A 288,358-nucleotide genomic window follows, 5' to 3' on the forward strand; every position below is an offset into this window, starting at 1 on the left:
GAGATTTAGAGCTGGAAGAGATCTTAAAGGTTATCTAATCTGTCCCCCTCATTTTATATCTGAGGAAACTGAGGCCCAGGAGAGGAAGTGGCTTGTCTAAGGACTCAGAGGTAGTAAGTGATACAGCCTGGATTCAAGCCCAGGTCCTCTGACAACAAATACATCTAATTTTTCCGTATTTCAGTAGAGAAGTCATTTATTACACAAAATTAAACATGTGCTCTAATTCATTTTGTGCTTATTATGGACCATAATTATAATAATAAATAAATAGCTTCTTGCTGGGCTCTTTATTTAATGAAATTTCTAGTTTAAACACATCCGTTCTCCCACTTTGAGTCTGATGCTGAAAAGTACAAAATGTCCAAAGTAACCATGGAGATAGCTTAGGATATCTTCCTTGCCTCTTCTGCTACATTAGCTTGGTTTGCTCCTTGCTAGTGATGGGGTCTGTGATGACATCTGGGATTATCAATGAATTAAATATAGAGGACAAATGTATGGAGTAAATAGCTCTTTGCCACTCCACTCTACTTCTTAAGATGGTTATGGGCTAGAGGATCTGCTATATCTGGCTTGGGTAGTCTTTAACAGCCTTGATAATTTTTGGTTGCTAGGGAATATGATTCATTCATTTATTCACTCATTCATTAAAACAAATACGTAAGTGCCTTCTTTATTCAAGGTACTATATTAGATGCTTGAGAATCAAGGATTAAAAAATATGACACTATCCTCACCCAAAAGGAGCTCAAGGGAGTGGGAAATCACAGGTAAGTAGGAGGCATGGTGGAGTATGACGGAAGCAAAGGGAAAGTCAGACAGATTGTTCTAGGAAATTTGAAATTCCAAGATCATGTTTGGCTAGAGGAATAATTTTGTTGTTGTTGTTCAGTTGTTTCAGTTACGTTCAACTCTTCATGACCCCATTTGGCGCTTTCTTGCATGTCCCTTTCCAGCTCATTTTACAGATGAGGAAACTCGGGCAAACAAAGTTAAGCGACTTGCTCAGGGTCATACAAGTGTCTGAGGCCAGATTTTAACTCAGGTCTTCCTGACTCCGGGTCTAGCACTCTATTTGCTGCACCACCTAGCTCCCATGGAGAATATAGGAAGACTTTATTAAGATGTCATCTGAGTTTAGCCTTGAAAGAAAAGAAGGGGTTGATTCTAAAATATGGAGGTGAAGTTAGTGCCCACTAGGCACAGGGAATACAAACATGAAGACCTAAGGTAGCATACCAGTTTCAGAGAAGATCTAGCGATCCACCCAGTTTGGCTGAAATGTAAACTATCAGAAAGGAAGTAATATAACAATAGCTGAGAAAAAGTAGGTTGAAAGGAAACTATGGAAGATTTAAATGGTTGGCTAAGGAATTTGTACTTTGTCCTACAGGCAACAGGAAGTCATGGAAAGACTTTTAAACCTGGTCAGATCTGTGCACTAGAGACATTATTTTAGCAAGTTTGAAAGTCAACTCACAGGTACCAAAGGATGTGATGTCTTCAGGAAATTATCCAAGCAGTCCTATTTCCTTGTTAACCTAAGGCATTGGGAAATAAAGCAAACAGAATCCCAGAGGACAGCATTTCAGAGGCGGAAGGGACCTCAATGGCCATCTAGTCTAACCTATTCCTAAATAGGAATCCCCCTACAATATACCTGGCACAAACTTTACTTAAAGTTCAATGAGGGGAAAACTAGCACCTCCTGAGCCATTTTGCTTCTGGAAGAATCTAATTGTCAGAAAGATTTTCCTTGCATCAAGCTTAAACCTGCCCCTTTGCCATCTATTGCTCCTAGATCCATTCTACGGATTTGGGAAAGTTAGTACAAAACAAGTCTGAATTACTGCAAGTTACCAGTTTGTGTTGCTCTTCCAATGAATGGACAGAAAAGAACTAGGAGAGGTCATCTTGTTTCTATTTAGGAAAGAGTCAGTAAAAGGCAAAATGAGAAAGTTTAGTGTTCTGATAAAGTAGCAAGCACGGTGTAAAAAAGACAATGTTTCTTTTGACCAATAGCTAAGAGAAGGCAAGTTCTCCTCATATTTGAGGGAGAACTCATCTGAGGGCCAGGGCCTACCTGCTGCTTCGTAGAGTAGAAAGAGTGTTGAGTTTGGAGTAACCTGGATTCAAATCCTGCCTCTGACATTTGCTGGTTGAGAATAGCTAGTTACTGATTCATTGAATTGGTTCACTCACTGAACTCAGTGCCTGGCACGTAGTAAGCAACTATTAAATGTTGTTAACTTGTTGTAAGCCTTGATTTCCTTATCTGTAAATTGTGGCTAATAACACCTACTTTAGAAGTTGTCGTGGGTCCCAAATGAGATGGTCATTGTGAAGAATTTTGTATATGTCATCTAATAATTACTATTGAGACCTAGCTATGCAGAATAAAAGTCTCTACCTTTGCCTGTCTTTTGCTGGCTTACTTTCCTTACAGAGCAATTTACCCATGGCAGCGACTGGGGTGGATAATCTTAACGAGATTGCTGCCTTTCATCACCCACATTAGGTGAGAAGAGCCAGATTTCCAGAGCAGTGCCAATTAATGAAAAAAAAAAAACATTCCCAGTGTGACCAAAGAAAGGTTTTCTTCAAGAGAAAGCTTGGAATAAAAAGACCTGATTTCAAGGGAGACAGCAATGCCAGGAGGGTTCAAAAAATAAATATCAGACCTATAAAAACAGATTTGAATTTTCATTAGAGATATCTAATTGAGGACTGGCCAACCTAGAATGGACTGAAGAATTCCTGTTTAAGCTGCAAGGGTTTTGTTAGGGTCTTTATTGCTCTGGTGGCTCTCTGGAACTCGTTGATCATCCATTTCTGAGTTCTGCCGGGGTTCCCCAAAGGGACCCTGGTAGCCAACTAGTAGTTTGTTTTTGAGTCAAACTACATTGAGAAAACAGGTGAAGAAGTGCCATCTAGTGGTATGCTGAAATAAGTGCTCTTGAACCTAGTGAAGAAAAATGGGAGTGGAGCCAAGAGGTCACATAGGATTGAAAATTAGTCACTGCAGCTGTCCAAGGTAGGTTCATTCAGCAAGCATTTATGGGAAGCCTAGTAGAATCATAGACTAATTTGAGCTGGAAGAGGTTCTAGGCCTTGGAGCTGGAAAAGGTCTTAGGGACCCACTTAAAATGATAACAATAATATTACCTAACACTTATATAGTGTTTTATGGTTTGCAAAGTTCTTTACAAGTATTATATCATTTTATCTTCACAATAACCCTGAGGGGAGGCACTATCAGTCTTATTTTATACATTCACGTAACTAGTGACTGTTTGCGGCCACATTTGAACCCAGGTCTTCTTGACTCTGGGTCTAGAACTCTATTTACTACACCACCTACCAGTCTTCAAAAAGCTAGAAGAGACCTCAGAAGCCATTTAACCCAACTAGTTCCTGACAAAGATTTCTCTCTATGACAATTACAGTAAGTGTTCACGCCATCTCTATGGCATAGATCCATGTACACTCAATTCCCTTCATCTAACACCTTGAATGTTGCTCTCCTTTCCAGTGTAGACCACTAGGGCCTCAGAACTGTGGCATTCAAATAGCTCATGTTGATTGAGGCTTGCCTTCACTATCCTCAGACGCTAAAACAACTCCAAAGGGCTCAATAGTATGACTCAGCATGGATTCTAGCTTAACGGCTGGATGCCAGGCTAAGAATGACTACCTCATCATTCTACTTTAACTCACAGTCACAGCTGTGCTCCCTCAGTAGCATTCCTTACAATGACAATTCATATTTTTATATAGCATTGTAGAGCTTGCAAAGCATTTTTCACACAGCAGTCCTTTGAGTTAGCTAATACAGAGAATCAGTATCTCAAAGAAGTTAAGTAATTAATCATGGCCACAAGCCTAGTAAGTGGTGAAGCCAGGGTTTGAACCCAGTTTTTGGGTTTGAACTCAAATATTCTGACCAGGTTCAAGTCCAGTGACTTTTCTGCTACAGTACATTGTTGTCACCCCTTATCTCTCTTCTAAAGATGAGGAAATAGAGTTTCAGAGGTAAAGTGATATACCCAAGGTCATACTATCAGTAAGTCACCATGCTAGGACTCAAAGATTCCTTCATCAAGTCACCATTCAGATTCTTCTTCATAAAGTTCAAGGCTCTAGGCAGTCATTTCAATTTGCCATATATCACCCAGGATGATTCTAGGCCTAGAAGACCAGTCTTTATCCCAAGATCTGCCCTAGTTCAAAGTATATTCAGGAATTAATGTCTTCTCCAGGATAGGTATAGGGCTGAGCTCTCACACCTAGCCCAGGATTGAAACAGATTTTCATAGTGAGGAATGTTTGTCTGTATAGCAAAGACTTTGAGTCATGAGGAATAACATTGTCTGTAGGACAAAAGAATATTACCAATAATGCCCTTCTCTGCTGGATTTTAATTTTCTAGTGAAACCAATTAGATCCATATGTACATCTAAATCTAACCCACATCTGTGTAACTAAGACATTATCATCTATTTGGCAAAAATGAAAGTGTGAAACATGAGTCAGTTGTTTTATTCCACTTCCTGATGGAGTGAGACAATTTCACATCCGATGTGAATAGAATCATCCAGGATAGGAACTGGGCCAGAGAATTATTAAGCACCCATTTTTATTGGCACTGATGGGGGCCCTTTCTTCCCTGGATGATTCACTAGAACACTGGGTCTGATGATACACTGCCCACATGATCACTGATGTACACCAAAGGTCCTCAGTTTTGATTTCCTCATCTGGAAAATGGGGTTAAAGGGTCAGTAGGGAAGAGAGTGGGCTAGATGATCTCTATGGTCCCTTCCAGTTCTGATGTTCAATGATTATATGATTGTCTAAGGTCAAGACAAAACCACAACATTTTATATTTGGGGGCAGCTAGGTGGAATAGTGGGTCTGGAGTCAGGAAGACTTGAATTCAAATTCAGCCTCAGCTATGTGACGCTGGGCAAGTCACTTAACCCTGTTTGCTTCAGTTTCTTCATCTGTAAAATGAGCTGGAGAAGGAAATGGCAAATGTCTCTATTATCTTTGCCAAGAAAGCCCCTAAATGAGGTCATGAAGAGTTGGACATGACTGAAATGACTGAACAACAACCTGTTGCATTTATGTGAAAGCTTTGGGGTATAGTGAGAAGCATGAGAAGAGAACCAGAAACCACAGCTGAAGCATGCTTTTATTCAAGGTTGTCCTGGGTAGAGGTTGGGGGTGGGATAAAGATTGACATGCAGCCAATCACACTTAGTGTGCTTTCCCACAGGTTCACAACCACCATCATTTTCATACATGTAAAATTGGGTTAAAGTAAACACTAAGGGCAAACTAGAAGAGGCTTAACCTCTCTCAGCCTCAATTTCAGCATCTCTAAAATAAGGGAGTTGGATGGGGTGGCCTCTAATGATCCTACAATCATAGACTCTTGAGCTTGAAGGGATATTATTAGTCACCTAGTCCAACTCCCTCATTTCACAGCAGAGGGATCTGAGGCCCGAAAAGGTTAAGTGACCTGGCCAAAGACATACCACTAGGAAATAGCTAAGCCAGGATTCAAAGCCAGTTTCTGATTCTAAATTCAGGGCTCTTTCCATTATACCACAATGCCTCCCTTATCTTTAGAAGAGGGCAGGTCTGTGTGATCTAAGCAGGAGTGCTGTGATCTCTGAGAGACTATTGACTATTAGAAGTATCCCAGGGAAACTAAACTGGGCTGAGTGCAGCTAATGAAGGTTCTGTCTTTTTGTGGTGCCTAAAACAATAGTTATTTATTATGGGATGTGAATTAGTAATTTGGGGGAACTGATAGGTATTGCTTATTAATTAACTTTGCACATTGTTGGTTTGCTTTCTGTGGATATATACGCGTCTATCTCTGGGGATTCTGAAGTGTTAGACCAACAACAGTATTCTCAACATGGAGAGGAAAAAAAGCTCCCTCCATCTTTCTCTTGAACTCTCTGTAGGTACTTCAGAGATTTGCTTAACTGCCGGCAATCAGATCTGGACTGCAGGGCTGCTAAGAGAAAGTATATCTATGGATTGAAAAAATCAGCCATTTGAAGTGTGAGTTCCGAGTGGGGGGCTAAATACAGCTACAGCAAGTAGCTGGGCATATCCAGGCTCAGCCCCTCTGTAACTGGGCCCCACACTCAGTCAAAACCAGGACTAGGCCTCAGTTTATGCAGAAAAAGAGCTGGGATGAAAGTCCTACCTCCATTTTCCCCCCAATCACAGAGAGAGATGGCCTCAGGTCCTTGAAAGCAATTGGGTTTGGGTGATTTTTACCCTTCGTAGCCATATGCTGAGATGGTTTTTCTCCTCCTCTTTGTTTCTTAGTGTTATTTCCTGTCAGGATTCCCTGACTTGTTCCTTTGGTGGGTAGAAAAAGGGAAAATGAGGAAAAGCAAACTGTCAGTCCTGAGCAAGTCAGAGCTGAAGTCAGGAAAGTCAATGAAGCTTATTAATAACAATAATAATAACTAATTGTTTCAATGATCAACATTTATATAGTACTTTGAAATTTCCAAAACACTTCATATACATGACCTTATTTCAGCCTCACAGTGGGCTTGTGAAGCTACTGTTACCCCATTCTATGGATGAGGAAACAGAGGATCAGAGAGTTTAAGTGACTTATCCATGATCCTAACTGCTAGTGAGTGTCTAAACAGGGGTTTCTAACCTGGGTTCATGGGCTTTAAAAGAAAAAAAAAATTCTTTGATGACTATTTCAATACAATTAATTTCCTTTGTAATCCTCTGTATTTTCTGCATTAATTCTGAGAAGAGGTCCATAGGCTTCACCAGACTGGTTGCAGAAGGGGTCTATGATCCCAAAAGGTCTTAACCTCTGGTCTAAAATAAGCAGGGATTTCAGTCCTGGCCCTTCTGATTTCAAGTCTCACACATTATGCCTTATGCCACAGAAGTGTCATGCTCATCTCAAAATAAATCACACCATCTCTTTTTGGTCTTTAAATTATCAAAGCTAAAATAGGAGCTAAACCAAGCACCATATTTTCAGAAATGGGACTTCTGTACAGAGCAGTACAAAGGACATCAGAATGGGAGGAAATAGGCTTCGGGTCAATTTCTGGCTCTGATACTAACTTGAAGTGTAATTTTGGGCCAAATCTCTTCAAGTCCCTTGGCCTCATTTGCAAAATGAATGGATTGGCAAAGATTTGCCATTGGACAAAAACTACTGGGAAAACTGTAAAGCAACATGGCAGAAATTAGATTTAGACAAACATCTCATACCGTATGTGAAGCTCCAAATGGGTACAGCTCTCATACATTAAGGGTAACATGAATATATTATAGGAGCAAGGAAGAAATTATCTTTCAGATTTTTAGAGAAAAGATAAGTTCTTGATCAAACAAGAAATAGGCTCATGGAAGGTAAAATGGACAATTTCGATTATAAAAAAAATAAAGTTTTGGCACAAACAAAATGCATTGACAATGAGAAGGGAAGCAGATACTTAGAGGAAAAAGTATTTGCATCAAGTTTCTCTGATAAATGTCTCATTTCCAATATGTACATATATATATATATATGGAATAGTTTCAAATTTATAAGGATAAGAGAGCCATTTCCTGATTGATAGGCAAAGGATATGAAGAGGCAGTTATTTAAGAAAGCAATCCAAGTTATCAGTAGCCAGATGCTCCAAATCACTAATAATTAGAAAATTCATAATAAGAGAACTCTGGGGTTCTACTTCACATCCACCAAATTGGCAAAGTTGACGAAAAATGGAAATGGCAAATGTGTAGAAAAAAAGGATCATTAATGTACTGTTAGTGGATCTGTAAATTGGTTCAGCCGTTCTAGCAAGTAATTTGGAAATATTACCTCCCTCCCAAATTACCAAACTGCACATACCCTTTGACCTAGCAATGCCACTACCAGACCTATGGAAACTAAGGTGATCCACTGGCAAGAGGCTGAACAAATTATGCCACATAAACATAAAGGAACTATTGTACTATAAGAAATGATGAAATGATGGTTTCAGAGAAAACTGGGAAGACTTGTATGAAGTGATGTTGATAAAATCTGGGAATATTTGTATGAACTTGTGAGGGAAATGAGCAGAACTAGGAAAAAATAATTTATACAATAACAACAACATTGTAAAAACAAGTAACTTTAAAAATCTTAAGAACTCTAATCAATGCAATGATCAACCACTGATTTCAAAAGATCCATGATGAAACATACTACCCTTCTGACAAGTGATAGTTTCAGGGTTTAATTTGAGACAGATATTTTGGGCATGACCAATATAGGAATTTGTTTTGTTTGACTATGCATATTTGTTTTGAAGGTTTTTAAGGGGGAGGTGAAAGGTAGGAGAGAGAAAATAGAATTTCATTAATTGAAGAAAATGAAATACTATTTTTAAATGAAGGGGTTGGGCTTAAATGAATTCTATGTACCTTACAACTCCAAAATGGCATTTATGTGTGATGCTGAAAGTACATTTTATTAATTTCCTACTAGTATCACATAGATAATGCATAGCCCTATGAAAACTGGAATAAGATTAAGTGGGTTTGGCTGGTTGGCTGGTCATAATAAAGGGGTCCCATGTTTGTTGAATAAACTTGATTAGGAAAGTATGCATAGCCAAGGAGTTCTATAGATTCAGAAGGACAACATGGATATTACTGAGAGAAGCTGTGTGTGGGAGCATGCGTGTGTGCATGTGTGCGTGTGCGTGTGTGTGTGTGTGTGTGTGTGTGTGTGTGTGTGTGTGTGTGTGTAGAGTGGGGTGAGAGGGTGGTGTGATATGCTATACAAGAATTCACAAATTTCACTGGTTCCAGGCCAGGAAAATGAATGGAGGAGAATGAAAGAAGAGGCTGAAGGATTGTGTTGGTAAGCAAAATGGGCTCTTAGCACTTAGTTCAACCAAGTGCCCTTGAAGAGTTGGACTTTTGTTTCCTTTGAGTAATTCAGTGTATTTCATTGGGTTTTACTAGCTGCTAAACCCCAGGCCCAAACCCCTATTAGGTGCTAAGCCTGAGTAACTCAGTGTATTTCATTGGGTCTTACTAGGTGCTAAGCACCAGGCCCAAACCCCTATTAGGTGCTAAGCTGATGTGCGCATGAAGCTCCCAGGGTCCTAAGGGGAGGGGCTAAAACCAGAGCCAATCACGGGAACCTAAGTACTGGTCATTCAGATGACATTTGATGGTATCTGAAATGCTTCAAGAAGAGAAGACAGAGCCATTTGCACACGGTTCTCCCTCTTGGTGGTGTGGAGACTCCGGGCAGCTGTAGCTAAGAGCCCTCCAGCTTGTAACCTGGATGCTGAGACTTTGTTAAACTCTGGTAACTATGTATTGGGATTTGAATCAGACAAGGTCTGTCTGTCGATGTTTGTACTTTGTTTGTATTTTGCTTTGAAGTTCAGAGTACTGGTCTTTTCTCCTGAACTAAGTGAATGATATTTGTATACTGAATTAAAGTAAGCTTGTCAACCCCTTAACGTTGCTTTCCTTACCAAAGCAGATCAAAAGAACCTGTGCTTTTGCAGCGTGCTGGTAGTGTTCTTGTTGTTGGACTTGTGTTGGTCTTTCATCCCTACAGAAGCTGTTTGCCGGATTGTTGAAACAGGGGTAGATAGTTTGGCTGGGGCAAAAAATCCCATAGAGGAGTAGTGGGAACTAAGGTTGGGGATGTAGGTTTGGGCCAGATTGTATAGAACCTTGAATGCCATGTCAAGGATTTAGGGTGTTATTCTACAAACAATAGGAAGCCTGGGGAGGCTTTTACATAGTGAAGTAGTATGAAAAGTATATTTGGGGAAAATTAATCTGGCAGAGATGTAAAGAATAGATCAGAATGAGGAGAGATTGGAGGCTGAGAGACCCGTTGGAAGTTCTACTGTTGGACTAGTCCAAGCATCAAGTGGTGAAATTTTGGAAGTCAGTGGTAGCAATGGGAATGGAAAGGAGGAATCAGCTGCAGGAGATGTTATGAAAGAAAATAGAGAGGATTTGGGGACTAAACTGGATTTGGGAATGGTGGAGAAATCAGAAGTGACTACAAGGCTTGGGGCTGAGATCATTCAGTCATCAAGCCTTTATTGAGTGCTTACTGTGTGCCAGGCAGGGAGTATAATAATGTTATAGGGACAATTATGTCTTTTGCCTCTTTTTGTATCCTCAACACTCAGCACGGTGTCTGGTGCTTAATAAATGTTTATAGACTGACTGAGAAATAGGGAAATTTGAAGAGGATCTAGTGGTGTGTGTGTGTGTGTGTGTGTGTGTGTGTGTGTGTGTTGAATGAGCAAAAATATAATGTTCAGATAACATGGAATAATTTGCTTTTGGTAACACAACCAACAGTTTCCCCAAGGGTTTCTTAACCTGCCAAACCACTGAATAATATTAATTTAAACTTCAGTACTATTGTTATTGTCAGTAATAGTAATGATAACAATCCTAGTTATAACAAAAACAATAATTCCTACTTATGCAAAGTCTTTTTCTCACAACTCTTAGAGGCACATAATGTAAGTGCTATTATTCCCATTTCACAGATGAGGAAATGAGTCCAACATACAAGTCTTGCCCCATAGGAAAGATAAATAAATGCTTTGTGTCCTTAAGTTTGCTGAGGGCAATTTCCCAATGGTCTCTCCTTCTTTCACAAACCTCTTCCCCTCTGCTGTATTTGGTTTCTCATAAAACTTATATACAGAGGTTTTCGGAGGACAAAGCTGCTTTGATACACACATCTGCAGTGTGGGTCCAGTTTCTCTGGGCTGCAGTTTCTTCTTATGTACCCATCAGTCATTCAATAAGCATTTATTAAGTGCCTCCTATGTGAGGGGCACTGTGTTAGTTGCTGGAGATACAATTGCAGAAGTGAGACTTACCCTGTCCTCAAGGATCTTAACCTACTGGGGAGATCCAATACAGTCACTGATAAGTAAATACTATTTGTACAAAATAAACACACAATAATTTTCTTGGGGGGGATGGAGGTACTTACACCCAAGGGAATCCAGAAAGGGCTCTTGAAGGAGGTGGTGGTTCCAAAAGGTGGAGGTGAGATGGGGAGCCTTCCAATGGATAAAGGGAAAAAATTGGGAGAAGGAATGTCTTAGTCAGAATAACAAGGAGGCCAGTTTGTCTGGAACATAGAATGTGTAATGGGGAATAAGGTATAATCAGCCTAGAAAGATAGGCTAGAGCCAGATTGTGATGTATTTTAAGTGCTAAATGAGGAGTGTGTGTTTTATTCTGCAGGCAATGGGGAGCCACTGGAGACCATCCACTGACCTGTAGAGGGGTTGTGAACTCCTCGAAGGGAATGACACATGTTCTTGCTGTTGGATGCCAGACCTGTAGTTGTTCCTGTGAAATCAGGACTAAATGTTCTGTAAAATTCCCTTTGCCTTCAATATGCTCTCATCTGATGACTTGGAAAGTTCTTTCCCAGAAACATTAACAAATAGCACCCAGTGTTTCATAGTCATACCTCTCACTTTCACAAAATATATGTGGTACTGTGTTCTCAGGGGTACTGCTAACATCTCTCCCTTCTCAACAGCTCTTTTACCCTAAAAACACAAAAATCTCTCAAATAGCTCATGACCATGCAAGAATCACTGATTTAGAGCCAGAATGGATCTTAGACATCAACTTCTCTCTCCTCTGCCATATCTCCTTCTCTCTCTCCCTCTCTCTTCCGTTTCTCTGAGAGTCTTCAGGGGAGTAGAAAGAGTGCTACATTTGGAGTCAGAAGATGTTTGGAATTCTAACTCTGCTAATTACTACCTATACAACCTTGGACAAGGAATTAATGAAAAAACATTTATTAAGCACCTAGTATATACCAAAAGCTATGCTAGGTGTTGGCCATTCAGACACAAAAATAAGACAGTCTTTGCTCTTAATGAATTTATATTCTAATGGCTGGAAATAACAAATATAGGAAAGACACGATTAGAAAAGGTAGTTTTAGTCTGGAGCATAACAGAAATGATGAATAAAGTCATAAGGCAGCTGACCTGCATGCCCTTTTTGATAGCACTCGTAGTATTGATCTCATTACTGCTACAGCAAGAGGTACAAACTGGTGAGGAGCTGAGGGGAGTTGGGCAGTTAGGGTAGTAAGCACATGGTGGCAGGGCAGATGTCAATCAATGTCTGGTTGGCATATGAAGCATAGTCTGGGACTGGCTAGATATAGTAGGTTAGGTGAATTTGCCTTCCTTCACTCACGAATCAGAATACCTCAGTCCTAAAGCAATTCCCAAGCTGAGAGGATTTCCGTAGAAAGGGGCATGGTCTCTGGAGGATCAGTCTGGATGGGTGCTATTCCGGGTGGGAATAACATGGAGCAGACAGTGAGATGCACAGAGCAGATGATGGGGTGGAATGAGAAGGATGGTCAGGATACAGTGGTTCACTTTCCTTCTCTGAGCTTGTTTCCTTGTCTGATTGTTTCTATGCTTATTTCCTTGTCTGTAAAATAAAGGAACTGGATGTGATGATCTAAGGTCTGTTCTAGCTCTCAATCCTTGATCTTAAGATTCCTGCTTGCATGTATATTAGACTAGGTGACCTATTAAATTCCTGACAACTCTAAGATCCCATGACTCTGCCTCTAGAAGAACCTTATAAAGCTGCTCCTCTCCAAACAGCAGGTTTGCTAAAGAGTTGTAAAGATAAGAGATCTCCTAGAAGGAATGGTAGATGATCTCTTCTCATTCAAGCTGGAAAGAAGCCATCTGTTGATTGTGCCTAATTCTGATGCCAAGGAGAACAAAATAGGGATGAGCAAATGACCACATGTGTAATTTTTGCCTTTTGTGAAAGTGAATTGTGTAATTAACAAGTCCTACAAGCCCTCCTAAATGCATTGGGACTTGGCCATAGGGGAAGGTTTTCTGTTGCTCCCTTGATGGAAAAGAATATCTGGAAGAAGGCTCAGTCAGCAATTAGTCATGGAGATGTTGCTGGGGATGAGGTCAGCATCTCCCCTAGATGGGGGTGGAGTTGGCTTCAATCACAAGCTGTTTCTGTGAACATTTTTCCCCTTATTTCCTTTCAAAGCTGGCTCATTTCTGGGTAGTTCTACAGTAACTAAGTCTTTCTCCTGTGAGTGAGGTACATGGCTCTCTCTGGTGAATGCCTGAAATTATCCTTCTGAGGACTTTACAAAAATAACAACAGAAAGGACTTTGAGCCTGGGAAAAGTTTTCATGTCTTGCCTCAATTAAGTTCGAACTGTCTCCATTTAAAACATTAATAGCTCATTTGGGGTTTTGGTTAAATTTTAACAGACATTCCCTACCTTTCTTTCCAGCTCTAAATCCTGTGAGTCTATGACATTATGAAAAATTAGTGGCAATATGGTGTGGGGGAGAGAAGTTTTAGAAGAAGAGGACCTGGGTTTAAATCCTGATTCTGTGACTCCTAACATATGTGACCATGAGTAAGTCACTTAACTTTTCTGGGTCTCGGTTTCCTTATCTATAAAACCATGTGATTGGATTAGAGAGTGACCTTAAAGACTCTTTCCAACTCTAAATCTATTATCATCTGAATAGTGTGGAGCAATGAAAGTATCTGGAGTCAGAAGTGTTGAATCCTGGTACCTACCACTTTCTAGCCTTGTGATGATAGGTAAGTGATTTAACCTCTCTGAGCTTCGGCTCCCCATCTGTAAAATGAGAATAATACAGTTACCCCTTTCACATCACCAGGGCTATGGGGAGAAGTGCCTCTGCAATATGGAAAATCTGTGTAAAATTTTTTGGCCCTCCCTTCGTACCAGAGAACAAGTCTGAATTATTATGGTATTAAAAGATAAAATATGTTGATATTATACAATATTATATTTTATGCACTTCTGAGTCTCTAAATGTTTTTCGTGTTGTCTGCTAGCCTTTGCATGTCATCTGTAGCTTCCACAAAACTCCGCCCCCAAATTCCCATTTAATTTCTCATGCTGACCCAAGACATATCAAAACCACGATGGGGAAAGTTGTGATGGGGAAGGGATTATCTGTACTTCCAGTAGATTGTTGTTGTAAGGGAATCTCACAATATAAATGACAGCTATAGCACTTTTTTTTTAATATCAGTTCTGACTATTGTTTCTATTTCAAATGATATGATTATATGTGGGCATGTCTAAAACAGCAGCTCAGTGCTGTCTGCTTACTTCCTCGCTTATCTCACATTTCAACGTGAACACTGAATTTTAAGGCAAGACAACTGAATCTCACCTCAGTATTTACTGCCAATGTGAATTTGGACAAGTTATTCACACTCTCTGGGCCTTAGCTTCTTCACTTGTAAAAAAAAAAAGAAAGAAAGAAAGAAAAAGAAAAAGAAAGAGAGAGAGAGAGAGAGAGAGAGAGAGAGAGAGAGAGAGAGAGAGAGAGAAAAAGAAAGGTGGGGCTAGGATGATGATTTCTGAGTTCTCTTTCAGCTTTAATCTATTTTCCCCCTAAGGTGGGGAAGATGATGTTACAACTTTTATTTTACACAGGCAGAGGGTCCAAGGGTCCAAGGCCTCCCCGTTTTGGGCTGTGAGAAATTAGAGAAGCACAGGCAGCCAACTCCGGACCCCTCTCCTGAAGGAGCCCCTCCTGAGACTGTAAACAACTTTTTTGTTCTATCCTTCCCAATAAGAAGCTAATTCTCCCTAGCAAACAGAGGGAAACTATGAGTTAAATAGCTTTTTTTGTAATTTTAAAAAATTTAAACTTAAATACAAAATGAGAAAACAAAAAAAATTGCCATCTACACAGCAGACCATAAGAGATGATTCAATATGAAATAATAATTTTCATTTCAAGAAAAACCCAGATAACAAATACTACACATTGTTTTCAAAGCTGCCCAGCTTTTCTTTGCTTCTTTGTTGGTTTTCTCTTGTTCTCTGCTGTGCACTTTTTATTTTATTTTTTTTCCCTTCCCTTCCCTTCCTCCTCCCCAAAGAAGGCTACAATTAAGCATGGATATTTATACATATACATAGAAATCTATAAACATACACGTATATACACATATACACTCATGCACATATATGTAAGATCATACTATGCTTGTTTCCTCCTATCATCTGTTTATCTGAAGATGGATAGCATCTTCCTTCATAGGTCCAAGTTTTTCCATATTTTTCTAAATCAACCAGCTCATTTCCTATACCACAGCAATATTCTAACCCAAATACATCCTATCTGACAGATTATCTATAAAAGCTTTTTTTCCCTCAATTTTCTGCATTGCTTTTATTCTTGGCTACATAGGTTTTACTTATACAAGAAAATTTTAATTTAAAATAATCAAAATTATCCTTTTTATACTTCAACAGTGCTCTCCCTTATAATATAGTTTAAGGTCTGATACTGCTGAATCTATTCCTTTACATCTTTTCCCCTGGTTTCTTTGAAGTTCCTGACTTTTGTTCTTCCAAATGAACTCTGTTATTATTTTTTCTAACTTAGTGAAATAATTTTTTAGTAATATAATTGGGATGACATTTAATAAGTAGGTTAGGTAAAATTGTCATTTTAAAAATTATATTGGCTTTACCTACACATGAACAATAAAATATTAATTCAATTATTTAGATATGAGTTTATTTGTATAAAGTGTTTTATGTTTATGTTCATATGGTTCCTGTATCCATTTTGGCAGGTATATGCTCAGGTATTTTATATTGTCTAGGTATTTTAAATGGTCTAAAACAATTTTGAATAATATTGCTGACACATAGTGTAGTTTCTGTATTTTTCTTTTTTGATTCAATCTATTTTAACTTTAACATTGTCTGAGATCATTACTATCCCTGATTTTTTTTTAATGTAATAAAGTCTTCTCTGGCCCTTTATTTTATCTTTGTGTGTATCTCTCATTTTTATAATGTTTCCTGAAAGCAACATATTGTTGAATTCAAATTTTTAATCTGGTATCAGTTTTTGTTTTGTGGTAAATTTGTCCCATTCACGTTCTAAGCTACAGTTACTTGTTGGGTATTTTCCTCCTTCCTATTTTTCCTCACTGTCCTTCTCACCCTATTTACCCTATCTCTCCTCACTCTTCTGTTTTACTTCTACCCGCTACTTGCTCTCCTATTCCTTAAGCTACCCACCCTTCTAAGGATCTTTCCCTTATCCTCCCCCCCACACTACTGTAAGGTTAAAGGGGAATAAGATCTTCCCAGCCCATCAATAGGGAAGTTTGCTTGCTTGTAGGAAGGCTTACATACCTTTCATTAATTTCTAATTAGGCCCTGAGCCTATCAGCTGAAAGAGTATATATTCTGAGAGGTGAGCATTTGCTTTGGGGTCTTGCTTATGAGAAAGATGTTGTGATTCCCTGGTTGAAACTGTGAGTGGCCTTATGTTCAGAGCTCCCAGATTGCTCAGAAGTAAAGGCTCTTTCAATCTAGTGGTGAATGTAAAGTATACATAGCAGCATTGTTTTAGATTCAGGCAGTAGAGCTTTGTCTGTTGGTGTTTATTTCTCTTCTCTATATTTTCTCTGTTTGTCTTTTATATAATTAAAGATCATTGATTCCTTTTAAGTTGCTTTCCTAGTAAAGCAGATAAAAGAGCCTGCACTAGCAGCCATCCTGGGTATGCCAGTGTGGTTGCCATTACATCTATCCCCTTGCCCTCTTATTTATTTCTGAATTTAGACTTTTATACAAATACACATATATGTATAGGTACATATTTACACACACACACACACACACACACACACACACACGTAATTTCCTTCTTTAATTCGTTCCTGATAAGAATAAGTTTCCTGCACTATCTGCCTTCCCTGCACCAGCTTCTTTGTATTAATTTTTCCTTTTATGCCTTATTTGTATGAGATAATTACCCCTTTTTATCTCTCCCTACAGTTTTATTTTTTTAGACTCACCCCATCATACTCAGCTCAGCCTAAGCCTTTCTTTCAAACTACCCAAATTCTGATGACAATCATAAGAGTACTGCTAATATTTTCACACATATGAGGTAAACAATTTGACCTTATTGAGTCCCTTATAATTGGTCTTTAGTGCTTACCTTATATTTCTTCTGGATATTATGTGTTGAATTTTCCCTTAAGATCTGGGGGTTTTGCCACAAAAACCTGAAAGTCTTTCATTTTGTTAAATGTCCACATTTTTTTTCATTCAGGATTATACTTAACTTTGCTGGTTAAGTCACCCTTGGTCATAATCCCAGCTCTTTTGATCTACAGAACATAGTATTCTAAGAGCTATGGTCCTTGAACATAGTAGCTGCTAGGTCTTGTGCAATCCTTATTGTAGCTCCATGGTATTTAAATTGTTTTCTTCTTGTTGCTTCCAATATTTTCTCCTTAACCTGGGAAATTTTCAAACTTAACTATGAAATTTCTTTAAGTTTTCCTCCTGGGATCTCTTTCAGCTGGTGATTGGTGGATTTTTTTTCCTATTTCTGCTTTGCTTTCTCATTCTAGAACTTCAGGGTAATTTTCCCTGATAATTTCTTGTATCAAGATTCTTTCTTTATTGTCATTTTCAGGTAGTCCAACTATTCTTATATTATATCTCCTTGATCTGTTCTCCAGATCAGTTGTTTTCCTAACAACTTTCTTTTTGATTTTTTTTTTCATTCTTTTGGTTTTATTTTGTGATTTCTTGGTTTCTTAGAATGTCCTTAGCTTCCCTTTGCCCAATTCTAGTTTTCAAGGAATTATTTTCTTCCTTAAGTTTTTGATTCTCTATTTCATGTTGGTTGAATTTCTTTTCATAATTTTCTTGATTTTCTTGGATTGATCTTAGTTTTTTTTTTTCTAATTTTTCCTCAATCTCTCTTATTTGATGTGTAAAGTCCTTTTTTTGGTTCTTCCAAGGACTCTTTTTGTTCTTCGGACCATTTGACATTTCTCGTTAAAAAGGAGAGGCTTTTTAAGCTCCATTATCTTCCTCTGAATATGAACCCAAATCTTCTCTAGCCCCACAGTAACTATCTATGGTTGGGTTCTTCCTCCTTTGCTTATTTATTTTCAGTTATTTATTTATTTTTTATTTTGTTTTTAGCAGTTATCAGTGTAACCAAGTTGCAGTCCCAAGGTATGGGAAATGCTGCCCCAAGTCTCAGGTCCTTCTTACTGTTATTTTCTGAGGTCTGTCTTGGGACCCAACTTGGACTCTCCTTTCCACGCCTAAGCCTTGGCTAGGGACCCCAGCCACAAAGTCCCACAAATGATCTTGCTCCCTTACGGTCTCTTAGGTGGCTGCAAACTACAGCTGTCCTCTCTGCCCTGGAACTGAAACCTGGGACTCTGCTCTCCTACAAGTGCCCACAGCCAACAAGGTCCCCGCCTCTCACTACTGCACTCACCAGGTACGTACTAGCTCCTTCTCCCTGCCACCACAGCCCAGGACTGTCTGGTCAACTAAACTGTGCTTGGCATCTCTCAACAGTGGAAGGTCCTTCAATATTCTTCTACTCAGCTGTCAGACCCCCACACTGTCTGCAAAATGAAAATTCCTGAGGCTGAGGCTGCCTCTCACCCCAGCTGCCCCTAGGGCTTGTTGTTTGTTGATTCTGCAGTCAGCCTGGAGGTGTTTGCACTTCACTCAGGCAGAATCTCTGCGCCTGGAGGTGGGGTCTTTACTGCAATCTTCTCAGATTGTCTGAGGAGGGCAACCACTTTACCCTGTGTTTGTTTCTGCTGCTATGAGGCGGGTTCTGTCTTTTTTTTGTGGAGGAAATTTAGGGAGCCCAAAGTTTTCTGACCTACTCTTCCATCTTCTCAGAATTCTCTGAGTAGTTTTCCTTAATAGCACTGAAGGAGGAATTAGATGCAGTATTATCCTCATTTTACAGAAGAGAAAACTGAGCTTCATAAAAGTTCATTAACTTCTCACTGCTCTCTATCATCTTCGCATCCACCTCAAGCAAAAGTCCTTTTCGTCCTATTTTCATCTCATTCCCCAATATATTTGTTATCTTGAGATTTTATTGCAGCCTTCAGCTTATAGTGGGTTTTAAACCTGTATGAAACCAGGACAACTTATTGGTCACTCAGCTATTAGATATCAGAAGCGAGGTCTGAACCCAGGTCTGACTTCAGGTCAAGTGTATTTCTTTTTCTTTTCTTTTTTTTTATTAATAAATTTATTTTTTATTTTTAGTTTACAACACTCAATTCCACAAATTTTGAGGTTCCAAATTTTCTCTCCCTCCCTCTCCTCCCTCTCCCCCCCCAAGACAGCATGTAATCTAATGTAGGTTCTATGTATACCTTCACATTGAACTTATTTACATAATAGTCCTGTTGTAAAGAAGAATTATAACCAATGGAATGAATCATGAGAAAAAAGAACCAAACCAAAAAAGAAGGAAAAAAAAAGAGAGCAAATAGTTTGCCTCAATCTGCATTCAGACTCCATAATTCTTTCTCTGGACGTGCATAGCTTTTTCTATCATGAGTCTTTTGGAGCTGTATTGGAACCTTGCGTTGATGAGAGGAGCCAAGTCTGTCAAAGTTAGTCCCTACAGATACTGTGTGTCTGTAATCATGGATAATGATCTCCTGGTTCTGCTCCCCTCACTCAGCATCAGTTCATATAAGTCTTTCCAGGTTGTCATGAAGTCTGCCTGCTCCTCATTTCTTATAGCACAATAGTATTCCATTACATTCATATACCACAATTTGTTTAGCCATTCCCCAATTGATGGACATGCCCTTGATTTCCAGTTCTTTGCCACCACAAAAAGAGCTGCTATAAATATTTTTGTACACCCTGGTTCATTTCCCACTTGTGTGATCTCTTTGGGATACAGTCCTAAAAGTGGTATTGCTGGGTCAAAGGGTATGCACATTTTTATAGCCCTTTGGGCATAGTTCCAAATTGCTCTCCACAATGGCTGGATCACTCCCCAACTCCACCAACAATGTAACAATGTTCCAATTTTCCCACATCCTCTCCAGCATTTATCATTTTTCCTATTTTGTCATTTTAGCCAATCTGACAGGAGAGATGTGGTACCTAAGAGTTGTTTTGATTTGTACTTCTCTAATCAATAGTGATTTAGATTTAGGTATCTTTAATTTCTTCCTCTGGAAACTGCCTGTTCATATCCTTTGAGAATTTCTCAATTGGGGAATGACTAAGTGTAATTCTTATAGAACCTACCATTCATGTCTATTTCTCCTTTATATCTTGCCTGTCTCTTATACAAGCCCTTTTTAAACCTGACTTAGTTAATTATGTGCCACAAAATTGGTTTCTTTAAATACTTCTTCCTTTTTTCCCCAAATAAGAATAAAATACAATTGTTTTGGTAGAATTTCTTCCTTGTCAGGCTTTTACCCTTCTGCTCTGACTTTACTTCGAGTCTCAGCTCATAGGATCCTATGTATCATCTTCTCGGGCTGCTTAAAAGCCACTTACCAGGTAGGCAAAGGTGACAAAAAAGGAAAATGATGCAAAAACAGCTACATTAATGCGCTGTTGTTGAGCTGTGAAGTATTCTGGCCATTCTGGAAAGCAATCGGTAACTATACAACCCCCAAATTACTAAACTGTGCAGATGTGTTTTGACCCAGCGATACCACTAATAGGCCTATACCTCCAGAAAGTCAAAGAAAGGGAAACCCATATGTACACCAACATTTTAGCAGCTCTTTTTGAGTGGCAAAGAACAAAAGAACTAAGAGTAGGGTACCCATCAATTAGGGAGTGGACAAGCCAGTTATGGCATATAAATGTAGGAGAATATTATTGTATAATAATTTACAAATTGACGAAAGTGATGATTTCAGAGAAACCTGGGAAGACATAAGAACTGATGGAGTGAAATAACCAGAATCAGGAGAACAACTTATACCATAACAACACATTGTAAGGACAAACAGTTTTGAAAGACTTAAGAGCTCTGCTTAATGCAGTAACAAATCCTAATTCCAGAAGACAGATGGGGAAGTGTATTACCTGGATGGACTCAAGATTCAGAATAAGACAGTCATTTTTTGATATAGTCAATGTGGGAATCTGTTTTGTTTGACTATGTAAATTTGTTATAAGGGTTTGATTTTCTCCTTTTTTAATTGAGGGGAGAGAAGTATAAAGGTCACAAAAGAAGTACTTAATTGAAATAAAACAAAATGAAGATTAAACAATAAAATCCACTCAGCTGATGGTTATGGTATGCTCCAGGTTATGCCCTCACTCCCTCTCCTTTTCTATTAAAAATTCTAAAATGGCAAAGTCATTGACCAAATGGTTCCTCCACAGCAGTTAGAATCAAACCCAGGAAAAAAATAGCTTCCCTCATAAATAGCTAACATTTATACTGCGCTTTAAGATTTTTTAAAAGTTTTCCAGATATATATTAATTTATTCTATCCTCATAATAGCACTGTGAAGGAGGCAATAGAGCTATTATTATGACCATCTTACTGAAGAAGAAACTGAAGTTCAAAGACATTTCAGGATTTTGCCCAAGGTCACATAGCAAGTACATTTCAAAGGTGGGGTAGGAACATGGTACCAGTCTAGGTATGCTTAAAAAAAAAAAAAGGAACATTAGCTCAACATGACTTGCAGATGGCTTCATCTTCCTTTTCTAAAGTTCAACCAAGGATCTCTTAATCGCCAAAATCCAATGGCCTTTTCTCAATCATCCTCCTTCTTGGTCTCTCTCAGTTCTTTGACACCATTGATCACCTTCTTCTCCTTGATACTCACTTCACTCTAGGTTTGGAGTGGCACTACTATCTCCTGGTTCTTCTCCTACTTATCTGACCACTTCTTTTCAGTCTCCTTTCTTGGGTCTTCATCTTGGTCATGTCCACTAACCATAGTCCTACAGGGTTCTTTCCTAGGGATTTTTTTTCTTCTCCTTCAATACTATTTTACTTGCTGATCTCCTCAGCTCCTACTGATTCACTTATCTTCATACATCCCCACGATTCTCAGATCTACTTATCTAGTCCTAATCTCTCTGCTGACCTTCAGTTTCACATCTCCACCTGACTATCAGACATCCTGAATGGGATGTTCAGTAGACATCTTAAACTTAACATGTCCAAAACTGAACTTGTCCCCTTTCCTCTGAAACTCTCCTCCCTTCCAAATTTCCCTATTACTGTAACAGTAGGTCATGACCATCCTCCCAGTCACCCAGCCTCACAACCCAGGTATCATGCTTGACTCCTCACTATTACTTATCCATCCCCCATATCCAATCTGTTGGCAAGGCTTGTTGATTTCGCTTTTGTAATGTCTCTTGAATACACTTCCTTTCTCTTCTGATATTGCCACCATCTGATACAGGCTCTCATCATCTCATGCTTAGACTTTTTCAATAGTCTGATGGTGGGTCTCCCTGCCACAAGCCTCTCCTCACTCCAATCCATCTTCCATTTGGCTACCAAAGTGATTTTCCTATAAAGCATAGGCCTGACCATGCCATTCCCCTTTTACTCAGTAAACTCCAATGGCTCCCTATCACCCCCAGGACCAAATATAAATTCCTCTATGTGGCATTCAAAATCCTTCTTAATCTCTTCCTCCCTACCCTTTCCATTCATTTTACTTCTTAAACCATCTACCACATTGTGAGAGATAAGTAAAAGTTAGGGAAAGTTAAGTTTCCACAGAATAATTAATAAAGTGTCAGCTTGAACAAAGAAGGGAATAAAAATTAATTAAGGTAAATGGACCCAGCCAATGACAGAATAGCTAGTGGCTTTCTGAAAACCACAAACTCAGGATATAGGCAAAACTAGCCTAAACCAGCCAGATAACAGTCAGGGTTGAAGAGACAACTGGGTCAAATGCATACTTAATTGGCTAATTGAATATTATCTCACACACCCACAGGGAAGAGTTTTCCACCATTTTTGAACATGGGATGTATGATGAGGGGAGGAGGACATGCTTACACATATCAAGGAGAGAATATAAGAAGAGGTGTATCAGGAAGAGTGGGGCAGATCAATCCACTCTGAGGGGAGGTACTGAGTTGATGGTGCATCAATCTGTGTTGGTCTAACACTATAAAGCTGATCTCATTTTTGTAAGCAGTACTCCCTCTTCCTAAAGAAGGGCGGAGTCAGCTCCTGGCCAGGAACATTTCCAACTCCTTTGGATTCTTCTAAAATAAATTGTCCTCGATATATGAATTTCAGTGTCAAGAGTATTTCTAACACAAATACGTACTCTTTGATCCAGTGACATTGGCCTTCTGGTTGTTCTTTGAACAAGACAACTCCATTTCCCAGTTCCAGGAATTTTCACTTGCTGTCTCCCATGCCTGGAATTATCTTCTTCCTCATCTCCACCTTGTGGCTTCCGTGGCTTCATTCAAGTCCCAGCTAAAATCCTACCTTCTCCAGGAAGCCATTTCCAATCTCACTTACCTAATACCTTACCTCTGTTGATGTTATTTCCTATTTATCCTGCAGACAGCTTGTTTGTACATAGTTATTTGCACACTGTCTCCCTTATCAGAATGTGAACTCCTCGAGGGCAGGGACAGTCTTTTACCTCTTTTTGTACCCCCTGTGCTTAACGTAGTATCTGCCATATAGTAGGCACTTAATAAATGCTTATTGACACTCAATAACATACCAATTTATTGACTCTTATGCAACTGTAAAACTTGAAGTGTCACTATGGTGAAATATGCATCAAATTGAGAATTTCCACTTGAATAAATTGAGAATGTTTAAGAAGAGAAGAGTAGTGTAATGGTAATGGGATTTGAAGATCTTCCCAGCCCACTAATAGGCCTCAAGTGAAGCCCACTGGGGGAGGGACTTGCCTTAGAGGGAAGGTATAGGAAGGCTCATACCTTTTGCTAACTTCTAATTAGGCACTGAGTCATCAGGGTTGTGATGCCCTCTGGCTCTGAGAAGGGTATATATACTCTGAGGTGAGATTTTGCTTTGGGGGCTCACTCATTGGAAGAATGTTCATGTGATTTGACTAGATGAGACTCTGGGTAGCTGTTAAGAACCTCCCCCCTCCCACCCTCTTTGAAAATCCAGATGCTGGCACTTTTTTCTCTAGTAACTATGTATGCATTGTTTTGGTTCAGACAGTAACAAGCCCTCTCTGTTGATCTGTGCTATTTTCTCTGTATTTTCTCTGCTTGTCTCCACATTCAGGGTGCTGACCTTTCCCCTGAATGAAGTGAATGATATATATGTTTGATTAAAAAAAGATTGCTGACCCCTTAAACAACTATCTTTCCTAGTAAAGTAGATCTGACAACCTGTGCTAGTAGCCATCCTGGCTGGGTATGCCAGTGTGGTTGCCTTTACAACTAGCAATAGCAACATTGTGTGATGATCAACTTTGACAGATTTACCTCTTCTCAGAAATACAATGATCTAAGACAATTCCAAAAGACTCATGATGGAAAATTCTATCCACATCCAGAGAAAGAACTATGGAGTCTGAATGCAGATCAAAGCATACTATTTTCTCTCTCTCTCTCTGTTTTCTTTGTTGTAGTTTTCCCCTTTTTTTCTGATTCTTCTTTCACAACATGACTAATGTGAAAATATGTTTCTTATGTTTGTACGTATATAGCCTATATCAGATTGCTTGCTGTCTTGAGGATGGGGGAGGAGAGAGAGGGAGAAAAAAAAATATTGTCAAGTGGGAAAAAAGAGAGACTTAGAGAAGACATAACCAGATTTCAACTATTTGAAAGTTTCTTTCCTGGAAGAGGGAATAAAGTTGGTCCCTTTGGCCCCAAAGGGCAAAATTAGGGTAATGGGAGGAAGTTGTAAAGAAGCTAATTTAGGCTCAATATAGGGAAAAACTTCCTAATGATTTGAACTGTTAAAAAGTGGAATGGGCTGCCTTGGGAATAAGGCAGAAGGGACACTCATGAGCAATTTATACAAGGGATTCTTGTTCAGACATAGATTAGATTAAGTGGCCCCTAAGTTTCCTTCTGATTCTGTAGAACTCCCAAAAAGCAAAGCTGAGCCTCCAAAGGCTTCCCTGGGCTGGACTAACTGGCAACCACTCAAATTGCTGAAGAGAAGCAAGACTATGACTATCCTACTTACAGACTAGCTGACAATCATATGCAATAGTATTACCAGCATGGAAGAGCAATTGCTTGCAAGGTACTTTACCTGCTCTTCATGCTTCTGTAAGTGCTAATGCCCCTGAGCTTGAAAAGAAAACCCTAATACAAGTGGCCAACAAGAGAGTTATTCAGTCTCTACTTGAAGACCTCCAGGTATAGGAAATATGCTACCTCCCAAATATAGCTTATGCCGTTTCTATATGCCTTCTCTTGTTAAGAATTTCTTCCTTAACGAGCCAAAAGTCTGTTTGTGGATATCTTCTACACACTGCTCCTACTTCTCCCCTCTGGGGCTGAACAGAACAAGTTTAACCCTTATTATATATGGTTGCCCTCCCAATATCATGCCTCCCCCTCCTCACCAAGTCTTCCTCGACTAAGAACACCCAATTCCTTAAAACAAAGCTCATTAGAGGCAGTGCAGTGTGGTTTTGGACTTGTATTTGGGGTTTGAATCTAGGCAGATACTAGCTATACAATTATGGGCAAGGCACTTAAATCAATCAACAAGCCTCTATTAAGTGACAGGCATTGTCTTAGGTGATGGGCATACAAAACCAGAAGGGAGACAGTGTCTGCCCTCAAGGAGTTTATACTTTCCTAGGATGGAGCACTGGATTTGTAGCTAGGAAGATCTGAGTTTAAATTCTGTCTCAAATAGCAGCTACAGGACCCTGGGTGAGTCATTGATCCTTCTTTGCTTCAGTTTCCTCATCTCTGAAATGAGAATAATAATACCACCTATGAATATAACACACATAATAATACATAACTTAAAAATGCACCACGATTTTTGGAACACCCCGTATGTAATAGTCATAATCTACGTTTTGATTCAAATCATTGATTAAAAATGTCAAATAGCAAAGGGTGAAGGACAGATCCCTGGTGTGCTCCACTGGCAACCTCCCTCCAGGTCGAAATAAATCCATTAATCACTTTTTGGGGGATCTAATCATTATGAATTCACCTAACTCTACTACTTACTGTCTAGTTCACATCCCTTAATATTGTCCACAAGGATACCATGAAAAACTTGAGAAAATGCCTTTTAAAAAGCTAGTTGTAGTATGCTTACATCATCCCCTTGATCCACCAACCTAGTAACTCTGTCAAAAAGGAAAGGAAATCAGTCTGACATAGCCTGTCTTGATGGAATCATTCTGGGTTTTAATTTACCACTTCCCTTTCTAACTGTTCATAAATCATACCTTATGTAATACATTTGAGAATTTTGCCAGGAATTAAAGTCTAGCTCATTACCCCACAGTTTGAAAAGTCTACATTCCTGCCTTTTTGGTTTGTTTTTTTTTTTTTGAAAATTACACATCTGCCTAGTTCCTGACCCACAGCATCTCTCTAGCTTTCCAATGGTTTTTCAAAAACCATGGATAGCAGCCAGTTCTTTGAGTACCCTGAGAGTGTAGCTCTTCTGGTCTTGGTGACATGAACTCATTAAAAACAGTTAGATGCTTTCTTATCATTTCTCACTTATCTTGGGTTTCAGGTTTGTGTTAATCATTGTTGTTCTATTCTTCTCAGTCTAAAGATCATTCTTCTTGAGAGAGAAAACAGAAGATAAGAATCTAGTTGTCCTTTCTTCCTCCTGCCATCAACATAGCTTAAAAAGAAAACAAAACCAAAAGCCCCTTTTGAGTACTTTAGTCTCAAACTCTTCTTGGCTTTAGCCTTTCTCACAATATTCTAAAAGGACTATGCCACACTTTGCATTTATCTCATTACCTGCCCTTGTGTCTCATTCATCTCATTATCTCTGTATATCTCTTTTAAGAAAATCAAACTTCTTTGATGGGTTCCTATGTAGCCACACAAATCTCTTTAGACAGCTCCCCTTTTTCTTCCTCATCAGAATTATTATTTGTGGTTGTTGTTATCGTTCGTCCTGAGTTCTCAAAGAGGGGTGATGTCTTGACTTGCACAATAATTGAATTTAAGTGAGGTACAAAGTCGGTAGCCTCACTCTTTCTTCCAGAGCATCAAAGTCCAGGGGCAAGACAAAGGTCAAGATGACTGGTGATGGCCCAGGATGCAGTGGGTGACCTTGGCCTCATTGAATCAATGAATGAATATGATTCCTGAAGAGATAATGGACTCCCTATCATTCAAGCTCCTCAGGCAAAGGCCAGATAGTCACCTATCAGGAATGTTGAAGAAGAGATTCTCATTCAGGCACAGGTCAGACTCCACATTAGTTGATGGAATAGGGTCATACAAAGCCAAGTTTGTACTTCCCAGTGGGCATGAGCCCACCTACATAGAAATGAAAATTTAAGTTTCCAGCAAGGGGACTGAAATTTTAATTCATTAGAGATTATGTGTCTGTGGCACAGGCTGATGACATCAAAAGGGTGATCGGGACCTTTGGAAGAAGGGAAACTGAGTGAGAAGATGCTTAGGTTAGTGCCCAGTGCAGGCAGGACCATAAGAGTGTAGCTTTTTCACTGGCTGCAGAGAGGAAGCTAAAGAGATGTAAGTGAGAAAAGAACTACTGTTTCAATCCAGGAGAGCAGCAGGTGCTTCAAGAGGAGATATAGATACTGTATAAATGGAGTTTCCCAAACTCTAGTTCAGCCATACTAGAGATTTGGCCTTGTCTGACACAAGTAGGACTTTGTATCCCAGAGGATGTTGTTTTCCCAACTGCTCATTCAGGTATGGGTACCTAAATCCCTAGAATATATGGGCAAAATTATTTCCCTTTTCCTTCAATCAATCAACATTTATTAAGTGCCTACTATGTGCCAAACATTGTGCTAAGCCCTGGAAATACAAAAAAAAAGAGACAAAAGACAGTCTTTGCCCTCAAGGAGCTTACAGTCTAATGGGAGACAACCTACAAACGAGAATGTATACAAAGCAAGCTATATACAGGACAAATAGGAGACAATTAAGAGAGGAAGGCTCTGGAATTAAGAGAGGTTGGGAAAGGCATTCTGTAGAATATGAGATTTTAGTTAGGATTTAAGAGAAGCCAGGGAAGTCAGTAATCAGAGCAGAGAAGGGAGAGTATTCCAGACATGGGGAACAGCCAGAGAAAATACCTGGAACTGAGCAACGGAGTATCTTATTTGTAGAACAGCACGAGGCCAATCCCACTGGGTCAAAGAAAATGTGTTAGGGAGAAAGGTATAAGAAGACTGGAAAGGTAGGCAGTGGCTAGGTTATGAAGAGCTTTGAATGGCAAACATAGCATTTTGTATTTGCTCCTAGAAGCAATAGAAAACCACTGGGGTTTGTTTAGTAGGGGAGTGACGTGATCAGATGTGCACTTTAGGAAAATCACTTTAGTGGCTGAATGGGGGTTGGACTGGAGTGGGGAGAGACTTGAAGCAGACAGACCCAATCGGAGTCTATCCAGGTGTGAGGGGATGAGGGCCTAGGGTGCTGACAGTGTCAAAAGGAAAAAGGAGTATAAGAGATGTTGTAAAGGTGAAATCAATAGGCTTTGGCAACAGATTAGATATAGAGGGGTAAGAGATAGTGAGGAATCCAGGATGACTCCTAGGTTATGAGCCTGAGGGACTAGGAGGATGGAGTTGCCCTTTATAGTAATAGGGAAGGTAGTAAGGGGGAAGGTTTAGGAAGAAAAATACTAAGTTCGGTTTTGGACATATTGAATTTAAGATATCTACCAGACATCCAGTTTGAGATTCCTGAAAGGCAGTTGGAGATTGGAGATCTCAGCAGAGAATTTGCGGTAGGATAGAGAATCATCTGAGAATCATCAACATAGAGAAGGTAATAAAATCTGTGGGAACTGATGAGATCATATATCATTAAGGCAAAATTCATGACCTTGAAGAGGACCATGAGCATGCCCAAATGGTTCGGAATTGCAGAATATAATGAATTCTCTAGGTAGAAGGCAGAGGAAGTATAGCATTTATTTAGATTCCAAAGGATCAGACCCAAGCACCAATGCCCCCAATTCAATATCATGGCAACAACATTCCAAAACCAATAAGCCCACCTCGCTATAGTAACAAGGAGATTACAACAAAATATTATAGCAGCAAGCCAGACCATACCTGTGCTTCCCCTCAATGCTAGGGCCGTCCTATAAGAAGATCACTCACAAGTCTTAAGTCCCTGATCGGCACTCTCTCTTGTGGCTCCCCTGACTCCTCCTTCTTGTCTTCAGCACTCTCTGCTCTGCACACTCTGGAAGCAGGCCCTTGGCTCCTGAATCCTGCTCTCTCAGTCCTTGGTTTCTCAGCTTCTTGCTTCTAGTCCTCAGTTTCTGGGCTTCTTCAGCTTCTGCTCTTTCCAAGCTCTGTTCTCTCTTTTTATACAGTCCTTAGCTGTCATCTGATCAACTAGAATGTCATCTGATTGACTGGAGCTCAGGCTACCATTAGCTCTGGTTTTAGCAACTCCCCTTGGGGCCCTGAGGGCTTCCCATCTCTCTCAAACTAGCTGATTAGTTTGCTAACTGGCCTGGGGTCTCATACTTAATTAGTTAAAGGATGTGGGCCTCTCTCTAATCAGACCTCCCTTTATTGGCCCCACCTGAAGCCTATTCAATGGATGGGGAAAGATCTTTTTACTTACTGATTAGCTTTACAGATCATCAGGTGAAGTAGTTTAGAGAGAGAAGAGAAGAGGGCCCAGGACAGAACCCTGAGGGACACCTATGGATTGAGGGAGAGCTCTGGAAGATGATCCAGTAAAGGAAACAGAGAAGGAGCAGTCAGATAGGTAGGAGAAGAACTAGGAGAGAGTGGGTCCCAAAAAGCTAGAGAGAAGAGAGTATCAAGGAGGGGAGAGTGAACACCAATGTGAAAGGCTGCAGAGAAGTCAAGGAAAATGAGATTGAGAAAAGGCCATCAGATTTGACAACTGAGAGATCATTGGTAATTTTGGAGAGATCAGTTTGGATGGAATGGTAAGGTTGGAGACTGGATTGTAAGGGTTTAAGAAGAGAATGAGAGGACAGAAAGTGGAGAGCTCTATTATAGACAATCTTCTTGAGAAATTTAACTACAAAGGGTAGAAGAGATGTGGGATGGTAGTTAGTGGGGATGGAAAGATCAAATGAGAGATTTTTTTTCAGGATTGGAAAGATATGGGCATGTTTGTACGCAGTGGGAAATGGGCCAACAAAGAGAGAGAGAGAGAGATTGAAAATAAATGAAAGAGCGGGGATAACAGCAATCTGTTGGAGGACATGGAGTAAAATAGGATCACTTAAATAGGAAGAGAATTTAGCCATGGTAAGAATAAGGCCACTGCATCATGTGAGACAGGAGTGAAAGAGGAGAAAGTGGCAGAAGGCATCTGAGTGATAGGAGATGAGGAAGAGGAGATAAGAGGGAGCTCATGGCAAATGGCTTCAATTTTTTCTTTAAAATAGGAAACAAAATTCTCAGCTGAGAGAGTAGGGGGAGGAGGAAAAATGGAAAGTTTGAGGAGAGAAGAAAAGGTCTGAAAGAACTGCTATGGGTACTAGGAGACAGAGTTAAAAAGGGAGTTATAGTAGGATTGTCTAGCATTAGTGAGGGACCAGTTGATCTTGCATAGCATAAATTTGCAGAAAGCCCAATCAGAATGGCTGTGTGATTTTCTCCAACTTCATTCAGCAGCATATGTGTAGGAGTGAAGGTGAAAAACTGTGGGAGTGATCCAAGACTGAGGTTTGACTGGGCATAATTGGCCATGTGATAATGGGGCCAGGAATTTAGAGAGGAGGCCAGTGTAGAATTGAATTGGTTCACCAAAGGGTCAGGATGGGGAGAAGAGGAAAGTGTTTAGTGGAGGGGAGATAGCTTGGAAGAGATTTGAGGGGGTCAAGGAATTGGAAGTTATGGTGCAGATGAAGAGTTTTGTAACAGAAGGCAGAAGGAGAGGTGAAAAGTTTATAGATTATGGTCATATAAAGAGATTTCAGAATTCTTGAATATAGAGGAATTACATTTGTTGGTAATGACAAGAATAAGGGCGTGACCATCTTTGTGTGTGGCTGATATGGAAAGAGAAGTTGCTCGTGGGAGGAGAGTAGGTTGGAGTGTCTGAGGGTATTAATACTAAAACAATTTTAGTACTGATAAATTATTTAATTTTTAAAAGTCATATTCCTTGTCTGTTCTGCTAACATAGTACAAATTGAATCTGGAAAAATTTAGAAGTTCCTAGCTGGGGAGGGCCAAGCCAAATAAACGAATGAATGAACAAAATAGGATTTATAAATTATGTCAATTTATCATCCAAAATAAGTCCCCACAAAATCTAATCTGTGTACCACTAAATTCTGTATTCACATAGATTACTAGGTTCATTGGGGAATATTTTAAGAAGAGAAAAGTTTTTACAGATACATATGCATATACACACACACACACACACACACACACACACACATATATATACATATATATATGTACAACAAAGATATCTTCAGCAGATCGTATTTTTACAATCACATAATTGACTGAAAAGTGCAGAGAATCCAAGGTATCACTGTGTTTATGGTACATTGATGTTTTAAGTAAATATTTGTTCCAGTAGAGTAAAATTCAGACTTAAAAGCTCTCTTTCAACCAGTTGTCTCCCATATACTTCTTAAGATCATAGAAGATTCCCTTATAAATGCAATAGCATAAATTATTTTGGGGTGGGTCTTAAAGGGAAATTTTTGGTAATTAACTGATGAATTTAATTCAACAGATAGTTCTTAAACAAAATGGATTTGCACCACTGCTGGCAGCTGGAAGAAATAACAAAGTTTAGATACGGCTAGAGCTCTGTCTTCATGGAATTTACAGTATAGCGTATAAGTATAGCATAAGACTGTTCCATAGATAATTATAAGATTTGCTAATATATTAAATAATTCATGATATGAACCATAGAGAGTGTTGATGAAGGGAAACTTTCCAGAAGAGTCGGCATTTGGATTGAGTTTTAAGGGATAAGGAAGAATTCAGCAGAAAATGAGAAAGTAAGAAGGTGGGAGGATATTCCTGACAAAAACAGCATGGACAAAGGCAAGAAGATAGAAAAACAAGTCATTTTCAGGGAATAGAGAGACCACTGTCTATTTTGCCTATAGCATAGAGTACATGGCAAGGAGTAGTATGAGATAAAACAGGAAAAATAGGCTGACATAAGATTATGGATGTCCCTGAATGCCAGATTTTTTTTTTTTTTGGCTTTAGGCCATAAGGAGCCACTGAAGATTTTGGAGCAAATGAATGGCATGACCAGATCTGTGCACTTTGGCAGAAATGTATAGTTTGTAAAGGAGAGAAATGTTCAAAAAACCTAAAGAGGCAGACAAGTTGTACTTTCTTTTTCTGGGACTCAGTTTCCTCATCTATAAAATGGAGTCATTGGACTAGCTACCCTCTAAAGGTTCCTTACAGCTTGAAATCTATTATCCTATGTATCTTAACCATGAATTCCTCTGAATATATTGCCTCCCTTGTAACGAATGTTGATTATAAAAGAAGACAAGTGGTATGTTTTTCAGCGTTTTCCTGTAGTGTTCCTAGATTACAAAGGAAAAGTATTGACCTCCTCATTGTGCATCCTGCACAGAGATTAGGCTTGTCCCCCAGGTGCCTTTTGGAATTCATCTGCTATTTCAGCCCACCCATGCAATTTTACCCCTTTTTAGGAATGTTTCCTTCCTCATAACAATTCACATGGAACAAATGTACATCAACCAGAATGTTGTGGCAATCAAGCAATCAGTTCCCTATTCATTAAAGCTGGTGATCCACATACCCAGGGGTTCATGGTTTAAGCAGCCACATAGCAGGGACTCTGTGCACTGTTCCAGGGAGATGTGGCACCCATGATTACTGTACTGTAAACAGTCACTCGGTGTTCTCTCCATACGAAGTGTATAGGTTCCAGAAAAACTGTTTATGTTGGGTTTCCTATTCTTATTTCTAAAGTATAGAAGACTCCTTAAATTAAAGTAACAGGGGAAGGGCACTATTCTGATGAGATGTGGAGATTTGCCCTAATTAGGGTTAACACCAGAAGATCTGAAAAGACTGGCTTTCCTTGAGTTACACATAAAAAAAGAAGCCAACTTATACTTAGAAATGGGCATTTCCTCACTCTTTCATCTATGCTCCTGTGGTTACTCTGAGCTCCCCTTCCCACTCCCCCTCATTTGCTCCAGCTACCATGTTGTTGTGGGCTGTCAACACCACCTAGTGGTAGGCTCAGGAAACTGATCCAATGTATCTTCCCCACCCTCTCCTTTCTTTCACTTTAGGGGAACTGAGTATATGCCCCTGACCTTTCACAGATCAGGTAATTCCTTTTCTGGGAACCTAATTCTCACTTGTAGACCCAAATGCCCTTTAAGTTTTTTTTTTCCTTTAACACTTTCTTCCAAGTCTTACTTTGTCACATCAGGAACATCTCTCACTCTCTTCCTCTTGACACCATTCTACTTGTGAGTCCAAAAATGATCTTAATCATGGCTGATTAATCATAGAGCTAGTGTTACAGCTGCTTCATAGAAAAGGAAAGGCATTTTGAAGTGAATTTAAACAGGATAAAGCATTTGTGACGTCAACACCTAAAATCATTGAAAGTGCCCAGAAGTTCTTTTCAGAAGGTGCACAAAAATCTTTATATCTCTCTTCTATCCTCCTCTAATTAAATCTGGTTTTCTTAAGACCTAGATTTTTAGATAAATGAAAACTATTTCTTATCCTACTTTATTGTTGTTTTAAATTGGTAATTTTATGATAGTATTATTTTCTATTTTCCATTGTAAATGTACAATATTTCAGGTGAATTGCTGCTGAATAGGCTTTTGTGGGCCAACCTCTGATATGGTTTCATCCATTTACAACATTGTTTTTACGGGAAAATGCAAACCAAGTTCCAAATGACTAACTCATGAATGAGCCTTTGGAACATGACCTGTTTTTAGCTAGGGGCTGCCTGTAGAGTCACATTACTTTAAGGGCTCAGCCACTCTTCTGTCTTTTATTTGTTTGTTGTTTGGGGGTAGGGTTCATTAATTGTCATTCCTTTTCAACAAATTAATTTACTATGGTCTTGCCTTCAAGGCCCTCTGCAACCTTCTGGCTCCTACCAGAATTTGAAGTGCATAGTAGGTCCTTAATACATACTTAGTGATTGTTTAATCTTCATCCCACTTATCCAACTTTATCTCCAACTATGTGAGCCTTCCACTTCTACTCCGGCCAAGCTAGTTGACAGACACCTGTGACAAACACATCTGAGAGAAGGCCATTGCCAAGGATGTGACTGTCTCTGACTTCATAACACAAAGTTAGTGTTGTCCAGTCCTTCAAAATATTCTGTGCCTGAGATCTTGGCAGCTTGTAATACAACACAAGACTTTCCTTAGGATTACCTATAGTGCCTGGCAAATAGAAAGCTCTTAAGTGCTTGTGAATTGCCTGACACACAACAAAGAGGAACATAAATATAGACATATGGGGAATGACACCTACATAACCCTTATGGTTTCCCAGATTCCCAGAACTGGACAGTTCTCCCATAGCAAGATAAACCTCAGTCTCTTGCTCTGCCTTCTGTCAAAGCTTTATGGAAGTGCTGCCATCTGAACTTGCCTTAAATAAAGGCCCTTTCAACAGACACGGGGTTGAGAAGAATCCATTCCAAACATAGGGATCATTATAAGCAAAGACATGAATACAGGAGAAGGCAGTCAGTCAACAAGCATTCACTAAATACTTACAACGTAGCTTAACAAATAGGTGGGAGCCAGATGAATCTGAATGCCAGGATTAGGAGTTCAAACTTTATTTGGCAGGTTATGGAGAGGTTTTGAGCAGGGGAGTGGGATGGTGATAGCAGTGCATCTGTTGGCAGCATTATGGAGGATGATTGGAGAGCAGATAAATTGTAGGCAGAAAGAACAGTTAAGATCATACAGTAGTATGGGCAAGGATGATTGTGGTAGGAATGGAGTGGAGAGGGCCAGCTGAGATAGCTATTGAGGTAGGGTGTGTGGGATGAGAGACTAGAAAAGAATCAAAGAGATAAGGGCCACTTTGTTCCATCATGCTATCTCCAGGATTACAAGCCTGAGTGACTGGGAGGATAGTGAAATCATTAATAGAAAGAGGAGGAGGAGAAGGTTTGGGGGGAGGGGAAGATGATGACTTTGGTTTTAGATATGTGGAGTTTGAGGTGCTGCTAGCAGAGATACCTATTAGTCATCTGTGACAAGCTCAGAAGATAGGTTGAAGATAGAGATGTAAGATCTTAGGAGGCATGTGTGTAATTGAAATCACAGAAATTGACAAGATCACTCAAGAAGAAAGTGGAGAAGGTGATGAAAAGAGGGCTCAGGATCATGCCTTGGAGAAGAGCCACATTTCAAGGGAGGAAAAGGAAATGTCAGTGAAAGAAGAGGAGATGTTAAGGAAGCTGAATCATAAGAGTGCAATGTGATGGAAGTCAAGGCAGGAAAGAATATTGAGGAGGAGAGGTGTGGTCACTAATGCCAAATGCTGCAAGGAGGTCAAGGAGGATGAAAAGAGAAAATGAAAAGTCAATAGATTTGGTGATAAGGACATCCTTAGTGGCTCATCTGCCCGGGCTCCTGATTGTGGTGACATGGCTTCCCCATTCACTCCTGACCTGGAGCTTGCCTCATTCCTGCCTCTGGGCCCTAACTCAAGCTGTTCCTCTTACTCAGAATAGTCTCTTTTCCTTTTCTGTCAATTCACATCCCTTACAGACTGAAGGAAGCAGAAGAAAAATCTCATTCATTCATTCATTCAACATCCATTTATAAAGCACCTACTCTGCGTAGAGTTGAGTGCTAGAGGAGATAAAAAGTTTCAAAAAGACACGGTTCTCTCCCTCATTGAGCATCCAGTCTAGTAGGTCAATAAAACACAAGTATAGCCAACTATAATATACAACATTACATGCTACATTTTAGAAAAATGCAAAACAAAGTGGTATGTGGGATCCGTGATGTAAAAAAGTTACGAAACCCCCTTCTAGACAAACGTGCCCATTCTCCACACCCAAATTGTCTTTCTTTCTCCCACTTCCATGACTCTGCTCGCCCTATTCTTATGCTTAGAATGCCCTTTCTCTTCCTTTTCACCTGTTGAATTTTTACCTATTCTTTGAAACCCAATTCAAATGCCACCTCTGCCACAAAGCCTATTCTAATCTCCACTTGGTTGGTAATGACCTTTTCCCTCAGACCTCACCTACTCACATAGTATTTCCTGCCCCTCTCCCACCTCTCTCATTGACTTATCATGTACATAGTTTACCTGCTTATGTCTTATCGCCTTGCTAGACTACAAACTCTCTGGGGCAAGGATGGTCCTATCTGAACTTTTTCTTTTCTCTAGCATCTAACACAGTACTTTGTATACAGTAAGTCATTACTATTTGCTTAATGAGTGGATGTAATATGCCATATAAATGAGTTACTATTATTATCCTCTCTTTGTATGTATGTGTTTTCTCTCCCCAATTAATCTACAGCCTCCTCAAGGAATGGGACTTTATCTTCTCTTTTCTTTTTTTTTTTTTTTGGCAGGGCAATTGAAGTTAAGTGACTTGCCCAAAGTCACACAGCTAGTACATGTATCAGCTGTCTGAGGCTGGATTTGAACTCAGGTCCTCCTGACTCCAGGGCTGGTGCTCTACTCACTGTGCCACCTTGCTGCCCCTATCTTCTCTTTTCTTTAGTCTCTTGGCAATAACTACTACTAGGTACTACTTTTTCCTCTTACACTGCTATCGACCATAAAGTTTAGTAAATATGTGAATGAAAGCATGAACAAATGTGGCTCCGTTGGTAGTTCATCATACAACCATTGATATCCTTATCAGAGGACAAGGGGGATCCATTGCATCCCATCACCTATTTCCACCCCATCATTTAGTAATGATTTAAGTCAACAACATTCAGAATGACATTCGTAACATTTTTTCTTCATGTTGGCAACTATTTTTGTAAATAAGTTCTGATTGCTTACTGATCTTAGTGCCCACTAACCTGTGGGAAATACACCAGAAGAGGAGGGAACAATTCAGCTCTCTTGTCAACCTTTTGGCATCATGTGTAATGTTCAGCCTGGGTGAAAGGCTGCTCATGTGACTACTCTATACTAAAATCTACATCTAATTGAAGAAAGCAAAGGAACAGAGGAAGAGAACAGAAATTCACATTTAAGAGGGTTCTGCCAATTTATAAGTTTCACATGTGTCTTACATATCTAATCTCTCCTGGCGGGGTTCACAAAAATGTTTTTAACTTGTCTTCTTTAAGGTTATTAAATCCTCTGCTTGCTCAACATTGAAGGCCCTCTACAGTCTAGTTCCTACCCAGAGTTCTGGTTCTGTCAATCCATCAGTCAATCACCAAACGTTTATTAAGGACCTACTATGTGCCAGGCACTGTGTTCAGCACTGGGGATACAAAAAGAGACAAAAGTCCCTGTCGTTAGAACTTACATTCTAATGAGGGAGACAAGCAAGTAAAAATATGCAAAGCTAGCTATGTACAAGACAAATAAATTATTGAGAGAGAAAGCACTAGAATTCAGAGGGGTTGGGAAAGGTTTCCCTTAAAAGAGGGGATTTTAGTTGGGACTTAAAGGAAGCCAGGAAGTCAGTAGGCAAAGTTGAGTAGAGAAAGCATTCCGGGCATGGAGGACTACTACTAATAGTCATGGGACCTTGGCAAGTAACTTTACGTTTCTCCAAAATGAGTATAATAGTGCTTGCATTGTCTACCTCATGGGGCTGAAAGTCATTGAGAACCTTAAAGAGCTAAGTAAATGGATGTCATGATTGGTGGCATTGGTGGCTGCTAGGTAGTACAGTGAATAGAGAGCTGGATCTGGAGTCAGGAAGACCTGAGTTCAAATCTGGCATCAGACCCTGGACAAGTCACTCAATCTCTGTCTGCCTCAGTTTCCTCAGTAGATGATAATAATAGCATCCACCTTCCAGTGTTGTGAGAATCAAGACAATATTTGTAAAGCATTTTGTAAGCCTCAAAGTGCTGGGTAAACACTACCTATTATTATCATTATTATTGGACTAAAAGGTTCCCACAACTACTGGTATAAGCCAAAGAACACTGGACCAGGTGTCAAGAGATTTGGGTTCCAGTCCGGTTCTACTCATTCAGCCCATAATGTGCTAAGCTTTGGCAGGGTGTCCTTTTTTTAGGTGGATCTGACTCTGGGCCTTTTTGTTCTGCAAAAGATGACTCTAAGTCCTGGGACCATCACAAATGTTTACGCAGTGTAGGTGACTACATCTGCCTGTTCCAGACACAGCTCCACAATGAGTCTATCTTTAAAAAGAGAGAGAGACAGGGATGGCTTTCAAGCAGCCTCTACCTCCCTTCCTGGTTTGGACCAAATGGGAAAAGTACCAGCAACATCTCCCTCCTTTGCTGAGCTGTATCATGTGCTTTTTTGTAGTTCTTACAAGAACAGAATCAAAGCCTTTAGAGCTGATAGGGATCTTAGTGATGATCATCTCATCCAACCCTTTATTTAATTGATTGATTGATTTACCAACTTATTTATTTTAGGTAGAATTATCATTTTTGTTATATTGGCTCAGCCTACCCAGCCGCAACTACTTTCTCTAATTGTTCAGATCTGTCTTTATTTGTGTGAAAAGTGTTTTATAGTTATGCTCATATAGTCTCTGAGCTTGTCTAGGCAGGTACACTCCCAAGTATTTTATATTGTCTGCAGTTATTTTATTTTTTAGTTTATTTTTATTTATTTAATTAAATATTTCCCAGTTATATGTAAAAGAATTTTTAACAATCATTTTAAAAAATTTTGAGTTCCAAATTCTCCCTTTTCCTCCACCCTCTCCCCTTTGCTTGAGAAGGTAAGCGTTTTGATTTTGACTATACATGTGAGGTTACGACAAACATATTTCCATATTAGCCATGTTGCAAAAGAAAACACAATATAAAACAATAAAAATAAAGAAAGTTTTAAAAAGTTTGCATATTCTGTATTCTTCATCAGTTCTCTCTTTGGAGGTGGATAGCATTTTATATCATGGGTCCTTTGGAATTGTCTTTGACCATTGTCTTGAGCAGAGTAGCTAAGTCTTTCACAGTTGATCAATAACAAAATTGCTGTTACAATGTATAATGTTCTCCTAGTTCTGCTCACTTCACTTTACATCAGTCCATATAAGTCTTCCAGGTTCTTCTGAAACCATATTGCTCATCATTTCTTATAGCACAATAGTATTCCATCACAATCATGTACCATGGCTCATTCAGCTATTTCCCAGTTGTTTGGGCATCCCCTCAATTTCCAATTCTTTGCTGCCACTAAAGGAGCTGCTATAAATATTAGCTTTGTACAAATAAGTCCTTTCACCTTTTCTTTGATCTCTTTGGGATATAGACCTAGTAAATGTATTGCTAGGTCAAAGGGTATGCACACTTTTATAGCCCTATGGGCATAGTTCTAAATTTTTCTCCAGAGTGGTTGGGCTGGCTTATAAGTCCACCAACAGCGCATTAGTACCCGTTTTCCCATATGCCCTCCAGCATTTGTCATTTTCCTTTTCTGTCATGTTAGCCAGTCTGATAAGCGTGAGGTGGTATCTCAGAGTTGTTTTAATTTGCTTTTCTCTGATCAGTAGTGATCAACCCTTCATTTCACAGGTGAGGAAACTGAGACCAAGAGAGGGAAAGTAATTCCCCAAGGTCATATGGCTAGTATGGAGGAGAAGGGAATGTGGTCCATTGTAACATGCACTGTGTTTGGGGCTAGAGCACCTCAGTTTAATTCCTGCTTCTGAAACTTAATACTTATGAGATTTTGGAAGTCACAAACTCTCTAATCCTCGTGTTCCTCATCCATAAGATGAAGGGGATGGACCAGACAACATCTAAGGTCCTTGCCAGCTCAATTCTAGTATCAGAGTGAGGCTCTAACCTTACCCCCAATTAAGCTAATAAGAAAGTGTTAAGTGTAAGGATAGTCATCTTAAATGAAGTTTAAAATGTGTGAAAGGACGGCTTCCAACCTGCAATCTCTTTGTGAGGTGGAAAATCCTTTTCCAGTGAGTCATGAAGAAAGCATGATTAGGTGCCCAAGCCCCTCTCTGGGGGCTTAAAATAACAGAAATTCTAGTAAAGTTATGTTACCCTTTTGCCATTTGTATATCTGTATTGGCAATCAAAATGGGTTTGAGTGACATGTTTGTGACATCAGAGGCTTTTAGAGCACATGGGTTTAAGTTGCATTTTTGTGATGATTTTAGGTCACGGGGGTGAGTCGCATGTCTGACTCACCTTTGACCCTGAACAAGATATATAAAACCAGGGGTTGGCTTTCTTTTTTTGGAGCTCTGAGCTGCAGCAGTAGTGACGCATGACTCTGAGCCAGCTGTTGTCGAGCTCCCCAGCTGAACTCAGATGTTGGTAACTAAAAATTGTATTTGGTCTGTTAATAATTTGATTGTATTTGCTCTGGGTGCTGGCTTTTCCCCCTGAACTAAGGTAATGAAATTTGTATGCTGGATAAAAGTAAGATTGTTAACCCCTTAACGTTGCTTTCCTTAGTAAAGCGGATCAAAAGAACTTGGGCTTTTGCAGCATTCTGTGTGCTGGTTGTTGTTGATTTTACACCCCCACAGCAGCTGTTAGCCGGATTGTTGAAACAATATCTTACATGTATGCCTCACTCATTCTTCCCATGGACCTGAGTGTACTTGACAGAGACTGTGACCAAGGATTTGGGGTGTGTTTTTTTTAAACTACTGTCCTTGCTATACTATCTTGATAAATACATTTTTAAAAAACTAATTGAATCTACTGGCCAATTTATTAATAGGAAACATATTAGTGGGGGTTCACAAATGCCAGTACTAGAAATCTCAGCTTGTAGGATTATCCCTAAAACCCTGAAGGAAGTAGTAGTCAGCTACTCTCTGAGATCTCAGGCCCAATGATGTGAATGGGGGAGGGCATATAACCCCAGAATGAGTACACTATGATAAATAGAAGAGCTGGGTCTTCTGACTCCTAACCGAATATTCTTTCTGCTCCACCAACATAGCACAATAGAAAGAGGACTGGATTTGGGGTCAGAGAACCCCAGTTCAATTCCCACCTTGGTCACTTACCTGTGTGACCTTTGGCAACTCATTCAATCTCTTTGAGTCTCAGTTTCTCCATTTGTAAAATGATAGGTTTGGACTAGATAGCCTCTAAAGTCTCTTCCAGGGCAGATAGGTGGTGTGGTGGATAGAGTGCTGGGCCTAGAGTCAGGAGGATTTGAGTTCAAATCCAGCCTTAGCTGTATAACCCTGGACAAGTCACTCAACCCTGTTTGCCTCATTTTCCTCATCTGTAAAATGAGCTGGAGAAGGAAATGGCAAACCACTCCAGTATGTTTGCCAAGAAAACCCCAAATGGGGTCATGAAGAGTCAGACATGACTGAACAACAAAGCCTTTTTTCAGTTTAAAATTCAATAACTTATGATTAGGAGTTTTTTTGATAGTAATGGAATTGACCCAACCATGCTCCTTGGGCATTAACACACATTAAAAGCAAAAAAAAAATCTTTTGTTCTAAGTTTTAAAATTATAACTTTGGTCTCACTTGAGCTGACTTTCTGCTTTATTTCATCTGGTTACCCCTCCCTCGGGCGGAAGGAACATTGCTCTTGGCTCATGGTAAACATTTGCCGAATTGAACTAGCAATGCAATTTAGACAGTCCCCACTCAGGGACATTTGTTAGTTCAAGCCCAATGTCATTTCATTTCATCTTTTGCTCCTTGGCTCTTGGGTGGTTGTTATTGAAAGAGGCTAAAGCTGGTTGGCAGCCTGGACTGTATTTAGATTGGCTTCTGTGAATGGCTGGGCTTAGAATATTTCCTTTTTATCTGTTTTTGCCATCAGGTCAATTATGCTAGGGGAATGGGCTATGAGTCATTCTGCCTCCTCACAGGGCAACTGAGTGAAAGCCATAATTTTTAAGCATTAAAACAACCTTTCTTTCCCAAGCAATGGCATTGGTTGATGAAAGGCTATGTGTATTAAAGAAAGAAAACCTCACGAGGAATGAGCAGATCTAAGACCTCATCCTGGCTTAGCCATTAGTTAGTTCTATGCAGAATTTGAGAAAGACACTTCTGGTGTCTAAGCCTCAGTTTCCATTTCTGTAAGACGAGGATGTAATCTCTAAATTTCCTTCCAACTCAGTTTCTCTATCTCTGAAGGGTGATGGCACATGGATGGGAGAATGAGGAAACTAGAATGCTTTATTAGCTCAGTGATTTTTTACTAACACAGGGCGAGGACTGGCTATTATATCTGTCTTTGAACTGCTTCATATGCCAAGACACTGGGTGGGGCTAGAGGCAGCGATGGACAAAAAGCACTGGACCTAGAGTCCCTAGAATCTTGATGTTCTGAGCTAGCTCTAAGGCAACTCAGAGGTCCAGTCGTTTCATTTTACATATGAAGAAACTGAGGCCTACACAGATCAAATAACTTGTCTGTGGCCACCTAGATCATATGTAGCAGAGCTGAGATTTGATATCTCAGCTAATTTATGATTAATATAATTAATTATGTAATAATTTTATAATATAAATTATATATAAATGTTGTATATAAGTTATATAAAAACAATAAAAATAATAATTATATAATACATACTATAATAATTATATAATAATAAGTAATATGATTCATTAATGATAATTAACTTTCCCCTATGTCAGATTTAACCCTGGGAAACCTGAGTGTGAATTCTGGTTTTCACACTTGAGTCACTTCATTTCCATGACCCTCAGTTTCCTTGAAGGACCAACTACCAATGTTTCCTAAGGAAAGAGCCTTGAGTGTATATCATCCACCTGCCTGCAGAGGAAGGAGGGCAGGATTTGGAGGTGGAGAACCTGGCTTCAGATCTTGGCTCTATTGATTGTGTGTCACCTTCTCCGTGCCTCATTCTCCTTACCTGTAAAACGAGAGGAGTATTTTGTTTTTGTTTTTACTTTTAGCAGGCGATTGTTAGGTGGCTACGACACTGGCTGGGTGCTCTCATTTGATCTGCACAATAATAGCACCTCAGTGAGAGGTAGGTGTTACTATCCCCATTTTACAGAGGAGGAAACCTAGGCACAGAGCAGTTAAGTGACTTACCTAGGGTCACACAGCTAGTAAGTGTCTGAGGTCTCCTGGATTCCACATGGTGCTATCCACTGCTCTATCTGGCTACCTCAAGATTCCTTTCAGCTCTAAATTTATGAGCCTAATTCCTTACTCCAGGAAGTATTTAAGCAGGGGCTTAAATCTATGACTAGATTTATGACTATTTATCATAGATGTTATAGAAGAGATTTTTATATATTGGTGAGGGAGGTTGAATTGGATGACTCCCAAGGACCTTTGCAACTCTAATAGTCTATGATTTTTTTGGCCTACCCTTGGGGAGCTAAGGTATGACCCCAAGGGGTGCTTAGTCAACCAGTTGGAACATAGGTCCCACCCCACACTTCCCAAGATACACAACCACACCACTCCCTTCACCCATTAGTGACTCCTCAACTTTGCTCCTTTCCTCACTGGTGCAAGCTTCCCCCCCTCCTCCCCTTCTGCTCAACAGTGGGTCCCTCAAGCCAGTTATAACCTACCTTGACCCAAGCACCTGCACCAGCAGCTGCACTAGTGCCATTGGACAAATTATCCCTTTCTGTCATGAATTCAAATCCTGCCATCCCCACCTCCTCCCCATCCAGATCATCCCATATCTGTAGCAGCCACTCCTAGGGTGGCTCTGTTCCCCTTGATTAAGCTAGCCCTGTAGTCTGGGACAGCAGCTGGTGAGTAAGAATTCTCAGCCCTGCCCCCTTAATACACACGTTTTCTTCTTTTCTTCTTTTTTTCTTTTATTGTGGGGCAATTGGAGTTAAGTGACTTGCCCAGGATTGCATAGCTAGTGTCAAGTGTCTGTGGTCGAATTTGAACTCAGGTCCTCCTGACTCCAAGGCTGGTGCTCTATTCACTGAGCCACCTAGCTACCCCTATACTTTTTCATTTTCACTGGGACAGGGTGAGTTGCAATGGATAAAGGGGGCACGGATGGGTAAAATGTGCATCCCAGATCTCAACACATCATCATTTACCACAAGCCATTTGTTTTCCAAATTTCTCCATTATTGTTGAGATCACTACCATCTTTTCAGTCCTGTAAGGTTCACAAGCTCAGGGTCGCTTTCATTCTCACTTATTCCCTATATCCAAACCATTGCCAAATCACATTGCTTCTTCTTAAAAGTTTTTGATATATTTTGTTTTTATATCACCTAAATTTCCCCCTTTATCTCTTCCCCTCCTAGAGCTCTATATCACATAACAAAGAACTTTTTTTGAAAGAAAAAGAAGACAATAATAATAATAATAAATTATCAATACACTCAAAACAATCTGATAATAGATGCAATATATTGTATAAAGGAAATCCACATCCATGGATCTCCTACCTCTGAAGGTAGGAGACTAGGGGAGGTATCCTCTCATATTTCTTCTTTGGAGTCATTCTTGCTCTTCGTAATTTTGAAAAAAATAGTTTTAAATTGTTTTGTGGTCGTTCTTTCTAATTTACATTATTGAAGTCATGTGTAGTTTTCTTTACTCTGCTTACTTCACTTTGCATCAGTTCATGTAAGTCTTTCCATGTTTCTCTGTATTCAATATAGTTATCATTTCTTACTGCATAGCAATTAATATGCCATGACATTAATATGCCACAATTTGTTTAGCTCTTTCTCAATTGATAGGTATTTACTTTGGAAATCTTATTCTTTCTACCTCCACATCTTTCCCATCTGTCCCCTTCTCTCTACTCACATAATTACCTCCCTAATTCAGTCCCTCATCACCTCTGGCCTGGACTATTATAATAGTCTCCCAATGAGGCAGGTGTTCCAGCCTCAAATTTCTCCCCACTCCAATCTATCCTCTACACAATTGCCAAGTTGCCAATTATCCTAAAGCTCAGGTCTGACCAGGTCACTCCCCAAACTCAAAAAATCCTAGTGCATCATCCTAACTGACTCTAAAATTAAAAAAAAATTCATGCCTATTCCATTATTCTTGTTTCTACTTTTGTATAAACAATATGTGCATAATTATTAATACAGCAGTTTATTATGTAACTTATGCATCTATCTATACACATTTATACTACACATATGCATGTATGTGGATATACACATATAAAGAAAGGGGAGGGGGGCAAGAGAGAGAGAGAGAGAGATTGACCAAGTGGAGAACATTTTTCTCAGCTGCCTTCATCAGTAGAGCTACTCCCAAACATAGTTATTTTAGCTGGACTCATTTCTCAATGGTTAGTACACTTTCATACTTTCTTATGCTTTCCATTCCTGTGATACTGTGTCTCACACTATTAAAGGGAAACCTCCCCTGTCCATCCCTTGATTCTGCTCCATGCCATCAACCTCAATGCTTACCCCTTATGGCCAACCCCAGGTCTGCCCACTCCTTCTGCTTCAGTCTCTGGATTAAAAAATGTGCCCTCACTTCAGAACTCTTCTCATTCTTTCCATCTTCTGGCCCTCAGTGATACCTGGATCTTCCTCAATGATGCTGCATCCTAGGTTTTCCTTTCCAGTACTGGTTGTACTTTTTTCCTATCCTCCAACTCACTGGGCTGGTGGAGGAGTCAGCCCCTCATCATTTCCAGGCTCTCCCTTCACCTCCAGCGCTGAGAAACTTCTTCTCTTAGGTTCACAATCCAATTTTATCATCCAATCCAGATCCCACTGGTTATTATCTACTGACTACTCATCCCCCCACCTCCAGGTTGGGATGTCATAAGCCTCATCTCACAAGAATAAAATTCGGATGGAAATGCCACTTCCTCCTCTTCCCTTTGGCTCTCAAATAATAGCTTCATCTTCAAGTGTTCACATGTCACATGTCCACTGGTCAGCCCTGAGGAAGCAGGAACTTTCCATGGAGACACCTATTTATGCCATATCAAGACCTCAACCCTTCCAACTTCCCAGCTATCTCAGTGAATTCAGTCTAGCCTTGTTCTCAATATCCTTCTATACACCAATTCCTACTCAATTCATGACCTCCTCCTCCACCCTGCCTCAACTAGGGTATGAGTCTTGCTATTTCCATCATCTTGGAACGTTTTCCCTACATTGCACCTAAATCTTCCCCTTTGCAACTTCTTTGTAACTGTCCCTAGTTCTATCCCTTAGGGCCGTGTAGAACAAATTGAACATGAAAGCCCTTGAAATGTCTAAAGATAACACCCATAACCTACTCCCAACTCCCAACAAGTCTCTAGTTGAAACATCCCCAGTTTCTTCATCTGTTCTCATTTGGCCTGCTCTCTAGTCCTCATGTCACCCTGGTTGCCCTTTTCTGGATATGCTCTACCTTCTCAAGGTCCTTCTTAAAATGTGGTTTACAGAGCTATATGCTATTGTAAATGTGACCTGATCAGGGGAGAATACCTAGCAATTATCATCTCCCTTCTTCTGGACACTGTACCCAGTGGTGTGTTGGCAAATGTTTAACAATTGGTTTTCTTTTTTAAAATATTTGCGATGTACACTTTTAAGCTTAATCTTCATGATTACTATTTTCTCCTTGCTATTTTATTATTACTATTTTCTCCTCTTAAGTCTGCTCTGGACAATCAACAAAATAATAAAGCACTGATCTGTAGGATTTGCCAAGTTATGAAATGTACAGGCGGCTCCAGCAATCCCTTGACTATACCTTTCTTAATGTCATCTAGAACAGAAATGCTTTTGGGGAAGGTACCATCTATTATATGGGCTTATATTGAGCTTAAAGTACACTAAAATACCCAGATCTTTTCCACAGAAATAGATATTTAACCAGGTGTGAGCATGTGATGATAGAACGGTGTTTCCCTATGTAAGAGCTTCTTGCTGAACTTGTCATTTAATTTTGGGAGTGGGGGGGTAGGAGGTTGGGGGAAAAAGAAGGTTAAAGTTGCCTTTAAGAATACTGTGGCAGGGGCAGCTAGATGGTGCAGTGAGTAGAGCAATGGCCCTGGAGTCAGGAGGACCTGAGTTCAAATCCAACCTCAGACTTGACACCTACTAGCTGTGTGACCTTGGGCAAGTCACTTAACCTCAATTGCCTTGCCTTCCCCCCTCAAAAATAAATAAATAAACACACACACACACACACACACACACACACACAAAAGAATACTGTGGCAACTCTATGATGCTTTCTAGGTAAGAATTTTTGATAGTGTACCCCAACAGTAAAAAATACAGAAATTTTCAATAGATGTATATATACTTATTCATAAGTTTATTTTTGTTGAATCTTTTCAGTCATGTACAACACTTTGGGCTCCCATTTGAGGTTTTCTTGGCAAAGATACTGGAGTGGTTCACCATTTCCTTCTTTGGCTCATTTTACGGATGAGGAGCTAGGGCAGACAGGATTAAGCGATTTACAGCTAGCAAGTGTCAGAAACTGGATTTGAACTCATGAAGATGAGTCTTCCTGATTCCAAGTTTCTATCCACTGTGCTACCTAGCTGTCTCTTATAAGTTTATACACATATACTATTATATAGAAATAAAACAAAGAAAATTTTATTTTTATTATACATATATATTTATTATAAAAATAAACCTTGCAAGAAAATAAAAGTTTAAAAAAAGGGAGATAAAAATGAAATAATATTTGAGCTCAATATGGAGCCCCTGGTGTTCATTGAGCAGGAAAGTAATATGGTCAGACTTGCACTTTAGGGAAATCACTTTGGCAGCTCTGCAGAGGATGGCTTGGTGAGGGGAGATACTTGAAGCAAGGAAACTAATTAGGAGGCAGTAGAAGTAGTAAAGGTGAGAGGTAAGGAGGACCTGAAGCAAACAGATGCAGGAGATGTTGAGGTGGTAGGGATAAGTTTTGGCAACTGATGGGCTCATTAGGGTAAGTAGGAGTGAGGAGTAGATGATTAATCAACAAATCAAATAGCATTTATTAAACTCCTACTGTGTACCAGGTAGTCTGGTAGGTGCTGCCAATACAGAGACAAGATATGAAGTAATCCCTGTGCTTAAGGTATTTATGTTGACGAGGTTCCAAACTTGGGTGACTAAATGGATGATGATGTTGCTTGATCATTCTCAGTCATGTGAGAATGTCTCTTTGTGACCCCGTTTGGGGTTTTCTTGGCAAAGATACTGGTGTGGTTTGCCATTCCCTTTTCCAGGTCATTTTACAGATGAGGAAACTGAGGCAAATAGTTAGGTGACTTGCCCAGGGTCACACAGCTAGTAAGTACCTGAGGCTAGATTTGAACTCAGGAAGAAGAGTCTTCCTGGTTCCAAGCCAGGAACTCTATCTCACCTAGCTGCCCCCAGATGAATAATAGTGCCCTCATAGTAACAGGTGAGTGTGGAAGAGTAGTGGGTTGTGGAAAGATAATATAGTAAGATCTGTGGTGCAGATTCACATTATTCATGCTTGTTCATTCTGTGCAATTTACTGTTGAAAATAAAAAGGGCTACTAAGGCTCCTTATTCGTCAGCCGTTCTCCTAGAGAAAAGAGCCAACCAAGGGGGGCAGTCAGCTGAGGATCAACTCTACCCGTGGAATACCTAGGGCAGAGGTGGCTCAAACATATGGCTCAGGGACCACTCCTGAGTACTGCCTGCACCAGATTAAAATGTAATTAGGAAATATTTAACAAAATAAATAAAAATACAATAAAATAGATAATATTACATTTTAAAACTAAATATGCAATAAAGATCCTTCCATATGCTTTAGTAGTCTCTGTTTCTATTTAAGTTTGACACTACTGACCTAGGAGACATAGTAGGGATGTTAGGGACTGGACAAAAGGCAATTTTTCCAAGGGTACCTGTGTGGCTGCTGATGAAAGTATCCAGGTTGAAGTTAGGTTATGACTACCCAGAGGAGACTGGATAAAAGGGTAGTGGCTGGCAGCTTAAACAGTCTCAAGAGGAGACAGGGTTGGTGGGGGGGGGAGGTGTTCCTCAATAATGGTTGAACAAGGTGGTTTGGTTGTGATGCACACAAGACCCTTCGTTGGCTATTGAAGCAAGGGTGGGATATGACCCATCCACCCCCACTCTCTGGTTAATGAATGTTCGTTGGGGTTATGCCATGGCCTTCCAAGGGGTCCCCCACTCTTCTAGATAACTAAATGATCTTGATAACTTTATGTTTGTGATTGGGGTAATGTTCCCTTAAATAAAATTTGATGGGGGTGGGGGGAGAATGGATTGAATGTGTGGAGTAAGAGTAGCCACTTGGAAGAGTATGGTGAAGAAGGGCAGGGTAAGCCTTTAAAAATGTAATTTATTGATAACATTTTATTTAAAAAGCCAATTGGTACATTCCTAAAAATGAAATGAGTAGAGATATTAAAGGAAAGATTAGAAAAAGGAAATGGATCTGAAAGGAAAGAGGGAAGAAAATTAGGATGGAGAAGAAAAAAATAATTGAGGGAAAGAATAGAAGAACGAAATATAAGGAAAAAAGAGGCTGCAGAAAGAAAAAGGAGAAAAGTAAAAAGAGAGAAGAAAGAAATGAAAATCTAGATGTCCCATCCCCTCTGGTCTCACTCTCCCAAGCCCCATTTTCACTGGCAAGATGGGTCCTGAGGACATTCCTTCAAGGCTCTAGAGGATAACCCCTGAGGGTTAACAAAATCCTAGTACAGTTGCTCACGAGTATCAAATTAATATGCTTTCTGTTATCAATCAAGCAGTAGGACTCTATCAGTTTTTAGAAAAGGGATTTACAAGTAGTTACAAATGTAACAATCCCTTTTCCCCTCCCCCAACACACCCATTCCCATAGAAGAGAGAGGTACTTGCATACTCAAGGTCCCTGCGGAGAGTGGGTTTGAATGTCAAAGTACAATGGCAATAAAGTCCTTGTGTAGAGAAAAAGTGCGGTATCTCCTGACTCCCAGCTGCAGAAGTCTTTTTTGCCCTTTGTGAAATCTTCATGAGGTTTCAGGATTTGGTGCTTTGTTGAGACCACAAACAGCATTTCTCTCTGCAATGAGGAATCATGATCCTTGAAGCTGCTGCCATCTTTGGGGGACTGTCCTTCCATTCTGGTATGAATTTGCTTTCTGGGCCAACTTCTACTACTACATTGGTGGACATTGCTACTGATTCCAGTTACCAGGGAGCCCTCAATGGCTCTCTCATGGATCTCTCAATCACCTGGGCTCCCCTAACTTCCAGCTGGCATCTTACACCACCAGGAAGGAAAACAAGAAAAAAATGCTGGTAGAGAGATAGATCAGTGTTTTAATATGCATACTCAGGTCTGGCTTAGCCATTCATCTGTCATTCCAGCTCCTCTGTGAACTAGATTTCATCACTACAAACTTTGCCTCGGTTACTTGTGGCCACTACTACTCTTGCTAATACTCCATGTATTAAATTGTAATGGGGCAGGGACCATCTGATCATGCTCTGTACAATCCTCCAAGAAGAACAAATCTAAGAGTGTTCTAAGCCCTGGACATTCATCGGCCAGTCCTCCTATTATATAAAAAACAAAAGAAAACAAAATAGAGGAGAAAAGCAGAAGGAATAGGAAGGAGAGAAGAAAAGGAGAAAATAGAATCAAAAATACCATTATTATCTTGGTCCTTTTCTTCTCTTTGTTTCTTTTTCCCTCCTTTCTTCAGTCTCTTTTTGTCCTCTTTTTTTCTTGCCTGGTCTCCTTTCCTTCTCTTCCTCTAATTAGTCTACATGTATGTTGTTGTATCCATTATTGGTACAGAGTCCTCTCCTAGAATAGAGTACCCTCTTGCACAACAAACCCTGAATCCTCTCACTGGTCTTGGGTATAACCAATGGGGCTTATCAGTCACAAAACACAGAATGTGGATATCGATTCCACCTCAGCTTACTCGCTGAGTGTGCTACCACATGAGCTAATCTTAAAAGTGGAGGATGATAGGACAGGGGAAAAAAATGAAAAAGAAGACTGGTTTTGAGAAAAAGTGGGTAGAGGATAATAAATAAGCAATTGAAATGAAATATTTACATTTTGGATTTTCTACTTTTTCACAGTTCAGGCTAGGGGTTAAGGCGTCTTTACATCAGGGAGAAGGACCAGGCAGTTGCTACACTCGGATCCGTGTTTATGTCATGCACAGGGCTGGAGGTGCACTGGGAAGTCTACAGCTCTGTAGCTTCAGCCCAAGTCAGGTAGGAGGGAGACAGATGGGGAGTGATGGGAGGCAGCTAGAAGGGAGTAGGGAAAGGAGTGCTGACTTCCTTCCTCCTACGTCAGCCTGTGGCAAGGAGTCATATGCTTCTTTTGTTCAGTCCTTTGTGTTGGGAAGGGTGGCCTCTGCCCATACCCCTTGCAAGGGCCACTTTGAAATTGAGAGGGAACAAAAGTGTGATAGGATTTTTCCTTATATTCTTTTAAAAACGTTTGTGGGGAACACGACGAGAAAAGGATAACATAACAGTGCCATACACTTGGATCAGAAGTGCCTGATGCACGACTGCCTCGGCTTACCTAGAATAAGTACGGTGAATTAGAAAGAAGATCCGGTATCAGAACGCACATTACACTTGCGCTGCTTACTACCTTAGACCTCAAATCGTTTTACCATCCTGAGCCCCAATTTCCACATCTATAAAATGAGATTTGAACTAGATCTCTAAGGTACCTTCTAGCTCAAATATCTATAATCTGTGAAAATAGGATCACAGATTGAGAGTGAGAAGGAACCTTAGAGGTCATCTAATCCAACTCCTTCATTTTACAAATGAGGAAATTGAGTCACAAAGAGCTTCACTGACTTTCCCAAGGCCAAAGGCTGGAAGTGGTAGACCTAGGTTTTGAACTCAGGTTTCTTAACTTGAAATTCAGACTTGTGGGGGGATGCTGATTATCCCTCACTTACAGCTTTGGAGAATGTGCTCCTTTGAATAGTTATCATAGTTAACATGTTGTAATTTCCAAATCTGATTAAAGCATTTTGGAGCATAGTTGAAGTTCCTGGTTAAAAGTGGAAAAATACAAGTGTAGAGTAGTGGGGTTTCCATAGTTACCTCAAAATAGCCCATGTCTTCATCATCATCACATTTCCCTGTTAACCAGGGAACTCTGGCTCCAGTTGAAACCATTTTCAAGTTTTAGAATTAGTCATTCTGTTCTTGCTTGAAATTGTTTTAGGAGAAATACTGAAAGCTATTACAAAATGTCATAAGACTCATCTCACAAGAATAAAATTCAGATGGAAATGTCACTTCCTCTCCACTCTGGCTCTCAAATGATGGCTTCATCCTCAGTGTTCACAAGTCACATGTCCACTGGTCAGCCCTTGGGGAAGCAGTAACTTTTCATGGAGACACCTATTTGTGCCACCTCAAGAACTTGGGCTCTTTTTACATAAATGCCTAGAAGAAATATGTTTTCTTTACCCAATGGGAACTTGGATTATGAGTTGCTTGAATTAGGCCCTCTTTAGGACATTAAGTGGTAGCAAGCCATTATACAAATGATGCTGGGAAAATGAATTCAAAGAAAGCTGTAGGACAAGAATAGTAACATAAGAATATGACCTAAGAACACCTTTGCTTTCCCACCAATTACTGTCTTTGAACCTGCAGGAAATGAGGAAAACCAATGAAACTCTCTTTTAAATCTCACAACCCCCAACAACATCATCCATTCTTTACTCCTTTATTTGAGTCTCTGATGAAGAGAGGTGGCCCTTTTTGTCAAGATCAATCCCTCTATATGTACCCTTGATCCTATTCCTCTCCTGTCTTTTCTAGAAGATTGCCTCCACTACCAGCTCTTCCCTCTCTCCAATCTTCAGTTGATCCCCATCTACTGGCTCCTTCCCTGTTGCCTGTACATATGCTCAAGTTTTTCCCATCCTTAAAATTCTCACCAGACCCTACAACCTCCTCAAGTTATTGTTCCAAATTTCATGTCCATTTATCTTCCTTGAAAAAGCTTTCTATACTCCTGGCTTTCACTTCTCCTCTCACTTACTTCTCAGTCTGGTTTCTAATCTCATCACTCAATTGAAGAATTGAGTTCTCTCTCCAAAATTAGCAATGGTCTCTTTTTAAAAAAATTCAATTTTATTTTCTTTTCAGTTCCAAATTCTTTCCTTCCCTTTTACTCCTCCCCCATCCATTGAAAAGACAGGAAAGCAAAATCCATTGTAAATATATATGTGTGTGTATATATATATATATGTATATATACATATATATGTATATATACATATATAAATGTATATATATATACACATATATATATGTAGTCACATGTGTGGGATGAAAGACCCTCACCAATTAAATTTATAATAAGAAGCCATCTCAGGGTGGGAACAGAAATAAATTTTATTCAATTCTCGAGAATAGGGTATCCTCTGCTAGAACTGATCTAGCAAGGGAGGCGCTTTACAAGAGGCAAAGCACCAATAATTATACCTAACCCAAGAGAATTCCCTCCCACCTCTAACCCTTCTCACCATTGGCTGAGAGGTAGGCTTGCAATCTGATCACGAAAGCTAGACAAAGAACTGGGAAATTGAGGCACAGAAACTCCAATTCCCATTCCCTTAGTTAATGATTACAACTGAGGAGACATCTATAAATCTAAAGAAGGAGAATAGGATAAGAGGAGGGGGAGACCCTCTCCATTCTTCTACAGTACTTTTACAGTAAAGGAAAGCAGGTCACAGTGACCCTGTTCTTATTGAGCAAATTTTTAAACCAGAACCAGAAGAAAGAACAAAAAGTTTCGGGGTAAACTTTCCCAGAGGCTGAGCCATCAGACTCTCACGGCCTCAGAATTTTTTTTACTTCCCTATTTCTTGATTTTTAAACATTTCTTAGTCTATACATACATACATACACATATATATATATACATATATATATACACATATATACTTATCTTCTCTGTGAAGTCTTCGCATTTCATTTACCTCACACATCACACAAAACAAATTTTTGTATTAGCTATGTCAAGAAGGAAGGAAAGAAAGGAAGAAAGAAAGAAAGAGAGAGAAAGAAGGAAAGAAAGAAAGGCAGGAAAGAAAGAAGGGCAGGAAGGAGAGAAGAAAGGAGAGTAGGAGGGAGGGAAGAAAGGAAGAAAAGAAAAAGAGCAGGAAGAGAAGAGCAAAGAAATGGAAAATAAAGAAAAGAGAAGAAAAGGAAAGGAACTTCAACTGCACTTTAAGTCCATCAGCTATCTAGAAGCGGATAGCATATTTCATCAAGTCTTTTCGAACTGTTGTTGGTCATTACATTGATAAGAGTTCTTAAGTCTTTCCAAGTTGTTTTTCTTTACATTTCTGCAATTATATAAATTGTTCTCATTCTGCTTACTTCACTTTGCATCAGTTCATGTAAGTCTTCCCAGGTTTTTCTGAGATCATCCCCTTGACCATTTCTTATAGCCTTTTGGTCATGGTTCCAAATTGCTTTCCAGAATGGCTGGACTAGTTCACAACTCCACCAACAATGCATATCAGTGGTCTCTTAATAGTCAAACCTGGCCTTTTCTCAGTACTCATCCTTCATGACTATTGCAACATTTGACACTGCTGACCATTCCTTCCTCCTATGTAATCTCTCCTTTATCTCTCTTGGTTCTCCTATATGCCTGACCATTTCTTAAAATCTTTGTCCTAGGCCCTCTTCTTTTCTTTCACTCTGGGGACCATCTTGATGACCTTTTCAGATTTAATTATCATCTCTTTGCTAATGACTCCAATATTTGTGTAGCCAACCTTAATCTTGCTCCTGAGTTCCTGTGCCATATTGCCATCTTCCTGTTGGATATTTCAAACCAGATCTACCATAAACACTTCAAGCTCAATATATATAAAACAAATCTTATCATCCAACCCACCCCTCTTCCAGACATTCCTGTTTCTGTTGCGTATGTCATCATTCTTCCCATCACCCTGGTTTCCATTCTGAACTCCTCACAATCACCCCACATATCAAATTAATAGCCAAATATTATTGCTTCTACCTCCAAAAATCTTCCATATTTATCTGCTTCTCTTCACCAACCCAGCCATGAACCTGGTTCATTAATTCATCATCTCTCATTTGAACTACTGCAACATTCTCCTAATTGCCCTCCCTGCCTGAAGTATCTTTTGCTACTCCAATCTGTCCTCCACAGAGCTGCCAAAGTAATTTTCCTAAAGCCCAGGTCTGACCACATCATACATCCACTCAACAATCCCCAATGGCTCCCTATTGCCTCTAGCACAAACTATAAATGTCTTTGTATTGTTTTTAAAACTCTTTACAACCTGCTCCCTTTCCTACCTTTTCTGGTTTCCTTATACACTATTTGCCTTCTTGCACTCTGCATTCCAGGCATATTGGCCTTCTCTCTGTTCCGGACACAAAACTCCATCTCTTTGTGCCCTCCCTCCCTAACCACCTTATGCTTAATTACTTGCCTTTATTTCTTTTTTCTTCTGCATATACCTATATCTGTATTACCTCATTACTAGCATGTAAGCTCCTAGAGAAGAGATTATTTCATTCTTTGTCATATCCCTAGCCCTGGCTGGCATTAAGCATGTGTTTAACAAATGATTAGTATTCATACATACTATGGTTTGGCCAAACTTGGTGTTTTGCCTATTCTTCATACAGAGTTTTCCTACCTCCATGTCTTTGCACTGGCCATTTCCTATGCTTGGAATTTATTCCTTTTTCACCTCATCCCAATTTTGCTTCAAGGCTCAGCTCAAATACCACCTTCTACCATGCCCTCAGAAAAACTCATTAGGAAATTCATCATTTTGCAAGACTCCATCATCTTTGGTGCTCATTCCTCATCAGCATCCTTAATACCCTCTTCTCTTTTGCCTAGAAGGTGGAGCAAAGGACTTCTTCCAAACCTCCATTTAAAGGGGACTCTCAGACTTGTCATCTCATTTCCCACCAGGTGACTCCACCAGTCACCCACCCTAGGTCCCATCTTCTGCAGTTCCCTCACCCCCACCAGCTGCTTTTCAGCTTCCTTTTACATATTGTCTGTACCCATTGGATTGTAGGTTCTTTGAAGTCAGGGATCTGTGGTTTTTCTTTTTTCATATTTTTATTCCCAGTCCTTAGCACAGTGCCTGGTACATGGCAGGTGTTTAATAAATGACTGAGGTGAAGAGGGCCTGAATGAAGGTGGTATTTGTACGAGTGGAGAAGAATCAGATATGAGAGATGTTGTAAAGGTAGAAATGACAAAATTTAGCAATTGTTTGGATGCATGGGGCGACAGAGAGTGAAAAGTTCAGGATAATGCTGAGGTAATGACCCTAGAAGACTAGGAGATAGTGATTGAGTTTTGAAAGAACGGAGAATTTGGAGAATTGGTGCATTAGTTATGGACATGTGGAATTTAAGATGTCTCCCAGGCATCCAGTTTGAAATATCCACTGGGCGATTAGTGAGGCAGGACTGAAACTGAGGCTGGATATTACAAATTTGTGAGTTGATGAGGAGACAGAGACAGAGACAGAGAGACACAGAGATAGAGAAAGGAGGAGAGGGGAAGGGAAGAGAAAAGGAGGGAGGGAGGAAAGGAGAGAAACAGAGGAGACAGAGAGAGAGAGTGAGACAGAGACAGAGAAAGGAGGAGAGGAGAGGGAAAGGAGAGGGAGAGAGAGAGATTGATTCTGGAGGTGATAGGGAGCCACCGCAGTGTATCAAGTAGGGGGATGACGTGCTCTGACCTGCACTTTAGGAAATCACTTTTGTGGCTGGAGTCCATCTTCCTGTGGAAGGTTTTATGAATACAAGATTGATTGGGAGGGGAGAAGGGAGATTTTTCAGCACAGCCTTTTACTCTGTCTTGCACAATGTAAGCCTGCACATGTGTGGGTTTGTTGGCCAATTCTCTAGTTACAGCCAGGTGTGGTTAAGGTGGAAATCAATGGATACAAATACCAGATTTGCCATGTGTTACTTGCATGGCTTGCATAAGTCGCTTAATTTCTTTGGACCTCAGTTGTGCTAACTGAAACTTCCTCACATTGTTATAGTGCTTTAAAATGCACAAAAGTCACCTTCCCTCACCAACAAGCCTGGGTGAAGTAGGTGATGGGTCTTCCTAGTCCACAAAATGAGGGGGTGGGGACTAGATTCCCTCCAGCTCTAGGACCCCGTGACCTGACCGCTGTGTTGAATTTAGAACAAGGCTTTTTTCTCCTCTGCTTCAGAGGACAGATCTGACAAATGATCTTTAAGGCTGGAAACACTGAAAACTGGCTGATGTACTGTGAAGCTGATTGAGTTCAATCGGAACTTCAATTCTGAAATGTTTCTAAGTATATTATGATAAGTTGTCCTAAGTTGTTTGTATTGGATTTTAATCAAGTGTATGATTTGGTTGACCACTTTGTGTCTTAACATTTAAATTGAAATTTTGAAAAATGAGCCACTCAACCATTTGAACGAATGAAAATATTTCTGGACCATGTGATGGTGCTTTTGCTTCCTATTTTGTAGGCAAAAATGCTGGAACTTGCATGAATTCATGACTTGTGTACAAATGAAGCTATGGGAAACAGGCTACCATGATGAAGCTGGCCACTGGATCTTTTTAACGAAAACTGATTATGGAATAATTTTTCTATGGCATAAGAATTTCACAGAAGAAAGGGCAGCAATTCTAAAAAACAAACACATATAATATGCTTCCCTGCCAGCACCAGAATCATGAGTCGTACGGAACCTGGGCATGAGCAAACTTGGAGTCAACATCCACCTTGGTACAAAGCAATTGGAACAGAAGTTATGGGACACAGGAATATGCCTATACTTCCTCACCGTACATTCTCTCTAGGCCTATCAGGAAAATGGGCTTCCATCCTTTGTTACAAAAATGGCATGAATCGTTTTGACAGTTACTTCACACCATGAGTGCAAGATTAGAGACTAGGTACCAAAGGAGTAATGAGGCAGAGGAAGACATGACATCACTCCAACTCTCCATTTGTATGTGACATCCCAAGTTCCCAATGCTTTAGCCTAACGGAGATTCCTAATCCTCATCAGAATGACACGGAAATAGAATTCTAAGGCATGTGCTCCTAAAAGCTGTAGTAAAGCAAATTGACTTGAGTGAGGTCTCTGCCTAAATTGTTCAACTTCTCTCAAGTTGTCTTAGGAAACTTACCAGAACAGCTTGTATATTGTTAGACCCCTATACAAAGTCGTGATCTAGAAGGAGGCGGCTCCTAGTACATGCGGTGAAACAGGATATGAACTGCAGTGACTGAAGTGTGGAAAAGATGTGATCCAATGCACTACTAGAGAGGGCACCCACACTCACGTGATCACAGGATCACTGGTCCATCAGGGTATCAAAGCTTAATATTCAAAGGAATGGATGGATTTTGATACAATCTTACACACTACCCTAAGGCTCGCTTAGTGGAATGATGACATCTAGAGACTAAAACAGCACTTTTTTTCTCAAAAGAAGTCTTTATAAAGGGCAGATCTATAGTTTTCAATGGACTTCAATGTAACTTGGCCTACAGGTAATGATTCCAAAAAAGTATAGTGAATGAGGTCTACGGTCATGAATATTAAAAAAGGACAAACACAGGTTCATTAGGCAATCAAAATTTTAATAACAAAGATACTATTTGTGACATGGTCAAATATACTTGGCTAAGTTCAGATAAAAAAATGCTTTTAGCCCCAAATGTAACAACTATACACAGCTTTATACAGAACATTCCATAAATCAACAGAAAATACATCTGAGCACAAAAAAATAAAAAATATTTAAGGGACTCTATTCTCTAAGCAGCATTTTATTTTTGCAAAACAAACAAAGGTATTTCTTGGACTGATTAAATATCTACAAGTACTTTTTCTTTACAAAAATACATATATTCTTAATAGACTAAGTCATTAACAATGACCTGGTATTTCTTTCACTTCAATTTGAATGATTTATAAGCTAAATTTTACAACCACAAAAAGGTTTATTTGTATTAAGATGTTATCACTTTTGACAAAAAGCTTAAAATATCTTATATTTTAAAAGAAAATTAGCAACATAACTTTACAATATAACCTATGATCTTTTCAGTTTTGTGAGGGCTATTTTATTAAAAACTGACAATCACTCCGGTGGCTGACCAGATGCAAGGAAGCATTAGAACATTGGTACACCCTAGGTCCTTTCTTCTCCTTACTTGGATCACAGCTTTACTTAAGGTCACTTAGGCCCACCCCCCTCCCATCCCCATCCTAAAAACAAAACAAACAAAAATTCCAAAGGACAAAAGAAAACTGTTTTGGACTGATCCCAGTATATAATTTAACATGTAGAACTCCCACTTCAGTGAACTGATGCACAGAATATTAATAGACCAAGGGATGAAATTAAGTGTTTTTCCAAACACTACCTAGAGACATACACTAGTCAGCATCTGTACTTGATTAAATCTATATCCCATAGAGATCTATAGATGAAAGCAAAAAAATTAGGTCTAATAATATATGTGTGTGTGTGTGTGTGTGTGTGTGTGTGTGTGTACTTTCATATATACACATATGTTTTTAACTTGAGTAACTGATACCAAGTCTCATGACAACTGAGGCAGGGAAGAAATCAACTTAAAAGTCAGGTTTTAATGTCAGATAAATGCATAAATGGATATACTAAAATGGTCACTATAAAGGTGTTCAATCTCTTTTTCCTTTTTTACAAAAATTTTCCCAAGTTAAGATGTGCTCAATTTCCTGCAGTACTTTATTTTAAAATACAAGGAAGCAAAAGTATTTGTAAAAACTTTATGTTGCCATGTTAAAAAGTCATCCTTTTTCATTTTTACTATCAATAATCTGTAAGTATTGAAAGCAATGACATTACTTTAAGGGGAAAAAGCCATCAAACCCTGTATCATAGATTTAAATGCATTTTTATGAACCTTAAAATTGGCCCTTCCCCATCAAAATATTACTAAGACAGGTCAAGTAAATCCAGAAGGAGTTGGGTATTTTGTGCTTTGGAAGGGTTGTGAATCTGACAGCACACTTTAAAATGTTTCTTTCTTCAAAGGCCGGCAATGGTAGACACTGTGCTCCTCTCTCTTGGCTTGACCTCATCCTTGAATCATAGGACTTAATGAATTTGAATTATGATCATGGCATTTCCAAGCTTTTCTGATTCTCAATCAACACAATAACAGTTATACCAACCATTTGCTTTCTGAATTCATATAACCAGCCAACCAACATTTGGCTGATACACAATTTGCTTTAACTGAATTATCATTACACTCAAACTATCACACTTTTTCATGAAAGGGCAGAATTTGGCATGAGGTATATCCATCATGGAAGCCCCATCCAAAGTGGTTCTGAAGCTTACGTGATATCAAAAGGTCTGCATAAGATGATAATTTCTCCTAGAAGCTGGTCAAACAAGCTAGATCCTGAGGACAAAAATGTAGTTTGGAAAATGGAAAAGCCCTTAATTTGGATAGTAACAATGAAAGTAATTCTCCACAAAGTTTTTTTGTTTTTGCTTTTTAAGAATAAAATACAAGCCCTCTTGTGAAAAGATATGATCTTTCTGGTGGCAAAAATATGTATAAGCCTTTCTGAAAGCCAATCAGAATATCATTTTTTTTGTTTAAAGGTTAAGCAGACCAAGTACTTTTATAGAGCTTACACTCAAAATATTTTCCATGTCATTTGACCAGATATCAACTAAATACAAATCTAACACAGACTGCCACCAAAAAAAAATGCTTCTTGTTTCAAAATTTTGAAGTTTGACTCTGAACTTTACTGTAAAAGCTCAAGAGTACAGAAGAATAGACTTTAAGCTTCCATTCCACTATGTCTTTCTCTTTATCCTAATCCAGTCTACCACTTATCACTTCAGAGAAATAAAAATTGTGCTCATCTCATTCCCATCTTTGGGGATATATTTTCATCTGTAAGGTGGTTTAGGTTGTTAAAAGAAAACCTATGTTTGACTTATCTCACCAGGCATGTTCGGTCTGACGCCTTTCTTTGGTGAATTTTATCTCAATCAATCAAGGTTATTGCCTAAAAGAATAGAAAATTTATTCAATTCCAAACTTAATGCTTCCAATCTTTAAAGTGTTAAAATTGCTTTTCTCCCAACATCATTACCTAACAGTAAATGTGTCTTTGGTGATGCCTATTTGTTTAACATAAGTCTTTCAAAAACAAAATTTTCTGAACATATCATTTAAAAAACTACTATTTAAATAATGAAACAATTTCTAGGAAACACAAACCAAAACATCTTCTTACTCAAAAGTTTATGCAGTAAGTCTAAAAGACAGAAATGCAGTTTTAGCAATGAGGCACTTTCTCTTAAATAACATTGTCAGTAAAGCTAATGAGTTAGTTGCAACATCACATAAGATAAACATGTTTCCCCTCCCCCCACCCCACCAAGAATCCAATGAAATTTAGTATGTTTGTGAATGCCATATTTAGGCATACTCATTTACAGATATAAAATGTGGCACGTTAGGAAGAAGGAGAGTTTTCAACATTGACAAAGGAAATAATATATTTTCTTTGATAGTTATAAAGACACTATTCAAATTTTCCCAGGCTCCATAAGAATACCTCACCAATATACTTTATATTTTTCTACTTATGTTTCTTAATAACCTACAGTTAACCTAACAAAAGTCCAATTTGTCAATTATCCTGATTTGTTTCAATTAATGAGATATCTGTATTCTGCAAACGCCTTTTTATTCTTCAAGCCTCCTGGACTTAACCATATACATTTAGGGTTTTTTCCCAAGGCAACTGACAACAGGTTTAAAAAAAAAAAACAAAACTTTTTGAGACTAAAATCCCTTTAGTTTATTGCTTAGTTAATTGAATAGCTATTAAGAAATTTGTTATGTTTCAATTTGTTCTCTGATTCTATTAACTGCTGATTTTTCCATAGAGATTATCTGTAAGAAGAGATTTCTTATTTTATATGTATCTTATAGTTGTGTAATAAGCCTTAAAAATTATTATAATTTTCTGCGTCTAACTTCTAAGAAGTTCAAAAGCCTGATTTAGGGGAATAAGTATCTGGGGATTTACAGTCTTATTAGATGTGCAAATAGTTTTAAACTACAGTCATTTCAAAAAAAGTATCAGAACAGGTGGAGACTACATCATGTGTCTATTTAGAGGCTAATGAAGCTGTGAAGTTCAAGTCCATCATGTGATATTTTTGTATTACTTATGTCCTTCTTAAAATATTTAACTAATCCAAATTATCTGCTCGTCTTCATATGATATTCATCTTTCCCCCACCTTTTTTTGGCGCATACTCTGACACATATAATATAATTACACTTAACAAACATGCATCACACACTGATATGAAATAAAGGAATTTTAGAATAAGACTCTCCCTAAAATTGTTTGTTTGGTAGAAAAATAGCCAACTAAATATGATTAAGTAATGTTTAGAACAGCATAAGTTTAAGTAGCTAAGAAATCAGGTACGTATAAAAATGTGTTTAAGGCTATGCTTCTTGGCAGAAAACATAGAAATAACTAAGTTTCCTATGTGTAGTTAAAAAAAAGTTCCCTAATGGTTGAATTAATAAAAAATTATTTTCAACTCTGAAATGTTATTTTAACTACTGACCAAGCTATGACAAATTTATGCTGGATTTTCTAATACAAGAGGGGAGTCAGGCAGTAGACCTTGGCAGCAAAGCAAAAGAATTTCTTTAGTTATTTACTGAACTCAAGAGGGCTTGGTTGGGCAAGGGTAAAAATCTACTTCTAAATATTCAAAGACAAATAAATGTCCCCTTTCCCAGTTTGCTTGTTTAAATTTGCTTGCAAACCCTCCCAAAGAACCACCAGGACACATGAAAGCCTAAAAATATTGCTATTAATTTTCTAACAAAGTCAGAATGAATAATTCTTAAATCAAAAAGTTCTATCAAAGATATGTTAAAAAGGACTTAAGAAGTTATAGCCTTTTATATACTGTAAAATATATTAAGATTTTAGCTATATTATTACTAGTACTAAGGAGCTGATTCAGAAAATTTACAAGCTACATTTTACTGGAAATTTTAGTATACATACAGTGCATTAGACTGTGTTTAACCCACAAACTGCTCATGTTTCTAAAGCAGAGAGTTTATTTACTCTTTGAAGTTTCCCCCCAACCTGATTAAGAAAACAAGTTAATTTGTTTTCTAATTATTGATACAACTTAGCTTCTTAATTTTCCTCTTTTTTGAATATCAATGTAATTTTTAAGTTACTTAAAATGGCGGTTGTAGATGAAATGATACAAGCTTTATTTTTTTGAATTATAGTAAGATAGAACTCTCAACTTGCAAACTGATCTGAAATGAATGGAAGATAGCAAAGGACATGTATCTACAAAAGCGGTAAAATTAAGTATGCACTTTTAGCTCTAACTTCAATAGAACTTAATTTTTCCCAAAGTTTTGTTTTTTTTTTTCCTGTATAAGGCAAATGTCTCATTTTCTTTGATTATTTAAAAGGATCTAAAATGAAATCCCCTTAACCATTGATTTTGGTTAGTCTGCTCATCTGCCGTATCACATTACTTTTGTTTTTAAAAATACTGTTTGGAAATGTGACAGCTGACAAAAAACGTTAATATACAATTTTCTTTGAGATTCTTGAAAACCACAAAACGTCTAATGTCATAACGACTACAAATTCTAACATTTAATGTTAAAGTCATCATAACTCTTTGCATGCCACAATGACACACACCTAAGGCCAACTTTTTCAAAATATACTCTAACTTGAATAAAATCAAAAAGGTAGACATATATAAAATGGAAAATACAACGTAGCTTCACATCGCAGCTCCTGCTTGTCCATAAGGCATTATGGAGGGAGTAATAACTTCACTTACACACTGACTTCATAAATGTGATCAGCTGCCAATGTCCTGAATATTTATGAATCTCACTTCAGTTTGTGTATATGTTACATAAAATTGCACCCAGGAAACCAAAAAAGGCTTTCCAGAGCTACTGGGAGATTCTATTTAGACAACTAAAAATTACTATAATTATGCTGTCTTAATATTATCTGAAGAATAATTAATATTCACTGAAAAAAGGACTCTTGTACATGAGGAAACTCTACTTGTACACACAGGACTTTTTAACAAGAACAGGACAGTGGCATGGTAACCACTTTCTAAGTATATTTTCTACACAAAATAATTTCAAGATATAATCATTAAGTTCTCATACAGTACTATTATTTTAAACAATAATCAATAAAATAGTAAATATGTGAAAACTGCAACACCACAAAGACTGAGCACTGCCATTTCCTAGTGTAATCAACATTGGTATTAGTACAGTCTTGGAATAGGCGAGCAAAATGGTCAGCAGATTGAATCTCGGTGATACACTGGACTGATTTCAGCTATGACTTGCAATGCAATGGCTGGACAGCATAGGTATCTTATGCAGAGATTTCAGTAGCAGAATGGCACTTGGTTTGTTCTCATAGAAATGACAAAGATGCAGTTGACAATTTAAAGAAAGACAATGTTCTTATTTGCATGCTGAAATTCTAGTTGTGTCCCCCTAGTCCAACACATCCATTCATTGGGCAATCTGTCGATGGGTAAACAAATAGTGCAGGAAGATTCCTCTTGGTGGGATTTATGCCCTTTGGTTTAACCAAAATCAATTCTTGGTCGATACTGCAATACCATGGGGTAAGACTATAAAATAAAAATCAGATAATGAACAATTTATAGTTTAGATTTATATAAAGTACAAATGATATAGTTTATTAAATATTATCTATTCAAGGATGCTGAGAATTTTAAATTGGAAGTTATAACTTATTACTAGATCAGCTAGTAGCAGTAATTATGAAAGGTAAGCCAGGAACATTCCTTATTTAAAAATTTTTTTTTCTAGGTTTAGTTTCATTTTTTAGATGTCTGTCTCCCATTCATTCATTACTTTTCCAAAATGGTATGGGGTTGGGGGAGTTTTCAATAACTGCCTTAATTTAGGCAAGTTTGGATTCCCTCTCCCAAATACTTTTTTTTTCCGCTAGTAGTGAAAACACTACTAGTCAAATGTCTACCTGGGACAATTCAGTTGTAAGACTTAAATTTCAATTAGCCACTTTCCCCCTCCTCTATGATTTGGAAGAAGAACAGGGATGTCAAAGATTGTTTTTCCTTAAAGTTCTCATTTTTAATTTGTCTTTGTGGACTATTTACTTTCCTTCCCCTCCAACATCGAGCATCTAGGAAGAACTATATTAATTACTGATGGTCTAATATGGTACTTTATTATTTTTTTAACAATAAATTAATATCTGGTTGATTATTCAGTTTGAGTAAATAAAAGTAGATAAAAATGTACAATAAAAGACAAGTAAACTCCTAAAAGAGGCCCTCGTCAATCTCAAATCACCTTAGGATTCTTTACAATATAGGCAATGACTTAAAAAATTTTGTGTCTGTCGTAAGTCAAAACTAGATCCCGCATCTACAGAGTTGGGGGTCTCCCATATGCCTTCTATAATGAAGTTCGTATGGAGTTCTTTTTCTCTTCAGCTTGCCCTTCAAAATTATCTTTTCTAGATCTGCTGTCTTCCTGCCTCTGGAGAATCAGGACTATTTCAACAATTAAAAAAGTTCTCAGGAAACACATGACGAAAAGATGGCAGCTTCACTCTGAAATGCCTCAAACCAAGCAACATCTCACACAACCCAAGTGGCAGGCCATGAGCTCTTCCTACTGTTTTGAATAGGGGAAAAAAAAATCTTTGTTTCAATTTGACCTTAGTGTCTGTTTGTTCTATAGTAACAAAGGGGTTTACTGATTTTGATCCAACTCGGTAATGCTACAAAAGAGTATCAAAATACAACATGGATCTGATTTGTGCTTCAGTAAGTCATTTGGAAACAAATCTGCAGTGACTGAAACTAAGTCAGCTATTTTGTAGTGAAATTCGGTATGCAAGCAGACATTATGGAAATGTGATTAAAATAAGTGAGGTCTAACAATTCTTGAGACCAAGTCCTCTGATACAAGCTAATGAAAAATACAGTCTAATCAAGATAACATTTCTGCTGAAAGACTAGGAATTTTGATTTAAATTATCTCACCATTTCATGATATATGGTCAAAGTTTTAGAAAAATTTATCTATTTTACTAGACAAATATTTTTACTTTACATTTTCTATTTGACTTTTGGTTACCAGGGCTTATGAGGGCTCAGTATGATATAAAAGACAGGGTTAACTTACTTACTCCTGTTTGACCTAGGCAAAGTCACGTCACCTCTAAGGGCCCCTGTTCTCCTCATCAGCGGACCTGAACTGTAATGGAAGGCTCCTTCTAACTGCCCATTCTAAGAAAACACAGGTTCAGTTTTCTAACTGGTTTGTTTGCCACAAGTTATAAATCCTGTTAGAGAAAGCAAGGAAAGCCTAATGGATAGTCTTTAGAAGTTTAGCTTTGCAGAGTTTCTTTGAATAGTTATCAACCTGGGACCAACTTTTAACTTATCCTTAAGGTTGTGGGTAGGAATACGGGTCGAAGAGAAAAATAGAGACCCACAGAGTGAACTATAACCTTAAGGCTGAAGGTGTACAAATTACTTCCCACTGGCCTCAAACTGAGCAGCAAGAGAAGTGGTTACTATTTTGTGTGTGTGCCAATAACGTTATGCTATTTAAAAAAAAACTTTTAAAAATTTTATACTTGAATACTAAAACAGAAAAGTGGTTATTTACAGGTATAAATGAGATGACCTGTATAGCCATCTGCTATACTATTCATCCATCTCTTCTTAGGATCATAAGGTTAGAAAGGGAAAGGATAATTTTTTTAAGATACTTTTTTCTTGCTAGCTTCATTAGATGTAAAAATTAAGTTTACTTTTCTCTCAGCTGGTAAAAAATAATACCCTTCCACTCCAGGACTTAACCCCTTTTAAGTCTTTATTGTGTTACTTTAATCATCACATATAAACAATAAGGAGTGCTTTAAGATGAAAATAAAGGTCAAGGAAGACAAATTGTTTTAAGAGTATACTACTGAGGACGACAAGTACGACATGGAAAAAAAACCAACAACATTACGGGAAGCATCTAATAATTAACAGGAGAAAGTAACTGGGAAAAGAGCAAGGAACAAAGCGAACTTGACATTGTGACAGAAGAAATCTCCATGATATCACTAAGACTTGGCAGGATCGGACTCACTAACTGAACAGAATAACGGACAGTGCACTTGATTAAAAGGAGACATCAGACTGAAGAGAAAATTAAATAAGCTAAGAAGGCATATATCTGATAGAAGGCCATAAAAAAAATGTGGAAGAATACAAAGCAGATGAGCAGAGGCTCTGAAAGTAAAAACGTCTCAAGAGAGATGGGATCCAAAACCAAAACAAAACAAAACCAAAAACCCAAAATAAGATTGGTAATACAAACACAATGATCCTAATGAGGAAAAAAAGGAGGAGTCATCTAAACAGACTTATGTGGCTGCACAAGGGGTTTGCTGAAGAACTCCAATCTTAAAAGGATGTAAGCAAAAGATTTAAGGAGGCACACATGGTCAAAGACAAACAGAAAAGAGCAGGAAGACCAAAGCATGACTAGTGCCAGGAGCGGCAAAGTTCTGAATGAGCCAAGGGCTCCACTCCATCTGCTTCACCTACAAAACGCTAAGTAAAATCACCAAGTTTCTTCAAGAAGAAGAGAAGTCCTATTGGAATGTAGTATGTAGAATGTAGCTGACTGCATAAACCCCAACTATTCAAAACTCCTGTTTTGCTTCTGTTTGATTATCTAGAAGGATTCACATTAAGTGACCTTCACAAAGGTAAAATAAACATAAGAGGGAACTGAAACTTAAGACAAATGAGGAAACAATAAAAGACCAAATACCTTCTTTAAATGTGTTGAAGTCATCTGATGTGGATGAATGATATTATAAATGTGATGGCACTAAACTTTGAGAAAGTGTAAAACAACAGGATAGGTACCCGAAGGAATGAGGTAGGGAACTGCTGCAGGAAGGAGAAATGGCAGAAGGAGGACCATGAAGCCTGTCCCTGGGAAGATTCTAAAATGAACAGTCTGTGGTCACTAAGAGGCAGGCAGCACAGTTTCACTTACAAGTCATGCCAAACTAACCTCATTTCCTATCTTGATAGCATTAACTAGACTGAGAGATCAGGGAAATGCTGGAGACAGAATGTATCTGGATTTTAGCAAGCCATCTGACAACAGATTTCTAGGGGCTGGAACAAGGGGATGAAAGTAACAAGAGAGGGATAAATGTAGAGCACTGCCTGCACTTATGTTAAAAGTCAAGTACTAGAGGGAAACAATGTGATTCCTATGTGGAGAGGATGGAGGTGCTCTGGTGGAGAACCAAGTCAATACAGAAGTGTGGCTCAGCTGCTAAAAATGTTCATGCAACTTTAGGCTCCATTAACATGAAGCACAGGGTCTCTACCGTGTAGTTGGACTGCGAGTGGAACCTTCTTGTAGGAATAGGCAGAAAGCAGACCACTGGGCTTCAGTAGCTGAGAATCCAGGGCTTATAGATGTTCTGCTGCCTACCTACTGTAGATAAACCAACCTACCCCACTCCTGCAATGATCACTATTGTGGTGATTCTGTGCCTGTCTTTATTAACGGAGGCCAATGCTATATGTAAGACCCAGTAAGGCCCACTCTTCCTAAATAGCATTTATACTAGCCCCTCTGAATGTGGCTAAGGGTTGATTTCCCTCCCAGATTAGTAGCTTTAAGAGATGTGGTTAGTTTTTTAATTCCTCGTATCCTATACCTGGCTAGGGCTGCTGACACCGGTCCAAAGAAGATATATTTATCTTCTGTGTCCCAAAGAAAAAGGAATTTCTATTTGGAGGGCCCTGCTGACCTAGGACAGCTAAAGCACCAGTGGGTTAATAGGATAAGATTGGATAGGATAAGAATGAGCTCGCTCTCTTCTTCTTTAATTGCTGTCTGAATTATATCCTAAAGCTCTATACTTATAGTCATAAGAGGGGGAACAAAATAAGGGAGAGAAATTGGTTGTTATAAGTACAACGTGCAACTTGAAGATGGACACTGACAAACTATAGAATGTCCTGAATAATGAGGGGACTGAAAAATGTCATATAAGGAAGTATTGAAAGAATTGTGCATATTTAGCCTAGAGAAGAGGCCCACCAGCTGCCATCAATTTGAAGGACAGTCATTTGAAGACAGATTAAACTTTGGAAGAGGGATTCTACTTGGCTCCAGAGAAACTGACTCCAGGGGGTACATTTTGGATCAATATGAAAAAGAATATTATAATTTCTTGCCTCATGATAAGGTGAGTTCCTTGACATAGGAAATGTGGAGTAAGAGGAAGCCGTTCACTTGTCAGGGCTGTTGTACTACCAACGGGTGGGAAGCTGGACTAGTTTCTAAGATACTTTCTTATCAGCCAGATCCTATGGTTCCACATTCAAACTAATAATGTCTAGCAAAAGGGAGAGGCTTGCCTTTCCCCCAAGATGGCCCCAAAGTTGAAGAAGGGAGCCGTTGTCCTCCCCAAGACAGAAGCCAAGTTGAAGGCCAAGAAGGCAGTGTTGAAGGGTGTCCATAGGCACAAAAGAAGATACAAACATTCCTCAGCTTTCCGCCACCCAAAACATTAAGACTTCGAAGGCAGCCCAAATACCTTCAGAAACAAGCTTGATCACTATGCCACGATTAAGTTTCCCTTGACCACTGACGTCAAGGCCAACAAAGCATCAGATCAAGCAGCCAGTTAAAGAAGTTGCATGACATCGATGGGGCCAAGGTCAACACACTGATCTGGCCTGATGGAGAGAAGAAGGCCTATGTCCAACTTGTTCCAGACTATGATGCTTTAGATGTTGCCAACAAAATTGGAATCATCTAAATTGTGTCCAGCTATCCCGCTCCACCTACAATAAAAAGTTTTCCAGTAAAAAAAAGAAAAAGAAAAAAGGGAGAGGCTCTTAGAAGACAGTTAATTAATCATTTGGGCTCAAGAGCCCCACTTAGTAACAAGAATGGTTGGTCTGAAATAGGAATGAGTGGGCTTTCTCCTTGGAGCACAAGAAAGGCACTGATTCAGAGTGAGGGACCCCAAAACCAGAAAATAAGAGACAGTTTAGTTAGCTACTAAGTACTACAGAATAACAATCCCCATGATTTGAAGACTGGGAGATGAGGATGGGAACAATATTTTCAGTTTCAAGTTTTGGATCCATTTTCTTTTGGGATCAAGGAAAGCTTACAATTAAGTCTTTTCCAACATCTTTACATCTGCTTTGTTGGGGTAAAATTTTATCTGCTAGCGGCAGACTGAATGATAAGAGATGACAGAGAGAAGGAAGAACTGCTATTAAGTTTGTTTTCTCTTCTAAGAAAAGTGATCCCTGGAACTGATAGCACAGAACACAAATGGTTAATTGGGAATTGAAACCTAAGAGGGGTAAGGAGAGGAAGTTCCATGGCTTACATGAACTACATTTTCAGGATTTTGAAAGGCCTGACATGTGAATGCTAAGTCAATTTTGGTGACCTTTAAAAGCTCATGGAGCACAGAAGAGATGCTACAAATCTGATTTTTACATCAGAGAAGAGCTTGGAAGCTATAGGCCAAACTATAGACCACTCTGATTATGCCTGGGGCCCAATGGTCATGACTTTGATTCCTGAATAATTTTAGAACATTTTATTAAAGGGAGTTACAAATGAATATCTAGAAAGGAAGGGCGTGATCTTCTAAGAGACTGTATGGATTCATCAAGAACACGCCATGCCAGACTAATTCTATCTCTTTCTTTCTGAAGGCTAACTAGACTGAAAGATCGAGGGGAAGTACTACAGACTTAGTTTACCAAGATCTTAGCAAAGCAGTATCTGACAAGACCTTTGTTTTTTTTTTTTTATGTGGATAAGAAAGATAGGATTGTAGGTGATAAACACCTGTAAGAAGGACTGTGCCCCCAAAGTCAACTTGTTGGGAGGCCTCAAATGTACAGATGAACTGCAATAAATGAAAAGCAAGGAAATAAACACATCATGCTTATTAAACAGACTCAGGATACAGAAGAACCAACAGGCTAGAACAAATAATAAAATTTAAATAAGATGAAATTCTATAAGGAAAAATTTTATATTTGTTCAAAAGATCAATTTCCCAAATGCAAGTTGGGAAGAGGCCTGGATAGACAATAAACTTCGTGAAAAAGATCAGGGTGCTTTAAGGAACTAGTGCGACAATGTAGCTGAAAAAGTTAACGCAACCCCAAGGTCCAACAGTGCCCCAACCCTGGGGATGATGGCGTGTCCTGCAGTAGGTATCCTAATGTGTTCAGAATACATCTGGAGTATTATTTTTACGAGGATGCCAGAGGAAGGGAATTGAGAAACTGCAATGTCCAGGAGACCAACCAGGATGGTGAGGGGCCTCAATCCCATGCCAATAAAACAACTGATTGAAGGAAGCAGGGATGTGTAGCTTTGAAAGGAGAAGATTTTACAGGAAAGAAAACTGCATTTAAGGATGTGAAGAGATGTCATACTGAATAGGGATTAGATTTGTTTTGCTTCGCTCCAGTATGCACAACTAGAAATGGTGAGGGGAAGCTGCAAAAGGGCTAATTGATAAGGGTCACTAATTAAGCTCTCTAAAGGAATGGACCATTACAGTATGTATTGGGTACTGTCTCACTAGAGGGTTTCAAATGAATGCTGAATAACAATGTTTGAAGGATGTTGTAGAGAGTCTTACTCAGGCACAATTGATGATTAAATGGCCTCTGAGACCCCTTCCAACTTATCTATAATTCACATTTGTCCACAATTTGATATTTTATCTTTTTAGTCACTGTGCATGACACACTAGTCAGAAAAATGTATAAAAAATGCTTGCCAAAATACAACATACAGAAATAGTTCATGAAGGTTGAAACTAGTTACTAGGAAAATACATTTATTTCATAGGATAGTCTTAAAATTTATTTGCAACTTCATTTTTAAAACCTCAACTTTGTTGTAATTCTATAGAAATAAATATAATGATTTGAAATGGTTGTAACCTAAACATTGATTTTATAACTCAGACAGTATCAGGATTACAAAGCTATATAAGTCTCAGAGGTGGGTCCTTATCATAGAGACGTTCACATATCCTTAATGGCAATAACATGTACAGTCGTGAGTGCCTCTTACCTGATAAAAAGGGCCATCCTGTGAGCAGACTTGCGAAGCTGAGCAGTTCAGACACCGAAACTGCGGAGGAGATGAACTGATCAGATAAGAGGCATCCACAACTGGACACATATTTACAACTAATCATTTAAAATGTTTTAGCTTCCAACATTAGACATATATATATATGTATAACTTAGGTTAAATAGGTACTTTCTAAAATATGGCATGTCTTTCTGAAAATAAAAGTATTTTCATAATTCAAAGTGATTATTCAATTTGGCCCAGGGAGTCTAAGTTTTGTCTTATACATTTAATAAATGCTACTTAAAATTAATAGTAGAGGCAAAATGTGATTAGAGAAGTAGCCATGGAATCAGAGGAACTCAGCTCATGCCCTGATGCTGACACATATATTGGCTGTGTGAGACCCTGGGGGAAGTCACTTAACCTCTCAAGGGTCTTGGGTAACTCCTCATGAATAGTTCCACATCTGCACTGGTACAGGGAGTTTCTTCACCAGGAGTCCCCCACTCCAGTGAAATCACAGGTCTGTTCTGTCAAAACAGGGCATCTTTTATGAACTCATCTTACTGACCTCCTCTCAAAGAAAATCCTGCTAGGAAAACCTGACTTCCTACATTCCTACTTTTGTCAATTCCTCCTTAGTAGGTTTAACTCTACCAAGTTCTCCTTTCCATCCAATTTATGAACTTTTAAATGGATTTAGTCATACAACTGGACAGCCTTGGTAGCTCAAAACTCTGAGGAAGATGTGGTCCTTGCTCAGTCATACCAAGAGCTTCATGTTTCAAGATAGGGAATGAAGCTCCGCACCTGCTTAGATTGGCTTCTGGTGTCCAAACACTAGGCTTGAATATCATGAGCTATTTCCCTGTGAAATAACCATTCAATATTAGTTCATCCACTCAATAATAAAAATTAAACCCCGTCATGATTTTGGTTGTCTACACAATGCGTCCTAAATGTTTTCTTAACCATAAATGGAAATTATTTCGATAGGATTATCAAAACAAAAATGAGCATTCTGAACCTGTCCAAATAACGTATCTGACAGGCGCTGTATACATCTCCAATGAGAAAGAAAATATTCAATAGAACAATCTTTAAGAATGAGGCATTCTTCATGAATTGTATCACATGAATATATGTTTTTTTTAAAAAAAAAAGGTTGTGAAGTTGGGGAAGGAATAAAGTACAAATATGATTATGGCACCTTAACTTAAATTTCTTTTTTCCTTAGAGAATTTGTTATTCAAAGGACCTTAGGAAACAGACTTCGTAGTCACTGATTATCTGGGCATGAATCATGCATAGACCTAAGAAAAATCTTCCACATGGGGCACTGCTGGTCTCATGGCCACTTTCCTTGCTAACTGCTGCTTCCTGGGAAGGCTTTCCCCCCTTAATTATCCTTTTATTTCTGCTATAGAGTCATTTATTTTTTACATTCGTCTACATTATCACACTGGCTAAATGTGACAGTTAATGTTAGCAAGCTTTCATGTGGGGTAGTGGGAGAACAGGAGGATGAAGAAGAAATGGTTCCCCTATGTGACTGTTCAAATCTAACATCTGTGTTTTCTGTACAAGAGTTAGTCCTTGCCCCCTTCCCTTATTGAGAGCTGTAGTTGAATCAAGAAGACTTCTTTGCCTTTTTTGAAAATATCAATGCTTCCTGGTAGTACAAGTAAAGCAACAAAAAGGGCCTGGCCCCAATTGGAGCCTAAGTGTCTAAAATCCTCACCCAAGTGGGCATGAGGCGGTGCATTTAGGCACTTCTATTATTATGCGAATAGCTAGCTTCTAGTCATTTTAGGCAGTTGGTTTGATGTAAGACTATTTTCAATTGGGTATCCATTTCCATTCTCTTGTCAGCTATTAGTGGAAAGTACTAGTAGTACTATGGATGGTTAAGAGTAATTTATCCACAGCTGCAGTTAGCCCTCATACACTGGGAAGTAACAAATGCATTTGAAGAAGAAGCGTAGCTTTGGTAAATGAGACAAAAACTAACACGAGAGACTATGCAGAAGAAAGACTGTGATGGTTTTGGAGGAGGTTAAAAAGATGCTTTGGAGCAGTGATGTCAAACTAGTAGAAACAGATCCCTGGCTGCATACTGACTTAGAAAACCTCAAATTAATATCATCTATATTATATTGTATTTTTATTTATTTACTTTCTTAAATTTTCCCAATCATGTTTTAAGTTCTGACACCTCTGCTTTGGAGGTCTAATGACTGGCTCTCATTAGGGTTACCTTGTGTGTTAATTGGCATCAACTGCATATATATTTCTTTCTTGATCTCCCAATTTTATATAAATACAAGTTTATTTTTTTTTCTTTCCCATGACCTCCTCTGGTTGGTTGTCGGTTGTTAGTATCACTTCTGAAACTTGCTCAGGATTAAGCTTCAAGATTTCTTAAAAACTATTATTTATGGCACCCACAAGCATTTCCAGTGATTTTAAGGCATTTTAAACACTATTCCCTTTCTATCAAATACTAAAATTGAACAAACTTTTCCCCCCAAAATCAAACCAATAAAGCAGCACAGATTGTTTCCTCTAAAAGTTGGAAGTATATTCTGTGATATTTCCCCCTACTTTCAGAAGAAAAAAAAAGCTACATAAAGTAAAATGAAAATTTTAAAACCACCCAATAAAATGGATTAAATACTAGTATCTAGAGATAGGGATTCCTGGAAAGATAAGTGGGGCAACTCACAATGTTAGAAAGGGCTTAGGTTTACCAAAATACAGTATTAGGCAGCATAGTGAGGCAGGACCAGAACAAATTTCTTACTTTTATTCCTCATTCTTCTTATGATTCAGTTCTGTTATGCTATATGATATATAGTTATATTTTTGATCACAAGGAGAGTCATTGTTTCACAATTGTATGAAAAAATTCTCCATTGGCTTACAGCAATGAGGCTAAGTTATGGAATTTATGTGAAATTTATTAGGTCTTTCTGTACAGTGGAGGGCTATATTGTTAATGCTCACTCTAGACACATAAGTCTTTATGCATAGTACACTGTCTACTATTGCATGCTTGGTTGGGTCAGCACTATAGATCCTTTCCCTTGAAGATGTAAATTCTCTATAAGGAACAGGGTCTTGACTGGATAGAAAGAAGGCCTTTTGGCCCCACTCATTATGCCAAAGCTCTACAATAAAATGATTTTCTAATGTGGAGAATGGAATCATACTGTTGGCACAGCCAGACGTGGTCCCCAACTAAATGGAAGGGTTATTAGTGAAAGACAGTGTGATGTAATGGAAAGAACTCTGACTTTGGAGTTGGAGGACCTGGGTTCAAATTACAAACTATTACTTCTAACTCCCTTGTATGGCCTTGAGATAGTCAATTTATGTGTCTGGGCCTCAATTTTGCCATCTAAAAAATGAAAGGGTCAGACTAAATGATTGCTAGGAATCTCCTTCAGTTCTGAAACCTCCAAAATCCTATGAATTTTTATTATCTGTGCCTCATTGTTCTTGTCGACAGAGCTTTGAGATTCTAGGCAAGCTGCCTGACACCCTATAAAATTATTAATAAAATTATTCAACTGAAAGCAAAGGACCATACCAGTTGAACTGCTTGTATCCCTTAGCCCTAAGAACTAAGAGGCTAAGAATGTATTCACTTTTTGCAATAAACTAATCTTTATCCCATCAGAGAATCACTTGGTACACACAAAGAAGTAGTTTATTAACTAATACTTTAATGATGCCTAAGTAGGCTGAAACAAAAACCTCCAAAATTTGAGCTCATTCCTTCCACCCTGGTAAGAGGAGGGATGGCTGTGGCTTTAAGGGTACAAACTCTGCATTAACAATTAAGACAAGTTATTCTTAGAAATTGTACCTAAAAGAGAATAAAGCTTAATGTGAATAAAGAGACTTGAGCTAGTTACTCATCATTAATGAATGATCCAGTTAAAGAGGTTCTCAAAATAAATGTAACTACTACCTACACTTACATAGTATTTTATGGTTTAAAAATTCCTTTGCTTTAAACAATCTTGCAACATAACACAACCAACTCATTTTTATTAACTCTTTTCTTGAGGAGATTAATCTAGGTACTCAACATGCTAACATTGTGCAACCGAAAAAGTACTTAAGAGTCAGAGGATTTGGGTCCACATCTACTTACTACATGTGTGACCTTGGCAAAGTTATTTTGGGCCCCGATTTCCTCACCTGTAAAATGAAAGCATTGCCACTGCCAACACTGAATATCTCTTCTATCACTAAGTCTTATGAACAAGTCAGAATTCAACAACTCTAATTATAAATATGTTTGGTGGATTGGCATGAGGATTACTGAGCCAACAAGTGTTAAAGAAGACCCAGGGAAATATAACCAAATTATCAGGCTGTTGCTTTTGAGAGAATGTCTATTGGAAACCAGGAAGAAGATGGAGGTGGTAGACAGACGCTTCTGGGCAGATAACTATGACCTTGATATAATAGCATAAATTAATTTCTTTTAAATGTATAAAAAAGAGAGAGCAGGTTAGGTAGAGGTGGGTTGTTTGGGGAGGAAATTTTATTCTGCATTTAGTCAAGAAACAGGCAGGGAGTTGAGAAAGGATGCTGGCTCAGGTGAATATAAACTTCTTGATGATACGGACCTATTCATATTTGTTTCTGCATCCCTGATATGCATATAATATCCATCAACTTAATAAATGTTTGTTGAACTGAATTGAACTCATTAGCAGAGGGGGTAGGACTCATTCAATGAGAGGTAAAGGATATAAGGTGTCCTGTATTTAGAGCTGGAGGAGCTGAGTACAAATCCTGGCTTTGGCAATGGCCAATCAATTGTAGGTCTCTGGGCAATTCACTTAACCTGTTAAAGTCTCAGATTCCTCATGTACAAAATCAGGAGGTAGGACAGGACAACTCCTGAGGTCCTTAGTATTAAAGCATGATGAAGGAAGATGCCAACACATAGGGTTTGGAAGGTGTATAAAATCACTAACAATGAGATGAGATGTCTAGGATTTACTGTCCTCAACTATCTAATGGCTTAAGACTCATTTGGAAAAGTGGCCATGCTTATGTTGGTACACTTTTGTCACTGAACAGAGCCCACAATGGGGCAAGCATATGGGGATAAAATCTGAAACAACCTAGCAAATTTTACTTGTGATTTTGTGAAATTCTGCCTTGTTTCATCTCTAAGGCTGAAAAGCCCAATTTTCTGAAAGTTCAAATGAAATCTGTCAATCTTACTTTTATCTGCTACTTTCCTTTCCCCTCTTGCCTTGCTACCCACCCTTCCTTTTTTTGCATGTTCTTCTTAATTCTTTTTCTTTACCTTTCAGCCTCCCTCCCCAACATTGCCTCATTCCATGTAGCTCTAGCTCTTCATAGCAATAGGCCTGGAGTTTTCTTCCTACTCTGCCCCTATCTGCTCCTTCCATTCCCTAAGGAAGCACAGTAGAGTAGGGCATGTTGGTAAAATTGGCTAAGGTCAAGCCTCTGATCTTTCTCCTAGCTAGCTAGTTTGCTTATTTCCACATCTGAACAACATACACCAAAACCTGGTGAGGTGTGCATGGGAGAGTACGGGTTAATGCAAACTATCAATGCTTGAGGAGAAGTAACTAAATGCGTGTTCTGCTTTGGTTAATGGTATCAATCTGGAAAGATCATTCTTCAAGTCTGCTCCCTGCCCCAATAAGATGTGAAGAGCACATCATTTCTTAAAGGCAGGGAGTCTTCAATACCTGTCCTTTGGGTGGCCTTAATGTTTACCAATTTCCTTAACATAGCTGTGGGCAAGTTCTCTTTTCTTTTTCCAAGAGGTATTTCATGGGAAATAGCTATTTTTTGATCACTAAAGACAATCTTTAAGCGAAGCTGCAAGACTTTGGAAATGTATTCTTTTCCCCTGTTCAGGGGAAATGTTCATTTAAAACATATTGGATCTTGCTTTGCCTGTGCTTTGAATGAGCCCCAGACTTTCCTCAGTCTTCCAACACAGAGTTATGACAACCCTAAGATAGAGTCCAATCTCTTCATTTTACAGATAAGAAAACTCAGGCCCAGAGAGGAGTGGTGCCAAGGTCACAGAATGTTACTGGCTACTTCTCATGAGTTCGATCTTGAGAGTCAATGGTTTCTTAGAGAAGGCAGCAGCATGATAGAGCGGAAGTAGTACTGGCCTGGGAGCCAGGAGCCCAGGGTGTGAGTCCTGGCTCTTCCACTAGCTTGCTGTGTGTGACTTTGGGCAAGTCACTTCCCTTCCTCTGAGATTCAGTTTCCACATCTGTAAAATGGGGATAATGACACCCAGGTTTTGTTGTGAAAAGTAAATGATTTAATGAAGGTAAGGTAGACTCTGCAAACTCACGAATGCTATATAAATGTCAGCTGTTCCTAATTTTTTAGAGTGGAAAAAGGACTTGTTGGGGACTAGGGTTTTACTCCTGTTAGCCTCGAAGATCTCTTCCAGTTCTGAGATGCTGTAATTTTGTTTAAAATCTGTTTCCAGACTGTTCCATACAGTGGCACTCCAATTTGAATCTAGAAGCATTTTGCTTTGGATCGTTTCCTATTATGTGGTAACCTTTCCTCCTCTGGTACAATGGAAAGGGCAGTGAATTGGGCACTGAAAGAACTATGTTCAAACCCTGGCTCTGGCACTTACCACCTGTGGGATCTTGGGCAAGTCATTTAACCTGGCTTGACCTCAAATATTTTCACCCATAAAATACGTGAGCTGGGAGCAAGGAATTCCAAGGTATCTTCTAGCTTTAAATCTGATTTTATAATCCTTCCATTAATAGATAAGAGTAGCTAACTTGAATTTTGGGGTAGGATAGTTAGTCTAATTTCTAATTAACTAAGGGTTAATGAGATTTTAATTTTATTCCTGTTCTGATAAAAAAAAATCTTTCTAAAATGTGTTGGGACTATTGCAATAGCCTCCTGACTGGTATGCCTGCCTTAAGTCTCTCCCTACTCCAGCCCATTTTCCATTCAGCTACCAAAGTGATGTTTCTAACATGCAGGTCTGGCCATGTCAAAAATTCCAGTGGCTCCCTATCCCCTCCAGGATCAAATACAAAATCCTGTTTGGCTTTCAAAATGCTTCATAACCCAGATCGCCCTGTCCCCACATCCCAGCTTCTTACACCTCACATTCCTCCAGTACTCTTCAATCCAGTGACAGTGGCCTCTTTGCTTTTCCTTGAACAAGAGCCCATCTCTCAGCTCTGAGTATTTTCAATGGCTGTCCATCATGCCCAAAATGCTCTCTTCCTTCATCTCTGCCTACTGGCTTCCTTCAAGTCCCAGCTAAAATCCCACCTTCCACAGGAAGCCTTTCTCAATGTCTCTTAATTCTAGTGCCTTCCTTCTGTTGATGATTTCCTATTTAACCCTGTCTATATGTTGTTTGTACACAACCGTATTAAACCAAAATAAAGGCACTTCATTTTAAAAGACTTTACATGTGTTAAATGCAACTATGAAGGACCACAAGAGCCAGGGATTTGCTCCTGAGGGCATATAACAAAAAAGCAGACTTATGCAAGGGACAGTGAGCCAGTCTCAGAGTCAGAAAGACCCTGGTTCCAGGTTCTGCCATACATTGGCTAGGGAAAGCTAAGGCAATTATTTAGGCTTTGACTGTGCTAGGTAATTAAGACTCTGAGTTGCAGAGCTGTTGCTGGTCTGCATCAGTAGAGGGAGCTTCCTTTCTGTAAGTTCCCTAAAACAATGACAGGCCCAGACAAAAAATAAAACTAAACTAAAGGTTAATGAGGAATCCAGCATAGCATGTGAAGATCACCATGGGGATAATTGGAAAGGTTTTCTTATGAAAATACATGTTTACATGTAAACCTGGAGTTGCCTAAAGACAGCAGCTACTTTACATAAAAAAATCCAACCTATCACTCAACGAAAGATTTCCCTCGACAACATTTTTGACAAGCAGGCATCCAGTCTCTTCATATACTTGTCCAAAATGGTGGCACTCACTACCTTGTGAGGCAATTTATTCGATTTTACACAGCTAAGATCTTTCTTGTGTTGAGTCAAGATCTATTGCCCTGTAATTTCTCTTCATCAGGCTTAGCTCCCCTCTTTGGAGACAAGACAAGTTAGGTAAATCTCTTAACAAATAGCAGCACTTTAAATATCTGAAGAATATATTCTTTCTTACAAGTTTTCTCTTCTCCAGGCCGAATACTATCAATTTCTTCAATCTATCTTAATGTAGTATGATTTTAAATCTCCTTACCATCCTAGCCACCATTCTCTGGACATGTTCCAGCCTGACAATGTCATTCATTCCTGAAAACCTAGAGCCCAAACTGAACACTGTAGTCTAAGATATAATCTGAGCGGAGATGTACACTGGGAGAAGGATAAGAAGTTAAAAGGGAGGGTGACTTACCTACTTACATTATGACTTGCCACCTAATTATTGGTAGTTTCTCAAGGATTTCTGAAGCCTTCTGCTTTCTTATGTACATACTGTGAACTTGGTATGAAATCAATCAGTAAGAACGTGTTAATGGAAGGCTGCATGAAAAAGGCAGGAGTTGTGTGGATCTTTAGAGATGACAGAACACACAAGAGGCAGAGAGAAGAGAGGGGGGCTTAGCTTTGTTTTACCTATTATTTAAATTATAACCCTAACAAAATCACCAACAGGGAGGACAGAACCCTGGAATGGAATAATTTAAAGACTGATTTCCACAATGTTTCTTCAGAGGCTCTGGATGAACCTTTTTATAACTAGGAACTTAGAAGGTTTTTTTTTTTTTGTTACCCAACAAAGTACTTCTGTGACAATATCTCAAGAGATAAAAGCCTTGTAATAAAATATATTACCTCTAGGTTCTTCAGATCACATTAGTGAAAAGGTTAGTGAGTGGTGTTCCCATTTCATGAGCATTTTACTACAAAGATGAAACTGACCTACGTGTTCTTTTTTTGAAAATTCTACATATTACAAACTTTTCTCTTAGGGCAAAGCATAAAAATTCTCAAGCCCTAAATCCTCAGAAAAAAATTCTCCTGATTATCTGGTAGAATGAGTCAACTTTGATTATATTTTATAAGTTTCTCACAGTGAGTAAGAGGTTAGCCTGTTCCTTCCATTTCTAAGAAACTATGATTTATGATAAAGCATGTTATACTACTGACCTTTGCATTCTATAGGCTAATTTTATTTTTTTTTAAGAAAGTAGAAATTAAGTGTAAAAACCAATGCTAATACAAGGTTAAGAAATTTAGCCTTACAGAAGGCTGAAAAATGCATGTCAAGAAAAAGTTACCATAGCAACAGAGATTCAAAGACACTGCACTTATACAATGAATTAATACCACAGATTTATACAAAATAGTTTGTGCCACTGTAATAATGGGACAAATCTCAAGAAACCAAATTTTGGAAGGATGGGTTTAAATCAGAAAGATGTCTACTCATTTTTATAGGTGAATTTTATGATTTGTACTTGTAATAGTAACCTAATAGATAAAACACTGGTTCATGAAAACTGGAAAAAATCTTGGATTGGCCATCAGGAAAACAAGGTTCTACCTAATCTCAATTCTGTCACTAATTAACAATGCTAGCTACTCACCTTTCTAGGTGTCAATTTCCTTCTTTGAAAAATAAGGGGTTTGGGCCAGATGATCTTTAAGGTCTGCTTATGAGGGTTAATAGGAACTTCATTTGTCCTTGTATTCAAATCTATGTATTAATAAAGTAGTTCATTGTGCCACTTGGCTACAGACTAGCCAAGAAATGCATCTTCTGTGCTCATGCTCAACTTTGATAGTTTATTATTTGTGGTGAATTGGACAAAAAAGAGTTTATGCTAAAAAATTAAAAGTGCATCAAGAACCCCCACTGCATCTCACTGTAGGCATTAGGTAGAAAGGAGAATCAATTAGGCAGCAATACGTAAGGCTGGACACATAGAAGGTGAGCACTGAATTGTTCACGAAAAGTTGCACAGCATTTTACAATGTTGCTGTCAAATATGGATACTCACTAACTTTGAAGTACTGAGACTGATTTCTGGGTGTGGCTTATGAATGAAGTTATACTATATGTACATTATATTGTATGTAATAGGTCCTGCTTAGTATCTTTTAACATAATAAAGACAACAAACATCTATATAGTGACTACGTGCCAGGCACTGTGCTGAGTGCTTTAAAATTATTATCCCATTTGATCCCCATAACAACCCTAGGAGCAGATAAGCGCTAATTCTATTTCTGTTTAACATATGAGGAAACTGAGGCAAGTGTGACTTCCCCAAGTTCGCACAGTGAGTACCCGAAGCAGGGTTTGAACCCAGGTTTTCTTGACTCCAAGCCCAGCTCTTTCTCCGCTGCTTTATGACTCTAAATTGCAATTTTCAGCCTTAATGAGTTGTGAAAAGTTCTTTAAAAAAAAATAAGTAAACTAAAATATCTGAGAATTTTATCAGAAAGTCCATAAGAAAACTCATGAATTAATTTAAAATTTTTGCTATACATAATTAAATTTATGTAATTCAAAGGGCACTTTTTGTAAAGGCTGGCTTATCTGGCATCTTATAAAGGAAAATTTATATTTATCATAGTGCTCCCACATTTCACTAACACAATAATGGAAGCTTCACATAATGATCCTGAGGCACTATCGTTAAGTTACCGAAGTGGCCTTCTGAATCATCGACAATGACTGTGAATTGAGTGCAGTTTTACATCAGATTGACTTTTTGACTTGACCTGATTTCATTACTTTCAGAAGCTCCGGATGAGGAATTTCTCCTAACCAATGCAGACTGGCACCTGCTCTTTGGTGCTGCCTGGGTTACACACAGTCAATATGTGTCAGGAGCAATACCTGAACCAAAGTCTTCCTATCCTGAAGCAGCACTAATCCAGCCTGCTTCTCAAACTTATTTCCTAATTCTCTGAAAAGTGATCATTTAAATAAAATCCCAAATACTCCTATTAATCAATTCCATTCCACAATCACATTGGCTATCCATGTTTACTATTGTGCTGTAATCTGCAATCATTTTAAAATTAATTTGAACCCATACTACAACTGTCTTTGTTCAAACAGCAGTCCAAACTAGCTTTGTAAGTTGCTGTAAATGTATTATTTCAAAATACAAATAAGAATAAGTTAGATATTGCAGTCTTACTTCTATAAAATATAAAAAATATTTAAACATCAAAAAATCTTCTAGTCTTCCAAAGTGTGATCAAAGACGGCCTTGACCACTTTTAGAGAAAGAGCTCATCTCCAAAAGAAAGAATAGCATAATTAATTTCTTGTAATATGGCTATAGTTTTGCATATCTATCTAATTTATACAAGAGTTAACAGGAGGTCAAACTACTTGGATCCTAAATTCTAATCATTTCTAAATCTACATGTTTATAACAATCTTTCACAAATACAGTTTCAAAATCTATTACTAGATAAAATTTTTGCTGAAATTAATTTGTCCATATATTTCTCCTAATCTTTTTATAAGCTTTTAAGGCTGCCCAATAGATATGTGCACATTCTTTTTCAACCCTGGAATAGGCCATTTGTAGCTCTCAAAATCATCTTGAGGTTTGGGAAAGTTATCTTTAAACCTTTCTCCCCCCTCCCTTTTCTACACATGGTTTTCCCACACCCAAAAGAGAACTAAAACAGCAGGACAATAATTTTCAGAGTTCTGGCAACTAAAGTTATAGGTCTGCTCATGTCTGGCCTAATTTTTTACTTACTATTAGAAAGTAGACTGACTTGTACAGTATTTATACAATATGTACAATATGCTAAATAACTAGAAAAGTTCTGCTTTGCTCTGCTCCTCTTGCCTATCCTGATTGCTACCTCCAAAGTTGGAATAATAGATGAGACAGAAGATGTGGCTGCCAGGCTTTCTGATACAACATCTTACTTAGTTAACTCCCCAACCATTTGCATTCTAAACTTCTAAGCAGGGGCAGAAGGTTCAGATTTTTCCCTATCAAGTTGCCATAATATATATTTTTAAAAGTCTTAAGTCTGAAAAGTATTCCCTCCCTCCTCTAATCTCCCTAGAACATTTCAATCTTGCCTCTGACAGTATCACTCTCTACTTTGCATACTGATCGAAGCTCTTTGAGGTTGGGATTGCCATTTTTCATCTTTTTACACCTAGCACTGAACACTAGGGCCTTATACCATGAAAGGTGTTTAATAAATGTCTGAATGAGAGAAAAACATTTTTTTTTGTTTTGAGGTTGTTATTGAAATTCTGAATGTATATCAAAGAGGTGAGGCTGTCTCCGCCTTGATTACACGCAAAATAATATTGCACTAGCTAGCTCTTAGCCTTGGCTCACTGGGTACCAATTTTCTCATGCCTTGACCATGTATGCAAAGTAATAAATTTTGCCCTTGAATTCGTTTCGCAAAACCTGAATATAAAAGATACCTTCCAGCATCTTTTCTCAATTATATATGCAACAAGAAACAGTGGTAAACCTTTACTCTTTTATATTCTCCTAACAATTACATGCCCTAGGTAAAATTTTAGTGATATGAATTGTACATTGTGAAATGTAGAAGTAACAAACATAAATATGAACAAAGAGTTATTTACATTTTCGCCTCTTAGTCGCCATCTTGTCATATAGATGAATTCCATTGTGTGGTCTTTCCCCATAATTTCACCATTGCATAGTACATCCAGCTTTAAAAAAAAATGTAACACATCCATTAACATTTTATTTTGAATTTATCATTAACAATGATTCCCCATTTTTAAATAAGTACAAATAATTAGAAAAAAATTGTAAGACTCTTGGAAATATCCAATAAACACACTCAAGTCTATACTATCAAATGATTATTATTATCTCAGGTAAACAGAAATTACATCATTACTGTATAGTATAGTTTGTATATCTGGCCCTCTTGTATCTGGATCTTAAGTTTATTTACAGTATTTGGCCACATAACTTACCTTTATAACTTCTTTTTGTCATGAAATCTTAGAACTGTCTGTAGCATCTTTTTGTGAGTAATCCTTTAATTAGCACAAACAGGTACCTCTGGTGATTTCTAGGTTCATCACTTAGGTCTCTTTCTAAGCTTTGATGGGATATCTATTTCTCATAAGTTTTGATTTGGAAAAAGCATACAGAAATCTAATGCTTTGTGGAATTTTATTGATTTCTGGTAAAATTCTAAAATTATCCTTAGATAAATTAACATACGTAATTGAGTTATACCACAGTCATACTTAAACTCATCTTACACTTCAGTGTCCTCATTTATTAAATAAAAGAGATACAGCCAGGGGTGAGGAACCTGTGGCCTTCTAGATCTTTGGGTGCAGCCTTTTGACTGAGTCCATGTTTTACAGAATGAAGCCCTTTATTAAGGGGATTTGTTGTATAAAGTTTGGATTCAGTCATACATGGCTTCGAGGTCACAAGTTCCCCACCCCACTACACTATTTGGTCCAAAGATATTTTCTAGATTTATCTATAATTCTAGAGTCATCAGGACCCAAATCTCTTCTACTCAACTCACAGCAGGGCTGGTCAGTGAGAGGGTCCACTGGACCAGGTTTTGGATCATGTGGAGCTCCTCTTCTCTCTGGCCTCTGGCCCTGGGAGATCTGAAGCACTCAAGGTGAAAGAAGAGAAAAACACAACCCAGTGCTGCTTTTAATTACCCCTTTGCATCAACTCCTCCACATCATCCTTTTTTCTTCACTCACTGAGGCATCTGTCTGAAATCCTCACTTTATGCCCTTTTCACTACTTCTTACCTTACCCTTTACCTTATTTTCCCTACCTACTCACCAAAGGTCCTATCTTTACTCCTCAAGCACCACTGTTCCTTTGAGGAGGAAAAACCACTGTTTTCCTATGAAATACGCTCAGCCTAAGTGCCTTCCTTACACTGTGAGAGCCAGGAGCCAGTGACTGGGACTACGTGAATCTCAAGTTCCACTGTTCACTGGGTGGGGCCATAAAAAGGGGTTTTAATGATTTTTAATAGTAATTAAGGTGGGACTTTTTTGTTGGCCTTCTCTTAAGTGCCTTTAAGGATTCTGGCCTTTGTTTGAATGGGGCAGATAAAGTGGGATTTTTCTTTGGAGTGTTTCTCAGCATTAAGACAATCAGAGAGTCATTGAATTGTATATGGCGTGATCCTAAGTATGGGGAACTTTCACACACCCAGCCAGGGTAAGGTCAGAGCCCTCAGGGCTGTGAACAGGATATAATTGAGGGGAGCTTGGTGTTTGACTTTTGGGGCACACTCATGGAAGGAGTGTTGAGACTCTGGACAAGCTACAAACTGCCCCCAGCTTTGCAACTCAGATGTTGGTTCTTCTCTGGTAACTATGTGTTGTGATTTGAATCAGACAAAGTCTGTCTGTTGATGTTCATAATTTCTGTTTGTATTTGCCTTGAAGTTCAGGGGGCTGATCTTTTCCCCCTGAACTGTGAATGATATTTGTATGCTTGATTAAATTGAGGTTGTTAACCCCTTAACGTTGCTTTCTTTAGTAAAGCAGATCAAAGAACCTGTGTTGGCAGCTTTGTGTGTGCTGGTTATTGGCGGGTCTTACACCCCTACAGCAGCTGCTAGCAGTTGCTACATGATCCTATTGCCAAGGTATTGGGATTTAGAGATGTGGCTCCTGGCACACCAAGATGGAATTCTGAACATTCTGCCATACCTCGTACCCAAGTTTCACTGCTGAATTTCAATTTTAGGTACATTATAGGTCAAAGGTTTTTGTGGGGTTTCTTGGAAAACCCAGGGAAGGCTTTCTCATCACCACGAATAAGTGTTTTTATGAGAAAGTGTATTAGATTCCAGAGAATCAATTCAACAATCAATTTTTCAGACAATAATCAATTTCTATGAAAATTATCTGTACTCATTTAAAATTTTAGATTCTGCATTATTTTAATAGCTTTTTAAAATTTTAAAAAAATCTTCTTTCTAGGAGCTTATTTTCTAATAAACAGTTCAAATTCTAAACTATACATCCAAAAATATAATTTATCTACCTCCTCATCCCTGAAGAGGTAAATAAACTTTGATGTAAAGTTCAAGCCACAGCATGAAATCACAGTGTGTTTTTAATACATTCAGTATTTTTCAGAAGCTGAGGGAACTGGGCACAGTAGGGATCAATACAAAATAATGGCACTTGTTCGAACAAGGTAAAAGAAGAGTTATGGATGAAGCACCTGAAGGTACAAAAGCACTGTCACCCTGGGCAGCCAAATCTGGTTATGTTATCCCCCCACCAGTTTCTCAAAATCCCCTCACTGTTCTTCCCCTAAAACATCAAGCATATTTTCTAAACCTTTTGACTAAAGTTCAAGTTACATTACAATTATGTTTGGTGAAATCCCCCTTCATTTGGAAAGTCTAAGGAAAATCAAGTTAAGTCTACATAGTTTGAGATTTGTAATAAAAAGTGATGTATTACCATACATAATGACCATAGAAATGCTGATCCTTTAAGAAGTCCCTGGGATACATAGATATCTATTACACAGATGACATCACTTACAAGCTGACAGTCTTTATAGTCCACAAAGAAGTGCAAAATATTAAGATTGCTGTAAATCCTGGACCAGTGATTTCATTTCTCTGGGACAATTTCCTCATGTAAGTGAAGACACTGGGCTAGATGATCTGAAGTCCTTTTTTTCTCTAAGTTATATGATACTAAAACAGAATAAAATTAATTCTTTCTTTGATGCTAATAAATAGGTCTGAAAGAAGATTAAAAATGCTTTCTGCACGTTACTTTTGGATGGTAGCAACAAGATATGAGGCTCTAGATCTGAGCCAAAATGGAGAGACTGAGAAACTGCCCCTTTGGTCAGTTTCTTACAGAATAACCTGGAGTAAGGAGCAGTAGGGTCAACATCAGAGGTGAGCGTTCCCTCTCTGCCTGGGGTTTCATGACAATCCTAAATAGAAGCATCTCAAAGTTGATTCTATTAGAGCAGGGGTGGGGAACTTGTGGCCTTCTTGGTCCTGGGGTGCAGCCTTTTGATTGAGTTCAAGTTTTATGGAACAAATCCTTTTATTAAGGGGATTTGTTCTGCAAAGTTTGGATTCAGTCAAAGGGCCACACTTGAGGACCTACAGGGTCCTCTTTTAAGAGTTTCTCGCATTATTGCTCCATATCTGGAAGTTAGGAACCCTTCCTCTTTTCTTACTGCAGAGGAAAAGAGAGGTTGGAGAATGTTACAGATCATAAAAAGTCTAAGTACATGCCTATAAACTTCAATATATTATTGGAATAAAATTAAAATCCAGGTTCCCAAAACCAAAGTTCAGAATACAAATCCATTTACTTTGCAACTAACAAAGACAAAAGGGAGTCTGTAAAATTTGTGCTAACCTACAGCAGTTGAACTAAGTCATTTATCTGGAGACTATTTAAGATTAGATTAAATCTACTAAAAACCACTTTTATTCACAAAACACCAACAAAGTCTTCTCAAAGTTCCAGTGTGACTATACTAGGAAATCTTAAACTAGGAAATATATAAACAGAATTCAATATTCTCTAAAATTATCCTACTCAACTAGGGAAAAACAAAACAAAAATACTAAAATATAGAAAATGTAAAATATATTATCAAATTTTCTCCTTAACTATTATTTCAAATCAGATTAATGATATACACAAAACATACTTACCTCATAAGAACTGGGAAGCTTTAACTTTAAACTTAGAAATTTTTTAATAGTTCCCACTGTCACACGTGTAGAACATCGGATAAATTTCTTCATTAAACCCTAATATAAATAAATTAGGCAATTAGTTAAAACATGCTACCCTACTTTTGTTAAAGTAATTATACTACTTAAAGGAAGGCTAGTTCCATATTTATTGGTAGTTATTTAAGAATTAATTTTGAACTTTTCTTAATTTTGAACTTTTTTTAAAGGTAGCTCTTAATACCTGGAATACTGCTTACTGGTACCTTTTTCTCAGTTTACATTTCACAATGCTTTTTCCCCAAGAGTATACTTTTTTTTTGTTGTTAAAGGAGTCACTCTATATTTGAGGGAAGATAGCTAAAAAGAAAGCTCCTAAGAGACTACCAAAAAAACTGTCAATCCCATCATTCTAAAAGAATCAAGAACACGTTATGAGAAGGTTACCCCATTTATCGTTGTAATACAGTATGAAAGCAAAATAAGAAAGAAGCTTCAAAGATCATATAGTGAAGTTATAAACAACCAACCCTCTACCTTTTCTCTTACTAGTAATTTATTATTATAAATCTGGAAGTTAATGACAACTAAAAATTGGTCCTTATATATGATACACTATGAAATGAATGATGAAATAGTTTATTTGACCTATTCTTTTTTCAACTTAAACTGGTTCGCTCCTCTCATCCTTAGGCCAACGGAGGGCCCTCAATTTCCACACTAATGCCAAAGTTATGGCATTAGACGGCTTTAGTAGAACATGGAAACTTAACAAGAATGAGGTGCTGGAGGCTAAAACAAGAAATCTTTCAGGCTCCTAAGCAGGTCGGTCTACAGTATGCCATTATACTCACATTTATTTAGTCCACTAAAGTTCTACATGGAGGTGACCTGCAAGTGCCACGCTAATAAAGGGTAGGTTCTGCCAGGGCTTAACAAGCTGAAAAGCCCCAAGACCAATGTGTGCCTGGATCCAGGCTAAACTTGATTCCAGGCCAGGCCCAGCTCTAGTGACCCAATTCTTCTTGTCAAAGAGCCCTGATCCTGGACCTAGTTTGTGCTATAACCCTTTCCTCCCTCAACACTAATCCTATTCTAGGATCAGTGCTCTTCTGCTTCCAAATAGCAGGTCCTAGAACAGAGCTGGGGAACCTATACCCTTGGGGCCACAAGTGGTCTTCTAGGTCAAGTATAGCCCTTTGACTAAATCCAAACTTCACAGAAAAAATCCTCTTAATAAAAGGATTTGTAAACTTGGACTCAGTCAAAAAGCCATACCCAAGGACACAGAAGGCCACATGTGGCCTGGATGCCTCAGGCTCCCCACTGCTGTCTTAGACTAAACATCTGGCTGCACCTACATCATGGTCCCAGGCCATGTCCAGTATTTGAGCTTCACTTAGAGCTCCTTTAAAAGTAAGGCTGTACATCTGCATAGGCAAAGCCATGACGCAGAAAATAACCCATAACCCTATAGCTATAACCCTACAGCAGTGGTATAAAATTCAAATAGAATTGAATGCTGGCCACATATTGACTCAGAAAAACACAAATTAACATTAACTATGTTTTAGTGTATTTTTATTTATTTTGTTAAACATGTTCCAATTATATTTTAATCTTGTTTCTCCTCACCAGTTTTGCCAGGAGGACAATGAGTCTTATGGTACTCATTGCCAGCCCTTGCCCTGAGTTCCTGAGGTTAAACTATATACCCTAAACTGAGTAAGTCCATCTACTCACAGCACCTGCCTCTCTCTCCTCCCTAATGGCCTCTTACGGGGAGGAAAAGCCTTCCTCCAAGGTTGGATCTACAGCAGGAACTGAGTGCTGTTAATGGTATAGTTAACCTGTTAACACCTCAGAGCTTTGCTTAATACTCCCTAAACACTCTGAAGCCTGTACCCCACACAAAAGTAAATTTTGCCAGAGAGGGAGGAAAGAGGAAGAGCCAACAATTTTAGGTCTGTTATAAACATCACTAACATAAAAGAGAAGCAGACTGATGATAAATAAGAAGGCTGAATACAAGAGCATCATAGTTAAGCCAATAGAAAGACTAAGCAAAAGAAAAAGAAAGGGAAAAAAACCCAAGCAAACATGCAAGAATGGGAGCCAAGACACTTAACAAATGCTATGGAGAAAGAAAATCATCTTGGAAATTCCTGAAAGGTAAAACTTCTAGAATATATTCTTTCAGAAATTAGAATATGGCAGCTGTAGCTGAAAAAAGCAACAGCAGAATTAAGAGAAATAAAGGTAGAAAGTAGTACTGACAGTAGAACTCTCCAAGAAATTAATAAGACAAACAGGAGAGTGGGGCATTTGGAACATGCAATGGAAAAATCTATAAATTTAAAACTGTGGATGGTAGGAAAAATAAAATGAGATTTAGAACACAAAAACAGAGAGGAAGAATAGAAACTGAATGAAATAAAAAAAACGATGAGACTGAGAAAACACATGAAGACAAAGTAACTGAGATGGAAGACAGAATGCCAATGATACAAAAACTGCCTATATTTCAGAGGAATAGGATGAAATAAAAGGCTTGAATAGTATACTTTAGTGAGTAATTCAGGAAAATTGCCCAGTATTCACTTCTCTCAAAAATCATGTGACTTCTGAGACTGAGGACTAGACATTTTCCCTAATTCTTATTGCTCTCAAACCTCTCCAAAGTAGGAATTACATGAAAAATATAAAGCCATTTCTGCTATCTCCATAGTCAAAAACACTAAAAATCTTAACCAGTTGACAACCTGTTGAACTTACACCAGAAAAGTATGAGCCGTAATCTCTAAAGGGCTTACAAAGCACTCTCTGAACTGGGCTCTGCCTCTCTCCACAGAATCCTCTGCCTGAACTGTAGTGTAGCCACACAAAATACCCAGGCAGAGAAGTGAGGAGCAGAGGGACCTACAGCATATGTGGGAGGCTCCATCAGGTCTGAAGGAAAAGGAGACCGGTATCTAGGTAATGGCCAATTCTATCCCCATATAAGTCACGTGGAGTAGAGATGGAAGCTGGTGAAAAGTGAACTTGTCAGCATGGGAGGAGGCTGAGCCAGTTTTGAAGTGCAATCTCTGAGAAAACCACCATCAAAGGGGAAGGAGTGAGAAAGCAGGCAAGCAGTAGGGGAATATAAGGGAAAAATGACTAAAACAGTTGAGGAAGAGTTCCCTGTAGATTCTCAAGAGAGCTCGGAATCATAGCAGGATGTTCCTAAAAAGTTCAAGAGGGAAATAAAAATCACAAAAGCAGAAATGATGGGGAAGATTAGAAAAACTTAAATCAGCAATGGCAAATATCAAAAGAGAGAACTGATTAGAAATGCAAATGCAACATACTCGGGAAAAAAAAATATAAAATAAAACAAAAGAAATGGAAGTACAGAGACATGAAGGACAATCTGAAGAAAGCAAAAAGCAGTTTCATTAAAAGAAAACATGATTTCTATAAAAGTAAAACAATGAACTTGAACACAGGATGCACAGAGACAACTTAAGAATTAAATGTCTAAAAAAACATGACAAGTCAAAAAACCCCAATATTATAAATAGAAGAAGCTAGAGCTTCTGAGCACAGAATACAAAATGCCAACTGAAAGAATCCACAGACTGCATCTAGGAAAAAAGTACTATGCTGAAAACCCCAAAACACACATATTAAATTTAACGAACAACAATTTTTTGCATGTGATTAGAAAATAGACATTCAAATATCAAGGAAATTCAAATAATACAACATTATTCTGTACCCACCAAAAACTCACGAAGGGACTAGAATAATGTGTTCTTAAGAACAAAGGAGCTCAAGATGCAACTCAAGGCAACATCCCCTACAAAACTCTGCTTAATCATCAATGAAAAATGATGGACATTCCAAAGTCATTTGCCAAATGCTTTTCTTGTGTCCAGCACTGCACTACTAATGGAAATAGAAGGCAAAGCATTGATCAAGATGACTGCTCCTCTTTTATTCTGCTTTGCTGGTTCATCCATCTCCTACCTCTTATGAATTGGTACCCAAGGTTTTGCCTTGAGCCTCCTCGTCTCTCTTTCTTGGTAATCAAATCAGTTCAACTATGGTCTCTACACAAGTGACTCTCAAATCATCATCTCACCTTTAGCCTCTTTCCTCAACTCAAGTTGGCATTGCCAATTGCCTTCAAGAGACCTCCATTTAGCTATCTCACCATCACCCCAAACTAAGCATTTTAAATGGAACATATCTTCCCCTCAAGACTGCCCCTCCTTCAGACTTCACTGTCTTTGTTGAGGCTACGACCACCCCAAGTTCAAAAGCTTTAAATGATCCCCAACTCTTCTCTTTCCTCCACATCCCATATCCAAACAATTGCTAAGTTTTGGCAATTCTACCCCTACCACACCTTTCACATCTATTACCATCTCTTCACTTATATGGTTTACTACCCTATACTTCATCAATTCTGAGCTGGAATACTAAGAGCCTCTTAATTCATCTCCCTGCTTCTAGGCTCTACTTTCTCCAATCCATTCCCCTACACAGCTGCCAAAAATAATCTTCCTATGGCACAAGAAGTCTTTCTCTGTTCAAAAATCTTCAGTGGCTTTCTATGTCTTCCGATAAAATACAAACTATTCAGCATGAAATTTAAAGATTTCCACATCTAATCTAGCTCTGACTTCCCAAACACATAACATTTCATGTTTTTATGTTTGAGTCCCACCGGACTATTAGTTGTTCTTGAATGTTAGTACCCTATCTTCTACCTTCATGCCTTCAAACAGGCTATCCCTTGAATTTTTTTTTCCTAGAATGGCTCATTTTAGGCATACCTTCTACACAAAGCCTTTTCTGATTCCCCAAGAAGTACTCACTTACTTATCTGTGAACATGCTGAATCCTGCTAGTTGAATGTAAACTCCCAGAAATTAGGAAGCAAGAATATGTTCTACATGTAATAGATTTTTAATAAATACTTTAAAAACTGAATGAACTGTTACTCTGGACCTGGTTCTTACCTCCAGAAAAGGAAACAGTTGCTGAGATAGAAACAACTGAAACCTTGATGAAGAAGAAATCTAATCCATCTAACAATTTGTCAAAGGAGGAAAGGGAAGCCAGACACAGTTTAGAGAACAAATTTGGAGAGAACAGATTTCAAAGGGATCAGAGAAAGAATAGGTCAGATTCCAATGTCTAAAATCCTTCCAGAGTAGTCAGTCCAGAATGAAATTCTGAAATCACAAAGAGAAACAATTCTAATCAGAAGGAAAAGGGAAAGTTGCTTAAAGAGACCAATGAGAATGTTCATCAACCAATTAATATTTTTTTAACACACATGCAGACGATGGAAACAACTTTGGACAGAAGAAGGCAAAAGCATGGAGTGGCTCTACGAGAGAAGTGGAAGGAGTGCTTAATCTCAGAATAAGCTCAAGTTGGCAAGCAGCACTAAAGACAACAAAAGGGTTTTTAAGAGAAAAAGAACTATCAAAGAATAGAGAGCATTGCTGTTGAGGGTGAATGGGATAATAATAATGGAGTACCTACCTGACCTGAACTAGGGGGCTGAAGAAACTGGACATTGTGTTAATAATCACTGAAAAATAATGGACAATGGGAGAGGTAACACAGGACCCAAAAGAGGGCAAAACATTCCATTTGTTTTCAAAGGAAGAAAGTAGAAGGCTGGTGATCTCAACATCAACTCATGACAAAACTGTACAAAGGAAGGTTCAGTGAACATCTTCAAAAGAAGTGAAGTGGTGATGACAAGAATTAGTAAACCATCGTCAAGAACAAGCCATGCCAGATTAATATCATTTCCTTTTTCATCAGTGGCATAAGGTTGGCAGATGAGGGTGATGCTATCCTTATCATTATTTAACTAGATCTTAGAAAAGCAATGATGAAATTTCTTGTGCCATCCTTGTGGGCAAGATGCAATGACATGGACCAGATGATGGGACAGGTACATAGACTGAGAGTGGTTTGAATGGTTAACCCAATGAATACTCATTAATAGCCTGATGTTAAGAATGAGGTGTCTAGTAGAGTACTTTAGTGATCTGTGCCTGGCTTGGGGTTAGCGATTTTATCAATGACAGGGATATCATCAAAACTGCTGACAGCATAAAGCGCACAGTGAAATAACTAAAGCACTATGAGCCAGGATCCAAAAAGATCTTGACAGGCTAGAACACTAAGCTAAATCTAAGAAAAGCCTATTTTATAAATAAAGGATGGAAGGTGTGTGGCTATTGGTTAATCTCAAAAAGATTTACGGTTTTAGTAGAATAAGAGGCCAAGCAGGTGACACAGCATCAAAAAAAGTTACAGAAATTTTAGGCTGCATTAAGAGACATCATGTCCAGTGGGCATGGTACTGCTGCACTATTTTGTTCAGAACAGTCCACACTGTCCAGGGATCTGTGCTTGTCTTTTATCAAAGACTTGGATAAAAGCACAGGGAGAAAGCTAATCAAATTTGCAGATGGGGAGGGATAGATGACATTCTAAATGACAGACTTCAAAAGGATCTTGACAAGCTAGAGCACAGGGTTGAAGATGAAATTCAATGGGAATTACCTTAACTTTTGGGCACGCACGCATGCACACAAGCAAGTGAACACAAGCAAACATACACACACACACATCACTTTCATAAGCATAAGATAGCAGCTGCATGGATACACAGCCAATGTTCTCAACAAGATCTGGGGTTCTTAATAGATGTCAAGATCAACATGAATTAGTAGTGTGAACTGGCAGGCAAAAAAAAAATCTAATGCATCTTGGGCTACATTATAAAAATATTCTTTGTTATACAGCATGTCTTTCTGGGAGGGGGATGGGAAAGGAGACTGGGGATAACTATGATAATGTAAGAAACAGACAATTATCAATAAAAACTTAATTTTTTAAAAAGAGGGGAAACAAGGTAATTTCCAGCAATAGGAAAGGAACAGTCCCATTATAACTGTCCTCCATCAGATCTCATTTGGAATACTTTATTCAGCACTGGGGACCGTGATCTGAGAAAGTCACTGATAAACTGGAGGGTCCTTGAGTCTATGTTATATGAAAATCAGCTGAAAGGAACCAGGGACATTTGGCCTGGAGTAAAGAAAACTCAGGGGTATGAGGTGGGGGTGGGGAACAGCTGTCTTCAAGTGTTTGAAGGGCTGTCATGTGAAGGAAGGATTTGATTTGTTCATCTGACTCCAGAAGGCAAAACCAAAGGCAATGGGTGGAAATGGCAATGGGGCCATACAAGGCCATACAAGGAAAAACCTTGTAACAATTAGAGCTGCTATACAAAGGCAAGATGAGTTGCTCTGAGAGTAGGCTCTTCTTTCATGGGGGTCTTCCAGAACAAAGTGGAAGACCATTTATTGGATATGTTATAGTAGGGATTCTTTTCATGCATGAGTTATTACAGATAGCCTTTGGTGTCCCAATTCTCAATATTCTGTGACTCTAGAATATTTTGTTTAGTTCTACATGCCACATATCAAGGAAATTCATAAGCCAAAAAGTGCCTACAGGTAAATAATCTGAATAGGCTTAAAAATTTTGCCACAGGAATCTGATGAAAACTACTAGGGTCTTTGGCCTTCAATCAGTGTTTATTTTATGCCAGACACTGTACCAGGTACTGGGGATACAAAGAGGAAAACAAAAGTTGAGAGCATGAGAGTGTTGAGGGGGAAAATAAACCAGGGATTTGGGAATCCCAAAACTTAAAGTTCCCAGGACTGGAGTTCCTGGTTGAGGGGGAGTGCCCCTCAAGGACCCAAATACTTGGGAGGGTTGGGCTGTCTGGAATGAGTTCACGTCTCAAGCATGCTTTAAGTCAAGTTGGCAAAGATTTATTATGCTTTACAGCAGGCAAGAGTTCTTAGAGAACCTGAAACCTTACAGGGGTACAGGGAAAGTTTAAATACGAGATTTGGGAGTGAAACCTGTCCATTAGGTGTTTTGGGGTGGGATTAGGGAGTGGTTAAGGGGTGGTCAGTTCTTAAAGAAACATGCACTTTTTGTATCTACTGCGCAGGTATATTACCCAGAATTCCCTGGGAAATAGCCCGGGGGGGGGGGGCGGCGCCGTAACCTGGAGGTGTGATTTTGACTGTTAACTATTGGTCAGGGCTAACAAGAAATCTCTATGTAGCTTCTTATCTAATGTCTTGTTAGACAAAATACTATGTCTAGGATACATATCAGAAAGGTCAGTAAGTAGCAAATATGGTCATGATTCAGTGTACAGTCAATTACCAGCATCCGGGAATCAATCTATAGATAGGCACAGCACACCAAGGAGGGAGCAGAGATAAATTGGGGCATGCTGCCCTTTAGCTAGAGACAAACTGTCTGGGACAGAATACGTTTTTAGAACTGGATATGGTTTTGAAATTGGGGTTCAGGCAGAGGCTGTTAGAATTAGGGTCCAAGCACAAGCACCCCATCAAGAGCACTAGTCTGATTTCTTTCTTGATCCTCCTCTTCCACGGAAAATTGCTTTAAAGACTTTTTTCTCCTGAGCATTCATCACTGATCCTAACTCATACCTAGCTTTAGTGCTCCCAATATCTATGTAAATCTTGTTAATCCTTTGCCTCAAATCTACTAGTAACTATTCCTTGATAACTTCCAATAGCAGTTATTTTCTGTATCAATAATTTTGATACGACTACATCAAATTTATGTTATATAAAAACTTAACTGTTTTCTGTTTTGCGTCTTGCCTCTCCAACTAGATTAGATATTTCTTGAAGGCAATGACCATGACGTAAACTAATTTTTCAATCTCAGGAATACAGAAAGTACTCAATTAATATGGCTGCTGCCTAGAATTACAGGCAGACAGAAAAAAGCAAACAAGAGACAGATGAGAACAATTAAGAAAGCATATAGTATGAAGGAAACAAAGAGTTTCATGGACTAAGGCACAGCCAATCTTTATGCCCTTCAGTTTGAATGATTTACCCCTTCTATATCAAGAAACTGACAGAAGATAATAAGGACTCACATTTTTATACTGCGTTACAGTTTTCAAAGTAGTTATCGATGAATATTTATATCCTTAAAGTGCTATATTAATGGGTTCTTTCAGCAAGAGACACCATACTTATTAAATATTTGGGAGATACTTGCAAACTTTAAATAAAACTTCCAAAGAAGATGGCAAGCTACCAGTCAGCTAAAATAAAACTAAGGAAAGTAGTGTCACAAAAACATGATTAAAAGCTTTTCAAGAAAGAAAGGTTGCTCATTTCACCGCATAAAAAATAGATTAAGTCCAGAAAAAAATCCATATACGCACATATAGCATAACATATGTGCACTTATAATATAACTTTTCTCAAGACCTTTAGAAATACATATTAATGAAATAGGACATGCTTGAAGAGAAACATCAAAGATGTGAAATAACCCCTTATATCTCTAATATTCTAAGATTCTTTTCTCCCTACCTATTCTTTATTTTGAATCTATTATCAACAAAAACGATTATTTCAATACATAAAGAACAGAAAAAAAGAGGATTGCATGTGAACATCTATTACATACAGCTTGTTTAAATATAAACTGCAAAGAAGATATGACCTTCATTGTTAAAGGGAGTCCTTCCCCAAAGAATTCCATTTACCAATGAAATAAAAAGTCCAATATTTAGCCCTATTCTACTAAAGTTAACACAGAAGTGATATTATCCTGCTGATCTGTGTTCTCTTTCTGAATTTCCTTCTGCTCTTTTCTATGTGTTTTGAAGTGTTTCACAGACACTAATTGTTTTTCTTTCTGAATCTCTAGCACTTTTATCTCCCTCTTCCCTCTCCCCGCCAACAAAAGCCCTCTCTTACAACAAATAAGGAAAATCAGATAAAATAAATTCATATATTAATGCATTCCAAAAATATATGTCCCATCAAACTTATCAGAAAGTGCAGACAGACCATCATCTATCAAGAGTATTAAGCTTGACTAATCTCCAGGCTTCTGGAATTGTGTGTATTCCATGATTTCCTCTACTTTAAAGTGCTGCAACATAATCTTGTATAATCCAGATCCTTGGTATTTTAACTTCTTCTATTTCTGCTTGCAGTATTTTCCATTGACCTGAATACTTGGATTTCCAGCTAAAGCATTCCTGGTTATTTTTTAATTTAGGGTTTCTTTCAGGAGGCAACTAGTAGATTCTAATAGATATGGGCTATTTTCTTCTATGATTTCTTGGAATGTAGCATTCAAATTTTTTGTTGGTCACGGTTTTCAGGAACTCTGATGATTCTTAATTTATTTCTCCTAGATCTGTTTTGTAGGTCAGTTTAAAAAAAAGTAGATACTTTGTTTTTTTTTCCTAATATTTCTATCTTCTGACTTTCTTCTAATATTTCTTATATCAGATTCTATTTTCTTCCTTCTATTTTTCAGGAAGTCCGTTACTTAGGTAAAGAATTCCACCTTCTATTTCAAACCATTTCTTTTCCTTGCATTTTTTTTCCCAAGAACTCTAATTTAAATTCCTGTTTCATTGTGCATTTCTTCAAATCATTATTAGGAGTCCTTGTGGCTAAGCCATTCTTTTTTTCTGAGACTCTACTTGTACTTGTGGAATTACGCTCTTCTTCTAAGTTTACCTCTTTGGGCTTCTCTTAACCGATGCAATTTCTTCAATGTAGTCTGTGTTTTCTTCTGTTTACTTATATATCTCCAGCCTCTAGTTCTGAATTGGAACTCTGTGCTCTATAGCCTGGTACTGTCCACACCTATACTCTTGAATATAATAGGCAAGGCACATCATGTTTGGCTGTGTCTCTACTGTTTGGATGCCACTGCAATTCTGAATGGCGTGGCTGGCACTGGAAGCCTTAGCCCACATCTCCCTTCTTCTGCTTGCATAATGGCCAACTGTCTCCTGTTGTGGCTCCAACAGAGCACTAATGGATGGGCGCACAGGGTTCCGGCCACCATCTTCTTATGAAGTCTTGGACTAAATGAAAAAACATACTTTTGTTTCTCTTTGGTCTATGTGGAAGCTCCATGACCTCTTACTTTACAATCTTAAAAGGAAGTCCTCATTTTCAATTTGCTCTTAGGTTCTAATAGATATGGGTAGTTTTCTTCTATGATTTCTTGGAATATATCATTCAAGTTTTTTGTTTGGTCACAGTTTTCAGGAAATCTGATAATTCTTTTTTCCTTTCTTTTCAGTTCTAAATTCTTTTCTCCCCTATACTCCCTTCCCCACTCATTGAGAAGGGGAAAAAATGTGATAGCCATTTTATATATATGAGAAATAATGCAAAAGGTATTTCCACATTAACCAAGTTGTAGAAAAAAATACGCTTCAATCTGCAACTCAGAGAACTGTGGTGATTCTTAATTTGTTTCTCTTAAATCTGTTATGTAGGTCAGGCTTTTTTTTTTAAACAGTAGATTCCTTGTGTTTTTTCCTAATATTTCAATCTTTTCACTTAATTCTAATATTTCTTATCTCATAATCTATTTGCTCCCTTCTTTTTTCAGAGGGTCCACTACTTGGGTAAATCATTCGAAGATTCTAACAGGTACTGACAATAATAATAATACAGGTGAGGATCACATACAGAGATGACTGATGATGTCAACTTCAGGGCAGTAAGTCATATGTATTAAAATCTTTTCCAATAGCATTACTCTATCCGCAGCTATTATGGTCTACCCCATTTCTATCCTTAATCACCTTGACTATTTGTGAGAAGCCTGGCTAAGATTAAAGTAGTTAAATTTAAAGCTGTACAAAATCTTTTTTTTTTTCATGAAAAGTTAATTGAACTCATTTAAGGATAGAATCCATAAACTTGCTAGTTGTGACAATTAAACTAATCTTTAAATACTATGGTATTTTATGTTAATAGTATTGGCAAGAAAGGCTTCCTAGAAGAGTGGATAGAGAATTGGCCTTGGAATCAACAAGGCCTGAGTACCAATCTTTTCTCTAATACATAGTAAATATGTGACACTGGGCAGAGTCCCAAGCATCTCTTTAAGGATCCAGATTACAGAACAGCTGCAGTTTGCACAGGTAGAGGTAATTTTTTCACTGGAAAACTCCCTGTGTCAACAAAATTATAGCTCCAGACAAAATTACAAAAAAATTTTTTGTTGAGCAGCTAATTCATTGAAAAGGCTCTACAGAGTATGATTCACTGTACTCTTCATGATAGTGGAAGGAAGTATGGGTATGGATAATACAAAAGTAATTTAGACTGTTTTGGAATACAAATTTTAACTAACATTTAATTATAAACTTGGCACCTATTTTAAAAAATCAGAACACTTCAAAAAATAAATGGTCAAAATTTAACCAGAGCTGTTCCTCTTTCTGGAATTTATTTCTTCCTTCTCCACAATGCTAAAGTAAGTTGCTGTATATCTGCTTTAAATTTGCCTTCCACATCTTCCCAGGAATAGATATAAAATTTCCCCCCAAATTTTCCTGCTGGTGCATTAATATAATGTAATAGTTATTACACTACAAAGAATGACAAATATTAAGAATTCAGAAAAAAACAAGATTTGTATGAAGTGAAAGAAGGAAGAAAACAGAGTCCCCCCCCCCATGCTACACACAATTACTACAACCACCATATGAAGACATTTAAAAGCCAGTAAAACCCTGGTCAAATACAAAGGTCAATGTTAGTATCATACAACCAAAGTTAAAGGATACATCCCTCCTTTCCATTAACAATCAATAAACTAACTTTTCCCAGGACCACTCTTTTCAAAGTGAGAAGTGTTTCAGTGTTTCTTGGGAAATTTCTATTGCATCAAAAATTTTTTTTATCACACATTAAAATATTATTTTTAAAGTTTACCTGTTGGGCTGTTTATTTTACAGAATAGAGTAAAAATTATGAGAGATAATGAACATAGAGCTCCTTCATTTTCAACCATACACATATGCGTTTTTAAGTTGGTTGTTTAAAAGCTCAAAACATAATTTTCCAAAGACATAAGGTTTTAAGTGTAGGGTTGGTTTTCAAAATGGATAAAAAATGTCTTTTTAGCTTTATCAAGAGACTGAAATACCATACGTTTATAACAGGAAATACCAGAAAATATAATATTGTGATACTATTCATTAAATTATAGAGTAAAAAAATAGAATTGGATAAGAAATATATAATTTTAAAACTGCCTTCTATGGTGATGGTGAAAAAGGAAAGACAGGTTTTAATAGCTGAAAAAGCAGATACTTGTGGAGGATATAGAAGGTCCTTTTAGGTACTTACAAGGGCTCTGGAGGATAATGGCACGGGTTCTTTAATACTTAATTCATTACTGTGTTATTTCAATTCAAAACTCATGGCTTTCCTCTTCTCCATACCAGCATTACTCTCAAGCTTCTCAGGCAGGATAAGGGTGTTTTGTTGTTGTTTTTACTCAAATGGAGAGAGAAGAAAAGTGAGGGAGAAAAAGGAGAGAAGAGAAGGGAAGGAAGAAAAGGAATCAAAGGGGAGGTGGAGAGATATGGAAAAGTGACTGTCTGAAATGAAATTAACTGAGCTGTAGGTGTGAAAGAAAGTCCCAACAGTAATGAAAACTCCTTGTGGGGGAAAAAAGGGGAGGAGGCAGAGGATAGGGAAGGAGATTGAATCAAACAGTTTCTGGCTCTAACCACCAGGTGGTATCAATGACCTAAGATACCTTTATATGACTGGGATAGTCTTGGGTAGGAACAGGGAAGGCTAGGCTCAAACGCCACCCCCTTTCAAGAGGCCTTTCCAGATACTCCAGTAGTTAGTCCCCACCCACCTATATATCACTTTTCATAATGCACTCAACTGATCTGTTAGCATCACCCACTGGTAAAATGTAACCTCCCTGAAGATAGGGACCATCTCCCTTTCAACACTCCACTAAACAATAAGCACTGTGCCTTGCGGTTAATGAATGCTTTTTGCACGTTGATGATTATGAAAAACCCTTAAGTGGGATGCTCTTAGTTCTGGAAGTACCTGCAAAAATCAACAAATGACTGTAATTCTAATTATGTAAATAAGAGCCCGAAAGACTGTCAAAGGAAAATACATCTTGTATAATGCACCAAATTTACCAAGTGAATTATTTGCTACCATAGGCCAGGCCAAACACAGATATCTACTCACCTTTACCACATTGTCCCCCGACTGCCCATTATTACGTAAGCAATCGAGACAGATGGCAATCTGTGGGTCACTTCTATGATAGTCCTTATCATCTTGATTTTCATCGCCTTCTTCTACTTTGGGTTTGTCAGCTTTCGAAGTTTCATCTGTACAATTAAAACATAATTTAATTCAAAGTCAGTGATTTTAAATTCTAAGTCACTTAGCTACCAAAATCATCAAAACCAAATTTAGCTTCAATAAAGCTTTGAGGGGAAAAAAAAATCTAAATATCTTTATTTAACCCTTTTAAAATAGGCTCTGAATAATTAGCTGCATGAATAAATGCACTTTTTTCGTTAGATTCAATAGCCAGTAGATACTGTAAAGTAAACTTCAAGGAGACGTATATGAAAATGTCCTAAATTTTTCATCATTATAAAGACTGGACAATCTGTTCAACCTTTTGCCTTCACTGTTTCTATCAACTGTCCAGTCTCCCAAGTTTTAAATCTGGGCACACTTTTGACTCTTTCCTTTTCTCATCTCTTATATCCTGTTAGTTTTAAAGTCCTGTTAATTCTATCTTGGTAATATCTCTTGCATCTGTCCCTTTTTCTCTATGCCCACTTCCACTACCCAAGAGATTAGGCCCTCATTACCACCTGATTAAATTTTGGCAATATCATCTACGTATTCTTTATACTGCATGCACAACTTCATAATTCTGCTCATGCTGAACCCAAAGCCTCTGAGGATTTAGAGTTAAAAGGGATTTTAGGGTAATCGTCTCAATTTATGAATGAGGCAACTGAGTCCTAGAAAGGTTAAACAGCAGCCCTAAAGAAGTACAGCTGGCTTAGAACCCAGGCCCTTTGACTCCAAACCTAGGGCTTTCTCCACTGTACCCTACTAACTGACTCCCCATTTCACTGTCTTCTTGGTTGAATTCTGACTCCTCCCTTAAAGACCAACTTAAACTCTACTTCCTGGAAGCCTTCTCTGATTCTTCTAGTTAGTAGTCAGAGGCAGCTAAATGGTGCCATATTGCACTGGAGCACTGGGCCTGGAAGACCTTAATTCAAATCCAGCCTCAGACACTTACTGGCTTTGGTTTCCTCAACTGTAAAATGGAGATAATACCACCTATCTCCCAGGGTTGTTATGAGGATCATGAGAGGTAATAATTGTGAAGCACTGTGCCTAGCCCGGGGAGGCACTATATAAACCCTTATTTAAAATCATCACCGTCATCACTTTCTCATCCCTCAGACCTTACTTAGTACTTTGCATGTACCTCTCACATTCTCATTTCTGGACACCAGTTACTTATATATGTCATAGCTCCCTACTAAACTGTGAGTTCCATGAGGAGTAAAAGGCATCTTGCCTCAACATTTGCCTCATCCTATAGTTTTGACAATGTACAATTTACAAATGTTTGATTTGGTCAAAGTTGGTAGCCATATAATACAAAAACACCCATCGAATGGATTCAGAAAGGTTATTCAGCCTCCAGAGATTCCCCACTTGCCCCTGAACTGTTTAATGTTTTTATCAATGATGTGGATAAAAGCACAGATGCCAAGCCCATTAAATCTGCTGATGACACAAAGATGAGAGGGGCGGCTAACACCCTGGAAGCTGGCAACCAAAAGGCTCTTAATAGGGCTGAAACCTAATAAGATAAATTTTCAGTAGAGCTAAATGTAACAATCTTACACAAGTTAAAAAAAAATCAGCTTCAAAATTAGAGGATGAGGGAGGCATGTTTAGAGAGCAGGTGTGCTGAAAAAGATCTGAAGGTTTTGGTAGCCTACAAGCTCAATGATTCAGCAAATCATGGCAGCCGAAAAAAGCTATTGTCATCCTGGGCTATAATTAAAAGGAGCAACTTCCAGGAGTTGATAATCCCATCTATTACACCTCAGCTGAAGGTTCAAGGGGATAAACTGGAGAATGTACAGAGAGGAGTAACTAGGCCAGTGAAGGGATAGGGAATGTGGCTTAGAAAAGAGATGATTGGGGCATGCCATGATATCCATCTTCAAGTATGGGAAAAAGTTATTCGATTAGTTTGGTGTGGCCTGATGGGCAGGACCAGGAGCAAAGTATAGAGGTGACAGAAGAGGCTTGAAAAATGATACTAGGCTTGATATGGAGGTTTCCTAACACTTAGAGAAGCTGTAGGCTGAAGGCAACGGTAGAAACTGGACAGCCACTGATTGGGTATGTTATAGTTAAGAATTCCTTTCATAGACAGATTGGACTAGATGGCCTCTGATGTTCCATACAACTTCAAATGGTATGATTAATTCAGCAAAAATTACAATTTGATACTTGATACAGAAACTTTAAAATAACATTACTTTTTAAACTAAACATTCTGATTAATACATATTGATGGAAGGCAATATTAAATGAGTAAGGGGAATTTTTGTTAAACATATCCTCATGTTTTCCTCTGTGTGTGTGTGTGTGTGTGTGTGTGTGTACACATACTATAAATTAGTGAAATTAAACTTCAACTATTACCACATGCAAATTTTAGGAGCCCTACCTAAATAAAAAATGACCATATTTCAAGAAATAATATAGAAGAAGGAAGGAAAAGTTCAGAATTCTATGTCCCTATTATCCTCTACCTCTCAGAAGGTAAATTTATTCATTAAATGATAAAAGTTGTAATTATGTTCACCAAAAGACAGAAAAAACTAATGAGCATAAGATAAGCAATCACATGGTTAAATTTTACAAACAGATGTGGGTATATATAAAAAAAGGCACCTTGTCCGTTTTCTTGAGGCTTGTTTTTCTTCCAAAATTCTGTCTCACGCTCAAGTTCCTCTAATTAAAAAAAATTCAACATGTTAAAGATAAATATAAAAGTATTAATAGAAATATGTTGATTTTCTAAAACACTGAAAATTTTCCCCCAGACCAAAATGAAATAACTTACGTTCTCGTAGTCCAGGAACCAGCTTAAATATAATTTCTTCCAATGTATTGTCCAGTCTTATAAAAAGAAAAAATATAAGCATAATGAATAAATAGAATCTAAAAATCACTGTGGTTCTATAAAATACTTTTATATTTACATATGTACACTATTTTTGGGTCCAAATCAATGATTTGATTTTCATAGGGAACTTCTAGCAAAGAAGTGCCATATGGACCTGAAGTCAGGAAGATCTGAGTTCAAATCTAGACTTAGACATTTACTAGCTGCATGGCCAAGTTACTGACCACTATCAATCTCAGGTTCTTCATTTGTAAAAACGGGAAGAGAGCACCCAATACGGAAGAAGTCTTTTTGTTTTGTTTACTCATTCTTACAGCTGTACTTTCCAAACTGACACTTTGATAATGCCAGGCTCTGCAAACTACTAGAAGAAATATCTGGGCCTTGTAAAATGCTGTTTTGTAACCTCTCAGGTCCTGCTGCTGGATTTTCTGGGTACTGAGTGCTGTGCTCTTAAAGGATATTGGCACAACTCTAGATGGGTGTCTACCAGCTTTCAGTCCACCAACATGGTCTGCTCTAGGGGCAGTCTACCTGTGGCCCTCTTGGTCTGAGTTCTGCAAGCTCCTGATTCCATTTGGATCTGGACGACACAACTGTACATTTGTCACAGACTGACCCCAGCCCTGTGACAGCTAGCTGAAAAGCCAAGGAAAGGCCCTCCAAGGCTAGCCCTTGGTCTGAGCTCCCTACTCTACTCAGGTGCATTTTTGAGACTGTCCTGGGGACTGAATCCAAGACTTCACTCCAGGGTCAGTCACACAGCTGCTCCTCACCCAATACATGGCAGCCTTAGGCCTACTGCTGCTAACCCCTGCACTCATCCACCACTTGCTCCTAGGGGTAAGTGCCCCCTTCTTAGTCTGCAATGGATCCATGACCCAGCTCAGTGTGTGGCAACAGAGCCAGCAGCCAGCTCCTGTGGCTGTTTCTTGAAGAGTTCAGGCTGTCCCTTCAATCTCTGAGACCTTTTCTTACCCCTGTGAACAGTGTTAGTCCTCAGCTAAGTCCCCATGGTTGGCTAGTTCTATCTTCCTATGCGGATAGAAAAATAATTCACTGGGACTCTGCCTTGGATTTCCTGATCAAGAGTGGTTCCCTTCTTAGGTCTTTCTTAGAGTAGTTATGGGGAGGAATGATGGCCAGTATGGCTTCCTCCTACTCCTTCATCTTTCCCTCAGGCAACTTACAATCTGTTAAAAATACATGTCTATTTAGGATCACTGGATTTTAAAATTGCAAAGGACCTAAGAGAAGACCTAACCCAACAGGACTCACATTTTTTGGTCACAGGACCCTATCATACTCTTAAAAATTATGGAGCTTTAGTTTACATGGATTCTATCTACCAATATTTATCTTATTTAGAAATTTAAAATAACAAATTTGTAAATATTTAATTTATTTAAAAACAACAATTAGTAAACCTATTACATGTTAATATAAATGACACTGTAATGAAAACTAATCCTATTTTCCAAAACAAATTAGCGAGAAATGTAGCACTGTTTCACATATTTTTGCAAATATAGCATCTGGCTTAATTTCTGCTATTGTTCCATTATCTTCAAGCTGTGTCCAACTCTTCATGACCCCATTTGGGGCTTTCTTGGCAAAAATACTGGAATGGTTTGCCATTTCCTTCTCCAGCTCATTTTACAGATGAGGAACTGAGACTAACAAGGTTAAATGACTTGCCCAGGGTCACACAGCTAATAAGTGTCTGAGGTCACATTTGAACTCAGGAAGATGAGTTTTCCTTATTCCAGGCCCAGCAATCTATCTACTGTGCCACCTAGCTGACCATCTGGCTTAATAGAAGACAGACAGATTCTCTCACATTTGTGTCTGCATTCAAACTGCTGAGATATGTAATTTGGGCTGAAATTAAAGTACATGAAGAAAATCTCGCCTCATAGATATATCATTGGAAAAGGGAGAAATATTTTAAAGGGCAAATAATATTTTAGTATTATTATGAAAATAGTTTTGAACTTGAGGATCTCCTGAAGGGTCTCAAGGATCCCTAGGATCAAACTCTAAGAACCAATGACATAACATAGATGAATCCCTTCCTTTTACAGAAGGACGCAGATAGGCAATGGCACAACTGGAATCTGAATGCCAAGGTCTTTGGGATTGTAAATCCTATGCTCTTGGAACTCAAAATGTTTTCTCAATTACTCCCAAAACACTTAATTACAAATTGCTAATTTTAAAAAGTAATTAAATTACAGGGTTGTTTTTGTTTTTTTTAACTGAGAGAACTTCCAATTACAATATATCACAAAGTAATTCAAGGTTATTTTTAGGACTAATGCTCCCCCAATTTACAGTGATTAAGACTCCTGGCTAGGGAGAATTCTCAACTCTCCCAGTTGCTAAACTCTGGCAACTGGCTAATGGTAAAGATTTTAAAGACCATTTTGCTACATCATTAACAAATCCCAGATGACAGTAGCTATCAGTTAACTATCTTTGAGCTGAAACAGAATGATTAACACAGATACAAACTAATTTCCTAACTGATACTAGATTTATAATGTCGCAGACATTATAAAATACTAAATACGTAATGCTAAAGCATTATGTATCTCCTGTTCAAGGGTACTATAGCTATAGGTTAATTACCAACGTTAGTTGAAAGTATCAATTGGTTCAAGAGGTGAAAATAATGAAAAATAAAAAAAAATTTAAATTTACTGGAATTGCCAAGGAAAAAAAAAAAAGAGGATTCCACTATGTAAACTTAGTGACTTAAAAAGTGCTAGCAGTTTGAAAATAGTAAACAATACAAAAACCAACCCCACCCCATACCCACATTTCAACCAAATTTTTAATATCACTTTAAAGACTACTAATTCTATTAAGCAAAATATGAAGTAAACTAATTTCTAATACTGCTTAATTTCACATTCAGTATTTTATGACTTATCTGGAATATAAAATTTTATTATTTTCTAATAATTATCCATTTCCTCCCAATGCTATCACAAAGTTAACTTCTTCCCCCTCCCCCAAATGTGACAATTAATTATCTGCTGTATTCTTAAAGAGTTTATTAAACCAGCAGCCAATTGTTTTTCTGGCATAACTTTAATATCGTAATGGAATTCAATGAAAATACTGATTCATTTAATAGAAATTTGCTTTATACAAAATGGAACTAAACTTTACTAGAATGCCTTTAATTACATTAAGCAAAGGAAACCTTGTATGAATACATCATTACATTGTATAGCTTTCTTTTTCAAAGTTATATTTAATTTTAGAAGTTATTAATGTTTTCAAAGTAAACTATCACATAAAAAATTGATTATGTGCTTATATAAAGTAATAGTTAACATTTAATTGATCACCAAATCAAGTACTTTTTTACAATTGGAGAGGGGAGAGCTTTAGTGGTTAGGAAGGTTATTAAGTATATAAATTTTTTAATATTTAAAATGTTGTGTTTAGTAAAAGAAGATTGGCTACTAGATGAAATGAGAGGGGTTGGGGGTGCACAGCCATAGAAACAATGAAGGCATGGAGGGCTTATCTGCAGGAGTAGAAAGAGAACCCACACTAATAGAATCACAGATCTTTTTGAAGTATTGAAGGTAAAATATAAATATGAGAATTCTAATTTCTGCTCATACCCTTTGAAGCGGACTAAGAAAGACTAGCTGGAACAGTGAAGGAAGGAGCATGCTACTGTGACTGAGATGACAATAGTACTTGAACCCTATTTGTCTGAAGTGAAGGCCATAGCTCAAGGGTTCATACTGTCATTTTATAGAGGAGCAAACAAGGTCTCCGGGAATAGTGGGGAGTGGCTAGGGAACTAGGCTCAGAATCAGGAAGGCGTGCATTCAAGTACTAGCTGGGTGATGAGGAGCGAGTCCTCTTAACCTCTGACAGTCCCAGGCAACTCTCCCAGATCAGACACTGACCTGGATTGGTAGAACCTACTGCGCATGAGCCACTGTGCTAAGCACTTCATAAGTATTAATAATAATACTGGATAATATTTATATAGCTCCTACTACGCGCTGGCACTATGTTTTTTTAATTATCCCATTTGAGAGGGGCAGTGAGGTACAGCGGTAGATAAAGTGCCCAGCCTAGAGTCTAGAGGATTTGAGTTCAAATCTGGCCTCAGATACATACTAGCTGTATGACCCTGGGCAAGTCACTCAACCTTGTTTGCCCCAGTTTCCTCATCTGTAAAACAAATGGAGGAAGGAATGGCAAACCACTCCAGTATCTTGCCAAGAAAACCCCAAATAGGACTGTGAAGAGTCAGACATGGCCGAAAAAAACGACTGAAAAAAATCCCATTTGTTCCTCACAACAACTCTGGGAGGTAAGCGCTATTATTATCCTCATTTTCATATAAGAAAACTATGGCAAAGAGAGATTAAATGACTTGCCCAGGGTCATGTAGCTATTAGGTATGAGGCTGGATTAGAACTCAGCTCTTTCTGATTCCACCCATATCCAGCACTCTATCTTTTTTTCACCACCTAGTTTGTCTTCTTATCAGAAGTTCCCTAAACCAATAAAATTACAGGTCCAAACCTGCCCTCTTCCCTCCCAAACAACCACCACAACTGCAATACCAAACTTGTTGAAAGTTATAGAGTGCTGTGAACTCTAGTACCCTGATTCCAGGTGGGCTGTTTTTCCCATTAGGGTCTATGTACTTATAACTTCCTATATTTTCCCCACTTTTTTTTTTTTGCAGGGGGGAAGGCAGGGCAATTGGGGTTAAGTGACTTGCCCAAGGTCACACAGCTAGTAAATGTGTCAAGTGTCTGAGGCCAGATTTGAACTCAGGTACTCCTGACTCCAGGGCCGGTGCTCCACTCACTGCGCCACCTAGCTGCCCCTAACTTCCTATATTTTGTTATAACTATTTGTATGCATCCTATCTGCTGCAAGATCCTGGCCAGAGACCTCTCTTAAATCATTTCTCATTTATCTTTGTATTTGCCCATTTATGTGCTTATTTAATTACTAAATCATCCCTCAAGATTTTAGACCTTGCTACAATTCTGAAGAAATGAACAAAGACCTTTGGTAGACAGTCACAGAATAAAATTATTGTCAGTTGAGTTTTCCATTTTTATAGACAATTTCTGGTTGTATATAGCCGCCTACTCCTACAACCTACTTTTCCTCAGAAACTTAATGAATTTTGGAGCTAACATTGCACCCCTTTTTCCATTTCAGTTCAATCCCAGGGTATATATCTCCATGAGTGTTTTAAGAGAACTCCTGAAGGTGTCACTCAGGTATATGAAAGAAGAATGAAGGAAAAAAAAATTCTCCTTTTTCAGTTACTGAATAAAAGGTGATATAAAATATAAGGAGAATGAGCCTGCTTTTTCTGCAAGCTACCTGTAGAGGAGAAGAAAAAAGCAAGGTTGGGTTTTTAAAAACAATTCTTTTTTTTAAGTATTTTTCCTCAGTTTTTGACATTTTTACTTAAAGTTTTGAGTTTCAAATTGTATCCCTCTCTTCCTTCTCCCCTCCCTGAGATAGATGGTAAGCAATCAGATATCGGTTATACATGTGCAATTATGCAAAAAATTTCCATATTAGTAATTCTGAACAAGACTCAAAAGGAAAAAAAAATTAAATGAAAAACAGCATGCTTCAGACTGAATTCAACCAATATCAATTCTTTCTCTGGAGGCGAATAGCATGCTTCATCTTTAGTCCTTTGGCATCGTCTTAGATCATTGTATTGGTAAGAATAGGTAAGTCTTTCAAAATTCTTCATCATGTAATATTGCTGTTACTATGTACAATGTTCTAGTTCTATTCGCTTCACTATGTATCGGTTCATGTAAGTCTTTCCAGATTTTCCCAAAATCATCCTACTTGTCATTCACAATCATATGCCTCAGCTTGTTTAGCCATTCTCCAATTTATGGGAATCCCTTTGATTTCACCAGAAAAAGAACTGCTGTAAATATTTTTGCACAAATAGGTCCTTTTCCCTTTTTTACAATCTCCTTGGGATATAGACCTAGCTGGATCAAAGGGTATGCATAGTTTTATAGTCCTTAGTTTTCCCACATCCCCTCCAACATCCAACATTTTCCTTTTTTTTTGTCATATTAGCCACTCTGATAGGTGTGAGGTGGGATAAGCGAGAGTTGTTTTAATTTGTATTTCTCCAATCCATAGTGATTTAGAGCATTTTTATATGACTATAGATAGCTTTGATTTCTTTGTCTGAAAACTGCCTGTTCATATTTTGTCCATTTATCAATTGGGGAACAACTTTTTAAAAGCCTAGGTAATATCTGTTTCCTTACCCACTGTCCTTCAAGCTTCTCCGTAGCTGAGTTCCTAGATGGTGCTCAATAAATATCTACTGAAAGAATACATAGTATACCTATGTTTGATCTTCATTCTACAAATCTCATAGAGGGCAGAAGAAATGCACTTGAAGCCTTGGAGAGAGGACGCCCAGGGCCTGGCCTGACACTGCTAGCTGTAAGGCACCAGGTAGGCCACTTAACTTTTCATTGCCCCGGCAGCTGTTTCTTGGCTACTATTTTTCACCTTTTCTCTTAGGAATTTATACAACCAGCACTGATAAATCCCAAGTCCTGACAAAATTTGTCTAGTCAGAAGAAAACTGAGGGCCAGAAGTTAAATGACCTGCCTAATGATATTATAGGAACCTAACTCAGTTCAAGTCCTACTTTCAAATCCAGTCCTCTTTTGGTCATGCACACACATCCTCTATCTCCTCTTTCATGTAAACTAACTCATTATAAAAACAATGTAACAAACATATTAGAATAGGGAAAAAACCACTTGTGATTATGTAGATGATTAAGTAGAAAATGATTAAAAAAAAAGGATAGAACCCTCAAATCCTTAACATATTGATTTTGCATCCCCAAGATAAAATGCTCCATTGTTTTGGGGTGTTTCTACTTAAGAGACAAGGCATAGGTTTGGGGGGAGAAGAGGAGGGGATTATTCATAGCCAAGTGGCCAGAACAAGAAGATGGATGTACATGCATTCCAGTGTGATCTCTAGTTGTAAGAGGCTTGGAGCTCATTGGATCAACAGCTAGAAGAATGCTCTGGGAACATCTCTCACCTAGAATACTGCAACAGCTTCCTAATCAGGCCTCCTGGCCTCCAGTCTGGCAACTTCATGGAGTGTGGATTGAAGATGGGACAAAGTGATATTCTTAGAGCATAGATACATCTATTTAGCTCCTTGGGTGGAGAAGTGCCAGGGAATGCCTATTGTCTTGGGATAAAATACAACAGCCTGCCTCCATTTATCATTTAAATACTGTACTTAAATACTTAAATATCATTAACTACTATGTGGCCCAGGCCTCCTCTACCAGTTTTATTACATACATATTATTTCTCTTTACATATTCGAAAGTCTAGGCAAGCAGATAGGGAGTTCGGTGGATAATACAGGGCCAAGCCTGGGGTCAGAAGCAGGATCCTAGGCTCAAGTATGACCTCAGATACAAACCAGATGGATAACCTTGGGCAAGTCACAACCTCTGTTTACTTCAGTTTCCTCATCCGTAAAATGGGGGATAATAATAGCACCTACCTCTCAGGGTTGTTCTGAAGATCAAATGAAATAACTGTAAAGTGCTTACCATGATGTCTGGTACGGAGTAAGCACTATAAAAATGTTAGCTATTACTATTATCATCATAATCATTTGCTGTCCCTTGATGCCAGGAATTCACTTCCTTCCTCAAAGATCCCTTTCAGAATTCCTAGATTCTTTCTCGGCTCAGCTCAAGTGCCCTGAGATCTTTGAGGAATCTCTCAGGTGCTAGCACTCAACCACATCCCCCAAATCCATGACCTTTGTCTCTATCTTGGCTATATTTTGTAGTTGCTTGGATATGTACATGCTTTTCTTGATAAACTCCTGGAGGACTTTGTATTTGGTGCCTGGCACACAGTAAGACCTTATTACTAGCAAATGCTTGCTGGTTATTTGAAAATCTAGTTCACTTTCTCCCATCCCACTTTACAATACAAAAACTGAGACCAAGAGATTTAATGACTTGTCCAACAAATAGTAGAGTGAGTCCCCTGATACCGGCAACAGGGATAGCAACGTGTTCTTGGTTGTGACTATCACTCCATCTCTAGACTTTTCTTTTTGAAACCTTGGGACTGTTTAAGAAGCAAACAAATCCATCCTCCTGGGACCTTTCCAAACCAAAATATCCCACCCCAGTGTCCATCCCAATATAAATAAGGTCTACTCCAGTGGAATGTAAGCTCCTTCTGGGCAAAGTCTTTTTTATTTTATATTTGTAAGCCCATAACTTAGCACAGGACTGAGCACATGGTTTGGGCTAAATAAAAGCTTTTTCATTCATTCAAGAACCTAGATGAGAAAAAGAAGACTGAGAATATTAAACAAGGTACTTCTACTTTCTCCTATAATAGTAATGCCTCATCTATGGAAAACTCAACCAAAATAGTCTCTGAATAGCTAAGTAACAGGAAATCCTTATACTTTATTCATGGAACTGACTGAGGTCCTCACTCAGTCTGACTTCACTGCAATTCTAACAAGTCTGGGTATCATGTTTCCTAGTCCAAAGAAGATTTAAAACAGGAAGTTATCAGGAAGAGTAGCTGCTACATATAGGCATGTGGAGAGTAACAAGATGGAATTCTGACAGCCTGACATAGCCAGTAGAAAAGAGTAATTATAAAAAGCAGTGTGGGGCACTTACTATAAATAAAGCAAGCAGGACTTATCAGTATATTAAAGCAAGATAGAGTAAAGATGACCTTGAATCTTAGTAGCAACTCATCTTTATGTAGCACTTTACAATTTATAAATTACTTTCTTTAGAACATTTCTGTGCAGTAAGTAGATGAGGTAGGGCCTAATTAGGGCCACCAGTGCTAAGTAAGCCTGCCTTCACAGGCCTCTGGGTAAGAGGACCTGTTGCTCTCTACAGGACTTTCCAGCAAGTTCGACAGCAACTATTATGACTGCAGTCATCCCGTGTAGCTAAGCCTTTGACGTGGCCTCTGAATGCATATAAGAACACCATCAAGTGAGCGTTTTGAGCCTGGACTGTCTCAGGGTGTCCAGAGTGATGTGCCTCAGAAATCTAAACATGGAATTATTCCACCTAAAGGAATAGTCCACTTATCACTTGACCTGTCCCACAAGAGCTCCCTCCCCAAGGTAGTGGGCAGTGAAATTATATATTAACCTCATTTTGCAAGGTTAAGTGTCATATGGTCAGTGAGCAGTGGAGAGAGGGAGTAAAACACAAGCTTTCTAAATCTAGGTCCAGTGATTTTTTGATTTCAGTTACCCAAAGAAACTGTTAAAGGCTCTGCACATTTTGCTCAGGAAGGTAGGGAAGACAGTAATAAAGAATAAAAATGTTAGTCTGGTGCAAAGGGATAAACCCTGGGTTACCTAGGACACTTGAATATCTACAAGGACTATACTTTCTGGGGATTTCAGATGGCTAAAGTTTTACTAATGTGATTCAAGGCAACTGGGAATTACATAGAAGGCTGGGAATGTTCCTAACAAATGTACTCATAGTCACTGCTAGGATCTCATCCTTTGACAGAAGTTTGGCCATCACCAAGAGGTGCCACAGGCAAGACATAAAACAGGTACAATTCTGGAATGGAAAGATGGGAGTGGAGATGAATAAACTTTTGAAATGCATTTCTATAGCTGATAAAAGCAAATGTGCCATCACGGAAAGGCAGCAAAATGTTTTCCTTAATAAATTAACACTTTTAACTAGTTTATAAAATTCACTACAAGTAATGTTTCTTTGAGACATCCACCTTATCAATTAAAGTGTCACTTAGTTTAACAACATGTATACTGAAATCAAAGTACTAGGTATATTTCATTAAGCTCAAAAAGGACTAAAATGTGACTAGCAAAGACATGTTTAAAAGAACGAGATGAAAACTTCATGATCTCAACTGTGCTCCCTTCATCCCCACGCACCCCCTGCCCAGCTTCCCTTTTGTTTGTATGGATACTTATTCCATATACGTGTACATGATTACTCTCCCTGCCTTTCTTCCCAGACAGTCTAGTTAGCTAGCTAGGCATGTTACTAAAAGTGAAGTAAGAAAGGTATTTTGTCATGGAGATAATTTCATGAAATTTCTTTACTTCCTTAGGATATCTTTTAAGTGCTTGGTTTTTACCCCACAGAAAATTCTTTTGTTAGTATTTTACAGCTGAAGTTAAGGCCAATACTTTCTCTGGGACAACCTGGTAAAAATGTGAACACTTTGGGGAATTTTATGAGTCAGGCAGAAGTAAGCATTTCTTTCTCTGCAGCATAGGAGAGGGTGTTTGCTGAACCGTGAATGGCTGGTAACCATTATCAACATTTTGTAAAAAATCACTCTTTATCTATTTAAAATCTTGTCTATATTCTATTTAAATATACTTTAATAAGTTAAATTCTGGTATAGATGATTTCATCTTTAAAATGAAGATAAAAAATGCTTTGTAACCATAAAACCCTATATAAATATAAGGTGGTATTACTAGAATCCAGGTTAGTGAAAGTTGCAAGATGTAGAACATAGTATGTAATTAGCAAACTTGACCAAGTAATTACATGAAGATAAAACAAATGGTTGGGAAGCAAGAATACTGCTATAAGATTTCAACCAAAAAGACTGGAGAGTAGCTACCAAAAGGAAATCTCTGATTAAAAAAAAAAAAAAAAGATTTGTGATACTGACATGCAGATGAAAGTCTTTTTGGTTCTCTCTGATAGTCACATGATGCAAAAGATTCATGATACTAAGTTTAACTGTTCCTATGTACTTAATTATATTCTAACTTGCATCATAGTTATTTGTATAGTTATCCATATAATCAGGAACTGGTTTCCATCTTTACAACCCTAATTTCCACATGCATACATCAGGTAATTAACAAATGCTTGCTGAACTGAACTGAGAAGGGAAATGTGGAATTTCCCCAGAAAAGTTGTAAGTAAGCAGTTATTTCCTTCCTACTGGAAATTCATAAGGTTCCTATAAATTTCAAAACACTTAATTTTTCACAATAAGAAAAAGTTCTATTAGAAAATCAGGATCCACCATCTCCTATTTCCAGGGGGAAATTTGAAGGTTATATATTTAAAAGGTGCATAATCAGTGTAGAAGTATTTATTAAAGTGACCACAATCAGGCACAGTACAAACACAGGGGAAACAAAGTCCTTGCCCTTACAGAGTGAACATGCTCACTGGAGGAAGAAAATATGCAAATGATTATGTATATGCAAAACTGTAAGTGAGGTCATCTCATAAGAAAGGGGAAGGAGAAAGAGAATGGGACCAGGAAAGACCTCTAGCAGAAGGCAGAATTTGAGCAGAACACTGAATGAAGCCAGGAAGTAGAGCATTATAGGCAAGGGACAGTCAGTAAAAAGCAACATAGCTCGAAGATGAATTGTCATACTGTTTGCATAATTTATAGCCATAGTGCCCAAAATTAAATAGATAAGTAAAAACAAACATATGTATGTGTGTGTGTGTGCGTGTGTGCGCGCGGGCGCATAAAATCTTATAAACCCAAAGTGCTTAAGGAAAATGAAATTTACTCACAGAATTTTGGAACTAGCAGAAGTCTTAGAAATCAATCCTTTCTTTTTTATGCAAGAGGAACTCAAACCAAAAAAGGTTAACTTAATCTAAGGACCAAAGTCTCCTGACCCCAACTCTAATACTCTTTATACAATAATCACATATAAGTAATTATCTAATTGTGTTATTCTGTAATTAATTCCAAGAAAAGGTGAATACTAATTAGATTAAATAACTTCCATTATAACAACTCTCAGAATACAAAAAATGCATCAAATAATATATTCTAGTTCTGTATTATAAAATATTTTAAAATTTTCAAACAAATTAGAAACACAGCAAAACTATTTAAAATTCCAAGGAATTATGTTAACCTAGGCCAACATACCATGAATATGATTATAAAAATAAGGGTTAATTAATACGAACATTATATTTCAATTTCTGGGCCTACGATTAATACATGTTCACTTACCGTAACATTTCTAATGGATTTGTCTCATGAACCTGATTGCCACACTTTGGGCAATCATTACTATCTTCAAAGTGTTGGACTATGCAAGTCTTACAAACTAGGAAAAAGAAAAAGGGTTGTCAGACAACAATAAAATTTAACTGAAAATATTTCTTAAAGACTGTAAATTCTTTCCAAGTAAGGATTTTTTCAATCTTTGTATATGTATCCCCAGCACCTAACAATGTCTGGTACACATTAGGTGTCTAATAAGTGCTTGTTGATTTACTGATTTAACATTTCAGGTCACCTGTTAACAGTAGAATACGATTCATTACACTTTAAAGAACTCTTAGGATTGTTACACTGTATCTAAACTTTATTAACAGAGAATCCTATTGCGATATAATATACTGCTTTAGGTATATATGTCCCACATATGTAAATTTTTAGGTATACTTACAAAAAGAAAATAATCTACATACATTATTTGTATACAGTAACTCGGAGTTTGCACAAAAGGGCATATTTTTCTGGTTTCAAAGCCACAACACTTAAGAAAACAAATACTGGTAGGCCTACACAACAATCAAACAAAGCAATCAATATCCATTTACGAAGCACCTGGTATGTGCCCAGCACTGTGTGGGGTGCTAGAATACAAAGACAAAAAAATGTAGCAGTTACTGCCCTCAGGTGGCAAAATTCTATCAAGGAAAACCCACGAGGACATAAAAAACCAAAGGAGAACAGCAGAAGCAGCTGAAAGGGTCAGGCAAAGCATCGGCTAGGGATAGCACTTGAGAACAAGAAGCTAGGGACTCCAGGAGGCAGAGGTGAGGAGAGCCTGTGTTCCAGGCTCGGGACACACACACATACACACACACACCCCCTCCGCCGCCTCCCCCCCCCCCCCCCCCAATGCAAAGCTGCACGGAGAAGAGATGAAATGCTGGTCATAGATTTAGAGCTGGAAGGGACATTAGAGATCCCTTAACCCAACTGAGGCCAATGGAAAGGAAGCGACTTTCCCCAGGTCACAAATACAATAAGCCAAGATTCAAAGCCAGACCCTGTGACTCCATATCCCACACATCTTCCCGTTGTCTCCCATGTGTGAAAGACACATAAAAGGGCCTGTTTGGCTGGACTACAGAGTGTATGAAGGAGGATAACACGTAATATGTCTGTAAAGATAGAGTCAGCCTGCAAAGGAAGTCTATATTTTATCCAGAGGCAGCACAAGGCCAGGAGAGCTTCTGTACGAGAGCTGTGACACATACTTTAGAAATGGTGCTCTCAGAGCTGTATAGAGCATGGCCTGGAAATAGCAGGGATGAGGAGACCAATCAGCAAGCTAATGTAAGAGTCCAGTCAAGAGCTGAACCAGGGTCCTGGCCCTGGGAATCGAGAGGAGGGCAGTGCAAGAGATGCTGTGGAGGTAGAGGCTTGGCATCTGACTGGACATGGGGATAAAGTAAGCGTCAAATGTCATGGGTGACTGAGGTTGGGAACTTGGGTAGCTGGAAGACAGATTTAAAACAAATAGTAAAGTTTGGAAGAGTAATGGAGTTGGGAAGAAATACTGTAAATAGCAACAATAACTAATATTTACGCAGCATCTTAAGGTTTGCAAAGCTCTCTATGTGTTATTATCTCTTTTGACCCAGACGACAAGCCAGCGAGGAAGGTGCCATGTTTTGGACGTGTACACGGTTAACGCTTCTGCCATAATTGTACTTGAATGAAAGCACTAAGAAGTATAATGTGGATTATTCTCTATGCTCTGATCTAACTGGATTAACCTTAACTATTCACCTCACAAATTAATTCCAATGGTTACATGAGGATTCATAGCAGAAAGAAAGAACAACTTGGCAGAGCATATCACCACGAATGCGAAAGGTCAATCGGTTCACAGAATCTCCTTTTCTCTTTTTCTGCTTGGTTCTTATCAAGCCTATCATAAAAACAAGTTGACATCAAGGCAGTTTATTCTGTTCTCAAGCACAGTGCCCAGACTTCAACTGAGGACAACCTTTCGTCAAAATTACTGTAAAGAACTGCCTATTGTACTACTTGTGATCCATATGGCCCTTCCATCTCTCTCAAACTGTAGAGCAAACAGAGCTTGCATCACATCTCCCACACCTGCATTTTCCTACATATTGTCATGTAAAGTCTGTTCACTAAGTAAAATCTTGCATATGCAATACTCCATTTCAACTTTTTTAATATGAGTAATTGACCAACATTCCAATCACAGAACTTTTCTACTCAAAAATCTCAAGTGGTTCCCCACCACTGACCTAACAATAAAAGTTATCATTTACATAGCATTTAAGGTTTACAAAGTGATTTACATACATGATCTCACTCGAGCTTCAAATGAATCCTCTGAGGTAGGTAAAATGGATATTTTAACCCCAATTTAGAGATAAAGAAACTGAGGCTCAGAGATATTAAGTTACCCAAGGTCACAAATCTACTAAATATCAGATCCAGGGCTTACTGATGCCAAGTTCAACATTTTATCCACTAATAAAGCAAATACTCTTGATCTAGGCATTCAAGGCTCTCTACATTCTGGCTCCAACATCCCACTGCAGCTTTGATGTCACTCCATAGCATGTGCACCATGCTCAAACCAAAGTGGACTACATTTGCTTTTCTCTGTTTTTATCCTATCCTTTACTACCTCAGTTGTCTTTGTATATTCATGGTTTTCTCGCATCCTTCTCATTTCTATTAAATATCTGTACAGTCTTCATGACCAATTCAGACACCACCTCTCTCACCGCCATCCTCTTCATCTGCAAATGTTCTTCTCTTCTCAGACTTCTCCTAACACTCTGGCTCTCTCTGTTTATACTTCTCTCACTCTCCTTTATGTCACAATTATGTTCATACCTGCCATTTCTATTTAATGGTAAGCTCCCTGAGAGGAGGATCTATATCATACTTATCTTTGTATCCATAACATCTAGCATTTTGTCTCCACATAGGCACTTAAATAATAAATGTTTAGCAGCACATCATACAGCAGCAACACATTTCTTCTCTTGCTACATTTCACTTCCAAAATGTTTTGGTATTGCTACATTACCAAGATACAAGTATTTTAAACTTACTTGCTCTATCATTTTCCCATTTATAGGAAGGGCCCATCTTGATAATGTTCCTTATATATTCATTTTGCTTTTATAAGATCCATCAAACCCTAACTTGTTCCAATCAGAATTTGTATGTATATTGTATGAACTGGCTAGATTTTGGGACATAGCTAGCAAATATAGCTACGTCATCTACTGAAAAAAGAAGATATGTGTTAGCAATAAGAACATCTATTAATTATTTTCTATTGAGATGTATGTCTGCTTACTGTTATGCCATGGTGTGAGGAAAGTATCAGGACATGGATTATTGAGAAGGACTCCAGCTAGGACACTAGAAATTCAAGTATGGCTTGGCGGGGTGTGTATCAAGAAGTAAGTCAAGAGCCTGACAGCTCCAGCAAGGCCTAAAAAGTACTGTATATCAGAGCAGGCAGTGTGTTAAAACATAGGCATGAGGCATAGACAAGTTTCTATAGGCATCAATGAGTTTCTAAGGTTAAAGCAGGAAAAGATCCAGAGTTCAGAGAATCTGAGGCAGAATCATTAAAGTACAGGAACATAAAAAATACGCTATGGCCCCAAATGCAAGGGGGGAGGGGGGAGTTACTGTTAACCTTTTGCCAGACCATCCTTGTTATGTGTAGGTAGCTCTGGGCCCAAAGATTGTGATAACCAAAAGGAGAGTTAAGTAACTGCAACTCTACCTTGACCCTGTTTGGGAGAGGTGATAGGATTATCAGTATGTCATCTAACAGGCCTTCTAACCAAGAAGTATCCTTGGCTTTCTGGAGCCCAGACCTGTCAAGACAGGTTACAAAGGAAAGCCTGGTCTTTCACTGGGGTATTGACTCTCTGTTTAGGCTTCCAAAATTAATCCCTTGGCCCCAGTCCTTAGTCTATTTAATAATGGAGGTATCCCTACACAAAAATTGCTGGGAGAATTGGAAGATGGTAGGGCAGAAACTGGACATAGACCAATATCTTACACCATATACCAGAATAAAGTCAAAATGAGTTCATGATTTAGGAATAAAGGTGAAGACTACAAGCAATTTGGGAGAGCAAGGAATAGTTTACCTATCAGATTTATGGAAAAGAAAAGAATTCATGACACAAGAGATAGAGAGCATTACAAAATGCAAAATGGATAATTTTGATTATGTTAAATTGAAAGGTTTTTGTATTAAAAAAGCCAATGCAACAAAGATTAGGAGGGAAGCAGAAAATTGGGAGAAAATCTTTACAACCAGTGTCTCTGATAAAGGCCTCATATCTAAAATATACAGGGAATGGAGTCAAATTTACAGGAAGGGAGGGAGAGGGGGGCGGAGCCAAGATGGCAGCTGGTAAGCAGGGACCAGCGTGAGCTCTGTACAGAGTCCCTCCAAAAACCTATAAAAGATGGCTCTGAACCAATTCTAGAACGGCAGAACCCACAAAACAGCAGAGGGAAGCAGGGCTCCAGCCCAGGACAGCCTGGATGGTCTCTGGGTGAGGTCTTTCCCACACGGAGATGGGAGCTGGGAACGGAGTGGAGCAGAGCCCAGCCTGAGCGGCGTGGAACAACCAAACTTGGAGTCGGGCGGATGGGGCCCCTAGCGCCCTTAATATGTGAGCTGCGGCAGTTACCAGACTTCTCAACCCACAAACATCAAAGACTGCTGAGAAGGTTAGTGGGAAAAGCTGCGGGAGTGGAAGGAGTCCGCGGTTGGGCTTCCAGCCCCAGGGGCAGCGGAGGTGGGGCAGCTACGGCTGTTGTTGCTTCCGGCTCCAGGCCCACTTGGTGGGAGGAATTAAGGGGCAGATCAGAGCAGGAGTGCACAGCCTGCTGAAGATCTAAGCCCAGTCTGGGTTGGGGGTTCTTGGGGAAGGAGCACTGCGGGTGTGGCAGAGCCAGCACCTCCCCCCCAAACGTGGAACATAGAACTCGTTAGTCTACAAGCAGTCATAACCCACTGAAAAACTCAAAGGTCAAGTTAGTTGGCTGGGAATATGGCCAGGCAGTGAAAACACACCGAGATTCAGTCTCAGACTTTGGTTTCTTTCTTTGGTGACAAAGAAGACCAAAACATACAGACAGAAGAAGACAACAAAGTGTAAGAGCCTACACCAAAAGCCTCCAAGAAAAACATGAACTGGTCCCAGGCCATGGAAGAGCTCAAAAAGGATTTGGAAAAGCAAGTTAGAGAAGTAGAGGAAAAATTGGGAAGAGAAATGAGAAGGATGCGAGAAAACCATGAAAAACAAGTCAATGACTTGCTAAAGGAGACCCAAAAAAATACTGAAAAATACACTGAAGAAAACAACACCTTAAAAAACAGACTAACTCAAATGGCAAAAGAGCTCCAAAAAGCCAATGAGGAGAAGAATTCCTTGAAAGGCAGAATTAGCCAAATGGAAAAGGAGGTCCAAAAGACCAACGAAGAAAATACTACCTTAAAAATTAGATTGGAGCAAGTGGAACCTAGTGACTTGATGAGAAATCAAGATATTATAAAACAGAACCAAAGGAATGAAAAAATGGAAGACAATGTGAAATATCTCCTTGGAAAAACCACTGACCTGGAAAATAGATCCAGGAGAGATAATTTAAAAATTATTGGACTACCTGAAAGCCATGATCAAAAAAAGAGCCTAGATATCCTCTTTCAAGAAATTATCAAGGAGAACTGCCCTGATATTCTAGAGCCACAGGGCAAAATAGAAATTGAAAGACTCCATCGATCACCTCCTCAAATAGATTCCAAAAAGAAATCTCCTAGGAATATTGTCGCCAAATTCCAGAGCTCCCAGATCAAGGAGAAAATACTGCAAGCAGCCAGAAAGAAACAATTTGAGTATTGTGGAAACCCAATCAGAATAACCCAAGATCTGGCAGCTTCTACATTAAGAGATCGAAGGGCTTGGAATATGATATTCCGGAGGTCAATGGAGCTAGGATTAAAACCTAGAATCACCTACCCAGCAAAACTGAGTATCATGCTCCAAGGCAAAAAATATGGATTTTCAATAAAATAGAGGACTTTCAAGCTTTCTCAGTGAAAAGACCAGAACTGAAGAGAAAATTTGACTTTCAAACACAAGAATCAAGAGAAGCATGAAAAGGTAATCAAGAAAAAGAACAAGAAAAAGAAATTGCAAGGGACTTACTAAAGGTGAACTGTTTTGTTTACATTCCTACATGGAAAGATGACAAGTATGATTCAGGACACCTCAGTATTAGGGTAGCTGAAGGGAATATGCATACATATATGTTTATGTATATATATGGGTCAATGTGTATGTATGTATATATCTGTGTGTGTGTGTGTGTGTGTGTGTGTGTGTGTATAGATATAGATATCTAGAGAGAGAGAGAGAGGGAGAGAGAGAGAGACAGAGAGAGAGCGGACACAGGGTGAGCTGAAGATGAAGGGAAGATATCTAAAAGAAATAAAATCAAATTAAGGGATGAGAGAGGAACATACTGAGAGAGGGAGATAAGGAGAGATAGAATGGGGTGGATTATCTCGCATAAAGGTGGCAAGAGGAAGCAGTTCTGTGGGAGGAGGGGAGAGGGCAGATGAGGGGGGAATGAGTGAACATGGCTCTCATCAGATTTGGCCTAAGGAGGGAAGACCATACAAACCCAATTGGGAATCTTACCCCACAGGAAAGAAGAGGGAAGAAGATAAAAAAAAATGGGGGGGATGATGGAGGGGAGGGCTGATGGGGGTGGAGGTAGTCAAAAACAAACACTTTTGAAAGGGGACAGGGTCAAGGGAGAAAATACAATAAAGGGGGATGGGTTGGGAAGGAGCAAAATATAGTTAGTCTTTCACAACAGGAGCTGAACATGATTTTAGCATGTGGGAAAGGAACCAGCAGAGGCTTCATGATCATTATACCATAAATCTAAAGTTAAAAAGGATACCAGAGATCAACTTGTCCAATCCCTTCATTTTATGGACACAAGCAAAATGGTCCTTACTCTTAGAGATGGGAAAGATTGGGATCATGGATACAAATGGATTAGTTAGCCTTTTCAAGGAGGGCCATCTCTTCTGCTAACACAAGTAGGATATATGAGAGCACAGAAAGGCACAGAGGAGAGTTGAGGAAATTTATGTTGAGGTTTAAAAGTATGAACGTGACAAAGATAAATCCAACACAAATTCCGAAGATGGGCTTTCTCATAACCTTTGAGCGGTTGGCAGCTGTTGTGGTAACCTGAGAACATGGTATAAAACCTTGGTCACTGACACACGATCATGGAATCCCAGGTAACCACTCCATATATCTTTCCAAAATGAGACAAACCATTGTTGGCGCAAGATCTGAAAGTTGATAGTACTTTGCCAGGATGATATAGTAAAGCTATATATACACATACACACACAGACAGAGAGACACACAGACAGACAGACACACCCAGGCTCAGGGAGAAAGAGATGAGGTCTTTCCAAGACAATATGTAACATATTAAATAGCACTTGCTGCAGTTAAGAAATCAGATGCTGAAAAAGTTAGAAGACACCATAACATACATGGGTCCTCTAAAGAAGGCTGTTTTGTGGGGGGAAAAAAAGCCTACTTTGATGTTATATGTGACCAAACAACAAGTTAGAGTCTAAGAAGTATACAGAAGAAAAAAAATTTTGAGACAAGTGATATACTTCATCGGAACAGGCAAGAGTCTGAGCACAGGGAAGCAAAGAATAATGGTCAAGACAGGCAGGGGAGGGAAAGAACACTAAGTTAATCTGCAATTAAAGGGCAAAGGCTGGTTGACCTCTGACTTCTCTTATCCTTCTCATCTGTGAGCAGCCCCTTGCCATAGATGTTTAACAGCTTTCAAACGGAGCACTGAACCTAAGCAAGTCCAATTGCTCCTGACTGAGGAAGAAGCAGAAGTGATGAGATTACTGGGTCTTATGATAGGATACTGTGAATGGGAAGCTGACTAATTTTGTTATTGACATTTGTCTCTTAGCAGAAGGAAGCAAATGTCAGTAACCTGAGTTAACCTGAACAACAGAATTAGGTGTGTTCTCATCTATTATTAGGTTCAAGGTCTTCCTAGATGTAATCATATAGTGAACTTTCCCTATATTCACACAAGAAGGATAACTGGTTGAGTAGTTCTAAGTTTTAAAAGATCTCAACCTCTTTTCTTTGTCAAAAGTATTATTTTTGATCTCTGATTCACTAGAATGCATGTGATGATGACATGTATCTTCAAAGTTTTGTGCTAGTTTTAAATTCTGGCCAGGTCATCCAGAGGAGCATTTTTAAGATTTTTGTTATATACTATATATGTTATACTTTTTCCTCAAACCCTTGCCAGTCCAAATATTCCTAAATGGATTCAGTTTACTACCGTAATAAAGGCAGCTACAGAATTTTCAGCACATGGCACAGTGGAAAAAGTGCCAGATTTAGAGACAGAATACTCTGGTTCACATCCCTACATTAGACATGTGTAGAGGCAAGTCAATTAACCTCTGCAAACCTCAAACATGAAAAATGGAGATATTCGCCATTCCTGGTGTATTAATGTTATGATTTCTATTTATTATCTTTGTCTTCAGCTTTTAATATCAAGATGCTTTGCTATGGTCTCATATTTTTTCAACCTTTTCTAATTTTCCTTCTTATATGAAACATAAAATTTACAAAATTAAATTAGAATGTGTACTACCACACATATGATCAACTTTCTTCTTTTAATGGCAACATTATTAACAATAAAAGACAGCTTAATCTCGTTTAAACAAGCCTATAGTCATTACTTCTTCTAGAAAGTTCACTAAAAAGAATTCGACAATCATTTTCACAAATGGACGTTTTCTGATGTAATGCTTTGAACATTTAACAACACTATATCAATGATCAGATTTCAAGTCTAACATGACACATTACATGGGTATGAGAGGGAACTCAACTTCCCACCTCAATTAATGTGAATACAGAATGAGACGGACAATTCCTCTGAAAGAGGAGGCAGCTTCAAGCATTCCGACTCAAGAAAAACGCAGACCCTAGAAACCCAACTAAGGGAGTTTGCCCCTGTACACAAAGAGAGAAGCATGAAGACTCTATGAAGAAAGAAAACAATTTCAGGCCCTCCCCAAATTATCAGAAATTGTGAGTTAACCTTGTTAACAAATATATATTCCATGTGTGCCTCACTACCATAATACTTAAGTCCGAGTCCACTCTCCCCATGGATGCTCTGTATATTTATGGTAGATTAAACCCTTGGCAATGTTTTATATGAACTCTTCTTACTATATCATCTTAGTAAATTCCTTTGCTAAAAACTAATTAAGTCTACTGGCTGACTATTAATGGGAAGCCATATATTAACAACAGGGGCTCATGAGCGAAAATAGTAGAAGTAGCTAGCCATAGGGAAACTCAATCCTCAGAGAACCCATGTCTCAAATGTCAAGGCATACTGAAGGATTAGCTCCAGAGAGGATATTACATGTGGATATTGTACAGAATCACAGAGTAGTGGGGCACATGTTAGACAATCTAGTGCAATCCAAACTAAAACAAGAATCCCTTCAACAACCTATCTGAGAAGTGGATGTATCATCTAGTATTTGTTTAAAGACCTCTGAGTATGAGAAACCCACATAAATTTATAGTGAACCCAATCAGAATTGTTCCATGATTTTCTCCACCTTTGCTTAGCAGTATGTGTGAGGGAAGGCAGTGAATGGTGGGAGTGATCTAAGGCTGAGGCTTGGCAGGGAATAATAAGTAACATGATAAGGGGACAAGGGACTCAAGAGGACAGTGTACAGATGAAATGGTTCACCAAGGCATCAAGATGGGGAAAAGAAGAGAGAATGACTAGGGCAAGGGAGATGGTGTGTGAGGGGTTAGGGGTTTGATGGTCAGGCTATGTATGGACAAAGAGTAAGGTTTTGTAAGGGAAGGCAGTGGGAAGGGTAAAGAGTCAATAGGTTATAGTCAGTTGAAGGGATTTCAGAATTCTTGGACATGGAAGGGGTAGACTTGTGGGTGATGAGATCAAAGGTATTATCATCTTAGCGTGTGGCTGAAGTGGGGTGAAGTGGAGCTGGTGGGAGGTGAGTAGGTTAGGAACTGTTAAAGTCCCTTACTATAAGGGCATGAGCTGGAGAGTAGAGAAAAATTATAAGTTAAGTATCAAATTCATTGAGAAAAAGGGGAGTGACCTGGAGATATGTAGAAAACAGCTACCAGGATTTTGATTGGGTGATGAAGATGAACAGCCATGAACCAAAGGAGGGGTTACTGAGTGACGGAGGTAGGGGAGAGCCTGGAAGTGGGAACAGGCAAGAACTGCCTCACCAGTAGGCTGAAGGGAATGGGTGAAGGTGCAGCCAAAACTGGGTTCTGAGAGCGGCAAGGGGAGCTGTGTCAGCAGGAAGAAGCCATGTTTCTACAACAACTAAAAGACAGAAGGAGTTGGGGAGGAGAGGATTTAGGATGAATGGAGGTTTGTTGCCTACAGAGCAGAATGGAAAGGCTAGGTGGTGTCTGGCTGGAATTTTTGGACTTTGGGGTGGGAAGGTTGAAGGGGAGGGGAATAAGGAACTGGGTGAAAGAGGATGGAGAATGACATTTGGATGATGATCTACAAAGGTTCTAAGAATCACAGGGAAGGGCAGAGTATGACAGGATGAGACTGTTCATCACTGACCTACTTCCTTCCTTAGACTCTCCTTTAGGATCTCAGATTTAGAGGTAGAAGGATCCGAGATGCCACTAAGTCTGACTCATTTTACAGATGAGGAAACTGAGGTACAGAGATGTTAAATTACTTGCCCAGGGTCATACAGCTAGTAAGTGTCTGAGGCAGAATCTGAACTTGGTTTTTTCTGATCCAGGTGCAAAGCTCTATCTCATATAAGACTTCAACTTCTACCCAGTTTACTCTAACCATAAACTCTTCCACCTTGCTACTCCTAAGACTATTCTTTATCTTCACTCCAACCTTCCCAAACATTGTATCCCAGTCTATCATCCCTGGTCTGGTCTTACTTTCCTCCTTTTTACAGTCTTGACCCTTTAAGTTAAGGAGGTCACCTTTATGTTTTCCCCTCCACTCAAATCAATTCAAAAGGCAATTATTAAACACAGAAACCAGAGATAGAATGTTCTGCAAGGGGCAGCAAAAACAAAGCTACTGTGGCTGGAATATAGATGAGTTGTAATCAGCCTAGGGAGATAAGTTATAGCCAGATTTTAAAGGTATTTAAATTTTCAAAAGAGAAGTTTGTATTTTATCTTACAGGAAATGGGGGCCAATTAAGCCAGGGGAGGGAGGCAATGGTCAGGCCAGTGAACAAGAGTATTCATTTAGCAGCTCTGTAGTGTGGAACAAAGCCTTGAAAGCAAGGGTAGAGGTAGAGACATCTATCAGGCTACTGCAGTAGTCTATGCGAGTGGTACCGAGAACTGGACTAGACTGGTTGTGGTATAGTAGGTGAGGTAGAATCAACATGGCTTGTTAACTGATGGGAGATGAATGAGAATAAGAACTGAGGATAACTACTAGGTGCTATACTTAGGTAGCTGGAAGAATATCAACAAAAACAGGGCAGTCAAGAGAAGAGATGGGTTTACAAAGTGGATCTGCCCCATTTTGGACACCTGGAGTTGGAGATCCAACTGGAGAGTCCAAAAGACAAGTGGTAGGCGACAGAAGCTCTACAGAGGAAAAAGGGGCTGGACCTACTAATCTGGGAGTCATTTGCGTAGAGACATTAGTCCACCTCATGGGAATTCACTATTAGAATGGATGCCTCAGCTGGTAGTGGATTTCACACTCCCCCTTTCCTTCATAACAAAATCCAGACCAATTGAGCAGGCAGTCCGATAGTCCTGAAGGGAGTGAGAGGAGTACCTTCTCATTGCTTCTTGGAGAACAAGGTTAGTCATACAACTTGGGCCTTTTGTTCTTTCCATTTACATTGTTAAGAGGTATTGTATATAGTGTATTCCTGGCCTGCTTATTTTTATTCGGGATCAGTTCATATCAATCTTAAACCATTCCTTAAATCAATGGTATCTACTTTTACTTCCCAATTCCTCGTTATCACAAAAAGTACTATTAATATTTTGGTGTATATAAGACCTTTCTTTCTCTTTAACTTCCCTGGGTAAATGTCTAGCAGGGATATATCTAGGTCAAAGGAAAGAGGATATCAGGAAGGGTCTTTTTTTTTTTGCATAATTCGAAATTGTTTCCAGAATATTCTACCAACTTAAAGGTTCACCAATAGTACACTAGTGTGAATATCTTTTCAAAGTTCCTCCAACATTATTCCTATAATCTTTCCCATTTTTTGGGATGTGAAGTGAACCGTCAAATTTGTTTAGATTTGTCTTTCTTATCATAACTGATTAGGAGCAGTCTTTCATATGGCTACTAATAGTTAAAATTTTCTTTTGAGAACTGTTTGTTTTATCTTTTGACCACTTACTATCTTCATTAATAAATCAATTCAGTGGCTGTTTCTTAGTCCTCATCCTCCTTGATCCTGCTGAAGCCTGACACCAAAAAACTACTCCTCCCTCCCAGATAATTTCTCTTCTGAGTATTCTTGACACTGCTCTGGTTCTTCTATCTACTAGACCATCTCTTCTAGTATCTTTTATTATATCAAGATCCACATACCATTCCCTTTTCATAAGTGTAACGGAAGGTTCTGTCCTCTCAATGCACAATCTCGATGATCTCATCAACTCCCTTGGGTTCAATAGATGATCTCTACGCAGATGATTCCCAAATCACTATATAGAGTTTTCTATCTCCAATCCAACCTAACTGCCTGACGGACAGTTCCTCCTGGATATTACATGAGCACTGTGTGGAGGACAGATTGGGGAGGGGAGAGAGGTCAGGAAGGGAGAACAATTAGCAGTAGAACAAGGAAAAAGGTTGATAAAGGTGTGGAGTAAAGCAGTAGCCTCTAAGCGGAAAGAAGGGGATGGATGGGAGACGTTGATGTAGAACTGCTAAAACCTGGCAGCTGATTCATTATGAACCCATATGAGGAAATGAGAAAGAGGAATCAAATATTACAAAGTTACAAACCTTAGAGACTAGAAGGATGGCAGTGCTTCCCCAAGTCTTGTCTCCTCCAGGTTTAACATTTTCCCCCCTTCAACTATCATGCTTTAATATCCTTTGCCATTTTGTGTGCTATGTAGTTTTATCAATGTCCTTCCTAAAATGTGATGCCTAGAACTGACCATATTTCTCCAGATGTCATCTGACCCAGACAGAGAACAATAGGACTATCATTTCCCTAGTCCTAGATACTACACCTCTCTGTATGTACTCTTAAGGTACTATTAGATTTTCTAAAGGCTCCTTCCTAGAAAAAGCTATAAATCTTGTAAATATGGCTCTACTTTCTCCCTTCCTTTTGGTTCTGATGATGAAGTTTTCCTTCTCCCTGACAGTACCAACCCTTCTATATGTGCCCTTGACCTTATCCCCTACCATCTTCTGCAGCAGACTGTCCTCTGTCATCTTATCTCCCCTCCTTTCTCACCCTCCCTCTCTAGTCTTTAATTTCTACCCATCTTCAGGCCATTTTCCAACTGCTTTTGGGCATGCTCAAGTCTCCCCCATCCTGGAGAAAACTCCACTGTCCCCTCTTACCCCTTTCAAGTTGTCCTCTTGCCCTTCTCAAACTCTCAAGACAGAGCTGTCTACATTTAGTGTCTCCGCTTCCTTTCCTGGAACCTACTCTTCAATACCCTGCAATCTGGCTCCAGATCTCATCATTCAAATGCCAATTGCTCTTTTTAAAGTTACCAATAATTTAACTGCCAAGTATGACAGTGATAATCTTTCCTCAGTCCTTCTTGATTGCCTCTATTAGACACCACTGACCACTCTCTCCTGGATACTCTCTCTTCTGCCCTGATTCTCTTCCAGCCTGTGTGACCAGCTCTTCTTAGTCGCTTCAGCCAGTTCATTACCAGTCCTACCTCCTAACAGTAGACTGTCCCAAAGGCTCTGTTCTGAGGCCTCTTCTCTCTCTTCATTCTCTTGGTGACCTCATTGGCTGGTTTAGTTATCATCTCCACCCAAATGATTCACAGATCTAAGTATCCTGGCTCAGCCTCTCTCCTGAGTGTCAGTCCCACAATGCCAACTGCCTATAGGACATTTAAGACAAAGTCCCAGAAACATTTCAAGTTCAACATGCACAAAAGAGAATTCGTTATTTCCCCCTCCCCCTACCAAACTTCTCTATTTCTCTCAAAAGTACCACCATCTCCCCAGTCTCCCTGGTTCCAATCCTTGACTCCTCACTTCCCCTGAGCCAAATATCCAAACAGTGGCAAAATCTTGTCATTTTCTACTTTCACAAAATCCCTTCAACCCACCTTTTCTCCCTGCTCATACTGCCACCACCTTAGTTTAAACCCTTACCTTGACTATTTGACAATGTTGTCTTGTGGGCGCCCTGCCTCACACCTCTGCACTGCAATCCTTTCTCCACAAAGCTGCCAAAATAACTTTCCTCAGGTACAAATCCAACCATCTCACTTTCCTAATTCAGTGGACTACATTGACTCCCCATTGCCTCCAAGTTAAAATAAACTCCTATGGATAGCTTTTAAAGACCTTCAAAACCTGCTCCAAGCCTACTTTTCCAGGTGTATTGTACACTGATATCTTTCCCATACTCTGTGGTCAGGTCCTACTGGCTTTTGTACTAGTTGTCCCCTGTGCCAAGACTGTACCCTCTCCTCACCTCTGTCACATAAAGTCTCTCATGTCCTTCAAGACACAACTCAAATGCTACTTTTTACACAAAGCCTTCCTTGAACCAGCTTCCCTCATCATTAACCAGACCCCCCCCCAGCCCCTGACACCCTCCCTCCTTAACTACCTTTTCTTTCACTCCCTTATTTTGCACTTGTTCTGTATGTACTTAGATGTATAGGGGCTATCTTCCACAACAGAATCTAAGTTTCCCCAGTAAGAACCGTTAAATTCTGTCTTTATATCTTCTGTGCCTTGCAGATTGCCCAGGCACTTTACAAACGCTTACTGACTGATCATTAGAATATTGTTCTTTCAAAAAGCTGCAGTTCCATAAGAATAGGAACAAATTAAAAAGGCAAGCATAATGTTGACCGATACCTTCCAAAAGAATACTTACAGGTGTGGAGACACTCTGTCACAGTAGTTGGCTTGATGAGATACCCTTTACAGATGTAACAGGTAATGTGAGGGTTGAAGTCTTTCACCAAGTGCCTCCTTTGAGTAGCCATTCGAGGAGTAGCTGATGTTGTTGAATAGTCTGTATAATAAAGAGCCTTTGTGGATCAAAGTCGAATCACAGGAGCTGATGTGCTTCTCTGTGTAGGTGGGCTTTCTGAGACAACTGAATGAATCAATCCGCTCATAACTCCGCTGGGAGGTTTTGCTTTCTCATACCTGTTATGTTTATTTAAGGGGGAGAGGAAATATGAAATTCTGTCTACTACATGTCATAAAAGTAATTTTCAAAGTTAGCTGCTGGGTAATGATAAATGTTCAGTTCTACATGCAACTCGAATGACTGAATTTAACATGGCCTTGACATATAAGGATTTTAAGTATGTCTTAATTTTACTCAGAAAAAGGAAAAGCATCATGTCAGCTATCAAAATTAAGAGTGCCTCTCTTTTCCTATGGAACCTCATTCTAGCTACTAAAATCACCATGTATAAGGCTCCTAAAATGTGAAGTTTCCTTCATATATCTACTGTAAAGATCTCTTGAATATACAGAAATAAAATCATATATTTAAACTTCACAGAACAAATCCCCTTAATAAAAGGATTTGTTCTGTAAAACTTAGACTCAGTCAAAAGGCCTCACCCAAGGACCTAGAAGGGCACATGCGGCCTCAAGGCCAAAGGTTCCCCACCCCTGACCTCTAGGACCTATGCCCATGGAAGATGATAGGATCACAGATTAGGTATAAAAGGAAACTCTGAAGTCATCTAACCCAACCCACAGGAAACTGAAGCCCCACAGAGATTAAATAAGTTGTCCAACCAAAGTCGAAAAAGTAGTTAAGTGCCAGAGCTGGGCTTCAAACTGAGATCTTCTGACTTTAAATACACTTTACCACATTGCCACCTACATAACTCATATTTATTTTCTCTGCCACTCATTCATCATAAGAGTATAGATTTTTAGGCAAAAAGGGCCTTAGAGCTCAATGCACCCAACCCTCTTGTTTTACAGATAAGGAAACTGAGGCAAAGAAATCAAGTGTCTTGTAAAGGGTTATACAGCTACCATGCTCCTGAACTTTGAACTCAGGTCTTCCTGATTACAAGTCCAATGGACCAACCAATTTCAATTTATAGAATACAAATACATGATATTAATACCTAGCATTTACATAACACTTTAAGGTATGCAAATCACTTTACAGATATTATCTCATTTAATTTTCACAACAACCCTAGGAGGTAGGTGCTATAATTAATGTCATTTTTACAGAAGAGGAAATTGAATCACAAAAGTCTTTAAATTTATTTAAGGCTTTCCTTACAAAATCTGCTTGAAGTAGGTACTGCAAATCACCCCCATTTTACAGATGAAGTGCAGGGAGTCACAAGAGGAGTCATAGGAATAGACCAGGACTCAAAACTCACGTTTACTGACTCCAAAACCAAAGTCCCTACCCTCTCTGGATCTTATTTTTCTTATCAATGAATGGGGGTGGGGAGTTAGACTTAAAATGACCAAAGGTCCTTCCAGCTCTAATAATCTAGGAAAACGAAATAATTCAAGAACGAAACAAGATATTTATAGGTTACAAATCAGTGGTTCACAAAAGTTCATTTCAGCATACAATTCAATCAACATTCCTTAAGCAACTACGGAAAACTTTGTACCGTGTATAGATTATAGTCCTTGCCCTCAAGGAGCTTACAGTTACAATTCCGTTAGTGGATTACTTTACAGGCTTCTATACTATAAAATGGAATGTGAGAACAGCACCAGATAGGAGCCCCCAGTGGTATGAGAAATTGAAAGAGGTAGAGGCAATTAAAAAAAAAAGATCCAAAGCCTTCTTTAAAAGTTGGAAAGCCTTTTCTTTTGGGCCTCTGTGTCCGCGAGTAGGCACGGTTGGGTGTGGGTTTCGTGACCATTAAATGGGAAGACTGGAGGACCTAAACAGAGGCTCGTTTTTCAAAAGGATGCGAAAGTGGCCTGGCTCCAACAGGTCAACACGTGGTGTTTCTGCTTCTTTCTCGACATTTACACGCGACTTACAGACTAACCCCTCCTCCTAGGAATGGGTGGAGGTGAGAATGGAGTACCCCTCCACCGCCTCACCCCACACTCCTTCCCGCTTTGCGGAGGGCAGAGTAGGCTCTCGGGGAAGGGTCTCCCAGCCTCGATCCCGCCAGGGCCGGCTTGGCTCGCCCTCTCCCCTCGCCGCCACCGGCGGGACTGGGCAGCTGCGGCAGGTGCCTCCAAGTGGCCGCTTCCCCGTAGAGTGCAAAGTTCCAGGGGGCGGGGGCCCGAGCGCTCCCCGATCCCGCCCCGGGCCCCCCTTCTTTACCCCGCGGCGGCCGCCACCGCCCCTTACCGCCAGCCTCAAGTGCAGAGCCCGCCGCCCGCCAGCGTGCCAACCCGAGAGAGAAGGAAAGTGAAAGAGAAAGACCTCCAGCCCAGCCCGCCGGCCCTGCGCTGCGCGGCCTGAGCCAGGCCCCCTCCCAGCCCGCCCCCGCAGGAAGGCGGGAACGAGCCCCCAGCCCCCACCCACCCAGACGCCCGGCCCTATAGGGCGCCCCGGCCTCCGGGCACAGGCCAGCCCGCACCCGCCCTGAAGGGCAACTCCACCCCCTCGCTCCCAGCCCAAGCCCAGAGCCGCCGCTACCCAGCTGCTGGGCTGCCTGGTGCAGCCCTGGCGCTCCCCACCCGAGCCGCGCCCCCTCTGTGGCCGGTCCGCATTCCCACGCCCCGCTCACCCGGGTAAGTCTCACTCCACACCAGCCCACTCGCCCTCTGCCTCGCCCCGGCTTTTTTAACGCGTGGCTGCGGCTAAATTTAGGGCGAGGTTTTGTTTTTCTCCATCATCACAAATGAGCAATTTTTTCTGTACCGGTGGCTTGAAAAGGCAGTAGTCAAGGTTTCTGTTCGTCGAAGTGAAACTCCTTTGCTCCGGGCGGCTGGGACAGCCACGGCCGGGTCACTCGATTCCGTTTTGATCAGGTCTGCCCGAGGCTCGGTGAAATTGGGGGGCACTGTGATCTGCAACTTGCTGAGAAGTCCCTATCTTAACTGTCGGGAGAGCCGGAGAAACTTTTTTTCCTGTAAAGTAATTGAAATTTCTCAAAATTAGTGGATGAGGCAAGACGAAGAATTAGTTTTCCAAGTTACCAAAACAAAACCAAACCCCAGTCTGGGTACCTCGAGCCCCACCTACCCTGTACCTTCCATTGTATACTTAACTCATTAAATAAGTATTTACTGACCCCCGGTAGTGGCCGTCACTACACTCGCAGCTAGGCCCTACCTAGGAGGCGGCTTTTGAAAACAATCACATGCTTCACCCCTGTCACAGACGCTTGTTAAATTGACGGTCAAGGACTGCTTTGGTGGGGGATGGAGGAGGAAGACTCCCTGTGACTACCTGGGACGGCCCAGACAGATGCAGAAATGGCCCTTTAAAGTTGGTAAAGAAGCCTCAAAGGCAGATTGCCTGAGGGAGAGGGCAGGATGAAGCTACAGAAGCCAGAGGGAGGGAGTGGGTGTTAAATGACTGTTTCTTTAAAGCACCAAAGTGCAGCCTTTTTTTCCTAACCCAGACCCCAGGCAGCTGGAGTCTAGAGAAACCTGGGTACAAACTGGACCTCCAATGGAACCAGCTATCTGACCATGGGGCAAGTCTTAGGAAGTTGGTTTTCTTTAGTGTAAAATGAGAACGACATTACCTACTTCACAAGGTTGTTTTATGTTTCAAATGAGAACGTATGTAGGTAATAAAGTATATAACTTTTGCTTTATCAACCTTAGTGATATTCCTAAGGAAGGGATCTAAGCACATCACTTCTCTGCTCAATAAAATTCAAATGGCTCTCAATTAACCTAGGATCGAATACAAATAAATCCATTTGACATTTGGAGCCCTTCACTAGCCTATTTTTCTAATCTTACTATACATTAATTCCCCCTTTAGGAACTCTACACTTTGGCCAAACTATAGTATAGCTTGAGGTTCCTCACACACAAGGCATTACACCCATCTCTCATTTCACTGCCTTTGCAATGACTGACCCCTGTGCCTAGCTTGTGTTCCTTCTTCTTCATAAGTTCTGCCTCTTAGAATTTCTGGTTTCCTTCAAAACTCAGCTGAAGAGCCACCTTCTATTTCTAGGGTCTTTTGTTTCCCTGCTAGTACTCCCTAAATGGATTTTGTTACATGATCTATAGATTCGTGTAATTATATAGAGAGATGATATATCTATCTAGATATAGATGTATGTCTATACATAAACACACATCTAGAGATCATCTATACCTTGAGGGCAGGGACTGTTTGGTGGCACTACAGATAACAGAACTTGGCTCAGAGTCATGAAGACCCAATTCAAATTTGGCCTTACACACTTCTTAACTGTGTAACCCCGAGCAAGTGACTTTATCTGTTTTCTTGTTTCCTCATTTATAAAGTGAAGATAGTAGCTGCACCTCCCAGCATTGTTGTGAGGACCAAATGACACAAAAATTATAAAACACTTAGCACAGTGCCTGACATACAGTCTATATAGGTGCTCAATAAAACTCTTGCTAATTGATATGTGAATGTCAGTTATTACCATCCTTCCCTCAGTTACTGAGTGTGGATACATATGTGTGGGGGAGGCAGACAAAAATGTTGCTAGAGCCTAAAGTGGCTCTTAACGAATAATATTTGTACATGTCTTTAAAGTTTAATTTCTGTCTTAAATCTGACCTATATCACTAAAAGGAACGAGCAGAGTTCGAATTATTCTTTCTATAATTACATTTATGGTGGAGGGAGCCAGGGGAGATGGAAGAAGAAAAGGGAAGAGAAAGAAAATGCAATCTATTTTACCACCAAAAGAGCATTCCATCTCAAAAACAACTTTCACCAATCATACTTTACTAATCCTAATGGGACCCCCTCATAAATCTCTATCTGCCAGTTTGCTAAACTGTGATCAGCTTCAATAAGTTACACCAATCATGATGAGCTGGGAAAACAGGCTAGGTAAATGACTTTATGCTTGAAGGACTTCACTGCAGGTTTCTTTAATCTCTGAGAATAAACAAACCAATATAAGAAGAGTCATCTTATTTCCAGTGCATTTAAAATATGTAATGGAAGCTATTCCCATTACAATAAGTCATAACACACATGGCAGCATGCCAATTTTAAGAAATTACCATTCATAGCACAACTCTATGTATTGAAAAGTACACAAAATATATGGATGCTTTCCCATTTTCTTGATAAATTTTACAAGTGCAGTTCATATTTATATATTGTCCAAACAGACCGAATGACTTTGGATCAATATAGACAAATTGCTTTCATGAGAAAATAGCACAGTGGGAAAAAGTCAGAAGAAATTAACTTTTTTTGGGGGGGGTACACAATTAACCAAGGATTCCTTTTGCAAAAGGTATATTTCTGAAGAAAGAATGGTTAACAAAGAAGATGAAGTTTCTTGCACCCAAGAAAAAATTAAACAATAAGAGTTCTCTTTCATGTCTCTGCCCTCCTCATTAGTATCCCTTTGGACTCATATGCAATCCTTCACTTTTTACTGGCTCAGCTCTTCCTCAGCCCACAAATATGCGAAATTTGCCCCCCACCATACACAACCCTAACACCAATAACTTCTAGGTATCTGTTCCCTCTTCCCTTTCATGGCCGAACTTCTAGAAAAGAATAGTCTCCGCTTAGCTTCCCAACATGCATGGATCCATCTTCCCCCTCCCCCAAACCCTCAAAACCCTTCCCTTCACTCCCTTAAGTCTAAAAATTACCTTTCTCTTTCCTCCTTTTCATTGCCACAAATCTAGAAAAATTGGTCTACACTTACAGTCTCTACTTCTTTGCCACCTGTTCATTGCTCAAAACCTTAAAATCTGGTTTCTCTCTACCACTCAGTTCCCCCCCACCCTGCCCCCGCCAAATTATGAATGACTACTGTGACTAAATTTAACATCTTTTTCTGCAATTATCCTCCTTAATTTCTGTGTGGCAATTCACACTGTGAGTCTCTAGTGCCTTATTTTCAATGATACAACAAACATTCTTAGATAGTTCAAAGGATCATGAGACCTGAAATCATCCAGTCCTACTGCCTTACTTTATGGATGAAAAAACTGTGGCCCAGAGAAGTTGGGAGCATTACTCAGGCTCATACAAGCAGTAAGTGGCAAATCTGGAATCTGAAGTCCAAATCCAGGACACATTCCATTGTATCAGGCTGTCAGGTAAGAGAGGATACATATGTGGAAAGCAAGGACTGTTACGGTTAGAATTGTGTCAGCGGCACTAAAACTCCAAATGAGCTGAGGCAAGCGAGGTGGGGGGAGGGGGAAGGGGAAGAGAAGGGAAGGATTGTTGTTTAAAACTATGCTATGGGAAAGAGAAGATGATAAATGGGATGAAGGTATCTAACAAAAAAGCCAATGCAGAGTTGTGTAATTCCACCCCCCCCCCCGCCCCCGCCCCCACCCCCAGCCCTCTTTGGACAGGAAATGACGGAACAGATGTGGCTAACAAAGTTGATGGCCAAGCTAAGTACGGAGATAGGTGAAAGCGTCTAGTTGTCTAGTTGCTATTTTATTGATGAATTCAAGTCACATGGCCCTGATAAAGGACAACCTTCTAACTTTCAATACCCCCTTCCAGTCTTCCTTGCTGGCTCTTCTTATTTCTACCCCTTCAACGTGGAAGTCTTGGAAAGTTCTGTACTCAAGCCTCTTCTCTGACTATGCTTTCTTTTGGTGATCTCATCCATGGTATCATCTTTTACCTCTATGTAAATGACTTCCATATTTTCTTTCTATCCCCAACTCCACCAGTTCCACATCTCTGATAGTTGTGTGGATATCTGCACTTGGATGGTCTGAGAGCACCTCAAACAACTCTTTATCTTGCCCCTAAAACCTGCTCCTCCCATTTCTCTATTTCTGTTGATGACACCCACCATCTTCATGGTCACCCAGACTTATACCCTGGGGTCCTCTTAATTTCTCCCTCTCCAATTAGTTGTTAAACCTATCCATTCCACCTATGCATTCTCTCTTATATATCTTTCTTTCTCTCAACTTCGATTCCCCCTCAACTGTAACTACCTTTGTTTAGGCCCTCTTCTTTCTCATCTAACCTATTACAAGTGGCCCCTAACCACTAGTCTTCCTACCTACAGTCTATTTCCTGAGTAATTTTCCTATCTCACTCCCCTACTCAAAAATCTTCACTGGATACTGAACAAAGAAAAAACCTTGGCCTTTAAGCCCTTTCATATTCCTTTTCCAGCCTATCTTCCCATCTTATTTAACACTGCTTCTCTTCATATACTCTCGAGTCGTCACAACTAACTTGGGCTAACCTCTCGGTTTCCAGTTCTCATTCTGCTCTCCGCCACCTCCATATAAGCTTGCTAAAGCCTTAAATGGCCTTACCTGCCTCTCCTTTCTTTCCATGCCAGCAGTATCTATGGAAGACCTCCCCTCACTTTCTTTCAAACACTATTTCCTCTACCACCTCTTCTATGAAACCTTCCCCGACCATTCCCCTTCCTTTGGGGCAGGAATCTCCTCTTCAGTTATCTCACAGAACTTCAGCAGTTCAATGCTTGCTGCTTACTAGACTGGGTCATTTGTTTATTAGGAGTCCTACTCCCCACAGAATTGTACATGCCTTGAGAGCAGTCTTTGGCACCTGTACCTTTCTCTTCCTTTAGTCTAACACAGTACCTTGGCATATAGTAAATGCTGGTAATGTTTGTTGAGTGAATCAAGTGCCCATTGCGTACTGAACCCTACAGCAAGTATTGAGGGAATGAGTGAGAGTGATGAGTGGAAGAAAGCATAAAAATAAAACAGAAAACATTTTTCCTGCTTATATTGTCTATATTTACAACATAGAGATTGACTAAAATTAAGTCATAAAGCAGCATGCAATTATATGTAACTTAGTATAGGGGTTCCTTATGTTGAGAGGCAGCATGTAGGTAGAGAGCTACTCGTGACATGAAGAAGCCCTGGGTTCAAATCTTGGAGTCTATGATACATATTAGCTGTGTGACCAGGGGAAATCATTTAACCATAACTGGTTGATACTGAAAGTGAAAGATGAGTTGCTGCTAAGTATTAGAAGAGGGAGTTCCATACTAAAGCAGACGAAATCACAAGTTCAGATTTTTTTTAAGTCCTAATATTAAGCAAATCCAATATATAAAAATCAGTACTTCATAAATAAGTTTAGAGCTGGAAAGGACATTATACATCATCCATAATGTTCTTATTCTGTTGAGTAAAGCAAGATACACAACTTTCCCTGCTGCCTACACACACACACACACACACGCACTCTCTCTCTCAATCTCGTTTCCTCCCTACCCCACAATCTCAAAAAACTTCCTCTTGATGTATCCATCCCCACCAGATATCTACTCTATCTCTCCTCCCTTTCATGGCTAAACTCACTGAGAAAGCCATCTCCAGGAAGTGCCTCCACTGCCTCTCCTCCTACTCTTAACAATATAGTCTGACTTCAACTTCATCCTTCAATGGAAACTGCTGTTTCCAAAGTGGAGAAAGGCTGAACAAACATTTATATAGTGCCTATGTACCAGTCACTGTGCTGTGTGTTTTTTTATAAATATTATCTCATTTGAGCCTCACAACAACCCTGTGAAACAGGTGCTCTTAATAATGCTGAGCCAACTGAGGCAAACAGGTTAAGTGATTTGTCCAGGGTTAAGCAGCATCTGAAGACTGATTTGACCTCAGGTCTTGCTGATTTCAGCCCCAGCCCTCTATCCATCGTGCCACCAGCTGATTTAAAACGTTACCAAAGCTCTCTTACTTGTTAAATCTAATGGCCTTTTTCTAATTCTTATCCTTCTAGACCTCTCTGAAGCCTTTGAAATTGTTGATCATCCTCTTCTCTTTGATATTCTTTTCTATCTTGGTTTTTTGTGCCACTGGACCCCCAGTCTTGCATCTCCCACTGCCTATAGACTCAAACTCAACATGTCCAAAACTGAACTCATTTTCCCCTCCAAACCTTCCCTTCTTAACTTTCCTATTTCTGTGAAGGGCACCACCAGCCTCAGTCACCCAAGCTTCCAACCTCTGTGTTAGCCCCTTTGTCACATTTTCTCCCCTATATTCAATCTGTTGTCAAGTCCTATTAATTCTACCACTGCAACATTTTTCATATCTGCCCCTGCTCTCCTCTAATACTGCCTCCAGCCTGGTATAGACTCCCATCACCTCACACATGGTCTACTGTAATCACCTGCTGGTTAGCCTCCTTGTTTCCTCCATTCATTTCCACTAGCTATCATCCCCCATGCCTGGTTTCCCTTGCTGCCTTCCAAGTCTCAGCTACAATTCTCACCTTCTGCAAGAAGCCTTTCCTGATCCTGCCTTCCCTCTGAAATTGTCTCTAATTTGTACTGTATGTATCTTGTTTGTATATAGCATGCCTGTAATAAATAATTGTAGTTAATATTGTTTAGTCGTTTCAGTCATGCCTGACTCTTCATGACCTGATTTGGGGTTTTCTTGGCAAAGATGCTGGAGTCATTCCTTCTCCAGATCATTTTATAGATGAGGAAACTGAGTTAAATGGATGAAATGACTTGCCCAGGGTCACACAGTAACTGTCTGAGGCCAGATTTGAACTCGGGTCTTCCTGACTCCAGGCCCAGTCACTTAATGGTAAATGAGGACATTTTGCAATAATGATTTCCATCCTGATATTAAAGAATACTCCCCAGGGAATATGAGTTTTGAAGACAGGGATTGGTGAAGGAAGGGCCAGAGGGGCACTTGCTGGTATAAGAAATTCTATGTAAAAAGGCAGGAACAAATAAGCCATGTGCAAGAGTCAGCAGGGAGAGCTGCATGGACAGGAGCAGCAAGGAATGAAGCTGACAAAACATGGGGCAGAGGGTTTTGTAGGCCAGCAATGGGGCAGCCCAGCATGGACACCTGAAGAAAGGAATGACACAATTAGAGAAACACAGTTTGAGGTTTGGCTCTAGCCAGGCTTAGAAGGGGCAAAGCCTGGGGATGCCACTGATAGAGACGGGGAAGTGAGAAAAAGCACAGTAGAGAAATGACAGAAATGAACTTGTAGCATAACAAGTAGGGCCCTCCTGTGGGGGTGCTGGGGTCATGGGCAAACTACTTGGAGTGACCCCCCATTAACATTTTTATGCAGATAAAATCAGCTTTTTGAAGTGTAGTAGACAGAATCAGGCTCCTGTTTGCTTCTAATATGTAATGACCACTTCACCACGGACAAGCCATTTATAATTCCTCAATGCCCCCAAACAACTTGCAAAGACCAAGTTGCAGACAAGGGGCATATCTTTATTGCTGGTGGCATTTGGGGGCAAATTTTCCCACCCAATGAAATCCCTTATCAACAATACACACATACAGACCAAAAAAAAAAAACCAGCTTCAGCTAGATTCTGACTGCAGTTAGGGCTGAGCTACCTAATCATGGTTCTGGGTCAGACACTCATTCTTTTCCTTTATATGCCTAATGAACACATTCTAGGAAGTGAATTACTAAAGAAGAATCTTTTAATGGAATGCCCCCAAAATGAGATAAAGCCAGCTTCCTTAGTGAATAGTGTCCAAGATGACATCTTCAAAGTTTGATTATTGTCTGCATTACATTTAATAATTAAGCAATAGTATTTATTTTGTTGTTATTAACTCCTATATATCTTAAGTACCTAAGAATGACATTCAACTACAATATCTCAGATAAGAATCTTATTTGGCTCTCTTATTTTGGCTCTCTATAATTTAGTCTTCCTCCCCAGATATTCAGATTCAAAAGTAAATGTTAAATTTCAATACAGCTTATCATTTTAAAATTCTTTTATTAATTTTAAGACAAGGGTGATCAGTCCACATGACCTCAGACCTGTAAATTGAGCCTGACTTTCTAATATCTAAACTTTTCCCTTTTTTCTAATTCAATTAAACAAACATTTATTGAGTAACTACTGTTTGCAGAGCATAATGCTAAGCACTAGAGGAGATACAAAGTTTAAATAATAAGGGGATAAGACAGAAAATAGCTAATACACAATAGTATTTACTTGACTACTGCCTTATGATCGTTGATAACAGAAAAGCGAGAGAAGGCAGAACTACTCAACTCTCATTTTGCTTAATTTCTGCCAAGGAAGATGGTGATCAAAAAAAAAATAAAAACATCAGGGAATTAAAATCCAAGGTAAGTGAGGCATTAGCCCTCTCAGTGAATTCAAGATACCAGACCTGGGCCACCAACCCCAAAGTTCTAAAAGAACTGGACAGGGCTGACTGCTGAGCAAAACTGTGGGGAACAGAAGAAAAGAGAAGTAGCACACCTGGAGAGAAGCAATGCTATACACATTTTCCAAAACAGAGAAGAGAGTAGAGACCACAAACCAGAGTCCACTGAACATTTTGATTCCTAATGTGAGAGTCGAATGAGACAAGGTATATCAAGTGCTCTGCAAACCTTAAGGCACCATATAAAGCTCTACTCCTTCTCCTCCTCCTCCCTTCACCACCACCAAAGTTCTCGAATATGTTACTAAAGGGATGGTTATTCAACATATCAAAAAGGAAATGGTGATCAAAAAGAGCCAGCTTAGGATCATCAAAAACTGGTAAGGACAGCCTGACCCCATTTCCTTTTGGAGCAGGGCTACTGAAATAGTCCGTAAGTAAAATATACATTGGAGTAAGCCTGGATTTAGCTAAGCATTTGAGAGCAGATCTCTTACCCTTGTAAACAAAATGTGGGGTTGATGATACAGTTAGATGCATTTAGAACCAGTTTAATGACTACACCCCAAGGGTAGTGATTAATAGGACAAAGTCAACTTTCAAGGAAGCCTCTAGTACAGTGCCCTAGGGATCTATTTCTCTTTGACTTTGGGTTGTTCAAAATTTTCATCAATGACTTACATGAAGGCATATGTATCAAAATTTCAGATGTCCCAAATCTGGGAAAGAGAGTTAATATGATGAATTACAGAGTGAGAACCAAAAAAGATCTCAGTAAGATTGAATGATGGGCTGACTATAATAAGTTTCAATTTAAAAGGAGTAAATGTAAAATCATGCATTTGGACTTAAGGAATTAACTAGAGTATCACATTACTTCTCATTCCATGCTCTATATTTTAGTCAAACTGGTCTACTTGCTGTAGATACAAGATATTCCATATACCACCTCAGTGTCTTAACAGATGGTATCTACAATGCCTGCAATGTTCTTCCTCTCCTCACCTCCGATTACTGGAATCCTTAGATCCCTTGCCCCTCAAATATCAGTGTTCTCATTTTATTGTAAGCGTATATTGTTTTCCCCAGTAAAACATAAGCTTCTTGAGTTTAGGTTGTGCTCCATCTTCTATTTTTATCCTCGAAGCTTAAAATAGTACCTAAGACAATACTGGTGCTTAAAAATTCTTGCTATTCCTCAACATTCTGTATCCCAACTCCACACATTTTCCCTGGCTGTCCCTCATGCTTGGAATTTGCTCCCTCCTCATCTCTGCCTCCTGGCTTCCCTGGATTCCTTCAAGTCTCAGCTAACCCTACCTCCCATAAGAAGTCTTTGAAGCCCCCTTTAATGCCTTACCTCTGAGCTTATCTCCCATTTGTACTACTGCCTAGATCTCAGGTGTATGAAGTTGTACTTTGACTTCTGTGAGTCAGGGACTTTTTTTTGTCTTTCTGTCATCTTCCCAGCTCTTAGTACAGTACATGATATTCATAAATGTTTGTCTCAAATTGAATTAACTACAAAAAAAATAGTATGAGTGAAGGCTATTGGATATTTTCAAATGAGTGTTGTAACTTAAAACTCAATACTTCCAAAGCAGAGCTCATTATATTTTCCCTGTATCTTCCTTGCTTCTTAACTTACCCATTTCTGTTGAGGGCACTTCCATCCTCCTCAACATCCAGACGCACAAACTTGGCATGATCTGTGAGTCTTCCCTCTCCTACTTTAGAATGCTATATCTAACTAGCTGACACATCCTGTCAATTCTACCTCCACAACGCTTCTTGTATCCATCACCTTTTTTCTCCAATTGCATCTTCGTTTAGGCCCAGGGGTGGGGAATCTTTTAGGGATTTGTATTGTGGAGTTTGGATTCAGTCAAAGGGCCATATGTGAGGACCCCTGGTTTAGGCCCTCATTGCCTCTAGCTTGGACTCCTGCAATAGCCTCTGAATGGGTCCCTGCTTTTAAATCTCCTTCTCTGATTCTGTTCCCCAAAGCTGACAAAGCGTTGTTCCTAAGCACAGGTCTGCTATGTAGCTCTCCCCTTCTCAAATGGCTCCCGACTATCTCTAGGATTAAACATAAGTTCCTATGCATTTAAAATCTCTCACAGTTTGGAACCTTTCTCAGTCCGTTGTCTCCTTTACGCACTCCACATTCCAGGCAAACTGGCTGTCCATGGCAGTTAATTTCCTCTTTCCACTCTATTTGAACAAGGAGTCCCTTCAGCCTTCAAAAAAATCCTGCCTTCTTTAAAAACAGAATCCAACTATTCAATCCCTATCTCGATGTCCACTTGCTAGTGTCCTTCCAGCTCCCACCACCCCCACCTGTCAAAAACCTGATTAAACTTACTTTTCACATATTTTTAAATGTACTTTGTTCATGTTATTTCTCCTCATTTGGACATAAGCTTCTTGTAGGCAGGGCTTTATGTTTCCATCTCTGTATCCCAAGTACCTAGCACAGTGCCTGGCATGTAATAAATGCTTACAGATTGAACGAATGAAGCATGACTGGCCAGCAGTTCCTGTGAAAAAGATGTCTGCTGTTTGTTTTTAAACAGACTACACAAACTCAGTGACTCAACAGCGCAGCCAATAGCTGTATAACTGCTGACGTCATCCAAGGTGAGGAGAACAGTGTTCCCAGAACAAGGAAGGTGATAGGGTTGCTGCCCTCTGTGCCAGTCCCAAAGAAACTGAAAGATTCCATTCCATTCTGGGCACCACACTTTGGGACAGGCACTGACAAACAGCCAGAGGACCAGGATGATGAGCCTGGAGAGCATGCTATATATACAAAGACCAAAAGGAGATGCCTAATATATAGAACAGAAGGCTCAGGAGGTGAACATCGTAGCTGGCTCCAAGTATCTGAAAGGCTGTCATTTGCAAAATGTATTAAGGTTGTTCTATGTGACAGAAGCAGGAGTTATGGGAAAAACTCCAAAGGGACAGATTTAGTTTCACATAAGGAAAAACTTCCTAAAAACTTCCTCTCCATTAGAGCTGCCCCAAAGTAGAATGACCTACCTCAGGGGATAATAGATGTCCCCCCCATCTTGGGAGATCTTCAAGCCGAGGCTGGATAGGGGCTTCTCAGGGATGATCCCTCTTACGTCTGGTTTGCACTATGATTGCCTTTGGGGTCTTTTAAGTTCTAAAATGTCATGATTCTGTGATTTTATTCATGAGAAAACAATTAAGGCACATTAAACCAATATAGAACGCCATGATGTGTTTGTCATTACCCTATTAGAATTAGTGTTTTGATTTCTTTTTCAAAGGGGCTAAATGATGCTGTTCGATGCAGTCTTTTGAAATTTATATTTTAAAACAAATATAATTAAATGCTGAAATGGACAGTAAAGACTGGAGGTTCTATTGGAGAGGGTACAGGAAAGGTAATGAGATTAACTTGGCGAGACCCTGAACTAAGAATCTGAAGGACATTTAAGAGAGTCACAAAAGGTGGAAATTAGTTGAGACCATTAAAGAGGAACATTAGGAAGATATTAAACATTTACATAGAGACAAAGATAGTAAGAGAAGGATGCAAACTACTGGAGATCACAACAAATTACCTTCAAATACATTAGGCAAAAGAGGCAGGCTGTATCAAATTTTGCTGTCTTGGAACATGGGAATAAAAGCTCACTGCCAATAGTGAAAAATAAGGCTTTTCTATCTCCCTCACTGCTTTTGATAAAGACAAGATGTATTTGGTTAGCTAAAGCAAATATTAATGTGTTAAAAAAAAAAAAGATCAGATTTTTTTTAACCAAAGGATAAAACACAAAAATATAGTTAATCAGTCTAATAAATAGTGCATTCACATTAAAGAGGTCTTATAATGGAGCATATGGCCTAGAGTTGCTGTTACTTTCATTTTAGCCTTTATCTCCAGAGACCAGAACAAATTCTTCCCCTGGGATGAGGATGTTGGAAGGAAGAAGAGCCTGAAGACCTAGGTTCTGGTCCTAGCTTTACCATTAATTAGCTATATGCCCTAGGCAAGTCACTTAATTTCTGCAAAAAGGTTGATTAAGTCTTTAACAACTCTGCCAACCAGAGCTATTAGTTCTATTGTATCACTCAGATAGAATTTATTTAAATTATATTTTGGAATTAGGTTGTTAAATATTAAATCCACATGTGGGGGAACACATTTGGATAACTGTCAAAGAACTAAGAAGATTATTCATAAGACTGTTTTGACAATCTGATTGTAATCCCCCTAAGGAACAGAGGGAACCAGTTGTCAAACAAGTGGCCCAGGACAGAAAGACAGACACAGACACAGACACACAGACACACACAGCTTTGATTGAGCATTTGCCAAAACATTGTTAACAGTAAGGACAATTAGTGAAAAAAGGCCCAATGAAGACCTTTTACTGGACAGCAAGGGTCCTCCAATCTCTCAGGAGTACTATTCTTCATGTTTAAATCTTACTATGTAAATGTAAACTATTTGTATAAGCTGACAGTGTGACTTGGCTGCTAAATACCCAATATATTAGACCAAATTAATAGAAGCATAGCATCTAAATCAAGGGAGATAATAGCCTCCCTTCATTCTGAACTGCTCAGACCATATTTGGAGTACCAGTATAATACTCCAAAAGTCTTTTTTTTAAAGACACTTTTTAAAAATTAGGAAGCCCTAACAATTAGAACATGTACAAAAGAGAGTAACTAGGATAGACTAAATGTTCTCATAGGCTCCGTCCTATTTTGACGGAGGGTCTGGGGTCTGGAGGTAAGGGGTCTGGAAAACATACTGGATGGTTGAAATAAATGAAGATGTTTAACCTAGAGAGGAAAATGTTGAGGGTTGTAGTGGTGAATGGAGTGTTAGGGAGGGTTAATAGCTGCTTTAAAATAGTTGAAGGTCTATCATATGGAAAAGATATTACACTTTTATTGTAGTGCTCAAGAGAGCAATGATAGAACTATAACAGATGTTGGCTCAATGTAAGCAAGAATTTTTAGATAATTAAAACTGTCCAAGAATAGAACTGTCTGCTTTGTGAGGTAGTGAGGTCTTTTGTCACTAGACACGTTTGCACAGATGCTTCGTGACCACCTGGTAGGGATAGTGTAGAGGTGTCTTCCTACATCACATCAGTCAGCCAGTCAACAAACATTGTCCTAAATGCTGATGATTCTAAGAAAAAAAAAGGAAGACAGTCCCTGCCCTTGAGAAGCTCACAATCTAATGGTGGAAGACAACACATAAAAAGAAGGGGGAGTGAGACCCAAGGGGCAGTCCAGTTCAGTCAGGTGGGAAAGGAAGAGAGAGCCTGGATGCCTTCCTTAAGTGAAGGACCCAAGAGGAACTCTCCACTGTCTCCAATGAGAAGGGAAGGGGCCACAGGACCAGAGTACTGAGGAGGGGAGAGACATTATCAGCTAGCCTCTAGGGTGCCTTCAATTCAAAGATTCTGCAATCCCAAAGCTTAGATCCTTTTCTCTGCCCCTGTGAAATGAGGGAGAGATATCCACATGCTGCTCCACAGGATGGGAGTAGGAGGGAGAGAGAAGGATGGACCCAATGGCAACAGGAAAGTGGGAGCAAACATGGGGCGAGCGGATGTGAGGCCAGTGCGTGGCGAATGCAAAGAGCACCATTAATTCTGTAGCTTCAAGGCAAGAGGGGAGATTCAGTGGCAGAGGTACTGGTCAGTGAGGACACCTGTATGTGTTGTTGCAGGCCTTTCATTAATGATTATGTTTTACTTATATTAAGCATTTTAATAAACTCATTTTGACAAAATAAAATTTAAAAATCGGTTCTTAACAGAAGAAGCTCGGAGACTCCACTATAAAGATTCTCTAAATCACAAAGTGTCATTCATTCAATAAATACTTACTCAGAGTGCTGTCTGTTAAACCTTAGTAGAGATCATCTGGGTTCAAATCCCACCCCTGACATTTACTAGCTATGTGAACTTAAGCAATTCACTCAAGTCCCTGGGTCTCAGTCTTCTTATCTGTACCACTTGTAATTGCACCCCCCATGGTTGCTGTGAAGATCAGATGAGCTAGCTACGGACCCTTTTCTTAACTTATAGTATCCAAGTCTAGAGGTGGAGTTAATTCCATTCCTCACATACCAATCTTGGATGAACTGACCTACAGGCCAAGGAAGGGGTCTGTAGTACTAGAATGGATGGAAACCTGCTTTTTAAAGCTAGCTCTGCTACTGGCCAGCTGTGGAACTGGCTTCTTGGAGCCAAATTCCACAAAAATTTATAAAATGTTAGGAACTAGAATTTGAAGCTCAGTGGGCTCAACTTTCTCATCTTTCAAACAAGATGAGAGCAAGCAAACCAAGGTTAACCAAGCGAAGCAAGGTTAAGTGACTTGTCTAAAGTTCCATAGCTAGCTGGCAGAAGACCCCAGATCTGGGCAGAGGTGGTGAGATGTACTCCAGTGCACTATAAAAAAGAGGGAGCTAGATTAAGTCACTTTCAAAGTTCCTCACAGAGCTAAAATTCAATGATTCGTAGGGTTAAGACACCCCCCTCCCCATCCTAGTACTTTGTGTGGCAGGAGACAGGAATGGTAGCGATGGCACTAGCTAATCATCATTCTTACTAGGACTTTGTAGGCCAGTTTTATTTTCACCATCTTGATTCCCAGGCAGAGAGGAAGAGATTGTGGCTTAATCACCAACAGGCAAAGCAAATGGTAATTCAACGGAGGTAATAGAACCATTGCCAAGCCTTTTCCATGGAGAATAGATTATCAACTGTCCTTTTTCCCATGCCAGGATAGAGACAAAGACTCGCAGCACAAGGAAAAAGAATAATAAACAAAAATGTTTTCTCTTGACTAGTACAAAGCAGGTTTGGCCTCCCACCTGTCTTCATTTTCTGTCCCAAAGACACACAAATAGCTCCCCTGTAACACTTGGGCAGGGGTATTTTCCTATCCCACCTGGGAATTAGTGATGGTGATCCTGAGAGAACAGAGAGGGTTTCAAGTTGTATGCTCCCTGCTTAAATACTTACAGATAATGCTGCAGTTGCCCTGACAACTGGAGATCATGGTGGAGGTCTGTCTATATGGCAAATCCAGCCTCACCATGGCCAGCTTCAGCAATCTGGATCCTGGTGTGAGAAGAGTCCATGGAGGACAGGGTGGTGAGAGATCACCATCCCATCTCCTCTGAAAGACTGCAGCTGCAACAAGAGAGGGCATATTTTGAAATTAAGGACACTGCAGCTGCTGCAGCTGGATACGGCCTGATATCCCAAGGAGGAAAGAAACCTGCAACTCTAAACAAGGGCTTATTACAGGTGCAACAGGTACCGATTGGTTTGTTACAGACTGTCAGGTTTTGGAGGACTGATTACTCAGTTAAGCTTCTGAAAGTTTACAGATTTGGTACAGGGCAAAAAAAAAAAATGAGTCTTACAGCACTTCCTAGAACATACCTGGATTAAATTTAGTTTACTGCCTAATGTTGATAAATCCTACACCAAAGAGTAGGTTCCAGCATTGAAAACTACCAGTTCACATAAAGTTAAACCATATATTTAATTGTTTAAAATTGTCTTATTTGTCCCCATACTAAGGATGAAAAAAATATAAAAAAGTCAGAAGAAGAAAAGTAATTTGATGAATTCAGGTACACACTACATCAAGAACTGGGGCTCCCGAGATTAATTATAATGACATTCCCTCCCCCCCCAATCTTAAAAGGTTTCTCACTAATGATTGCTAATACATACATATATATGTATGTATATATAGAACTCAAGGATTAAAGATTTGTGAGTCACTATTAAAGAATTTTCCAGCTCTAGAGTGTATTATCTATTACCCAGTTCTGATGGATAATTACTCATTTCAGCACCTAAATCTGATGCTCCATATTACTATTTTCATTTGACCTACAGGAGAAAAATTATGTGCTATGTTACTTTTCATGCTGTGAATAAAGGAAAGATTTTATGGACTTCTTTTCCACAGCTGAAATGGAATGTTTAGTTATTTGATTAATGTGAATTTTCAGTTGTAAGAAGGATATAAAAGTTGCCATTTCAGTATAAACTGGAACTTTTGTTTTATGGATTCTTTAGAAATAATGATCTTTATGCAGAATGAGCCACACATTTTTGGCTGTAGGCAATATGGAAATTTGTTTTGCTTGACTGCATATTGGTTACAAGGATTTTATTTGGAAGAGGGAGTGGAGGGAAGAAATTGCTTGGTAATTGAAGAAAATAATTCAAAAAGTATTTAAAGAATTAAAAATGAGAAATAACAGTCTTTTCTTCCAGGTTGCCATTGATCTCACAACCAAGTTACTTTTATTGCACTACAGTTAGGTTATATGTAACTAATCCATACATCATAAAATACGGGCCTCTATCCCAAGCCTTTTAACTTTTTAACAGCTTTGACATTCCATAATCACAGACACAGAATTCCACACATGGAATCCTCTTGAGCACAAAAAGCCCCAAACAAGAAGGGGGTTTCTGTTGTCATGTATAATATCATTTTGCTATTTAAAAAAGTATATATTTAGAAAGACCAAAAGGATTTTATATGTATTTCAACATCTCTAAGTTATTCTTAAGCTTCATTACATAATTTTACCTTTTGTTATTTGTTAGCTTTATTTCATACTTAATAGCAATCATTTTACATTCATTCATTCAATTAATAAATATTTATTAAGCACCTACTATATGCCAGGCATTGTGATGACAGCTGGGGATACAAAAAGAGGCAAAAGACAGTCTCTACCCTCAAGGAGACAACATACAAATGGGGAGACAACATACAAACAAGTATATACAAAGAAAACTGTATACAGAATTAGTAGGATATAATTAAGAGAGGGAAGACGCTGGAATTAAGTGGGGTTGGGGAAGGACTCCGGTAAAAGATAGGATTTTATTTGAGACTTAAAGGAAGACAGAGAGGTCAGTAGTCAGAGTTAAGGAGGGAGAGCATTCTAGGCATAAAGGGCAGCAAGAGAAAAAGCCTAAAGCTGAGAGATGGACTGTGTGTTGTGGAACAGCCTGGAGCCCAGTGTCACCAGATGGAAAAGTTATATTCATGAAGTAAAGTGTGAGAAGACTGGAAAAGTAGGAGGGGGCTAGGTTACACAAAGGGCTTTGAATGCCAAACAGAGCACTTTGTATTTGATCCTGGAAGCAACAGGGAGCCACTGGGGTTTGTAGATGTATGGTACCCCAGATATAAAGCCTTAGAGTCACTTTTATTAGTGTGTGCCCTCCTCCTGTTATCTCATCCTTCAAAATATCATTCCAAATTTTCCAATTCCTTTCCATTCTTACTCTATTCATCTCTTACCACATCATGGATTACAATAGCCTCCTAATTTATCTAACTGCTTCCAATCTCTCCCAACTCCAGTTTATCCTTTTATTACAGCCCCCAAATTAATCTTCCAAAAATATCACTTTTATCATATCACTTCCCCATCAACTTAAGTCAACAAGTCAAGAAGCATTTCTTAAGTTTCTAATACATTCCAAGCACTGTACTAAACACTGGAAAAATTATATATTACACAGGAATCTATGATTATTCTTTCTTCTATTTGAATAAGTCCAAACTTCTCCCCCAGAATTCAAAGTTCTCCATCAACTGCTCTGGCATTACTTTCCTGATCCATCTGAGCCAATACTTGTGTCTCACTCTGAAATTTACCTTGGATTTATTTTGTGTATAACTTGGTATATACTTAGATGCATTCATGTTGTCTTTAAGACATTTCCTGCCTTCAAGAAGCTTATGTTTATTTCATTTTTGCCTTTGTATCACCACTGCCTAGCACACAGTAGACATTAATAAACACTTGGGGAGTTTATTGTTTGCAAAACTATCGAGCAGAGTTTTTATGAAAATCATATGAAATAATAAATTTAGGATACTGTGTCTATAAAGTGCTACATTAATAGTAACATTATATTGCAAAGCACTATCCAAATACAAAGTATTAGTATTCCTGAGCCAAGCTGCCTAGAGACTTTGGAAGGTCTAGACAAGCTAGGGAAACCAGAAAAGGAAGACAGAAAGAGTCGACATAGTCATGGACATTCAATAGCTGAGTCATCAATACTTTGTTAGTAATTATCTGATAGATTGGTCAACTCACTTGTGTTGGTACTCTCTCCACTGGTACAAATTGCAACCCATCAATGTCTTGCCACTCTGAGATTCTTTTCTTTGTTTTTCTGTAAATTTTCCATTAAAGAAAGATTTTAAGAGCTTCCTGTACTCTTTATCTCCTAAATACAGCAGTTGCCCTTGGAGATTAAGGACTTTGTTCTATATTTCTTTTGTATTCTTTGTTATTTGCATGGTAGATTCTCAATAAACAACAGGGTTAATTAAAACAATCTCGATAAATACAGTTAGAAATATGGAACATAGTTTAATAACTGTTCAAATAAAAACACTGTCAATGCAACACAATTCCATAAAATCATACATAGAAAAACACAAAGGATCTGTACTTGGGAAATTCCTTAAGTGGGAACTCCCTCAATCAAGTCAGTGGATAAATCCAGGAAACTGTGCGAGGCACAGAGATAGAATGACTTGCCTAGGATTAGAAAGGGAGCAAATATCAGAGGCCTGACTGTAAATCCTTATAACAGATGGGTTAAAGAAATAACTGAGATTTATTTCCCTATATGACCCCATATTTCACTTGTTTTGCATTTAATCTCCTACTTTGTAAACACAAGTTAGTGTGTCTATAAATTTTTTTCCTAGGGTGGAGAATGTATCAGAGAGTTATTCTTGAGCATGTGACAGAGAAGAGGCTATGAAAAATGCAAAGTGACACTCGTACTTACTTTTCACACTAATTTTTGAGAGACTGTAAAAGATAACTGAGATCTGGGTCCAATCCAGAATCTCAAACATGCCTGAGTCTCACTGATAAAAATGTGTAGATCAAGACGAGTGAGAGACTGAACAGCAGAAGACAGGTGCCATCTAAATGGTACCAGGTGTCTAGCACCATGAGGACCTGGAATAGGTCTGCTAGTTTCCCTAAGAGGCACGGCACACTTCCATGGCCAAGGCTCCAAATCTCATGGCTGTGCTGTGCACAGAACACACACTTCACGTGGCATACGCCTCTTTTTATAGCCATCACCAGCTAACAACAGCCATTTGTCTCTTTTAAATATAATTTACTGATGTTGGAGATGCTTTGAGTGAAATGTTAAAAGCTGTTTATTTATTTAAATGATTTATTAGAAACTGCCCAATAGTCTCTAATAGCCAGTCTCCATCATGGTGTTTGTCGAACTCAGAGAAGGGAAATTTTGTGTATATTTACCCTTTTCTTCTCCTCCGCCAAAGCTAATTTCTAGGGCAAAGAACACTTATTTTCTAGACGTCTCTGTGTTATCACTGATAATTCATCCTTCTTGAAACTCTCTTCTCTCTTGGCTTCTACAGCACTATCTTGTCCTGGTTCTGTGATACCAGACAAGGGTCCTGTTCTTCATTTCAATTCAATAATCATTTATTAAGCACCTACTATGCATCACGCATTGTGGTAGGTGCTGGGGATACAAGTTTATGTTTTATTGGGGGGAGAAGCAACAATTTTTAAAAAATACAAATTTAACAAAGTACTTTCCAGGGAGAAGGTACAGGTCTATATGACAGTGTATTAATAATACAAACCCATCTGGACTAGCCAACCTGATGGGACCCTTGGGGTGCCCTCCTTTCTTACTTTCTCTTCACCTCTTCTCCTAGCCAGACATTCAAGAACCCACTCAAGGTACCTGACTAATCAGTCTGTCAGTAATCATTTATGAAGTGCCTTATGATGTGCTAGGCTCTGAGCTATGTGCTGAGGATACAAAGAAAGGCAAAAGACAGTCAGTCCTTATCCATGAGGAGCTAACCATGAGGGAGACAACATGTAGACAACTAGGTACAAAGCAGCTAAATACAAGATAAATGAGAAATAATCAGCAGAGGGAAGACTCTAGAATTAAGAGGGATTGGGATTGCACAAGGTGGGATTTTGGCTGGCATGTGAAGGAGGCAGGGATGAGGAGGGAAAGCATTCCAGGCGTGGTGGACAGTGAGTAAAAATGCCTAGAACAAGAAATGGAAAAACAAGGAAACTGGTGTCACTGAACCAATGACCATATGAGGGGGTACAAGATTGAAGAAGTCTGGAAAGGTAGGGGAGGGGCCTAGCGTACAAAGGGCTTTGAATTCCAAACAGAAGGACACCCACACCAGTGGGATGAAATGGGAGTCATCAACTCTATTTCTTCAAGTGGAAGACCACTGGGCTCTCCCATGCATTCTTGAAGCTGTGTTGTCATTAATATGTTTTCTCTCCCAATTACAGTGTGATTTCCTTGAGGGCAGGGGCCATCTTTGCTTTTCGATTTATATCTCCAGCTTAGAATAGGGCTTGGCACAAAATAGGGAATGAAGAAATGCTTATGTATTTGCTTGTTCATTTGACAGAAAATGAGTTCCTGAGGTTGCAGTGGAAGGTTAAGTAAAAATGTGATAAGGGTCTGATGTGGATGGATTTATGAAGGAGCCAGGAGTGGAAGTGGTCAGGGGAAGGAGCTCTAGCCTAGGCATTCTACAGCTGAAAAAGCACTGGGATGCTGAGTGGAACAATGGGCAGCAAACTACCAGCCCTTCATGGTAAAAAAGAAATACTGGCTGAAAGATGGAATGTGTTTAAGGGACTCACCTCAGGACTTCTCAATCTCTTTACAAGGACATTGTTTTAAACAGATGAGCTTTCCCAGGGAGAACAGGAGGGTCTTTGATCTCTCTATTTTAACCGCGTAGCTTCTTTCTCCCCAGCCCTAACTGTAGGTATTGCCTAAGGCCCAGTTCACTGTTCTTGATCTAACCTCACTCCCTCAGAGTTCCTTCCCTCTCATGGTTTCAAAGATTACCTCTATTTGGATAACTTCCACATCCTCCCAGCATAGATTATAAATTACTTGAGGGAAATTTGTATCTTTGTTCATCTTTTTATCCCCATGGCCAATCAGTACCATACACAAAGACTTTCTTAATCTTAGTGCTTTCCCTGAAAGTATTTCTAATTTATCCCGTATATATTTTGTTTGTTCATGGTAGTTGGCATAGTTTCCCCCATTGAGCTGTGAGCTCCTTGAAAGCGAGGACTGGAGGGGCAGAACCAAGGTGACAGAATAGAGCCTGCAACTCAGCTAAACTTTCCCAATATTCCTTGCCAAAAAAAAACTTTAAAATAACACCCCAAATAGATTTCTAGAGTGGCAGAGCCTAGAAAAGGTCAGGATGAGCCATATTTCCAGCCCAAGACAAATGAAGAGATTGGTAGGAGAGGCCTGTGACACTGAGGTGGAGGTCAGCCTGGAGCGCAACACAGGCCTCAACACCAGCATCAACTTTAGGAGCTCTCAGTCCAGAGATGACTAGGGAGTCAGACAACTGGTCAGAAAGAGATTTCAGGGGACCCTTCATTGGCACTAGGTGCAGGACTCTGTTACATTGCTCATGTACACAGTTCTAGGGTGAAGAGGAGCATTGGTGCTTGTGACCACAGGTGAGCTGAGGTCCATATCACAGTCCCAAGGAGGAATGCTTGCGATCCTTCACAAGGGAGCAGAGACCCTGGTCTTAGTCCCAAGGCAGAAAGAACACTAGAGCTTGAGGCAGCAGAAGAGCAGGGGACCTAGTCACAGTTCCAGAGTCAAGAGGGATGCTAGCATTTGTGGCTGCTGGGGAGCATGGTCCCTTCCTAGATAAAGACCAGAGCACAGGCCAGAGGAGCAGTGAGCACACCTCTCCTTGTTTCACACCACCTTGGAAGCACCAAAAACTTACCAGACTCCCAGAACTAACTTTGAAAATAGCAGCAAGAAAAACCAGAAGCTTGAGACAGCACTTCCCCCATTCTGGGAGCGGAGCCCAACTTTAATATGAAGTTAAAAATTAAAAAAAAAAAATAGGCCAGAAAAATGGGCAAACAACAACGACCAAAAACCCCCTGATCCTTAAAAGCTACTATGGTCACAGGGAAGATAAAGATGCAAACTCAGAAGAAAATAATGATGTCAAAACAGCTACAAACAAAGCCTCAAAGGAAAAAATCAAGTGAACTGGACATAAGCCTAACAAGATATTTTGGAAGAGTTCAAAAAGGATTTTAAAGATCAAATAAGAGAAGTAGAGGAAAAATTGGGAAAAGAAATGAAAGTGATATAACGAAATTACAAAAACAGAGTCCATAGCTTGGTAAGAAAAAGAAAGACAAAAAAAAAATACTGAAGAAAACAACACTTTAAGAAACAGAATTGGCCAAATAGTAACAGGGGCACAAAAATCCGCCAAAGAGAAAAACTCCTTAAAAAGCAGAACTGGCTAATGGAAAAAAAGGCAAAAAAGACTTCACTGAAAAAAATAAATTCCCTAAAAAACACAATTGGACAAATAGAAGCAAGCTAATGACTCCATGAGACATCAAGAAATAATAAAATAAAGTCAGAAGAATAAGAAAAGGGGAAAAAAGAGGAAGAAAAACAACTGACCTGGAAAACAGATCAAAGAGAAAAAACTTAAGAATTATTATAGTACCTGAAAGCCTTAATCAAAAAAAAGAGCCTAGACATCATGTTTCAAGAAATTATCAAGGAAAACTGCCCTGATATCCTAAAACCAGAGGCTAAAAAAGAAATTGAAAAAAATCCACCCATCACCTCCTGGGATTCCAAAATGAAAACTCCCAGGAATATTACAACCAAATTCCAGAGCTCTCAGGTAAAGAAGAAAATGTTGCAAGCGCCAGAAAAAGAAACAATTCAAATATCATGGAGCCACAGTCAAGATCACACAAGATTTAGCAGCTTCCACATTAAAGGAGCAGAGGGCTTGGAATATGATGTTCCAGACAGCAAAGAAGCTAGGCTTACAACCAAAAACAACCTACCCTGCAAAACTGAGTACTGTACAATCCTTCAGGGAGAAAAACTAATGAAACAGAGGATTTTCAAGCATTCCTTATGAAAAGACCAGGGCTGAATAGAAAATCTGACTTTCAATTATAAGACTCAAGAGAAATATAAAAAAGGTAAACATGAAAGAAAAATTATAAGGGACTCAGTAAAATTAAACTGTTTACATTCCTATTAGGGAAGATAATACTTGTAACTCCTAAGAACTTTATCACGATTAGGGCAGTCAGAAAGCAGTGGTTGGAAGCAAAACAGACTTTTGAGGAGAGACAGGGTAAAAAAAGAGAAGAAAGGATAAACAGTGAAAAAATGAGATGGAGAGAAATACAGAATTAGTAATCATAAATGTGAATGTGAATGAAATGAACTCACCTATGAAATGGAAGCAGACAGCAGAATGAATTAGAAACTAGAATCCAGCAACATGATGTTTACAAGAAACATACTTGAAATATAGGGACACACATAGGATAAAAATAGGAGGCTGGAGCAAAGTCTATTATGCTTCAGTTGAAGTAAAAAAGGCAGGTGTAGCAATCACGATCTCAGACAAACCAAAAATAAAAATAATTAAAAGAGATAATTAGGGAAACTACATGTTGCTAAAAGATACCATAGACAATGAAGTAGTATTACTAAATAGTAAACATATATGCACCAAATGGCATGGCATCCAAATTCTTAAAGAAGTTAAATGAATGACAGAAGAAAATAAACAGTAAAACTATACTAAAGGGGGACCTCAATTTTCCCCTCTCAGAACTAGACAAATTTAACCATAAAATAAATAAGAAGGAAGTTAATGAGATAAAGAGAATTTTAGAAAAATTACAAATGAGAGCCCTCTGGAGATAAGTGAATGGAATTGGAAAGGAGTATACCTTTTTCTCAGTTAAATATGGCAAAACTGACCATATATTAGGACATAAAAACCTCACAACTAAATACAGAAGAGAAGAAATATTATACGGATCCTTTTCAGACCATAATGCAATAAAAATTACATTCCATAAAAGACCATGAAAACATAGATTAAAAATTAGTACGAAACTAAATAATATGATCCTAAGTAATGAGCAGATCAAAGAAAAAACCATAGAAACAATTTATAAATGTCATCAAAGTGGATGACAATGAGATAACATAACAAAATTTATGGGATGCAGCCAAAGCAGTAATCAGAGGAAAATCTGGATCTTTAAATACTTACATCAATAAAACAAAGAAAGAGCAGATTAATGAATTGGGCATGTAACTCAAAAAAAAAAAAGAACAAATTTCAAATACCCAATTAAACACCAAATTGGAAATCCTAAAAATCGGAGAGATTAATAAAACTGAAAGTAAAAAAAAAACAAAACAAAGAACTAATAAAACTAAGAGCTTGTTTTATAGGGGGAAAAAAGCAATAACAATAGAAAAACCATTGATTAATCTGAATCTAAAAAAGAAGAAAGTCAAATTACCAGTATCAAAAATGAAAACGGTGACTACATTGCCAATGAAAATGAAATTAAAGCAATTATTAGGAGCTATTCTGTCCAATTATATGCCAATAAATCTGACAATCTAAGTGAAATGGATGGACATTTTTAAAAAACTATAAATTGCCCGGATTAACAGAAAAGGAAATAGAATACCTCATCAATGAACTCCCTAAGAAAAAATTCCCAGGACCAGATGAATTCACAAGTGAATTTTACCAAACATTTAAAGTACAACTAATTCCAATACTACATAACCTATTTGGAAAAACAGGCAAAGAAGAAATCCTATCAAATTCCTTTTATGACACAAATATGGTGCTGATACCTAAACCAGGAAGAAGAAAAACAGATAAAGAAAACTATAAACCAATTTCCTAATGAATAGTGATTAAAAAAATTTAAATGAAATAGTAGCAAGGAGAATGCAGCAACATATTACAAAGATCATACTCTATGACCAGGTGGGATTTATACCACGAATGCAAGGCTGGTTCAATATCAAGAAAACTATCAGCATAATTGACCACATCAATAACAAAAACAACAAAAATCACATACTTATCTCAGTGGATGCAGAGAAAGCTTTTGACAAACTACAACACTTATTCTTATTAAAAACACTAGAAAGCACAGGAATAAATGGAGCTTTCTTAAAATGATAAGTACAGTCATCTACTGACACTCACAGGGTTAGGGATGCAGTACACCCACAAATGTGAAAAACCATGAATAACTTTAGGCCCCACAGCAAACCTTTATTTTTAATAATTCTTATCATCTTTATTTAGCACACAAAACAAATGAAAAACACTCAAGACACATAAAAATGTTGCAGTTTCTATGAGAGAGAGAGAGAGAGATTAGTATCTCACATACTATGCAGAGTCTTTGTAGCTGCCAGTATAGCTGTAGCAACTGCTTCATAGATACCCAGATCACTGTGGGGGAAAAAAAATCACAAGACAAAGAGGAGGTGTTCCCAGAGAGAGTGAGTAACCTGCAGCTCTTTAGTGGAATGAAACTTTTAGCAAAATTTAACTGCTTATAATAAACTTATGTATACTTATGATAGTAAATGATAAAATGGATTAATGCATTTGTGACTTATTAAATGTTTTTTAGTTTTCTTTACATAAGTGCATCATCTGTATTTTCCACAGTATGTCACAAATCTCCAAAAATTTCCATTTAATTATTGATGGCCAACTTGTGAATAACCAAAACTGTGAATGTGAAACCCATGAGTGTGGAGGGACGACTGTAGTATCTATCCTAAAATCATCAGCAAGCATTACCTGTAATAGGGATTAGAGATGCCTTCACAGTAAAGTCAAGGATGAAGCAAGGATGCTCATTATCACAACTGTTATTCAATATTGTACTAGAAATGCTAGCAATAGAGAAGTAAAAGAAATTGAAGGAATTAGAATGGACAATGAGGAATATGATGGTATGGCATATTTAGAAAATCAACAAAGTTGCAGGATTTGTTGTTCAGTTGTTTCAATCAAGTCTGATTCTGGGCCTCCACTTGGGGATTCCTCGGCAAAGATATTGCAGTCATTTGCCATTTCCTTCTCCAGCTCATTTTACAGATGAGGAAACTGAGGCAAACAAGGTTAAGTGACTTTGCAAGAATCACACAACTAGTAAGTGTCTGAGGTCAGATTTGAACTCAGAAGATGAGTCTTCTTGAGTTCAGGCCCCACACTCTATCCACTGTGCCACCTAGGTGCCCTAGGATATAAAATAAAACCACATAAATATCAGCACTTTTAATATATATATTTAATATTAAATAAGTCCAGTAGGAAGAGATAAATAGAAATTCCATTTAAAATAATTTCAAACAATATAAAATATTTGGGAGTCGACCTGCCAAGACAAACTCTGGAACCATATGAAAAGATAATTACAAAACACTTCACACAAATTAAGACAATTCTAAACAACTGGAAAAATATTAACTGCTCATTGTTTGGCTGAGCCAATATGATAAAAATGACCATTCTACCAAAGTTAATTTACTTATTCAGTGCCATACCAATTGAATTAGCAAAAAAAATTTTATAGAACTAGAAAAAATAACAAAATTCATCTGGAAGAACAAAAGGTCAAGAATATTAAGGGAATCAATAAAAAAATGTGAAGGAAGGTAGCCTCACCATACCAGATCTCAAACTGTATTACACAGTAACAATCATAAAAACAATCTGATACTGGCTAAGAAATAGAGTGGTGGATCAGTGGAATAGATTAAGTATACAATACACAGTAGTAAATAACCATAGTAATCTAGTCTTTGATAAAAGCAAAGATCCAAGCTTTGTGGGCAAGAATTCACCAAAAAAAACTTCTGGAAAAACTGGAAAGCAGTTTGGAAGAAACTAGATACAGACCAACACATCACAAGGTGATGCAGCTACAGAACTACAGCTGCAGTTGCTTCCAGCCCCAGGCCCACCTGGTGGGAGGAAATAAGTGGTGGATCCAAGCTGCAGAGCCTACTCAGATCTGAATCGTGGTCCTGGCGGCGGTTCTTGGGGGAAGAGGAGCGCTGGTGTGGCAGAGCTTGCTGTGGAGAAAAAGCTCAGAAAACAACAGTGCAGCCCCTCAAGCTTGGAACAAAGTACTCTATACAAGCAGTCATACCCTGACAAAAAACTCAAGAGTCAAGTACCTGGCTGGGAACATGGCCAGGCAGCAAAAATACACTCAGATTCATTCTCAGACTTTGGAATCTTTCTTTGGTGACAAAGAAGACCAAAACGTATAGCCAGAAGAAGTCAACAAAGTCAAAGAGCCTGTATCAAAAGCCTCCAAGAAAAACATGAACTGGTCTCAGGCCATGGAAGAGCTCAAAAAGGATTTGGAAAAGCAAGTTAGAAAAGTAGAGGAAAAATTGGGAAGAGAAATAAGAAGGATGCAAGAAAACCATGAAAAACAAGTCAATGACTTGCTAAAGGAGACCCAAAAAAATACTGAAGAAAATTACACCATAAAATAACTCAAATGGCAAAAGAGCTCCAAAAAGCCAATGAAGAGAAGAATGCCTTGAAAGGCAGAATTAGCCAAATGGAAAAGGAGGTCCAAAAGACCACTGAAGAAAATACTACCTTAAAAATTAGATTGGAGCAAGTGGAACCTAGTGACTTTATGAGAAATCAAGATATTATAAAACAGAACCAAAGGAATGAAAAAATGGAAGACAATGTGAACTATCTCATTGGAAAAACCACTGACCTGGAAAACAGATCCAGGAGAGAGAATATAAAAATTATTGGACTACCTGAAAGCCATGATCAAAAAAAGAGCCTAGATATCATCTTTCAAGAAATTATCAAGGAGAACTGCCCTGATATTCTAGAGCCACAGGGTAAAATACAAATTGAAAGAATCCACCAATCACTTCTTGAAAAAGATCCCAAGAAGAACCTTGTTGCCAAATTCCAGAGCTCCCAGATCAAGGAGAAAATACTGCAAGCAGCCAAAAAGAAACAATTTGAGTATTGTGGAAACACAATCAGGATAACACAAGATTTAGCAGCTTCTACATTAAGGGAATGAAGGGCTTAGAATATGATATTCTGGAGGTCAATGGAGCTAGGATTGAAACCAAGAATCACTTACCAAGCAAAACTGAGTATCATGCTCCAAGGCAAAATATGGATTTTCAATAAAATAGAGGACTTTCAAGCTTTCTCAGTGAAAAGACTAGAGCTGAATAGAAAATTTGACTTTCAAACACAAGAATCAAGAAAAGCATGAAAAGGTAAACAAGAAATAGAAATCATAAGGGGCTTACTAAAGTTGAACTGTCTTGTTCACATTCCTACATGGAAAGATGATATGTATAATTCATGAGACCTCAGTATTAGGGTAGCTGAAGGGAATATGCATACATATACACACACACACACACACATATATATATATATGTGTGTGTGTGTGTATGTGTGTGTGTGTGTGTGTGTGTGTATAGACAGAGGGCACAGGATGAGTTGAATATGAAGGGATGATATCTAAAAAAATAAAATCAAATTAAGGGATGAGACAGGAATATATTGAGAGAGGGAGAAAGGGAGAGATAGAAGGGGGTAAATTATCTCACATAAAAGTGGCAAGAAAAAGCAGTTCTGTAGGAAGGCAGGTGAGGGGGAATGAGGGAATCATCAGATTTGACCTGAGGAGGGAATAACATACACACTCAATTGGGTATCTTACCCCACAGGAAAGGAGGAGAAGGGAGATAAAAAAGGGGAGATGATAGAAGGGAGGGCAGATGGGGGAGGAGGTAATCAAATGCAAACACTTTCCAAAAGGGGCAGGGTCAAGGGAGAAAATTGAACCAAGTGGGATAGGATAGGAAGGAGGAAAAATATAGTTAGTCTTTCACACCATGAGTATTGTGGAAGGGTTTTACATAATAATACACATGTGGCCTATGTTAAATTGCTTGCCTTCTTAGGGAGGGTGGGTGCAGAGGGAAGAGGGGAGAGAATTTGGAACTCAAAGTTTTAAAAGCAGATATTCAAAAAAAAAGTTTTTGCATGCAATTAGGAAATAAGATATACAGGCAGTGGGGCATAGAAATCTATCTTGCTCTCCAAGAACATAAGGGAAAAGGGGATGGGGGGGGAGTGGGGTGACAGAAGGAATGGCTGACTGGGGAATGGGGCAATCAGAATATATGCCATCTTGGAGTGGCGGGGAGGGTAGAAATATGGAGAAAATTTGTAATTCAAACTCTTGTGGAAATCAATGCTGAAAACTAAAAATATTAAATAAGAAATCATGAGGAAGATGGTTTCAGATAAACCTGGGAAGACTCATATGAACAAATACAAAGTGAAGGGAACAGAACCAGGAGAACTTTGTACATATTAACAGCAATATTGTATGATGATCAACTAAGAATGACTTAGCTATTCATATCAATACAATGATCCAAGACAATTCCAAAGGACTTTTGATGAAAAATGCTATCCATTTCCAAAGAAAGTACTGACTGCAGATTGAAGCATAATTTTTTCCACTTTCTTTTTCTTACTTTTTTTTGCAACATGGCTAATATGGAACTGTGATTTGCATCACTTCACATGTATAATTGTTGTAGTATTTCTTGCCTCCTCAATGGGTGGGAGAGGGGCTGGAGGAAGGGAGAAAATTTGGAACTCAATTTTTAAAAAAAATAATAATTTAAAAACAAGAAGAAAGTAGGAACTGTTTTTTGCCTTTCTTTGTATTCTCAGTGCTTAGCACAGTACCTAGCAGATAGTAGGCACTTAATAAATGCTTGCTGATTTGACCTGACTTGAGTAAGCATTTGAAAGATAAATGTTGAACAGAATGCAGTTCCAAATACTTGCTGCATGTCTCTATGTAAATGTCTCCCCACCCACTCAAGTTCAATAGAGAATCAAAAAATATCAGAGCAAAAGACCTCAAAGATTCCCCCAAAATGACCCTCTCTTTTTACAGAAGAGTAAACAAAGTCCAAGAAAGATAAACCCAGGTCTTCTGGGTAACCAGTACTCCATGTTTCTTCTCAGGTTTAATTTCTAACTCAACATTTGTTCTCCCAACCAAACTTCCAAGCCAGTTTACTAGTCTTTCATAGACTACTGTAGCGTAGATACTCTATAAGTATTTGTTTCCTGATACTGTTGCTACTGAAACTTTAGTTTCAAGGAAGCCAAGAACACCTCTGCACTCCAGTGAAGTATTTCCCCACTTTTTGTCCCAAAGATCAAATGGTGGCCTCTCATACTACTAAGGGCTCCAGCCACAACCCTTCCCATGAAGGCTTTTGTGTGTGAGGAGAGGAGAACGGCAGAGCTCCAGGAGTTCGGGAGGGCTAAGGCTTTCAGATTCTCACAAGTTTTCCAATAATGGAGAAAAGAGGGTCACCTAGCAGCACCACCAGCTTCTTTAGGAATAGGGCAAGGTTCTAAATGTAGGGACACCCTGAACAATTGCTATAATTCATATATATAGGGTCAATTATAACTCAAGGGTGATACTATACCAGAGCTTAATATAAATGCATTTCCAAGAGCTGTGTTCCCACGGACTTAGAATAACCTAGAACACGACGACAGAAACGAAAACAACTCATTCTGATATTCCTACCTTTCTCTTAGGTCATATGTACAGCCACAGAGAATTAAGCAATCTATAACAATAACTTAACAGCACACGGGAGGGCAAGTCCCATGGAAGGATTTAACTACAGAACTAAAATTATTAAAGTTTCATACCAGCTCTTGTCCTCTGACTTCTGGTCGTCCTTCTACCACCTTCACAGCATTCTTTTTGGTATCCACTCACTCATAAAATTCTCTTCTACCAGGGATTTCAATTCATTCCTAACAATGAGAAATAAGGGGAAATTAAAAAAAAAACAAAATTAAAAGTTTTGTTTAAACTATATCAGCACCTATATCAAACACATATATAGTAGAGAACATATAATTAGTAAAATCAAATAGCTTACCAAAGAAAGTCTAAATAAAATAACAAGGCAAGAATAGGACGTGACCCCCGCTTTCAAGGGGTTTACATATTATTATTTTGTAATAATATAATAGGAATAAAGTTTACAAATAATTCTTCGTGATTTCAAAGTAGTATTGTACATTATCTCATTTGATACTTACAATACCCTTGAGAGGTGGGTATTGTTAATGGTAAGTAAAGAGGAGGTACGATTTAAACTCTGGTCTTCCTGACTCCAAGTCCAGCATTCACTAGATGAGGCTGCCTACTTGCCTTCAATAAAAGATGTAACTGATTAGAGAAATGCAAATCAAAACAACTCTTAGGTACCACATCTCTCCTGTCAGATTGGCTAGCATGACAAAACAGGAAAGTGATAAATGCTGGAGAGGGTGTGGGAAAACTGTAACATTGTTACATTGTTGGTGGAGTTGTGAACTGATCCAGTCATTCTGGAGAGCAATTTGGAACTATGCCCAAAGGGCTATAAAAATGTCCATACCCTTTGACCCAGCAATAACACTTCTAGGGCTGTATCCCAAAGAGATCCAGTATGTACAAAAATATTTATAGCAGCTCTTTTTGTGGTGGCAAAGAATTGGAAATCAAGAGGATGTCCATCAATTGGGGAATGGCTAAACAAATTGTGGTATATGAATGTAATGGAACACTATCGTGCTATAAGAAATGAGGAGCAGATGGACTTCATTATAACCTGCAAAGACTTATATGAACTGATGCTGAGTGAGAGGAGCAGAACCAGGAGATCATTATACATGATTACAGACACAAAGTATCTATAAGGATTAACTTTGATAGACTTGGCTCCTCTCATCAATGCAAGGATCAAAGACAGCTCCAAAAGACTCATGATAGAAAAAGCTATGCACATCCAGAGAAAGAATTATGGAGTCTGAATGCAGACTGAGGCAAACTATTGGCTCTCTTTTTTTCCTTCTTTTTTGGTTTTGTTTCTTTTTTCTTATAATTCATTCCATTGGTTATAATTCTTCTTTACAACTGGACTATTATGTGAATAAGTTCAACGTGAAGGTATACATAGAACCTACGTTGGATTACATGCTACCTTGGGGGGAAGGGGAATGAGAAGGAGGGAGAGAAAATTTGGAACCCAAATACTTGTGGAACTGAGTGTTACATACTAAAAATAAAAAATAAATTTATAAAAAAAGAAAGAAAAGATGTACACAAGTACCTGTGATCTGGGGCAGGTCATTTAACCTGTATGGCTTTCAATTTTTCTCTTCTGTAAAATAAGGTGTTCGTACTACCTCTAAAAGTCTTCCCAATTCCAAATCTATGACTCTCTGACCTTGTGCAGTACTATGGATCCATAATCTTATTGCTATGGGTGCTTTTCTCAATAGTGTTGACCCCAACCTATAAGTACCTTGTTGTCCCAAATGATTCTTTCCATAAATCTGCCAGAGGATCTATCCAACACACTGGAACCATTCTCCTGGGTTTTAAATTGTTTTTTAAGAAAATGAATTCAATATGGCCTGTCCATCTTTTTGTTACATCTTGATCTTAATCTATGACTTATCTACCTGCTTTTCCAATTACACAAGTCCTTCTAAATGCCTTTAATATCACTCCTTGCATTCCTATCAGTGTTAAATTGGTTTTGGCATCAGTTCAAAAGATGGGTTTGGAGAATCACTTAACAGGCTGCTCGAGTTTTCAAAGAATAGTAACAGCCAAAATTTACATAGGTTAATATACATTATTTAATCTGATCCTCCTCCTCTTCTATTCCGGGCCTCACCGACCATATGCAATGCCTGTCCATCTAACTATACAGCATATCATAGTTTGGACATTTGGTATTCATCATCCACTTGGTTTTTCCAATGTAGACTGTTAAACAAAACTCCTGAGTTTCTGTGGATCCCTTTTTGGAGCCCCTTATAGTATTCCAGAGTTTGGTAAAATTATCATAATCAAGAACATGTAAGGCAGACCTCCACCATCTATACCTAATGACTCTGCCTAGAAAATTCTCCATGACATCAACAAACATTGTGGAGGAACAGATCTACCTATTGTGTGCCTTGCTTAGTATCGACAGAGGCACTGACATTTCTATAGTTGAAACTGTCAAGAAATTTTGGATGACCTTAACACATGTGGAAGGGCACAGGTTGTTGCAAGACAGCATTTAGGTTTGTGTTTTGTTAAATGTTATTTCCTTGTCATAAAGGTGAAGGGAACAAGCATTTGTTAAGACCTACTATGTGCCAGGTACCATGCTAAGTGCTTTAAAAACATCTCATTTGGCTCTCACAACCCTGGCACAGGTACTATTACCATCCCTATTTTAGAGTGGAGGAAACTGAGGTGGACAGTGGTGAAAGGATTTGCTCAGTCATATGGCTACTAAGTGCCTAGAGGCTGACTTTGAACTGAGGTATTCCTGACTCGAAGCCCAGCACTCTCTCCAATGTGCCACCTGGCTGTCTATGGGATCTTGTATTATGTACACCTCTCAGCACCTGTGTGAATGTGAAGATGTGTCTGCTATAAGCAATCATCTTCAAAAGCTTGCTTGTTTCCTTCTCCTATTTTCATCAAGGATATCTTCAATATGTGCACAATCCACTTTCAAAAAGATTTAAGAGAAATTAAATCTGTGAGCCAGTAGTTATTGATGGACTGTGGTTCTTACAGTCACTTTTTAAAAATTAATCCTGTCATTTTCTCTATTCTTTTAGGAGCCTTTTGAAGCATTTAATAATCAATCCGTGAATACCTTTAAAATACATTTGCCTGTATTTATTGGGTCAAGTGTAGTTGCTCTTCCCTGCTTCCTTTCCTCAAATCTTATTGTATTGCTTTGGATAATGATGTTTTATAACCCAAATGGAGTCAAAGGACTGAGCACCATGGTCACTTCAAGAATCACTTTGCTCTGCAAGTTCTAACAGCTTTTTCAATTCCTTTCATTCCTGCCTTCCCTGCTTTCCTTTCTCCTCCAATTTCTCCAACATTTGTCATTTTCCTTTTTTGCCATCTGTGCCAACTTGAGAGTGTAAGGCAGAGCCTTAGAGTTATGTTAATCTGCATTTCTCTAATTATTAGTGATTGGGAGCACTTTTTTCATATGATAGTTTCAATTTCTTCCTTTGAAAACTGCCCATCCATGTTATTTGAGTATTTATCTAGTGGTTCTTATTCTTATAAATTTGAACCAATGCCAAATCTTGGAAATGAGAACTTTATCAGAGAAACATTAAAAATATTTTGCCTCAGTTAACTGTTTCTGTTCTAATTTGAGTTTTATTGGTTTTGCTTACACAAAAACATTTTCATTCTATGTCATCAAATTTGTCCATTTTTTCTTCTGTGATCCTATTAGTCATTAGCTCTTCCCCTTATCTATGGATCTGAAAGGACATTTCTTCCTTGGTTCTCTAATTTGTTTATGATATGGCCTTTGACATTTATGCCATATATCCATTTCTAGCTTATCTTTTAACATGGTGCAAGGTATTAGTCTAAACCTAATTTCTGCCAGACTATTATGCAGCTTCCCCAATGTTTTTTGTAAAACAAAGAATCCTTACTTCAGTAGCTGAAGTCTTTGAGCTTAATCAATCAAGCACTATTTATTGTAATGTGCTAAGCATTATTCAGTTGTTTTTTAGTCATTTCTGACTCCGTGACCCCATTTGGGGTTTTCAGGTACCTTCTATGTTACCTTCTATGTGGTACGTATCTTCATGTGTTATATGATCTGTTCCACTGATCCAGCACTCAATACAGTGCCTGGCGCATAGTAAACATCTAATAAATGTTTGTTGACTGACTGATGATTGACTAAGCAGCCTCTCTATTTTATTAGTGGCACCAAATTATTCTGATGATTATTGCTTTATAGTATAGCTTGAGATCTGGAACTACTAGGTCCCCTTCTTTCACATTTTTTTCTTTTATCATTTTGGCCACTGAGCTGATGACCCAGGAAAATCTTGGTTGCTATCCAACACAGGTAGAGTGAGGGAAAAGGAACTAAAAGAGCAAAAGGTGAGGAAGTGGCATATAGCCAGACAGTTATTTTCATATGTATTTGTAATGGCCAGAGCCTTTAAACTCTCTCTAGCCCTTGCCACCCAGACTTCCTAGCTAAGTGTATTTCAAAACGTGTAAAGCTAGAATGATGGGTGGCAGCTGTGCTTTTATCATTTATAATTTATGATTATTCATCAAAATTATCAATTATCATTTATAATTTATCATTAATATTCTTGACCTTTTGTTCCTTCAGATGAATTCTATAATTTTTTTCTAGGTCTACCAAGTAATCCTTCTGTCATTGGATTAGCATGGCAATGAGTAACTAAACTAATTTAGGTATTTTATGCACATACATACAAATATGTCATATGTTATATTGACTTGGTCTATCAATGAACAATTGATATTTCCCCAATTATTTAGGTGAAAACAGCTGGCTGGCTGTATGCCACTTCCTCACCTTTTGCTATCTTTTAGTTCCTTTTCCCTCTCTCCACCTGTGTTGGACAGCAACCAAAGAGTTTGCTGGCCTAGCCGCTCATGGCCAAAGACGCCTCAGAACCCAAGAATGTTTTCCCTATTATCTCCCTTCTTCCTTCCTCCTATGGGATTGTGCATATGCAATTAGTTCCCACTTTTTTTTCTTAGTCTTTCATCATTCACAGCTCAGCTATTAAAGGTCAGGTAATTTCTTTCTCACATAAACTCCATCCCTTTATAAGTCACTTCCTTTTTCTTCTCCAACTTGCTCAGTGAACTCAGGGAAACTCTTTGTGAATAAAAGAATTACCATAGACATGGCTGATAATCTTAAGAGAAGTGCTCCCGAGCCATCTCTAACAAGGAAAAGAAAAACCCTGAAGTTCAATCCAGCCAAAGAACAACTAGTACTATCAAGCCTGGAATCAGAATGGTTCTTAACCAGGGTCTGTGAACTTGGGTTGTTTTTTTTTTATATTTTGATATTATCTGTATCTTAATATGAGTAGTTTCCTGTGTATTACGTGTTTTGTTTTACGCATTTAAAAACATAATTGTGAGCAGGGTCCATAGGCTCCCGCATGTTGCCCAAGGGGTCCAGGACACAAAAGAGGATAAAGCCCCTGCTCTGGAGCTAGAAAAAGACTTCAGACTCCATGAAAAAACTCTATCTCCTCAGCACACTCTAATCGCACCAATTTCAAATACTAGAATTTAATATAGGACTATTTTCTGCTAAATTTCCTTATTTTAAGCCTTGTTTACTTAGTGGGGAATCACCTGTTGCTTTTTCATTTGCACTGCAAATACACAGTATTTCAACTACACTATTGGTTTTCTGAGCTGGCCTGGAAACTTAACCACCATTCATAATACTATTCCTGTTAGGGAAATAAGTTTTCCTAACAGGCAAATCACAAATGAGCTTCTAGAATGCAAATATGTTAACTATCTCTACTCTCCTCTTGAAACATAATATATCCAAAAAGTTTGACACCATAGAAAAAAATATTCCAGCAGGCTGGGACTTTGTTTTTATCTCTTCAGTCAGGAAGGAAATTAGATGTTTATCTAATCCCACCACTTAGGTAGCTAGATAGCACAGTGGATGAAGAGCTAGACCAGGCTCAGGAAGACCTGACTTCAAATTCAGCCTCAGACACTTATTAGCTATGTAACTCTGGGCAAGTCACTTAATTCCTATCTGCCTCAATTTTCTCTGCTGGCACTTAGTACATACCTAGTACTAGAAGATGCCTAATAAAGACTTGTTCCCTTCTACTCCCCTTGTTCCTCCTACCTACTCCCTTCCCCCACCCCTTTACAATTCTGAAGCTATCTGGCTAGTTTAAGAACATGTAAAGGTATTATGCATAATTTTATTCTAGTCCAGCCCATGCAATAATGAAATCCTTCCAGAACACCCTGAACATTGGCATCTATTACATTGTTTTGGGGGATCATCTCTGTAGAGTAAAATTCAGGCACTCAAATTTTTTATGGAAGATTTATGGGAAAACAAAGAACTAAAACTATACATGGTAAGGAATGGCCAGGCTGCCATCAATACAAAGTAGGCAGAAATACCCACAACAATGAAATAAGAAATCCACTGAAAGACTGTAAGGTTCAGGTAGCAAATCAGTGACATATTATGCTAAACATGTTACTCATCATTTGCATTTTTTAACTTTCCAAAAGCAAATCCTCAAAAATATCTTATCCCAAAATTTCTAATTTCCTCTCACAGGTTTCCCTCCCTTTCCCTCTCCCCTACTTTGTATCAGATCCAGGACTCTTAATAAAAATGTAAATCTTTATTTGGCATTAAACCATTCTAATATAATTATGAAATCAACTATAATGTACATTTAAATACTGATTCAACTGCACTATAACTTATTTTTAAAATGTTGCCACTTTACCATATAGTTAACTTACCCAAACTTTTATAAGTTTTAGCCTTGAAAGAATTTTCTTTATTAAATCTGAATTTATCCTGATTATATCTGTCCCTTCTAGCTACCTACACTTCCTCCTACTTTTCCCACAGCCACTGAGCTAAAAGAATTCAAATTTCAAAAATCCTAATTAAAAGGAATCAGGAAGATAAGGAGAACCAGTATAGGATAGCTTTTATGTGTGATATCAGCTCATTTAAATACTGCAAAATATCAGCCGTCCAGAACCTTTTCAAAAAATGTGCTTTTCTAGATAAAGGTTTAACCCATTAAGACATGATATTATACTTTGTAAAATGGCTTGGGCATATAAAACATGTCTATAAAAATTTCCATCCAAAATGGTTAACATAGAATAAGCTTTGATACTTAAAGGGTTAAGCTTTTTTTTAATCAGGAAAAGCTAATTCCATGAAACACTTTATTCCCTAACAATGTCAGATAAATGTGACACTACTTTATAGACTACTATGAAAAATAAACCAAAATGAAAAACTTGTTCTCATTATTTTCAGTGGTACCACCAGCCTTTAAATGAGCTGAAAGTTATTTCTGGCATCAATTACTACATTTTGAGTTTGAAGTTTGGCAGAAGGTGAGCTCCTTGTAAGGAGGGATTATTTCATTCATTGTCCTTGTGTCTCCAATGATTAGAACAGTACTGGGTCCCTTGTAGACCATATATATGGATTCAGAGTAATGGGCTCCTTGTACAGCTACCTCCTCATGACATGTTCTTAGTTGAATCCTGTCCCCTTTCTGGTCCTCAGTTTCCTTAGACATCTCAACTAGATGATCCCCAAAGCCCTCTTTCAGTTCAAAGTCCTAAGAATCATGAGCCCACTTCAATCAGTTCTTTACTTCAAACATCCTAAGAGCAACAGATGTATAGTTTTATATTCCATCTCTCTGCATGAATTTATAATCATTTTCTAGTTATTTTATAAGAAGGTAAGCTCTGGTACTGAACCACTCCTGGGTTTCATTCCTCGCTCTAAGGCTTACCAGCTGTGTGAATGTGGACAAGTCACAACTTCTCCAAGCCTCAATTCCTTCATTTATAAAACAGAGCTTTTGTATATAGGTATGGCTATACTGTAGATGTACCGGTAGCTATATCTATATATAACACATGCACGCGCATGCATGCACACACACACACACCACACACACAATGTTTAGACTGGGACCTGTAATTTCATTGGTCTAAGGAAATACTTCTTAATGAGGAAGCACCCTCTACCAAAGCAGACCATCACAATGGTCTGCTCTACAATGGCAGAGTCTTACAGTGCTGCTCCAGGGACTAGGAAATGTGGGTGATGTGCCCACAGTTACAATCAGTATGGGGCAGAGGTGAGACATGAACCATGGTCAACCTTACTCCAGGTCTCAGTCTACTATGTAAGCACTAACACCCCACCACAGACCTCATCATGGCACAGGAGTGACTTAGTTTCCTGAAGATAATACCAACAGAGCAGAAGCTCTGGCAATTCTTACTAAGCTGGAAAAGTTTTGACTAAAGACCTAGAAATGGATGTCTTATTTGGTTTCTGTGGACCAATTTAGTTAATTTTTGGAGATGACCATCTCTGTTTTGGATGTAGTGATAAAAACTTGGCCATATTAACTATCCAAGGCCATATACTTAATTACAGGACGGCTGTGTTCTGTGTCAGTGATAGGATTACCCATAACCATGAAATTGGAAAGCCTTGAGTATTAATATAAATATATGAGGTTGTTTTGTCTCTCCAACTAAATTTTAAGTTTCTCATGGGCAAGGAATCTATCTTCCACTCCCCATTAACTGCTTATATATAGTGCTTTGCATGGAGTAGCTATTTAATAAAAATTAATAAAGAAATACTCCATGTATAGCTTCCTCTTCCATTTCTTTGCATTTCTTTATAATAGTTCTCTAGTTATTTCATGTAAGGTTATTTCATAAGAAGGTAATATAGCTGGTATAAAACAACACCTGGGTTCAATTCCTAGCTTTAAGGCACATCAAGTGATGTTACTATATTGTTATACAGTGGAGAAAACACTAACCCCTGAGTCTCAAGACCTGGGATATGGTTCTTCTAGAATCTAATAATAGTTTTGATACTGTGGGACAACACTACTTACTTCTCTGGGCTTATTCTCTTATCTGTAAAAACATGAAGATCATAAGATCATAGGATCTGGAGCTGAAAGGGGCCTTAGAAACCAATTTCCAATCCTCTCGTTTTACAGAAAAGGAAAACAAGCAGAATAGATGATGGCTCTAACATTCTAAACAAATGAACAAAATAAGCTATGCTATCAAAACCAAACCAATACCTAAGTGGACCATTAGGATCATTAACATATCTACATTTTGTCCTACACTAAATTTCTGATTTTTTTTTATGACAGACCCTAGTGGACAAGAAATCATCACCTAGCTGCTGCGAATCCTAGATGACGTAACTGAATATATAAAGTGACCAAGATTGGGGGAGGGGGCAAAATTTAGCATATATATGTATTTTAAATGAAGACATTCCTGATGAGTTTTTTCATTTTAAAAATTGAAATAGGTAATTCAAAGCTAAGAACATACACAAGGGAAGCAGATATTAAGTAGGGTATATAGGGAACCAGCATAATGAAAGGAGCACTGGACCTGATGTCAGCCTGGAGTCATAGGTCCAATCACACCATGAACAAAATGTGTGAAACTGGCAATTCCCTTAATTTCTTCAGACCTAGATAATAAAACAAACAGGACTGGTCTGGACAACTGGAAGGTTAATGGGATATGAAGATCTTCCCCACCCATTAATAAGCTTCACGTGGAGCCCATTAAGGGAAGCTTACTTAGGAGAGGCTTGTTTGTAGGAAGGCTTTCACACCTTTTACTAATTTCTAATTAGGCACTGAATCATGAGGATCGTGATGCCTTCTGACTCTGAGAAGTGTATATTATACTCTGAGTTGGCATTTTGCTTTGGGGGGTCGCTTATGAGAGGGATCTTGTGATTCCCTGGTTGAGACTCCGAGTAGCCCTATGTTCAGACCTGCCCCCCACCCCCCACCCGGAGTGCTCAGATGTAAAGGCTCTCTCTATCCAGTGGTGTATATAAAGTGTACAGCACTATTGCTTTGATTCAGGCAGTCAGAGCCCTGTCTGTTGGTCTAATTTCTTTGCTAATTTCCCTGAATGTACTTAAAAGCAGGAGTGTTAGCCCCTTTAAAGTTGCTTTCCTAGAAAAGCAGATTAAAGAACCTGTGCTAGCAGGCCATACTGGGTATGGTAGGGTGCTTGCTATTATAACAATCTCTAAGGCTCTCTCTTCTAGTTCTAGTATTTTATGATAAACTGTGTCTGTTTGATAAGTAGCAGAGCGAGTAGCAGCAGTGGCAGCTTTGCCAAGGAGGAGAAAGAGAACCATACATTTCAAAGGCACTATGAACAAGACCAGATACAAATCACAGAAGGAAAACAATACAGCAAAAGGATTCTTCCACCTCAGACTGCGAGGTTCATGTGGCACTGCAAAGCAACAGAGTCTTCATGTCTTAATCCCTCTAAAAGTATGACAAGATGGAGAGCCATACAAGGAATTCCGCTAATTAAACATCTTCAGGGACAGCTGAACTCTACAAGTTGGGCCAGACTAACTACCACGACATTATTACCTCTATATATAAAGTTTGAGGGGGAAGGAGGGATGGAAGGCTGCAGTTACACAATTCCTTCAGAAAAACCTCCTCTCCTCAGGCCATAGAGAAAGCGCTCTTTTGGAAGTGACTGCCCATTATTGTCCTCCATTTTGGAATCAAGGTAGCCAGGTGGCTCAATGGATAGAATGTTGTGCCTGGGGCCAGGATGACCTGAGTTCAAGTGCAGCCTCAGACACTTACTAGCTGTGTGACCATGGGCAAGTCATTTAATCTGTTTGTCTCAATCCACTGGAAAAGAAAATGGCAAACCACTCCAGTATCTTTGCTGAGAAAATCACACAGACAGTATTGGTGTGCTATGGTACACAGGGTCATAAAGTCAGACACTACTGAATGACAACAACAACACAGCCACATAAATATTTACTGAAAATATTTTGCAATGACACTATAACATCTGTCTCAAAACCAAATTTTATGTTATGTCTTAAATGTACTACATAATTTTACTATTTTCACAAGATTTGTTTGTTTACATATTGTTCTGAACAAAGGAGTAAAGGGCTGCATTCGTGTAGCACAGAGGGCTAAAAACAGCTAGATGGAGGCTGTCTAGTTTGAAATACTGAACTAATTAATGCACAAAGACCCTGAATCTCCAGTACATGGGTCAGAGACCATGTTTTCAGAGTGGAATGACAGGAAAAATAACCCAAGTTTTTTCTCTGTAAATGTGTAAACTTATCTAAATAGCTCAGAGTTAAACTGCTTCAAGTATACGCCAAATTTTTTCTCATTTTTATTATTTTTCTTTCTAAAATAAAAACCCACCCAATTCTTCTCTTAGCTCTGGGAAGTTGATGGTCTGACTATACACAGACAGCTGACTCAGGATAAAACATCAATAACAAGTCTTCTTGTGTCTGTTAAAAAATAATCGATTTTCTTCTTTGTGGTGTTACCTGGTGCTCCCCATGCACCGTGCCTACCAATTCTTTTATCAAAGAAAGGGTTAATACAGTATAAGTGTAAGGCTTCTGTGTAATCTACAAGTCTTTGGCCTCTCTCATTCCTTCTTCCTAAACCATGCTTTCCTATAACTTCACTCGACTCCCATCTTTTCCCACCTTTGAACTGAAGGCACTAATATCAGAGTATACGCTGAGTTAATTTTCAGAATCTATTTAAGCTCCTTGTAGAATTTCTCTGATTTTCTTTCTCAGCAACTAATGTTGGTATATAAACTGCCATTTTTTCACGGTAGTGTTTTTACAAATACTTAGCATTAGTACTCAGACACAACTGAAAACGACTTAACAACAACAAAGCATTAATAGCATAATAATTGATGAGCAAGTATCTCACGAAATAATGTTTCTTGTTGCCTTTGAATAAAAAGATAAAACTCACCCTGCCAACTCATTCCTTTGCCTTTGCAACAAGCACCTGTGACTCATCCTTTCATTTAGTTGCAACCTCCTTCTCTCTTCTGATTTTATTTATAGAATGTCAAAAATCAATAGAATTCAGTTACTATAGGAATATGTCCACTAACTGGTCATTAGACAAGGATCTCACAGTTAGAATACCAGAAATCAAATTTAAGTTTATTAACTGTCTAATAATTATGTGATTCTTAGCATGCTTTGCCATCTTCCCCACCATTCTGTCAATGTCAGCGCTGAAGTGAAAGGAAGTTGTGTAAGTCTGAGGGCCATTTTGTATTTGTGTTTGTCTGATGAATCTTTAAGGTCACTTTTCAAACTTAATCGATTATCTGATGATATACTTCACAGTTTATAATCTGCTTTCTCATATAGCATTTTATCTGATGCTCACAATAATCTTGTGTAATAATAGTCCAAATGTTCTTACCCCCATTTTACAGATCAAGAAACTAAGACTAAAAGAAGCCAAGCGTCTTGCCCAAGGTTGCATAGTTGGTAAATTGAAATACTAAAGACTGAAGCCCATGGAAAATCCTTTCGAGATAACAGGTAACAAGGTTCCAAACAAATAAAGAAATGTGGTTTAACATTTTTATCAATGACGTGGATAGAAGCATGCATAATATGCTCATCAAATTTGCTTATGACACAAAGTTAGTAGGGATTGCTAACTCAAGGGATGACAGGATTTTGACAGATAAAAAAAGCATTGGGATAACATCAATAAGATGAAATTAAATATGGATAAATACAAAGTCTTGCACTTGGATATAAAAAACATCAATTCCACAAATACATATAAGCTGAGAGAGATATGGTTAAATAGTCGTGTCATCATTTCCTTGATGTCATGGTCCTCTTCGAAAATGAAGGACAAACACAAGCTGTGAGCAGACAGAGCGGCCTGAAAGGGGACCCAGCTAGTTGGGTAACTCAGCTTCTCTCCCTCTCCCTCTCCCTCTCCTCTCCAAAGGAAAGTAAATTTTGATGGCCAGAAGCTGCCCAATTAACTTGGGATTTACTGGCTAGATTTCTTTCTTTCTCTCTCCCTTCCTTTCTTTCTCTCTCTCTTTCTTAAACCCAGTACACTCTGAGTCTCATAGATTGGCCCACAATAGGTCCCTGCCCAAGCTCCACTCAATGGCTGTATTTTGGGCCCTCCTGGCTTGAAGTGAAAGTCAATGGTAACTATTTTTCTTTGGAACAGCAATCCGGAGGGTCTTCCCCTCTCAGGTTGATTTTTTTCTTTTTCTAATTAAAGAGGCCTATTTACTGAGTGTTAGCTCACTCTGAGTACAAGAGAAAGCCTGAGCCTAAAAGGGCCAGGGTCATCCTGGGCCACTTCCAGTCATCCTGATGAATATCAGGTCACTGGATCCAGATGGCTCTGGAGGAGAAAGTGAGGCTGGTGACCTTGCACAGCCCTCCTTCACTCAAATCCAAATCAACTGCAAGTCATGTCATCATTTCCCTGATGTCATGGTCCTCTTTGAAAACAAAAGACAAACACTACAACAACAATAAATAGTAATTGTTCTGAAAAGGATGTTTGAGGCGGGCGGGGGGGGGTGGTTTTCCAATGGACTGCAAGCTTGATATAGGTAAGGGGTGTGATGTGGTAACCAAAAGAGTTAATGTCTCTTTGGACCGCATTACTCAAATCAAGTCAGTAAGCTTTCTTCAAGCACTATGTGCCAGGAACTAATGAAATGCTACTTACAGGAATAGGAAGTGATGATCCTACTATACTCTGCCCTGGTCAGACCCCATCTGGAGTATTATGTTTAGTTCTGGCACCATGTTAAATCCACTGACAGTGATAAAAGTAAACTGATTAGGCAGAGAACCTCTAGAAGGGCAACCAAGCTGGTGAAGGGCCCTGAGTTCCTAACATGAATGGTTGAAGAAACATGTTTAATCTGAAGGCAAAAAAATTACTCTGGCAGGGATGGGTGTGGGGGGAAAGGGGCTGGGGGTGGGGGGAATGACATCTGGGTCCAAGTATTTGAAAAGCTATCATGTGGAAGAGAGATTAACCTTGTGCCGTTCGGTCCCAGAAACTGAAAAGAGGCCAAATTCATGCTGGTTGTTTGGAAAAGTCTTCCTAATAATTACAGCTGCCCAGAAATGGAGTGGGCTGGTTTGAGACGTGGGAGGTTCTGAATCCCCTCAACATCTTCAAGCACAGGTTAGATGAGCATTTGCTTGGGATGTTACAGTGAAGATTCTTGTGTGCCGAGTTGGACTAAATGGCTGCTGAGGGCCCTTCCAACTCTCAAAGTCTATCATTTTATGAAATCAACAAATACGTATTGGCCGCTATATGTTATATTTTGGTAAGCTAGAGAAAGGAGGCCCAAAACAACAAAACTTTTTCAACATCCAATTAACTCTGAATAGCAGGTTCAGTGAATAATTAAGACAGCATCGGCAATTTAGTGTTTTGTTTTCATGGAATTTTCCAAATGATTACTAGATCCTCATTATCAGGGTTTAAGTCAGGCAAGAACATAGACCTACTCATTTTTTTCAGGCCATTTAGGAGAATGTACCCTTACATAAAATGGCAATATTCAACTTAGCAGAAGTCATGTTCCAAAAGTTCATTTGTAAGTCAGCTATTTGGAACTCTGAATAATTTCCCCATAAAAATAGTTATATATGGTGATTAGTCTCTTAGGTCAGCCACAAAATTAACATTATGGATAGCTGAAATGCCATATGTTTGCAATAAAAGTATAAGAAAACAATAAGGATCCTAGTAATTAAATAAACCTGAAAAACCATTAAGATCATCTAGCCCAATTCACTCATTTTTAAAATGAGCAAAGGGGGAAGCATACAGATTACACAGGTTGTCCATAGCCACAAAGGTAGTAAATACCAGAGGAAGGATTCAAGTTCCAGTCTTCTCCCCCACAGAATACCAGTGTTAGAAGGTAACTCAGAAGCCACTTAGTCCAACCCATGACTTGGGTAAGAATCCCCTCCACAACATATCTGGTCATCCAGCCTTGGCATGAAGACCTACATTGAGCAGGAAACCCACTACCTACCCACTAAGTCATTCTATTTCATTTTTGAACACTGGGAAAGGTAAGAAAATCAACAGAACTCCCAACCCTCCATAACCACAAAAGGTCCAGATACCAAGCCTCTCAACACCAAGACTCAGCCATGGACCAAAGTTTTAGCTACCAGATCCATTCCTTATTCTCTCAGTCTCATCCGTGTCGGCTCTAACCTTCCTGTGTCCTTATTCTGCTTTGCCTACAACCTGATTCACTGTGCTCTCTAGATCCCTGTTCCATCAGTAATAATTATCATTTTGTATTAGACATCTCTCTCTTGTACTCTTTTAAAAATGTTCTTGCCCTGATAAGAACCTGGCTGCCCTTAGAAGTGACTGCATCACTAGCCATGCTCCCATGTTGGATGCCCTTTCTCTTATGCAACCTAAAACCCCAAATTTGCTGTTCCTTCCGCTACACCACACCAACTCTTCTCATATCCTCTGTTATGTACATGGCTAAGTAATTCCAATTCAAGATATTGCACATCCTTCCATGAGCACAATTATAGCTGCTATATAAATCTTCTTTAAAACTTTCCAAAGACATTGGAGAGAGAAGCAGCAGCACGGTACAATGCAAAGAGTATTAAATTTGGTGGCATCAGGACACCTACTGTCTTTCTCTTTTTAAATTTTATTTTATTTTCATGAAGATCCACATTCTCTTGATTTCATCTTCCCTCCCGTATTTCATTAAAAAAACACCTATTGTAAACATGTATAGTCAGTGACTATCAAATGGGGAAATGGCACTTATTAATTTGAATCAGTTTCCTATAATCTTAGAAAAGAGACCTTTATCAGATAAACTTACTACAAAGTTTAATTTTCCATTTATTCATTATTCTCTTCTAATTTTAGTTTCAATGGTTTTGTTTGTGAAAAAACTTTTTCATTTTATATAATCAAAATTGTCCATTTTACTTTCTGTGATCTTCTCTATCATCTTTTGGTTATGAACTCTTCCCCTATCCATAGATGTGACAGGTAATTTCCTTCTCATTCCTCTAATTTGTTTATGATGTCACCACTTATGTCTAAGTCATGTGCCCATTTGGCATTTATCCTGGTGTATGGTGTGAAAACTTGGTCTAGGCTTACTTTCTGTCACACTGCTTTTTAATTTTCCCAACAGTCAAAAAGTGAGTTCTTGCCCAAATGGCAGGGGTCTTTGGGTTTATCAAACATTAGGCTACCATGCTCATTTGCTTCTACACACTAAGTACCTGATCTGTTCCACTGATCAATCTATTTCTTTTCTTTTCTTTTTTTTTCCTGGTGAGCATAATACAGTTTTTTTTTTAATCCTTGGAGTACCTGATCAGGTTTATTAGCAATGCAACCTACACCTCATTGTCCTTGGTCCTAGTGCTTGCTGGGTACCCAGATTGAGTTTCAGGTAATTTGGGCACAACCATGGGGCTTAAGACTGAATGCCCCTCTCCCCCACCAGGGGTGAGCCTCTATTCTTCCTCCTTTCTTTGTGGCTCGAGTTCTTCATGGTCTTGGAGATGGTCCTCTGCAGCCTGTGCCTCCAGCTCTGCTTTATAGTTCTTTTCAATCCCCCCTCTTCTGCTCTTTCTCTACATGTCTCAAGTCAGCCGCTCTCTGTCCTTTAAGGCTTCCTCTTGTGCGTATACCAATTTAGTTCAATCTTTTCTTGGTGCTGATGAGGGCAGGAACCATCTTTTTCTGTGTATAGTGCCATAAACTCAGTAGACATGTAATGTTTGTTGAATGTAATAAAAAAAATAAAAGCCTACAGGTGTGGTGCAAGGAAGAGGCCAAGTAGATATGGGACAGTGAAAGGGACAGGCTCAAGACTGCCTGATAAAGGAGGTTCTTACAGAGAGACAACATCACAGAGCATCTATTTCTTAACCAGCGCCAGATGGTTTTGATGGTTACTGCTCTGTAGCATACTTTGAGATCTGGTATGAGTAGCCCCTTCCTTCTCATACCTTTCCAGTCATTTCTTTGATATTCTTGACTTTTTTTCCCTCAAGATGAATTCTTTTTCTCTCCTAGCTCTATAAAATAGTGCTTTCAAAATTAAATAATGGACGTTATGTGGTGTTTTCTATGAGCCAGGCTCTGTTCTAAGTGCTTTAGAATTATTGATCTCATTTAATTCCCACAATGATCCTGGGAGGTAGGTGCTATTATCATCTTTATTTTTAATGAGGAAACTGAGGCAAACAGGTTAAATGACTAGGGTTACACAGGTAATACATGTCTGAGGCTGGAAGTGAACTCAGGTCTTTCTGACTCCAGGTATCTACTGTACCACCTGGCTGCCATAATTAGCATGGCACTGAATAAGTAAATTAATTTGGAATGTACTGGGGCCTATCCAAGAGCAATTAGTATTTTTCCAATTATTTAAATAGGTCTTTTTGTAAAGAATATTTTAGAATTGCATTCCAATAGTTCCTGTGCGTATCTTACTATTTCCCTACTCTGACACAAGTATGGACAAGTCATTATCCTTGCCGAGCCTCAATTTCTTCATATATAAAAAGAGAAATAATTGTTATAGTTGCACCTGTATTGCAAATCACTGGGTTGAAAACCTTAGTATATTAATCATTAGATTGGAAAAAAAATTTTTACTTGAACTATATAACTCACAGAGTAGTCATTGTGCCTTCCAAACCTTAAAGCATATATAAAATATGACTTATTATCATAAAGGCCTTTTGTTAAACTACTGTTATAGGGGTTAAGTTGGAAACCAAAGAGAACAGTTGGAACTATCATTTACCACCTCATCTGCTCTTCACAACAACCTTATAAAGTAGGTGGAGAGCTATTAGAACCTCCAGTGGAGAAATTATTTGACCCAGACTTAGACTGTTTAAGTGACCACACCAAAGTTAGAAGACTTGTAAGTAGCAGAACTAAATTCTGTACTTTCCAATTCTGAGGATGATATTATCTATTATGTACTTTAAGGTTTAAAAAAAATTCCCATTTATATCCATATTTAGGTTACAGTGAAAGCAAATCATTTTAAAAGTAAAGAATGGAGTAAAATTACTGAATTGACTTTACTAAAAAGGCAAAACTGATAATGAATATAAGAATTTCTTAGATAAGCCAAAATACTGCCAGCAAGATGGTAATTTGCTGACAATACCAAACTAAAAGTAAAGGAAAATGGATTTTAAGAAATTAATAAATAACAAAACACTAGAAGATTTCTTAGGTAAAGAGAAAAGACAGGATATTAGGATGATGTCCATTTTAGAAATTTAAGAGAAGTATTTACTAAATTTACCAAAATCTACCATCATCCAGTCTCTAAATATCTATAACAGACTTGTAAAACTTACAGCAACTCAAATACTCATTTATTCATTTAATGCAGAGTTGTTTTTTTCCTTTGACTCTACAGCTAAAGGTTCATTCATTTAATTTTGGGCACTTCAGCATTTTAAAAAACTAAGAAAAAGAGAAATTGATTTAGTAAGATGAAAGGCATATGGCAAAGTATTTGCCATAAGATCAATGGAAATAAATCAGTTATATATAATGATGACCTCGGTCTTTTTACAGAGTCATTGATCCACTTTTCTCACCATGATGATAGGTCCTATGTCAGAAATGTTTAGATATTCTGGACCTTCCAACTTTTTATTCATAAGAAAGAGGATCGCTAAATTTATGAGAAAATAATCATCATTATTATTTTTTGTATAGGAAAATTCCATTTTATTTATGTGCTGTTTGGGAACTCTGTACATGGAGGCAGATTGTAAATTATATAACATGAATTTATCAATATAATTTATGTAACAATATTTTGTATTATTTTATTACATTTATTATAACATTTACAAACTTGGAAAAGTTATTTTTAGCAAACTGTATGGAGAAAATATTTTTAAACTACATATTTACACAATCAAATCATGTTTTTTTTTAAAAAGTACAACTTAAAAAGTTCAGCCATTCCTGCTTCTTGTAAGGTAAACAGTATTATTAGTATAATGCTGTTTGCTACTCCACTAATACATATGTGTGTATATGCTATTACACCATTTTTAAAAGCAAAATTGATTTTTTTCATTCAAATCTTTAGAAAAAAACAAGTATTGTTAACATCAACATATCTAAATGATGCTACAATTTTCCTCAATGATGGTATATTGATGTGTACTTTATATTCCTCATAGAACATAGTTCAATGTTTTAAAACCAGGACATTTCATTTTAAATATTCCATAAGTTTGTTGACAAGGAAAATGGTATGTTATGAAATTAATATACAAAAGTTAATTTTCATTATCACTTAGTAGCAGTATCAGACTGATTATACTAGTAAATTAACCTTTATCCACCACATTGGGCAAAGGTTTCTGCCAAAGGACTTAATAGCAGGGCAGGAACTAACCCAAATTGGCCCAGTTCATTCCTTGGTTTCATACGTTATCTTCTATTGATTAAAGACACTCATTTGACAGTGAACAGGTAAACTGCCTAAATAGTGCAGAGCTTTTTTACAGTGTTTATTATCTTCAGCAATTTATCCTCTTCCATACCTTTTTCTAATGTTGGAGTCTTAATAAAAACCTAGATAAGCTACCATTAATGATCAACAAAAGCCCCTCTAGAATCTAAGTGCTTCCAAACAATAATGTGCAGTTTTTTTCAAGGAGCTCTTATCAGGAAGGTCATTCAATAGAGGAGAAGAATTAGAGAAACAGTCTTACTTCATGAATCAAAAAGCATTCCAAGGGACTTAGATTTTGCATGAATATTAGCAGTCAGTTAGACCAAACCCCTTATTTTACAAATGAGGAAACAGGGCCCAAGAGGTTAAATGAGTTGCCCAAAATTACACAAGAAAAGTTACTAAATTGCTCTTATCCTTTGATTCCATGGGCACACTACTGGGCATTTACCATACGGAAGTCAAAGTCAGGAAGAAAGGCCCCAAATGTACCAAAATATTCACAGCAGTATGTTTTTATGGAAAGAAAAATGAATGCACATCAACCAAGGAATAGATATACTGTTGGAAATGAATACAATAGAATATTGCTGCATTGTTTAAAAATGAATATAAAGAATTCAAAGAAAATGGATTCAAATTCAAAGACTGGCAGGAACTGATGCAGAATGAAGTAAGCAGAACCAAGAGAAAGCTATAGACAGTGCATACAATAATGAAAGTGCTCACAATTCTAATGTTCAAACTGGAATCTGATTGACTACAATGACTAGTCTTAACCCCAAAGAAATGATGCAGCATTCCTCATTCTCCTTAGTAGGAGAAAGGTTACAGAACTGGAATACAGTGTGTGTGTGTGTGTGTGTGTGCGCGCGCGCGCACGCGCTTGTGCGTATGCGTGTGTGTGTGCGTGTTTGTGTGTATAATCTGAGTCACTGGGTTTGCTAATTTTACCTAAATGTTTTTCTTTGTTGAGGGGGTAGGGTGTGTGTGTATGTGGAGGCAGGGAGGAGAGAAGATTTATTAAGGGTAGTTTAAAAGAAAACATATCAATAAAGCTGAAAATCAAACCCAGGTCATCTGATCCCAAATCTGGTACTTTCCTCCCCATCCCATGCTGTCTCAACTTATTTTAAATGACATGACATTATACAAATCAAGCTAATTCTGACTTTAAAATATTGTTATTTAAATCCCATTCCAAACACCAATTATCAAAGTTATGGAAATAAGTATCATAACTAATGTAACTATACAATCTACAAACTTTTAAGCATGCTCAAAATCTGACCCTTGGACCTGGAATTTCCCAAGATTACTAAACTGAGTTACCAAACTGCCTACTAGCACTGGACTCCTTTGCAAATCTAAAACTGTGCTTATCATCATGGTACACACTCACTCAATTTTTAGACATTTGAGACTTATAAAGAATTGGTTTTATTTTGTGTGAGAAATGCTCAGGATTTCTGTAAATACTAAGCAGTGGGAAAGGGTAAATATTAGACTCTTGTCTATGTGGGGACTATATTCAAAGAGAATTAGAAGCAAGTTTATATAAATGTCCCTGTTCCCATGATTTCTTATTTAAAATATTCAGAAAATAGAAATATCACCTGACCAAATGGACACCAACTTTCCATTTATGACATTCCTGATCATCACTTCAAGTGCCATTTTTCCTATCAAGTGACATCTGTGTTCTTTATAAGACCATCTGTTTCTTCTGTCAATTCCCCCAAATGGCCACCTTAGTCTAGCAAGCAACCATCTGTGGTAATATGGTAATCCAAAAGGAATCATTCCCATAATCACTGGTCCATGTTTAAAGCAACTACATGTACTGTATGAAAGATACATTCCCAGAGACCACAACACACATATATGGAAGGTGACCCTTCCCTATGAGTCAAAGGTAATAAGGTTCCAGGAGATATCTGTAAGACCTAACTGAATGACTGTTTCCCATGGCCACTTATTAATTGGTAATTAATTAGTTTATAAAGTCACTCACTTCAATAAACATACTTTGATTTAATGGTTTAACTTTTTTTTGACACTGAATCTCTCTATCTTGCCCAGGCTGAAGGTAGAGCAGGCAACTCACAGACCTAATCTCAATCCTGACCAGCATAGAAGCTTTTAATCTGCACCATTTTTCCAACCCGGGCTGGTTCACCCCTCTGTAAGCAAGCTGGGGGCTCTTTGTGCTCAGGGATTCACCAGACTTCGCCCAACTGCAACTCAGAACTCCCAAACTCAAGGCATCCACCAGCATTAGCCTCACCAACAGGACTAGAAGCATGCACCTCCAAACCTTGCCACTTTGAGAATATAACTGTTTTAAAAAATTCATACTTCCCAACATGAATAACCGCATTTTTATAGCAGCGAGCCCTTAAAGGTTTGTTGAATTCAACTGAACTGTCCCATAGAAATCAATCTATAGGCATAAGGTACTGGAAAACTAGATTCACTGATCTAAATCTCAGATTCAATATTTGCAAGAAGGAAGGAGATGGGTCTATCAGGAAATACACAAAGTGGATCCCAACATCTTCTGATTTTTTTAAATCCTCATGAAAGTGCAACTCTCTCCTATAATAATTTCTTCAAGAGGCCACTTTATTTTTAGTCAAAAATTCTATGCAGTAAGACCTTTAACCTAAAGAAGGTTAGATGATGAAATGAAACTGACTTTCATTTGTTTGATCATTCCCTTACATTTTACTTTTTAAATTATCATTCTTAAAACCTTTGCCTGGAGACAATCAACAATGAAAATCGCTGGCATTCCCAGTTCTGAAATAACCATGGCATAATGTGTGTAGCAGACAGATGGATCTGAGTCTTGAAGAACTGAGTTCAAATCCAACATCTGACTCAAACTGTTTATGTGACCCTGGGCAAGTCTACTGAACCTCTCTCCCTGCTCTAGACAAATGAGACTGTAAACTGCAGAGCAGGCACAGATCTACATCAGTGCAAGTCATGTCCACACTGAGAGTTCCCTAAGCCAATGAAATCACAGATTCCCCCATGCATACCCATCCCCTCCTCCCCCACAAAAAAAATTTCAAGATGGTTTTGCCCATTCTTGTAGTGTGTGATAGGACAGAGCTAGGAGGCCGAACCTATTTGGTGAACCAAGGGATACAAGTAATTTTTAGGAAAAAATCACAGTGCTGTTTATTTTTCAGGACCCTTCATTTACTCATGGTTAATCAGGAATGAAAAGCCATCATTTTCATTCAAATTCACTTGAAATGTAAAGGAATATATTGAGAGAATTTCGTTTTAGAGGAAGACAGGATAAGGTGTTTTTTTTTTTAAGATAAAATGATTATTCCTTAGGTAACAATTGTACGTTATCATTGGCATCTTTTGCCAGTTCAAATCTAACCCATTTGTTTTACATGAGTATGGCACTTCCCTAGTTGAGGCCTGAATGATAAGACAAGTCACCATCAATGCCAAAGTCTTACTTGGTGTTTCTTCAGAAGTCAAATGAACAAGTAATAAGAGAAAACACTGGGCCTGGAGTCAAGAGAGTTAGGTTGCATTCCCAGATCTGACGCTTACTCGTTGTGTGATCTTTGGGAAAATCAGCTAAATTTGATGAGCCTTGGTTTTCTCATCTGTAAAATATGGAGGAAAATAACTATTATCTATTTCACAAGATTATTGTGATTTAAAGGCTTGATAAGCCTCAAAAGTCCTATATAAATATGCGTTACTATTATTAAACTATTACTAGATACACTAAGGAGAAGATGGGAGAGGGGAGGACAGGACCCTAGGGGCTTTTATGTAAACTATTGCAATATGTGTTTGAAGAAACACAGCTTTCAGACAGGATATGGACAGTTTGGGAAAGAAAATGATCTGGAGAGGAGCAGGGAAGAGACAGCAGGGAAGTGGACAGGAGCTTTAATGTAAACTGGTAAAATATGTGAATGAAGAATGCAGCTTTCAGACAGGATGTAGAAGTTTTGGAGAAAATGATCTGCTCTGTATAAGTGAGGAACAGAACTGTTGTCACCAAGGTGGAATGATGCTTCACTTGTGTGGAAACAATAGAATGCTATACAGGCAGAGGAAGGTCTTTTATTTATTAAAAACTGGAGAAATGGGATTTTAAAGAAATACATCTTCGGTGGCACCAAGGAGAGTTGACCTTCTTGAGAATTTCAGAGCAAGGCTAATTTACATATACATGTTTTATGACTAAAGCAGATAACATTAAGAAAAAGAAATCATGTAAATGGAAACCGAGATATGACTGAAATAGGACTGTCCATCTGATAGGAAAAATCTGTTGAGATGCAACTTTTTAAGTAAAAGTTGAATCTTTTATGATTGATGATTGCATTGGGGATCCTTGAAGAGTTTGGCCTTTGTGTCCTTTGATTAATTCAGTGTCTTTGATCGAGTCTTACTAGGTGCTAAGCCCCAGGGCCAAACCCCTATCTTGGTGCTAAGTCTATGTGGGTGTAAATTGGTAACTAAGGTGGGGCTCCAGGTGGGGCCAATGAAGGGAAGTGCTAACACCACAGCCAATCATAGGAGCATAAGTTCTGGTCACTCAGATGACATTTGATGACATCTGAAACTATATAAAAAGGGAGAACAGAGCTATTTGCTTAAGGCTCTCACTCCTGGAGGTGCAGGACTCTGGGCAGCTGCTGTAAGGGCCTTCCGGCTGAACCTAGATGTTGATGGTTTTCTTGGTAACTATGAATTGTATTGGGTCTGTTTGTAATTTGATTATATTTGCTCTGAAGTTCAGGGTGCTGGCTTTTCTCCCTGAACTACGTGAATGTTATTTGTATGCTGGATTAAATTGAGATTGTTAACCCCTTGTTGCTTTCTTTAGTAAAGGAGATTAAAAGAACCTGGGCTTGCAGCATTCTGTGAGCTGGTTGTTGTTGGTTTTACACCCCCACAGTAGCTGCTAGCCGGACTGTTGAAATAATAATATAATCGATAATACAATGAGTCAGGAGACTCATTTCAGCTACTGAATATATGCAAGAGGTATCATGGAAGACAACAGCATGGGAAGGAGAACCTGGGAAGGGTTGAAGACCCAGCTGGAGGGCTCTATGTAGGAGCTATGGCAATTAGCAGTCAGTTGAAAGAAGGTTTCAGCTGAGAGACCCCTGATTTGTCATTATTTCATCCCCTGAGAGTTCTATTGCAACTACTGCCTTTCAGCACCAATTTTCCAAAGGGCTTGCTGCTCTCTTCTGCCACTAGTGGTCTGAGAAGGAAAAGCAGAAGAGGCTTTATAACTACTCCAGAATCCTAGGCAGAAGAGCTCAGCAGCTGTGAGCTCCACTCTGGTTAGCACAGACCCCCAAGCGAATGAAGAACTGGCAGGGCTGGTAAGCATAATGGACAGTGAACCCAGCTTTGCATTTCTCTAGGTTAAGGTTGACTACTCTTCACATTAACTTAACAACTTCTAAATGCCTTTTTAAGGGTTAAATGGAAGACTATTAAAGGCTGTATAAGAGTAGAGGGATTTCCCCAGCTGAAGAAACACTGAGGATCAACAACCAAAAGGTGAGCCCAAGTTCTTGTGGTGCAGATATTCCTATAGAAGCCAATAACAATGATGTTTGCAGATGAATTCACCGGCAGGAGAGTATAATCTGAGTTTATATATAGTGGTATATTTTCTTATTTGTATATTTGCTTTAAAGGATGAATATCTATAATCTTACTATCTATTTTACTTTCTAAGTAAATAGTTCTATTCAAAATTCCAAAGTATCATTGTTATGAGTGGTTGGTTGTATAAACATCATACACAATACCAATGTGTTGCCTTCTGAAGAACTAGTGATGTAGATAAAAAACACACTGGATGGGGGCCCAAAACCTAGAATGGTGAGTAGAGGAAGCATATTTCTCTTAAACAGGGTTGCCCTAGGACTACATGGTGGTGGTCTATCTTTGGGGAAATTAGACTTGCTAGTGTGAGAACAAGCTGGAAGAGAGAGACAGAGAGAAGTGGGGTGTCTCACATACCTAGGTGAGGTATGAGGCCCCAAAAGCAACAATGTGGGGGTATTTATAGACTACTTTGTGTCTAGACCTCACCTCCATGTAGCACACATAAAGGAGAAACTTTTAAATTACATGACCAATAAGTTGAAGAAAGATTAGACATTTTCTTTGATGCTTCGGACCTTTCAAAGATAAAGTAACTTCAGCATCACAATATCCTCTCACCCACCACCCACCATACTCCTGGCAGCAGGGCTGCACAGGCCAACCCAGGAGTTTGCAAAAGAACTTAACTCTACCTTCCATTTCTTTCTTCCCCACCTCCCCCCTGGTGCTGGAGTTCCGAAGTGAAGTTATTTGCTTACTCGGACTACGACGGTAGGGTGGCACAGATTGTGTGGCACACACACTTGGGGCTGTGTAGTACTCCACTACACCTGAGAAGAAGTGCTCTGCATTCAACTGGGGTCAGTTCTTTCCCCCTAGAAGTCTTGGGCCACAGACTGGTGAGCCATAAACTGCCCAGCATGGAAGGAAAACATGACTCAGATCTAGGATCCAGAGAAACTGCCATCCAAGGGGCAGGAGTCAGAAAGTGAGAAATGGAGGGAAATAAAAAAAAAGACCAAGATTTCAGGAGGAAGGAAACTCAATTAAAGACCCTGAGTCTAAGCAGATAAACCAACAGGGAAAATAGCAATAGCAGTATTGTGGGGTCTCTGGAACTGTCCACTGCACCTTATTTATGATGCTACATCAGCAATCATATGTACTAGCTGTTTAAGTACCATAGAATGTACTGGGTAAGAGTTAAACTCATTGTAGGTTTTTGCCTTCCTATTAACCTTTCCTGTTATGTCTTTTCCAGGCAACAGATCACTCTCCTTAGCAGAGAAGCCTTTCCCTTGTGATCTTAACTCATTAAGTACCAATCTCTAGGAACAGTTAAATTCCCAACATAACCTTTTGAAAAAGTCACAAAGCAAATCCACACAGAGAATCACAACAGAAGTTAACAAAAACAAAGAAGTGTGAAATTTGGGGCAAACCTAATTGGATTCAGTAAGATACCCCTGCATATTCCCAGTTCGGGGCCTGAAGTGGAGCTGGGGTTGTCGATGGGAGGCAGCGAATTAACCAACCACACCTCAGCCCTCTACCACTATCTAGGGCCCCTTTTCCTCTCCCATTCTTTTCATCTTCCTGCACTTAAGAGATACCTAGCTCCTTCCATATCACACTGTGACCCTGGCCACATGTAAAGTAAAGCATGCTCACTAACGTACTAGAACAGGAAAAGGAAGAGACATATTCCAAGCTCCTTACTGCCACTTCCATCTATTGTTGACCACCATCACTCAGCAACTTCTCCTCCCTTTGAGGTTTGTTTCTTCTACCTGCCTCTTTCATGTGTACATTTTGGTTTCTGAAAAGGGCAGAAAATGGTCTTTTTTGTCTCTGGCCAACAGCTTTGCACTGTGGAGAACAGCTTTACTAATCAACGGCTGCCTCTCCCGGGTATTTTCAGATAGTCCCCAAACCACACTTCACTTTACTCTCTACTCCTAGTGGAGAACCTGTGGCCCTGAGGCCACAAGTAGCCTCACTCTAGAACCCTCCCCAACTACCTCCCTTCCAGGCCGTTCTCCCTCATTAGAATAAAAGCTCCTAGAAGGGATGCCTTTTTTATTTGCATCCTCAACACTTAATGTTTTTTCACTGCTTTATTCAAAAGAAGCTTGAGACACTTCTCAGGACAAAGATAAAAGTCCCTCAGAGAAGTATACCTATACTTGCATGAAAGCAGTTCTCAGAGGCCCAGAAACCAAGGAAAAGGTGGCTTTAAGGCATTATTACCTATAAGCTTATTTAAATATGGTTTTCAGGGTTTTAAAAATACAGCTGAGAACAACAGAAATGAAAGAACTATTTGGAGATTATTGGAAAATTATATCATGTTTATGTTGCAAATGACAGAACTATGGAGTAGAGGTTTTTCAACTGAAGTTAGAGATGGGTCATAGAACAGACCCTGAAACGCAAGGAATCAGAAATCAGATAAGGAGCAACAGGAGATAAGAAGGCAGAGATCAGAAGAATGGGAAGACAGCAGACTGGAGACTTTGAAGATTATCCCCCCCTCCTTCTTAAGAAGAAGTTCAGAGAAAAATCTGGATAAGAGCCTCAAAGTTCTCCCCACTCCAGCTATTAAAACTGATCTTCTTCAGGGGCAGAACAGACCATATCACTTCTCTATTCAATGTCCAGTGCCTCCATTCACCTCAAGGATCAAATAAAAAATCCTGCTTGGCTTTCAAAGCCCTTCACAAGCAGCCTCCTCCTACCTTTCCTGTCTTCTTTTACCTTACTCTTCCCCATGCACACAGTCATCCAATGACCTTGGCCTCCTTGATGCTCCTCAAACAAGATACTTCATCTCTGGACTTCAAGTATTTCACTGACTTACCCAATATTCTCTTCAAGGGTGGGGAACCTGTGGCCTCAAGGCCACATGTGGCCCTTTAAGTCCTCAAGTGCAGCCCTTTGACTGAATCCAAACTTCATAGACCAAATCCCCTTAATAAAAGGATTTGTTCTGTAAAACTAGGACTCAATCAAAAGGCCACATCCAAGGACCTAGAAGGCCACATGTGGCCCCAAGGTTGCAGGTAACCCACCCCGCTAACTTATCACCCTCCCCTACCCGTCCTGGTTTTCTTCAAATCCCGGCTAAAATTCTACCTTCTACAAGAAGCCTTTCTTGATTCCTTAAGGCTAATGCCTTTCTTCTGTTGATCATTTCCAATATACATGTATGTATATATATATATATGTATGTATATCTATATGTCTTGCTTGTACAGTTATTTTCCTGTTGTCTCTCCCATTACATTGCACGTTCCTTGAGAGCAGGGACTGTCTCTGACACTGTCTTCACCAGGCACTATCTTCAGTGCCTAGCATGGTGCCTGGCATATAGTAAGTGTTAATACATTTTTATTGACTGGCTGACAAAGAACTAGAAACAAAACAGATGCCCACTGATTGGGGAATGGCTAAACAAATTGTGCTATGTGAATGTAATAGAACACTACCATGCTGTAAGAAATAATAAACAGAGAAGCATGAAAAGATCTACATAAAGTGACGCAGAAATAAGTAAACAAAGCAAAGAAAACAATGTACATAATAACCACAACAGTGTAGAAAGAACCACTAAAAACAATGTTGCAAAATTATAAAGAACAAACATGTCTAAAAAGAAGAGATATGAGAAGGCCCTTTCACTACACCCTTTTGTAGAGATGGGAGATCCACAGGTGTTGTACATTACACATACTTTAGACTTTTTCAATGTATTGAGCAATTAATTTTTTTTTATTTTTCATTTTTTGTCTTTAAAAATACCATTAGTTATATGGCATGGAACTGTGGGAGGAGGAGGGACAACAGATATTCACGGACGCTTTGGAGATGATTAAAAAAACCCTCCATCAATAAAAATTATTATACAAAAAGAAACAAAAAAGTATGCTATTTAATATTAAATGGGGATTCATTGTTTCAAGGCAAACCTTTTGACTCACTCTCTAGCTATATTACACTCTCTATAGAGTCCCTCTTTCAAACCTCTAACCCAGACCACAGGCCCAATCCCCCTACTGATCAGCATGGGAACTTTGCACTACTATTTCCAACCTAGGCTGGTTCACATCTCCTTATGTATCCTGATGGTTCCCATATTCCCAGGGGCTCACTACATTTATTAGTGCTAGACTTAATACCAGATCATTTCAGTGCACTATAGCACAGTCTCTCAAACTCCTGACTCACCAGCCCACGCCTTCCAAGCAACAAGAATTTAGGCATACACTGCCATGTCATCTTTTCTCTCCTCAAGCCACCTAAACCATCATTCCATCTCCATGACTTTCAAGATTCTACCTTATACTTAATTTTTTATTATTATTTATCCAATTGCATGTAAAAATAATTTTTAACATTTTAAATTTTTTTTTCCTTTATTTATTTTTAGTTTACCACACACGGTTCTACATAGTTTTGAGTTCCAGTTTTTCTCCCCTCCCTCCCCCCTCCCTCCCCAGGACGGCATGAAGTCTCATATAACTGTCATGTATAACTTCGCACTGAATTAATTTATGCTCTAGTCAAGTCGTGGAGAAGAATTTTGACCAATGGAATGAATCATGAGAAAGAAGAAACAGAACCAAAAAAAAAAAACAAAAAAAAAAACCCAAAACCAAAAACAAAAGAGAAGCAGAAAAGGCGAGCATGTAGTGTGCCTCAGTCTGTATTCAAACTTCGCAGTTCTTTCTCTGAATGAAGATAGCATTCTCCATCGTGAGTCCCCTGGAGTTGTCCTTGCCCCTTTAGGTTGCTGAGAGAAGCGCAGTATGTCAGGGTTGGTCCTCACGGAATCCACATATCTGTGGCTGTGCACAACGTTCTCCTGGCTCTGCTCCGCTCACTCAGCATTATGTCGTGTAGGTTTTTCCAGGTTGTTATGAAGTCTGCGTCATCCCCATTTCTTATGGCACAATAGTATTCCATCACCTTCATATACCACAGCTTGTTCAGCCATTCCCCAATTGATGGGCATCCCTTTGCTTTCCAATTCTTGGCTACCACAAAGAGAGCTGCTATAAATATTCTTGTACATATGGGTCCTTTTCCCGCTTGCGTGATTTCTTTGGGATACAACCCTAGAAGAGGTATTACTGGGTCAAAGGGTATGAACATTTCTATAGCCCTTTGGGCATAGTTCCACACCGCCCTCCAAAATGGCTGGATCAGCTCGCAACTCCACCAGCAATGCAACAATGTTCCAATTTCCCCACATCCTTTCCAGCATTTATCATTCTCCTGATTTGTTATTTTAGCCAATCTGACAGGAGAGATGTGGTATCTAAGAGTTGTTTTGATTTGCATTTCTCTAATCAGCAGCGATCCAGAGCATTTTTCCATATGCCTGTAGATAGCTTTAATTTCTTCCTCTGAAAACTGCCTGTTCATATCCTTTGACCATTTCTCAATTGGGGAATGGCTTGTATTCCTATATATTTGGCTTAGCTCCCTGTATATTTTAGAAATGAGGCCTTTATCAGAGATACTAGTTGCAAAGATTTTCTCCCAATTTTCTGCTTCCCTCCTAATTCTTGTTGCATTGGCTTTTTTTGTACAAAAACATTTCAATTTGACATAATCAAAATTATCCATTTTGCATTTTGTAATGCTCTCTATCTCTTGTTGGGTCATGAATTCTTTACTTTTCCACAAATCTGATAAGTAAACTATTCCTTGCTTTCCCAAAGTACTTAGAGTATCAACTTTTACTCCTAAATCATGAACCCATTTTGACTTTATTTTGGTATATGGTGTAAGATATTGGTCTATGCCCAGTTTTTGCCCTACCATTTTCCAATTTTCCCAACAGTTTTTGTGAAATAGTGAATTATTAGCCCAGAAACTGACTTCTTTGGGTTTATCAAAGAGTAGATTGCTAAACTTGTTGATTTCACCTACTTGTGTACCTATCCTATACCACTGATCCACACCCCTGTTTCTTAACCAGTACCAGGCAGTTTTGATGACTGCTGCTGTGTAGTACAGTTTAATATCTGGTGTGGCTAAACCACCATCCCTAGCATGTCTTTTCATTAATATCCTAGATACTCTAGACCTCTTGTTTTTCCAAATGAATTTTGTTATTATTTTGTCCAGCTCAGTAAAAAAAAATTTTGGTAGTTCGATTGGTATGGCACTGAATAGATTAATTTAGGTAGAATTGTCATTTTTATTATATTAGCTCGGCCTAACCATGAGCAACTGATATTTCTCCATTTATTTAGATCTGATTTTATTCGCGTGAAAAGTGTTTCATAGTTATGTTCATATAGGCCCTGGGTTTGTCTTGGCAAATAGACTCCCAAATATTTTATAGTGCCTTCAGTAACTTTGAATGGAATTTCTCTTTCTATCTCTTGCTGTTGGGCTTTGTCAGTAATGTATAGGAATGCTGAGGATTTATGTGGGTTTATTTTATATCCTGCAACTTTGCTAAAGTTGTTTATTATTTCAAGTAGTTTTTTACTTGATTCTCTAGGATTCTCTAGATAAATCATCATAACATCTGCAAAAAGTGATAATTTAGTTTCTTCTTTTCCTATTCTAATTCCTTCAATTTCTTTTTCTTCTCTTATTGCTACAGCTAATGTTTCTAGAACCAAATTGAATAATAGGGGTGATAATGGACATCCTTGTTTCACCCCTGATCTTATTGGGAATGCATCTAGTTTATCCCCATTACAAATAATGCTTGTTGATGGTTTTAGGTAGATGCTATTTATAATTTTGAGGAAGGTTCCCCTTATTCCTATGCTTTCTAGTGTTTTTAATAGGAATGGGTGTTGTACTTTGTCAAAGGCTTTTTCTGCGTCTATTGAGATGATCATATGGTTTTTGCTAGTTTTGTTGTTGATATGGTCAATTATGCTAATAGTTTTCCTAATATTGAACCAGCCTTGCATTCCTGGAATAAATCCTACCTGGTCATGGTGTATTATTCTCGTAATGAGTTGCTGCAATCTTTTTGCTAATATTTTATTTAAAATTTTTGCATCAATATTCATTAGAGAAATTGGTCTATAATTTTCTTTCTCTGTTTTAACTCTACCTGGTTTAGGTATTAGTACCATATTTGTGTCATAAAAAGAATTTGGTAGGACTCCTTCTTCCCCTATTTTCCCAAATAGTCTGCAAAGTATTGGAATTAGTTGTTCTTTAAATGTTTGATAGAATTCACATGTAAAACCATCTGGCCCTGGAGATTTTTTCCTAGGGAGTTCGTTGATGGCCTGCTCAATTTCTTTTTCTGATATGGGGTCATTAAGAAATTTCACTTCCTTCTCTGTTAGTCTGGGCAGTTTATGTTTTTGTAGATATTCATCCATATCTCTAAGGTTGTCAAATTTATGGGCATACAGTTGGGCGAAATAATTCCTAATTATTGCTTTGATTTCCTCTTCATTAGAGGTGACCTCACCCTTTTCATTTTTTATACTGGTAATTTGATTTTCTTCTTTCTTTTTTTTAATCAAATTTGCCAAAGGTTTGTCAATTTTATTGGTTTTTTTCATAAAACCAGCTCTTTGTTTTATTTATTAATTCAATAGTTTTCTTGGTTTCAATTTTATTAATCTCTCCTTTGATTTTCATTATTTCTAATTTGGTATTTAATTGGGGGTTTTCAATTTGCTCTTTTTCTAGCTTTTTCAGCTGTATGCCCAGATCATTGATCTCCTCTTTCCCTATTTTATTCATGTAGGCATTTAGAGATATAAACCTTCCCCTAAGAACTGCTTTTGCTGCATCCCATAAGTTTTGGTATGTTGTTTCATTATTGTCATTCTCTTGAATGAAATTATTGATTGTTTCTCTGATTAATACTTAATTTTTTATTATTATTTATCCAATTGCATGTAAAAATAATTTTTAACATTTTAAATTTTTAAAAAAATTTTAAGTTCCAAATTCTCTCCCTCCCTGAAATGGCAAGCAATTTGCTACAGGTTATACAGGCACAGTCACATAAAACATATTTCCATTATTAGTTGTATTGTAAAAGAAAACACAGACCAAAAAATCAAACAAAAAAAAGAGAAGAAATAAAGAAAGCTAAAAAAATTATGTTTCAATTTGCAATCCAACTCCATCTGTTTTTTCTCTGGAGGTGGGCAAGTATCTTTTTACCATAAGCCCTTTGGAATTGTCTTAGATCACTGTCTTGCTGAGAATAGCTAAGTCATTCACAGTTGGTTGTTGTACAATATTGCTGTTACTGTATACAATGTTCTCCTGGTTCTGATCACTTCACTTTTCATCACTTTATGAATGTCTTTCCAAGTTTTTCCGAAAGTATCCTGCTTTTTCTTATAGCACAATAGTATTCCATCACAATAACATAGCACAACTTGTTCAGCCATTCCCCAATTGATGGGCTTCCCCTCAATTTCCAAATCTTTGCCACCACAAAAAAGCTGCTTTTTTAAAAAAACATATAGGTCCTTTTCCTTTCCTTTTTTTTTTTTAAATCTCTTTAGGTATCGATCCTAGAAGTCATACTGCTGGACCAAATGTTATGCATGGTTTCGTGGTCCTTTGTATATCTTTTTTCCATTTGGCCAACTCTGCTTTTTAAGGTGTTCTTCTCTTCAGTGGATTTTCTTTTTTTTTTTTAGTTCCTTTACCATTTAGCCTATTCTGCTTTTTAAGGCATTATTTTCTTCAGTATTTTTTTATGCCTCCTTTACCAAGCTGTTGACTCTTTTTTCATGATTTTCTTGCATTTCTTTTCCCAATTTTTCTTCTCCCTCTCTTATTTGATTTTTAAAAATCCTTTTAAAGCACTTTTGGGAATTCTTTTTGGGCCTGAGAACAATTCACATTTTTCTTGGAAACTTTGGATGTAGTGGTTTTTTTTTACTTTGTCATCTTCTTCTGAGTTTTTGATCCTGTCATGATAGTAACTTTTTTCAGTCAAGTTCCTTTTTTGTTCTTTACTTTTTTTGCAGGCTATTTCTTGACTTTTAACTTTATGTTAAATTTGGACTCTAATCCTGGGGTGGAGGGGGCACTGTCTCAACCTTCAGGTTTTTCATTCTACTGTTTTCAGAGCTAGTTCAGGGAGTGGGTGGGTGAGGAAAGGAGTCTGTAAATTTTCAGTTCTTCCAAGGTGGTATGATCTAAGGACAGGTGTGCTTACTGCTCTCCTGTCCTGCGCACAACCACAAACACTCTTTTCTGCCCTAGAACTGTGATTAGTGTGGCCACAGAGTGCTGATGTTCCTCCTTGCCCTGGGACTGTGACTCAGAACCACATATGGGCAATGCAACAAAGCCCTGCACCCAGCGCCTATAGAGAGTTCCCTGTAATCTCCTTCTGAGCAGTTGTCCAACCCCCTTACCAACCAGCTGAGAGCTCCAGAAGCCTCTGCTGCCAATTCAGTCACCCTCAAGGCCTGCTGCTGGCTTGCTGGTGCTTGGCCTGTCCTAGTATGGACTGTGCTGGAGTGTGCTCCATTGTCAGCCCAGTGAAACAGACTTTTACTTGCCCCATTCTACGTTGTCTTGGGCTGGGAAATTATTTCACTCCATCCTTTTGTTGGTTCTGCTGCTCCAGAATTTGCTTTGAGGTGTTATTAAAAATTGTTTGGAGGGGAATATGGAAGAGCTCTGGGGAGTCTCTACCTTTACTCCACCATCTTGGCTCTGCCCCTCCTCATACTTGATAAAGAAAATAGAGGCCACCTTTGGTGAGCATCTTCCTAACTCTATTCTTCATATCCTTCAACATCAACCAAACTTGATTCTCTCCTCTTTTGCTCCAGTCTCTGAGAGAGGTGGCTCTTCTTGACAAGGCCAAACCCTCTAACTTGCACCTTTGATCACATCCACTTTTGTTTCCTTCTGATAATTTCCCCTCTGATCATTTTCTTTCTAACCTTTAATTTCTCTTTATCCATTGGCTCTGTGCACGCTACTTACAAACATGCCCAGATCTCCTTGTAATGAAGAAAGCCTTCATCTTCTCAAGCTATCACCCTTCATATTTCCTCCTTTTCAGAACCAGACTCCTAGATAAAGACATCTATGCTTCTTGCTTCCACCTTCTCATTGTCTACTTTCTTCTCAATGCCCTGACATTTGGCTGCCAACCAATATTCAACTAAAAACGCTCTTTCCAAGGTTATCAATGATCTCCGTTTTTAACTCCAATGTTCTTTTCTTAGTTCTCATCTCCCTTGATTTCCCTGAAGATTCTGACACTGTTGAGCAACCTCTCCTCCTAAATAACTCTCTCCTAACTAGGTTTTTGTGACTGCTCTCTCCTGGTTCTCCTGTACGTCTAGTTGTTCCTCTTCAAAATAATTGGCTATTTCTTCACCCATGTACCACCCCTTCTGCGTAGGTATCCCCAAGGCTTTATCCCAGGCCCTCCTCTCTCTTTTGATGATACCATCAGCTCCCATGTTCAATTATTCTCCCTGGTGTAAAAAATTCACCAATCTATATATGCAGCCTTCATCTCTCTTCTGAAATCCAGGCCATCTCTAATTGGATATCTTCTGGCATCCCAAACTTAACACGTCCCTAATGGACTTGCTTTCCATCTCCCTGAATCCACCCCTCTTCCAAACCTATTTCTGTACAACACATAACCAACCTTTTTTTAGTCACCATTGCTCAAAATTTGGAGTCATTCTCAACTCTTCAAGTCATAATGATTCTACCTTGACAACCTCTTTTATACTCATAGTCATTTCCTTATTTTTACTCAAATCATTACAAACCTCAAGCAGGCCCCCATCACCTCCCTTCCTTTCAATCCATCCTCAACACAAAATGTCCAATTGTTAATCCTAAAACACATCTGAGCTCATCAATCTCCCACACAAGAAACTTCAGGGAGTCCTTATTTACCTAATGCCAATAGGATGAAATACCATTTTCTCAGTTTTGCATTTAAATTTATTCATTATCAAATTCCGTCCAGGCTTTCCAAAATTATTTCACATTCCCCCTACTATCGGCACTGTCTTCCAGTCAAACTAGCCATACTCCACATCCCATTTACAGGCCTTTGCTCAAGCTGTTTCCCATGCTCCAAGTGATCTTCCTTACTTCTACTTCTTTTAATCACTAGCTTCTCTGAAGGCTCATCTCAGGGGCTCCCTCTTATTCACAGACTTTCCTGATCCTGCTCATTTTTATTACACAATGAACTGCTTTGTATTTGCTTTATTAATAGTAATAATAAAAGTTAGCAATGTATACAGAATTTTCAAATTTACAAAGGATTGTATAGACATTTCATTTAAACCATATAACAAACTTGTGAAGCAGATGCTATTACAATCCTCATTTAACAGTGAGGTTAAGTGACCTGCCCACTGTCACACAGCCACTAAATATCTGTGGTGGAATTTCAACCTGTCTCTCTGATGCCGAATCCAGCACTCTTTCCACTACACCATGCTGCCTCACATGCCTTGAAAATACTTTTCATCCAATTATTTGTCTCAATGTTATATCCTCTCAGTAGAATGTTAAGTTCTGAAGTGCCGGGGACTTTTGATTTTTGTCTTTGTATCTCCAGTACTTAGCACAGTGTCTGGCATGTTAGTTGGTGCTCTGTAATGTCTGTTGAATTGAACAGAGTACAATTCACAAAATCATGAAGCTGACATAATTTAAGTCCTGCCAACACTTAATCAATGCCTTGACCGCCCCCACCATGTTTACCTCCCTCCTTTCCTTTTTATCCCTTATCAAGAAAATCTGAATTTAATTCACTGTTTCTCTCTAACTAAACTTTTTTACACTTAAAAAATCTACCAAGTCCACCAAACTCCTTTATTTGCCTCTTTCTACCACGCTGAATATCACGTGGCCAGCCTAGATAAGCCATATAATCTGTTTCCTCATTTCAATTGCTTTACTACCCGAAAAGTGTTCTTGACTGATTTCATGGCATGTTAGAACTGAAAGGGACCACAGAAATCATACAATCCAAACCCCTCATTCTATAGATGAGAAAAACTAAGGTCTGATGAGATGTTTGGTTAACTTGTTAGTGGCAGGGCCAGGTCTGAAACTCAGATTTCCTGAAACCTGCTTCAATATTCTTTCAACATTACCAGCCAAGTCTCTTATGTGCAATTGTGCTAATTAAAATAAGCATATCTATTTTCAATCGCCAATCATTTTATGTATAAAAAGGGAAACTAGATCATTTAAAATCAAGTTGCCACAAAAATTTTCAAATAAATTAGTTGACTCAGCAGCTTAATTCACTTTCTCCTTGATAAAAGCAGGAAAAGAGAGGTGAGTCCTGCTTTTTCAATTTCCAAACAATTCTCAAGTTAAACAAAGGAATAAATATTCTTCCCAAACCTAGAGAGAAGCCACTGAGATTTAATGAAATATATTGTGGAGAGATGACTGCTAAATGTCCTCATCATAGCCAACTCTAATTCTTCATTGATTAAACACTGAGAGTATGGGCAAGAAAATAATCTGGAAATTGAGTAGCCTTTTTGTAGGTGTGTGAGGTTTAATATTATTTAAATTTTAATGTCTCGCAGTTTATATGAGGAATAGTCATAGAGGATGGACAGACATGGATAGGCTCAGTCTCTATCATCAAATACAATATCCATATCAATGAGATAATAGAGCCATATACATTTTGAATTAAACTCTAGTCTAAGTTTAGTGTTTAAAATTTTTCTAATGGGACAGCTAGGTGGCGCAGTGAGTAGAGTATTGGCCCTGGAGTCAGGAGGACCCGTGTTCAAATGGGACTTCAGATACCTGACACACTTACTAGCTGTGTGACCTTAGGCAAGTCACTTAACCCCAATTGCTTTACCTTCCCCCCCTCTAAAATCTTTGTAAAATATATGTGCATACACATTTAAGTATATGTTTTTAAAATCCGCCCTGCTGTTAACTTAAAATATCAGCAGTGAAATATTTCTGTTAGCTTGGATTCATGAATTAGATGATTACAAGAATTATACAAAGCTGTAGGCGGGAGGGACTTAAAGGCCATCTAGGGCAATGTAAAAAGGAATAAGGAGACAAGGGAACAAGTGTTTATTAAGCACCTACTATGTGCCAGGCACTGTACTAAGCACTTTACAAATATTATCTCATTTGAGATAGCAGTTTCAAAGAAACCTGGGAAGACTTGTATAAACTGATTCAGAGTGAAGTAAGCAGAGCCAGAAAAACCATTTATATAATAACAGCATCCCAAACACAACTTTGAATGACTTAAGAATGCTGATCAATTCAATGATCAGCCACAGCTCCAGGTGACTGAGAAAGCATTGCACCTATCTCCTGACAGAGGAACAGTGGACTCAAGACAGGGAATGAGACAAACATTTCTGACTTGGCAAATGGATGGATTTGCTTTGTTTGACTTTGCTTATTTGTTACAATGACTGCATTTTTCTTTTTGTATGGGGGGGGGGAGTGGATTAATAGAGGAAAACAGAGATAACAATAGGGTCACCAAACAAAGGAGTAAATAAAGATGGTCCTTGAAGTATTTTTTTTTTATTCTAGAGAAGAGTGAAGGAAGTTCAAAAGAAAATACAGGCAAGTTGGACAGCTTTTGAAGGTAAAACGATAAATTTAAGATTTAGTTTTTTCTTTTTAAAGCAAGAAGTACATAATACGGATTTGCATGTTCACAATTATCTATCTCTGTTCTGCTTTATACATGGAAATGTTCTCTCTTTTCATTAAATCCAGAATTAATTTTTTAGGACAAAAAATGAATTATATGTTCAAAGATTTGTTGGACATGTTCAAGCGTTTTTAAAATCTTTTGAATATGGAAATATTCATCATATTTGGTGTCAAATTCAGTAGATACCAATGACAGACAAACTAAATACATACATAACTCATTTAGCCCAACTCCCTCATTTTACAGGTGAAGAAACTAAGATTCCATGATTTGCCCAGTGTCACAAAGTTAGTGAGTTATAGAGCCAGGATGTAAACCCAGGTCATCTGATTTCAACTCAAGTGCTTATCACCACACCCTTTTTCTTCCCAACATCTATGATTCTAGTTGAAAACATAAACTATATTGAATACTGCCTATCTACTGTGAGCTATCCCCAGTCCTGAAGCAATACCTGGGCAATGAATGGGGGGGGGGAGGGAATTAACCTAAATATACAAAATCTAATGAAGACTAGGTACATCGCTGTGGGAATTGAACTTTTCAGGATCCACTTAAGCTTCCTAAATTTTTTGTATCACTTTCAATCAACAATTACTACACAAAACAGCAAATCTCTAAATGGCTTCCTCTTAAACTCAGCGCTTCCATCATTCAGAGCATCTTAAAACTCTGATTACTTAACATACACTCACTACAGATGCCATCTGTTCACAGAAGCAGAAAATGTCATGCTGAAACACAGAGAACTAACACCTCTCATATAATACCTAAGAACAAGGGGTTTACAAAGGCTATTGAGCCCTACATTTCTATCTCTATGACACACGAGGTTTGCTTTGGCCTTCAAGAGAAGCCAGAGACAGTCAAGAATACTGTTCATCTGAAATTAGAGAGGCAGAGAGGGAGGAAGAGACAGAGATAGAGAAGGAGGGGGGAAGAGGGGGAAAGAAAGAAGGGGGGAAGGAGGGAGAGAGGGGGAGGGAGAGAGGGAAAGGGAGGAAGGGAGAAGGGGGAGGGGGGACGGAGAGAGGGAAAGAGAAGAAGGGGGAGGGAGAGTGGGAGAGGCAGAGGGAGAGGACGGGAGAGGAGGGAGAGGAAGGGAGAGAGAGAAAGAGAGGGAGAGAGAGAAAGAGAGAAGGAGAGAGAGGAAAAGAGGGAGAGGGGGAGGGAGAGGGAGAGAGAGGGAGAGGGAGGAGAAGAGGGAGGAGAGAGAGGGAGAGAGGGAGAGAGGAGAGAGAGAGAGAGAGAGAGAGAGAGAGAGAGAGAAGGGGGGGAGGGGTGTCAATGATAAGGTACTTTGCCAAAGGCAAGAAGTACACACTTCAATTCTTTAAGGCTGAGTCGGATTGACTCACCTAACGATCTAATTCCTTAAGTTATCAGCAGAACTCTGCTGAAATTATTTCCTCGAATTTTTCTTAATTACTCCACCTCTCCCATAAGAAAGAGGAAAATAGATGTTACTAGTCTAATCTAGCCCTACGAATGTCGACAGGACATCCAAACTAAGTGAATTCTGAATGTAATTAAGACACAGCCTGGCTGTGAACCAGATCAGGTAACTTAGATTAAGACACCCTAGGGAATCGGAGTAAGATTTGGAGGTTGAGAAACGTTCCTATCCCCCCCGCCCTCCAAGCCAGACTTCACGAAGATTTGCAAACCTCTGGCCCCCGATTCTGGGAAGCTTCTCTTCTCCTTTCACTGTCAATAAGGGCACACATGGTATATGAGCGTGTGTATGTGTGTGTGTGTGTGTGTACCTCGCCCGGGTGAATCATCGGCGCTCATTCCAGGCTGCCGATGATTCATTCACGCGTCTTTCAGAGCGCGGCCACACGTTCCGTACGTACTATACGGGCGCACACGCAGATTTCTTAATATTTAAATTGAGCTTTTAAGGTCCACACACCTCAAGTGAGATGCGTGTAGAGGGGCCATAAGGGGCAGGGAGGGCAGCAGGCACGGCTTCCGCACAAGCGCTTAGAGAACACACACAAACACACAGAGACACACGCATCACCATCTTCTTCCTCCCGCTCCTCCTCCTCCTCCCCCCCCGCCCCCAGCCAGGCGCTAATGCACGTGGGGATGCGCCAGGGAGAGGCGCCGGAGGGCACACAGGTGGGTCCCCCCAGGTCCTCAGCCCCAAGAGATCCGCCTGCTCTCTCTCGCTAGCCCCTCCCCCACAACTTGCGAAAGGAGGAAAAAAATGCCTTCGCAACGCGCCTCCCGCCCGCCCGCTCTCCCTCCCCCTCCGCCTTGCTCCCTCCCTCCTGTGACATCTTATATAATAATCCGAGCTAATCAAAACGGAAGCGAACCGCGCTGCCATGGCACATTAGCCAGAGATAATTACCCTGGGAACAGATGCTCTGGACACGGGCCCGCGGCTCCCTAACTAGCCGCCGGGGCGCGTTGCTAGAACAATCGCGAACGGGGGAAGCGGCCAAAAGCGGAGCTTGTTACCCAACACTGGGAATGTGCGGCTGTTCCCGGTCCCTCATCAGGAAGCTGCGAGCGTCACCAACTGCGTCAGCTTCTTCAAACACATCGCCTGGGCTCCCTCCGATCACAACTACGGGCAGGAGCCGCAGGCGGTCGGGGCGGGACCGCGGGCTTCCCGGAGGAGAAAGTTAGTGGCCGCCGGCGGCCCGCACTCGGCGGCCCCGCGGTGGCCGCCCTCCCGGCCCCGCAGCCCCGCCGCCGCCCCGGGCTTGTTGGGCAACTTGTGACACATGACGCCGGGCTGCTGTCCTCCACCCCCCCCCCACCCGGCGCGGCCCAGCACTACCCGAGAGCCCCGCGACCACAGCCCCCCAGCGACCCCCTGCAAACACCCCCCCCCACCCCAGCCCGCACCCCCGAGCATAGAAAAAAAACTACGCAAGAAACTTCCCGGCCCGCCCTGGCTGGGGAGGAGGCTCCCGCACCTCGCAACCGCCTTACCTTGCTCTCCAAAGGCCATGATCTGTGTGTGTGTGTGTGTGTGTGCGTGTGTGTGTGCCTGCGCGAGTGGATATGTGTGTATGATGTGTGTGCACGCGCGCGCGCGTGGGGAGGCGGTAGGTAACTGAACAGTGGCTCGGAGGAGTTTCGCGGGAGGAGGAAGAGGAGGAGTGGGGTGTGTTAGCGGCAGGGGAAGGAGGGAGAACTCGGAACGGCAGGAGCGCGCAAGAGCGGAGCCCGAGGCGCCCGGGGCGAGCGAGGGAGCGCGGAGGGGGCGGAGGAGTTTCCGTGGGTTTGTTTACGCACCGCTGCCCGCCCGGCTCGGGGCACAGCCCGTACTCCCTGATTGGCCACAAACTGGGGCACTGCCTCTTGCTGCCCGCGTGGCCTGAGAGCAAGCGCGCAGCTCCCCGGGCTCCCTGCTGGGCACCGCTGGCTCTCCGCCGCTTAGCGCGGCCTCTGGGAGGTGGGGAGCAGGCGGCCGTGCGGGCTCGGCTGGGGGATAACCGGCCGCGGGGGCTGCCTGCTACCCACCAACCGAGCCGACCCCTCCAGGCAGGGAACGGGCTGGACTAGATGACCTTTAAGGTCCCTTCGAGTTCGGACATCCTTAGTGTCTATGATTTTCCCACCTGTAATTGCCCGACCTTGGCCGAGGCGGGCCGGAGGTTCTCTCAAGGCCACAGACCTTCTGTCAGGTTAGGAGGCAATGCACCTGAAACTACCCAATTTTCTCTACTAGAGGAACCTTCCACTCATTGGTGCCTTCCCACTCTAAAATGCTTAGAGGTCATTGAGCCCAAACCTTTCCTTGGAAGAGAAACTTGGGCCCAGGCAGGTGAAATGAACCAATCTACTAAATTGCAGAACTAGCATTACCTGATCTCTTCACTCATAGGGTATCATTTGACCGGAGGGCTAAATTACCCCCGACACCCCACACTCTTAGGCTCCGGAATAAAGTTGGCTACGAGGCAGCTCACCGTGGCTTGGATTAGGCAGATCCTCAGGGACGGCTTAAAGGGATTCCTACACTCTGAGCCAGGTCTTTCTCTTCCCCTGCTTATCCTTTTTTACTTACTCTTTTTGTCTCCTTTTCTCACTGCGAATTCCACTCACTTCTCTTTCTCTCCTCTCTTCCCTCCGCTAAGTTCCCCTTTCCTCTTCTTTAGCCTTCCAGGTTCTGATGTGCTTCCTCTCCGCCCCCCCCCCCCACTTTCCCCACTCACCTGTGCTGTCCTTTGCTGCTGCATGTTTGAAAGGAAGTTAAGGAAGGCAGTTGTCCTCATCACAAAAGAGAACACAGTTTGTGATCACGTAGCTTGAGTCTCAGCACAACTTCCAGTCGAGAGGGAAGTTGTCTAAGAAATGATCCTCAATGAGTCATTAGACAGTTTTCCATTGTTCCCCTTCTATAGAGGACCCTAAAACTCGTCTCCCTTCCTATCCTACTATATTGTTCCTAAATTACTTCTCCACAGGCCCTCTTCCTCAGTATTCTAACTCCCTCCCACCCTATGTTCCCATCGTTACCATACTACCTAAGTCCACCGACCTCTATTCATGCTTCCAGTACTATTCCTCTTTTCGTTCCCGACCTTGCTCCAAACTCTCTCCAGGAATCAGTATTTCTAGCCCAGTTCTCTCTCCTGAGTTCCAGATAGCTACCTTCAAACTGGACGTCTCACCAGCAAATCAAATTCAACATATCCAAACCTGAAAGATAACCAAAATATCTTTCCCCCCAAACCTATTGCTTCTGATTTTTCAGACTGACAAGGTATTTCTGTCAGTGGCACTACCATTCACCCAATCTTTAATGTTGAAAATGTTGGTCTTACCTTTGACTCTGTTCTCCCTTGCCCCTCTAATCAGTTCACTCCCAGGTCCTAGCTTTTGTGCTCTACTCTTAAGTTTTTATTACCACCTGTCTGATCTATTGCAATACTTTCTTAATGTCTCTCTCTCTCTTTCTCTCTCTCTCTTTCTCTCCCTCTCTTTCTCTCCCTCCTCTCTCTCTCTGTCTCTCTATCTCTCTGTCTCTGTCTCTCTCTCTCTCTCTCTCTCTCTCTCTTCTCTCTCCCCTCTTTCTCTCCCTCTCTCCCTCCTCTCTCTTTCTCATCTCTCTCTCTCCCTCTCTCCCTCCTCTCTCTGTCTCTGTCTCTGTCTGTCTCTCTGTCTCTCTCTCTTTCTCTCCCTCCTTTCTCTCTCTGTCTCTCTTTCTCTCTGTCTGTCTGTCTGTCTCTCTCTCTCCCTCCCTCCTCTCTCTGTCTGACTCTCTCTGTCTCTCTGTCTCTGTCTCTCTGTCTCTCTCTGTCTCTCTGTCTCTGTCTCTTTCTCTCCCTCCTGTCTCTGTCTCTCTCTGTCTCTCTCTGTCTCTGTCTCTCTCTCTTCCTCCTCTCTCTGTCTCTGTCTCTCTCTGTCTCTCTGTCTCTCTCTCTCTGTCTCTCTCTGTCTCTCTCTCTCTCTCTCTTTCTCTCCTTCCTCTCTCTCTGTCTGTCTCTCTCTCTCTCTCTGTCTCTCTCTCTCTCTCCACACCACTGTCAAAGTTTTCTTCTTTGTGCATTTATCTGGTTAGATCACTCCTTAGCCCTGTGGTATTAAAGATTCCACAATCTTTGTCACTCTCCTTCCTTAACAGTCTACTCTCCTTCATGTTCTCATGGATCCAAACCAGACTGCTTTTTGTTTCTCAGAGATACTCAACACTTTATCACCTCTGTGCCTTTGCCCATGATGGTCCTTACACAGGGAATGCCTGCTACACACAAACATGCCTGTTGATTTCCTACACAGCCTTTCCTCTGGGAAGTTGATCCTAATCCCTTCAGTTAGTAATGACCTTTCTGCCACTGAACTTCACATAGTACTTTGCCTGTACCTGCCTTCAGCACTTTGTATCATTTGTTACTATAGTTATTTGAGAATATGTCAACCTCTTCTGCTAGACTGAGGTTTTATTGTTGTTTTTTTTAAATTTTCAATCCAAACTAATCCAAGAAGCATTTATTAAGTTGTGGTAGACATGTGGTATACAAAGATAAAATAATCAAAGCACATGTGTATGTGACACCTTGGGGCCTCTAAATGGCTCAGTGGATAAAGCACTGGGCCCAGAATCAGGAAGACTAGAATTCAAATCTAGCCTCAGACACTTACTAGCCAGGCAAGTCACCCAACCTCTGTTTCTTTAATCCACTGGAGAAGGAAATGGCAGACCACTCCTGCATCTTTGCCAAGAAAACCCCATGGACAGTATGATCCATGGGGTCTCATGGAGGCAGAAAATATCTAATTCTTATATGTCCTCCAGAAAATGAGGACCTGGGCTAGATCACGGGTTCTTAACTTGAAGTCTATGACTGTATTTTTAAAAATATTTTGCTAATTTTGTTTCCTTTGTAATTCTATTTTTTAAAAATGCATTTAAAAACATTAGTTTGAGAAGGGGTCCCTAGGTTTCATCAGACTACCAAATGGGTACATCACATACACACACACACACACACACAAATTAGAATTCCTGTTTTAGATGATCTTTCGTGTCCTCCTTTAAACTCTACATTTTTTGTAATGGGAAAGAGAGAGATGGAGAAAAAGGAGAAATAGATTTGGGAGAGAGACGTGAAGGCAGGTGCAGAGAGTAAAATGTTCACTCCAATGATCAAGAAAAGAAAAGAAAAAAATAGATCACAACTTAGAGGGACAGAGCCTAAAACAGAAAATAGACTGGAGGAGAAGAAATGGGAGTTGGGTAGCCAAGTATCAAAGAAAGAATAAACTGGAGAATAGAAAAAAAAGTTCATGACTGGAGGATGATGAGAGGAGGGTAGGAAAATGACTAAGACACAGGAAGACCACCCATAAGGCAGCTATCCAATTTTAGAACAGGAAACTATGAACTAAATATGAGAATTAATAATAAGAATCTACAGTTTTTTAATCTGTATATTATCTGGATGCTTCTCCTACCTCCACTTGCTTACTCCTTTGATGAACATAGAACCCAAACTACAAATTATCCTAATGTAGCATAGATATCACTGACAGTAACCATGAAATGTTTCTATTTTCCTATAGAAATTCTAGCTCAGAGCACATTTTTCAATGTCCCATGCAGACTTTTCATTGACAAGTTTGGCCCAGTTTTCCCAACTCTGAAAGGTTTACTGCCATACCCTGAAGATGTGAGAAAACTCTCTTTCCTTTCTCCTGAAATTAAGCTTATTTTAGTAAGGGAATTGGTAGTTTCTGTACTGTCCATCTATGACACTTGAAGGCACTACTCCAAGAAATTCACACACAAAAACAATGGTGTTAGGGAGCATCACTGTGTCCTGATTTTGTATTTCCCAGTTTATTCTCTGGAGATTTGGTCTCAGGTGCCATGGCTACAATGAGAAACTAAAGATTTTTTGGGCCACAGTTCTGACTTTGACACATTTCCTAAGTCTTCATTGGATGCCGTTAAGTTCTTGTGATTGTGCTACATCCTTTGTTGGTAGGGTCTCTAAGATGCCATGCACTTAGCTGTTTTTAAAATTTTCATATCTCAGATAAGACTATGGAAAATGACAGTTTAAAATAGGAATGTCCCTCTCAGTTTACCTAGCAAAGACTTAAGGCAAAACTTTTTTTGTGTTAGCAGAAACAAAACAAAATCCTGGAAACAAAGTGGGTAAATGTTGTTTGGAGAATGGCTAACAAACTTTAGTATATGCATGTAATAGAATGTTATTTTGCCTTAAGAAATGATGATGAGTTCAGTGAAATTTGGCAAGAATATGAATTGGCTGATTGTAATTCTATATGCTTGTAATCCCTCCTACTGGGGAGGCTGAGATCAGTGGATTGCTTGAATTTGGGAGTACAGTAGGGCTAAAGCTAATTAGATGTCTGCACTGAATCTGGAATCAATATGGTGAGTCCCTATGAGCGGGGGATGGGGACATCATGTTGCTTAAGGAGGAGTGAACGAGCCAAGGTCAGAAATGGATCAGGTCAAAGCTCCAATGCCAATCAGCAGTGGGATTGGGTCAGTGAGTAGTTGTATTTCCAACTTGTGAAAGAGAGAAAGAAATAATGGAGGAAGGAAGGGAGGGAGAGAAAGAAAAAGAAAATGTTTATATGAACAACCAAGAAAATTATATGCACAATGATCAGAATCAGAAGAAAACAAAACTAAAAGTATCAGATCAAACAGATCATTATAATGACCAGTCTTGACTCCAGTAGACACAATAGAGAAGTGGTGAGCAACAGATGTAGATTGAGACATACTATGTCAGACATGGTCAACAGGTCTGGTTTGCATAATTTTATTTCACTGGTACGTGAAAGGACTCTATAGAATTGAGGAACTGGAAAATGACAGCTGCATTTTAAAAAAAGGATCATGCAACATTTTTAAAAGGACAAGGCAAAAAGTACATTTAATCTACTATATTTTTATTTCTGACAGCACTTTTTCATTATGATCATGAAATAACCTAATTTACGTTCCTCCTTTTAGTTTATCTACAGAATTTATAACTCTTAGACTGGTCCATTGTCAGTTACTTCTTGAATTCTTGATTTCTAGCTTCTCAATTCACATTTTCAACTTGCCTGTTTTCTTCATTTGCCACAACCTCTCTCTTCCTTGAAAGATAACTTTCCCAGAAAGATAATCTTTATTTCAATGGCAGTTAGCAGTTCAAAGGACTTTGTTTGTTTATGTTTTTTTTTGTCTTTGTTTCCCTTTAGTGCCTGAAGTCTTTGTTGGTTTTTTTTTTTTTAAATCTCTAGCATACCTATATCCCACACTTCACAATTATCAGTTATATTTATATAGCATTTTATGGTCACAAAGCTTCTGTAGTCTTTAGGCTTCCATGTATTACTGATTTTTTAAAACTATAACTTCCCATTTTTGTCTAATTAGTACTCACATTTTGTCATAGATCTTTTTTTCTTCTAAAATTGGATAGCTGCTGTATAGACTCTTTTGGGTTTCTTTTTCCTGCCTGAATGTTGAATTTTGTTGTGTTGTGATCACTGTTATATAATGGTTCACCCGTGGAAACTTCCTGTACCAGTTCCTGTTCACTGCTCACAAATAAGCCCAGTATATTTCCTTTCTGTAGGTTATATAACTTTATTCTGGGAAGCATCATCTGTGCCATGCATTTAATCTTGTCTCCATATCTTTTCCCACCTCAACCTTATTTGGAATAATTGAAATGTCCCACCCTTCAATCTCTTTTATTACTACTTGGCCAAATTTGTCAGCTTCCCCAGTACATTTAACATTTCTAGTCAAATCCCATTGTCCTGATCAATAGTCAAGAGCTTGTATTGGTCTATGCGTTGTTCAGCAAACTGTCATGTGGGCTGTAATTTCCTGACCCCTTGTCTATAGTATATTGCTGTGATCATATTTTTATTATTTAAGCATGGAATTTATAGCTATACTGTACTTCTTTTGCCTAGTAAGAGTTTTATATTACTTATTTGCCCCTTGCATTTTAAACTATTTTCCCATCCTGTCTATTCTCCTATGATTTTTTCCTCCTATGGAGCTAGTAAGGTGGTAGCACCAAATTTCATTGCTTCTTCTTCCATCAAATTTCTGAGATGCTAGTTAAGGTCCCTACTTGCAGTCCAAAGGTCCAAAATTCCCAGTATAAAATTTTTATTTCAGACATAAGTATATAAAGCATTTATTTATTTATTTTGGCTTGTCTTATGTCACTTTCTCACACCTATCAGCTGGTGGATTTGGTAAATCAGCTACTCTGTCATTCCCATTTTCTTGGAGCATGCCAATGAAAGTTCTTGTGACTACTTTGTTTAGACCTTTGTTGAGCAGGATCTCCATCTGATAAAAGCCAAATTATAGGGAATCACAAGAATTGGGTAGACCACTAGAAAACAAAACAATGACTTTATTCTACACTCCAACTCTTGTTTGAATTTTTGTGTCTGACATTTCCTGTGTCTGAGAAGAGGTCCCTAGGTTTCATCAGACTGCCAAATGGGTACATCACACACACACACACACAAAGATAAGAACTCCTGCTTTAGATGATCTTTCATGTCCCCCTTTAAACTCTAAAATTCTCTAAGGGGAAAAAGAGAGGTGGAAAGAAAGGAGAAATGGATAGATTTGGGAGAGAGAAGGGAAGGCAGGCAGAGAGGGTAAAGTGTTCATGTCAGTGATAAAAAAGAAAAAAGAAAGAAATAGATCACAGGACAGAGCCTAAAACAGAAAATAGACTGGAGGGGAAGAAATGGGAGTGGGGAGTTCAGATCTCCTTTCCAACTCTCTCATTCTATGGCTCCCTCTGTTTCCCTCTCTCTTTCTGTTTTTGTCTCTGTCTGTCTATCTGTTCATCCATCTGTAAATGTCTTTCTGTCTCTGCCACTATGCCTATTTCTCTGTGTCTCTGTCTCTATCTCCCTGTCTCATTCTTGTCTGTCTTTCTCTCTCAATCTGCCATCTGTCTGTCTCTTCTCCCTCATAGGCTCTTTTCTATTTGCTTTCTATATAAGAAGATATGTAGGTATTATATGAGAATTTATTTGCTCATTTTAAAGCAAACAGTGCATGTTCAGCTCTTATTTAGAATAGTTTCTTTAGAGCAGAAGCTGTATCTGCTGTGTCAAGCATTTGAGCTAGAATATGAAAATAGTGTTTGTTGAACCTGGAAAATGAACATTTTGCTTATGTTTTCCTTTTTAAAAATCCAAGGCTAATTGTTGGATTTGGGGTCAGAGGACCTGTATTTGAATTGTCATTCTACTACCAACCCTTGGACACATCCTCTCTCTGGACCTGTTTCCCTGTCTGTAGAATAAGAGGATTAGATGATATAATTTCTAGAGTCTAATCCAATCCTGCTACATGATTTTACTGAAGAATCATGAACATAATAGACATGTGATAAGAATTCACTGGTCAGAATTCAGGATTTAAATATGTATATTGGTGTAAGACCCATGCCCTCATGAGCTTAGTGTTGGGGGGGGTGGTGGTGCAGGGAGGAAGGGTGTACCCTCTCAAGCACTAAGGGATCCCAGACCTTGGCCCAATAGGATCAGGCAGATTTGTGTCCCTAAAGCGCCTAACTTCTAAAAGAGGGGAAGCAGGCTTTTCTCGAATTCTCTGAATCATTACACCATTACCCCAAAGTGGAATTCTGGGAAAAATCTTTAAAACAAGATGTAAATGTGGCTCATGTCCCACAAAAGGATCAACAGGGTCTCTTCTAGAAAAGTATTCAATGTGCAAAATCAAGCAGTTATAGAACTATTATTTCCATCGCTACAAGTCCTTAAAACACAAAAGACTTATAGGTTTGTTTTTGATTATCTATATTTGTTCTTTTTTTTTTAAGACAGGCAGGTATAGGAAAAGAGGGAGAGAGGGGAATTATAATCCCCCTGGGAAAAAAAAGAAGAAAAGAAACAAAAGAGCATTAATGGAATATTTTTCAAATTCAGGGGAAAACAGAAGAAAGTTCAAAAGAAGGGGGCCACAAACAATGTTGGTACTACCATGTGAAATGTAATATATACTTTTTAAAAAGCAATGCATGGGAAAGATTCTTAACTGCATGTACAATCCTATTTTTTTCCTGTTCATTATATAATGAAATGTCCAAATTTGTTGATGTTTGTCAAGTTTACAACTTGACAATATGATATGATGTGATATGATAAAATATGTAACAATTTTTACAAAATGAAATGCTTAGGGTGGATGATTTAAACTCCCTTCCAGTTCTAAATCCTATGATCCATCCTGAATACACATCATCCTCTTAAAAATGAGCAAAATACAAATTGTGCATAAGCAACCATATTAAGTTTAAATGATGGACTTGGGCAAATTTTTTTTACAAAGTTGCCCCTTCCAAATCCTTATTTCCAAGAGGGTAGATAAGAGGGAAGTCAAGGAAGATGTTCCACAAACTTCTGGCTCCCAGCCAGGTTGTACAGTAGGCAATATTTGTCTCTAGAATCCCTCCATCTCCATCACTAGTCTGCAAGCCTCTCCTCCCTTTAGGAAATCTCCCAAGGTATCCTGTGACCTCATGTTGATTCCTACCTGCTGAGGTCTCTACAGTACAGTTGCCCACTGAGAAAGATCAGTGCTACAGTCCTGAGTTTTCCTCTCCTTCTGCCCTTCATGAAAATTTAACTGTCCCATGTTCCATTCTATAAGGCAATAAATGAATTGTAGCAATGACTTATAAGAGCTTCGTAACATATATATTTTCAGTTTATTTCAATGTCCAAAGAAGTTGTAGAAGTTTCAGGGAAGGAAATTACATTTGGTCAGGAGTTTTTACAATATAACAAGGGAACTTGGTAGTAGTCATAAGGGTGGGACAAATAAGTATCCGTCACATAGAATTTCATGTTGCACTGTTAATTTCCAGATTCTATGTCAACCATGACTTTTCACTCAGCTGCTCAACTCTCTACCTACTAACCATACTCATTCTTTCCAAACTCAAAGTATTTTTGGTCATTTATAACTCCATGGTCATGGGTAAACAACCATTTAGTTAGAGGTGATATTTAACAGGTAAGAATTAAGAAAGCCACAGGCATATGTATCGTAAATGCAATATCCTAATTACTTCTCAGTTCCAAGGTAGAAACTTTCTCTATGAAGTACAGTTCAACAGGAAAGAATCATTCTGTAATTTTAATGTCTCCTACTAGACCAGTAATGCAGGAATGGGACACAGGTAGTTAATTTGTAACAGGTTGTCCCCACTGAGGTCGGAAAACATCATAGAAGATTTTGGTACTTCTCATATCTACAGCCAAATGGACCAACATGACAGAAGAATCTATAGCTCCAAAGACTTTGGAGCTGTCCTCCATACTGTCTATCCTTTCAACCTCGGCACTGAAAATGGGCACTGCTCAAATGTCTCAGAGGCTGATGCCCACAGGGCACCACCTGACTGTCACAAACTTAATACTTACAATAGCAGGGAGACAGGTACAGCTGTGTGTTAGCTCTGGCTCTCATTTCTCCACCTTGTTTTCTTTCCTCTAAGTGACACCTGCCATTCCTGCATCTCACATCATATCTGTAGTCTGACCTAACCAGGTTGGGCTGGTAATAATAATAATAATAATAATAATAATAAGAAGAAGAAGAAGAAGAAGAGAAGGAGGAAGAGGAAAACAAGAAGAAAGAGGAGGAGAACAAGAAGAAGAAGAATACGCAAAGAAGAGGAACAAGAAAAAGAAAAGGAAAAGGAGGAGGAGGAAGAGAAGAAGAAAAGGAAAAGAAGGAAGAGGAAGAGGAGGAGGAGAAGGAGAAGAAACAATATTCATATAGCCCTTTAAGCTTTATAAAATTCTTTATATAACCTTTCATTTGAGGGTCACAACAACCCCGTGAGGTAAGTGCCATCATTATCCCCACTTTACAGATAAGGAGACTGAGGCAGACAGAAGTGAAATGTTGCACAGCTAGTATGTATATAAGTCAGGATTTGAACTCAAATTTTCCTCCTTCCAAATTCATCATTCTGTTCACTATACCACCTAGCAGCCTAGAAATGGAAGTAAGGTGTGAATGATTAAAAGGAGTCAAACATGAATTAGGGATAGAAGTGGACCTCAAAGTAGAACCAAGTCTCAGGCCAATATGGAATATGAATAGACACTGCAAAGTTATCTTTGAGAGATTTTCTTTGGGAATAGTAGCAAAAATAACTTCAGAAGAATGAGAGAATGCTGGGCCCCTGAGTCAGAGGAAGACTCAGATGGCATTATACATAGCAAAAGGGGCATTCTCCTGGGATACCCCACCAAAGCTATAAGAAACCACTAAAGCAAGTGCCAGTCAAATGCACCAGCACTTTTCCCCCAGGATATATAAGGGAGCTAGATAATAAGAAGGGAGTTCACATATATTGGATTGAATTTCCCTGTGTTTGGTGGAGAGGGTGAGCAGAGAGAATGCAGGGAAGAGATTGAGGCTAGAAAGAGGAGTACAGATGTGATACACCTCAGTTAGTCCTGGATGCTTCCATTTCTTTTATTATTAGGGGAAATGGGGAGGGAGGGTGTTCACAGGGACCTGTCAGTTCATGGCCATGGCTCATGCTGCTGATGGCCCACATAGAGTCTTTGCCAGGATTCGGAAAGTAAGTACTGATGAAAGCTGCAGTCAGATCCAGGCTAGAGTTCCTGATCTGAATGGTACCATCTGAGCTTACTCTTGATTTCCCATCCCTAGAGAAGGATGCTTGGCAGCGGGCATATGTGACACATAACACTCAGCATCCTATGCTGGGAATTTCGCATATGCTCATTCGAACAGAAGGTGTGACAGACATGATAATAATAAATTGAATGAACTAGAATGCTTGGCAGCAAGTAAGGACCTTGATGCAAATGGCGTCTCAGAAACTTGGCAAAAGCAGGATACCCAGTTGATAAAAGAGCTGCCAGGCTACAACACCGTAGGAAAGATAGGGATGGATACACAGGAAAGAGTATAACACTGTGACAACATAAATTCTATGGAAAGAACACTAGATTCCAAGTGAGAATAGGAATTGGAATCCAAGCTCTGCCATTTCCTAGATGTATAACCTTGGGCAAGCCATTTAATCTTTCTCGGTCTCAATTTCTTCCTTCATACCATAATGTTGGTAAAGAGTACTGAATTTGGATCACTAAACTTGCAATCATGAAACCTGAGTTCAAATCTTGCCTCTTCACTTAATCCCTCTGTGACCTTGCCTATGGATTCCTCATAAGTAAAATGAGAGGGTTGAACTAGATAATCTTTAAACTAACCATTTCAGCTGTAAATCTATAATCCCATGGTCTCCAAAATGGGAACTAAAATACTTGTGCTACTTATCTCCCAGTGTATTGGAGAGGATTAAATGAAATAGTATAATAATGATATAATATATAATTATTATATATAACATAATAATAATAAGACTGGTGTCATCAATAGTCAACCAAGAAGTATTTATTGAGCACCTACTATGTGCCAAACATGGTGATACCACCCCGCAATTAAAAAAAAACCCAGTCCCTGCACTCAAGAATCTCGAAGTCTAATGGAAGAGACAACGTTCAAACAACTATGAGCAAACAAGATATGTAGAAGATAAATTGGAGCTAATAAACAGAATGAAGGAGTATCAGAAAGGCTTCTTGGAAAAAAGTAGAATTATAGCTGGGACTTGAAGGAAGGCAGGGAGAGCAGGAGGTGGAGATGAGGAGGGAAAGAGTTCCAGGCATAGGAGATAGCCAGTGAAAGTACCTAGAGTCAGAAGATGAAATACGCAATAAATAACAAGGAGACTAGTATGGCTGTATTACAGAGAATGTGCAGGTGAGTGAGACATAAGATAACTGGAAAGGTGGGAAGGGTCCAGCTTGTAAAAGGCTTTGAATGCCAAACAGAGGATTTTATATTTTATGCTAGTAGCAATGGAGAGCACCTTGAGTTTATTGATTGGGGGGGAGGGGAGAGGAGTTGATGTGGACAGGTCTGCACTTTAGGATGATTGATTTAACAGCTGAATGGAGAAGGGACTGTATAGAGAGAAAATTGAGGCAGAGAAACCAGTCAGCAGATTATTGTGGTAGTCTAGGCATGAGGTGTTGAGAAGCTTTCACCAAGGAGGTGGCAGTTTCAAAGAAGAGAAGGGGGCATACATGAGAGGTAAAAACAACATGAAAGTTATGAAAGACAGAAACAATAGAACTTGGCAACAGATTGGCTATGGGGGTTAAAAGAGAGTGAAGAGTTGAGGATGACATGTAGGTTGTTAGCCTGAGCGACTGGGAGAATGGTGATATCCTGAACAGTGACAGAAAAAGTTTGGAAGAGAGGAGAGTTGGGGGTGGGGATGGGGAAGATAATTGTTTCAGTTTTGGACATGTTGAATTTAAAAATGGTGTACGACGTGACGCCTCCAGAATTGGTGGACCTAGTGATCACCGAGCTAGGAATGATTCCTTGCAGTTCTGTGCCTGTTGTCTTACGGGTCAAGAGTGGTGACCAGTGAGGTGTGGCATGGCCAGGGTTAATAAATGATATCCTCTTTCAAAAAAAAAATATTTATGGGAATCCAGTTTGAGATATCCAGTATGCAGTTGGAGATGCTGTGCTGGAGGTCAGGAGAGATTAGTGTGGGATAAATCTGAGAATCGTCTGAATAGAGATAGTAATTGAATTCATGCAGACTTATGAGACAACCAAGCAAAAGTATATAGAAGTAGAAGAAAAGAGGATGCTGATCAGAACCTTGGGTAGGATTCCCACTATTAGTGGCATGACCTAAATGAAGGTCCAGGAATGGAGACTGAAAAAGAGCAGTCAGACAGGTAGGAGGAGAGCCAGGAAAGACAGTGTCACAAAAATCCGGATACAAGAGAGTGCCAAGGATGAGTGTATTGATTAACAGTGTCAAAAGCTGTGGAGAGGGCAAGAAAGATGGGAATTGAGAAAAGGTCCTTAAAATTAACAATTATGAGATGATTGGTAACTTTGGAGAGAGGAATTTCAGTTGAATGATGAGGTTAGGAGGCAAACTGAAGTCAAGAAGATATTTGAAGGAGAGGAAGTAGATGTGTGACCTTCTCAAGGAGTTTGGCCACAAGAGAGAGCAGAGATGTGGGCCAATAGTTAGTGGGGAGGGACAGATCAAGTTAGGGTTTTTGAGGACAAGGGGCCATAGACTTGTTGTAGTCAGTAGGTAAGCAGCCAATAGACATGGGATTAGCCCATGAAGCTTGGAGAAAATAGTGAGACATCAAAGAGGGAAGGGAGCAAACATTTAGTAATAACTTACTATGTGCCAGGCACTGTGTTAAGCACTTTACAAATATTACATTATATTACAAATATAGGCAATAAAGGATCATTGATTTAGAACTAGAAGGGACCTTAGAAGCCAGAGAGTCCAATCCTTTCATTTTACAGATGAGAAACTGAGTCCCAGAGAGAAAAAATACCCAAGGTTGTAGTGAGGAGCAGATGATCCAGATCCAGAGCTCTTGCCACTACACCATGGCTACAGGTGTCTGAGGTCTGAGTTGCAGTCAAAGATGAGCAGCCAGAAGAGAAATAAAGGGAAATGTGAAAAGCAGCTGGAAGTTAGATTCCTAAATAAGACTTTTATGACAATAGCTAGAGGGTGTTTCTTTTTTTCTTTAGGGCTATAGCAAAAATATTTTGATTTAACATCAAATGCATTAGATCATGGAGTTAGTATCATTTCATGAGAAAAAGAGAGAAAGCAGAGTATAGGAATGATCCTACAGGAGCCCTCATTGATTAATTTCATAGCAGAGTAAATTGGCATAGCAAGTAATTTGCCACAGTGGTTAACCAGAAGAGTTAGCTGCCCACAAGTGCTAGCAGCAAGAGTGACTTGAGTTGGCAGAACAAGGGGAACATCTAAGGACCTACAGAGAGTGATACTTTGTCTTTCTGCCCATGACCCCTGGAGCACAAAATGCTGGTAGTTTCTCCTCCTAAAGGAGAAGGTAGAAGAACTGAAGAAATGCCTTTCTATTCTCTGTGTATGAAGGAGGATGATTTATTCCTTGAGAGAATTATCACTGATGGTACCACCCTCTTACTAAAGACATTAGGGACACAAATAGCATTTTCAACATTTCTCTTAATTCAATTTAAGGCAGATTTGGGAAGCAATTTTTTATATATAAACTGCTTTATTCTTTGAAGAATGAAATGAAATAATAAAATATTTTTAACCATGAAGTTCTACATAAATGTCACACAGTATAATGATACTTGTTATTTTAATGACTTGTAAAGAGATGTAGTTAAAAAAGAAAGAAAGGAAGGAAAGAAGAAAGGAAGAAAAAGATCTTTGTTAATCAAAGAACCTGTATTCAAATCCCCACCTTTGATATTTCCTACGTGTAGCCTTGGGCAAAGCCCTCAACTTTCTGGTTCCTCAGTTTCTTCACCTATGAAATTAGGGAAATTGGATTATTTTGCTTGTGAGTTTCTTTCTAGCTCTAAGACAATGATCCCCAGAGTATCTATTTACTACACAGTGGGTTCATATATTGTATTTCATTTTCATTTCTGGTCATACATTTGTGTCCTCAATGAGAATTTTTATAGTCTTCTTACATGGAAGTCTTCATTGGTAACATATCTCTGCCTAATTGCATCCATTATGTATCTTTCTATTATCCCTGGGGTTACTTCCTCGATCAAAGGTCTTGGTGTTCCATGATTCAAAGCTATATACCCTCACTGGAAATATATTACTATTAAAGAGATAGCCTTTTGCAGTAGTGAACAACTTATGATCCATGTCTGGCACATTGTAAGAATTTAATAAATATTTTTTGATTGACTGACTGAATAACATGATCACTTAAATTTGACATAGCCCAATATCCTTCCCTTATGAAATTTTGTTTAAAATTTCATTTATTTGTTGATTTTTCATTTTCAACATTCACTTTTATAAGATTTTGAGTTCTAAATTTTCCCTTCCCTCCCTTTTCCCCTCCTCAAGATGGCACACAATCTGATGTAGGCTATACATGTACAGTCATATTAAACATGATTCTACATTAGTCATATTATGAAAGAAGAATCACAACAGAAGGGAAAAACCATGAGAAAGAAAAAAAAAGAAAATAGTATGTTTTGATCTGCATTTAGACTCCTTAGTTCTTTCTCTGGACGTGGATAGCATTTTCCATCATGAGTCTTTTGGAATTGTCTTCAATCCTTGCATTGCTGAGAAGAGATAAGTCTATCAAAGTCAGTCATCACACATTGTTGTTATTCCTGTGTACAGTGTTCTGGTTCTGCTCAGTTCACGTAAGTCTTTGGGAAGCAAATTTTTGTTTAAGAATATGGAATTTGAGTGGGATTTGGATTTCTGAAACACCTTTTCAGACATAGGAATAATGGGATCTTGGCCAAGAAAGTGCATCTAGTGAAGGCTGGAAAATATATACATACATACATACACACACACACACACACACACACACACACACACACACACATTTATCTGGAGATTTATGAATCTGATTGAAATCGAAAAAATGCATTTCCCAAATTAGATATTGCAGAGGCTAGATACAATACAGGAAGAAGACCAGTAATTTTCAGAGACAATATCCAAGAACAAGGGTAATAATAAGATCCATCATGTCAGATGCTAATGTACAAAGTATAGGTAATAAACTAGGTAAATTAGAGAAGAAATTCAACTCCGTGGGTATCCTTGAGACTTGGGAAGGCGTTACTTGACTCCTTAATATGGCTGTGGAAAAGTAGACTTTATTCAGAAGGAATGGATTAAACAAAGGGTCAGTGGAATAGCACTGCATATTACAGTCAAGAGGCATATTACCCAGAGTGGGAGAAGTATGGTAGAGATATTGGGGTGAAGATTAATGGAGAAAGAAACAGAAGTGATATTATTGCAGCCCCACCAAAGAAAGCTCAATCAAAAGGAGGAAAAGAATGATTACTTTGGGAAACAGATCACAAACCTGATATTAATGTATAATATAGTAGTAATGGGATACTTCAATTATATGAACAACTGCTGGATATCTCTCTCTCTCTTTCTCTCTCTCTCTCTCTCTCTCTCTCTCTCTCTCTCTCTCTTTCTCTCTCTCTCTCTCTCTCTCTCTCTCTCTCTCTCTCTCTCTCTCTCTCTCTCTCTCTCTCTCTCTCTCTCTCTCTCTCTCTCTCTCTCTCTCTCTCTCTCTCTCTCTCCTTCCCTCCCTCCCTTCCTCCCCTTCTCTTGTTCAGAGAACCTCTTGAGTAAGTAGCCTTAGTAATAATTTCATTCTTGAAAAGGAAAGTATGAACTATTCTGGATCAATTCTGACCAACAAGGAGGAAATGTTTTCCTAAATTGAAATAATGTGTACCTTTGGAAGAATTGACCACTGCAACTTATAGTTCATAAAAGATGAGGAGAACACAGTCAGACTTAAAAAAATTTAGAGCTGTCCTGGGCCCTCTTCTCTTCTCCCTCTATACTATTTCTCTTGGTGATCTCATCAGTTCCCATTGATTCAATTATCATCTCTATGCTGATGATTCTCAAATCTACTTATCCAGCCCTAATCTCTCTGCTGACCTCCAGTCTGGCATCCTAACTGCCTATTAGACTGTTGCCTATCTCAAACTGAATATCCTGTAGACATCTTAAACACGACATGTCAAAACCGAAGTCATAATTCTCTCCCCACCCCCAACCTTCCTCCATCCCAAACTTCCCTATGACTGTTGAAAGTGCCCCATTCTTCAAGTTTCTCAGGTTTGAAACCTAGGTGCCAGCCTCACCTCTTCACTATCTCTCACCCTCCCTCCCCCATACAATCCGTTGCCAAGGCCCATAGATTTCACTTTCACAACATCTCTCAAATACACCCCCTTCTTCCTTCTGATACTGCCACCACCCTGGTGCTGGCCCTCAACTCCTCATACTTGGATTATTGTAGTAGCTTTCTGGTTAGTTCTGCCTGCCACATTACTCTCCATTCTAGTCTATCTTCTACTCAGTTGCCAGAGTGATTTTGTTCAAGCAACCATGTCACCCCTCTACTCAAAAAACACCAGTGGCTCCCTATCACTAGTATTAAATATAAAATCCTCTTTTGTCATTCAACGTCCTTCATAACCTAGCGCTCCCTTATACCTTTCCAGTCTTGAACTTCTAATCACTCAATTTATTCTTCAGTCAACAAGACCCTCCATCTCTTGGCTCTGGGCATTTTCACTGGCTGTCCCACGTGCCCACACTGCTCTCCCTCCTAATCTCTGTTTCCTGGCTTCCTTCAAATCCTGGCTAAAACCCACCTTCTACAGGAAATATTTTCCAGTCCCTCATAATTTTAATGCAAGGTAGCCAGGTGGTCCAGTAGATAGAGTGCTGAGTTTATAGTCAGCAAGACCTGAGCTCAAATTTGATCTCAAACACTTAGCTATGAGACTTTGTACAAGTCACTTAACCTCAGTTTGCCTCAGTTTTCTCATCTGTAAAGTGGGGATAATAATAGTACCTACCTCCCAGGGTTGTTGTATCAAATGAGATAGATAATGTTTGTAAAGCTGTCAGGACAGTGCCTGGCACATAATAAGCATCATATAAATGTTAGCTGTCATCATCATTATCATGCCTTCTCTCTGCTGATTATTTCCAATTGATCCTATATATAGCTTGTTTGTACATGTTATTTGCATATTGTCTCCCCATTAGATTGTGAGCTCCTGTGGGCAGGGACTGTCTTTTGTCTTTCTTTCTATTTTCAATGCTTAGTTCAGTGTAAGGCACAAAGAAGGCATTTAATAAAAAATTCTTGACTGGCTGATTGAAAGGAATCAGAGAAAAGATAGGTAGGGTACCATTGGCTTAAAATTCTATAGAAGTCAACACAAGAGGGATGAGATACTTTCAAGAAGAAAATTCTGAAGACTCAAGCACAAAAGGAGATTAAAGTGATGTACATGGAACTCGTTGACCAATTCAGCATTTTAAATCTATGTACAGGAGATGCAAACAGCAGCAGATGACCAAGCATTCTTCTAAGAATGTTGTTAGTAGTGCAGGAGATTGTAGTGAGCTGAGAATGCCAAAGAATGTTAGATAATAAATGGGTTTCATTAGCTAAACTGAAAGCAGGAGAAGAATGAATGAAAAAGAAAAGATGCTCAGGGTGGATGGAACAACAAAAGCAACACTAGCCAACTCTTTCTTTCTTTCTTTCTTTCTTTCTTTCTTTCTTTCTTTCTTTCTTTCTTTCTTTCTTTCTTTCTTTCTTTCCTTCCTTCCTTCCTTCCTTCCTTCCTTCCTTCCTTCTTTCTTTCTTTCTTCCTTCCTTTCTTCCTTTTCTTTCTTTGTTTCATCCTTCCTTCCTTTCTTCTTTCTTTCTTTCTTTCTTTCTTTCTTCCTTCCTTCCTTCCTTCCTTCCTTCCTTCCTTCCTTCCTTTATTCATTTCTTTCTTTCTTTCTTTCTTTCTTTCTTTCTTTCTTTCTTTCTTTCTTTCTTGCCTCTACTTTCTTTTCTGAGGAGAACACATAATCTTTAGGCTGGGAAGATTAAAATAAAAGAGGTTAGCAGGGAATTGAAACTCACGTTAAGAGCAGATGTGATTAGTATCAAAAGGTCTTAGATTTTTCTTTGCCCATCCCTTAAGCCCTGAGAGGAAGGAATTCAGAAAATACAAGTCAGATATTTAGTTATGGACAGAACCTTATCTTACTCACTTTCATCATAATCTACTTGTAATATCATCACAAATAAAATGGAGAGATGTGCGTTGGATGACAGTATTGTTAGGTGGCTAGGAAATGATCAAATGACAAGACCATTACAATAGTGATTAATGAATTGATATCAGCATGAAAGGGAATCTTTAGTGGAGTGCCCCAGGGACTTCTCTTTGCCCCTTTTTCATTCAACATTTTTGTGAACTTGGATGAAGGCATAGCTTGCAGACAGGTAATACAGATCTGTAAGAGACAGCTATTACACTGGACAAGAGTCAGCATCCAAATACAGGCTAGAACAATGAGCCTAAACTAATAAAATGAAATTGATAGTGACAAATGTACAATTCCATTGTTGAGCTCCAGAATTCAACTGCAGAATTACAGAATGGGGGGAGGGTATGGCTAAGCTTTTTTCAGGTGAAAAAGATGGGAGCAGGTAGTGGACTGCAAGCTCATTATGAAACAATAGTCAGCCAAAAAAGTAATATTAGTAAAAACAAAAATGAGATGTGATTTGAACTTGATTGAATGAATGAAAAACCATTAAGCCCTTTACAATGTGCCAAGCACTGAGGATATAAATATAAAAAGCAAAACTAGATCCTACCTTGAAGAAGCTTTGAATCTAAGCTTTGAATAGGGGAAGATAACCCATGAAGGAGAATGATGGCATTCAAATCCAGACATTAATAGGGATAGTGAGGGGACATAGCAGTATGGCTTCATATGCTCTGTTCAGGTACAGTGGCAGAGTTGATTTGATCAGGCTTCATGGCTCCAGATTTGGAGGGGCAGAGGAAGAAGAAAATATTATCATGGAGGGGGTAGGCAGATGAGAGTGAAATGAAGCATGCCTGTGGTTTTTCCAGAAATAGCAGTCTGGACAAAGCAGTTACCAAGAAGAGGGAGACCCCAGGGGTAAAGATCCTACAGGGTGAGAAAGTAACTGTTGGGACCTTTTTAAGCTTCTATTTTTGGTTCCTAATTGGATCAACTGCATCTACCTATATGTCAGTGCACCAAATATTGTCAAAAAGAAAATTAATCTAACAATTTCATTCCGACTCAAGGACAAGAAAAATCTTCAGCATGTTATTAAAAGAGGACAAATATCCAGAAAGGAGATAAAAGTTCTGCTGTTTTCTACTCTGCTCAGACCACATCTGAATTATTGTGTCTGATTCTTGGCAGCACATTTGCAGGACACTGACATACTGAAGCATATCCAGAGGAAGACAAGTAACAAGAGTGGTGAGGGGAGCACAGACTATGACATGGGAAGCTTATTTTTAAAGGCTTGGGGATGTTTACCCTGAATAATAGAAGACTTAGGGAAGGAAATGAACATTGCTTCAAAGGGGAGAGAGAGACAAGAGAGAGACAGAGACAGACAGAGAGAGAAACAGAGACAAAAAAGATAGAGACAGAGACAAGAGAGACAGAGAGTGAAACAGAGAGAGGAGAGAGACACACAGAAAGAGAGGATAGAGAGATAGAGACAGAGAGAAAGAGAGAAGGAAGGAAGAGAAAGAAAATGGAGAATTCTAGTTAACCACTCAATCCCAAAGACCACCAGTCTCAGCCACTGGCACCTCTGTGAAATGCCAGTTTCCATTCACTAGAGTATGCCTGAGTAGCACAGTAGGAAAACAATTCAAAAGGTTAAGTGAACAGGAATTTATTTTGGTACCTGACATCTTGCTGTGTATACCAGAAGAATATGAGAGAGTAGCAGTATACCAGAAGGATATGAGAGTCTTTGCCCAGAGAGTATGGTTAGAAACCAGCATGGCAAAGTAGGAAGAGCTTGGAAGTCAGAAAGATGTAATCGGGTTTTAGATGCCAATTCTCTGCGAGCAGAGAAAAAACATTGTCAGGGCCTAGCTGTGTGAGTTTCTGGAATAGATAATGTTGTTTCCCCAAAACTAATTTCTTGTGGGAGGGAGCAAGTGTACTGGGAGGTTTGAACTGAGCAGCATCATGGGAGCGTGAGAGGTTGTAGTTTGAGGAAGTTTCATTTTCAGTTTTGCTCGCCGGTGAATATAATGGCTAGTCAGGATATTGTACAAGTGGGCATAGAGGCTACCATTGTTCTGCTTCCCTTGGATGAGATAGGGCATGACTTAAAACCGAGAGGCAAGTCTGGTGGTGCTGAAATCCTTCCACCTTTCTGAGAACTCATGTAGTTGTGATATTGTGTCTTCCTTCCCCACCCCACCCCCTCCATTTCCCCCTGCTTTGTCCCACCAGGAGGATGTATGTAAGAATCAAAAGTTCTCCTGCTCTTAAAATTAGATTTATCATTTTTATTTAATTAGTTTTGAATTAACTGGCTATATTAAGTGGTTGATAAAAACTGTTCTGGTTTTAGCGTTTCATGAGTTGTGAAGAAGGAAGAGAAAAATGGGGTGGGGAGCGGGGAGACAGTGGCAAAGTAAGAGAGAGAAATGATGACTGAGGTTCACAGAATCACAGAATTTGGGAGTTCAAAGGGACCTCAGTGAACATCTAAGCCAACACATACACAATCTGTATAACATACTATAACATACCTGACAAGTGTTCGTCCAGCCTATGCTTTGAAAACTTTCCAGGAGGGGAAAACTCACCACTTCTCAAGGGAAGCCATTTCACTTTTGGATAGTCCTAATCGTTAGGAAGGTTTTTCCTGATACTAAGCCTATGCTGATCTCTTTGCAGTGCTCAGCCATTGCTCCTGGTTTATTTTTCCCTGCCTGGGGCCAAACAGAGCAACCCTTCTAATACATGGGCATAATTATCACAATCCTCTGGAGTCTTCCTTTTTCCAAGCTAAATGTGCATAAGTTCCTTCAGCTGAATCTTATACATCATGAACTTGAAGCCCTTCACTATCCTTGCTGTCCTTTGTACTTTTTCCATTTTATCAATAAACTATGATGTCCAGAAATAAAGTTTAAAGTTTCTCCTCAGCTCTGGTCTTTCTATCAGGAGCGCTTGGAAATCCTCTCTTTCATTAAAAGTTTATTCCACTCCAACCCCAACCCAACCCTGGCTGTAGTATTATATTCAGTTTTGTTGTGTAAGTTATCCTTGGCAGTAAGCCCCTTATCCTTTGACTTCCAGAATATCATATTCCAATCTCTTTAGTCCTTTATAGTAGTGGCTGCTGAATCATGTGTGATCTAACTGTGGCTCCTTGTTACGTGAATTCATCATTTCCTGCTGCTTGCAGTACATTTTCTTTGAACTGAAAACTCTGGAGTTTGGCTTTGATGTTCTTGGTAAATTTTATTTTGGGGCATTTTTCTTCTTTATCTCTGTTTTTACTTTGCTCTCTGATTCTAAGAGATGTGGGCAGTTTTCTTTTAAAATATACTAAAATACAATGTCTAGATTTTTTTTTGGTCGTGGCATTCAGATAATACAATAATACTTAAATATTTTCTCCTCGATCTGTTTTCCAGGTCAATTGCTTTTGTTCTGAAATAGCTTATTTTTTCTTCTATTTTTTCAACATTTTAACTTTGTTTTAATATTTCTTGGTGCCTCATTAAGTCATTGGCTTCTGTCTGATCCATTCTAGTTTTCAGGGCGTTTGTTGGTTGAGGAAATTCTTATACCTCTTATGTCAAGCTATTAATTCCCTTTCCAATTCTTTCTCCCATAGCTCTCCTTTCTTTTCTAATTTTTCCCAACCATTCTCTTTCCATTTATAACATTTTTTAAAAAAATTTTTTTAACTCTTGCCTTATCTCTTCCAGGAATTTTAGTTGAGTTTGTGCCCAAACTATGTTATTCTCAGAGGCAATGCTTACAGATCATTATGATAGAATTATTTTTCTTTCTTTGCCCATCCTTCTAGTCTACTTCCTAACCTTGGACTTGATATTAGGGCTGGGTTCTGCACTCTTCTGGAGAGAAGGTCTAGGTTGGTCCTATTGTTGCTTTCTTTGGGTGTTGGGTGTTGTGTTATTCTAGGACCTGAAAGCTTTCAGTGCTCCCAAAGTGGTCTGATCCAAGGCAAAGTCTGAGTGCTGCCCACCCCATCCCCCTCACCCCCCCTTTCTCAGTCTAGGTCTGCAAGTTTCTGACCTGGGTTTGCTGTTCAGTCCTTTTTCTGTTGTGTCCAACTCCTCATGGTCCATTTGGGGTTTTCTTGGCAAAGGTACTAGAGTAGTTTTTCATTTCCTTCTCTAGCTCATTTTACAGATGAGGAAACTGAGGCAAACAGGGTTAAATAACTTTCCCAGGGTCACACAGTTAGGAATTATGTGAGGCCAGATTTGAACTCAGAAAGATGAGTCTTCCTGACTCCAGGCCTGGCACTCTGTGCACTGTGCCCTCCAGCTGCCCATGGGTTTGGGTTTCTGCAAGACTAGTATGGTCCTGGACTCTGCCCTCTATGGAGCAGCTGGAAAGCTCTGTTGGTCTAAAGTGGCAGAATTGTAGCCTCTCCTTCCATCTGGGATCCTTAATTTGTTATTCCTTTGTAGGCTGGGCTAGATGCTGGAAAAGAGAAACAGCTCTGTGCTTGGGGTCTGAACCACACTGCTACTGCTGCTGGCTTCTGAACATCCTCTTTTCTTGGTAAACCAACCAGGGCCTCCATACCTTGTAATGCTCCAGTTCCATTTTCAGTCTGCCTTGGAACTGCGATATAGTCCTGGATAGCGGGCGACAAAGCTTCTGGTTCACACTGTCCCTGTCTCAGTGCCTCCATATGGATCTGGGCTGCCTCATGTGGGTCTGAGATCTCCTCTTGCCCATGGTGTATAAACTCTCCCTGGAGCTGGAGTGCTCCTGGGATGGGCATCGGCCTATACCCAGTGTCTGCACACCTCCCTGTTTTTCTTCCTATATCAAGCTGGGCAGAATAAATGATTTACTTTGACTTTTTTGTTGATTTTCCCCATCAGAATTAGGTCGGGTGCATCTTCTAGATCTGTTTGGAGGAGTTTGTGTAGGGAAGGCCACTCACTGCACTGCTTCCTCTCACTCTTCTACCTTGGCTGTATCTTTGCCAACTATCTCTTTAATATTTTCTAGAATTTTCCCAGGAATTGAAGTCAAGCTTTCTGGCCTATAGCTCTCAGACTCTGCTCTCTGGCTTTGATAAGTAGGACCACATTTGCCCTTCTCTCATTTTATACCCTTCCTGCTTTCCATGATCTTTTAAATATCATTGATAGTGGTTAAGTAATCATACCTATTCATTCTTTCAGTGGCTCATGGTTTGTTCTTCTGGGTCAGGTGACATGAATTCATTGATGGCAGCCAAGTGCCCTCTTAGTACGTCATCTCCTTATTTATAGTGGGCATCAACTCCCTGTTATGATTTTTCTTCTGTTATTTCCTTTGCAAAGTTCACTCTCCTTTGCAGAGAAATCAGAAATAGAATAAGAGTTGAGCAGCAATTCCCCTTCTTTGTTATTAGTTATCATTGTCCATTTCCCCCAAGCAAAGGACTGAACCTTTCTTTGGCCTTCGCTTTTCTCCCAGTATAGCTACAAGAGCCTTTTTTGTTCTCCTTAGTTTCCCTCCCCAACCTCAGCTCATTCTGTGCTCTATCTTGACATATTTTTACAGCACCATCACGCTCTCCAATGTTCATCTTCTGGCTTTGCTTCCATCTTCTGTACATTCATTTTTTTAAAATCTAAGTTAGTTGGTGAGTTCCCTGAGCATCCATATCAGTCTTTTCAGACAGATCCTATTTTCCCTCCTCATGAAATTGTTTCTCTTTGTGTTTCCAGAATTTCAGTCTTGAACACCTCCAATTCCTCCTGGGCTGACTTCCCCTGAAATATTTTAGTTCATGGGATCCTACCTATCTTTCCTCTGAACCTATTGAAATCGGATTTCCTAAAATCTATAGTGTATTTTATACCATGTTCAATTTTTCTCTTCTCTTGCATAACTCTAGAATGGAATTGTCATTTCTCCCAAAGTACCCATCATTTCTACCATAGCAACTAGTCCTTTTTTGTTAATGAAAATTTAGAATAGGACTTTTCCTTGTTGGCCTCTCAACCTTTTGAAGGATGAAGTTATCATTAAAACAAGTCAGGAAAAGTTACTCTGAGTTTGGTGGAGAGATCTATTTCAACAATTTGGCTAGCAGCTGCTATGGGGGTGTAAAACCAACAACAACCAGCTCACAGAATGCTGCAAGCCCAGGTTCTTTTGATCTGCTTTACTAAGGAAAACACTGTTAAGGGGTTAACAATCTTACTTTAATCCAGTATACAAATATCATTCACTTAGTTCAGGGGGAAAAACCAGCACCCTGAACTTCAGAGCAAATACAAACAAATTACAAACATCAACAGACAGACCTTGTCTGATTCAAATCTCAATTCATAGTTATCAGAGTTTAACAAAGTCCCAACATCCAGTTTACAAGCTGGAGGGCTCTTAACTACAGCTGCCCGGAGTTTGCACTTCAGCACGCCACCAAGAGTGAGAGCCTTGAGCAAATAGCTCTATCTCTCCTTTTTATGCAGTTTCAGACATTATCAAACATCATCTGAGTGTCCAGAACGTAGGCTCCTTGATTGGGTCTGGTGTTAGCACCTCTCTTCACTGACCCCACCTGGAGCCCCACCTTAGTTATCAATTCACACCTACATAGGCTTAGCACCTAATAGGGGTTTGGGCCTGGGACTTAGCACCTAGTAAGGCTCAATCAAAGACACTTAATTAATCATTTTAAAACAGTAAGAAAGTCCCAACTTAATTGATATTAGAAGATTTTCAACAGATTCTGGATAATCAAAGTTCTCTATCACTCCTGTGCTATGTCCCCGTGCCAGGCTGGTAGTCTATTTCCCAAATTCCTCGTCTTTTTTCTTGATGTCTAGGTGGTCTGTAGTCTACCACAATGACAAAAATTACCTCTAGACCTTCTTCCTTTGGCCTTCACCCCAGTATTTTCCACCATACTTTCCTGCTCTGATTTCTGAATTTCCTCACGCAAGTGTTGTTGTTGTTCAGTCATTTCAGTCATGTCCGACTCTTTTGGGCTTTTCTTGGCAATCTAGATACTGGAGTGGTTTGCCATTTCCTTCTCAAGCTCATTTTACAGATGAGGAAACTGAGGCAAATAGGGTAAAGTAACTTGCCCAGGGTCACACAGTTAGTAAGTGTCTTGAAGACAGATTTGAACTCAAGAAGAGGAGTTTTCCTGACTCCAGGCCTGGCACTCCATCTGTTGTACCACATAGTTGTCCTCACATGAGTATACCTTCACGATGCTGCCCTACCCCGTTCTTTACCTATATTGTTTCAATTTTTAAAGGTATACTTATCCAGTGCCCAAATCAGCAGGATTCTATTATAACTTCTACTCCTCAGATAAAAGAAAGAGAATCTTAAGGATGATGACAGTTTATAAACTTTCCAAAGCAGAGGAGAAGGTGAAGCTGAGGTCTTCCCCCTGACAAAAGTCTGAGTCATGAATAAGCAGGTTTAAGTACTGAAAAGGAGTCTGGGGGAGTAAAGAACAGGAGCTGATTCTCTAAGAGAATCATGAAGCAAAGTTTACTACTCGTCCCTAATTGTTCTCTGATAGCGGCCCTCTCAGAGAAGATCTGACTCCCAGCGTAAATTGAAGGGAAGAACTGGGACAGGATGGCTACATCCACTGTCAAAGAAGGAATAGCTTGTTTTTCTCCTAAACAAGTCACTTGAAATCCCACACACCTACAAAGATTTGGATTTAAGTACTGGTTCTATAACTTGTCACTTGTGTAACCTTGGATGTTACCTCCTTCTGACGGCTGGTTTCTGCATTGGTGAAGTGAGATCAGACTACAGCAGATAACAAACAGCTTCTAGTTCTAAAATCCGATGATTCTGTGAAGCTGAGTTCAGGGTCCCTGTCTCTCATAGATCAATATGCTTATTCAGGGAAGCCTATTCTAAAGTTCCATTCTAAGCTCTTGTAATAAGGACCCTAACGATATGTTTGTGCCTGTTTCGCTGAGGTGAATCAATAATAACAGTTATCTAAGAATGCTCCCTTGCCCTGCTGCCACACTCTGAAATTATTTTGAATTTTCTCTGTATATATTTTGATTGTATATCTGGGTACATGTTTCCACACAAATAAAATGTGAGCTATTTTAGAAAATTTGTTGTTGTTCAGTTGTGTCCAAATCTTCATGACCCTTTTTGGGGTTTTCTTGGCAAAGACACTGGAGTGGTTTGATATTTTCTTTTCCAGTTCATTTTATAAAGGAAGAAACTGATTAAGTGACTTGCCCAGAGTCACACAGCTAGTGAGTGTCTGAGGCCAGATTTGAACTCAGGGAGGGAAGTCTTTCTGACTCCAGGCCTGGCACTCTTATCCAAAGCGGTGCCACCTAGCTGCCCTACTTTAGGGAGGTCTGGAGACTACTTTTGGTTTTACTTTTTCAATGTAAATCCCTAGCACCTAGCACAGTGCCTGGCACATAGTAGGCATTCAACAAATCCTTATTGAAGGGCGAGAAGGGAATATGCATTTATATAGTGCTTATTATGCATCAGGCACTTTACCAATATTATCTCATTTAAACCTCATTGTCATTTATCCTTTATTTGTTGAAAAGGACCAGTGATATCATGGAACGATGTCCTGATTTGTGCATGAATTGGACTTAAGTTAGGCAGAGTTGCACAAAGTCGTTAGCTTCACTCTCTCTTCCAGGGTCATTGAAGTCCAGTGGCAAGACAAAAGTCAAGATGATTGGCAGTGACCCAGGATGCGGCAGATGACCTTGGCGTCTTTGATGGCTGACAAAACTTTAAGCACCCCCCAGTGCCTGATTCAGCTGCCTTTGTGGCCATTGGAGCAAATTGCTCTCATCCACCCATTCCTCTGGGGGAAGTCTTCATATATTTGGAATAGACACCCCCCCCAACTCATTGAAGGGTTTGAGGGCTGTCAGTTACCCTCAACCTGGTTTAACCTGTCTGTCCAGACTACTTCACAGGGATGAGGTTGCTGTGTGTACTACAACTTCTTGGAGCCACAGATGAGAGTTGGGTGCCAGGTAGACACCAAAGGTGGATGAGCAGCCTTGAAAAGGCTCAGTAAGTCCTCCCACCAGAGGTGCTAGTCCTCCCTGAGCACCCCATACACCCCAATCAATCCTCATAACACCCATACAATCTTCATAACAACCCTGTAAGGTAGGCACTGTTATTGTCCTTATTTTAAAGAAAACTGAAGCAGCCAGAAGGTAAGTGACTTGCCCAGGATCCCACAGCTAGTACGTGTCTGAGGTAAGATTTTTTTTCTTTTTTTTAATTTAATTTATTTTTATTTTTAGTTTACAACACTTGGTTCTGCAAAATTTTGAGTTCCAGATTTTCTTCCCTCCTTCCCCCACCCTGCCCAAGATGGCATGGAATCCCATATAACTTCCACATATATCTTTGCATTGAATTGATCTACACACTAGTCAAGTTATGGAGAAGAATTATGACCAATGGAATGAATCATTGAGGCAAGATTTGAACTCAGGTCTTCCTGACTCCAGGCCCAACTGCCTACCTAGCTCCTTTGAAATTTGAGGTTACCCTTGAATATTGTGATTATTCAATCAGGTGAGTTAGAAGACACTTGAATTTCCCAATTAGTCCAAGTTAGCCCAGGGAGAATGATGCCCTCCAGAGTGGTAACAACTTTGATATGATGAACTTGGGGTAAGTAGTTGGGGTCACCTAGCCTGGAAGAAATTGCTTTTTGGTCTGTTGAAATCCAGTGAAAGATCTCCCAACATTAAGATCCTTTTCGCTATTCATTAACCTGTCAGATCTAATGGGCTTTTCTCAATCCTCATCCTTCCTGACCTTTCTTCAGCCTTTGACACTGCTAATCACCCTCCCTCCCTAGATATTCCCCCTTCTCTAGATTTTCATGGGACTACTTTCTCCTGATCCTCCTACCTGTCCAACTGTGCTTTCTTAGCTTCCTTTGCCGGATCTTCATCTAGCTCACATTCATTAATTTGGATATCCACCAAGGCTCAGTCTTGATTCTTCTCTTTCCTCTTTATACTATCTTGGTGGTCTTACCAGCCCCCTCAGGTTCAACTATCAGTTCAATGCAGATTTCATATCTCTATCTATCTATCTATCTATCTATCTATCTATCTATCTATCATAGTGCCTGGCACATAGTAGGTACTTAACAAATACTAGTTGACTGACCATATATCCATCCCCAGTCTTTCTCATGAGTCTCAGTTTCATATCACTGACTGCCTTTTGTATGTCTTGAATTGGATGCCCAATAGGCATTTCAAACATGACAAGTTCAAAATGGAATTTGTTATCTTTCCCCTAAACATTTCACTCTTCCCAAGTTTCCTTTTACTGATGAGGGCACGACCATGTATCTACTTAGTCACCCGAACTTACAACCTCAGTGTCATCCTTGGCTCCTCCCTTGCATTCACCCCAAATATCCGATCAGTTGTTAAATCTTGTCATTTTTACCCTCACAACATCTCTCAATCCTTTCCCTTCTCTTCACTCACACACTCACCAACCTAGTATAGACTGCTCATTACCTGTTGCCTTGACTATTATAATAGCCTCCTTCTTGGTCTCCCTGCCTTGCCTGTCCCCATTCTAATTTATCCACCATTCAGTTGCCACAGTAATTTTTACAAAAGTACAAGTCTGACCATGTTATATCACAAATAACATTCTTCCCCCAATCCCCTGCTATTCATTAAATTCCAGTTGTTCCCTGTGACCTCCAGGATCAAATATCAAGTCCTCTGTTTGTCACTAATAGCCCTTCACAAATTGGCCCTGGACAGTTCTTACATTTCCAGTCTTTTTATGCTTTAATGCTGTACATGAACTCTATGATTCTGGAATACTTACTATTCCATATACGTATATGTATAGTTATAGGTATAGGTATACGGATACGGATATGTATATGTATGTGCGTGTGTGTATGTATATACACACACACATACACACACATATATACATATACACATATTCACAGCAATTACGATGGTGATCGCATATGGCAAGATACTTGTTGACTTGATGACTTAAAGATACTCATCAAGGTGGTATGGGAGTCTCTATCCTCAGAGCTGATTCAGAATACCAGCTTAGTGTTTCATCCTAGCTATCTGAGACTTCCTTTCAGAATCAGAGGTCTTCATGGATCTTTTAATGCTCTTGTTTGGGGCAGTAGTGACCATTAGGTCCTATCCTTAATTGTTCCATTTTGGGGAATCATATCCATCATATAGTTAGACACCCCCTTTTTGGTTGCTATTATTCTTATTTCAATACCTTAAAGATGAAAACCTCTATGTTTCTTAGTGACTGGTCTTTAAGAGATTCTGGGGCCCAATAATTCATCACCCTTTAGTCTCCTAATTTAGCTAAGCTAGCTCTTAGAACACAGCCATATAGTCTTTCACCTGGCAATCAATCAAATGCCAAGAATTTATTAAGCACCTACTATGTGCCAGGAATTCTCGTAGGTCCTCGACAAAGACAAGAGTGAAATAGTCACTGCTCTATTGTACTGTATAGTCACTTCTAAATTAGCTCCAATCTTTCTGGAATAGAATTGTATTGCAGGATGCTATTATTACAAGACATAAAGTATAATGTCATCTCTGAAGTGGCATATAAATATCAGCTCTGATGATTAGAAATGGTAATAGTATTTGAAAGATCTCCTTTCTAAGTTAAGGAAAATACTGTAGTACTGAAACTGATAAACAGGAAGGGAGAAGAGGTCATTTTAAGGGTGGGTCAACAGGGCTATTATATATACACCACTTGACCATGATAATGAGTATGAGTTGGCAATATTATATGAGATTGGAGAAAGTGTGAAATTAGAACAAGTAACAATAATGAAGAAACTTAATTAGCCATGCATAGATTGGTGATATATCAACTCAATAATTTATGAAGGAGGCGTAGATTAGACAAATGGCTGCTTCCAAGAAGAAAAAAAAAACAAGGTGTATTAGACCCTATAAGGAAAGGAAATAAACTTACCTTGGTCCTAAGGAACAAATAGGAACTGATACAAGAAGCATCTGTGGGTAAACTATTATGTATCAGTTATCACAACTAAGTTCAATGGTGCCACAGGGGAGTAAAAGACACACACACACACACACACACACACACACACACACACACACACACCATTCCTCCAGTCCATCAAGGTGACTTAATTTAGAGAGTTAAACTATAATAAAACATGGAGTTAGAAATAAATTAGAAGGAATGCCTGTACTTTCAAAAAGAATAAAACTCAAACGAAATCAAAAAGAGAGCTTAAACACACCTTATTGAAAGTCCAGGAAAATGTGTATTATGAATCATCTAAAATAGACTCTGGAATAAAGACCCTGCATGACTAAATGAAAAAGCCAGAGAAGTCATGGAAAAGAACAGCTGTTTATTTTTTTTTCAAATATAAACCCAAGTGAAGAGAAGAGGAAAGTGAACTAAGTGGGACAAGTCAACTATAAACTAGAAATTAGATGAGTTAAAGATTTCAAGAAACACCTAACAAGGTCCTCCAGAGGACCGTGAACTGTGCAAGAGAAGACTGGTGCCTGATTGGTAAAGGAGGAATTTTTTTTACTATTTTTGGCCATTATAAATAGATTACTTTAAACATCACCAATGCAGTCAACCAAATATTTCATAATCTTTTAAGTGATAATTTGGACACATAATGACTACAATTATTTATCAATTACTTGCTTCTTGTCTCTTTCCAATCTTTTTTGTCCATTCATCCATGTGTATTCATATATATATATATATGCATGTATGTATGTATGTCTGTATCTCTGTGTGTATTATCAGGGATTCTTAACCTGAAGTCCATGGACACATTTCGGGGGGTCTTGGATGGGGAAAAACACATCTTTGTTTTTACTGATCTTTGACTCAAATTTAGCATTTCCACCAAAAATTTAAAGACATTATTCTGAGAAGGGGTCTATGGGTCTCAACATATTGCCAAAGGGATCTGTGACACAAAAAAATCTAAGAACTCCTGTTTTCAAAATAGTTTTTCTGGTGTAAATGTTCTAGTTCTGCTTTTTTCGTTTTATATTTTTCTGAATCTTCCTGTACATCTTAATTTTTCTTACTGAATATTCCTAATTGTATTATAACATTCCATTATGGCAGCATAAGATTGGCCTTTCTCCTACTTTTGGGCACCCACATTTTGTCAAGTTTTTTGCTATTACAAATACATTGCTATTACAAATTACAATAGCTACAAATATTTTAATATAGATGTCTTTTGTTTTTATATTACTCTTAGGGAATATTCCTAGTACTGGGACTGTGTGTTATGCAAGGATCCAAGGAGATGTTTATTTTTATAATACCTTTAGGATATTGCTAGCTAACTCTCCAAAAAGATGTCATCAATTTGAAGCATGCCCCACAATGTTTGAGTGTACCTATTTCCTCATATCCCCATTAGTTTTGTCATTCTCCTTATTTTTGACAATTTGGTAGACATGAATTAGTACCTCAGAATTGTTTTAATTTGAAATTATTTTATTATTAGAGATATTGAATGTTTTATGATGATTATTTATAAGTTTTGTCTTGTTGCATAAATTGTCTATTCATATCCATAGACTATTCATCCCTTGGAGATTGGATATTGACCTTGAGTATCTGTATCAATTCCCTGGAAATTTTAGATGTCAAGTTTTATGAGATATATTTGCTACAGACATTATTTTCAATTTCTCTTCTTCTTACATGTTATATTGCTTTCTAATGTTCATTTTTAAAATTTTTGTGAACTCAAATCCTTCCATCTCTTCCCTAATAATTTTTACTTATTTAATAGATAATTTATTTTCCCTCCACAACTGAGAGAAATCTGCTATTCTTTTTTCTTCTAACCTTTTAAAAGTTTTGTTTTATGCTTAAGAATTTGATCCAGCTAGTTTCTTATAGAATAAGGAGAAAAGCAAGATAATTTTTTTTCTGTATTGCTATCTAGTTTTCCTAACAAAACTTTCAAAGTAATGAATCATTTCCAAACTTTTTACTTTCTACAGGTTTATTAAAAACCTAATCTTTTGCATGTGTTGGGGTTTATTTATTTCAACTATATTTATTTATGGGCTATATTCTATTGTTTTTGGTAACATAGTACATGTGCACACATTTAAATGACAGATGCTTTGTAATAATTGTTAATGTCTGGGAGGGAAAACTTCTCACCTTCAACTCTCCTTATTCCCCAAAATACTCTTTGAAATTCCCCATAAATTGGTCAAGATTTTGTTCGTTTCTATTTTTTTAAAAATGCATTGGCATGTTCAATAGTTGTGTTGAATCAGTGTGTGAAGGAGCTGTGAATAAAGGATATCCACTCATTTATTCAATTCTTCCTTTATTTCTATCAATACTTTTGTAGTTATCTTTTTAAAGCTCCCCAGTGTATCTAGGCAGATTCATTCCCAAATGCCTTATATTATTTGTTGTAAATGGTATTTAGTTTTATATGATTTTCTTGTTCTTTATCAATAATGCATAAGAATTTGAACTATTTTTGTGGGTTTACCTTTATGAACTCATTTATTGTTACAATTCACATTTGTGTTTAATCCTTTGTATAGTCTACATATACAGCCATAATGGCTACAAATAATATTAATTTGGCCTGCTCATTTTCAGTATTAACTTCTCTAATTTATTTTTCATTCATAGTACTATGAAAAATAGAAGTGGTCATAATGGGCATATTTCTTTTGCACCTGTTTTAATGGAATTCTTTCTAGTTCTTCTCTGTGACATATATAATGTTGACTCTTGGTTTCAGGTAGATTTTTTTCTATACTGTTAATTTTTCCTATGTGTGGTTTTTAAAAAATCATAAATTGACAGAGTTAGAGTTTTTTTTACAAATGTTGATATATATTTTTAACTATTTTGCTTTGTTCATATGTTCATGATTTTCCAAATATTGAACCATCCTTTAATCTTTTGTATTTTACTTGGTCATGCTAAATAAATTTCGCTTATTTTTTAATTTATTTTTACATGCATTTATAACCTGTCCTTTCCACTCCTCTTCCACTAGCCACTTGAATAACATCATTAACAACAACAACAAAAGTACCCTCATGGTGCATATCCATAGTCCAGTAAAGGAAAATCCCTCATTGGCCAGACCCCCAAATGTACATTTCTGCATTTTAAGTTCATCCCCTCCTTGACAGGAGGTGAATGAAAGGCTTTTTGTTTCTTTGATGAAGTCTTTGTTTACATATTGAAATAGTGAGAAGTAAACTCATCCATTTATTTTTCCTGGCATGCAAGGCATCCTATACAGAATTAAAATAAAGTGAGTATTTTTCTATAAAAGGTGAGGCCTTCTAGATGGTTTTGGTTTTGGTAAATCAAAGCATCAAGCCCCAGAATACTACATGACCAGGCATCAAGCCCCAGAATACTACATGACCAGGCATCAGAGATCAGATAACTATCAAAGTACTGATCTGTCAATTAACAATTCCTAAACCTATGTCAGGTACTGTTAAGTACTGAGATTTGGTTGTTGTTGTTCAGTCATTTCAGTCATGTCCAACCCTTCTGGGCCCCATTTGGGGTTTTCTTGGCAAAGATGCTGGAATGGTTTGTAATTTCCTTCTCCAACTCATTTTATGGATGAGAAAACTGAGGCAAAGATGCTTAAGTGACTTGCCTAGGGTCACACAGCTAGTAAGTGTCTTATTACAGATTTGAACTCAGATACTGAGAGCGCAAAGACAAAAACATAATGGTCCCTGTCCTCAAAGAGCTTACATTCTGCTAGAGGAGACAACATTTATAGTGCGTACCAAGGAAATATAAGGTGATTTCAGGAGGGGAGACTACTAGCAGATAGGGGAATCAGGCAAGGCGTCAGATAGAAGATGTTAGTTGAGCTGAACTTTGGAAGATACTAAGGATTCTAAGTGGTCAAATTGAAGAAAGAGGGCTTTCCAGGTATTGGGAACAGCCTATGTAGAAACATAGAGATGGGAAATAGAATGTCTGGGGCAAGGAGCAGCAAATGGAACACTTTGACTGGATTGTAAAATGTGGGAAGGGGAGTAAAATATAAAATAAACTTGAAAGGAAAGCTGGAGCTGAGTTGTGAAGGGCTTTACACGTCAAATGGAGGAGATTGTATTTTATCCTTTAGGCAATAGGAAGTCACTAGCACTTACTGGGCATGAGAGTGACACCCTCAAATCTGTACTTTAGAAAGAGTACTTTGGCAACTTTGTGGAGGACAAATTGAAGAGGGAAGAGGCCAGAAGCAAAGTGGAGCCTTGAAGGCAAAACCAATGCAGAGGCTGTTATAATCATCCAGTATTAATAGGGAAGGGAATAAGTATTGATTTAGGTAAATTAGACAAGGGTTTCATTTCATTGATTTAGACTTTCTAAAGGCCTTTTACAAAACCCCATACTAAAGGCATTTAACACTTTGGTGAAGAGAATTGAGGATAATGCTTTATTGTTAAACAGAAAGGAACACTCCTAGAAAAAGCAAAGGACTACTTGTTAAGAAGGTTGGTTTCTAGTCACAGCTCTCTCACTCAGCCTATGTCCTTGAGCAATTAATTTAGTTTCTCTTAGCTTTCTCACTTGTAAAATGAAAAGGGCAGAGGAAATCTCTAAGGTCCCCACTCCTTTAAAATTCTAAGATTCCACCATCTTGTGGTGACTCTGCCAGAATGGAAGAGTAGGTCTGAATGGACTATTGGTCTGACCCAGTGTGATGGAAGTTAGGAGGGACCTATGGGGTCAACCTAGTCCTGAAGTCTGGATATAACCCAGTTCTCCTGGTGTTTCCTTGTTTGTATTTGTCCTTTCCCCTCTACTTAACACAGCTTCTTTCCTCTCCTCCTCCCCTTTAGGATGATTCTTGTGTATGGTACATGGCAGATAAATATTGTAGTGGAAAGAGGACCTGAGTAGGTGTCTGAAGATCTGAATTTTAATTTTGCTTCCATCATGGACTCATTGTCGTTTCTCTGTATCAAATGAAGAAAGGAGGGATAGAAGGGGAGAAAATAGCTTTAGAATGTGTGTGCAAAACTATAGCAAAATTCCGAGTCTTCACTTGACCACAGTTTCCATTTGCTAACCCCAGATATGGGAAAGCTGACAGACTTTCTACCTTTACATTTTATTAGTTAATTCTGTGGAGGAATTAGAAAAACCTATGACATTTTACTACTTGGCTGCTTTCCATGTCAGATAAGTAAAACTTACCAATCTGTTAGTATGGCCCTTAAGGTTCTTTTTTTTTTCCCAACAGAGATTAATTGAACTTTCCAACTTCTTCTATATTTTTGGATTTTCATGGGCCCCATGCTGGGCCATTTTGGCCCTTTATGGAACTGCATAATCTGAGTGGCCAAAAGAAATTGCTAATTTGGGGCGATCAAGGCTTGGTGTAGTAGAAAAAATATAGGACTTGGATAAACCTGAGTCTAAGTTCCATGTCTTTTATTGACTGGCAATGTGACTCTGGACAAGCTGGCATCATGTCCACAATAGAACTAATGAAATTATCTCCAAACCCATCCCTCTTCTAAACTTCCACATTTCTATTGATAGTGGGAGCCATCTCTAGTCATCCTGATCTGTATCTGGCCACTGGATCCAGATGGCTCTGGAGGAGAGAGTGAGGCTGGTGACCTTGTACAGTCCTCTCTCACTTAAGTCAATTCACTTGTAAGTCATGGCACCATATCGCTGACATCGTGGTACTCATTGAGAATGAAGGATGAACAACAGAATTTCTTTTGATGCTACTGCTGTTCTTCCAACCAATCAGGTTTGAGGCTTGAGAATCATCCTTGATTCTTTCCTTTCATATAATTATGGATTTGGAGGCAAAGTTTTCAGCTAAGTGAGTGGGGGAGGGGAGAGCCATGGGATGTTGCTTTAGTAAGTCTTTTTATTTTTTTAGGTGGAGTCATACTCTTTCTCCTCCTTAAATCCTCACAAATTTCCTTTCCTCAAATCTGGTTTTCTTCACAGTTTCTCTAAAACCCTTCAGATTTCCTTCCCAGTTAGTTTCCTTATTCTCCAGCTCCAGTCCTTTTCCCGCTAATCATTCTTTAACTCTTCATCTCTAATATGACTCCTTACCATGTACCCATCCCATGATTTCCACACCATCCCAATACATTTCCCACTCCATATCTCTCATCTACTGAGAAGACACTGTACAGGAGAGGAAAGTGAGGCTCAGAGAAATTGTTCCTTAGTCAAGACCACACAGGTGGTAAGAGGAGGATCCTGGAAGAAAATCCAGATCTCCTCATCTTTTGGGTCCAGTGCTCTTTCCCCAAAAACACACTAATTGTCTGTAGCTCTGTTACCTTATGACAGGAAATCTCAACAGTTTTGTGTGTCAAAGACCGCCTTAGCAGTCTGGTAAAGCTGATGGACCAAAACAGTGTTTTTAGCTGCATAAAATAAAATACATGGGATTGCAAAGGAAAGCAATGATATTGAAATAAAGATGCAAATTTTTTTCTTCCCATTCAAGTTGGCAGACCCCTTGAAATCTATCGATAGGCCCTTGGGGGTTTGCAAACCCCTAGGTTAAGAAATTCTGCCTTATGAGCTTCTGCTGAATGACTAAGTACTATATGAGCTGGCGCTTTATAAATTAAACATAAGCGGACATTATCTCATCAAGATATCAAATAATTTGCAAAAGGGGCAAAATAAGATAAGAATAAGATTCCTGGAGCCTTATTTAGTCTGAAAAATCTCAACTTTGGGGTTGAATGATTAAATATTTGAAATGACCAAGCCTGGTTGGAGTAGAAACATTTCTTTCTGATCAATCTTACAGGGAGCCTGTAATTCAGCATCTCTGCGCACGACATTACAGTCTGTTACCATGGAAAGTGAAAGCGAAAAGCAGGCGGGCTCTGGCTTCCATACAAACAGCATCAAAGAACAAATACAGCAAAAAGTGGTGACAACAAGAGGAAAAAGCAAGGAATCACTTTTGGCTTAAATATAAGTGAGCAGGCATGAAATTTCCAATGTCTGAAGGTAAAATGAATAACAAAACCAAATGCCACCCTAAAAAGAATTTGTATTTTAAAATACTTAACAAATAGTAGATATTAGTCAGCATATATGTATATTACTTCCATATCTTATTTTCCTTAGACTGATTTTTTATTGATTTGGGAATTATTTTTTCTAGGAGTCTGTACTAATGTGGTACAGTGGAAAAAGCATTGGATGTGGAAGAGCTGAGTTCCAATCCTGGCTGTGACACTTACTATTTGTGTGACCTTAGGTAGGTCACTCCATCTCTCTAGGCCTGTTTCCTCAATTGTAAAATGAGAAAGTTGAACTAAATAACCTCAGAGGTTCTTTCCATCTCTAGACCTATCATCTATTTGGATCACCCTTTAGCCTTTGAGATGTGATTTTTTTAAAAAAATTTCAAATGATGAGGGTAAGATTTGAGGAATCATGTTCTAGCTCTAGCTTTTCCACTAATTAGTTGTGTCATTTTGACATAGTAATTTTCTTTCTCTGGGCCTCAGTTTCCAGTGTTGTCAAATGAGGGGATGGAATAGATGATTGTGAAGTTTCCTTTCAGATATAGTATTCCCTACCTCTGTGACTTCATTTCCCTTCCTCCTCCTCTAAATTCCATATGTATGTGGAGGAAGATCTGAGGTGGATCATGAAGCCTGGTGTGAGAGGTAAGAAGATTTCAAAAGGAGGGGGTCGAATGTTAAGAGAAGGGGAGAGCTGCACAGGAGAGTCAGAAGAGGCCAAATTCACGTAGGCCTGCCTATGTGTTTGAAGACCTCTCTTCATAGATAGATAGCATCCATTTATCACAATTATATGGAGACAGAAGCAGGTTCTCTCATGTGGGTTGGAGAGATTGCACATTCTCCCTTGTACTCACTCAGGCCAATGATTGGCCAAGGGACATAACTATATGCAGGAAGAAAAACCTTATTCTAGTTGTAGTTGTGTTTTCCATCCTCTCTACTCATGAGGAATCAAGCACTACCTGGGAAATCATATGCATTCATTGTGAGCTACAGAATAAGGTTGGGCACCCTCTTTGGTCAAATTTGACCTGGGAGAGGAGGTAAGGAGAATATTGCTTACTCTGACTCCAAATTTCCAACTTATGAGGTTCTTCTGAAACAAAGGCAAGTGCAATCTGGAGGGAAAAAAGATGTCATAATAGCAGTATCTTTTCCCAAGCAGATCAGTATTTATTATAGCCTTACTGCTGTGGTAGTGAATAAATAATATGTTGGTGTTTCTGAATGCCCATATTGTTCATTATTTTTAATATTTGTAAATCTACTCTATGGGAAAGGGACCCAGTTGTGGGCTATTTTCCAGTACCTTGAACTTGAGAAGAGATTGGAAGCCAAATCTGTAGAAGAGCCAACCTAGACTTTATCCTTCATTGGCATTGTGAATTAATATCAACTGTCTGAGTCTGGTGATGGGGAGTAAATTTCATTCCCCTTATAGTAGGATATACTATATAGTACTGTATCTAGATTATCTATATAAATATATAGTGGGATAGACTCCAAGACAGTCCTAAAAATTAGGAGTGCTGTTCTCCTAGCTGGGGTTTGCCATATAAAAGCAGTTAGCCTTTCTAGTGACTTAATGTTTTTCCCTTGATTCAACCCTAGGATAGTACTGTCCGTCTACAGTACTGCTTAACATAAGCTCATTAAATCATGCTCATTAAATCTGAAAAGGATATAAATCTGGGAAGTACAACTAACACACCAGATGATAGATCATAAGATTACAGTTAGAGCTAGAAGGAACGTTAGTCTCTTCCCCTCATTTACTTTTTTTCTGCATCTCTAATGCTTAGCACAGTGCCTGACACACGGTAAACACATTATACATGATTGTTGATTGACTAACTGGTTATGGATGAGGAAACTGAGGTCAGAGATGTTAAACAAATTGCCCAAGGAAGCACGGATAATGAGAACCCAAATCCTCTAACTCCAGACCCAGAGCTCTTTCCACTGAACCACGTTCCTTTCTGAAAAAGACCTTGAGGGGTTATTAGCACACTATGACAAACTCTAGAGGATGAGATTTAACAGGGTTAATGTAAATTCCTGTACAAATCAGATTCAAAATGAGTATACCATGGTTAAACAGCAGTTAGAATGAAAATAATCTGGAAGGGGGTGGTTTAATGGACTCCAAGTTCACTAAGAGTCAATAATATGATGTGAAAGCCAAAATACATTATTGGACTACATTGAGAGGCAATATCTTGTAATCCCACATCTGAGGGGTTGTATACAGTTTGGGGTGAGGACATTGATAAGCTGGAAAGCATTAAGGAAAGGGTAACCAGGCTGACGAAAAGCTTTGAGATCATGCCATCCAGAAGATGGTCAGTTGAAGGATCTGGGCAGCATTATACAGGGTAAAGGACACTGACTTTGGAATCAGAGGACCTTGGTTCAAATCCTAGTACTGATATTTATTACCTGTATGGTCCCCAGTTTCCAAAATGGAGTTTGGACTTCATCGCTTCTTAACTTTGTCCACTCAAGACTCCGTCAGTGCTTCTGAAATTGCCGCAACACACAGTTTAAGAAGTGCTGGATTAGAGGGCCTCTGAGCTCCCTTGCAGGTGTAATCTGTGATCCTGTATTTAGCTTTAGGGAAGAGAAAACATTGGAGGAATGAAATAGCTGTCATCATGTGAAAGATGGGGAAAATTTCTCTGCTTGGTCCCAGAGGTCAGAACTACAAGCAACGGGTAGAAGCGGCAAAAGCCTAAGTCGATTTAGCTTGGATGTAAGGGAAAACTTCAAAACTACTAGAGCTATCCCAAACTGGAATGGGCTGGCTAAGGGGGAGTGAATTCCCCTTTGCTAGAAGTCTTCAGTCAAAGATTGAATTAACACTTTGGGGATATGGTATAGAGGGGGCTCTTTTTTAGGTATGGTGGGTCTCTCACGACCCTCTTAACTCTAAGATTCTGTGAATTCTGTGTCAGTCTGGGTCGCGGAGGAAGGAGGAGATCACTAGAGAAATGGGGTGTGGGAGAGGGTTGCAGGACCATTCACAGGCTCGAGTGCAAGCCATTTTTATTCTACGGTTTTTTCTGTTTGGTTTTATAAAGCCTATCCTGCATTCCAACTCAATCTAAGAAGTACGAATTAAACACCTACTCTGTGCAAGATACTTTGCATCATTGAGCCACTTATGTTCCCAAAGGGATTTATATTTTAGTTTGTGCATGTGTGTATTATGTGTATCATCCCTTTGGATGTGTATTATTGAAAAGTCTTTCCTTCCTACCCCAGCTTCAAAGCAGGCACAGGTATCCCCTGCTTCCCGAAGATTATGAGGACTCTTTTCATTGGCTGCTGAGCTGTAACTCTGTGGATATACTCAGGGGTTAATCCTCACTCCTTCATGCTTCTTCCTGCTGGTTTTGAAGTGTGAGGTTGGGCTCTGAGTCTTGGGAGGTTGTGGGCCATGGGGAGTGAAAAATGTTTATGGCCTCCTAGACAAAGCCTGTGTCTGTGGTGGAGCTGCCTTCTCTTTATATCTTCCTCCATTTTGTTTTGGGCTCTGCACCTAGGCATTTAGATGGCCCAGTAGTTAAGAGTTTTGGACTTGGAGACAGGAAGATGTGAGTTCAAATCCTACCTCAGACAGCTGTATGATCTTGGGCAAATCACTTAATTGCTCAGTCTCAGTTTCCTTATCTGTAAAATAGGGGTAATAATACCTATTTCCCAGGACTATTGAGAGGGTCAAATGAGATAATAATGTATGTAAACAACTTTGCAAACCTTAAGGTTTAATATAAATTATAATTATAAATGCTATCTATTATTGTTGTAGCATTAGTAGCTGGTGCCTTCCTGGGCCCCTGAGCAAGAGGCTATCAGTTACCAAAGCAGTCGGGCAGAGAGAGACCTCCCTAGAAGCAGAATTACTACCCACAGGGACAGAACACAGAAGAGAAAAAAGCTATTTGGTGTTGATCTGGATCCCCACCAGTAGAGGTGAAATGTAAAGTATCTAGTGAATAACCTGGTTATAAATGTTCCCACGAGCCTTTCACACTAGCCTCTAGACTGATTGTAATCATTCTGTGAATTTTTATTGCTCATCCTTTCCTTTTCTGTTGGGAATAAAACTGCTCCTGTTCGTATCCTGGTTATCTTTTTCCTTCCTGCTCACTCCTCTCCATCCCCCATGTTGGAGAGGACCCTTCAGACTAGAGACAAAAATAGGAGAATTCCTGAGGAATCTGAGATGGGGGTGGAAATGAAGCACTGGGAGCCTGGTTTCCTTATTGAAGAGACCTGCGACCCTAGAGCAATAGACCCAGGGCAAACTGTGAGGTCAGTCTGCCAGCCCCCATGGCTTCAGCTTGGTGGTGCTTGACCAACTGCTGGGCTACACACTCACATGTACATATATGAATTTAAAAAGGGAAGGGACATGAGAACATTAACATCTGGGGGAATCAGTATCAATTATCAATGTATCGTTAGCCTGGGTGCTTGCACAGGATCTGAGGACTGACACCTTTCCCCTTTGCTGTAAAAACCTACACACAAGCCAAATTCAGATATTTCCAGGGGAAACCCGGGTTGGCATCATGAGCCAACAAGTGTGCTTTGTTGAGAAGCTCACCAAGATTGAACATAGCCTATGTGGCCCTTTGTCTGAAGTTCTGATCACACAGAGTAGATCCAGAAGAGTACAATGAAACTGATAGTTTAAGGAGGTGAATCTTGTGAAGGAAAAGCCAAATGTGTTTGCATTCAGAGTTTGCAAGGGATACTCCAGAGAGATAATGTGGGTCATTTGACAGTATTTTACCTTCAAGAAGCAAGTGTACCTAGCAAACAGGAGTTTCTTTCAGAAAGATGGAGCGTCAGAGCATACTGTCAGCCTGTCAAAGTGTCAACAATAAACAAACAAACAAATCAATAACAAAAGCTCACGTTTACCTAGGACTTTAATATGCATGATCTCATTTGACACTCACAACAACTCGGTGAGGCTGGTGCTGTCATAGATGAAGCAATTGATAATCTGTTAGTTTGCTCTATACTAGGCTCATTTGCACTTTGGTGAGGGGCCCCTTGGCTTGTTTTGATGGTTCTTCGATCTTGGCCACTGTCTTTGGCTCCCATTCCCGTGGGATCCCTGATCTAGCCTGGCATGCCTCTTTCCGCTCTATCGTGTGACACTTTTGCTGTGGACCATCCAGTTGCTTGACAATGGGCATCATATGCTGGCCATGGTACTGCTTTGCTCACTACTGATTCCCCATCAACCTCCCACTCTGTGCAATTCCTAGATATCTCTTCTAATCCCTTTCTGGTTGGAAAGCAGTGGCTTTCCATAATTAATAATAATTAATTATGAATAAATAAATATTAATAATATCAATTAATTTAAAATAATATTAATTAAATATAATAACAGTAAATAAACATTATTATTAATAAATTATAAATAGAACAAAATAAAAATAAATAATTAATGAATAATAATAGCTAACACTTATATAGCTCTTGTGTGCCAGGTATTGTGCTAAGCTCTTTACAATTATTATCACATTTGATCCTCACAACAATCCTGGGAGGTAGGTGCTGTTATTATTCCCATTTTATAGATAAGGAGACTGAGGCAAACAGGGTCACACAGCTAGTAAGTGTCTGTGGTTGATTTAAACTTGGGTCTTCCTGGCTCCAGGTCCATAGCTCTATCTACTGTACCACCTTTAAATTAGAGACCATTTCTTATTTATCTTTAAATTCCCTCATTGGACCTAGCACAGTGTCTTGTACATAGTAGGGCTCAGTAAATGAAAATTATGCCTTTAGTGAAGAAGGGAGGAAATATTTAATAATATTCTAAGAAGGGTTAATGAATGAGATTTCTGTAGTATTTCTCTGCTTCTACTTGTAAGGGTGGAAGTTGGGCCAATCACCTCACCCTTCTTAGCTCTGAGACCTTTTTGATTGATTGGTTCAGTAATCCCCACCTTTACATAGTATAGACAGAGCAAGAAAGAAGTAACTTTAGTTGTATTGTGACAGCTTTAGATAAAGTTTAGGAAGAAATTATAAATTGTAGAGATTATGAGACATTGGGACTAACAACCAAAGAAGGTTTCCCTTGAGAGAAAACAGCAGTTATCATACTAGCTTGACTATCTTCTGGTTGATAACTTGGGTTCCAGTTCTAGCTCTGACACTTTCTAGCTTTGTGACCATGAGAAGACTATTTGACCCCATTAAGTCTGTTTCCTCATCTGAAAATAGAGATAATAACATCTACTTCACAGATAATATTTGTAAAGCACTTAACACAGTGCCTGGCACATAATAGGCACTATGTAAATGCTTATTCCCCTTCCCTTCTGTTTCCTCCCACCTCATTGTGAGCATCTAGTGAAATAATAAATGTAGAATGTATTGCAGAACTTAAAGCTTTCTATAAATGATAGCTCTGTGTGTGCGTCTATAGGAGGAAGCAGACACCTGCTAGGCTTTCAGGATCTGTCCAAATTTAGTCCCTACTGGGTCTGAGTCCTTAGAGATGCTATTGTGGAAAGCCCAGTGAATCACAATTGCCTCTGTAGATGCAGGAATTTTACTGCTGGATTTGTATGTTTATGTATAAACGCATCAACATATACATACATATATATGAATATGTATGTGTGTATAAAAGTATGTATATATGTATATGTGTGTATAAATGTGCGTGTATGTAATATGCAAATGTATGTAGATTTAGTTGCAGACTCACATTTTCACTTTTAAAAGGTAACTTTTAGGATGAAATGATTATATTTCTTAATTGCACAAATATTAAACCAATGCTGCCCGGTTCAGCCAGTACAAGGAATCATGCAGTTTCTTCTTGGAAGGTTTGCTATCTGTTCCTTCAGGCCAATGTAAATTCTCTCAAATTCCTAGTCAGAAAGCCCTGTATTACTGTGCCTTAGAAATAGCAACAGAGGAACTAATTATTTCTCTTCAAAGGCATTCATATAGTTTCTCATTTGTTATGTCTGTAGGACAGAAAGAAATGAATGACTGTCAGTCTAGCAAAGACTGCTCTCCATTTTGAACAAATGTTAAATTACAAAATGCTAATCCAGTCACCTTGGAGTAAGAGTAGAGATGCCTGAAACTGGATGCTTCATATTTACTGAAGTTTTATCACCTAAAGAAAAGGGTGGAGCAAATGATTCTCAGCTTAAAAAAAAAAGGCTAGTCAACATTTGTGTGTTACTACAATCCAATCTATTTCAAGGGTGATTTCAATAAAAGGGCAGTTGATCTGTCTTCTTGTGGTTTGTTGACGTATTAACAATTGGCCTTCCTCCAGATTGAGCCGGTAACTTTCGTTCCAGTTACTTGCCATGAAGTGCTGCCCTTGGAAGCTACTTGTTAGTATCAGCCACAATGCCTAATAGGTAAAGTGAAAAGAATTTTAGAGTTGGAGTTCAAATCCTGGTTCCATCATTTACCAGCTGAGCAACCTTGCAAGTCAGAAAACCTTGAGCTCAAATTCTAGGTCTGTCACTTACCACCTGTGTTACTTTGTATAGGTCTCATAACCACTTTGGGTTTCTTTGTCTATAAAATAAAAGAATTAGACTATCTGATTCTTATAGTTCTGATTCGTATGATCAATCTGAACCTCAGTTTTCTTAAAGGTAAAATTGTATACCACCTATATCAAAGGGATGTGAAGATCAAAAAAGTTAATGAATGAAAAGCACTTTTTAACTATAAAGCACTATGCAAATATGAGCTATCATTATTACTTCACTCCCATTTCTCGCTGTTGTTGTCCAGTTGAGTCTGACTCTTTGTCACCTCATTTGGGGTTTTCTTGGCAAAGATACTGGGGTAGTTTGTGATTTCCTTCTCCAGCTCATTTTACAGCTGAGGAAACTGAGGCAAATAGAGTTAAATGACTTGCCCAGAGTCTCACAGCTAATGAGTGCATCTGAGGCCAGATTTGAACTCAAGTCTATCCTGACCCCAGGCCCTGTGCTTTATCCATTGAGCCACTTAGCTGCCTCCAAGGCAAACATAGCTTTAGTGACTCCCTACCACCCATTTAACTGAGACCCAGGCCAAAGTCAGTGGTTGTCTACTTTCTTCTCTAGTGGAAGGGCAAAAATGACCATTTAAATATTGGCTTCTGATATTTCCAGTCAACAAATGTTTATTAAGCAAGTACTTAATATAGGTCCGCAAATCTTACCTTTAAAGCAATTTATTTCATGGAAGCTTTACCAGTATTCTGGATATGGTAGACTAGAAGTTGCAGTATATTTTCAAAAAAAAATCACAAAATATCAGATTTGGAATAGATATTAGAGGTCACTTGGTTCTAACTTCTCATTTTACAGAGAGGGAACTAAGTCTCTCTTTACTGTTGCACAGGAGGAAACAAACTCACGAAGTTTTCTGGACCCATCCAGGTTTGGTCCCCACTGAGCTGGGTCTGCAGAGGTACAATTTCGGGTAGCCTAGCAAATTTTGATAGCCTCTTTGGAAGTCTGCAGATGGGAGATTTTGCTGCAGGACTGACAGCTGATTGACAGTCAAAAGAGGAGAACATTGGAATTATCCCTTTGAGAGCTGTTGGCAGCAACAGAAAAGGCTCACCAAGGGAATAGTTCTTCAGTCAGGAAATCAAGAGGAGAAACAGACTGAACACAGAGAATATACAGCTAGAGCCAGGATAAAACTGCTCATGCTGCTAGAATCATATAATGGTAGAGTTGAAGACAGCTTAGAGAGTCTCTGGCCCAGCTTTCCCATTTTACAGGTTAGGGCCTGGAAAGCACCAATGACTTGCCCAGGGTAATCTATTAAGTGGCATGGCAAAGACTGAAACTCAGGTCCTTAGCACAATGTTTGGAACATCCTTAATTCTCTAAAATCATTCTCTCTTTCCAGGTCTCTGATTTTCGTATGTTCTTTCTTTTTTTCCTTCCTTCCTTCCTTCCTTCCTGTCTTCTTCTCTCTTTCTTTCTTTCTTTCTTTCTTTCTTTCTTTCTTTCTTTCTTTCTTCCTTCTTCTTCTTCTTCTTCTTCTTCTTCCTTCTTCTTCTTCTTCTTCTTCTTCTCTTCTTCTTCTCCTTCTTCTTCTTCTTCTACTTCTTCTTCTTCTTCTCCTACTTCTTCTTCTTCTCCTTCTTCTTCTTCTTCTCCTTCTTCTTCTTCTTCCTTCTTCTTCTTCTTCTCTTCTCCTTCTTCTCTTCTCCTTCTTCTTCTTCTCTTCCTTCTTCTTCTTCTTCCTTCTTCTTCTCTTCTTCCTTCTCTTCTTCTTCTTCTTCTTCTTCTTCTTCTTCTTCTTCTCCTCCTCCTCCTCCTCCTCCTCCTCCTCCTCCTCCTCCTCCTCCTTCTTCTCCTTCTCCTTCTCCTTCCCCTTTCCCCTTCCTTCCCCTTCCCCTTCCCCTTCCCCTTCCCCTTTTCCCCTTCCCCTTCTTCTTCTTCTTCTTCTTCTTCTTCTTCTCCTTCTCCTCCTCCTCCTTTCCCTCCCCCTCCCTCTCTCTCTCCTTCCCACTTCAGCAGACAATCCTTATCACTACAAGGGTACCAGGAGAAACAAAAAAGCAAGTGTAGGTCTGGGAGGATGTCCATGGAGGGGGCAGACTTCAGTTACTAGCTTTGTAACCCTGCCTTCTGCTAGACATGTAAATGACATCAAAGGAAAGGAAATTGCACTCTTTATCAGCTTATCTCATGTGTAGGAGAAAATTGATCTTAAAAGTATGGGCTTTTGTGACAGCAAGCATCTTGGCATCTTTAAAAGCATAATCCAGGTTTTTATGTTTTCAATTCCATTTTCTTCCTTATATCCAATGTTGAGTAGTCTCTCTTAAGTATTTGTAGAACCTGTTTTAGGTGTATACATATATATATATATATATATATATATATATATATATATATATATATATATTCTGATGAATTAACAATATTCTGTCCATATAACTGTACATTAAAATCTGGGCAATGAATATATTCTTAATCCACTGTCTTTTTTTCTGTGAGAATTGATAGGCTGTTTTCTTTAACTGGTCATAGATTTTTTAAAAATTAATTTTTATTTTTATTCTGAATTTAACAAATACCAAATAAAAGGGGTGTTTGCCTAAATATAGCAGAATGGAAAAAATATACATGAAATTGCAGGTCTCTATTATTTACAGTTTGGATTTAATGTGATATAACAAAATCAGCCTATAGCTTTCAAAGTTCTCCTGCTTATCTGGTCTTCCTATTCTTTTCTCTCCATTAAAAAATATTCCTTAATGACTCTCTTTTCTTTTCTTTCTGTCTTATCCCTAGCCATCCTTAGCTTCCTCCCCTCCCACTGGGAAAATAAAAATGAAGAAATTAGCATGGATCAAGGAAGCCTGGTAATATTCCAGGACTCAGTTAAATCAGCCCAATGTCATCTGCAAACAGAAGTATCTGGAGACCCTCTCTATCAATCAGGAATAGATAGCTCCCTGTTTTATGCTGATGTTGATACTCACTACATTAGCCCATCAGTTGCTGAATCTTATCTATTCTAGCTCTACAACATCTTTCACATTTCTCCTTCTCTACACCTGGCCAACCACCCTAATGCAGGATATCATCATCTGGGCTATTACAATGACCTTTTAACTGATCTACCTGCATATAGTCTCTCCCTTTTCTAATCCATCCTCCACACAGATACCAAAGTGATATTCCTAAAGCACATTAACTACCTCACTAGTAGCTCCCTACTGCCCTTTACAACCTTGCTCCAAGCTATCTTTCCTGGGTGATTACCATCATTCTCTCCCTGTCTCTGTGTCTCTGTCTCTCCCTGTATTTCTCTCTCTCTCTCTCTCTCTCTCTCTCTCTCTCTCTCTCTCTTTCATGAATGCTATATTCTAGACAAAATGGCTACTTGCAGGTCCCCACACACCACACACATTTCAAATATATTTATACAGGTAGTTTCCCTTACTTTGATTGCACTTCTTCCTCACTTTTGCCTTGTAGAGCACTTAATTCCCTTGAAAGCTAACCCCAAGTACCACAGTCTTCAAGAAACCTTTTTTCATTCCAACAGTTGTTAGTGTGCCTCTGAATCCCTTTTAAAAATATATACTTTGAATTTATTTATCTGTGTATATGTTGTTTTCCCACCAGTTGAGTATAAGATCCTTGAAGACAAGGACAGCTTTGTTTTTGTCTTTTATATTAAGCACCTAGCACAGTGCTAGGCACATAGTAAGCACTTAATAAATTCTTGTTACACTAAAGGGAATAGAATTATGGAAGTGTGGGGGGTTTTGAGCTGCAATATCAACACTTTGAGTCTTAATGACTTCTTATGGACTAGTATTAATGAGCAGTTCCCCTGGGAAAGGTGATAAATGCCATCTACTGGAGGACAGTGGAACTGCCAAACCAAAAAGGGCAGAGAACAGGTGAGATATGAGCAGATGGTGCCACAGCTGGGCACCAGGAACCAAGGAATTGCAGAGGACAGCATTGATAATGAGACTACTGCCCCCTGACAGGAACTGAGGAGAGGTACAATGGAACTGTGGAAGAAGACATCAATTGGGAACACTGATGAGATACAGAGCTAGGCAAAAAGCCAAGAGCTGCTAAAAGCAAGCAATACTATGTTGACGGGAGGATTGAGGATGGGGCATCGATGGAGTGAAAGAAACCCTCCAACTTTCCTTAGCTGGAGTCCTTCCTAGGTCAGTGTTGTAAGTCTTACCATGTGTCAGTTTTCGGGGGTGAGGGTTACTCACTGGTGGGGTGTTTTTATGTTCTATGAGCTCAGATGCTTGTCCTATGTGTTTCCATTTACTCATAAATAAAGCTGTTCCTGTTTTGGTATTTGTGAGACTGTGTAGTCACCAGAGAAGATGGTGGCTACCCTTGGGGAAGTCAATGATTGAAGTCCCTAGATAACCTAAAGGAAGGAAATGAGTTCAAGAAATGAGAAGTCCAAAAAAGTATGCCCAAGACCTTTCTTTCAAGAGGGACCTTTAGATTCAAGGATTACAATTTGAATACCATTTGAGAATTTTGCTAGGAATAGAAGGTAAGCCTATTAGTCTACAGTTTGAAGACTCTATCCTCTTCTCTTTTTGGAAAATGAGTCATTTACCCTTCTCCAACCTGCGACACTTCTCTTATTCACCTCATTGTACATTACACACCTGTTGAAATCTACCGTCTGGCCACATTGACCTTCTCTATGTTTCTCAAACATGACACTCCATCTCCTGTATCCATGCATTTGCATCGACTGTACTTTATCCGTGGAAGGCAATCTCTCTTCACCTATGCCTATAGAATTCCTCTACCCCTTCAAGACACCACTTCAGCTTTTTCTGATCCCTTCAACTTCTGGTGCTCTCCCTCCTCAAAGTATCTTTAACTACATTATTTGTGTGACCCAATTCCCAACATTTATACTTATTCTTTTCACATTTATTCTAGATATAATTATGAGTGTCCTTGTTATCTCCCCCATTTCTTGTAAGGATTATTTCATACATTTTATTTGTATCCCCAGAACATAGAATGGTGACTGACAAATAGTAGGTACTTAATAAATGTTTGTTGGAAATCCCATTTGCCAGTTCTTTCCTTATCCTATGATATAGCTTGTGCAGGCCTGTTAACTTGAATTCACTGAGGAGAGCTACCTTGGATGTGAGCTCTCTACGAATGATTTTTGTTCTACCATAGCGAGTCTGAAGAATAGTTTCCTTGGGAAAGAAAGCAAAAGAGAAATAAAGGTCAAGTATTTTAGCTGTTTCATTGTCATACTCTTCCTATTATATTTCTTCTTCGGTTCTCCTTTTGCCCCAGTATGGGCAAATGAGTGAAAGAAGCATATACTAAATGCTTGTTATACGCAAAGTCCTGGACTAAGTGCTGGGGATACAGATAGAAAAATCAGAGAGCCTTCGATCTCAAGGAGCTCACATTCTACCTGGGGAGACAATACATAGGAAAGGTTTCAGTCACAAATCAGATGGAAAGGTCCTGTGGTCCTTTGGAAGCAGCAGCAAAGCAGATAGTAAAAATAACTCTTCTTTGGCATCATTTCCATCTGATAAATTCATATTAATTTCTGATCTTAAAGTATTTGGTAGTGTCAAGGACTGTGGTGATAAAAACTTTTCTTTTCTAGGTCTTTAATATGAGTTCAAAATTTTAAAAATACCCTCTGTTGTTAGTTGAATAATCCAGTAGAAAGGCCAGAGGACACTTCAGAGGGTTGGGGAGAAGGGCTCATACTGTCTGACTCCTTTGCCTAATGTTAGCATGGTCTGGGGCCATTATCCCTCTTAGATTGTGGTTGATGAGAGCCATGCTTCTGTGGGCCCTAATTGGGTGTGTGATACAGTGGCATGATTCAATAATTTCTCATGAGTTTCATGTGCACTATAGAGAAAATAATGGGTTTGAAAATAATCATAATAGGTTTCATTATGATTCATAGAATTAATTTTATTTTGTTTTGAAATGAAAGGCTCCATAACCATTCTCTGAAAATCTATGCTAAGGATAACAATTTTAATGCTGCCTATAGTCTTGGTTCCTTTGTAGGGGTGGTGGTGGATATAGAGCTATTTTTTCAAGTATTTTTCAAATAATTTTTTTCAACTTCAATTATTTTTTAAATATCACTCAGAAAGCTGTCAGAGATGGAAGAGATCTTAGCAAGAATCTAGTCTAACGCCTTCATCTTACGGAAGAAAAACCTGAGTCCTGGAGAAAGCAGCATAGGGCATGTAAGAATAGGAAGCATTTGGGCAAGAGGCAGCTTAAGGCCAATGGGAGGAGAGCCTGCATGAAGTCTGAATCCTGTGCTATACTGGGTGATGGAAAGAGCACTATTAGGGGACCAAGAGGCCCCCTCAGTTCTTGATAGACACGATATCCTTGGACCGATGGATTTATTGATTCTTTAAACTTAAATCCCAATTATTTTCTGACTCCAGAGATCACTGATCATATCTTCCTAAAGGCAGATTAACCCATATTTTGAGAGACAGGCATTATTAACTCCTGGCTCTGGGCTATAAGGGATCATCTTAGGTGTGTGGTAGCCCATAGGATTCATGGAGAGACTCCAAAGTTTCAAAGTTTCTTTATCACCGGGGCTAAAAAGAAGCTGATCTGTCACTCTTAGATGCTAATGATGTCCACTGGTGGTTATCTTATCTTCCTAAACCACCTTTATATCCTAGATCCTTTGAAGTAACTAGTATTAACCAAACCTGCAGTTCTCCGAGAGTCAAGGAACTCTTCTTCCTTCCTCCCTTTCTTTTCTTTCTTTTTTTTCTCTTCCTCACTTTTCTCCCTCCCTCTTTCACTTCCTTTTCCTTCCCTCCTCTCTCCCTCCCTCCCTCCTTCCTTCCTTCCCTTCCTTCCTTCCTTCCTTCCTTCCTTCCTTCCTTCCTTCCTTCCTTCCTTCCTCCCTCCCTCCCTCCCTTGCTTCCTTCCTCCCTCCCTCCCTTCTTCCATTCCTCCCTTCCTCCCTCCCTCCCTTCCTTTTTCCCTTGTGTATTAAGCATCTACTATGTGAAGAACACTGTGTTAGGCAATGGCACAGATATAAAGAAAATATGACATCTTCAATCAAGGAGCTAATTAATTACCTAGTTTCTTCCTTGTGAATTGCCCACAGATCCCACCTCTAGTACAAGGCTGGACACAAAGTAGGGTTTTAGTAACATTTTGTTGATTAGAAGTGCCAGTAAATAAATAGCTCTCAAGAAAGATGTGGAGATATGCATCTACCCTGGATAAATTACTTTGCATTAGAAACCTGGAAAGTTGTATTTAAAGAGATTTAGGTTTGATCCTGGTCACTACGTCTCGTTGATGTGTGGGTAGCATGTGTTTGAAGTCACCCAGATTCTGAGGCTGATTTTCTATCAACTATGCCATATCAAACTGAAAATCATCATTTCCCTCAGTCAGTCTTCAAATGGGATGGCTCCCAGTCCTCTCACCATCCTGGCCAGCCTCTTCTAGATCTGTTGGTGCTTAGCAAAGCCCTTCCTAAAATGTGGCACCCAAACTCAAAACAATACAGGCATTGGCAGGCTGGGGTTGGGGGAAGGGAACTGAAAGTAGAAAGGCCCAAAAAGGAGAAAGAGGAGTGAAATGTCTTCACAGTTTGAACATACATCCCCAAATGCTGGTGTAAACCTTCTCTTCCCTCCTCACAAATCCCTTGTATCACCTCCAACCACTTCTCTCTAAGCAGATGTCCTGACCTCCTACTTTACTCAAACAAACAAACTGAGGCCATGAGTCATAGGCCCCTTGAATTACTCTGCACTTCAAAATCCCTATCTATACATCTTCTATCTTCTTCTTCTCCACCCCCCCCCCCCCATCTTCAATGTCTTCCAGGCTATTGGCTATTTTCCCAAAGTCTACAAACATGCTTTAAGTCTAACTCATCCTGAAAACCAACCAATGAACCAGCCTTCATTTAACTCTGCTTTCCTTTCAAGGTATTGTCTTATATCTCTCCTTCCTTTTGCAATCTGGCAACTGCTCTATTGGAACTCATTTCTCCAAGCCTACTAGAGACCTCTTAGTGGCTAAATCAGATAGCCTTCACAATATTTCAGAAACACAACATTTTAGAGTTGGAAGGGACTTCAGTAACTGTCTAGTCCAACTGATTCTTGAACAAATACCTAAGTGGTCATCTCGTCTTTGACTAAAACCTCCAGATGATTTGCTGGTCAAATTTGTAGAAATCAAGAAAATGGGAGGGAAAGTAACATGTTGTATGACAAAGGATGTAAAAAGATCTCAGTATAATGGAACAATAGACCAAAGATGAAATTTAATAAGAATAAATGTAGAGTTCTACAGTTGGGTTCAAGAAACTATCTCCACAAGTAAAAGATTGGTGAGGCATAACTAGAAAAGTAATTCCTATGAGATATATCTGGGAACTTTAGGGGTCTTTAAGTTCAAAAGCAATTAAAAGTATGATATTGAAGCCCCCAGACTTAATTGTTATCCAAGGACCTATATCTATTGCGCTGTTTTCAGCAACAGGTACCAAATTGCAGAAAGGATAGTGACAAGTAAGAATTTGTCCATCCAGAGGAGGGCAAACCAGGGTGGTGAGAGGACCAGAGATTATGTCACAGGAAACTTGATGGAAGAAAATGAGGATTCTCTTTGGAGAAGAATTGGTAGGGAGGGCATGCTTCAAATATTTGAAGGACTGTCAATGTGGGGAGGACTTGACTTGTTTTCATTAACACCACAGAACAAGAAGCAATGGGTATTAGAGTGGTGGGGTTAGGATTGCTGTAATGAAAAGCTGCCCAACAATTAGAACCACCTCAAAGTGGAATGGATTGCCTCAGGAGGTAGTAGTTTTACCCTTACTGGAAGTTTTAAAGATAGTGTTTTATGATCCCTTTCCAGAATGTTTTAAGGGGAGATTCCTGATCAGGCAAGGGCCCTTAGGACCTTCCAGGTTCAAAATTCTGTGCTTCTATTGTGTTATCAGACACTGTTATCCCTTAGATATGTTTGGGACTCCTGTTGGCCAGGTTGGGGAGACTTGAAATCAACCAGAGAAAGTTTGAGACAGAAATAGTTATCAGAAACAGCTAGGCAGAAATGGACAAAGTTATTTCCTAGGGTCTGGATGGAGTCATCTCTTGTCAGTTAGTCAATTTATTAAGCACTTTCTATGTTCCAAACACTGTGCTAAGGAGCAAAAGACAGCCTGATGGGGGAGGGGACAATATGCAAACAAATATGCACAAAGAAGAGATATATAGGATAAATTGTAGTTAATATCAATTGGGGAATGACTGAACAAGTTATGGTAGGTATATGATTGTGATGGAATACTACTGTGCTATAAGAAATGATGAGCTCAATGATCTTAGAAAAGCATGGAAAGACTTGCAAGGAGTAATGAAGAAAAAAATGAGCAGAACCAAGAGAACATTGTATACGGTAACAGAAATATTGTTTTACAAATCACTTGGAGGGAATAAGTCATTTTGACTATCATAAATGTCCAAATTAACTACAAAGGACATATGCATAAAGATGTTATTTGCATCTAGAGAAAGAACTGATAACTAGAATTATATATATATGGAATAATTTTACATATATATATATCTTTTATATATGTGTGTGTGTATACACACATATATACTTATTTGAGTCTAATGGTAGCCATCTTGGGAGGAGAGAGGGAAGAAAAAAAGAAAAAAATAAATTTACATGATAATTCTATTATATGCTTAAAAGGAATAGCAAGTTGTACATAATATATTTGCAGTTTCATTGCAATCATTTTTTTAATTATACTATCTTATGGAAGTGCTTGTTTTCATAAATTAAAAATAAAATAATTTTTTTAAAAAGAAGTACTAAAATTAAGAGGAGTAGGGAAAAGTTTCCTATAGAAGGTGAAATTTTAGGTAGGACTTGAAGGAAGTCAGTGAAGCCATGAGGTGGAGATGAAGAGAGAGAGCATTCCAGACACAGGAGCAGTCAGTTCTTGCACTGAGGAATTCTTCCACTTATGCATATTTGGGCTGTCCTTCTAGATCAGACAATCTTAATCTGGGGCAAACAACTGGAAAACATATTTTGATAACTGTTTTTCAAAATAATTGGTTTCTTTTATAATCCTATATTTTATTCTATGCATTTAAAAACATTATTTTGAGAAAGGGTCCAGAAGTTTCACCAGTTTGCCAAAAGGGTCTAAGACATAAAAGACATAAGACATAAAAAAACCCTTCTGGGGATTTCCATCATGAGTCACAGCATGGTGAAGGAGAAAGACCACTAGACTAACAGCCAAGGGACTTGAATTCAAGCCCCAGAACCAGCACTGCTAGCTGATAGAACTCTGAGGAAATCACAATTTCTCAGCCTCAGTTTCTTCAGCTATAAAATGCTAGAGATGCTCTTGTGTCCTACTCCAAAGTCTTGTTGTGGCCTAAGGATCACCCTGTACATTTGACTTTTCAGAGGAGACTGAGCTCTGGTAAGTATTCTCAGGCTGGACATACTTTGAGTAAAAGCCAGAGACAAACTATGAATGGGTCTGTTGTATGAGGACCAGCCTAAGTCCAGAGATGTTCAATTCCAAGTGGTCCACAAGATGAAATATTTTCATTCATTTGTTGTTATTCAGTTGTTTTCAGTTGTGTCCTACTCTTTGTGACCTCATTTGGGATTTTCTTGGCAGAGATTATTGGGGTGGTTTACCATTTCCTTCTCCAGCTTATTTTACAGATGAGGAAACTGAGGCAAACAGGGTTAAGTGACTTGTCCAGGATCGCACATCTAGTAAGTATCTGAGGTCAGATTTGAACTCAGGAAGAGGAGTCTTCTTGACTTCAGGCCAGGTACTCTATCCACTGTGCCACCATTCATAGCAACTTGCTAAGCCCATCTATTAAGATACGGAAGAGCTTTGATCTGCATTGATGGAGGGAGGTCCCATGGATGAAATCAGAGATACCACAACACCCCTTGCCTATTCAATCAACACCAGTGGCTCTTTATTTCCTCCAGGAACAAATATAAAACCCTGTTTAGCTTTTGAAATACTTCATAGTCTAACTCCTTCCTACCTTTCTAATCTTCTTACTGCCCCTCCCCCCCCCCCCCCCGCACCACGTACTCCGTGATCCAGTGACACTCCACATCCCAATATTTAGGTGTAGGTGTTTGTATGCTGTCCTTTCTGTTAAAATATGAGCTCACTGAGAGCAGGGACTGTCTTTTTTTTCTTTTTCTTCCCCTGCCCCCACCTTGCTTGGTGTTCTTGATGCTTAAAACAGTGCCTGGCACATTGTAGGTGTTTAATAAATGTTAGTTAGCTGACTGACTTGAAGTATTGAGGTATGGTAGGAAAGGAAAATGAACTGTAGTATATATCCACCTGGGTTCAAAACATGCCTCAGAACCTTACTAGTTGTGTGACCCTGGTCAAGTCATGTAACCTCTGCATGCCTCAGTTTTCCTACCTGTTAAATGGGGACAATAATAGCACCTACCTCTAGGATTGTTGTGAGGATAAAATTAGATAATATTTGTGAAATACTTTGAGAATCTTAAGATGCCATTAAATGCTATTATTTTAATTTTTATTATTGTTTTTAGTTTAGTTTGTTTTATTAATGTTACATTTATTGTTTTTATAATTACTACTCTTTTCACTTCCCAGGGTTATTGAGAGGATCACATGGGCTAATAGATATGGACTGCAAAGTATACAGAAATAGTCCTTTATTATGTCGATCTCTGCTGAGATACAGTATGACCTTGGAGTCAGAATGGCCTGGGTTCAAATTCCTCTTCTGATACTAGCCACATGACCCTGGTCAAGTCACTTATCTACCCATCAGCTGAGGCAACTCTCTAAGACTACAGTTTGCAGAACAGTTGCTGATCTGCATTAGAAGAGGAAGTTTCCTCCCCAGTAGCTCCCTATAAAATCACAGGTCTAGACTGCCCCCCCCCACAAAAAATCCCATCAATCAAAATTGCTCACAGCACATCACTCCATCGTTGTCAATACTAGACTATGCACCAGAGAGATGAGGGACCCAGGGCTCAGTGGGGGTATAAATGTCTGAAGCAGTTAGTGCCTCTCTCCTGGGGAAGATTTGGATGTCTTCCTAAAAGTTCTATCGGTAGATGCCAACAGTTCTCTCCATTTCCTCCTGGACTCCCCCATTCCCATCTCTATCTCCCCACGTCTGCAAAATCCCAAGTTTTCTTCTCAGAGAGAAAAAAATCTGCTCCTTGGAATTCAGAACTCCCTGATTTAACCCAAAGCTCAACAGTAAAAACAAGTATATAAATATTTAGCCAAAATGAATGTTATGCAGCTCTTGGAGCCCTGGTGTCATAATGCAGGCTCTCTGTTTTTAATCGCAGTCACAGGGAAGGCATTTGTCACTGTCTTATCACACAGGACTGATTTTCCCATCGGCGAATGGCAGCCTGCCAGACTACTGCATAGCTGGAGTGCTTTCTCCATCCTCTGGGTCACAATATCAGTTGGCATGCTGTGGCATCGCTAGGCACTGACATTGCTATTTTTGCAGGAAGCTTTGGGTTAGAGTGGGGCTGCAGAAGCCCAGACTGGCTCCTATCGACATTTAATCAGATTCAAATTTTGGCAGGGAAACCAGAAGATTGTGAAGAGTCCAACATATCTTAAAGCACAGGACGTGGATTGGGGAGGGTCTTGGGGGCTTTGGCATTACAGATCTACTGTTTGTTTGGTTGTATTTTTTCCCCCTTTAAATCTGGGATGGCATGTCTACAGATCTGCTTCATGTAGTCTTCTGGAAAAAATGAAGACAACCCAGCTTGATAATATGTCTCCTTGAAAGTGCTGGTACAAACTTCATTCAATTCAGCAAATCTCTGTCTCTCTCTCTCTCTCTCTCTGTCTGTTTCTGTCACTGTCTCTCTGTCCTCTTTTTCTTCCCTCTCCCTTCCTTCTCTCCCTTCCCCCTCTCTGTCTCTGTCTCTCTCCGCTTTCCCCTCTCCTCTCACCTACGCCACCCCATCTATTTTGGCTCCAAGGCATAGACAACAGGGACACAAAAGTGAATAAAGTACCACTCCTGCTCTCTGAGAGTTTACAATCTAGAAGGGGAGATAAAGCAGGGATACAAATAGAAGTTAGAACATGCTAAGAGTATAGAAAGTGCAGATAAATGATTCTGAGAAATCTGACATTGAAAAGATCACTTCTTTATGGCAGGTTTCAGGAGGGAAGGCTCCATAGAGGAGAGGGTGCAAAACCTAGGCCTTGAAGGAAAAGAAGGATTTCAATAGGCAGTGATCTAACGGTGGGATAGAAAAGCATTCCAAGCATAGGGGACAGAATAATAAAGCCTACAGGACATTTACATAATGCTTTGAGGTTTCCAAAGTGCTCTGCATATATTGTTAACTTCTCCGTTCTGTGTAACAGCTGTTGTTACAACTGCTGCTATAGGTGCTATATGGACAAGGGAACTCAGAGAGGCTGAATGACTGGCCTGGGGTGGGGATGGGGGGTGGGATCACATTGCTAGTAAATGTCTAAGGCAGGATTCTAATTCAGGGCTTCCTTCCTCCAAGTCCAGTTCACTATCCACTGCATCAAGGCACAAGGATGGGAAGAGGGCAGGAGATCAGGAAACAACAAGTTGTCCAATTTAGCTGGAGCAGAGGCTAGACAAGCAAGTTGGGACCAGGTTGTAGAAGGCCTTGAATTCCATTGTAAGGACTTTAGATTTTATTTGATGGGCAATAGGGAGCTATTGCATGTTTTTGAGTAGGGGAGTGATTGATATAAAAACAATGTAAAGATTCCAATGGCAAGGATGTAAGATGGACTGAGGATGTAGGATAGATTGGGCTGGAAGAGTGTGAGTGTGGGGTGGGGTGGTAGGAGAGAATGAGCCATAGAGTTAATCGTATAGTAATTCAGAAGAGAGATAATGAAGGACTGAACTTGAATAGTACCAGGATGCAAGAGAGAGTCCTCTTAATTAAGTTCAGTATTAATTCAAAGGATGCTTATGCAGATAAGGACCTTCACTTCTCCACTGGACATGAAGAGCCCACCTTGAGGTACCCCTCAAGGATATCTCTACAAATGTTAATGAGCAGTTGTTGAATGAAGTCTTCCCATATGCTCATTCATAATTCTGAGGTTCAAATGATTCATCACTATTCAGAGCCTTGGGGAAATTACCACAAGGGAACCATTTTAAAATATCTTATTCCAAGCTCAGCAGTTGAACTTTCTTTTTCTTTTTTTTTAACCACTTCTCTACTGTTACAGAATTTCTACTTTGGCAACAATGTTGCCTATACTTTAAAATCTGCAACTTTCTTGCTTTTCTTATTTATACAATGTCGGTGCTAATGACTCAAGGAGTTAGCAACTGACAACTTGTCTTGGCTTCCATTTCCTCCTCTCTCCAATAAGAGAATTGAACTAGATTAGAGATTCTACTCTTCTTTGTCCCCATGTTCCTACAAGAAAGTCTCCTAACAACAGTGTAAGGATGAAGAGAGCTCCCAACCTGGAAGGTTTGTGTTGGCTATCCCAAACAGAGTCATGAAGAGTCAGAAACAATTGACTAACAATCTTGTTAACTAGTGAAAAAGTAAACATGTAGGTGGGAGCTTAGAAGCTATAGTTGTGAGTGAATACGACGCCCCATAGAATTCCTTGAACCCAGGGTAGTTTTTGTATTGAGCCCATATGTAAGGGGGCATCACAGATTTTTCAGGGGAATGTGCTCTGGAAGAGGATTTTTTTTAAAAGAAAGTTGATTGTTGAACTTTTGCAGATAATCTAAGCAATGTTTCTTCACAAAAATACAGGATTTTTAGACTTTTAAAAAGAATAGTAGCTTAGATTCTGTCAGTTCAAGAATAAAGGAATATGTACATATTCTTAGGAAAGGATTACTTTACATGCATTAAGTTTTCTATACGTATCCCCAGTATAGCAGACTGCTTTGAACATAGTAAGTACTAAATAAATGATTTTTCATTCATTAATACATTAAATGTTGGGTCTTAGTACCATGCCTAATGATAATGGATTTTTATTGCTTAGAAAGTAATCTCATGTAAACCTCACTACAAAGGTGCAAAGAAGGTAACATAGGCATTACTATTCTCATTTTACAAATGAAGAAACTGAGGCTTAGGCAGATTGGCCTATGACCAAGCTCAGAAAGGGGCCATAACCAAGACATAGTATCAGAGGTACATTTGAACTGATGTCTTTCTAACTCCTGGTCTGACATGTTATCAAATGAGATAATATTTATAAAGTACTTAGTATAGTTCATGGCACATAGTAGATATTTAATAAATGTTTGTTTCCACCCCTGCCCTCCCATCTACTATACCATACTATCTCTTCATAGTCTAGCAGGGTTTTGTAAAGGAGAGGGCTTTGTAGTTTCTGAGTGTGGAGGTATAGCCTGAACCCAGCTTTTTGGTACATCTGAGACATAAGCGATAGCATATTTCTTTCTTGTCTGCAGAAGGTCTCCATACACACCCTCTAGTGGTATTGAGACCACTCTCTCTTTCTCTTGTGCAATGGTCATAGAGACAGTACAAATAGAATAATGCTGAGTGATGTGTAGCTATCCTTCTTCATGCTACAATGTGATAAGGTCCTCCTTGATTGGGTCTAGCCTCAGAGGAAGGAGGGCAGATCATGCTGCTCAAAGGTGACTGAGCTTGGGTCCACTCCTGAGGTGACTCTGGAATTTGGAACAACCATAGGATCATAGATTAAAGCTGGACCTGTTGTTAGAGAGCATCTAGTCCAACCCACCTACTTCACAGATGGGGAAACTGAGGCCCAGGATGGCTAAGTGACTTGCCTAAAGTCACTCAGGTAGAAGTGGCCAAACCAGAATTTTAACCTAGCTCCTCTGACTCCAGATCTAGCACTATTTCCACTGTACAAGAAAGCCTTTCTTTTTTTAAAAAAATAATTATTTATTTTTAGTTTTCAACATTTGCTTTTATAAGATTTTGAGTTCCAAATTTTCTTCCCCTTCCTCCCACCCCAAGATGGTGTACAATCTGATATAAGCTCGACATATATACTCATATTAAACATATTTTCACTTTAGTCATGTTGTAAAGAAGAATTAGAACCAATGAGAGGAACCACAAGAAAGAAGAAAGAAATGAGCAAAAAGAGAGTAAATAGTGTGCTTCAATCTGTATTAAGATTCCATAGCCATCATGAATCTTGTGGAGTTGTTTTAGATCCTTGCATTGCTGAGAAGAGGTAAGTTTATCAAAGTTAGTTATCACACACAATATTGCTGTTACTGTGTACAATGTTCTCCTGGTTCTGCTCATTTCACATAGCATCAGTTCATTTAAGTCTTTCCAAGTTTTTCTGAAGTCTGCCTGCTCATCATTCCTTATAGCATAACAGAGTTCCCTCACAGTCATATACCACAACTTGTTCAGCCATTCCCAAATTGATGGACATCCCTTCAATGTCCAGTTCTTGGCCATCATAAAAAGAGCTGCTATAAATGTTTTTGTACACATGGGTCCTTTTACCATTTTTATAGTCTCTTTGGGATACAGAACTAGAAGTGGTATTGCTGGGTCAAATGGTTTGCACAATTTTATAGCCCTTTGGGAATAGTTCCAAATTACTCTCCAGAATGGCTGGATCAGTTCACAACTCCACCAACAATGCGCTAGTGTTCCAATTTTCCCACATCTTCTCCAACATTTATCATTTTCCTGTTTTGTCCTCTTAGTCAATCTGATGGGTGTGATGTGATACACTGTATTAGGAGGGCAGAGTTTATAATCTCAAAGAGGATCATAAACATGTCTGAAAGGTTCGGAACCGCCGGATATAAGAAACTCTCAAAGTAGAAGGTAGAAGAATCAAAACATATATTTAGGCTCCACAGTAACCAACCCATGAACCAGCAACCCCATTTTGATATATTGATCAAAAGCTTCCAGGCCCAATAAGTACGCCTTGAAAGAGTAACCAGGAGGCTACAGAGAAGCATGATTGCGTAAAGCAAAATCATGCTTCCCCCTCTATGGTAAAAAGATTACCCACTGGCCTGAAGTCTTTGTTCAGCTTCCTCCCGTAGGTCAGCTCTGCTACTGGCAGCTCCTGCTTCAGCTGTGGCTGTGGCTGTGACTGTAGCAGCCTCTGGCTCCAACGGGAGCTGCTTTTAACCATCCAGGTTCTGCGGGGGTGTAAGGTACGCCGGGGAAAGCACAGGTTCTTTCAATCTGCTTAAGCAAGGTGAAGGGGTTGACCGGGAAAGCACAGGTTCTTTCCATCAGCTTAAGCAAGGGAAGCAAGGTGAAGGGGCCGACAAGCTTACTCCAGTCCAACATACAAACAGCATTCAGTTCAGGGGAAAAAGCCAAACTAGTCAAGGGCACTTGTTGACTAAGTGCTAAGGAGCCCATTTTTGGTTGCCAATACATACACCAGAAATGTTTTGACTTGCATTTCTCTAATCAATAGTGATTTAGAGCATTTTTTCATGTGACTATAGAAAGCTTTAATTTCTTCATCTGAAAACTGCCTATTCATATCTTTTGACCATTTATTAATTGGGGAATGACTTGTATTCTTATTGATTTGACTCAGTTCTCTATGTATTTTAGAAATGCCCCTTTATCAGAGACATTGGTTGTAAAAATTGTTTCCCAGCTTTCTGCTTCCCTTCTAATTTTGGTTGCATTAACTTTGTGCAGAAACTTTTCAATTTAATGTAATCAAAATCATCCATTTTGCATTTCATAATACTCTCTATCTCTTGTTTGGCCATAAATTCTTCTGTTCTCCTTAAATCTGACAGGTAAACTATTCCTTGCTCTTCTAGTTTGCTTATAGCATCAGTCATTATATCTAAATCACGTACCTGTTTTGACTTTATCTTGGTATATGGTGTAAGATGTACAAGGAAGTCTTTCAAACTCCAACCTTCATCCTATGGCAGTCTTTGTAAGGCCGTAATAGACCACTGCCCACTGAGTTGCTGCAGATGTCTCAGAGAGAGTCCATCTAGCCAAAGCCTCAGGAATGTATTGTACTCTTTTGATGACAAAATTACAGAGATTTGCTATAGAGCAGGGTTTGGTAGTTCTTGCCATTTATTACTTTTACTACTGAAACTTATACATTGTTTTCAATGTGAATAGCTCGAGTATACGAGTGTGTTTGCTCAGACCACCATTTAGTTCTGGTGAGAAACTTTTGCATACCCACAACCTTGTAATGCTAAGGCACAAGGTATTAATTGTTCATAATAACTAAAAAACCCCAAAATGAACAAGAATGGGTGACTTATTGTAAGTAAGCTATAGACATACAAACATACATATGTATATTATTTATGTATATATGTATATGTATACATGTGCTTATGTACAGACACACAAGCAGCCAGTGGTTTATTAGGCTTTAGATGGCATACAAGGTGCTGACAAGGGCAGAAGGGGTTATGTCCCTTTCCTCAAAAAATCTGACTTAGTCGTGATTGGTGTATTCAGGGATATTCTAAAGTCCACTTACTCTAAAATCGGTGCATTGGTGATAAGGTCTCTCTTTTTATCTACCTCAATATCTACCTCACATCTATGGCTATCAAGAACTGGTATCTTGGATTTCAACTATTCTTGCATGAAGCTTTACTTCCCTGAACTGGACCAAAGCAGAGATCTGTTATGTTTGTGAATTGGGGAAGGCATATGACTTGTTCTCTTCTTCTAAGAGTCTGTGTGTTTACATATATCTATACATATACACACATATATACATGTATATGTGTATATACACACATATATGTATTGTGTATACATACACACATACATACATACATATTGCCTTGGTCTGTATACATACCACCAGCAAACACTTTAGGTAATTACATCAATTTGGTGCTAGGCTCTATGTTTTTTGGTATGCCAACTTGACTAATACAGGGGTAACTTATGGTTTGCAGTTTTCTGCCAACAAATCTTTACATATTCTAAAGGTTCTCTTGTGTGAATGTAGGAACCATGCAAGGGAGACTAATATATGGAGTAGAGGGATATTCTACTCAATAGCATACTACTAATGAGAGCTCACGTTTACACAGGACTGCTTTCCACAGTCTTTCTCTCCCTTCAGGGACCTCTCCCTCATGAGAATCTGGCACCATAGATCTTCTCTCTCTAAGTGAGAAGCCAGAAAATCAGGCTCTCTATAAGATGTCACCAGCTCTAGGTTTGGAACATCAAATAATCAATCTTCACAATGAGGAGAGTCTTATGGAAATGAACATGAGCCTCCGGTTACATAAAAATTGGGAAAACAAACAAACAACAACAAAACCACCAAGAAGTGCAAATTATACCATTTACACAGATAAGGACACTGAGATCAAGAGAGATTAAGCTGCTTACTCAAAATCACACAGGTAGCAAGGGTTGGTGATGCCATTTGCACCTATGTCTCTTCATTCAAGCCCAGGGCTCTTTTCTTAGAACTTTCCTTGCCCACTCTTGATTCACATCACTCCTACTCTCTTCTTCAATTCATAAAAGGGAAGAATTTGGTCTAGTTTTTTAGAGATTGTCAAAAATTCAGAGCTAAATCTAGAAAATCAAATTTCCCTTTCTAAATTAACAATAAGACTCTTTCGAAAGTACTTGGATTTTTTTTTAAATGGCATAGTCTCAGAGGGATGTGTCGGCAGTCTTTGGTCTTCAGGCACTGTCCTGGGAGACCCCAGGAGAAAAGGATAAAATTTATCCAATTCTCCTTCATTCTTGACTCATCCCCTCCTAAACCTTCAGGGAGGGATTTAAATTTGATAAAGCCTGGAGTGGAAGAAAGGACAAGAATGGTAGAGCAGGTGAGTGGTATGTTGTCAGAAATCTATGATTGGAAGTCTATCAATAACCTCCTAAGGAGGAGTCTGGTGTCCTGAGTAGGGTAGCAGAAGGGTTGGCAGGGATCTACAGAATAAAGGATTCCCAACCTTCACGAGTTGTAGGAGTGACTGTTTTTTGAGAACCAGTCTGGGGCATCTGCTGGTGGGGCTAGTACAAGGTTACTAATTATTTTCCCCTTGGATTACAGACCAATGAATAACAATACTTAGTAAATGAATTGAATGGATAGTAATTCTGCTTTTTAAAAAAGAACAGAGAGTTCCACATTGTTCTATATTTTGTATTTTGCACTGGTCAGACCACATCTATTTAAGACAAAGGGATATTGAAATTTTGAACTGGAAGGAAACTAAGAGATAACCTACATCTGCCAAAGTAAGGTAAGGAAACTAAGTCTCAGAGAGTGAAAATGACTTGTCTAAGGTAGCACAGGGAATTTGAAGTTTGTTAAATTCTGGTATCATATTCCGATGGAGATATTTATAAAGTGGAGTTTGGAGAAGGCAGTGGTTGAGATGAGGTGCCTTGAAGTCATATCATGAGGATTGACTGAAGGAGGTGGGAGTATTTTGCCTGGAGAAGCGAAGAACTGAGGAATATGCCTTTTGGAAGAGGAATTCAATTTGTATTTGATAGAACTAGGATCAGGGAGTAGAAATTACAGTGTCGGAGAATTGGAAAACAATTAGAACCTTACTAAAGTGGAAGAGGCTGCTTTAGGGAGTAGTGATTTCCCTGTTATCAGAAGAATTCTGGGAGAGCCTGGATGAACACAAATACATGATGTTAAAGAGGGAATTCAGTTTCAGACCTTTAGGGTCCTTTCCAAATCTATGATTCCAGGATACTCAGAAGCCTACAGATTCATGTATAATTGTCATTGTTGTGTTTGTTGTTGTTGTTGTGGTTGTGTTTGTCCTTCATTTTTGAAGAGGACCAAGGCATCAAGGAAATGATGACATGACTTGCAGTTAACTTTGATTTGAGCAAGGGAGGGCTGTTCAAAGTCATCAGCCTCCCTTTCTCCTTCAGAGCCACTTGGATCCAGTGACCAGGTAGTTGGGCTCTAGTGGTCAATATAATTCTTAGCACTACATTTTTCTCCACTTTATATTGCTAGTCACAATTCTACAAATAAAACTTCATAAAACTTTAAAAAAAATTTAGCATCATTTTCATAAAACAATAGAAGCTGAGATGTACATTTCTTTGGAAAAACTCATTTTGGAGATGGTTATGATGTTTTTGAGTCTACAACATCCTAATGGACCAGGTGCATGTGCTATGCTTGGACATGCCTGGAGATGCCAGCAATTATATGATTTACCATCAAAGGGTATATCAGATCCTAAGGTGAGCTGGGCAAAGAATGTTAGGGTATATGTTAGCCAATCACCCAGTGACACGGAGCTTAAACTTTCTTTTGAGTTTTCTGGTGCCATTTAGAACTGCATGAAAGACGGCCCAGCCTGGCAAGGCAGGACAGGGCAGGGCGGAGTAGGGCAGGACAGGGCAGGGAGCTCATTCTTTTTGGATTGGAAGTCCTTTCTTTAGATATTGTACTCATATTTATTAAGCAACTACCCAGTACCTAGCCTATAGCGAGTACCTAAAGAAATGCTTATTGATTGATTGATATTATAAGCATTAGAGAGGAGCCAGATTCTGACTCTCTGGGAGTTTATGACCTAGTCAGTAAATATGACACATATTCATAAATAAATGTGATGTAAATAAGAATATCATAATCGCATAATTAGAATAGTGCCAAGAGTCCAGAAGAGGGAGAGATCATTTTTTGTTCAGGAGGAGGGAAATTAAGAAAAGCTTCATGAGGTGGCATTTAATCTGTGCCTTTATGACATGATCCAATTCAAGTTTACATTTATTAATTACTTAATAAGTGTAAGGCACTGTACTGTGCTAGACCCCAGAGACACCAAAACAAAATCAGAACTGTCTCTGTCCTTAAGCTGTATGGTGGCTGGCACATAGCAGTTATTTACTATATGCATGTTGAATTTAATTAAATACAAACTATATACCAAATAATGTTGCTGTTCAGTCATATCCAACTCTTCATGACCCCATGGACCATAGCATGCCAACACTGTCCGTGGAGCTCTCTTGGCAAAGATGCTTGAGTGATATGTCATTTCCTTCTCCAATGGATTTAGGCAAACAGAGGTTAAATGACTTGCCCAGGGTCACACAGCTAGTAAGTGTCTGAGTCCAGATTTGAATACAGCTCTTCCTGACTCAAGGCCCAGTGCACTATCTTCTGAGCCATCTAGCTGCTCCTCTTACCAAATAATAGGACGAAGTAAGAGAACTGACAACTAGCAAAGAAGAGACTTTCTGAAGAAGCAGGTACTTGATCTGTGCTTTAAAGAAAGCTAGGGAGGTGAGGAAGAATGTATGTTCCAGGCATGGTAGCACAGCTCTAGGAGATGGAATGTTGTGTATGGGAAATAGCCAGCAGGCCATTTTGACAAGAACATAGAGTATGTGAAAGAGAGTAAGTAATATGAAACAGGACTGGAAAAATAGATTGGAGCCAGATTGTGGAGGACCTTAAAAGCCAGGAAGAATACTTGGTATTTTAGCATGGAGTCATTAAAGAGCCACTGAAGATTTTCTAGTAGTGGGGCAACACAGTCAGACCTGTGTTTTAGGAATATTAATTTCTCAGTTGCTGTGGAGTATAGTTTAGAAGAGGTAAGGGCTGGAAACAGGAAGAACAATTATGTGTCTATTGCAATAGCCCAGGTAAAAGAGTAGTACAGAAGCAAGAGAAGCCCCGGCGATCAACAGCGTCAAATGCTACAGAAAGGTAAAGAAAGATAAGGCTTAAGGAAATGGCATCAGATTTGCAATTAGTCTTCCTGACTTTGGTCTTGCCACTGGACTTTGTTAACTCTGAAAGAGAGAGTGAGGCTGACAACTTGGTGCAACTTGGACTCACTTAAATCAAAGTTCACATGCAAGTCATGACATCACCCAGTGATGTCACTGGTCCTTTTCAAAACAAAGGATGTACTGAAGTATAGTAAAAGATCATCGGTAACTTTAGAGACAGCAGTTTTAGTTGAATGATGAGGTCATTTGTAGGCTGTTTGTAGGTAGCAGGGAAAGAACAGGCAGATAGGTAGAAATTGGAGGTGAAAGAGACAGAGAGAGAGAGAGAGAGAGAGAGAGAGAGAGAGAGAGAGAGACAGAGAGAGAGAGAGAGAGAGAGAGAGAGAGAGAGAGAGAGACAAAGATAGAGAGACACAGAGAGAAAGAGACATAGACAGAGACAGAGACAGAGGGACAGAGAGACAGAGAGAGACAGAGAGACAGAGAGAGACACACACACAGAGAGACAGAGAAAAGGAGAGTGGGATAGAATTAAAGGTACATAGAGGGTTTGGCTTTGGCAAGAACAGTCACCTCATCATAAGAGCCTGGACTGGGGGTTGTAAGGTAAGGAAATAGGGAAGTTTGGAGAACTGATAGATTCACAGGAAAATAAAATGACTTTCTTCTTGGAAATGTTGAGTTTGAGATGACATGAAAATCCAAGTGGAGATGTCAAGCTGGTGATGAAGGACTGGAGTTCAGGACAGAGATTAGGGTCAGATGTTTAGATTTGGAACCATCTACGTAGAGATGACAATTGAATCCATGGGACCTATGGAAATCTCCAAGGGAGAGAGCACAGAGAGAAGAGTTTTGGGGTAAAGTTGAGGACAATAGCTTTCCAAGCAGAAAGTATGATGGGAGCAAAGGCATAAAGGAAGAAAAAGTATGGATGTGTTCAGGGAACAGTTGGTTTCATAGGAGGGTGGCATATGTGAGGGGGAGCAGTGTGAGATAGAGCTGGAGATGTAGTTTGGTTTCAGATTGTGGGAGTCATTGTATACAAAGCTGAGTGGTTTGGGTTTTATGTGCTTGTCAAAAGAGAGCTATTGGAGGTCTGAGCATCAGAAGGATGTGATGAGAGGGGGACCACATAGTTCTGTCATTGCATCCCAATCATTCCTGAATGAACTTTAATAGCTTCAGGAATGTCTGCTCCTGCTATGTATGTCTGTAGGGTCCTTTTCTAATTATTTCCTGATATTCTTTAGTTGTCAGCTTGAATTTCCATTATTCTTCATATAGTTAGTTTCCTTTGGGGTTCTCTTCTCTTTTGAATCCTCTAGATCAAAGCTATCGAACATATGAGACATATTTTTTCCTTTAAAAAGATTCTTCCCATAAGAACAGAGGCCATAGGATTATATGATGATAGATTTCAAGCTGGAAGCGTTCTCAGAGATAGTTTAGTCTATAGATGAGGAAACAGTTCCAAAGAGGCTAAGTGACCTGTCCGGGTCCATGCAGGCAGTAACCGGGAAGTCCTTTGTCTAAATCCGGTGCTTTTTCTATTATACCACACTGCCTCAATCTTCCTAAATAACGTATAATGTTTCTTTGTTCTCTTATCTCAAAACTCTATTTCAACTGATGTATTATTCTGTCACTGTTTTCATATTTCTCAAAACTAATCACTATATCATTGGCATAATTCAAGACATAGATCATTCCCCTTAGTTTCTGGTCTGCTGTGCATCATATGAATACACATTTGGTGAGTGCTTCATTTATCCTTCCAGTCTGTGCTTTGGCTTCTTGTTTAAGTGTGAAGGCAACTCAGAGCTGTCACAGGCACACCCAGGCCACCCAGCGGCAGAGGAAATCACATTCTTGGAGGTACAGCCACGGAACGTGTCAAGAACTTGTCTGTGCTCTGCAGCTGCAGCTGTAACGTAGCTGTTGCCACCCACAGGGTAGCTACTTCCACCCTCCAGAAGCACCTCGAAAACCCTGGAAGGAAAGCATCTCTCTACTGGTTACTGTTGACCTGGTCACTTCCCAGCTTGGAGGAGTCAGAGGAGTCAGAGGAGTTGGCATCATTTAGAGAGCCATCACTCCAAGAAGGATAGGAGTAGTGAGCTCTTTTGACCTGATCTGTTGTACTTTTCCTCTTACAGAGTAAGATATATGTTTCTCAAATATAGGGGAAAGGGAACAAACATTTATTAAGCACCTACTATGTGTGAAGAACCGTGCTAAGTGCTTTATAAATATTATGTCATTTGATCCTCACCACAACCTTGGGAGGTAGGTGCTAATTATTATCTCTATTTTATAGTTGAGGAAACTGAGACAGACAGAGGTTAAGTGACCTGCCCAGAGTCACACAGCTAGTAAGTGTCTGAGGCCAGAATTGACCTCATGTTCTTGACTCCAGGCCCAATGTTCTATCTATTACACTACCTAGTTGTGTATGCACATACACACACATATGAGTGTGTGTGTGTATACATACACATATATATGTATATATATATAAAACATAAATATGTATTATATGCACACATGTGTGCATATGCTTCCTTTTTGACCAGCATGCTGGGTATTGGTCCATGATAGATGTGTCTCATTTTTTGTGTTACTATGTAAGTATGTACATTACTGGTGGGAGGACTCTCCACTAGGTGAGGACCAGAATTACTTTGGAGTGGGCAGTTACTAGCAATGGTGGCCATTGATGAGAGCTGGTCTCAGGCTTTTCTTGGCAGACTTGATGCTGAAGTGGTCTCTCTGAGACCCCACCTATGTTTAAAGGTGAGAAGACTGTGATCAAAGAAATACCTTCATACATTTCATAGATATTTTTCATTTAAATTTACACATGATATTGATTCTTTCATTTCTTGAAACTGGGTGGTTGGCCATAACCAAAGCTGGGTGATCTATTCCTTGTTGTAACCTTATATGGAGACAGTCTCTATATTTAGATGTTTTATGAGCATTCTTTGTGGCTGCCACATTAGGAAACTTCCTTAGAAATATGTTTCATAAGTTAATCATAATTTTTGTATTGTAATATTTGTATGCCATCAGCTTCACTTTGTATGGGCTCATGTCTCCTTCTGAACCATATTTGACTTTTCATGTCCATTTGTCCCTAGTGGTTTTTCCATCCAGGAGGTGATCTGGTGGGTCTCCAAATATGGATTTCGTGGTATCACTTTGCCTCTTCCCCACTTGTCTTTTTCTATTTGATGGCTTTCTACTTGGGTACACTCTCAGTCAAAAGGTCATGAAATAAATGCCTACACTGTTGTGTGGTAACCTGTTTCCTTTCTGGATAGTATTCTTTTTTTAAAAAAAATTATTTAATTTTTAATTTATGGAATAAAACAAGCATTTCCATAACACAGTACAATAAAAAAGATGATTGCATCTGAAACTGCAAATCTATTATGCATAACTTGCTATTTCTTTCAAATATACAACAAAATTATCATGTAAATTTCTTTTTTCTTTTTTTTCTTCCCTCCCCTCTGCTCTAGAGATGGCTATCATTAGATACAAATATATACATGTATGCATGTGTGTGTATATACACATACATATGTGGGTATACATATACACATACATATACACACATATGCATATGTGCAGAATCATTCTACACATACTTCTATTTACCAGTTCTTTCTCTGGATGCATATAGTATTTTTCTTCACATGTCCTTTATAATTAATTTGAGTAGTTCTAATAGTCACAATAACTTATTCGCCCAGAGTCATCTGTAAAACAATATTGCTGTTACTGTATACATTGTTCTCTTGGTTCTGCTCATTTTGCTCTTCATTTTTTTGTGCAAGTCTTTCCATGTTTTTCTAAGATCATTGACCTCATCATTTCTTTTTAGCACAGCAGCATTCCATCTCAATCATATATCACAACTTGTTCAGCCATTCCCCAATTCTGAAGTTTTATATGCTACCACTGATTCCTAGTTACCCAAATTCTAGCTCCTGTCTTAGTTTTTCTGAGTCATCTACTTTGGACTGGCTGCTCTCATTGTGATATCTGGTTTGTATTTTGGTGTTGGCTTCCATACTTTGGCCCATGGTTCCCTAAACATCTCTGTCTCTGGATTCTCTGGCTAATTCTGTGGAGAGAATAATGACCCTGATCCATCTTCTAAAATAGCTTTGTAGTTCACGTTTATATCATTTTAAAAGTATTTTCTCATCTCTGAAATGATTTTTTTTAACTAAAAAGGGCTCCTTAAACTAGATTAGACTTTTTCTGTCTAATACACCAGACTTCCTCTTCCAGACAAGTTACCTGGTAAATAATAAAGTGGCAAAAATGTATGAAAACACTGTCCAGAGCCAGAGCGCATTCAGAGAAAGGGAACAAGCAGAAAGAGGAGTTTTGAGCACATGCTATATGAATTTCAATTCAATTAATTTATTAGGCACTTATTATTTTCCAGGAGCTTTGTTAAGCCCTGAGACTATGGAGATAAAAACAAAATAATCCTTAATCTTAAAGAGCTTACACCCTGCTAGGGAGAAATACTACTTACAGAGACAAGTGAAATTGTGGCTGTTCCATGGAGCCAAAACTATGGCAGATGGGATTGGTCACTCAACTAGAAAGAGCTGCCTATTGGGTAGATTTTAAAAGGAGTAACTCCATCCTCTGAGACTCTCTTCATTCTTCTCTCTGAAACATGTAGCATGTGACTTTCTCTCTTTGGGATTTCCATCCCTCAACACATTCCCAGTAGAAATGATTATGGCTTGCACATGGCAGCTAGGCAAGGTGGAACTCAGACCTTTGGCTGCCTTGTCTCCTTCATGTTTCTTTCCCTGAGGACAGGTGACCAAATAGTAATACTGAGGTGGATCTTTCCCACCTTGGAGGTAGCCTTGAGAGTTTGAGAGGTCAGGATCTTTTAGTTCTCTTAATCAGTAATGGCTACATCATGGGAGACGCTCTCTAAAACTACAATGATGCTTGGAAATTTCCCCTTCCTTACCTCTACCTCCTGGTTTCCCTCACTCTCTTCAAGTCTCAGCTAAAATCTCACCTTCTACTGGAAACCTTTTCCAAGTCTATTGCCTTGCCTCTCTTAATTCTTTCCTATTTACCCTGTACATAGCTCGTTTGTACATATTCATTTGTTTGTTGTCTCCCCCATTAAATTGTGAGTTCCTTGAGGACAGAGACTGTATTTTGCCTTTCTTTGCATCCCCAGCCCTTAGCACAGAGCCTTGTCCATAGCAGATGCTTAGTAAATACTTCTTGACTGACTGACTCGATAGAAAATGATCCCCACATGTGGCCTGGCTTGCCAGAAGGAATTGGAAGTTGTTGCTTGGACAGTACAGAGTCAAGCAGAAGGTAAACAAAATATCTCATGTTGTGATGTTTTAAATTGCCTCCTAGGGGAGGATAATAGTAATTATATTTACATTTAGGTTTTTGTCAATGTGTACTTCTGAGTCTTTTTTTTATTATTTCTTTTGTGTGGTAGAAATTAATAACTGTCCTCTACCTGTGCTACATTATATATTTAATGCCTTTCTATTTCCTACATGGAAGACCATAGACATGAGCCACACCTAAGCTTTAAGTGAGTCACCACAGGGCTTTGGAGTAGGAGGTAGGTGGGGGGAGAGAGAGAAGGAGAGAGAGAGAGAGAAGGAGAGACAGAGAGACAGAGAGACAGAGACAGAGAGAGACAGAGAGGGAGAGAAAACCAGACTTAAGAGTTAGGAGTGCTTTTAGAGGAAGAGGGCGAGTATCCCTCTCCCTTGGGGCCAGCCAGTGTTCTGTGTTGTTACATTAAGAAATTCAAAATATGTACAAGTAAATACAAAATAATTTTAATATGGGAAATGTACTTGGGTTTGCTCATGGTTTGTATCAAAGGCAGGATTCAAACCTAGGTCTATCCTGACTCTATGTCCTCTTTCCCCAAATTGGCTTTTAGTATTTGTCTGTTCTATTTATTTGCTGCTTGGCATATTCCACTTTGTTTTTTCATGTATTTCTACCCTATCTCTTCTCCTAGACTACAAATTCCCTAAGGGCATGGACTGTCATCTCAGCTAGGAGCTTTGCAAAAGAACCTGAGGGGGACACTGAACAGGAGATGGTCGAACCAATGGGCCTAGATCTCATGAGTGGGCATTAGTGTATTTTGGCCTGTAGAATTCACCATGTGGAAGAGCCATGGGGAGGCTGCTTCTAAGAGTAATGAAGAAGTGTGGAAGTGCCTTGGGAAGATTAGAAGCATGTGCAGATGTTCTGTAAGGAGTTTCAGTCTGCTAATCGTGTGGTGAAGAGGGGCTTCTTAGAGTGGTTGCAGGACCAGATCTGAGGGTATGCCTAAAAAGCACTTGCTTGGCCAGAACTTCATTCTTCTATTGAAACTGTTGGTGTTCTAATGAGAGAAGAGAGACATTGATGTAAGGGAAGAGGCTTTGGGTCCTTCCCATATAAGGCTGGCGTGTGACCTGTGAGCATGGACTTTGGCTCTTTGTCTTGCATTTGCTCTTTCATTTTAGTAAATGAATTTAGAGGCTATGACCTTGTGAGTTTCAAAAGGTCTGAGAATGGGATGTATGCTGGATTTTGCAGCCATCTGGTCTAGCTTTGAAGACTTGGAGAGTGAAAAGGGACTTTTGACTTTGAGATGAAGGAGGGCCAAGAGTGGACTTCTTGCTGGTTTTGTAGGCAGTCCAGCATTGACTCCTCTCAGCAAAAGCTGAGACAAGAGCTCACCTAGCACAGATATCACCTTTGAGCATGAATTTGAGGAGAGGGGATCAATGTTGCACAGAAACTGCATTAAGTTGGGACCCATTCTTCCTTGGGACCAAAGTGGAATAGGGGACAGTTGTTGGCGGGGGTGGGTGGGGCGGGGCGGGGATTTATCTTTCTCCTCTTACTACCTCCTCAGAGTAAATATTCCTTTGTAAAAGCTAATTGATGTTAATTGCTTACATGGAATTGGGCCACTGGTGCTAAATTGTTGGGGTGGGGAGAGGAGCAGGGAACACACTGAAATGGGGGCTTGAGCTAAAAGCATTAGAGAAAAGACCTTCCTGCTTCTTTCAGCCAGAGTAAGACCATAGTACTTACAAAACCCGTATAAAGCATTTTAAGCTTCAGCTTATAAATGCTCCTATTAAAATACTTTCCAGAATTTAATACACTTCAGACTTCTTACGTCACCTGGATGGGTTACTTGCTTTTCTAGCTTTTGATTTAACATGTTTAAGGTGTAGCCAAGCAGCTTAACTGGAACTAGCTCATCAGGTACCATGAGGAATTGAGGCAACCAGGAAAATGAGTTGGGACAGACCAGTAACACTCTCCTAGATGGCCAGGATAGATACCTCCAAAATGATGCAGAGAAGGACAGGGGAGGGATGCAACCAGGGAGATCACTAGGGAACCTCTGGCACACTAGCATTGAGGTCATGGCAGGAGGAGGCAGTCTCAGATTATCTGAGGCTACTCTCAAGGCTGACTTCTCGGCTACACCCTGCTCTCACTGGTATTCCTGGGTCCAGGTAGGGGTCAGAGCAGCTCTAGGATCAGAGTAGCTTAGGTTTTATAGTAAGGGATGGGGTCTAATGTTAACCATGGTGTATGGCATAGACCAGTAGACCTAGAGTCAGGAAGACCTGAATTCATATCTGACCTCAGATACTTACTAGCTGTGTGACCTTGGGTAAGTTATTTAACATCTGTTTGCCTCAGTTTCCTCATCTGCAAAAGAGGCAGAATAATAGCACTGACCTCTGAGGATTGTTGTGTGGATCAAATGAGATAATGTTTGTGAAGAGCTTCGCACAGTGCTTGGCTCATAGCAAGTGCTTCTGGGTATCCTTATTATTTCCTAGAGCTGCTATCACAGGAAGGGAGGTACCAGTCAGCTAAGAAGTTGGAAGTCTCTAAATGGAAGCTTCCAGACATAGAAGATACAGTTATGCATCTTTGAGAAAAGAGAGAGTAACAAGAAAGCAGTACTAGGAAGGGGGAGGATGTGTGAGAAGGAAATAGATGATGTCATAGACAAAGGGACCCCTGGACTGGAACAGTTCATCACTCCAGTCTAGCTGAGCTCATAGATAACTATAACTAGGGACAACTCTATACACCTGGGCACAAAGGGTAGAAAGGCCCTTCTTGACAAAAGGCGGCATTAAGAGAGATACGTAGAACTGAGAACGTAGGCTCTGCAAAGTTAAGCTTAATTCAATAGTGAGAACAAAGATCAATGGACCTACGGAAGACTGGAGTGGGCAGGCAGACTGTGATAACTGTCTTCAAATATTTGAAGGGATGTCTCCTGGAAGTGGATTAAATTTGTTCTACTCAGTGTTGCTCTCTTTATCTAGCCTTCTGGTTGTTTCCCAGACACCTTTACCAAACCGAGTCTCTGTGCCAGTGACTCCATCCCTTCTAAGTCTCCTTAATTCATCTTTCCTCCTCTAGCATCACAATGTAACCTTCTGTGAGGGCAGAGGCTGCCTTTTTTTTTTAATTTAGCACAGTGCTGGACACTTGGTAAATGCTTAATAAGAGTTTTATTATCTTTTTACCATTCTGTGCCAAGGGGACAAAACTAGAATAAATGGATGAAAGTTGAAGAAAAGTCTATTTTTCCTTTGTGACTGACTTCCCAGCAATTAGAGCAGTTCCAAAGCCACACAGAAAGATAGTGGATCCCCTCTCACTTGACATCTTGGAGAGAAGCCCAATGGCAATGGTGAGGACATTATACAGGGAAGTCTTGATCGTGTGCATCATAGGATCATGGGCTAGAAGGGACCTGCAAAACCATCTATTCCAGCCCCCTCACATTTTACAAATGAGCAAACAAACACACCCCAGACAAGTTAGGCCCAAGTCCACACAGAGCCTTGACTTGAATGTGGGTCCTGAAATCCGGTGACCTCTGCAGAGGTTCTATGACTCTGTGACTTATCCAGGCTCCCATAGCTTAGCATAGTGGGGACCTTGATCCCACATCCTCTGACTGCCAGCCATGCCCTGTTTCTGCCTGTGCCTTTGAAGGCTAACCACAGCGTGTAAAAATAAAACAAAAATACATCCAAAAAACCCTGAGAAAACCTGGCTCTGAACTGAGGTTATCCGTCAAGTGGGAGTGGGCATTGATTTCCCAGGCTTTCCTTTGTTTGTTGGCAACAAGTTCACTATTTCTTCTCACCTGGACACGGCAGCTATGTATCCTTCTACTCTTTTATTACCTGGTTGGCATTTTGTACTGGATCACTGGTTTTTACAAGATACCGACTGCTTTGGAAGTGCTGTTCTGTACTGTAGGAGATGGTGAGATGGGGATTGTAAAGAGAAAGTCCCTGAGGGAGCAAGTTTTCGGAAAGTCCCCTCCCCCACCTTGAGACCCTCCGTGATCTGCATATCCCAATCACAAACACCATGCAAAGGAAGCTGGCCCAGCCAAGAACATTGCTGGCTACAAGCTTTTAGGACAATTAAGAAACAGCGGGACTCTTCTGGCAAGAACTTCAACCGGTTGGCAGAGGTACTTCTTCCTCTGTTCACAGTACCCGACTATTCACTATGAGTGCTTGAGATTGTTTTTAATGTCTCTTGGAAACTTCTCGAACTTGAGTTTGAATTAGAGTTCTTTGGGGTAATTGAGCAGCCCCCACCCCTTTGGATGAGGCTGGCAGCTGCAAGGAGCATTTCAGCCCATACTTCAGACAAACAAACACTCCCATTCCTAGTTGTGGGGAATCCCAAAAAACCTTGTTCAGGCCTGTGGATGAGTTTTTTCCTTTTCCTTTTTTTAAAAATAGTTTTTGTGCCAGTCGAATATAATGGAATACTATTGTGCCATAAGAAATAATGAAAATGAAGATTTCAGAGTATTCTGGGCAGTTAAGATGGACAGAGGGAATGGAAAGAATCAGGAGAAAAATCTATACAAGGAAAGTCATATTGCAAAGAAACACAACTTTGAAAGATGGAAGAACTCTGATAAATGCAATGACCAATCACACCTCCTGAGGCCCTACAACGAAGCATGTTACCTCCTCACAGAGAGGTGACAGACACAAGATACAAATTGAGACATACATTTTTGGACATGGCCGTTGTGTGCTTTTTTTCCCCCTTGACTATGCTTATTTACTAGGTTTTTTCTTTCCTTTTCTTTCTTTCTCTTGTTAAGTGGAAGTGG

At 39.1% G+C, this 288,358-nt stretch overlaps 1 protein-coding gene across 7 annotated transcripts; it reads right to left on the reverse strand.

Annotated features, from left to right (window-relative positions):
- Positions 1-58,780: 58,780 nt before the first annotated feature.
- PCGF5 (polycomb group ring finger 5) lies at positions 58,781-209,654 on the reverse strand. 7 transcript variants are annotated; one of them, XM_036734655.1, is made up of 14 exons: positions 209,407-209,654; positions 167,807-167,914; positions 155,208-155,286; positions 152,080-152,250; positions 136,635-136,843; positions 133,683-133,960; positions 118,421-118,517; positions 106,274-106,329; positions 106,102-106,161; positions 103,336-103,481; positions 89,165-89,263; positions 85,077-85,166; positions 72,446-72,505; positions 58,781-64,923 (listed from the first exon to the last, which is right to left on the reverse strand). In XM_036734655.1, exons 6-14 carry the CDS (start codon positions 133,792-133,794, stop codon positions 64,876-64,878), a joined length of 768 nt encoding a protein of 255 aa, XP_036590550.1. In that variant the 5' UTR covers positions 133,795-133,960; positions 136,635-136,843; positions 152,080-152,250; positions 155,208-155,286; positions 167,807-167,914; positions 209,407-209,654; the 3' UTR covers positions 58,781-64,875. The 7 variants fall into 7 exon arrangements, with proteins under 7 accessions (XP_036590550.1, XP_036590547.1, XP_036590549.1 ...); XM_036734652.1 differs by having other exon boundaries at positions 136,501-136,843; positions 209,407-209,640; XM_036734654.1 differs by lacking the exon at positions 209,407-209,654 and adding an exon at positions 208,817-208,885 and having other exon boundaries at positions 136,501-136,843.
- Positions 209,655-288,358: the final 78,704 nt, after the last annotated feature.

This window comes from Trichosurus vulpecula, chromosome 8 (assembly GCF_011100635.1).
Source record: "Trichosurus vulpecula isolate mTriVul1 chromosome 8, mTriVul1.pri, whole genome shotgun sequence".
Taxonomy (NCBI): domain Eukaryota; kingdom Metazoa; phylum Chordata; class Mammalia; order Diprotodontia; family Phalangeridae; genus Trichosurus; species Trichosurus vulpecula.

What these genes read in the sequence shown, in the direction of transcription:
- PCGF5 (XM_036734655.1), bottom strand. Translation starts at nt 133,794, where the DNA reads ATGGCTACTCAAAGGAGGCACTTGGTGAAAGACTTCAACCCTCACATT. An exon ending in GCCTCAAGAAAACGGACAAG is followed by an intron (nt 103,482 to 106,101) that starts GTGCCTTTTTTT and finishes TTAATTGTACAG; the next exon opens with ATGAAACTTCGAAAGCTGAC. An exon ending in AGCTTCCCAGTTCTTATGAG is followed by an intron (nt 85,167 to 89,164) that starts GTAAGTATGTTT and finishes TTTTTTTTAAAG; the next exon opens with CTGGATGTACTATGCAATGG.